The 288,358-nt window shown below is 38.8% G+C and overlaps 4 protein-coding genes and 1 long non-coding RNA gene across 23 annotated transcripts; all 5 read left to right on the forward strand.

Annotated features, from left to right (window-relative positions):
• Positions 1-34,927: 34,927 nt before the first annotated feature.
• Positions 34,928-105,879, forward strand: TNPO1 (transportin 1). 2 transcript variants are annotated; one of them, XM_030470088.1, is made up of 26 exons: positions 34,928-35,083; positions 47,746-47,927; positions 48,127-48,240; positions 52,039-52,114; positions 65,230-65,379; positions 69,657-69,763; positions 71,299-71,432; positions 74,441-74,522; positions 75,222-75,344; positions 77,646-77,764; positions 79,895-79,955; positions 80,599-80,767; positions 82,889-83,041; positions 84,136-84,361; positions 86,575-86,746; positions 88,222-88,308; positions 89,109-89,216; positions 89,420-89,578; positions 89,670-89,757; positions 90,821-90,919; positions 91,145-91,240; positions 94,161-94,236; positions 95,031-95,130; positions 96,569-96,643; positions 99,291-99,433; positions 100,942-105,879. In XM_030470088.1, the coding sequence occupies exons 3-25, from the start codon at positions 48,136-48,138 to the stop codon at positions 99,396-99,398; spliced, it is 2,673 nt and encodes an 890-aa protein (XP_030325948.1). In that variant the 5' UTR covers positions 34,928-35,083; positions 47,746-47,927; positions 48,127-48,135; the 3' UTR covers positions 99,399-99,433; positions 100,942-105,879. The 2 variants fall into 2 exon arrangements, 1 of the variants encoding a protein (XP_030325948.1); XR_003989140.1 differs by lacking the exons at positions 34,928-35,083; positions 94,161-94,236 and having other exon boundaries at positions 47,814-47,927.
• On the forward strand, positions 67,889-69,087 carry LOC115600765. The gene is made up of 2 exons (XR_003989141.1): positions 67,889-68,530; positions 68,571-69,087. It is a non-coding gene; the product is annotated as an uncharacterized LOC115600765 (long non-coding RNA).
• Positions 105,880-115,700: 9,821 nt separating the features above from the next.
• Positions 115,701-203,008, forward strand: FCHO2 (FCH and mu domain containing endocytic adaptor 2). 10 transcript variants are annotated; one of them, XM_030470089.2, is made up of 28 exons: positions 115,701-115,895; positions 126,684-126,775; positions 131,141-131,215; positions 132,086-132,227; positions 132,311-132,463; positions 135,760-135,864; positions 141,870-141,968; positions 143,005-143,101; positions 162,058-162,102; positions 163,893-163,965; positions 167,814-167,838; positions 174,064-174,118; positions 176,612-176,790; positions 177,368-177,382; positions 177,798-177,822; positions 178,771-178,813; positions 179,496-179,590; positions 182,254-182,751; positions 183,875-183,978; positions 185,981-186,110; positions 186,989-187,048; positions 189,945-190,056; positions 190,674-190,829; positions 192,937-193,069; positions 196,070-196,269; positions 198,412-198,476; positions 200,300-200,464; positions 200,738-203,008. In XM_030470089.2, exons 1-28 carry the CDS (start codon positions 115,866-115,868, stop codon positions 200,758-200,760), a joined length of 2,994 nt encoding a protein of 997 aa, XP_030325949.1. In that variant the 5' UTR covers positions 115,701-115,865; the 3' UTR covers positions 200,761-203,008. The 10 variants fall into 10 exon arrangements, with proteins under 10 accessions (XP_030325949.1, XP_030325950.1, XP_030325952.1 ...); XM_030470090.2 differs by having other exon boundaries at positions 177,371-177,382; positions 200,738-202,241; XM_030470093.1 differs by lacking the exon at positions 115,701-115,895 and adding an exon at positions 116,258-116,458 and having other exon boundaries at positions 200,738-202,241.
• Positions 203,009-215,656: 12,648 nt separating this feature from the next.
• On the forward strand, positions 215,657-231,519 carry TMEM171 (transmembrane protein 171). Of its 8 annotated transcripts, XR_003989142.2 has the most exons (7): positions 215,657-216,011; positions 217,204-217,462; positions 221,741-221,868; positions 222,342-223,063; positions 224,273-224,399; positions 224,693-224,834; positions 229,246-231,519. XR_003989142.2 is itself a non-coding variant. In XM_030470100.2 (6 exons), the coding sequence occupies exons 4-6, from the start codon at positions 222,433-222,435 to the stop codon at positions 229,460-229,462; spliced, it is 990 nt and encodes a 329-aa protein (XP_030325960.1). In that variant the 5' UTR covers positions 215,660-216,011; positions 217,204-217,462; positions 221,741-221,868; positions 222,342-222,432; the 3' UTR covers positions 229,463-231,519. The 8 variants fall into 8 exon arrangements, 7 of the variants coding, with proteins under 7 accessions (XP_030325960.1, XP_030325962.1, XP_030325959.1 ...); XM_030470100.2 differs by lacking the exon at positions 224,273-224,399 and having other exon boundaries at positions 215,660-216,011; XM_030470105.1 differs by lacking the exons at positions 215,657-216,011; positions 224,273-224,399 and having other exon boundaries at positions 216,390-217,462; positions 222,342-222,633; positions 222,792-223,063.
• Positions 231,520-231,841: 322 nt separating this feature from the next.
• Positions 231,842-238,444, forward strand: TMEM174 (transmembrane protein 174). 2 transcript variants are annotated; one of them, XR_003989143.1, is made up of 3 exons: positions 231,848-236,316; positions 236,696-236,818; positions 237,846-238,444. XR_003989143.1 is itself a non-coding variant. In XM_030470108.1 (2 exons), exons 1-2 carry the CDS (start codon positions 236,187-236,189, stop codon positions 237,946-237,948), a joined length of 735 nt encoding a protein of 244 aa, XP_030325968.1. In that variant the 5' UTR covers positions 231,842-236,186; the 3' UTR covers positions 237,949-238,444. The 2 variants fall into 2 exon arrangements, 1 of the variants encoding a protein (XP_030325968.1); XM_030470108.1 differs by having other exon boundaries at positions 231,842-236,818.
• The last annotated feature ends 49,914 nt before the right edge of the window (positions 238,445-288,358 follow it).

Genomic DNA, 288,358 nt, shown 5'->3' on the forward strand with positions numbered 1-288,358 from the left:
TGGCACTGTGTCATTCCTATTAGGATCTGTGGTCTAATGTGTTGTGCATGACATGGGTAACCCTGTCTAAAGTGGGTAAGGCCCCAAGACACAAGTAGATGGGTGCTAGGTTGTGCCGCTGCTTCTGTGCCAAATTTGTGTAACCCTGCAGCCCAAGCTGAACTTGACACAGCCACCATTGGGGTATTGGTGAACAGCAATGGCAAAACTCCCATTGATGTTCACATTTCACCCATTTATGCTGTCTAAATACTGGAAACATGGGATCTTTATGGGGATTAACAAAGTAGGAGAATGGAGCTGTTGGAGGACCTGTAGTTAATGGGAATATGAACATGACCCAGCAGCAGCTTTGTCAGGGCTCCTTCAACAGTTCATATCACTGCTTCTGCTCTTCAACTGGGAAGGGCTTTCACAATTAAAGCACTTCATTTTGCCCTTCTAGTGTAGTCAGCCTGGCAGAGATTCTTTCATAACACCCAAATGATTTACAGCAGCAGCAGCCTTGACTATTACTGGAATAAATCCAGAAATCAGCTCTTAGACCACTTTGTGTGATGGCAGCCAAATTCCACATACCAGTTAGGAAATTCACACAACATAGTGATCATCCAAGTTCTTGAGTGTTCTGATACTGACAAATATATTCAGCTATTCCATTTTAATTTCTGCAAAGTGTTGGCAGAGCTCAAAATACATTCACTTCCAGACTAGGAGTCACCACAGCCTCGGATAGGTAGCAGATAAGGCTTCCTTCACAGGATACCTTTCAACACCATCTATATTTTGATTTGGGTTGTTAAGATCTAACTTGACTATAGTCCGAGGATAGCCTGTTGGTTCTGAGTTTTAATGGGCTGTTTATTATGTTAGGAGTATGACAGATTCTCTGCTCTTCTTTCACTGTTTTCATATCTTCACCAGAATTTCACTTTACACAAAAACTAAACTGTTAATTCATTGATTTCCCGACAATTTCGTTAGACTAGAATCACAAGATATGTCTTGTGAAATGCACATGCCTTGCAATTAGAAAACTCTGTAGCTGTGATATGCACCAGTTGTTCCACTGGAGTAGTTGCAGTAGCTGTTCAAGACCTGAGTGTTCACTTTTCATTACTAAAATAAGGACTTTTTTATTATTTCCATGTCTTATTGTCCATGTAGAACAATATCTGATTCAATGCGTGAAGTGCTATCCATTTCAAACCAGCTCTGCACGAGTCTACTTTACAAAAGCAAAAGCAATCATTTTAGTCAAACTATTATAATACAATGGCTTTTGTGTCCCAGACAATGCAAAGGCCCCATTACATCGTTGTATTTGTTAAGATAGGCAGAGACAACTCTGCAACGAAGTAGTGCAATTGGGAACCAGCGTGATTAAATATTAACTTACATGTAACCATTTAACTAAGCAGTCAACACAAACACAAGTATCTCATTGTTATTTTTCACTCTACAGCTAATGGAGACTGTCCACTTAGTTAGATTTACTAGTTTCATTTAAGAAGAACCCTGTGTAGTACACTGCCACGGGAGTCACGTATTAAGGGCTGTGTCAGATGTGACAGAATGGTAGGTTGTGACTGCAGAGCCTATTACATTACAACAAATGTGGGCAATCATCTTATTTATAGTTACATGTATATTTACATAGTAATTTGTAATCATACTTGCAAAGAAAAATGCCATCTTCTCAAGTTCTTGATGAGAAACGTAACGCCATTAAAGTTAAGACAGGCTGTTGACATGGAACGGATTTGTCAAAATATCAAGCAGCTTTCTGATCTGATTTCCTGAATGGCAACAATCATATGCTTAGCTATTTTGAAAATGGGGCCCCATTACATAAGATCTACGCTCATAGGCTGTAGGACCCTTTGCAGGTTTACTCAGCGCAGTGACTAACAACCAAGATACTGGCAGTTATTTCCCAAGTCATGCAATTCCCTTCAGAGCTCTGAAAGACAGCACACCTCTGCTGATTCACAGAATGGTTGAGCTTAGAAAGGGCCTCCCACTCAAAACAGGATTACTGAGAGCAGGCTGCTTGGGGCCATGCAGAATTGGCTTTTGAGCATCTCCAAAGACGGGGACTTCACAGCCTCCCTGAGCAACCTGTTCACTGACCTGTGTATCCCCTACAGACTCAGAGTAGAGGTTTCACTGAAACCACTAGTATACATATTTCTAGTCCCCACCAACCTGAGAAAAGAAAATGTGCTGACAGCTAGTCATCTGAGATAGTGAACAGTGAGCTAGAAAAATGGCATAGTCCCCAGGCATATATATTACAAAATACGCGAACTAGCTGGCAATATTAAGTTCTTAATATTAGGAAGGTTTTTTTCAGTGACTGGATAGGAAGGAGCTATAATATATAAATGCAAACTGCATTATTACTATCATCTCATTTGATTGACAGTTGCATTACAGTTGAGATATAGCACCAGATTTATCCCTCTAATTTACTGATGTTGTGTACATCTTTAGAAGTGTTTCACCCCCAGTCCAGCTCATTCTTGATTAGAGATCTACAAGGCACAACTGTGAACTACTAAGAAGTTTTGTACAAAGAAGTAACTGTTTTGTACCAAGAAATTACATGTAATATGAAGTCTAAACACTCCGTGTGTTTTTGATTCTTCAGCTGCTTCAGCTTTTACAGTTATCAAAGCAATCTTCTGGACAAGCAGGAGTGTTGTTGAACACTGTCTTTACAAGGTTTTCAAAACAAATTCTTTTTATTATCATCATCTTGGAATTTAATAGTGCTTTGCAACAATAGCAACAAAATTCAACTTGTATTTCTTAGCCCTAGGAAGGAAAGCTTTGTAGCCTGTCACTATAGCTCCTGAAGACAAGAGCTTTTGCTCTAGATATGTAGTACTTATTTATTTAAAAGATAGTGATTTTTAAGTGCATTAAGATTGACATTCTGGATTTCATTTGAGCTTGTAATGTTCATTTCTTATGTCATTAGTAGACACAACCAGTTCCAGAAAAAAATACTTCTGATAAAGCTGTTTTTAATTGAAACTAAAAATAAAACGTTACACACGATGTTTCACCACCAAGGAATCCCTTTGCAGTAAAATGGACTTTTTTCTTGCGAATCAGAATAAAAAGCTGAGCTTTTTTTCATGAAGAGTTATATGCGAAGAATTGCTGACATTTTCTGCTGAAAATTTTAGTATAAAATTCTTAAATGGTTAGTCTAGTTAGAATTTCCTGTTAATGTTTTCTAAATCTGAAAGGAGAATGACAGCATAAGAGACAGCAACTTTCCTTTTTAATCACAAGAGGTAACAATGGTATCTAAATCCACTTCAGCTGGAGATATACCTGAATATATATCTGTATTTGGATCACTGCTGGAAGTAGAAAGGTCTCTATATACTAAGTGAACAGCTTTCACATGAAACATTCTCAGCTGTATTAAAAATAGGGTCAATACTATGCCTGTTTTCTGCTGCAGACTGTAACATCCCCCTGTAAAATGGTTGCTGATCGCTGCAGAGCAGAGCTCTCAGTAACAGAAAGCAGCAGCATATCAAAAGCAGAAGCAATCACAGTAGCATAAGTCACACTCGCTAAATTCAAACAGCAGAAGTTTCAGTACAATTTTATTTCTGGCCAAATTTCCAGCCCTCAAAGGGGAAAATCCAGAGTTTTGGAGCACATGTTTATGTGGGCATGATATTCAAATTCAGCTTTTACATCTGAAGTTTCAGTGTTTGTGTCCAGTGTAATCATTTTTGGCAGTTTGCTACTGCTTCAAAAAGTCTTGCAGGTCCTTGTTAGCTTCAGAATATGGTAAGGTGTCAAACCTGATTTTTCTCACAGCTCCGGCATGTCAGTAATTTGCTGTTAGAAAACCTATCATCAAAATGGAAAAAAAAAAAAAAAAAAAAAAAAAAAAGAAAAAATTGCTGTAGGGCATCCTCATATTCAAACAGATGGCAAACGCTTTTGGAAAATGCAGAATTGAGGGGCTCAGCAGCACAGGGTTCTGCAGGGTTTCACGATCACTGCTGTTTTGTGTTGGCACTTGTAGTTTATGGTGATTGCTTGCAAAATTTATCAAAAGTCCTCTTGGAACTAAAGACGAGCTTGGTTTGCAGATGACCTCAAGTTGCCAATTACGTATAAACTGCTGTTAGCAATCTTGGCAGGTGCCTGCTACTTTACTGTTAAGTGCTTTCAACCGAACACTGGTACTTCAAAGCTGAGTCAGTGGAGAGCCTCAGCAGCAGCAATAATTCATGAAAAAAAATGCTGTCTGTGTGTACAGGAGTATGTGCACTTGTGCCTGTGTGTGTGCAAGCCATCAGGGCTCCTTGTAGCATGAGTCTGCTCAGAGGTGGTTCAGCATCTGCTCCCACAGGTTTTGGCAAAGACCTGGGCCAGCTCTGTCACAGCCTTGTAAATGTCACCATTGACAGAAGCTGAAGCTGGCATACCTGGCCACTGCCGGCACTGAAGGTGGCACACGGACATGGTTAGGCAGCTAGGGATGGAAACACCTGAGATTTTTCTGGAGCTTATTGCAGCGGATCACATCTGCCAGAATCCTGCTTGCCAATATCCCTTTGGAAAAGGGAAAAAGTTGTCAAAGTTCTACAGAGCAGAGTAATACTTCCAAAAATGCAGCCTTTCAGTATCACCTCTGGGACATGCTACTAGGACAAATGCTGTTAAAGACAGTTTTGTTGATATAGGGGTTATATTAGTCATTGGAAGTTACATAAATACTTACGAAAACATGATATTGAATGGTAGAATGCACATCCTCCATAGCTAAGAGAGTGCGTGCACTTTTAGCTCATTAGTATCTGTGCAGGCCCTTCAAAACTGATACATACAAATTCACCTTTGCTCAAGCTCAGGGTAGGGGTGAGGGGCAGGGAAAGAAATTGCAGTGAGAGAAAGCAGCTAGGAAGGGATCAAGAATGTTGTTACCCTTTTGTAACAAGACATTTTTGGTACCTTCAGTATATTGATGGACAATGTTTAATTTGTCTCCAACACTGTAAATTCTCCTGCATTATAAAAAAAAAGAAAACCAAACCAAAAGTTGAGTTTCCCTGTCATCACCTCCCAAACAGATCTCCAGTGATGACCAGAACAAGAAGAATTGAGGATTTCATAAGTTCTTGCACCAGACAGACACGAAGGCAAAAGTTTCTATCTTGATTGTACCAATTACAGTTTTTTAAATACTAGGCATTGTTCCCCTAGTGTAAATAATTACATACATAAATTCTCAATATTTTTTATGATTATGCCAATCATCTATTTTATACTAAATATATTTTATGTATTACAGAAATTACGTATTGATATCTCGTTATCAGATTTTTTTGGAATGTATTGTCCAGATAAGCAAATAGATACCTAATTCCTTCAACATTTTCAAAAGTACTATGATAGTACTTTATGTGTTCACATGATTATACATCTCTGCAAAGGCAGCAATACAACCTCTGTGTGGATAAATAATCACAACACAGTGGCTTGAGCCTCTGTAACGTTGTTGAAAAAAAGAATAGACCAAGGTAAAACAAAGGTCAAGCAGCTACAGGGTGGCACCAAGCTTGCTCTTGAAGTGCTACCTTTTCCAATGACTTTTTCCTCCACTGTTTTGCAGACAACAGAAAGATAAGTAAAATTTTTGGAGCAGAAAATAAACAAGAAATAGAAAAGGTAAAAACATACCACAATTTATCCTGAAAGGAGACAGTATGTTTCTGTTTCATGAGAAAGTCAAAGTTCATAGGCAAGGAAACTCATCTACCCAAGAAAACTTTAAAAAGTCTATATTGGAAATATGTAGGTATTCATCTGCACACTTACACATACATACACACACAGATGCACATGCATATAATTTACATGTAGAATCAGTTTCATGTGGCAAGGTTTTAACTTAATCTGCTTATCTTGATAAGAAAATGTGGCGTGGTAGACAGCTCATAAAAAAGATTTTGGAAGAACTGGTTTCTCTATCCCAGTCCTGCTACAAGGCATTTTGAAAGTCTTTGACTTTTCCTTTTACTCTTTGTTTTCTATTTAGATAATAATGTAAATCCTAAACTCTTGGCAGAGCTTGCTGCACATCTGCAGAATGCAGGTATCTCTGTGGGATCCCAAACTAGTTGAAATCTCTTGGCTTTGACATAGTAACAGCAGATAAACCCATCATATAGTTTTCATAAATGCAAGTACATTTTCAGGAACTGAACATCACACTTTCCTGGATGCTTTGCAGATAAGCTGTGGTACACCACCCACATTTAACCTTATGTCAAATTATGAATCCTTGCAAGACTTCTCCAACATGCAAGATTGCTCTGGAACAATGAAAATTTGGACTAGATGAACTTTTGACATCTCTTCCAACCTGGCCTGTGGTATGATTGCATGATTTGTCAAAGAAAATTTGAACCATTGTATGGTGAGTGACCACACTGATTGAACCAGTTAGCCAAGCTCATGCCTCAGGTGATGGATTTCCGTAGACCTGTAAAACAAGTTACCCAAGATCTTTGGGTCTAACTTTTTCTCCTTTGTTTTACAAAATGTTCAGTGAAACCAACAGGATGATTTACAGAGTAATCTATCATTTACAGCAACAACGGAAAGCAGAAACATCATATCCTGTGAAATATTTAACAAAATACAACCTCTGTATCAACAGTATTTCTCCCATTGAGCTTGGTAAGTGTAACGTTAAAACTGAAAAGCCTGAACAAATTTGTGTGACTCAGGCATTTAATTCTCTAAATTAACAATGAAGAGGAGTGATCTTTTATAGTGCTTGTTGCCCCTTCACCAGAGGCTTGGAGGGCTAACAAGGCAGTGCAATTAAATGGAAGACTCTGTAAAAAAGAACCAAATAGCGGAGGGAATGAGGGGAAAATAAAACAGTGAGACAAATTCTTCTGTGCCTAGACTTTACACACTCTGGGTCGAAATTGAGATAAAGGTAGTAAATTCTTAATTGTTCTCAGGTAGCATCCTCAAAATTTTGAGCAGTTGGTGAAAAGCACTGTAAAGGAGATGGTCAATACTTTCAAAACTAGACTGTTTAAAAATAAAATTCAGATGTGTAACTTACTAACTTGACGAACTAATTGTCTTGCTTTTCAGATGCACTGAAAAATTACTATAATTTTTCACAAGAGTTAATATCCCTGACAGTTTGAAAAATACTCTTAAGCTTAAGTGAAGATATCTTCATCAGTGAAATCATTGTATTAATCTGGTTTAACATGTTATCTGCAAATCAGACAGAATTTATACAGTTTGTGTTTTCATCATCTCTTTGCATGGGTTCTCCCTGTGAGAAAAAAGCATACTTCACAAGATGTTTAAGACAGCTTCAGTTTACGGTTTTGTGATTTGGGTGAGTGCTTGAAAAACTAAGAATGCCAGACTTCCTCAGAAAGAAATGCATTTTCACATGACAACACCAGTGCTTGCATTTTCAGAAGAAAGAGGAAGGAATATTGGAGGAAATTGTCCCACATGCTGTCTCTAATGTGATATCTCTCTCACGTCACCTCTCTACTGTTATTAGGCAAAACCAAAGGTTATCATCATTGTTCATAAATCTTGACACATTACTCCTTCTTCATTTTGCTACTAACATCATACCTGGCTGCAGACGTCAAGAAAGAAAGTTCTTACTTTTCCACATACAATCTGTTACACATACTGCTTGCTCTTCTGTTACTTAGTAAGGTGCAATTTTTTATTCACAATTTGAAATAATTCAGGGCATGGCAGGTTTATGGCATGCTTGCTGTGAGAGGCTCACCTGTGTTACCCACTGAATTGCATAAGTTGGAAGTGCAGATGTTGTCTGCTGCCTCTTAAAGCTCAGGCCAAGAGTTAGTTTAATTCATAGAATCGTAGAATAGTTAGGGTTGGAAAGGACCTGAAGACAATCTAGTTCCAACCCCCCCGCCATGGGCAGGGACACCTCGCACTAAACCATGTCACCCAAGGCTCTGTTCAACCTGGCCTTGAACACCGCCAGGGATGGAGCATCCACAACTTCCCTGGGCAACCCATTCCAGTGCCTCACCACCCTCACAGTAAAGAACTTCTTCCTTATATCTAATCTAAACTTCCCCTGTTGACGTTTGAACCCATTACCCCTTGTCCTACCACTGGAGTCCCTAAGGAAGAGTCCCTCCCCAGCACCCTTATAGACCCCCTTCAGATACTGGAAGGCTGCTATGAGGTCTCCACACAGCCTTCTCTTCTCTGGACTGAACAGCCCCAACTTTCTCAGCCTGTCTTCATATGGGAGGTGCTCCAGCCCCCTTATCATCCTCGTGACCTCCCCTGGACTTGCTCCAACCTTTCCATGTCCTTCTTCTGTTGAGGGCACCAGAACTGCACACAGTACTCCCAGTGGGTCTCACAAGAGCAGAGTAGAGGGGCAGGATCACTTCCTTCGACCTGCTGGTCACACTCCTTTTAATTGATACAGAAATCTCCAGGTCTGAGCCATGCAGTGAATTTTTTGTGAGCCTCAGAAGCTCAGAGATCCTGAGTCTGAGTACAGCTAAATATCAGGAAAAATCAGGCACAGGGAATTCAATTTAGGCTGGGTAAGCTAGGAAATAAGGCAAATTTAGACAAGGCAAGCACGGCCAAAGTTAGTCTGTGCTGGTGTTGGAATTAAACTGAGAATATTTGTTGTTTTGAGTAACTTGCTGCTAGTTGTAACCATGCTAGCATCCCTGTCACTGCAGTACCAGATAACCATCCTAACATTCAGACTATGAGCAACTGGCTTTTTGAGTCATTCATTCAAGTGTGTAGAAAGCCAGCTGCTTTGGTAGGCATGCTGTAGTTCTCTGACTCCTAGATCAGTATACCACTTTATAAACCTATAGCTGCAATACGACGAGTGCAATCTGCTTTGAATTAGCCCTGATTAGAAATCACTTTATGTTAAATTTTAATAAGAACTCAGTGAAGGTTGCTTCTCTGTGGCACCTGGTTTGGTACAGGAGTCCTTCAATAAGACACAAACGGCTATCGAGGCAAAGATCAAAGCCAAGAATGAACAGCTGTTCATTTTGCCTCTTATGAAACGAGGAACCTTTCCAACCTCAAAGCTTTACTGGGTGGTGTGTTCCCTTGATTTGCAACTGCTGGCAAGGCTTGGTGTTCACAACAGCATAGGCCACTATAGATGTTAGGTGGCTGCAAGCTGATAATGGCATTGGAGCTGTTGAACAGTTGCCAAAAAAGCTATGTCAAGCTATTACAATTCTTGCACACATATTACAAGGTTTCAGATTGACTAGACAAACTGTTCATTCCTTTTACTTTCATGTTACTCAGACCACGTAGCAGTTTACTCAGCAAGTGCTCCCAATGTTTTCAAAGGAATACTCAAGGAGTAACTACTACTCAGGATAAGTAAGCAGTATAGTTTGGTTTCCTGTGCTCAGTGGTATTTTGCAGCTTTAGGAATTTCTTCTATTAAAATTATGCAGACACTTTGCAGCCATTTTTAGCATGACTTCACTGTGTGGGTATTATAGAATTCAAAATTAATGTGGTGATATAAAAAATTCTTCACTAACACCTTGGCTATCTAAGAACTCTATTCATCTCAAAACCAGAATTTTTTAGAATAATATTCTCCAAGGTTTGAAAATTTCATCTTTAGAGAGTCTTACCACGTATATTTTTTTGAGTTACTTTATTCAGCTGCTTCTTTTAGCAGTTTTGACAGACATATGATGAATTTTGTGTTTCTGCCCAGAATGCAAAAGAAGTCCCAGTTCTCAGACTGGCTTTCTCTCACTCCTTCAATTTTTTTCTCTTTATGATTTCTATTATAGTACTATACGATAACTCTCATGTGTATCTACCATATATTACAAGGAAGGTTTCAAACCAATTACGTTATCAGTCTGCTTTAACAGAAACTGAGCATGTGTTCTACTATTAGCAAGCATTTCATATTTTCCAGTGCTTTCAAAAAATGTCTCACTGATTCTTGTGATTATGTTCCTGGACAGTTCTCTACAGCTCCACATCAAATGCTCCCACTGTATATTTCATAGTATTTAAAAGCTGCCACAAAAGGAAAATACATGAGCTGTGACAAAGAGAGCAGTTGTTTTGTTGTTGAAATACAAGCAGAGCCACAGAACTTTCTTACCGCTTCCAAATATCCCTTTAGCAGATTATTAATTTCACAGAACTTAATTTCTTCATGTAAAAGAGACCCCTGTCAAACATTGTTAGATAAATTAATTTCACCCCAAAGATGCTATAAACTAACCTGCTGTTGGCTTAACTGCAGGAAATTAGGTTTAAAAAGCAACATTAACCAATAGTTAATAAGCAAAATGAAGCTAGAACACTGCAGCACTTACATTGACAGACTCACATTAGTTTCTAGTTTTAGCAGGGATGGGCAGTATTCAGGGCCAGGTTGGTCAGAGCTTTGGGCGACATGGTCTAGTGTGAGGTGTCCCTGCCCATGGCAGGGGGTATGGAAGTAGGTGGTCTTAAGGTCCTCTCCAACTCAAACCATTCTATGATTCTACGTGCTCCAGTGCACGCTGCACAGAGAAATCTGATTTCTGTGCCCAGTTGACTTGCTGGGTATGAGCAGAGATTATTTGGTTGAGCCTTTAAGCATTGAAGCGGAATAAATAGATAAGACTAGCAGCTGGCAGTACTTGTTTATATTTTCTTTATGTGTTTTAGGAAAAAGCATGATATTCAGGGAGCTTTTATGTACTAGCCAGGTATTTTGTTGTGTCTAGAGTCAGGATGAAAAACAAATTTTTCAGTAACATAGAGAAAATAATCAGACCATGGCAACAGAAGGTCAGTTTTACCTTCCTGCTAGATGAAGTGAGAAATGACTAGAACTTTCCCTGGTATGTTCACAATCTCTTCTGCCTCATCCTGATGCTTGGATTTCAAAAACCATAAATCGTAATCAGATCTTCTAGCATATCTTCTTTTTCAAGATTCTCATTTAAATTCTCATTAAATTTTTAACAAATCTTCAATCTAGGCAGCAAGCCAAATAATGATCACCAGTCAATGCTGCAGTCCAGTCCAAGACCCCAAACACAACTCAAATAGGTCACCAGATCATGCTGGTAGAGATGCAATAGGATGGCTAGGTTTGCAGACACAGTACAGACCAGGGCACTGAGCAGATGGCCAGGAGTCACTGCCCTGGCGGAAAAATGGACACAGTATCTTCATGAACATGTATGCAAAATTCACAGGACATGACTGAATCACAATCCAGGAAGCAGATTTCCTGGGGACATTAGCTCCAGTATTTTCTGCATAGGTACATGTCTCATCATATTCCTGTGGGAAAAATGTCCTAAATAACGGAATTATTTCTGTTTTGTTTATGCCACATACGTCAGATGCATATTATACCATCTCAGAGGTAAATCTTAGCTTTGAAATAACTTTCTAATACATTGAGGTTTGTTGACACTACATTTGAATATTCAATACTCTGTTCACCCCCATCTCAGGTTGCATTTGATCTTCCCCGCATTCAACATGGAGCTGTCAAAGACACTGGTGTAGCGGACTTTGTTATTTCCTTCTCCAGTTTTCTGTCTCTCTGTCTCTGGCCATGCTGCCTTCTTGCCTTCTTTCTGTTTAGATCTTTTCCAGAGACCCAGTTTATTTGTGAACTCACAGACATTAATCAGCTGTCTTCACTACCCACATGTTTAAGATGAAGAAAGTGAAAAGAAAAATTATGACATTTTCTATGGGAGTGTCAGAACATCCTACCTTCTCTGCATGTGTTTCCTAAATAGTTCAGACTGAGACACTTGGGTTTGGGTTTTTTTATACAGCAATAACTTAACAAACATAAGTAATGATAATTTAGTTACTGTCTAGTTCAGAACAGTCTAAAAATGTGCCAGTTGTATGCAGCAATCACATTGCATTCATATATGTTGTATAAATACATATTCTTTTATATTGTGTGAATATATAAAGGAATGTTTGTCAGAAACTCCCTGCCTTAGAGAGCTGATAGCATGAGTCTTGTGGACATTTTTTTCCTGTTATTTCTTTATCAGTATGTAGAAAAATCCATGGCTTTAACACCAGCCTAACAAGGTTTTTCTGGGCAGTAGGATATGCCGAACCAGCTGAAGCAATGGGGACTTCCTCACCTAAGCCTTTGAGAAGTCTGAGAACCTCTGGACATTCAAAGCTTGCAAATCAGAATAACTCTCTTCAGCAAAAGGGGGCATAACTTGACTCCTTCCAGAGAACAGTATAGAATCATAGAATCACAGAATAGTTAGGATTGGAAAGGACCTTAAGGTCATCTAGCTCCAACGCCCCTGCCATGGGCAGGGACACCTCGCACTAAACCATGTCACCCAAGGCTCAGTCCAACCTGGCCTTGAACACCGCCAGGGATGGAGCATTTACAACTTCCCTGGGCAACCCATTCTAGTGCCTCACCACCCTCACAGTAAAGAACTTCTTCCTTATATCTAATCTAAACTTCCCCTGTTGACGTTTGAACCCATTACCCCTTGTCCTACCACTGGAGTCCCTAAGGAAGAGTCCCTCCCCAGCACCCTTATAGACCCCCTTCAGATACTGGAAGGCTGCTATGAGGTTTCCACACAGCCTTCTCTTCTCTGGACTGAACAGCCCCAACTTTCTCAGCCTGTCTTCATATGGGAGGTGCTCCAGCCCCCTTATCATCCTCGTGACCTCCCCTGGACTTGCTCCAACCTTTCCATGTCCTTCTTCTGTTGAGGGCACCAGAACTGCACACAGTACTCCCAGTGGGTCTCACAAGAGCAGAGTAGAGGGGCAGGATCACTTCCTTCGACCTGCTGGTCACACTCCTTTTAATTGATACAGAAATCTCCAGGTCTGAGCCATGCAGTGAATTTTTTGTGAGCCTCAGAAGCTCAGAGATCCTGAGTCTGAGTACAGCTAAATATCAGGAAAAATCAGCCCCAACTTTCTCAGCCTGTCTTCATATGGGAGGTGCTCCAGCCCCCTTATCATCCTCGTGACCTCCCCTGGACTTGCTCCAACCTTTCCATGTCCTTCTTATGGTCACACTTCTTTTGATTGATTTAGCACAGTGTCTAAGGACCTTCTGGGAAGACTAGTATCACTAAGTAAAATAAGTGCTGGTACTAAGCATATATTTGCAGGACACTGCAACCTCCCTGCAGCTTTATTTTATTGCTTCATCAGGATCAAGCATCACCCTGTTTTCCTACCTGCTGGGGATGGCACAAGCCCTTCGGAGCCTTTCTATTAACAGTAAGGAGGACCCCTTATCTGTAACACCTCCTGCTGCAGCAATTCCAGTCATGAGTGCAAAGGCAAGGCACGCAAAGGAGCTGCACATCAAAACCTTAAAACACGAAGTTGGTAATACTGTAACTTGGAAAGTTCTTTCTCCTATGGCAAGAACACAATGTTCTATTCTGGGAGATGGCTGTTTCCCCAAAGTGTTCTTGTTTGCCTAATGCATTTGCTGAAGGATAGAACATTATCTGCCTACGCATAAAATGCAGGAGCGGTGTTATTTCTCCAATTTGCATTATTCATCTAGAGAGAGAAAGCTTTTCTTGTCAAGAGGAAGCTTGTTGGGCTGACTTGCTCTGCCTATTATTAATAAATAACTGAAGCATCATTTTAGTCATCTAAACATAGAATAATGCATGTTATTTGTTTAAAAGCCAGAGCCAAGTGAATAACCAGAAGTTAATTTTGGTAAAAAAGAATATAATAAAATCTACATAGGAATAAGTTTGTTACAGCATGCTTTTACCTGCATAAAGAGAAGCGGGGTGGGGGAAGAGAGAGAGAAGAAATTAGGGAGGAAAAAAAAGTTCAGAGAGGTTAGGGTACTGAATCATTACTTTTGGAAAATGCTCTTTGTGAAAACAGCAGGGCATGAAAGGCAGACAGGAGAAGGCCAGGGCCAGGCCCGGACAGGAACAGATCCAGGCTATGGACTGCAGAATTGGGCTTCCAAGTGTTCATTGCTACATTCCCTAATGTCAGACTCTAGCAGCAGCTGGACCTCCAGCATTTCAATGCATCTTGTAGGACTGTGACTTTTGGCACTGATGGGCTTAACACACACGGTGTTATTTCCACATCTTGCAGAAACATAAATTTGAGATCACTCAGCCTGCCACAGAAACTAACTACATAGAAGTTAAATGCTTTTCTTTTTGGTGTGCTATATTTTAGCACCATTTTACTATTCTGCTTTACCTAATTAATTCAGAGTTAGAGCTTGAAGGTGTGGGAAGAAACCTTCAAACACACAAAATGCAACTTCTCTCCAACCTTATTTAACTGTGGCTTTGCTGGCAGTCAAGAGAGACTAGCAGGGCCTTTGTCCCCTCAATACCATTCATATAGAAGTGCAACTTCCCCAGCACAGCTGCAGCAGTCACATTCATAACACAAACTTCTTGAAGTACAGAAAGGAGTATTTCTGTCTGTGGTGACACTGATTTGTGCCACTTTGGAGAGTTCAACCTAAATCTATCTCTCTGCCAGTTTCTCTTCAGTACTGTTGAAAAAAACCTTTGTAAAAACGTTTGATATTTAAAGAGGTAAGACAGTTTATGAAGTATTTATAATTATTATTTGATACTTAAACATGCAAGTTTAGGGTAAATGGCCAAGAATTTTGTTCCTAACATGTCTGCTTTCTGTATTTCCTACAATCTGGTGTACATATGTGCTTTTGTAGTTACGTTTGTAGTGGTATGTTGCAGTGACATTATGCTTGTTAACAAGTCGTTGTTCCAGTTTTGCATGACAGCAAATGATTAGATAGATGAACAGTCTGCCTAAGCCTACTTGCACCAGCTTTGCAGTGGGAAGTCCCTTCTGTTTGGTATTAATGTCATGGTGATGTACCATGGCTTTGACAGTAGCTGTGAATATTCATGTGATATTATGTATTTGTACTTTGGAAGGTGCTGAACTCATAGACTATGAGGATTACAGATGACTACACTCCATTTTTTTGGAAAATCTGAGAAACCTATTAAGAAAAACAGGAAAATATGTGATGCATTCATAGAAATTCTGCAAAGTATGGCCAATTTAAGCAATGTCTTAAAACCCCAAAACTCAGCTTAAACGCATAAATCCAGGAGTTACACATTAATCCTAAAAACTAAACATAAATGTTTCCCTCAAGTTGGCATTTGACATTTAATACTTTCTTTTGAGATGCTAAAACTGGTATTTTTTACTATTATTCCTGAAGTACACACATTTTTCAATGCGTTTTGTGGAAATAAGTAAATTTTTATTGTTTTCTAAGAAATCAACAAAAAGGGTACAATGCAAGTAATGTTTCAGTTCGTGTGTTCCAGCATACATAGTGGCTGATGACCTTAGTGCAGGTCTAACTCTAAGGTGCGCACAGGTCATTACTTTTTAGTGAAATATGGGTAAAATAAACATTGGAATGACAGAAGTCACTCTCACAATGAAAGGCAAGCTTTTCCATCTCAGCAGAGGAAACACTTGTGTGGGGTCAGTTGCAGTGGCATCCTTGTGCAATTGCCTCCCTTCCAGCTGGTAATTTCAGGGGAAATTCACAGGGAAGCCACAGGCTGCTTACCACAGGCAAGTCACCACAGACCCTTTCTAACCTATTTTGGGGTTTTTTATAAGGCAGAGAAGATTTCTTCAGTGTTTCCAGCCCCAAAATTTGTCCATACTGTTCGTGTTTTAGACAGAGATTCACTTTTCTGTATGAATCTTAAGTGAGTGTATTTCTTCATTGCCACCATCCTCACAGCTGCACTCTCAATGTCTGTAGAAAAATGTCAACTTTAATTACAAAAAATGTGCTTGTCAGATCCCAACTACCATTTCAAAGTTTTGTCAGGATGTACTAGTCCTGCATATTGATATTTTTAATTAACTGCATATTGATATATCTGCCTGGGCAACTGGTAGCCCTACTACAACTACTATCTATGGTGAATAAGACCTAAAAACCCAGGCCTGATTGAAGAGAAACAAAAGTTGGCCATAAGCCAAATGCTGTTTTCTCCCATCAGTGACTGTGTCAATGACCATATGTCATTTGTGTATTGCTGACATTTTGCTTCCTTTTTCTGCTTCATCAGCATTGGTGTCTCCCTCTGCCTGCCTGACTTCACTGCTGTCTTGCCCTTCATCCCAGAGCTTGTTTTGCACATGAGCTTTGTAACTGCTTGACTTTCAGCCTTGGCTCTGATCACTGCTCTTGCACAAGTTCTTGGAAAGGTGCAAGTTTCTCCACTCCCTTTCCAGGACTCACTATGATTTATCTAGTGGCTTCTGGAGATCTGCCTTGTCCTAGCATGCTCCTTGTCACTGGCCACATCTGCTCAAATGTAAAGAAGTATGGTCCTGCAACAAGAGGCAGGTAATTATGTTACATTTGCCATGCTGAAAATGGAGTGTTGAAAATGATGTAGTGTTTTCACTTATTCCTTTTTCTTATGTAAACTTCCAGGTCAATGTAGCTAAAGGAGTCAGCTGCTGAAGCACCAGTGAAATGTGAATATTGACAGGCCAAGGAATTGTCTGAACAAACAGGTTTTTTAACATATCTCCATACCCTTCAAGGCAGAGTGGGAGTTGAAATGTTTTTCATCATCGTGAAAGTCCTAAAACAGTAGTAGAAACAGATCCCTTGTCACTGCAGCACTTTATTACCTTTCAGTGGCATTTCTACTCTTTCAGATATTTTTGGTGGGGAAGAGACTAACAGAGAGTGAAAAGAAATAAACAGAGAATGGAAATTCTGGCACCATTCAGAGCAAGCAGGCTTTCACTCTGCTATAAGCACAGACATCTTTTGCAGGGTCTCTAGAATGGAATTAGCTTCCAAGAAGTTTCTGAAGGCAACCTTACATCTCATATGATCAATCCTCTTATTTTACCTCCTTCCTGCTCCTCTTCACTCAGTTGCACAGATCCTTGTCCATTAAGCAGTGGACTCTTAAAGAAGAAATCTGGCTGGCATGATAAAATACAGTAAAGGTACTAACTGCAGCATTTTGTTACAGTGGAGGAAGGCTTAGGCTGATTTTTTCTGTCTTCTTTGACCTATGTAAGAGTTAGGCATCTTGTAAATGCTCAAGGCACACTGGCAGACAGAAGGCTCATAAACCCAAAGAGGTCCTATGATTCATTAACAGTGTCTAACCAGGGCAATTAAGTGATGAGAATGCAATGAAGGCTGAAAAGTGAAAGTCTTTCTTTTACGTTCATCTTGTGTAATGCAAGCATATATACATGAAGATGAAGAAAAAATTCACTCTGTCTGGCAATCTGATAGATCATCGATGTGTCATCGTTTGGTGATATCCCCAGAGAAACAATTTTGCTAGCCTGGGTGTGTCAGCAGTAAGGAAATAAAATTCAGATTTGCTATTCCAGTCATTACAAAGAGAAATCTTTGATATCAGAATCCAACCTCCCAAATACCCACCATTTCAACTGATACCTCCTTTTCTTTCACAAACCAGATCCTTTTATGTTCTTCAGCGCTCTTGTTTGTGATTTCTTTGGACAGATATTTTGGGAATTCTTTTGGGAATGGTTTCTTCAGCATTTTACTGAAGAATTGGCATCTTGAACTTCCAAAAGACCGGGTGAAGATTTGGTACCTATGGAGGACTTAGAAAGGAAGTAGATGGATATGAGACAAAAGAAAAGAAACTGAAATAATTTTTAGGTAATAAACTATACCTGTAGCCTTAGTCAGCCCCTTGAGGCTCATACTCCCAGTAATGCAAATATATTTCTTTTTATTATATTGAGCTTAGGTAATTATGTACTCCCGCTTCAGAGTCTAATTTATTCCCAATCACTTATTTTCAGATGGAACTCTCCACAGTTGAATGGTTTATAACTTGAAAAAATTCACTCTTCTTCCATTCAAAACCTCATCAGCTCAGCTTTGATTGCCCTAAAGCCTCAATTAATCCTTTAGCACAGGGCCAATGCAAACTTTTCAAGCAAAGTAACTGGGGGGGGGGGGGGAAGCAATTTGTCTAAAACTTCTTTTTCATTCTTACGCTCCAGAAAAGCTTCTTCAGATGATGCTACATTATCATTTCAATAATTAACCAGTCATTCTAGTATGCAGACTTGTTGCACTATTAATTACCAGATAGCTATAAACAAGGAAAAAAACTTGCTTTTATCGACATTTAGAGTTTCAGCAAGCACTTCGTGATGGTATCAGCACTGCAATTTTCTATCCCAAAATTAGTAACTAGAACTCTGTATTATCTTATGTCACAATATTATCCAGAATTCAGGTAAACTGTACCCTGCTTTTTTGTTATCTCTTCCATAATATTAATTTCCCAAATATATCTAGATATTTGCAGATCTAAGCATTGTTTTAAGTGTCTTCGGTACCAGTTGGAAAAATGTTTTAGAAAAAAACAGTTGAACTTTTCATCCAAGAAACAAACCACAGAATCTATCTGTCAAATTTGATGAGATAACTCAGATAATTATCACAACTATAAGGAAAACAGCAGACAGCTTCAAAAGATAAAGTAGTTATTTAATTGTAATGTCTTATATTTAGCACATTTTTGAATGTGTTATCATGTTTCTAAATACTCTCTGAAAAGTTAGTTTTAAAAAGTAAGTGTCAGCCATTCTATTCTTAAGAGTTAGAAGGCACCCAAGCAGTTAGGTCAATGTGTTTTTATGTGTTGGCCTAAAACGGGTTAATCTTTAAAAAATGAAGTTATTTCTTATCCTATGGCCAAACATTCTCTTCACCCACTCAAAAAGTAAAAGAATCAGTAAGTAGGAAAAAATACACTGAATAAGTATGGCATTCTTCAACTGATTAAATGGGACAAGGGACCCCATTATAAATATAAGGTATCAATACAGTTACGTTGCTGTCATCTGGCCATTCTGATGGGCTACTTTCAGCCTTTGTTTCATTAATGTATTATCAATATAAGTCTATTTTTTTACAAGTGAGATGGGGAGTTGCGCCTTTTTATTTATGGTAAAGACTGTTTTCTTAATCATGTTGTTAAAAATAGCTTCATGAATGGACAGGAGTACAGAATATAACACAGTGCAGTCTGGGATAGGGTCGTCAACAGATTGTATCCAGATAATCTGGATTATGTGATTACCCCTGTGAAATTATGTGATTACACCTGTAGGTGTGTTACACGTTAAAAATTAATCAGATTTTTAAAAAACTATTATTAAGTCAAGATAACTGTTGGCCTACGTGTATTTAAGTCACTATGCATTTTAGTGTGGGTATCATCATTAATAGAGTAAACCACAGAAAGACTAGTAAAACTCAACTTCCGAAACTCATTTAAAAAGACCTTGCACTGACTGTACCAAGTAGTCTCGGTGTAGGGGTTTTGCTGCTGTTACCCTGTCTATTCCCAAATGAATTTCAAATATGTCTTTATCTTGACCATTTTCCCCTCCTCCAACATTCCTTCAACAGCTTTAACAAAGCCGACTTCATTTTCACTTGGCAAGTGGGAGCCTTGATTCTTCCTGAAACATTATGCAGCTAAAGGCCCATGCACTTCTCCAGCTATATGAAATTCAGTGCAATAGGTCAAATATGTAAGCAAAGGGAAAGAAGTCCTCTCACAAACCAAAATGCACCTTCCACAAGATGCTCCATTCCAAGTGTTTCTCCAAGGAAGTTTGGCACATAAACTAGCCCACTGATCCCTCTGCATTTCTTGGGAAGAAATAACTTTATGAAACTGTAGTGAAGACACAGTCGTGTGCTGTGCACATATCTTAAAATCTATACACACAGACATTGAAATTCTTCCTGCATCTGTCATACAACAGAAGTCACCCTTCGACTGGAAAATACGTCAAAACACACATTCAAAATTAAGTCTGAAATTTTCTTGGACTCTTCAGCAGGAACATGGTCCACATTATGAAGGGAATGTTAATACCATTTCTTTGAAAAGGATTTGTACAGGAAAATGTAAGCACAGAGATGGATAGTGCTGCTCTGAACGCACCCTGTGAGACCCTAGCTCACTAGACAAACCAAATTAAAATGCTGACTTAGAAATGCAGGATCAAATTTAGTTCAGTCAAATTCACACTAAAACAAGTATGAAATCAATGGAACCACCCAGAAAAGGAAGTTGAATGAGACACAAAATATATGAAAATAATATCTTTCTGTTCTGAATCATTAAATACTCTAGGTGAAAGGAACTATATTTCTCCTGCTCAAATAATGGCTGCCCATAATCTGAAGGTTAGCAAAGTTAATACAGAATTACACTAATGGATCAAGCTCTTCCGTGCAAGCCTTATAACTACTTGCTATTTGTAGCTTACTTATGTATGATTTAGGGTTTAAGTATTTGTAATGCAACCTAATTACCATTTACATATCCTCCATTGAAGATTCTCTCTATTATTTGTTTTAATTTCCATGCTACCTTTTTGGCAAAATAACTTTCACATCATGAGGTATACTTAGTCAAAGACAACAGCTGACAGAGCAACCTCAGAAGTCCTGGAAGAGAGTGGGGCTTACAGGTAGTTCAGGATGGGTTTGCTATTGTAACAACCTGGTAATAGAGATCATGAAATTCTGAATTATTTGTCAGTCATTATGCCCAGTCTTGAAAACCATGTTCTCAACATTTTTTTGATTCATAACCTTGCAAAAAGCAGGCTGCAACTTTCTGTTTAATCTTGGAAGTCTTCTGTAGATTTTAGTGAGTTAGGACCCTTCGATCTGCAGTGCCATAAGCTGCCTGGAGATGTTCAAGCATATGCTACCAGCTGTTAGACACTCCTATGGAATTTAAGAATGCCAGCACATTAGTGGATATATTCAGAATCTTTCATGCTTGCTTCTTTGTGCATAAAATGTCTAAGGGCCTGGCCTTTATTCGCGTGTTTTTTTATGTTTCAGCTTTTACAGGGATAAAGGTAGTCATATATTTCACCATTATGAGACATTAATATATGAGACAAAATGAGACAATAATAACTGGAAATAGAACATCATTGTTATTTAATTTCTTACTATGTTGCTTTTGTGATTACTTTTTTATTTTTTTTTTTAGTAATAAGAAAAATATTGGTAGACTTCCTCTTTATTGCAACTGTGGATAGGATTACTCATACCATTTCATGGCACCAGCATACATGTCGACAGGATTTATTACTCAGTTCATGTCTGCTCTTTTATGGATTTCATCCAAGAGATGCTTGAACACCGAGCTCTTGAAATATCTCCCTTGTGGTAGTTCAACTGCACTGAGCTGCATCAGCAAATAGCACTGACACTCACGAAGGCAGCAACTGTTACATTCCAGCATAGTTTGATTTAGTGCAGAATTTTTATAGATGTATTCTGCTGTAACCCTTTTCAATCCATTTCTTGGTGCAATCCAGGTCTTAAAATCAGTTTAATGGAGTTTAAAAAAATCTGGTATTCCTCTGAAATTTTATCTTGCAAATATAAACACCAGCATAGATACGGTCCATCATGTGAAGAAAAATACAAACACACAGTATTTCTTTTTTTCTCAAATCATGCTTAATCACTTACAGAATAATTGTTACAGAAATTAATCAAAATATTTTTATATATACTTCAAAATATGTAAAAATCAATTATCATTTCTAGAAGATGAGGCATAGGATCTCTACACAGCTAGCATATATGTCTACATATTCAGTTTCAGTGATGAAAAAAATGAACTGTAGAAATCAAATAGCATTGAGCAAGCCTGTTGCATGCATAAAGGTACTTAGAGCGAAAATCTGGGTGTGGAATCATGGAAACATCATTAAACACTTGGCTCTAAATTTTATACTGTCAACATGCAGTGAATATAAAGCAGGTTAAAGGAAGAGGTCAGTATATACTGCTAGTTCACTAATCAGCTACTGGCCTCTTACCAGAAACAGCACCCAAATCTCATTAAACTGCTCTTTATCTAAGTGGGGAAAGAATGTACATCAGCTGTCCTCATTGAAGGACAAATGGCATGCAAGTGTTAACGCTCTTACTGGTCTCAGTGATGAAAGGGAAGAACAAAAATGTAAACAGAAATAGCATCTGCCAGATGTTATATTTCAATTGTTAAATAATGCGCAACACTGGAAAAATAAAAGAAAATGGCTGAAACCTGATTACAGATAAGAACTAAGAACCCTCAATTTTGTGGTTATCTTAGAACTAGTAGATTAAGGTGAGGTTGGTAGCTGTCCCAAAGACTTACTGGGTGATGCTGCCAAGTCACCTATGTATCAGTTTTCAAAATTCTTCATTTAGACAAGCTTGAAAAAACGGAAGATAGAAATTATCAGCAGCTCAGAATATCTTTCTCTAATTCTCCCAGATAATGCCACCAGAACAGGTATACTTTAACGCAATAAAGATAAAAGGACGTGAAGCAGAATCTTTATTGCTTGAGGTTCCATACCTGCAAAATGGATGCAGCTTCAGGTTAACACAAGTCAACGAATATTACTGGGGTTGTCTTCACTCTCTTACTGTAGCCTCATTCTACTTAACCTGTATAATTTCCATTTACATTGCCTGCCATCCTTAGAAATCTTTATTGAGCCTCAAATGAACAGGTTTGGGTGGTCACCCTTCCCTCGTAACCTCTCATCCTTGCTGACGACATCACTGTAGAGGCTAATAGATGAATGCACAGAGAACTTAATCTCCTCTTGCTCTCCTATGATTGTGTATCCCTTCACCTTCTGTGCCACCTTGTCCTAATCAGTGACAGCTAGTTCTAATTGATAGAATTTCAACTAAAAGAACAACTTGCACTTGTAAAAGTCACCCAGAGGAGTGAGAATATGCAAGACTGCGCCCTTAAAAGTCCACTACCCATATGAACAGCCAAGAGCATGCTACTCCATTTCTGTTTTCTTCAACACCCTTCCATGGTCAATGTAACATGTTCTACCATGGCATAAATTTCCAAAGCGCTATGAACATCAAAGCAAAATTACAATGTGCCTGTCAATAATTACTCATTCATGGATTCTGTTCTGGGAAATTACTAGTTGTGCTGAACTACAAAACTGATGCACTAAAGGTGGGGTATTATTTGGAAATTATTTCAGATTATGTACTTCAGATTAAATAATGAAGTAGATCCTGTTATGTTGATTTTAGAAAAATTACTGCCATCACACTGTCCCTGGGAAAAGCGCAGCAACAGCAAAAGTAATGTCTTAAATGTTGAAAAAAGAATTTTCTACAAACAAATTCCTAATAAAAACAATGAAAGATAATTATTTGTTATGTAAAGCCCTTGCTGCAGAAAAGGCTAATGATATCCTGGGCTGCACTAGGAGAAGTATTGCCACCAGGTCAAGGGAGGTGATCCTTCTCCTTTCCTCAGCATGATGAGGCCACACCTGGAGTTTTTTGTCCATCTCTGGGTTGTCCATTGCAAGAGGGATGTGAACACACTGTAGAGAGCCCAGTGAAGGGCTATGAAGATGATGAAGGGACTGGAGCATCTCTTCAAGGAAAGGCTGAAAGAGTGGGATTGTTCAGCCTGGAGAAGAGAATGCTTGGGTGGATCTCACCATGTATCTAAATATCTGAAGGAAGGGTACATAGAAGACAGAACCAGGCTCTTTCCAGTGGTGTCCAGTGGCAGGACCAGAGACAGAAGTGCAGAAGATTCCTTCTGAACACAAGGAAACACTTTTTTTATTGTAAGCGTGACAAAGCATTGGCACAGGTTGCCCAAAAAGGTTGTGGAGTCTTCATCCTCGGACATCTTCGAAAGCCATTCCAAAAGTCCTGGGCAACCAGATCTATGTGGCCTTGCTGGTGCAGGAAGGTTGGACCAAATGACCTCCAGAGGTCCTTTTCAACATCAACTGTTCTGTGTATGCCATATATTATGGATTGAAAAATATCTTCAAAAGAAAATAAAGCCATTTCTGAAGTTTATATGGACTTCTATTCTGCTCTGCATTTTTCTCCCCTAGAACAACCTTGACAGCAAATGATAATGATCTGTCCATCAGTTTTAAAATTCAGCATGTGAAAGGAATGAATGATACAAATATTAAACTGACTTATTGTACCTAAATACATTCTCTGGTTCAAAATGACTCTTCTTTCTATTTTTTTTTTCTTTTCCAGAAGGGATATAGCACAGTCACAAACATGCTAAATCAGTCTTGAAGAATTGTATCTATAAAGAAATCATTAGCATAGTTTTTAAAGAAACAAAAGGAACACTTCTCCAACCGGGCATTGATATAAATCTTTCGAGGAATGGTACTTCAGTAATTATTTCTTTCATAATTGCTAGGGAAGTGAAGACGTTTGATGAATATAAATGTGATTTAAATATGACAGAGAGAAAGGATGCTCACCTCCCTGTTCAGAGTTGGGAAACAAATCATTTCACTGGTATGCAATATTTTTTATGGAATAGGAATGTTGGCTGTTGAGCTCTGCTACTAGCTGCTCTCTAGGGAAATGATTTTCAAATTGAAACTACTGATGATCCATGTAGTTATGATAATTGGTCATACACATATAGGGAGTTAGTTACACCAGCAAAACTCAAAATGTGGCATTTAAAAATTTAATGTTAAACTGTGCAAAAAAAGGCTGCAACAAGATTTGAGGATTGGCAGAAGTCTGTCAGTTTAAAGGGCTACGGGCAAGAGTTTGCAGTAATGCCAGGGAATTGATAAGAGAGTCTAACGTCTGCAAGAATATTGCAAGCTCCAATGTAAACTGATGTCCTTTTACGACATCTATATCTAGATGTCATATTACACAACTATTATACCTATTTATTAGATATAAACTAAATATACAATCTGAATACAACAGAGCATGGGGCACTTCAAGAACTTCTCCATATAGAACCTCTCGAGATTGGAGACTACATGTTAAGAATTTGGAGAAGATAAATAGGGTTTCACAACCTTGAAAGAATTTAAACTAGAAATTTTGGTGTCTAAGATTTTCATGCTTATATTAATTTTTTAACAGAAAAAAAAATAAAAATCCAGGTTTATAAAATTTTGCCCACTGTAGCTGTTTTTCCATTCAATAACCAGCACTAGAAAACAACATTGGAAGAAGATCATGCGATCCTTTTATTGTAGGCCAATGATAGAGAGCCACAATCTCAGTATAAAAATAGATTAAGCATATAGACTTTCTCTTTGTAAATGAAAACATTATCTAATAACAGAGCGCTGCTATGACTGGAAGATATAAATAGCTGACTTTCATCCTTTATGGGGCACATTCCTTTTCTCAGCTCCCACATCTCCAAGGGAAATGTGCCTGGTGCAGTACGAAGTACTTCTCTGAGAGTCTCTGCCTTCCTGGAAGTATCCTTTCCAATGCCCAGGCTTGCAGACACAGAAGGGAATGGACCAGAGCCACCAAGTCCTCCCCAGTCCTCCACTTTTGAGGTAGAGGTGAGAGCTAACAATATTCCATGTCCAAAGATATGCAAAGAAGATATAAGGACATTGTGTAGTCTCCACGCCTCCTTTTATATCTGCAAGAAGATTAGACACAACCTGGTCACAAACAGTGAAATTATTATTGCTTCAAACTGCAACAGTGAGTGTAAGAAAGGTTGTGCAATAAATGCCTTCAGTAATCTCCAGGATGCTTGCCACCAGCAGTCAGAATGCCTCTGGGGATCGTGAAGAAATACATGTCAAAGCAAGAGCTCTGCTTCCATTCAACCAAACTTAATACCTCAAATACTGTAAATTAACTTAAATCAGTTAATGGCTGTGAGGTTTGTTCAGGGTAATCGCTGATATTCTGTAGGGGGATATTTTGTCCTGGAAAGGTCAGTCATTTCTAAACACGTTTCCTTAGCAAGAATGTTTACGGCTTGTACTGGAACACTTTACAGGATATTTGTTCTTTGATAAAATTCCAGCATCTAAGTAAACACGAGTCCAATTACTCATTCTTTCTTTTGGGGCATTAGAAAGGTTTTTTTCTCTCATGCCTATAATGTTCATCATTGCATTTTTATTTTTTTTAATCAACTTTGAATTAATTGTTTCAACAACCATTTTTATTGGAAACAAAAAAGAGCAGTGCTTTTTAAATTATAGTGATGATGCCTTGCTCAGAATATGCTATTAGATTTTTCAAAGGTGGTTGTCGAAGCAGTGCTGTAACCACACAAAGTTCCTTTGGAATCATTTTTATAATTTTAATATAAGCATTTTACTAAATACTAAATTTCACCTTATGATTAGATATATATAAAAATATATAATCATGATTCACTCCATGATTATATTTTTTAAATATTCCCATATTTAAAAAGTTGGTGTCCTGAGAAAACCAGCTCTTTGGCCTTTTGGTCTCCATTGGGCAATGAGTGAAATCCTAGCACCACATAAAATGTGGGAATGCTGCCAATGCTTTTGATGAAGCCAGAGCTAGTTAGGGATGATGTCATAATTTTATAATTAATATACAACTTACCTGGCTATTTAGACCTGGATATGATTTGGATATTATAATAAATTTTCATCTGTAATTGTGAAAAACATACTTCTTTTTTTTCTATATAATTGTAAGCATAACAAAAAAAAAAAAAAAAAAAAGAAACCTAACCTTGTTTGTAATACTGAGATGTTTTATTATATAATTGTTATACTTCCTGCAATTTACATTTGTCATGTCATCATTCTAGCTTTCAGCAGTAAGATATTTACAAATATGACTTGCTGGAATGCAAGAAATCAATTTCTCTATTTTTATGTCATCATGGCTGAGCACTTCGGGAAAGTGTATCCTGATGGATCAGTAATTGTTTTTCTTCTAAAGTATCAGTATAAGAGGGCACACAGAAATCACAGCTATGTCACAGCTAGCACAAATCTGATTACAGGCTCACCAGGCAGGCAGGATCCTGCATTAGCATTGCAGCTAGCTCTGCCCTAGCTCCCCAGCACAGCGGTCCCAGGAGCACAACGCAACAACACTCAAGCTCTTTCTTCAGGGCCAAGACAGCTTCACCAGGTACACTCCACACCTCACCATTTGGGAAGTGGTGACTTAAGATACACCAATTTATAAAAGCTTAAATCAGTGAGCAACAAAATAAGTTATACAACACTATTCTATAAAAGAACTAGGTAAATTAAAAGGAGTAGGAGAAAGCTAACAATCTTCCTTCTCTTCCCTTTATCCTCACTCCACTGCTCACATAACTTGGGTATCTACCTGACATCCTCACTATCTTTTTCTTTCTTTTATAGCCCTTCTCTTTCTTCTAGTACCTTGTCTTTCTCTAGTTCTTCTTCATAAAGTTTTTTTCACCACTCTGAAGTTATCCAGTCTCTAACCTCTCATAGTATTTCTTTTCTTTTGATCTCCTCCAGGACAACTATCTGTGAGATAACCTACATACAGACTTTCGCAGTTGGTTAACATAGTCACTATCACTGCTCCTGAAAAGAAGAGGGGCTTTCAGCAGTCCTTTTGTACTCTCACCTTCATTCACTGCAAAGAAAGAAGTAAACAGTTTATGACTATGTCTCTACCCCACTTTTTGAAAATTTTGTCATCCCTACATAACAAATCCTTGCCTGGTAGGCACTGACATCTTTTCTGCAGGTTCTACTACTGTCACTTTCCCACTCACAGAAAAAGGGTTGCAAACTGAAAGAAGTTCTAAACCAGTGCTAGTGCCAACAGATGACATTCTCAGAGCAGCTCATAGAACTCCTTCAGATGATCTCTGAAAGATTTCTTCTGTCTATGAATTCCTACTGCTTCCAGCTGGACAACCATTAGCTTTATCAAACAGGAATCAAATAGGATCCAGTGTTCTATCGATACTTGGTTGGGCAACCAAGAACATGAATATGACAGAAAATGTTCGTGAAGAATTTTCTGTTAAAAATGGTACCTGAACAGATGATAAATTTGTTTATTGTGTCTGCAACTGCCACCAGCCTTGGTTTACATGTTGATGGCCTGCTTCACACATTTTCCGTGTTCATTTACTTAACGTACCAGTTTTTAGCCTTTCTGACCTTCTGCCTGCCCAGTGAAACTATATATCCTTAAATCATGTATTTTGTTTCTTTTAGTTTAAACACATTATAAGCAATATACCTTTACTTTTACTACAGAGAGTTTGTATTTTAAATTCCACTTAAAAGGTACTTGGCATTCTATGACTAATGTCAGAGAAATGGCTGGTGCAGATTGCTTCAGGCAACAACAGCTTTAGTTGCTACTGCTAAATTTATCTTCAATTGTGAATCTAAACCTTTAGGAAGGCAGCTTATTTCTTTGTAGTGATATAAAATAGAAAATAACTTGAGATAGGTCTCAGCAGCAAACAGTAAACACCTTCTTAGATGTATGTAGTTGAAAAATATTTTTTTAGCTTAAAAATATGTAGATCGAATTTTCACAAGCAGTAATCCAAATATAAAAATTTTACATGTCATTTCTGTTAACAGTGAGTTCTTTCCAGCCCCAGGTTAATAGAGATTGTTCATGAACGTCCCTAAAAAGAAATACTCTTTCGACAGGCAAAATAGCAGTGATATTTTCATATTCTCGTAGACCAGGAATTAGTGAAGTTAGTAATTTTGCAGATACTGAAGGTCAATGGAAAATTTTGTCTATGAAATTAATTAATATTTTGTATGAAATTAATTAAGTATTCTGTGATATTTCTGTCTGAGCAGAACCCCAGTTAATCATGTATTTCTCACAGTTAGTGACCAGGTTTTTGCCAAGTTATTCATCTTTTTTTGTTGTCACATATAATGCTTCCAAGAGATGTAAACTGCATATTATTGAACAAATCTTGCTATATTTTAATACAGTAATTAACTGTACACAAATACATATTCTACTCTATATTCCTTCCTTCCTTCCTTCCGTTTATCCATCCATCTTATCCTTCTAATTGCCTTACAAAAAGCGTATTAATGCAAATACACAAATTTGCAAATACTCATATTTGCACCTTGTTCTCCCTTTTTAAGACAGCAGTTTTCCGTCAGATTTCCCTTTTTTTTGCTGGGTTTCTTCATCTCAATTATTTCTTGTCTAAGGAACACAATAACTGCTAATATTCTGACAAATCCACCGACATTAATGAAGAATAAACATCCCACCTACTAGATGATGGAGAATCACAATTTTGGTTTTCTCTGACTTTGATGGTCAATAAAACCATAATATTAACACTTGAATATGGCCTATGACCACCTAACTTAATTTCTCACTAATGTAAATTGGACAGTAACACTTCTCCCACCTGTTCTTCTGAAATAAGCAATCTCAGGCAAATATCACAACACCTTCACATTATTTTAAAGGTTTTATTTAATCATACCTTTACACTTACTTACAAATAGAAGACAAAAAAATGTACCAGTCGCAGGACATATTATCACCATCCATAGAATACCTCATGTTGTTTCCTATTTCTCTGTTCAACAAACTAAAAATTCAGTTAAGAGACTCTTTGTAAGCTAAAGAACAAATTTGCATGGAAACTACACAGCTTCTCTTATGACTAAGAAAACTGCTCTTGCATCCAGATGACTTATCTCCATGCTTGATCCTGCCAAGGAAAATCAGATGCTTAAAAGCCAATTGATTAGGATAACAAATGATAGTGAAAATAACTAAATCTGCTCAAAAAAAAAAAAAAAGAGATAAAAGCTACAATCACACGGACGGAATTGCAGCCTCCAATCAAAATAAAAATTCAATGTATGTCTGTATAATGCACCATCTAGAGCAATGGAGAGATGATTAAGCTGGTTCCAAATAATCTTAGGAATAGCACAGAACTTCGACTTCTTCAGGCAAACTTGTCTTACTGAGGAAACAGCTAGATTAGCTCATGGTTTGCTGTGTGCTGTCATGGCTAGGCTGTGTTTTGTACCCAGGTAACTTACCACCATAACAGGCTGCAGTACCTGTATATGAACATGGAAACAGAGTTCACTTTTCAATAACTCATTTCCTTCACATGTTCTTGAGAGAACATCAGTACCTGAAATGGACCACCAGGGAAGATTTTTCTTTGCATGGAAGATATCTTTGATGGACCACTTCACTTGATGTTGAGCATGTATAGAAAGGAGAAACTATTTAAACATATTGCCCAGGTTACACAGAGAACAGGTTGCCCAGAGAAGTTGTGGTTGCCTCTTGCCTGGAAGTGTCCAAGGCCAGACTGAATGGGGTTTTGAGCAACCTGGTCTTGTGGAAGATGTCCCTGGCCATGGCAGGGGGAGTGGAACTAGGGGATCTTTAAGGCCCCTTCCAACCCAAACCATTCTATGATTCTATGACATGGTTGAATATTGTGCTGCTGTCTATAGTTAGAGCAAAAAGGAAATACAACACATAGTTTTATTGGCTTTATTTACATAAGGCAGCCTGTTGCATGAAGTCTGAAGGTGTATTTCAATGGAGCCCAGCTAACTGAAAAGCACTGCTTGCTTCTAACATTTCATTTCATTAAAACGGATAAATCTAAAGTTTTCAGGAAGTTAGTACTCTATTTACCTTAAGCCTGATTAAAGTCAGAAAAACATCATTTATTCTTCCATCCCTGGATCTCTAGCCGGTGAAAGGACACACTGGGCCTGGATCTTTTTAATTGTGATAGCCACCAAAAAAAACGTTCTGCAATTGGAGATTGTTAAATTCAAGGGTAGTGTGGCCACACTGGCTTCCCCATCAGTTTTAGCAGAAATACTTCAGTAGCTGATTATGTTGCTTTTGTAGCTTTCTTGTACTGCGAACTGGTTTAAAATACGTAGAGTAGGAACTGTGACATGCACCATAACTTTGGTATTTCTGGTTCCTTCCCATGGCCACAAAACATTCCGTGTTATCATCAGCTCATTCCCACATCTTTGGACTGACCGAAACAGTATTATGAGCCTTGTTTAAACTACATGTGTGGGGTAGAATAACCGGTATGTTGGTACTGATTAACTGGTAGGCTATCAAACAGGCAGAAACTATCCCTTACTTCTACCCCTTCTAATATCACCTCGTTAGTACGGTCCCTCTCCTCTACCTGGTTCCCTGCTTTTTGTCACAAGACTTGAACTTAATTATCTTTTGGAGACCTCCACCTGTCAGTCAGATTTGACTGCAGCTGACCAACAGGTTTAGAACTGTTAGGAAAAGAATAGCAGAGGACTGGGTATCAAGGCAGACATCAGAATTACACAGCATTGTGTCAGAAGGAAAGCAAACCAGGATTTGACTGATTCCATTAGAAATTCGAATAGGTGTCTTCTGTGAATGAAATATAGAAGCATGAAAGCTATGGTTTCCAGGATTCAAGGTAGCTGCTGTATTTTGCAGTGTCTAGTTAGATCTTCTATCTTGTAAAAATGTAAATATGGGGGGGGAAGGGTAATTTTAAATGTAGATTTAAATTTCAATGTAAAAGGTAAATGTGTTAAATGGGCCCATTTTCTTACATAAATGTGTATCTTATAATTGTTTGCTAGATATCACCATATAAAGCGTACAGTTCATGATTTGCAAGTACACTGTAAATGTGTTTTTATTGCTGTACTGTTTCACCTCTTTTTGTTTGGAATATTTTTTCTGTTTTTTTCAATTTAACAAAGTATTATTAAACAATTTTAACAATTTCTACCAGCAGCTTTTACTCTGACCTGTCAAGTTTTGTATTTTCAATATGAGAGTCAAGAATTTGGCTCTTACGTCCTTTTTCATGGCCACAGCAACTGCAACTAACACATTTGCATCCTATCATTATGGCATCTGCCCTGCTGTAGCTGTGGCTGGCATGTAGGTTCTCAAGGCTGGAGGCAAGCTGTAAGACTTATGCCTCTGTACTCTGGAAGTCTGAACTGGAAGACATAGCCCCATATACCTACTTTCATGTTAGCTGAGAGGTTTGGTTTTATTGTGAAATTGTGGATATACAGTGATTGTTGCAGGTTTAAGTAGTAAGCTAGACATCAGTGTAGTGTAACTAAATACAGTCTATAACTGCAATACAATCTGCTCTGAAAACTATGCAGTAAAATATTCCTGTAAAAAATAACAGGTATTTAATTGGACTTTGTGGGTAGGGCTTTTTATAGGCGGAAACATCCTTTTGAATGTGCACATGTAGATCTTTCAGCACAAGAAGATCTACACATAGTACATAAGTGTTAGTGCTTGCAAGGTCACCAGAAGGGTCCCATGAAAATTAAATAGGCCCAAGTGCTGGAATAAGAGATGATGGACCTGTTATCAGTATAGACTTCTGGTGTTCAGCCTGGTTGTGTTTGCAAGTTTTGCTCTGCAGCAACAAGGATTAGAAAATGACCCTTAAAAGATTTTTTTTTTTAATTTGGAAGTAACCTTGCAAAATGTTAGAGCTGATGTAACACAGCAACATTACGGTGCTGACTTTGACAAGTGGCTGGGAAAGCAGCTCTCTTTATGGAAGACACTCAAGAGATTTTCATCGTTGTGAAATCATGATAGTGTGCTGGGGTGGAGGGGAGGATGCGAGGAGCATGTACATGCCTAAGAGGCAGACAGAGAGGATCCTCTGGATGAGGAGAACACCTGAAAGAAGGCAGTGTATCCCCAGGAGCACGAGATGCACAAGGGAACCATAAGCAAAGTTACCAACTTAGAGTTTGTCTTAAGACTGTGCTTTTCTATGCCGTAGAAATTGGATGAAAATATTTAGCTTTCAATGTTCTGGTTTTAATGAGACAGTTAATTTTCTTCCTAGTACCTGGTGCAGTGCTGTGTTTTGACTTTAGCCTGAGAACAATGCTGATAACACAATGATGTTTTAGTTGTTGCTAAGTAATGATTACTCTGATCAAGGACTTTCCACTCTCTCATGCTCTGCCAGTGGGGGGGGGCACAAGAAGCCAGAAGGGAGCAGAGACAGGACACCTGACCCAGACCAGAAAAAGGGGTATTCCATACCACAGCATGTCATGCCCAGTATAGAAACTGGGGGGAGTTGTTCAGGAGGCACAGATTGCTGCCAGGGCACAACCTTGGAAGCTGGACATCAGTCATAGGGTGATGAGCAATTATACTGTACATCACTTTTTTTTTCAGGGGGCAGGGTTTATTCCTTCCTTTCTCTCTCTATTATTATTATTACTATTATTATTATTATTGTTACTACTACTATTATTATTGTTGTTGTTGTTATATTTCAATTATTACATTGTTCTTACCTCAACCCGCAGGTTTTTACCTTTTTTTCTAATTCTTCTCCTCATCCCACTGGGGACTGGCAGGGAGTGAGCAGGCGGCTGCACAGTACTTAGTTGCTGGCTGGGCTTAAATCATGACAGTTGTTTAATAAAAAAGTACCTACTGCTTGAAGTCAAGGAGGTAAGATTGTGGTGCAAGTAGAGATTACCACTGTAACTTGTTGGGTACCCATACCTGAATGTTCAGTGGTCTTCTTGCCACAACAGGTGGCTACACAAGTAATAGAATCCTAGAACCACAATATGGTTTGAGTTGGAAGGGATCTTTAAAAGTCAACTAGGACACCCACCACTAGATCCGGTTGCTCAAAGTTCTGTCCAACCTAATCTTTAAACACTTGCAGTGAAGAGGCATCCACAACTTCATTGGTCAACCTTGTCACCATAAAAACCACCCTCACCATAAAAAATGTCTTCCTTATATCCAATCTTAACCTACCTTAAAACCATTGCCCCTTGTTCTGTCACTACAGACCCTGGCAAGAGGTCTGTCTCCATCTTTCTTATAAGCCCCCTTTAAGTATTGAAAGGCCACAATAAGGTCTCCCTGGAGCTTTCTCTTCTCCAGGCTGAACAAGCCCAACTCTCTCAGCCTGTCTTCACAGGAGAGGTGCTCCAGCCCTCGGATCATACTCGTGGCCTCCTCTGGCCCATCTCCAACAGGACAATCGCCTCCCTTGACCTACGGTCCACACTTCTTGTGATGCAGCCCAGAGTACAATTGGCTTTCTGGGCTGCAAATGCACATGTCCAGGTCATGTCCAATTTTTCATCCACCAGTACCCCCAAGTCCTCCTCAGGACTGCTCTCAACCCATTCACTCCCAGAGAAGCCCAGGAAGGCCCTGGCCGTGCACTTGCGTTGCCTACTCAAGATGAAATCCAGGGTGCTGTACCTTTGCTGCCTTGCCCTTCACCTCATTTTTAATTTCTATGACTTTTGACACGTGTTGGCCACCCCCTGTGAAGCTGCTGCAGCTCTCTGCTGCTGCTGGCATGGGGGGCATTAGAGGTGTGGGGAGAGAAGCCCAGCCTGGGGAGCCTGTCAGGGCCCAGAGGGGAGGGCGCCTGTGTGGAGCCCGTTTGTGCCAGCGGGTCAGAGGGATAGGCACTGCTGAGGAGGGAAAAGAGCTCCGCAGAGGGGAGTGGGTGCTGCCCGAGGGCCTGGTGGCCCTTTGCACTTGTGTCTCTTTGAGGGAGGTGATGGTGGGTCTGGAGAAAGGGTGCGCCTGAGCATGGCCCCCTGTCCTCAGGGGAATCGCTGCGGGAGACAGTTTCTGGGCAAGCAGAGCCGCCGTGAGCCGGCAGGCCGAAGCGTCCCCCTGGGTGCGATCCCGGGACAGGCGGCGGGCGGGGGCCGGAGGCTGGGTGGGGCCGGGCGGCCATTTCACTGCCGGGTCCATCACACCCGCGGCCGCGGGCTGCAGCCCAGACCGCCGTTGCCAGGGTGATCGGCCAGTGGCGCCCCAGCCCGCCCCCGCGCTCCGGGCCCCGCCCCCCACGCTCCCCCCGGCCAATCGGAGGGGCGGTGGCGGCGGAGTGAGGTTCCCTTTGTTCAGCCATTTCAGGGGCCGGAGCGGGCGCGGAGCTGCGGCGGGAGAGGACGGGCCGCGCCGCGCCGCGCCGCGCCGCGCCGCGCCGCGCCACGCCCCGCCACGCCACGCCACGCCACTCCCCTCCCCTCCCCTCCCCTCCCCTGCCGCTGCGCTCTGGTGATGGTGTGGGTAGGTGTCCGGGCTGCGAGGGGCGGGCGGGGACGTCCCATCTCTGGCAGCCGTCGCCAGCCCGCGAGCGGAGGGCAGAGCGGGGGCTAGAGCCGCCGCGGGGGCCCCCCCGTCGACGCGGGTCCGCCCCGCGCGAGGGTCCTCTGCGCTGGGAGGGGAGCTGTGGGGCCCGGGTGCGGGGTGCGCCTTCCGCTCCGGCCGTTGACGCGGGCTCTGCTGCCTCGTGTCGGTGCATGGATGGACGGGTGAATTGATGGATGGTGGGTGAGTGAATAGATGGTTGGTTGCCAGGACGGGGAGTGGCAGCGGCCTGAGGGGCGGCCGGGGCCTGAGGGCCCGCAGCCTGAGGGCTGAGCGCACTCTCCCTTTCTGATTCCCCTCCCCGGCTCCTCCGATGCTGCGGCTGGTGCCTTCTCCGCAGCAGGGCTGCAAACTCTGGGGTTGCAGCGAGCCGGAAAGTGAAAGTCGCCTCGGCATATAGGAACGTGGCCGTGTTTCCTGCCTTGTTTTCTGGAGTGCGTGGGGTCTCTGCTGATTGGCTAGGTGGGATTTTATTTTTTTCCCCCTACAAAATATTAGAAGAGATATCTCGTGTTTGTCTTGTACTGTTGTTTGTTTCGTTAGGGAAGTTGTTGAGTTAGACGCCTAGTGGTAATAGCCACTGGAACTTGTGCAGCTTTTGCGGGGTGGCTGTACAAAGGGCAGGGATGCTTCTTGGGTTGAAATAAATGGCTTGATTAGTCTGCGAGATTTTCATCTCCTTTCTGTGAAGATAATTCCTCTCACTTGAATTTCTGCTCAGGACCTGAGAGAGCCTCCTACTGTGAGGGCTGTTCTGTGATGTATTCTGACCACCACAGCTTCATAACTTGTTTGCTTGCCTTCTTGCATACTTAAGTACTCCTTAGTGCAGTACTTGAATACCTCATAGATGCTGTTCGATCCTTGTAACACTCGTTGAACATGTCCCGTCTGTACATGAGTAACTGAACAGAAAAAATAATCACATGCCCAAGCTCATGTAAGAAGCCTTTGGTAGAATTGGAAACTGAGCCCATAAGTCCTCATTCTGCATCTGCTGTGTGAACTGTAGTTATTTTTGAGTTATACGTGGGAGGATGGAGGAAAGGTGCCTACAATTGGGGAGAATAATTTCTATATGATCAGAATTACTTTAGAATGCCTTTCTTCAAAATCTGTCTAGCTTCTACTCAGAGCAGTGTAATATAAAAGGATAATTATAATCCTTCAAAGACAGGATTAAGAAGGCAGTTTATTGACTTTTAAAGGAGGAAAGCTCTGGTTAGAATGAATATTGAGTAAGGACCATGTTTACAGTTGGATACAGGGTCATCTTGTCTAGACTGTGCTTTTGTCAAGAAAGGTTCAACCTGATGGTTCTTAAGGTCCCTTCCAACCTAATGCTAATAGTATTCTATTACTATGCTTATATAAATGTATCTTGTTATATATTTATATATATTATACGTAAAAAGATATATAGGTATAGTATGCAATCCATACTGAAATGTTGAGGTTTTTTAAATATTCTTACATATTTGTGTAGACTCAGTGTTTTTTGGTTTATGTATGTGAGCATCACATACATGATAAAACAGTGTACATATTCATAGAACAGTTAGGGTTGGAAAGGACCTTAAGGTCATCTGGTTCCAACCCCCCTGCCATGGACAGGGACACCTCCCACATAATAATCTTTTTATGCATGTACACAGGGATGCCATGGAATATGGCATCTTTTAATAATATATTATGAAATAAACTTTCAAATGCCACTTTTAGCCTCTAGGAGGTTTTCCTTTCCAAACCAGACTCGAGAGTGAAATTTAAAAGATACCCTGTTAATCTGTGGTCTACTGAATGCTTCTGAAATTTGATTTTGTATATATCTGTGTCAGTCAAATCTGAAATAAGGCATAAAATCAAATAACATTTATGTTTAAATAAAACTTTTTTTTTTTTTTTTAAGCCTGGAGTATAGAATAGAAAGTTACTCTTAGATTATTTAATAGGAGAATAATTTATTTTTGTAGAGCATTTTCTGTAAGCCATTGTGAGATACCCTTAAACATTCAAAACGTGCTACTTATGTTGAGCCTGCCATTAAGTGCATTTATTTAAAAAATAGATCAATACTAAATATACAAACCAGAGGGAAAGACAAGACAAAATGTTTTTGGCAGAGAAAATAAATAATAGATGAGCAGGTACAAAGACACAGACAACTGTTACTATATTAGAACCTCAGAAGGACACACTGGCAAAAATGATGGAGAGGTAGCACAGACTAGAGGTTTCCAAACCTAGTTTGTGTGTATATAATTATCATCAGTAACTTCTGGCATCCAGGTTCACGTGCTTTTCTAACCATGCAAAGCCAGAGCCTCATCTGTGGCTCTTCTCCCAGCTTTCCAACTGCATGTTCCAATCTTCCAAGCTAGGATTGTAGTCCAATCCTCACACTTAACCTTCCCTATCCACTCCTGCACCCACAGAAGTTTAGTGCAATTTCAGACTTCAGCCACATCCTTTCTCTTGCACACACTCAAATGATGAACCTTCACTCACAGCAAAGACAAAGTGGAACCTTGGCTTCCCCTGTGAGCATGTTATCTTGTTAGTCCTGTTCTTCCTACGTCACCATTTCTTGGTCTTTTTCCTGTATCCTGAACCAGAAGTGCAAGTCTGCCTTGGGGCAGCACAGTTATTCATTATTGCTGAATGCAGGTGGTTGCTGCAGCAGTTCCTAACTGTGTTCCCACAGATTTTACAGGACCTAGGAGGCAGTTACTGTGCTACCTGTATAAGAACAGTGAGACTCAGAAGCTGTAGCTCAATTCAGTATTGAACATACTACGGAAGCAGACATGAGTGGCATGTGCACTACAGTTTGGCCACCTCTTTTATAGAGAAACAAGGAAAGTCAGTAGCAGGCAAGTGTGGAGAAGCAAGAGCAATTCTCACCAGAGACTAAAGCACAGGTCTGCTTTTTATACCAAAGAAGCCAAATCAATGAAAAACCTCCATAATCCAATCTTAAATTAAAATAAATTGTTTTGCACAGGATTATCCAAATTGATATATAGACAAGTTTAAGCCAAATTAGTCTTCATGATTCTAACATAGAAGTGTATACCCTAGTGCTAGTGTGTGTGTATTTGTATATCACATCTTTGGATATCTGCTTATCTTAAAATCTTTTAACATTTCATATGTAAAAACCCAGTTGGTCATTTAGTCATATTACCAAATTACTTTGGACACCTTCCCTTCCAAAATCATCCTCCTGTCTGTAGAAGACTTTCTGTAGTCTTCTGTTTCTCCACTAAAATATGGGTAACACAGTAAAATTTTGCACAGTTCTTTGCTTCTGGAGAATTCCGTTTTCTCCCAAAAGAGAACCTTATTGGTTCTCTGAGCCAGTGAGTACTTGTAATTTATTTTATGATTCATGACATTAATATGTCTTTCAGTTTAGCAAGGAAGCATATTTTAGGTTAGGCAATGGCTGTTCTAGTGATTCTCTTAATTTTTCTGTGATTGCACAGAATCAAAATATCAAACAGAGATTAAATACAGCACAGTTGGCAGTATTCAGAGCTTCTCTTACGTACAGTGTACATTTCAAGGTATGCTTTGTTTTGTTTGCTACTTCCATTTGCAGCCCTTTAAAATGTGGGTTGGAAAAGATAATACTGATAAGGGAATTCTATAAAAAAGAGGTTAATCTTGCATGTAACAACCACAGGGTTGAGGGGGAGTTTTTAATTGTTGTACAATGTGTTTGAAAGATGAGATAGGTTTCTCTTAGATAGGGAAAAAAAAAAAATTAACAGAATATACAAAGCTGTGTGGTTTAATAGTTTCCCTTTTCAGAATATGGATTTTTATGTTGGCACATGAGATTGAGAATCAGCAGACATTGAGATTACTGCGCTTGCTTTGTTTCTTTTATGCTAGGTAATGGGGCTAAGGGATCATAGTGAGGCTTTGATAATCTCTGCTCCACTGGGGTGGAACTCCTGCCTTCCGCCCCCCCCCCCCCCCCCCCCCCCAAAAAAAAAAGCAGAGACTGCTGTCCTTTTCAGGATCTCCTTGTAGGTCTTGCTTTGAATAAATATATTTCCAGGTGTTTCTAAATTCAGAAGTAATGTAGATTTAATTGGACGTAAGTATGATTTAAAACTTCTTTACCACACTTATTTCTTTAAGCTTGGGAGAAAGAGTACACCCTTGACAACAACTAACTATCCTTAATTATCTGAGGTCATACAAGTTGAGTTTGTACTACGATAGAAGTTTTGAAAGTTGGCCTGTGAGTTATTGGTAATCTGAGTTGCTGTTTTCACAAATAAAACATGATAGTTAGAAATATTTGGCTCTAACATAAAATTTTACAGGTAGGGAGAACAGTAATAGAAAATGACATGTATATTTGTCACCCAATTTTCTTGATGTTCTTGTTTTATCAGCAGTAATAGCAGAAATCATAAGGAAGTGCTAGAATTGAGACATCTGGTGATAAAGTGATAAATAAGGAGGTGAGGTATTGATTTCAAAAGTTATCCGGTATAGGAGAATTTGATATCTGTGATAAGACATACCACCTGTCAGAAGGAATTCTAGAAAAGGTGCTATAGTATGTGTTCTGAGCTCTAGAACATCCCTGATAGCATCTTCTGTGAAGCTTACAGGTGATACCTCAGGTTCAGAGGAAATTCAACAAAGTGGTCAAGTATAATGTAACGTTTTCATTGCAATTTAACCCTTGTATCCTCTAGAAAGTGGTGTCAATTTAAAATAATAAAATTTGTAACACAGTTGTAACAGTATTGTATAAATGAGTTACTTCAGCCTTGCATCTAGAATGACCTGAATGAAGGGAAGCAAATGTATCTTTTTACTTTAGTGAAGTTTAGCTCTCTTGTCTACGGTTTTGGTAAGTGCATCTTAGTGAAAACTGTTTATTATACAGATGTCCTTTAAGATAACGTTAATTTAGTCAAAAGCATGTTTGTGAATGAAATCTGCTTTCTTGGTTAGACTTTTTAAGTTCAACTTTGATATCTTGAAAAAATTGGCCTTATCCATGCAGGGCAACTTTAACACTATTGGTATTGCTATTCTGTGATGGTAAGACCAAGTTTTACAAATTTTATTATTTTTTTTTCCAGTTGTATGTCAGACATTATTTTAAATCTACTACATTGTCAAATACTCGGTTATTGAAGATAATCTGAAATAAAATTAAAAAAAAAAAAAAAAAACGCCTAGGAGGAAAAAATTGGTTGCCATCTCATGCAGAAAATAGCCCAATTTTTTTTTTTTTAATTGAATGCAATATTTTATAGGTAATATTTGAGTTACAATAGTGCCCAGAAGCTCCACATGTGAATTAAGGCTCTAACACTCTAGGTGAGTGTAAAACAATGGTCTTTTCTGTGTATGGCTTACAACTGAACTGCAAAACAAAAGATGCATGTTTTACAATAGGCAGCTACAAGGAGAAAGAGAACTATGAGAGAGAATTAAAACATCTATAAACACTGCATCGAAGGAGAATTTCCACATAAACATGAGAGACAGCAGAAAGTACCTTGTAGTGCCTTTTCCTTTTGCTTTTTTTTTTTTTTTAAGGCAACCTGTGAGAAAGCATAGTGCAAGTCGGTAAATCAAGCCTCAAAGTGAAGACCCTAAAATCACTAGTAGGAAAAAAAAGCCCAGATTTTGCATCATGATAATATACAACAACTGATTATAGGACTGAGACATTGATTTATTCTCTTTATCTTTAGACATTTTAACCTGTGACTATGGTTTCAACTCTTCATAGTTTACGTTTCATGTAGTGGTTACAATATTAAGATAAAGATGCATGACAAAGGTGACAGCAAACTTATTTCGTGGAGTTGGTGAAGCTATTTGCAGTAGGTTTTTATTTAAAAACTTATTAAAATGGCTTTAAAGTTACTAAATGACCTGTGCATTTAAAGTAAATTGAATTATTTTAAATTACAAATTTTCCAGTAAATAAATTTCATTTACCTTTGAGCTTGGAAAAAGAAAAAGAAACGTTTAATAACCTTGAAATATTTGGTTTGCATTGGCTGTGTTATTAGTAGCATTTTAAGGGAATTCCTTTACATATATAGCTATTTAGTCTAACAACTAATCACAGCAGCTAATCTTTGATTCTGATATCCTTCACAAATCAACATTAAAGTATTTAAATGCCTAAAATATTGAAAAGTTATAACTCATTTAAAAATGGCAGTGAGGTTCTTCACCAAATTACATTTTCACATGTTCAGATTCCTGAACTCTATCTGCCTTTTCTGACCTGAATGTACAATATATTTTTAATGTAAAGTTTTATTTCTAATGTTTCTCTTTTTTTGGCATGAAATACTGCCTTTAAACTAGAAAGAGGTAAAAATAATTGCTAAGGGGACTGGTAGTACTTTGAACATCTATCGCTTTTGGCTAAGGCTGCATTAACTACCCAGGGAATTTTACCAGAGCATTCATCTACACAACAACAATCTCTATCTGTAAAAACAGTAACGAAGCCACTTTAGCGCAGAAGCTGTAGCTTAGGTGCATTGCTTGCATTCAGGCTTGCTTGCAGTTTCCTTTCAACTGGTTCAATATTCTTTCAAAGCTGGTCTTAGAGGTGTGAGAATGCTTTTCAAAAAACAAGGGTAGAAATGAGAGACTACAGAATTATAGAATAAAGAATTATACGATTATGTATTACTTTTTAAAAATACTTCCTGTATTTGTGCCTTTTTTAAACAGACAATGTAAGTCCGCCTGTCTACCTGGAATAATTCCATGATCTCTTAACACCTGTTGCTGGAAAGGGCCATGAAGATCTGTGTAGAACTACAGGCTTTCTTCTATAACATCTGTTGGCTTCAAGCTGTAGCAACTTGTATATCTTGTTTAATTGAAAGTCCAAAACTTCTCTTAAATCTCATCTTCAGATGTCGTATGCAAGAGCATTTAGAATATGCTTAAACTGAAAAGGTTGAAGCAATCTTCCATTGAAATGCCCATTTGTATTAGGTATTCCATGTGCATCTGTTTAACGAAATAGTCTTCAGTGCTAAGGCTCTTTTCCTTACCAGATTATCCAGTGAGGTTTATTGTTCTGGTCAGATGACCAGGAATTTTCTAAAGGAATTTTTAACACTGTTTTAATTTCGAAAGATATTTCTCTATTTGTCTCACAGAATTCCTGCTGAGATAATGTTGAAGCACTTGGATCATGCTGTTTTTTATATTAAAGAGTGATAAATTCAACTTGTATTATTATTTGCCATCTAAAAATGCTAATATTCAGAGGAGGCAAAAACATTGGTTTTTATGCAACTGCAAGTTCCACTGTGTATGTATATGTAGGAACAATTTGGGGGTAACAGGACCAGTGTCTATACTTCTACATGTACCCTTCATTCTTTCCTACCCTTTGCTTCATCTGGGGCTTGAAAGATAAGCAATGTCTGCAGTCATTGCTTAGCAGTCTCGGTAAGATCAAATAAGTCCTATTTGCTTATTTGCCTTAAGAGAGTTGCTTTTTTGATCAAGGGGGTTAGGGCATCATTCCTTTTGTTTACCAGTATGACTGGAGCAGTTAATTCCCCATACTGATGATCATATGCATAGTTTTGTCTCTTCTGAAAGGATTTCGATTCCAGGTCAGTAATTATTTGCTCACTTTTTTTCCAGGAGAATGTAATATCAGAGTTTTTATCTGACATTAGAGATTAGAGAAAGCCAAATAACTGTATTTAGGCTCGCAGGATGAAAGACTGAATTCCCGTTTCTGTCTGAAGCTTTTTAAGTCGTTTTCCATTTGTGTGTCTACCCTTTCATATATAATTCTTATTATTGCCTTCACAGGACAGATACCTGGAGTCATGAGGGGACTAATATAAACACAAACACTGTCACTTCCTTGAGGCAACAGCATCTTAAGGGCATTAGATAAGCCACTCAAGTCAGTAAGGAAATTCATCAGCCATTCAGGAAATGGTACACTAGCCTTCTGTGACAGTGACCACTGATTACATTTTAGCCTACAATGTTACTGTCAGTATTGCAAGTATCACCAAAGCACCAGTGTTGCCACCAATGACAGATCTGACAGCGGTAGTATCATCGACAGTTGCATGTCTTAACACGTGTTTTGTGTGTGAATATTTTAGTACACACTGAGTAGTCAAAAAAAAAAGGGTGAGGAAAGTATGTGAGTTCATTGAATTCTAAATTCTACGCATCCTGGATCAAGGTATGTTGCCAAGAAGTAAAAATAAAACCTAATCCTGACTAATCAGTTCATAGTGTTCCCAATATTACTTTTGCCTTGACCCCAACACTACTCCTAATAATGGCAGGTGGGTTTTGTAGTGGAGAAGGCTCAGGTTTTCTGAGACATCCTTTCTACTAATTGCTTTACAGTTGGTGTTGGTTCACACTGTGAAAAGACAGTGGTCTGACTTAAACAATGAGAAATAACTGATTTTAATAATTCAGAAGGCAAAAAAGTTTAATTTTGTGTATTTGGTTTTAATTTCACTTTACATTTGTAGCTTTTCCTCAGATTATTCTCATTTTATGCATCAAAACATACTTGTAAATAAATATATAATTTGCCTTGTATTCATTACTTCTTTCTCCTAGCAAAAGGGCCTCAGTATCTTTAAATGTTCTGTTTCTTATTTAAGGAAATTCCTAAGTAATTTGCAGTCTGTCTTAAGCTAACTTTGAAAAATCTGCACCATGATGAACCGAATACAGCATCAGTTCTCTAACCGTAGTCAATACATAGTTAATTTTTAAATTATGTCTGCTACTTTTATCAGGTATTTTCAAGTCTCAGTTTTGCTCTGTAAATGAGGGACAGGTTTAGAAGCTATGTGTCATTTTGATTTTATCTCTGTCTTGGGACAGCCTGAACCATCAGTTACTGAAACTTAAGTTTGATCAAAACCCAGCATCAGACACCAGCTGCTTTGCCTCCTACAGCTAAGAAACCTTACTACGTATGTAAATAGGGAGTTGAATAGGGTTCATATGAACCTGACGCTAATATTGCTCGTAAAATCTTTAAGACGGCAAAAAGCACATGTTGAATTACAGACATGAAATTTCACAGAGATTTAAATAACACTCTGGACTGCCGGAAATCAGTCCTAACTTTGCACAAGCACTCACTCCCGTAGAGTAGATTTAGTCTGTTACAGTAATGAGTATGGCTTGTTACTGAAGGTAGATCATTCTGTTTTCACCTCCCAGTCTGTAGTTAATCTCTATTCCTTGCGCCTTTAAAAATCCCTCATATGTTGGACAAATGCAGAGGTTTATATGCTTTGTGTAGGAAAGCAAAGTACTCTGGAATTTGGAGAAAGAAGCTTGTGTCCTCGAGGAAGGAGGGGGGTGGAAAAAAAACCAAACCAAAACCAACCAACCAAAAAAACCCACAAAACCCCTCTCAAACAAACAAAACAAACCAGGTGTGGGAGGTTTTAAGAGGTTTTACAATTTGATACTTAAGGTGATAGATCTGGTATCTTCAGCCACAAATTCAGGAGGTGATGATTTTCTTACACAACCCCTCATTCAGTTTCAGATTGTTTTACAACTCTCAGCAGTAAGAACATGTACTGTGGTTTTAGTATCTAGCATGTGTGATTACAGTTGGGCAAATCATTAGCAACAGAGTATTTTTCCACTTGGTATCTTTAGCTGTGGAAATGAAGTAACAGCAAGTTTGAAGAGATGATGCATCCGAATGTATCCTTGTCCAGAAAATTAGTTGATCAAAGGCATTTTAAATTCAGTAATCTTTGCAGTTTTGTGCTGTCTACCACTTGTTCAATCAGCTGGACTTTTAATGAGTTATAAGAATGCTGTTTCATCCAATCAAAGTAGAATTCAAAGCACTCCTGATGTTTTCCAAATTGGTGAAAGCTTAACAGGTTTTTGCTTCTGCAGCTGACAATGTCATATATCTAAGTGAACCCAACAACAATGACAGGCTTGGTTTTCAGTTCTGACGTACACATAAGCCTATGATGTTTGTAAACCTAATTGGCATTAAGTCTTCATTAATTGTTCTAGCAAACATCAAACGTTAGTGCATGCTGTGGCCTGGCATCAATTTTGTCTGCAGTGGTGTGGTGATTTTGTGCCTTTGTATATATGGAAACTATATTACTGTACTCTTTCCTCTGTATTCAATGGATACATGAGGAGTAGAGGTATTCATTAAATGAAGAAGGAACATGCTTCTGTCAGAAGAGTAGAATTACAGGCTGTCATGTTATCATACGTACTATTTCATCTGCTCAATGGGATTCCACAGTGCAGGCTTTTACAGACATTATCTGCAAAAGGAGATAGCACTCTTTACGTTGGGGAAAAGAAGCCATGAAATTGTGGATACTGATGCCCCAACGGTGAGCCAGAAAGCTTGTTGCCTTTCTCACAGGCAACAGTGTTGCAGGTTTCCAGAGCAGATACATTGTTACAATTGTAGGTACTGTTAGAAAAAGTCCATCACCAAGCTGATGTTCCACGGAGAGCAAATCACATTACAGATTTATTTGCCTTCAAAATTGAAATTTCCAGTGTTCCAGTATGGTACCTATCTTGGTATCTATCTTGGAGGATGATTGTCGAAAGCATTTTTATGCCCTCACTAACTGTAGACACTGCCATTCATACTCCTGATTTGTAGGCCTTTTTCGATCCACTACGGAAAGATATAGCTAGGATTTAATTCTGGTCACATTCATGGAAAAGAAACCTCTTTTTTTTTTTTTTTTTTTTTTTTTGTAGTTATGGATCTATGGCTTGCTTCCTGCTTTTTTGTGTTCTGTCTCTCAACCTTTCTTTCTGGTCTCTCCCCTCATTTCTTAATGTGATTTTTGTCTAGTGTACTTGGTTTCGTGATAAAATCAAACAAATGCAATCCTTGTGTCGTAATTTCTGACTAGTAACTTCTGAAGCTGTAATCAGTTTCAAAAAAAGTTGACAGTGGGCCAGAACTCTCAAAGATAATTAAGTTTCTGCAGCCTTCCTGGTAAGGCAGGAGTTAGGGAAATGAGGCCCAAATTAGAACTTCCTTGACTTGTTGGACCTCAGCTTTCATCTGCTCCAGCTGTGCAAGGTTCGATATGGGTAACTGTCCTGCTCATGTGGTGTGAGCCATGAACATCAGTTTTAATGGCCTGGGTCCACATAACTAGCAGAGATTCACCCTGGTCACAAAAATGTTGTATAAACCTTATGCCTATCCTTTCCTAAAAACTGGTGGTGCACCTTTACACACCTGCCTTACTGACTCCGTCTTGTAGCCATTTCAGTGCAATAAGCTCTCAACAGGTATGCTGCTCTAGTAGTCTCCCAAACAGCCCTGTGCTAACTTCAGCAATTGCTTAAATAGAAGAGTTTAAGAAACATACTCTATTTCTTGCTTTTTAAAATACCTTTTGTTCTCTTTGTTGGTTTTGTTCTCTTGTGTGCTGTGTGGCATACTTCTCTGCTATTTAGTCATTTCCTGGCTTCTTATTCCGGTGTGCATGCTTTCCTGATTCATCAAGTACCCTCTTTCACTGTCCTCATTATCCAGGTATGTAGATATTATAAGTATGCTGCCTGTTGCCTGTGACAGTTCCTTTTGCTTATTTAGCTGGAGTCTGAGCAGTACCAATTTTGTCTTCTTCAAGAATAGTGGCTCATAGTAACAGAAGGGAAGTTGGCTCAGGATGCTGCTTAGCGCCTGAGACCGGACAGCTGACTGTCAGTGTTGGGTAGATGACACAAATTGCCAAGCAGCAGATTACCTGGGACGAACCTTTGGGAAACACTAATGTTCCCTGTCCTCAGTGCCTCTGAGCAGCTGTTAAGGCTGTGATGTGCAGCAGTCATTCTGAGTTCTTTACTGCAGCAGAAAGTGAAACTAGTTTTCATCCAGTCAAGTGCTTACAAACAAGGTGACTAAAAGTGGGATTGTAAAAAGCCAAGGAATTATTATTTTTCATTTTCATATTTTAGGCCAGTTTTAAGCAGCATGTGTTCATATTTTGCCCATTAGCATATGTAGAATATTTTAAAATAGCTATATATGTAAAATGCAATGTATACGTATTATATATATGCATATACATATCTAAATTTTGACCTGAGATCTCCCCTGATACATATTGAAGCTAAGGCTAAGATACACTAGGTATTCAACGGTGGAGTTTCCCTCCCCCGCCCCCCTTTCCCCTGTCTGAGTGGTTGCTCCGGTTCCCTCTTTACACGTGGAATTGGGAACCTCTGAGATCTGCTCAGCACCCAGCCAAATCACGTACAAGAACAGTAGACGGCAACGCAAGTACCACGCTCCTGACTCCTGGGTCTGCTCTCGCACCCCCGCTTCTCCTCTGCGGGAGCAGTCTCCCCGCTCGTTGCCAGGCCCTGCGGTGAGCGGCCGCGGCTGTCGCAGGGGGCCGAGCTCGGCCGCCGCTTCGCCCCTGGCCTGTGGTGGCTGCCGGCGGTTCCTCTCTGTCGCGGGGTGGGTGGCTGGGGCGAAGGCGCCCCGTTTCCCGTCGGCCGGGATTGAGGGGTCCGCGTTTTGTCGTCCTCAGGCTCCTGACGGTGTGGGACGCACCGGGCAACGGCTGACGGCGGCGCCGGCGGGCCCGAGTCGGCCCGGGCGGGCGGAGGCGTGCCCGGCGCTAGGACCCAGGAGGACGCGCGGCAGCTCTCCGGGCCGGATTACAAATTCGCCGTGACTCAGTCTGCTGGGCGCGGAGCACAGCGGGAGCAGGTCGGTGTCGTCCCTCCGTGGGGGTGGGCCAGGCGGCTGGCGGGGTGCGCGCTGCGGGACGGAGAACTAGAGCGGGCCGGGCGGCGCGGCGACCCTCCCCTCCTCCCTCCTTCGGGCCTGCCTGCCTTTCCGCCCGCCCCCCCGGCCTGGGCCCTGCCGCGCCGCTAACCGCGGCCGCCTGTTGTCTGGCGTTTTCCAGCTAGCCAAGATGGAGTACGAGTGGAAGCCTGACGAGCAGGGGCTCCAGCAGATCCTGCAGCTGCTCAAGGAGTCCCAGTCCCCGGACACCACCACGCAGAGAGCAGTGCAACAAGTATCCTTGCCCGGGGCGCGGGCGGAGCGGGGCCGCGGTGGCCCGGGCGGGCGGTAGGGAGGCCTGGGGCGGCGAGCGCGGCCTGCGCGGCGTTGGGCCGGCAGGCGGCAGCGGCCGGCCCTGCTCTGCCCGGGGAGCCGCCACAGCGCGGTGGGCCGAGCCGCAGCCAGGGCGGGAGGCCGTGGCGCGGCGTTTAAACCGCTGGGGCGGCTGTGGGCCGCGGGGCAGCCGTACCTCGACGGGGGCCCGGGCACCTGTTGCGAGCCCGGAGCCAAGGGGCGGGTTTGGGTTTTTTGTGGGGTTGTTTGAGGTTTGGTTTGAGGTGGGTTTTTTTGCCCCCCCCCCGCCATTTTTTTTTTTTTTCCTTGTTTTGGCGTGGGGAGGTGCCTTTTTTCCTTTTTTTTTTTAAAGCCCAGGCTCTGGCGCGGCCCCGGGTTCCCCCACCCTGGGCCGCCGCCAGCGCCCAGCCCCTAGCCGCGGCCGGGCGGGAGCGCGGCCCTTGCCTTGGCGGATCCCCTCGAGCGGCCAGGGGTACGCCGCGGCCCCCTGTCTGAGCAGGCGGCGCTGCAAAGCGGGGCCCTCCCGAGGTAATCGGGCGCTGGGATTCGAGGCGAAAGCCGCGGCTGGTGGGGGAGCTCTGCCGGCAGAGCCGCTGCCTGCACTCTTTCATTGGCCTGCTGGCTCTGACACGGCGCGTTTCGCTACGTTGTGAGGATGTTTCTGCATGCCTAGAAGCCGGAGCCTGAAATACTGCTCGTTACACTCGTTAAAGTTAACGGGAAGGGGGAAATCTTACTGTACGTGGCTCCTTTTGCTGCTTTGCAGCACGCTTGGTGTTGGCGTTGTGGATTGTTGGGGGTTTTACCCACCTAGGTCTCTCTTTATTGTGGAAACGATGAAGTTTTTAGGGAAGGGTTTAGGGAAGAAATATTGAGATAGTAGAATTTTAAATTAAGACTAATTGAAGCATAAGTATGGAAAAATAAAGCCCTCATCTGCTGTTTCCTGCTTCTTGAGCTAGCCATGTAGGTGTAATTAGAAGTCCTGAAATACTTTGAAGGATATGAGTTTATCGTCTTGATCCTTTTTTTTTTTTTTATGTGACATTTGCTTGAAGGTCTTCACAGAAAGCAGCAGAATTTATTTAAGTAGGTAAGAACGTGTACATGTGCGTATATATATATTTACGTTATTTTAAGAGTTTAGCTTGAAGCCAAGTTTGCTTCACTTGTAAGCTTTCATACCAGATGCAGTCAAGCTTAGGAAGGCTTCTGCTTTTACCTGAATGGTGATAGTAGTATTCATCTCAATCATCTTGTTCTTGCAACTGTGTTCCAAATTTTTAAGATATTATTGCTTCCTTTGAAAAATCATAAACAGAAGTGTCTCAGTGTTCTGATAATGTCCCAGACTTACACTGGTGCTTTTTAGTATTTAAAATACAAAAGCTTTTACAGCAACAGTGTTTATAGTGTAGCTTTACTGTAAAATTACATTTTAAAGCTCTGCTTGAAATAATTTAGTAGCATGTGGTTTGTTTATTGAAAAGTAGAAGTGCAAGTGCAGGAAGGGCAATATAGGTGATGGTGTGTGTCTTGATGAGTAGAAGTTAACTGAACAAAAGTGCTGTTAACTGATGTTTGAAATTCTTTTTAAATGGTAGTGGTAACTCCCTGCTGTGCTGAGACACCTGTGCTTTCAAGGAGGTCTTTGTATGTTGGTCTGTAAAGGTTAGAGAAGTGGCACATTTTTACATAATACATAATACTCATGTATTATACATGAGTTTGAGAAAGTGGTCTAATACAGCTTGACAGATCATGTTCTACAATTAAAAAACATATATATGTATGTCCTCTGAGATTGTTCCTGTAAAAAAAAAATCTGATGGCTGTTGTGTTGTAGAGTGCTACTTTCCAAGCAGGGAGGTGGTGAATGGTTCAGATTTAAAATACTCTCAGTCCATATTTTTTTTTGTAAGATTATCAGTGTGTTGATTCTGTCATGCTCTTTCTTTATGACTGCTTTGGTACATTTGGGTGCTTAGAACTCAAATATAACCAAGTAGGGGAGTATAAGTTAGCCAGAACCCATTTTTAACAAAATTATGAATTAGTAAGGCTTCAGATATTTTTCAAATAAAGATATTGGATGTTTCTTGGAGTAAAAAAATTAAAGTGGGGGAAGAAGTTGTTAAGAAAATATGGCCAATAAACTGTTCTTTGGTTCCCAGACCAAGTAAGTGTTTTCTTACTAGGTTTCTGTTAAATACTGCTCTTTCAGTTCTTCTCACTTCTGCTGCTGCTTCCTACTTGATCCATTGGAATTCACAGTTGTTAGTTGTTCAGCTGACTGTTTTGGTGATTATGTCTCTGAAGCTTGGAGAAGAAGAAAAATATTTTTAAATGTGCTACCTTACTTCTTGGCTGTTCCTGAAGGAGCTCTTTGGCTTGGCATCTTTGACAACAATCTCTGGATGGGTGTTTTTTCATTTCTAGGAGCCATGTGGAGTGTTCTGTACTACTTTTCCTGACTGTTATTGTTACTGCCCTGACCATCCTCGTCTTTACATTTCCTCTTTTGCGTGTTTCACAGCAAAGGAGCTTGTTGCTCTGATAAGCAGTCTTTACTCTCTTACTAAGCAGAAAAAGGGCAGGCTTCTCTAGCAAAGTTACTACTTGATCCAAACAGCCCAAATATCCAAAAATCAAGTTTCTTTAAGTTTGTGATTGAGGCACTGATTGTTGGTCATTAGAAGGAAAGAGATCTTTTAGAACTGGAAGGGATTTACTGGGCCATCAAATCCTAACATACATGTATTTGGCTAAGGTTTAGCTACTTTGAATGCTTAGAGATTTAGCTAAACAGCAAGTTAAATGCCAGTGGAGCAAATAATTTTACTTCTTTTTCTTGATTGTTTGCCATACTGATGATATCTAGTGGGTTTAGTAACTTAGAGGTGACACTGTACTAACTTAAAATGTTGCTATTGAATACCTATTAGTACCAGGGTGTGAGAACACAGGGTACAAGAAGAATGCCAGACCACTGCTCTAGCCAAGCAGTGGTATAATACTGGGAAATTTGAGGCAGAAGTAATGACAATTTTGGGAAAAATAGCTACCTACTTTCACAGCTGTTCAGAGACATAATTAATTTCTTCCTGCAGTTAAGGAGATTTTTGTCATTTTAGGGTTTTGGGGGGTTTTTTGTTGTTTTTTTTTAATGAGACTGGAGATGAGCATGTATTTCTTGGTGCAACTATCTGTGCATTTACGATCAAACAGGTTCTCATTGCTGAAAGCTTGGGCTGTGGCTAGTTAGCATTTTAAAGACGTATATGTCTAATTTTAAAATTAGTAGCTTATCAAATTCATAGGTGTTGCATTTTAATATTGAAATGCTTTTATATATTGTGGAGGGGAAAAAATGTATTATGGGATTGTGTCTCAGTGGATTCCTTAGATTTTGTGGGCTTCTAAGTCTAAATATTGAAATCCAAAACTGTATGGAGGAAGCTTCTTTCAGTGGCTTTACAAATATGTTTAAGGATCTGTTGTTTTCTGTGTCTGTTGGTTGATTTTTATTTTCTGATTTCTTCATAACTGAAAGCAATCACTTCGTTACGAAAATTACAGAAACTTTTTAGATGGTTCATGCTCTGTGTATTGTGAGCTTATAGTCACCGCTGGTTGAAGCGATGCAGCAATATGTAACTCATTTAATAATCTTTGTATCCAGAAAGCTGCAAATGCTGCACACGAAGATTCAACTTTCCTTAGCACTTTCTCTCTTCAGAAACTAGAACAACTCAATCAGTATCCAGATTTCAACAACTACCTGATTTTTGTTCTTACAAAGTTGAAGTCTGAAGGTAAGTTCTTGAAATATTGTTTTATTCTACTTCCCCCGACCTCCCCTTTCTTTTTCTTTAAATAATTTATTTTGTTTAGCTTGAAAGAAATAGGAAACTGATGCCTATTGTCAGTTTGCTGGTTGGTTGAGCTCCATACTCATGTAGAACTCATTTATCCTCTCGGAAGTCTTTGTGGGAAAAAAAATCTGGTGGCGTAATAGTGCTTGTAGTTTCAACCTTGGAATAGTTTCCATTGTAAATGTCCTATGAAATCTTCCCAGAAGTGTTGGAGCATCATACCTCTATCAGACTGCAGTGAAATTGTGGAATAACTTTGATGAATCATGACTATACATGTTATAAAACATTCTGCTGAATTCAGTTATGATAATTATCTCCTTATTAATGATACTGTTAAATATTTTGAAGATCACATTCTAGAGTTGTCTGAAGATGGTGTCTGTCAGAGTCTTCATTCTGAAGTCTTCATTCTAGTAAAACACAGTAAGAAATCAACTGGCTACTTACTGTTGTCGTACTTTTATGGATGTTAGTCCAAACTGCATATGGCATACTGTGTAGCCTCTACCAGTTGGTAAACTCAGGCAATTTCTTAGTAGTAGTCAGGGTGTATGAAAGATTCTTTCCAGTGTACTACAGATACTAATTTATGAGGTCTTTGACAGTGAAAAAATTTTGTTGTCAAGATTTGGGAGGAAGGAAAGAGAGAGGAGGAAGAAAGTATGCTTTCATATTTAAAGGCTGGAGTATAACCCCGTGTTTCTGTGCGTTCTGTGAAGGAAGCCTTCTGATCATCTGTTAAGGCCATGGGGGACGTTTAAGAGAGAGAGAGCTTTCAAGACCTGAATCAGGATATTAAATTTTTGAGCAAGGTGCCAGTGTAGATACACCATATGCTTTATACCATTAACAGAAAAATGAAAAACAGAGCGAGTCCATAGATCTGAAGTCTGTACAAAGGATGTGATGAGAAGGGTGTTCCACTTCCCCGTTCCTCCCTTCCCCCCCAAAAAAATTGTTTTTAACTCTGCTTTATATGCTAATTTCCCCTTCTCCATTCTGTTCACTGCTTGAGCTTAAGGGTCTACATGCTGATGTATTTAGCAATGTGTCAGAATCTCTCTTCCAAACAGATCTCCTTAGGTTACCCAGTAGACTTTACACTTCTTAATGTTTAGACACATCAATCAGTTTGAAATTGGATGAAGAGCAGGAGATGTTAACTATTACAAAATGGTTCTATAAAGTTGTTTTATCTTAGGGAAAAAAAAAATGGATCTGAGAGGTTGAAGAGACAAGCAAGTAGGGGACAAGTAGGAAATTTACTTTTAAGCTGAGGTGTTCGGCATCCGATTGCACTGATACTTCTCACAGGTACAACAGGTTTCTTGTGAGACTGCTGAGAAGCAGCTGTTGCTTCAGTAATGCTCTTGTTCTGCATCAGTGATGTAGTCATAATCTTTTATCCAAAGCAACTGCATTTTAACTTTTTATCTCTAGTTCGGGAAATTTGCACAATATTAAGGGTGCTATAAGTGAGTCTGGTGTTGGTGCTTTTTATGCTGTTTGCCAAGTTTAAATATCCTGTTACCTTGCTTGGGTAAGACTAATGAGGGACAATGGAAGAACTGTTGCTTGGATTTGCTTCAAATCCAACTAACAGCCCTCTGTTGTTCCTCATTATACCTGCCCAAGGAAGGTAAAGAGACCATTAGAACTGCCATTCAGTAGCTACAGTACTGTTTCGGACCAGTAGGGGAAATGTCATGGACTCATCAGGTTAACTTTCTTTAGTACATCTGGGAAAGTATTCCTTCCTTTCCCTTCCTGAAAAGGGTTCTGTTAGTGGCCTGTGCTACAGCTTTGCCAAATTTATTATTTTATTTTATTAAGGGGAAAGAAGTAATGTGCTTTACACCACAGATCAAAGCATAGATATTTATACTGTGGGAAGTTTCATGCTTTTATTATGGCCATAGCATCCCTGCAGAAGGAGCCATGAAAATAAGCTTCCAACATCAATGTCAGCTTATGCAATAAAATTTAAGGTGTTTTCATAGTCCATGATAGAAAGAGCTTGGTTTCATAGCAGATAGGACTAAACTTTCATTCAGATTTTGCTACTGCTGAAACCACTGCTGAGAAAACTGCTGAAGGATACATTTAGGTGACAGCTCCTGGATGTGGAAATTCTGTAATGGTTGGTTAAAATGGGTGTTAAATAGCCTTATTTTACTGCAGTGGAGGTTGTACCAAATTATCTTTGGCCTTAGTTTTGTGTCTCTATGGGCAAATAATTTTGCAAGCAAAATTTTATTTGCAGGGAAATAACTTTGCTTGCAAAGCTTGCTGTTTCACTGAGGCCTGCCTTTAAGATGCTTAGGCAAACCTTATGTATAGAAAACATGCTTTGGTTTAGTACCAGACATACTACTTTTCAAAATTGCAAAATTGCAAAAAGTGCAAGTTCTTTTTCCCACCAGTGTTAGCTTCGTCAGGCTTCTGTGTGTAAATGCTTGTGACTTGCTGGTTCTAGGTCTATTGTGGTACTACTGCATATATGTAGTGGTTTTGTTGGTTTTGTTCTTAAATTCCATGGGCCGTATTAATCTGTCCAAGCTCGTTAAGCTTGGGTCTTCCTGGAAACAGATGTTGTCCTGCTGCCATTTGATCAGTGAAAATAACATGGCCTGGCTTGCAGCTTTGGTATATGCATGCCTTACCTTTAAGCGCTTTCTTCCTTTTTCCTTTTTCTTTTAACTAGTGTGCATTTTTATAGATAGCATTGTGAATCTGGACAAACCCCAATGTTACAAATATCACAGAATATAAAAAATGTTGAGGAAATGGCGTTCAGTCCTGGAAGTCAGACAGTAGGCAGGTTGATGGAGCAAAATACAATCCCAGACATTAAAGATTTTGGTGTAAGTCTGTGGAATATACTTCCCAGAAGCATGATGTTCAGATCTTCCTTGGGTGAAATGGAGTCCAGATTAACTGAAACGTATCTGAATGAAAGAAGCTTGGGTTTACTAAATTATCTGCAACTGAAAATACTACTTAAATGCTCATTAGTATAGCTGCTGTTCTTGGTTTGGCAGGTGTAAAACCTCTCAAGTAATGTAGTGGCACTGCCCTGCCTTAGTGTTGTTCCATTTTGTTGTTGTTCTGGGGTTTTTTGGTTTCTTTTTTTGGTTTGGGTTTTTTGTTTTGTTTTTCCACTGGTGTCCCCTGAGCTGAGCTCAGAATCCTGTAGGCTTCTGTATTCTGTTAATGAGTTGTTTTCTGGAGTGTGTGCATGTTGCTGCTTCTCAAATCACTTTATTTTATGTGTGCCTAACTGATATAGTCCAGTGCTGCAAGGCAGTATCAGTTTTGCCTCTGTTGCTGCTTGCTTATCTGCAGCTTCCCTTCTTTGTTCCAAGATATGTGCGTCTAAATCTTCCTTTCCTTGTTCATGTTTTTGTTTCTGTAGTCCAAGTCTCTTCCCTTGAAGGAAAAGACGAGAAAGTGTTACCCTAATTTCAGCCTGCTTGCTGTCTTGCCAAGGCCAGTTCTAGCCTCTAGTTAAGGTAATTGACGCAGTTGTCCAAGACATCTGAAGCCTGAGGAAGGACCTCTAGGTGTCATAATACAGACAATTCATACTATAAGCAGAAATTCAGAGTTTCTTTCAGGCTTTGTTGATCATAATGATGAAATTCCCAAAGTTGTCTGTATCAAAGCCTTGATTTGTTTATACCTTCTGCAAATGACTGATTATAAGATATGCCCCAACTCCCCAATCTGAAATAGGCTGACCAAAAAAAGCATCTTAAATCATCTGTCTTGTCCTTTTGTAGGACAACTTAGCTAATTCCCCGGTGTTTTCTTATTATTTCTAACCTGGAATTACATCCTGCTTTAACTCACACAGCATCCTGCATTTTGTGAATGAGAGGTGCATCTGGCTTGCACTGAATTATCAAAAGATGACCTCCATGGCTATTCAGCAAGAATACTCTCTAATCTTCATAAATTCAGTTTGTTGGTTAGGGAGCATTGGGTATGATGACTGTCACAATCCTGCCATAATATTTTGTTGATGCAAGGTTGTATGAGCATACTGTGTGATGACAGGGCCTACTTACATCAGCAAAGTCTACTGCATTGCGTTCTGGTAACACTTCTCTGTTCAACTATAAGAAGAAACTAAATTGAGACTTTGTAATTGCTGCAGACCATTCCTGCTATGTTTCTGCATGTATCCGTTCTTTGTGATCTTCACACCTCTGAGGAGAAAAAAGGGACTATCTTTATATGGGGTCAGACTTAAGGTGGCATTCTGCTTGCGCTAATATAGCCATGTTGGTGGATGTTTTATATAAAAAAACTTGCAAGAACAGAAGTGGTGTCAAAGCTTACCACTTCTTAGATAGGGTTTGTCATACCTAATGAATCTGTGTAGTGGAAAAAGAACAGAACTACTGATAAGGTATCTATTCTAGTTAAGATTCAGACTCTCATCCTTATTCCCAAAATGCACATTTCCGTTCTCAGATCTACCTTTTATCCTTCTTAGACAACAGAGGACATGGTTAGTTCTTGCATGGTTTCTGTAAAGTTTTGCATTTGTCTCCCTCCAGTGGGCTCTTTGTAGGACCTAGGCTAATGGGAAGATATGGAGACAAATGTGTGATGGTCCTGGTAGCTTTCTCCTGGTCCGTACAGCCATAGTTATCTATCCTGTTGCAGCTATACAAATAAAAGATGAACTTTTACTCTGAAAGTGAATGAGCTAGGATTGAGAACACTGCTTTAATACTGCTTTTGTCATAAGCTTTAAGGGTAGTCTTTTAAGCTTATTTCCAAAATGCTTTGGATTTTTATGAACCAGTTGAAGATAGAACAATGTCTCTGCAACTCTTGATCTTGTTCATGTGATGACTTAGTCAATCACAAACAGAGAAGTGCTACCAGAAGGCAATCACACTGTACCTTACATTGACATGGAACATTACCATGAAGGAAAGTCCTGTCCCCTTCACTCCCTTCCCGCCCCCCCAAGTTTTTGTTCCAACAGAAGTCTGCTCAGATGGTAATTTGTTAATTTATTTTCTGGTAGTCATGATGCTAATAATTCATCGAGCTCTGCAAGGAGAATTTGAAACTGCTTTTTATAAACTATTACTGGCATCCAGAGTTGTCTTGTAGGTTTGATGTGGATGTTTTCTGATGAATGTTGAAATTTAAACTTGATATGGACAGAAGTTTTCGTGAGTTCATTCAATTATGAACGTTCGTGGCATGTTGGTATTGAAAGAAATCTGAAGCTGAGCAAGAAAAAGACCATCGTGTGAGGCCAGGTGTTAATTTGCCAGCTACCAGTTTCAGGAAGGTATCTTTGAGTAGAATAAATCCAGAAAAGTGGTTCAGCAGCTTTAACTGTTTAATTAAAACAAATGCCTCTCCCCCCATACCATCATTCCTCATGATGTCTGTATTAAATATACTAAAATTAACTGCCAAAGCATAAATCTGATTGCGTTACAATTCAAAAGTCAGATTAATGTACCCTTACAGTTTAAAAATGCTGCATAACATATGAAGTGTCCTTAAGTTTTCCTTAAGTTAGATGCATGAAGAACTACAAAAAGAAATGAAGCCTGACTATGATTTAGTAATCAATGCGTGAAGTAATTGAAGTGCTTAAATATCGTAAGGGAAAACAAGTTATGAGATAATGAGTTTTGATAGATCACTAAAAATTCCATGGATGGCATACATATGAAATGTAAGAAGTGGGTTACTTGGTTATTTATTTTAAGTCTTGAAAAAAACTTTGAAGTTATCTAGTGCATTGTGTTATGTGATTCAATGCTTCAGAAATGCTTTCCTCAAGCTCCTTATTCTGAGCATCCAAACTTGGAGTATGGGATCTCCATTATTATCTCTTTCCCTATATCTGAGGCCCATACAAAGAAATTATTGAAAAAGAACAAGTGAAAAATGAGTTTCTTGGTCATAGAGAAAGTTCCCAAATTGCTACTGGGCATGAATCTTTCCCCAGCATACATAATGGTCTTTGATAAGTTACCTTAGGAGAGTCTGGGGCTGCTACCTGGGAATTCACTTGTGTCCAGAAAAGACAAAAGTGCTCCTGGAGGTGCCTGCAAAAGGTCATGGTGAGCTCATAGGAATGGAACTGCCTCTAACATCAACAGAACTCCTTGGGTAGCTACCTTGCAGGAATCTAGGGCTGCTACGTGGGAATTCACACATCTCCAGAGGAGGCGAACACTCTCCAGAAGGTGCTGGGAGAACTTCCAGGGATGTACATGTGATGGACCTTCCCCCAACATACAGGGTGCTCCTCAGGTAAATACTGTATAAAAGTCTGGGGCTGCTGCGTGGAAATTCACCTATCTCCAGAGAAGACCAACACACTCCTGGAGATACCTGTTTCCAGGCTTCTGCAAGGAAGCCATCTAAGGAGGCCTGTGTATGCTGGCAGGTTCATGCTCTGTACTTTGCTGAGGGTCCTCCCAGGCAGCTTTGGAGCATTTTTGCCTGTTGACTAGCCTAGTGCCCTCATGTACTTGTTAACATTGGGTTTAGGTTCTTTAAAAGTGCTGTTCACTGTAAGCATTTTGGGGTTGAGTCTTGGAATATATTTTCTCTCAAGTAGTTTGTGGAGACAAAGGGTGGTTTTTAGGTTTTCTCTTGATTCTTAAGGTTATCAAACTCTTGGTTTTGTTTGCTATGCCTTTTTTTCTGAAGTTCACATAATCTTGGGTAAGGTCTGGTTTGGACTCACAATAAGTATGACTTTTTGGGGGTAAGTTGAAGGTATTTAGCCAGCTATTTGAAGCCTTTACTTAGTGCACCTTATGAGCTGTATGTAGTCTGCTACAAGAGGTATTTCTTTATACGCTTTGAAGTCAGACTCTGCTACTCAGTGATGTTTGATTGTTTCTCATGTCAAATTCTAGTGTACTTAAAATGCCAGTATCAAGCAACCCTACATGGTATTTTCCTACAGAAAGGGGAAATGCTGGTGTGATTTCTAAAGGCATTTCTGTCTACCAAACAATACTGATTCAGTACAGTTCTGAAGCGCCTCCTACCTGAAAAAATGGTGCCTCCTACTTATAAGGCTACATGCAGGTGTCTGATTTAGACTGTGGTGGCTTCTAGGAAGCAACATCACCACCTCTTTCTAGATTTTCAGAAAGCAACCTTGCTGTAAAGCGTTAGGACGACAAAACAGTTTCAGTGTGTTTGTTATCTTGCAGTGCTGGGGCAGGTGCAGTTGGTATCTGACCGCTTCCATGAAGTCAGGTCTAGCCTTATAAAGGAATGCCTGTTACCACTTTTCATGTCCAAGTAGAAACATCTTTTCTTTAGCTCAAAAAGGGAGTGCAATCCAGAAAATGAACGACTGTTTTTCAATGCCAACAATAAAAGGGCCCATGACATTTTTACCCAGCTCCAGCGCTGAGTATCTTTACAAAAGCCATAGAAAAGCACACCTTGATCCCACGTTTGAGACTAAGCATTGTTACTACTTTTGCAAAGCATTTTAAACTCATTTCTTCTTTTTCCATTATAGGAAGCTCATAGTTTCTTTCCCTATGCACTTGACTTAATGCGAAGGTCCTTGTCCTGGAATCACAGAATGGTTTGATTGGAAGGGAACTTAAAGATCCTCTAATTCCAACCCCCCTGCCATGGGCAGGTGCACCTTCCAATAAACCAGGTTGGTCAAAGCCCCATTCAGCCTGGCCTTAAACACATCCAGGGATGGGGCAGCCACAGCTTCTCTGGACAGCCTGTGCCAGTGTCTAACCAATCTCATGATACAGAATTTCTTCCTAATATCTAAACTAAACCTTGCCCTGTCACTACAGGCCCTTGTAAAAAGTCTCTCCCCAGCTTTCTTGTAAGCCCCTTTAGGTACTGGAAGGCTGCTAAAAGGTCTCCCAGACCCTCCTCTTCTCCAGGCTGAACAGCCCCAACTCTCTCAGCCTGTCTTCATACGGGAGGTGCTCCAGCTCTCTGATCATCTTTGTAGCCCTCCTCTGGACTCACTTGAGCAGGTCCATATCCCTATTGTATTGGGGGCCCCAGAGTTGTCCACCCCCAGCCCAACAACTAAACATGAAAGAGGGATGACATTACTTTCTGGATGTTCTTGAACTGCAACAATATCCTGTGTTGGTTACGTAGTTTGGGATCTTGTAGTGAATTATACTCTTCATCACACTGAATCTCAGTTTCTTAGTGAGTATTCTTTCGCTCTTGGTAGAATTCTAGCATGGATTTAACTGCAGGATCAGGAGGTGATTTGTAAAATGGCATTAGAGAGAAAAAGTGCTGAGACGATTCATTTGTAAGGATATGATAGTGAAGCTGGAAGTAGGAGTGAAACCAGAGGATTAGTTTTTTGAAAACTTTTTGTGGTTTCGCCAGTCTGTAGAAATGTACGGTTTTTGGCATTCTGATTGACCTGTGGTCATTATTAGTTAGAATGCAAAAATTTCCATAACTAAAAGTAATACAATAAAGTAATTGTTGATCAGTAATTCAACACTCTTTCCATATTGTCCACATCTCAGTTTTATTTACAATACTGTCTTCAGAAGCATAGCTGTTGCTACTTATTCAATAAATATGCAATGCTCAGCATCAGCAAAACACAGCTTTGTTTTGGTGTCTTACCAATGTTCCTAAGCTTAGGCAGTTGTGTCAAATTATTTTCCATGACTCACATGAATCAATTGAGCACTGATTAATTTCAGACTAGCCACTACATTTTAAGGTCATTTATATGTTCAGATACACTGAATGTTTTGAAACATTGTCGGTCCTGCTTTTGACATGATAGCAAACCGTACCAGTTTATATTGTTATACTGAAGGTTACTTAAACATTTAAAAAAAAAAAAAAAAAAAAAAAAAAAAAAACCCAGGATTTTTTTCTGCTAGGAAGCTCATGAAAGTGTCTCCCTACTGTATTCTTATACATTAAGATGGAAGAAATTACTGATCTTGTGCTTCCTATATGACACCGCTCTGGTGGGATCCTTCTTTTTTTGGTTTTAGCTGTTTTAAGAGAGCCGGTCGCTCAGTAATGGATCAGAACTCTTCATGTGCAACAGTGGCACTCTTCATGATTTTTTATCACATTTTGTATTTCTGCATATTAAATCCATACCAGTAGTTAAAACACACAGAATGACAACTTGTTTCTGAAAAAGGCTTAACAGCTTTGTGGCTGAAATCAACAGACAGAGCAGTTTTTCTTTAGAAGTCTCACCCTAGCTTTTAAAGTTGCCAGTACCACAATCGTAATAGGGCAAACTACAGCCATGTTCATAATCATTTTATCACAGTCTGTGAATGGATAATGTAACCGTCATCCCAGTCGCTCAGTTCTTTTAGCCATCTAGGAAGTTATGCTCTGAGGAAGAGAGGATGAAAAGGCATGGTGAAACAAATGATCACCTGGACTTGCAGGTGAGGTATGAAAACCTTGTTGCTTTCACATGCGCAGCATATATCATACAAACCCTTATCAGAGGAAATATAGATGTATGAGGACACACTCTAGTTCTTAAAAGCACTGCAGTAGTCCTAAAATAATTGGTATCTGTGTAATGTGGGTGTGCATCCATTTGCTCTGTCTGTAAACCATTAAAATCTGGAACTAGTATTAGTCTTGCAACAGAATTGGAAATTTACCGAGAACCAAATGATCATTACGTGATGTAGTTTTAATATAAAGTGAGGGAAATCTTCCACTGATTAACTGATTTGGCACCAAAGATGTTATAAAATGTCAGAGGTCTGTTTCACTTTCCTTCTTTTTCTTGTACTGTATGTTCTTGGTAACTCACTATTCTTCCAGGTTGACTTAGATAGAAGGAGGCAAGACTGTGATATTTTTTGATGGCTGAAGCATATGGCCGACAGAACTTATGACAGAATCTATGAAGGCTAGAGTGTCTTACTCAGCTCCTAGGCCATCTGCCTGTAATCTTGGTGTTACAGCAAGAACTCCATCCAGATCTATATTACTGTCTTCTGGCAGTGCAGCTGTTAAGTTGTTGAACACCCGGATTCCATGAATATCCTTGTGCAGTCATATCAGAAATCCTTTTTCCTCAGACTAGGATTTTTGACTATGGTGTAGTTTGGTCTTTTGTTTTTGTGATTTTGTTTTTTGGGGTTTTTTTTTTCTTTTTTAATGCCTGGGGGTTCTTTTAAATGCCTGAGTATCAGATTCTGTGCTGTTTCTCAAGCTGAAGTGGTTGTTGTTTGTTTAGCATATAAGTTGTGTTTTCTGCTTGTCACCTCACCACTATGGTGATAATTGGTTTTGCTTTTTGTTTTTAATCTTTTTCTTGCTTCATGAATTCTTTTTCATTTGTCAAAGATGCAACTTTCACTATGAATCAGTCCCATGGAATCTTTGTTGCAGGTCTGTGGGATAAACACTTGCTATGAAGAGAAGTCTTTCTTGGCTAAAGCAATGGATTTAAGATGTTTCATGCTGCTGTTTATGAAGAAAAAAATCGTGCTGAAGTTTCACCTTAATGTGGCCTTGATTTTTATCTAAACCTGCTGGCTAATCTGCCTATTTCTGACACAAAAGGGACATAATAGTATCTCTGCCTGGTTAAATGGAAGCTGTTGCCTTGTCCCTTTTGGAATTGTAACCAGGCATTCTAAAGGATTAATGTTTTTCCTTAATGCACTGTTTAATGTTTATGCTGGAGCTTGTACAAATTCTGGCTAATGTACCATATTCTAATCAGCCTTTGGTTGGCACTCTGACTTCTTTCACCCCAAGAAGATACTCCTGGCTGATACAGAAGGAGTAATTAGTGCATTCTGTCTCTTAACTGTGGCTGCTGACAATAGTTTATTGTGGCTTACAAGGGTTTTAAATCAAGTGGAAATTAAAGGAAGTCTTCCTTGCCTTCATTACTCTCCAGGCAAAAGTTTAAATCTTAATAATCATTTATGGAGGACTGGATTATTCAAGATGTGTATACCTGTCAATGGATTCCAATTATGTAAAGCATTCAGAGTTTGACATAACTATATTGGTGTAAGAGTTGATGCAGAGATTTTACTTTTAATTCAGAGAGTGTTTCAGGCAAACCTGAGGCTGACTGATCAAGAGTTCAAGTAAGAACTTCTTTCTTTAGGTCATTCTCCACCTGGTCTTTATTAGAGGTATCTTCAAAAGTTGAAGCAAAATCACAAAATTACAAAATTACTTTATTTGGTTTGCTAAGTAATAGTAGTAGTAACACTTGTCACATCTCACAACTAAGTTCTGTAGTTGAGAAGTTTGTCCACTCATGCAGTCTTTAATATTTTTATTTAAAATAATAACTGTTTTCTTCCCTCCTTCTCCATTCTCCCAGAAAGTTGTTGGCCCTTGAAATGCAGTGCTGTGCAAGTGAAATGACTTTTGGGTTTATATTGTTTAGAAGTTTGTGGGTATTTAAAACATATAGCATACGTAAAGTTACAGAATTGTTTCAAATACGTATGCATAGGGTGGCTTCCTCGTTTATAATGTTACTGAATTCTAGGTAAAGGATATGTTTGTTTCTAAATCAATACATTTATAGTAACAGACCATGAAAAATAATGCTTCTTAGGAGAACTAAAGTATGAACATAAAAGCAAGATGAAAAAGTGTATGATGGCAGTCAGTTTTGGCACTCAAAACCATTTGATTAAAAAATAAGTTTAATTTCTGATCAGCCAAACAAACCCCCCTCTTCTGAAAAGTGCTGTTTCTGTTCGAACTAGCACATATCGTAGCAGAAAGTGTCTTTAATTTCCATCAGTCAGACATCATGGGTGTACTGTGAGTCTTGGTGGTGTGATCCAGTAATTTTAGTCTGAAAATACTTTATGTTTGAAAGTTGTATCTCCTACTTTGCTTGTCCTTATTTCTGTTGGGATGTTAACAGTTTTGAAGTCCTGGAATAGATCCATGTGTAAACTAATTTTTGGCACAAAAGAACTTTGAATATCCTTATTTCTTGCCCAAATAAGAGCTTCATACCAAAAAAACCCCAAAAACCCCAATGCAAAAAACAAACCCCACAACAACAAAAAAACCAAACAAACCAAAAACCCAAAACAAACAAACAAAAAAACCAACAACAACAAAACAAACCAAACAAAAAAACCTCCCAAAACCCAAGCAAATGGCTAAAATGCTTAGGGTTATTGTAAACAGTAAGTTTAAATTTTCTTATACTATTAACGAATCCTTGAGTGTAGAACATCCAGATCTCACTTTCAGCGTATTTCAGAAGTAACACCAAGTTACTGCAGTCTGCTCCAGTCGAAATGAAAAATCTAGGCTGTTCTTTTTCTGCTCCTCCTCTTGTCCCAATAATTTAGAGAAATTTGCAGGGAAAAAATGCTCGGTGAAGAAAACTCAGACTGTTGCCTAGACTTAAATTCTTACTTAGTTCAGGTCAATTCTGAATGGCTCACATTGTATAACACTTACCTGTTAACATAGTTTGAAGACTTTTGTTCTTCACGTAATTACTACATTAATAGATTGATGTAACAGCTGGTGTCTGAAGGGATTACAATACCTTATTTTGTAGAAAAAGTGAATACTGTGTTTCTGTGGGACTAGGGGGTGGAGGATTTACTGCACAGTCCCTGCATCATTTCTACATATTACTGTGGTGAAAAACAGATTTGTCATCAACTTCCTTCAGTATCAGTGTTGCAGCAAGTCCAGTCAGTATAATCAGAATGTCTGAATGTCTTTTGCTGACCAATTTCTTTCATGAGTCTCCTATATCCTGTGACTTCAGATCTATTCCTTGCCTATATCTCTACATGAAACTTCCTGTTAAAATGTAGAATTTGTAATACCGATATTCTAATTTTAAATAAATAGAAATAGTGAACGCTGAACCTGAAAAGCTTTCCTATGTGAATTCATGGGTGTAGTTGGAAGGTAAGGTAAGAAAATGAATATTTGTATTTCTGTATAAGCTTTGCTCTTGTTGCATTGCTCTGGAAATCTGCTTTATTCCTATGATCTGAATGAAAGTTGACTGTAATTATTATGTGTTGCAGATGAACCAACACGTTCCTTGAGTGGTCTCATCTTGAAGAATAATGTAAAAGCACATTTTCACAACTTTCCCAACGGGGTAACTGACTTCATTAAAAGTGAATGTCTGAACAACATTGGTGATTCCTCCCCCTTAATTAGAGCTACTGTAGGTAAGTTTGCTTTTATTGCTGTCTTCTGCATACTGAAAATGTTACTGATATGGGTGAGAGCTGCACTAATGACATAAAGAGTTATTAAACTCCTAACACTCTTTGTTTCTGATAATTTTTACAAATTTAACGTTTTAATGCTGATACTCATCTTCAGTGGGAATGTAAAAAAGTCACACTTTATTTTGCTTCCTATTCTCTTAGAAATGATTTAGAAATTCCATTCACATCTCTTGAAATGTAACTGAACGTAAGTTTATTTGCATCTATGAAAATTGAGTTTGCTGCCAATTTCTATACCTAAAACCAGGAACAACGTAAAGGTCTGACTTCAGGACTATTTCGGTACTCTGCTTGCATCAATGAAGCACTTCTGTTAGCTGATTTCCTGTGCCCCACCCCCTATATGCACACACACGCACGTCCCTTCAGGGAATCATCATACCACGCGTAACATTCACATAACAAGTTTCTGTTTTTAAATACCTTCTGTCAGAAGAAAACAGTAGATCAAGTGTGGTGTACAGTAATCAGAATGGTTTGGGCTGTTTGTTTTCAAGCACTTATTCTTTGATTTCTCCTAGCACAAAACGTGTGTGTTTTAGTAGCTCAATTACTGCTTAGCTGTAAGTGATCCTTGCAGGGATTATTCAAGCACGTATGAACTCCGAAGATGGGTAGCAACTAATGAACTGTATGCTTGTGTAACAGTTGCTATTTAGCACATGCTTTGCACCCTGACCTTTGAAGTAATTAAATGTTGAATCCTTGTAGCCCTCTATCTTAATAGCGAGGTTAGTCTGGTACTCACTGGTCTCTTGTACTAGCTAGATGTAAATACATTACTGCTTACCTAGGCTGCCTTGTTAGCACATGAGTTGGCACGTGATAGTCAAAGCTGCTCTTTGAGATGTGTACAGGTTTTTGCAGTTCAAACTGTCAATTTAATGGGCCAATCGCAAATAAGATCTCTGGAATTCTGAAAGGAAGATGAGCAGGTACATCAAAATAGCATCAGAGAAGATTTAGTGCAGTCTTCACTCTCCCTTGTGGTCTCTAGTATCTAGTGCTAACCAGACAAAAGCTGATACCTTTTGCAAAGATGGAGGCAAGCTGATTAATCCCAGAAATCATCTCACTGAAGAGAATGAGTATAGCAATAGTCTATTTTAGAACTGTGACTTGAGCCCAAATGGTAACCAAATGTTGTTGTATCCTTACTTAGCTTTTCCCTATTTTAATCCTCAAATGAGTAACAGTGTGGAAATTCTCTGTGCTATATGGTACAGGTTTTTAAACTCCATGTGCTAATGTTGAAATATGAGTTCAAGTTCAAAAAAGATGGCTGCATCTCTTGAGGACCCGTAAACTTACCACAAAATAAATGCATCTATTTAGGCAGTGTCTGTAACTGGTCTTAAAACTTTCTGAGGATTCTAGTCTATAGTGCAGTGTAGCTTGTGCTTAAAAGCAAACGGGGAAATAGTTTGTGTGTTTAGGAGTAGTAGCAGGTCTGGAGAGCTTTATTGCAGAAGGAAAGTGAAAGCTAATGATTGCCCTGTGAGGAAGAATTTTGTTAGGAAGTTCAGCCTTTCAGAAAAGGAGTTCAGAAAGCAACTTGAGGAGCTACAGATGCAAAACACCACCCCAAAAAACCCAGCCTCTCCCTGTCCTGTTATTGGCATGAAAGTGTTGAAGCATAGCTGCTTTTTCTTTATGTTCAATTTTTTTAGTTGTAGAATTGATGCTGTAAGCTGAGGTTGCATGTAATTGAAACAGTAACATGTTGTCATGCTGTCATCATGCTGTCATGACAATTATGTTTATGTTTTTAGCAATTTCTGACATTCCTCTGAAGTTTTGTTCTCTCATATGCTTACTGTCCAATTAGCCCAGATAATCATTAGATTTCACATTTGTCAAGTAAAGTATCAACACATTCTGTAATACTGTTATGAAATTCATAAGAATCAAAGACCACCTTTATGAAGATTTCAGATTTCTAATCATGCAGCTTAGTATGTTGGTCAGAAGGAAGGGCCTGTTTTAACTCTCAGCTCTAGCCCAAACCTGTCAAAAAGCTGCAAGCTATTAAATTGATTATTTTTTTTTACTTTGGTTATTCTCCTGATGTACATGTGTCTGTGTCTGAAGTGTTGCAGAGAAGGCCACAAAGGCTAATCTCTGGTGTCTTCTGTTCTCTGCTGGCCAAATAAAGGTGGGCGGGAAAAATTTCACATTTGAAAGAAGATGAAGCTCATTAGAAGCCCATGAAGATTCCTTTTAACATGAACATAAGCATTTAAAACTTCATTTTATGTGGCTGTTTCTTCATTGTTCTTAAAACCTTTTGCAAAGCTTCAAATGCCAAAGCTGTTGCCTCTCTGAGTTCCTGATACTGCTCCTTTTTTTTGTCCCCACCTAAGTGCCTCTGTGATTACAAAAACACTAGCACAATGTTAAACGGTTTCTCCACAGACCTATAAAGAAAGTTCACAATGAGATATGTGGTCTGAACTGCATATATCTCTGTTGCAAGGGGCAGTGGCCTCAAGTTGCATCTTGCCTAATCATCTGGAAGTATTTTCTCCTAGGTTATCCTATTGCTGTCTAGGATAAGCCTTTTGGAAGAACACTTAAAGTAGTTTTCAGATAGCCTTCCCCTCAGCTGTGAAAGCTCGCACACAGTTACAAGTATAGCCAGATCATTTGTCATCGTCTGAAACCACTTCTAGGACTTTGAAAAAATCTTCAACTCTTTTCCAAAACTACCTACCTCTTTGAGTCGTACAGCATGTGCCACATGTTAGTACAGAGGAGTTCTAGGAATTCATTTTTCAAACAAATCTGGGCCAGATCTAAGTAGGGGAGATAATTTCGCATTGTAAGTACTTTGACTAGGAGGCAAGAAAATTCATTTATTTTGTTGTTCTCGTGAAGTTCAGTTTAATCTAAAAAATTAAAATTACTTTTTAAAAGGTGGATCATTAAGATTCAGCAACAGTAAAATAAATATTTTCTATTAATGCATCTGGTATTCTTTGCAGGACCATAATATTCAGGAGAAATGCAGTCTTTATGACTCCATAGATCTCCGTAGGCTTTTGGGAATCTTTTCTATTCAGTTGCAGTTATGAAGAGAACTGGAGCTGTAAAATTGTGTAAAATTCTATTCAGTTGCAGTTATGAAGAGAAATGGAGCTGTAAAATTGTGGTTTACCCCTGTCTTCATTTTTGTCCTTTGTCTGTGTGGGTTCTCCAGCCTATTGCATCAAAGGAAACATGATGCAAAGTATCTTGTAGTTACTGTGTGTCTTGTCCAGAATGTCCTTTGCTCTGTAATGTTGTCCTGTATTCTTGTGTATTTAACAAGATTTTTAACATTTTATTGCAAAGAAAAATTGTGTGTTGTGATTAGCTCAATGAAAAAGCTTGGGAAAGCTTTTTCCATCACTTGTCACTTGGGAGATTACTAGTTGTAGTACTATCAAGTTCTTTCGTATTCATACTCACTAGAAGTAACTGTCAGTAGGATAATGGATTATTCTACCTGTTTCATTTTGTCTTGAGGCAAAATGGACTCACACAAAGCCAGTCCTAGTTTATAAGCAGCCTTCCCTGTTCCTATCACCTAATTAGTTTTTCCTGGAATTTCTGTATGTGCTGGAAACAGAATTTGTGACTCTTTGGGCTGACCTATCTGTTTGCTGGATCTCAACCAGCCAGCCCCTACAGCTGATCACTGGATGACCTGCCATAGTGTGTAAGCTCTTAGTAGGTATCTCGGTCTTAGAATATGTCCTTAATGCTTTGTGTAAACACAGTAAAGTTCTGATCACATAACTTACCATTGGGTTGTAAATTTATTGAATGACAGATACCCACATTTGTGCTTTTGTATCATAATAAGATGTGACTTGAGATGGATACTCTATTTACTGAAGGTCAAGATTTGTATAGTGTTTGTTAAATTCAACGCCAAAGCTGCCCTGCAGCGCTTGGGCATGATTATTTCCTTGACTGGAGTGACTCTCTACTTGATTTCACACATCTGAGCCCTTCATGGTAGCAGGAAGGAACAATCCACCTTTGCATTTCAAAGCCCTTCAAAAACCATTTGTGATTAAATGTACTTCTTTTTCTGCTTCCAGTTCTTAACAAAACAAGAAATTTCTAAACTCTTTAGATCTTTGAGAGGAGAAAAAGGAGAAAAATTGGTATGAAACATGTGAAGGTGTGTGAGATCTCATTTCCCTCATCCCTCTTGATTCCTTTAGGCATTCTGATAACAACCATTGCCTCAAAAGGGGAATTACAGAATTGGCCTGAACTCTTACCAAAGCTTTGCAGTCTGTTGGATTCTGAAGATTACAATACCTGTGAGGTAAGGAGACTTACAAAAAACAGATTATAATCTGAATTTGTTTATTTTTCTATCTTTTTATAGACACTGTATATATGTACAGTATTGTTTGTGTATACATGCATATATGTTCTCCTCAGAGAACAGTGGCTCAAATCTGATACTTCTGCCTGCTTTCCATGTTCTTACTGTTCATTCAAACAAATCAGTTTACTTTGCATAAAGGAGAATAAGACTGCAGATGGGTAGTCATGGCATCTCAGCTGAGAAGTGTCCTGAAGTTACCACTTTGTGATGCCTAATCTTTTAGGCATCATCAAGTTGGCCCTGAATTTTCTCTTACATAGAAGTAGCGTTCATTCTGCTTGTAACTTAATCTGGAAAAGCTGTATCGGGGTGAAATAAACTGTTGTTCAGCGTGTATGAAGGAAAGTAAAAAATACCATTTTAACTGTTTTAAACTAAGACAAGAAAAAGGGCCTTGTCTGACTTATAAATATATGTGATAACATAACTTTAACTGCTTGATACTGTCTCCATGAGAGTGTGTGAAGCATTTTGTATAAAATAATGCTCAGAGGTAGGATAATGATCCAAGGTGCAATGCTTTCATGTAGTGGTTTAGTGTTGTTTTCTCAAGAAAAAAAAAAAAAATAACCACTTGAAAGTGGAACTTAAATTGACCATCATATGCAAAGCTCTGCCCCATAACAAACCATAAATGGAATACAATTATTTATATATGAAATGGGATACTTTGGCATCTGAACATTTATTTCTCAAATAAGAACCACCTTTTAAGCATTTTTAAAAATACGATTGAATAGATGATCACTGAATGCTAAAATTAAAATTACCACTTATCCATTAGTGACTCACTCAGCTTGAGGGTTTACAGATGCCAGTATAAAGTGTTTAAGTAAAAAGCCTTTAAGGATGTTAAAGGACAGGCTGAGAAAGCTGGGGCTGTTCAGCCTGGAGAAGAGAAGCTACATGGAGACCTCACAGCAGCCTTCCAGTATGTGAAGGGGGCCTACAAGGATGCTGGGGAGAGACTCTTCATCAGGGACTGTAGCGACAGGACAAGGAGTAACGGGTTCAAACTTAAGCAGGGGAAGTTTAGATTAGATATAAGGAAGAAGTTCTTTACAGTGAGGGTGGTGAGGCTGGAACAAGTTGCCCAAGGAAGTTGTGAATGTTCCATCCCTGGCGGTGTTCAAGGCCAGGTTGGACAGAGCCTTGGGTGACATGGTCTAGTGTGAGGCGTCCCTGCCTTTGGCAGGGGAGTTGGAACTAGATGATCTTAAGGTCCTTTCCAGCCCGAACCATTCTGTGATTCTATGATGTTGCAGTTCCATATTTAGTTAGGTATACTTACTGTGTTAAATAGCTATAGTTATTGTATTATGCTGAAATTACCTGTTGTGTACAAAACCTGAAATCTTGCTTTGATCAGATGTGAAAAAGTTTTTGGTTTGGTTTGTTTGGTTTTTTGTTTTTTGGGGTGGTTTTTTTTTTGTTTGTTTGTTTTGGTGTGTTTTTTTTTTCTTTAATAGGGTGCTTTTGGCGCTCTTCAGAAGATATGTGAAGATTCTGCTGAAATTTTAGATAGTGATGTATTGGACCGACCACTCAATATCATGATACCGAAGTTCTTGCAGTTCTTCAAGCACAGCAGTCCAAAAATAAGGTAGGTTTAGATGTTGTACTACAGTTACCTTTTTATTTATGTAAATTTTATTTACATGAGCAGCAAGGTTGCTATTTGTAGATCTGTTTAAAACATGCATAGTTTTTTTTAAATGATGTTGCAGAGATCCAGAGATTCCATGCATCAGTAATTTCAATGTTTATCTGCTTAGTTAATAAACAATCTCACCTCTTTATACATTTTCCCCAAATGTATGACTTTGAAAATCAAACTGTTTCTTTTAAGTTTTTGCATACATCCTGGTTTTGGCAGGGATAAATTTCTTCCTAGCAGATGGTGAAGTGCTGTATTTTGGCTTTAGTCTGAAAACAATGCTGATAGCACACTGATCTTTTAGTTGTTGCTAAGTAATGCTCTAGCTCAAGGACTTCTCAGTTCTGCCAGTGAGGAGGTGCACAAGAAGCCAGGAGGGGGAGCAGAGACAGGACACCTAACCTGAACTAGCCGAAAGGGTATTCCATACCATTGAATATTATGCTCAGTATATAAACTGGGGGGGAGTTAGCTGGAAGGAGCTGATCACTGCTCTGGGACGGGCTGAGCATTGGTCAGTGGGTGGTGAGCAGTTGTACTGTGCATCACTAGGGGTTTTTTTGAGGATGATTATTCAGTTCTCTCTTTATTGCCTATTATTCATATTTACATTTTACTTCATTTCAGTTATTAAACTCTTCTAATCTCAACCCATGTTTTTTTATCTTTTTCCGATTCTCCTCCCCATCCCGCTGCCAGGGATAGTGAGCAGCAAGCAGCTGCATGGTTCTTAGTTGCTGGCTGGGCTTAAGCCACAATAGCATTTTATTATGAAAAATCTAGTGCTATGGTTAGAAGTTAGCATTCTGTTTAGAAAGAACAATTTTGCATTCATTTGGTAATGACTTCAGCAATAGGAAAGTCAAAATTCTTTTGCTGACAATAGTTTCTGAGTTTTTGCAGGAAGAAATTATTCTTTAACTGCACCAAAGCTTAGAAAGCTCTTTATCTTTCAGCTGAATCAAATTAAATAGGTTCATCATCTTTTCACTGTAAACCTGTGTTAATCTCTCAAAAGTTAAAGAAGTATAGAATAGAACTAAAATTCCAGAGTTAAGTGGTTATTGCTAATACTCATTACAAAGAATAGTATCTCTTACCCTGAAAGGAGGCAACAGTGTGCCACTGCCGCAAAGAAGGCTAATGGTTTCCTGGAGTGGAGTGTTGCCAGCTCGTTAAAGGAGGTGATCCTTCCCCTCATCTTCCAGGTGAGGCCACAGCTGGAGTATTGTTTGCAGCTCTGTGCTGTCCAGTGCATAAGAGACATGGACATACTGGACAGAGTCCAGGAAAGGGCCATGAAGATGATGAGGGGACTGGAGCATCTCTCCTGTGAGGGCAGACTGAGAGACCTGGGACTGGGGGAGCTCATCAATGTATGTAAAAACCTGAAGAGAGGGTGAAAAAAAAAAAAAAAAGGCATGGCCAGGCTCTTTTCAGTGGCGCCCAGTGATAGGACCAGAAGCAATGGGCACAAACAGAAACACAGGAGGTTCCCTCTGAACATCAGGAAACATTTTTTTTTTTTAGTGTGAGGGTGACTGAGCAATGGAATGGGTTGCTCAGAGGAGTGGTGGAGTCTCCATCCTTGAAGATACTCAAAAACCATCTGGATGTGGGCAACTGGCTGTAGTTGGTCTTGCTTGAGCAGAGGGGTTGGACCAGATGACCTCCAGAGGTGCCTTCCAACCTCAACCATCCTGTAATTCTCTGTGATTCTGTGAAATGTGTTTTTCTAACTCTTGTTTGAAAATTATATTAAAAGATTCTGCAATTTGAAGGTGGCAGTTCTTTATCACCAACAGAAGTAGATGGTAAAGACAAAGAGGAAGGAGTATAACTTGCAATATATCATGATAAGATTCAAGTAAGATTTAGGAACTCACCTAAAATAGATGCACATGAAGAACAATACGTAACAAAGCAATATCTTGCTCTTGTGGAAATATGGATCTAGTACTTCTCTGGATCTGGGAGACATGGATTAAAACATATTTTTTTCCTTACCACATTATGCAGTCTTTCAGTTTTTTCTGTGCTATGATGTTTGTATCTTTGAAACTATGAAACCAGTTTCAGGTTTAAAGCAGGCCACCTGCTGACCTGCAGCCTGGTTTCAATATAGTGCTGAAGTACAAAAACTGTTACTAGTGTCAGTAAAATACTTTATGTTTAGATCTGTCAAAAGACAACTTCTGAACAATGTTTTATGAGAATTGTCAGAACAGATTAGAAGTTTGAAGTTACATTAGTAAAAATACTTGAACGGAACTTCAAAGGCTTTTACAGGTAAAGCCTTGTGCCTTTACTTATGGAATTTGACTTCTGTGTCTCTGAGAATAAGAAAGACTTAGAAGTAATGGCTTTGCATGAAATGGAATAGAACCAATGTCTAATTTTTTAGTGTGTTTCTAGCACAAGTGTTTTTATTATGTATCCTACTAGAAGTATGTGTGTGTTCTAAGCTACAGATACATTGTTGACACTTACTGGTCTCACTAAATACTAAAAGTATTGCAAAGGCAATTGGACACTTAACAACAAAGAAGGGCTTTCAAAAATTCACCAAGTTGGCTTGTATGGAATTCTTAGTATCTGAGAAGATCAATAATCATAAAATATTCAAAAAGAACATCCTTGCATACTGTTTGGAACAAGTATGCCAAACATCCTGCTCTAGTTTTTATTAACTGAAGACTTTATTTTAAAATATTCATTAGATAGGTCATAGTATAAGGTGGTTATTAACTAAACTAGAGTTGGTTTAATTAGACTACTAAACTTATAACTGGCTTAGTAGTTTTGCTTGGTAATACTACGGATGTGCAGGTTTGTTCCCTCTTGATGATGATTGGACAGTGTAATTTGCTTCCTAATGTTTTTGATATCTATGTACAGTTTAGAAAATGTTTTAAACTCATTTAAAATGTATATTTTAACCATTCCATTTGTAGGTCTCATGCTGTTGCATGTGTCAATCAATTTATCATCAGCAGAACTCAAGCTCTTATGTTGCACATAGATTCTTTTATTGAGGTGAGTGTGCATTCTTAGTTTGGGGTTTAAGTGTTTTGAATTATGTTTTACAACCACCTCTATCCCCAGAGTCCCCATTTATGGTTGCCTATTCTTAGTTTCAGCCCTCATGGGTCGAAGTTCATTCTTTATGGTTGTGCTCAGAATTGATTCGTCTAAGCACGCGCCAAGCCCAAAAAATAGTATTTTGAAAGATGCTTCCTCTCCCTAAGTAGAGTAAACTTTTGCTGCAGAAAGGTGTAAAAGTAATGGCACTTAGCTGTGGTGGAAAGTGCAGTCAGTACAAGGATTATTATGTCGCCGAGTCCTGTGTTCCTCTGAATACTGCTAATGAACATGGATTAGAAGGGTGGTACTTTGGGTTACCTAGAGTATTTGATTTCTCGTGTTATGTCCTGATGGAGCTTTCTAGCCTTAGAACTTCATTTATGCTTAGGAATAAAAAAACCCCAAACCACTGTTCTCGTACCAGTGTTAGTATTATGCAGTGTTTTGGTTGTGTGTACAATACACATTGAGAGTCTGAAGAGTTCATTTGCTAAACCATATGTCTTTAAGAAGTAAAATGGTATTCTGAGATGTGGGGTTGGAGAGTACAAAAGTAGATTTTTGTATACTTTAGTTTGCCAATAATGGCAATTTAAATACAAGTTGAACTAGATGAACTGAGACTTTTCAACTAGTGCTACTTTCCAACAGAATCTTTTTGCACTGGCTGGCGATGAGGAGCCTGAAGTACGCAAAAATGTTTGCCGTGCTCTCGTAATGTTGCTGGAAGTTCGAATGGATCGCCTGCTTCCTCATATGATTAGTATAGTTGAGGTGAGTCTCATTTCCCAGATTACATGCTGGAAAAAAAAATGTTTGGGGTTGCATGAATAGTAATAAATAAAAAGCATTTGTCAGAACAATTATGTTACTGTTGCACTTGCCTACTCTTCAATTTTCCTTCAAGACTAAGATTGCAAAACTTTCTTCTTAGCTAATTGCCCAATCAGGATAGTATTTGACAGGCAATGCATGCAACAGTTGTATATTCTTCTTTTATTGATCCTGAAATGGCCAGGATCGGTTATACTATGGAGCAGCCAGCCACTGCCACACCCTAATTTACAAGATCATGTTAAAAGTCCAATACTCATGCTGATACTGCTGTAGTTTACACACTGAAGCTGTCACTTTTTGCAGATGTGTTGATCATAACAAGGATAAGGCTTGTTATTTTATATAGCTGAGATACTCTTTGAGCATTCAGTTGTAGAGGTTAATGTAATTTGATAGTTCCTTTACCATTCTAGATTAGTGCAGACTTGTCTACCAGAGGACCAATCAGCTCTGGTTTTTTTGTCTGCTCAGCTGTTTAAGATGTGAGTAATTTCCAAATTTCTGGGAAATACTGGCAGTTTCTAGGTAGTGCTTACATATGCTACTTGCCAGACTGGAAGTACAGTTAAGATCATAATGTTTCTCATGTAGATTTCATGTGGACAAGTGGGTCATAACCCAGTGTCAAATTCCATAAAGACTATGTCCAGACAACATAAAGAAGGTGTAAAGGTTTTTATGCTCCTATACACAGGCATTAGAGATGCATAGAACTGAGGTGACCCTTGACAGCCTTGGCCTGCTGTCTAGTCTTCCTGTATCGTATTTTGTAGTTTATTGTGCTAAAGCAACTATTTGCATTGTCTAAAGTAGTAGAACTTTATCATTAAAAGTACTTATAAAAATTTGGCATTATAATAGTAAAAATAAAAAATATTTCAAATATCCTTCCTATAGTTTGCTTTGTTACTAGGGTCAGTGTTCTTTACTCTTGGTTTTCAGGCTGTGTATACAGCTATCTTACACCACTGAGTGTAAGTAGCCTTTTCAGTCTATCGCTATCTTAACTTCATGGAGCATATAGTATGATACTTGTAATAGATACTTAAAGAGGAAATGACAGTGTGAGGGGCATCTTCAAACAGTCTACTTTTTGTCATTCTGTTTCTGTCATCTTGACAAATAACAAATCTACAACAAAATAGTGGATTTTTAGGACCGCTGGGGAAAAATGCCAATGTGCATTAAGAAAGCCTTGCTTGCAATGACTAGGACATTCTTCAACTTTACTGGATACAGTCTATTGACAACTCAGAACAGAGCAGTATTTCTGTTTCTATGAGTTCTTAATCACAATAGTGAATCTTTAGGAAAAGCTCAAGATATGGTGCAGTTCTGTAGGATATGCTACAGAAGGGGCGCTATGCTTGGCAAGTTTTGCATCCTTGAAACAAATAGAGATATTAAAGGTTCCCCCCCATTTTATTTAGTTTCGAGGATAAGATGGTATTTTGAATCAACCGAAGAGGGATTTCTTTTGCTCTAAATCCATGTGCGAGGAAAGGTAGCTGCATGGGCATCCATGATGTTTTCTAAAATGAACAGAAGAATCAATTGTATCAGAAATAAGGGCTGGCGTGGAATGTTTCAGTAGCTGTGTATAAGAAACTGTTGTGGCAGTAGTCTGCTTAGGCTTTTTCTTTATGCAGGCATTTAATTATTTTTGGTTGAAGGAGGACTAAAGTTTAATAGCAGGCTTAAAGATTTGATATTGAATCTGTGAATTACGATATTGAATCTGTGAATTACAATCATGCTTGAAAATGTGACACTTCCTCCTCCCCACCCCATTGTCATCCTGTCAGGTAATCAAGATTTGGAAGGGAAGCTTCTTTATGGTATTGTGAATAAAAAGTATTTCCATCTTATCAAGAGTATATTTTTACGTTTTGATTCAAAAGTGCAAAGGGGCAGTAAAAAAAAAGAAAAGTCTATTCACAAGAAACTGCTGTTTATTATATTAGGTCTCTTCAATTTCTTGGTAATAATGTTCTCACTCAAGCAATGAAGAAATTTAGAATCTGAATCATCTGATGAATCATCATCAGTGATAATAAAGAAGTCTCTTAGCTTATTTTCACAATAGTCATAAGTACTCTTTCATGCTGTTTCTTCCCCTCGCTCCAGAGAAACTATGGTAGCATAGTCTGGTTTTGTGAACACAATTTGCAATGTTGGTAACTTCTGGACACTTGAAACTTCCGTCTTATGCAAGTAATACATTTTTATGTTGTGTAGTACATGCTTCAAAGGACCCAGGACCAAGATGAAAATGTGGCTTTGGAGGCTTGTGAGTTTTGGCTGACTTTGGCTGAACAGCCAATTTGTAAAGATGTATTATGTCGGCATCTTACGAAGTAAGTATTAAGAATTTTAACTCCTTTTTATTTTGAAATAGTAATCTTGAAACTTCAGTTGACTTGTTCCTGGTTGCTCTTACAGAGACTCAATCCAGCTTGCACTATGCTTAGAAGAATTTTCCTGTAGCTATTTCTTGTGCGTAGTAAAAATGATTGTAGCACAGAGTTCACTGAAAAGACTGCTGAGCATTTCAGACCCTGTGACTTCCAGAAGCAATTCAAATTGTATCACTGTGGTGCTTTACCTGAAGCTTAACAGGTTTCACATGGATGCAAAAATGTGCTGACTTGCACTTAAGCTCAAACGAACATCTTTATGTGCCATTACCTACTGTATCTGGTATACCATGAACACATTGTCTTGACTACCACTGAGGTAGCCATCTCTGTGCAATGCTACTATGTGCAGAGCCATGTAAAGAATGTTCCCTGTTTTATAAAGAACATAAAACATCATGACATCATTGGATATAGGAATCAATTTTATATCAATTGCTATTGCAATTTAAACTTGAAGAAAGCATGTACAATATGTTCCTTCTTACTTCTGCAGCCTGATAGTTTAAATTTCAGAAACTATTTTTTGTAAGTTTCAAAAAGTTATCCTATGCCTCAAATTGTAGATCTTTGAATGGGAATGAATATCCATATTTGAGATGTAAACAATCAGCAAAATTTTGGTTCTCATAAGCAATGAGAAAGTAGATAATTGAGATTAAAACACGTGCTGTAGCAATGGAGGAATAGGAGTTGAAAACAGGAGAACCAATGTTATGAGAAATAATTTTAAATCATAGAATGGTTTTACTTAATTCCTACTCTTGTAGCTCAAAAGAAAAAAGGATGGTAGCACAACTGAGTCTACCCACCCACATCTCAACACACATCATGTTTATACTGAGAATAACAGTAGTTATTAACTACTAGTATTAAACCTATCTTGGCCTACATTAATATTGGCACTGTGAAGTGTCATACTAATTTTTTTATGCTTTTAAATTTCTAGAAGAACAAATACTTAAGAGTAACACTGCATTTCTCTCACAATCTTTCAATGCCATGTTTGTTGGAAGCAACTTACTTGTTGGTGAGTCCTGTTTGACTCAGGAGCTATATGAGTTTATCAATACTTGATGATAATCTTAATTTTTTTTATATTCAATTAAAAGTGGAACAGGATCTTCTAAAAACCTGTTCATGTAGTATCTAACATCTTGTTCCATTTTGCTCCTATAGGCTTTTTTATAAAATACATAGCTCCTGCATACTTCATGAAGTATGGTGCAGAAATGACAATGAGTTGCTGATACATATACTTACTATTCCTTCATTCAAAATTTAGAAGGTAACGTGCCATTGCAATGCATGAATGTTACTGCTGGCCTGGTACCTTCAAAAACAATACTTCTCAGCTGCAGAATGATGAGAAATTGAGTCTGTCAGTCGGGCTGCATCAGTCCATGGTCATTATTAGCTTGATTTGGCTTCCAAGACATATTTTTAGTGGAGAATGTGGTTTTATGTGAAGTATATACTCTCTATACACCTGTACGTAGCCATAACCAATTTAATAATGAAGTAAATTCTAATCTAGATCAGTCAAGATCTCTGCAATGTTGGGGACTTGTCTTACTGAAGTAATGACAAAAAGGTAGGAGGGCTTAATGTAGTTAGGCTTCCATTTTAAGATGGAAGTAAGGTAGAGTCTTCAACCATAAGTAAATAAAGTGTCAAGAATTATTTGTGAGAGCCAACTTGTTTGTCATGCATATTATGGGAGTTTGAATTCTTACTGAAAACTTGTAGACTTACTTTTTGAAAGGTGCTTCAGAATAAATTCATCATATGGAAGAATATCAGGTTTTTAAAATTTAAAACTCAGTTGTGCCATCTGGCTCCCTCTACTTAAAAGTTTGTCATTTGCAGTTAACACTTTTTCAGATTACAAAGTATCAATGAACCTTATGCAGCTTGGTTTAGGTACTAGCTTTTGTTATGAGGCTAAGTTGTTGTTGGTTTTATTATTTTGGGGATGAAGGTTACAACCAAGATTATAGTCCAGGTAACTGAAAACTGGGTTGCTTTTTTTAACGTATTATTTTGACATATATCAATATTTCTTTGTAGGCTGATACCTGTGCTGGTAAATGGTATGAAATATTCAGAGATTGATATTATTTTGTTGAAGGTGAGCATCAACTTCTTTCACTCTGTAATAATATCTGGTTAGCTTCTGACCTAGAAGTTGGAGTGATTCAGATCAGAATGGGCAGATCTGACCTACCATCTGTTCAATGGAGAATTAGCTTTCGGGGGCAAGGTGCACTGTTCCAACAGTAAACGCAACTGCTGTCATGTTTGTTGCAAAATAATCTGCAGGCTTTCCTGCTTTGCCTTATTCCCTCCCATCTAATTAGGCAGAATTTGGGATACTATTACCCATGAAGTACTGCAACAGTGCAGCCTAAAAACAGTTCATAATTAGTTCTAATGGCTTTTAGATTGAATACACAGCTTTTTTCACTGTTACATTTTAGAATATGTCTGTGTATCAGAATTTTCCTATTACTACTTTTTTCGAGTTTCTTCCATAGAGAGTAATTTCTTAAAAAGATGAATACTTTGTGTGTGAGTTTACCTCTCTTGCTTCTATCTTCCTGTCATTTCTGGTAAATGTGGCAGGAGAATGGAGGAACAATGGTATTTTAATTAGCTGGGCAGCACAAGTGGGATGTGAATCTTTTATAAAATCTTGAACTAAAACTACATTCTTAACTTCCTTGGCCAATATAGTTGGAACTAGTTTATCTGATAAAACATTTTGGTGACAGGGGGATGTTGAAGAAGACGAAGCTATTCCAGATAGTGAACAGGACATACGACCTCGTTTTCATCGTTCACGAACAGTGGCTCAGCAACATGAAGAAGATGGTATTGAAGATGATGACGATGATGACGATGAACTTGATGATGATGATACTATTTCTGACTGGAATTTAAGTATGTTAAAGTAATGTGTAAAATGTTTTAAAATAGAACTATTTATGTAATAAAAGAACTACAGTAGAAGGAGGACTTTGTAGGAATATTGAGGGTTTGCTTTTGAATACAAAAAGAACTATCTGCTGACATAATTGGTGGATGGGATGGAGGCGGAGTCTTTTAGATGACACTTTGACTGTGTAACTGGCAAAACCTCAGCCATCTGTAAGCTTATTTCTTATTTCGAATATGGCAGACCGAGCAACAAACATTTATGGGATGCAGTTTAACAGAACTTTTGGACTTAAAATTTTATTTCTACAAGATAATAAAACCCACGAATCACCTGTTCAACTTCAGTTTAAAAAAACCCCAACCCTCTACACACTGATAGCTGAAGGAAGCTTAATAATGCTTTGATTTATTTCAGTCTTCCCTCTAAAATAGGTTTGTGTGTTTTGTTTTGTGGTTTTTGTGGGATGTTTTTTTTGTGCCTTTGTTGGTTTTTTCTTTTTTAGCATGTGAACATGCTACTAGTGACAGCCGTTACTAGTAGTTCTATTCTGTGTGAGGAATTTGCTTCTGACCAGAATATAGTACCTTAGTTACAAAGTGAGATATAGTTATCTTCGTAATTACAGGAGATAGCTGTGAGGAAACCACAGTTGAAGGTCTATGTGCAGGTGATAGGACCTTCAGGCCAATAGACCATATGATAAGGAAAGAAAACACCACAAACTGATTTTTAAGCTCAGTGATAGCAAATAGGTAGTAGAATTCTGATAAATCTGACATATTCACTTTGCAAGCAGCCTTATTGTGGAATAATGTTTCGAGATTCAGATACATCCACATAATTTTTTTTTCTTCAAAGACCCTGAGTTTTCACAAAAGGTGAATGTACCTTAAAGCTTATGATCGAATCATTTTGAGACGTATGCTGTTATTATTATTAAAATTAATACAGATATGCTTGTTTCTGTAAAGCCTCTTTTTAAAAATAGTGTTGTTTTAGATTTGTAATGCTGTTCTGGTCACTGCTTTATGTAGAGATTGCAGAATTAAATACATGTTTTCTGAAAAAGACAACTAAAATGACAGAGGGTGCCCTGTGGTCCACAGTTTCGATTAAGGTGGTAAGGAAGCTAAAGTTTATCAGGAATGGTGGCCTGAAAGAGAAAGAGCAGCACAGTTAAGAATCTGTATTAACATATGTTATCTGGACTCGAGAGAATTTGGATTATCTGAAAATCGGAATTGTGCGCCCTAGTTCTTATCCAGTGTTCTATATTTGACTTTCAATTTGAACAGAGAGGAAGCATCAGTGCAGCCTGACAATTAGTATCATTGCTTACTAATGAGACTAGTTGGATCCAGAGGAACTGAGGTTATAATGAGCAAAAAGTGCATTATAAATTGTTATATGAGCATTCTTTATAAAATTACCTTCACGTTGTTTTTACTAGACATGACAACATGCAGCAGAAAAAGAAGGGTAAGGATTTCTGATTCATGTTCAGAGTTGTTTCTGATTTTTATGAGTTTTGTTTGCTAAAAACTTGAGATTAAAACTTGCAAACAAATTTTGAGGTGTTTCTCTTCATATTGGTGTATCGCAGAATAGGAGTAAGGTATAAAAGCTAGCAGAGCAGAGGCTAGCAAATTCCTTTCAGTCTCTAGAGTTGAATGATTTTGCCTTTTTTTACTTTGAGACATGGATTGGCTTTGAGCACTTTATTTTTAATCAAATGCTAGTACTTGTAAGCCATTTCTCGTTAGTTTCTCCAGTATGCTACATTCATGTCACCGACCTTCCCTCCTATTTAGTATTATGCCATCCTGAAATCAGGTAGTGTATATAATGTTGCAATATAATGGTGTGGTTCCTTTCACTGAAGATTTTAATATCCCCAGTGTGTAAGTTCTTTTAATGGCTATTTAGGTGCTGCAAAACTGGCTTTCTAAAGAGCAGTGGTTTTGCACCAGAGTGTAGTGGATCCCTGTGTATTGTAATGAAATGGAAGTATCTTTTAATGCCCTGAGACTCCGCTGGCAGCTCAAAGTTAAGATGAGGATTATGTTTCCTAACTACAACTACTTATGTAATAAGCAGAGAGTAACACTATTAATTCCCTTCAGGGAAATGTTCTGCTGCTGCTCTAGATGTCCTGGCCAATGTATTTCGTGATGAACTTCTGCCACACATCTTGCCCCTTTTGAAGGAATTGCTCTTCCATCCTGAATGGGTAGTTAAAGAATCTGGTATCCTTGTTCTTGGAGCAATTGCTGAAGGTAAGGCAACAATGCATATCAGGTTGCTGAATTTTTGATCAGTTCCTCCCAGGTGAATTTACATACGCAAACAAGTATATGTCCTTACCTGGTTTGGTTTCATTGATTAATCTTTACATCTACTAATTGGTGACTGGAGTTATTTAACTTTTATTTTCAAATCTATGCATGTTTGGGAGGCAAAATAGCTTAAGAAATTTGTTTTGTTTCTCCCTTTCTTAACTCTGCAGCATATATTTATTGGTCTGTCATGAAATAGTACCTTGATTTCCTAGAAGAGGAATATTTAATAAGTTTGAGCCTTATATTTCATTGAAGTGTTTTCAGAAATGGAGAAGATGCTCCTGTGATATCAGCGCCCTGAGCTCCTTTTTGTGGATGGTTCTCCAATTTAAATATGTTAACTTCTGTTCCATTGTATTTACTCAGTCTTGCTTGGCTTTTTGCCTGTATTTCCAGCATCTCTGTCCTTTTTGCAAGCTGAAGGAATACATTTGGATCCATGCCTGGATTATCATTCTTATCCCCCAGTGTCTCGTGAACATTTTTCTTTTTTAATAGAGAAGTTTTTGTTGGTCTTGATTTTAAGTCGCACAAGGTAGAAGTTTGCTGACTTGAAATGTGTAGCTTTTCTTGCTGGTCAGTATTTGTATATTGGGAGAAAACAAGAAGAAATGTAAATTTCTTAAGGAATCCTTTTTAATGATGTGATGATTTGTTCTCAAGACCAAGTCTTTCTATACTTGTTGTCTTGGTTACTTTGAGTAGACTGACAAAGGACCTCCAAACTTTATAAACTAATTTTATTTGGGTGTACTTGCCATACTCCATTTAATAAAGCAGAATTTCTGGAGATTAAGGAGGGAGGCGCGGAAGTAGAAATGTGGCTGAAATGAATGTTGGTTTCATTGGAGATTTTAATTATTTTTTTGTTTATGCACTGTGTCTTTTTAGCACTTAAGATAAATCAGGTAGGCGTTGTATATTGTAAAAATGTATTCCTACATGATAGAGAAGGAAAATATGTCCCTTCTAGGAAAGAATAGAACTTTTTGTTAATTCTGGTACTACAATAGCTATACTTCTCCTTCTAGGCTGCATGCAGGGTATGATTCCATATCTTCCAGAGCTGATCCCTCACCTTATTCAGTGCCTCTCCGACAAAAAGGCTCTTGTGCGCTCCATTACATGCTGGACTCTTAGTCGCTATGCACACTGGGTAGTTAGTCAACCCCCGGACACATACTTGAAGCCATTAATGACTGAGTTGCTAAAGCGTATCCTGGATAGCAACAAGAGAGTACAAGAAGCTGCCTGCAGGTAAGCCAAAGCTTAAGCAAAGAGCACCATCCATGGCACTGCTTTTTCATTGGAAAATATTTTAATGCCTTTATCAGTCAATGCACAACTCCATTTCTTTTTTTGAAATTGGAGTAGATTCATTTTCTGGAGTAGTCACAAGTTATTCCACATTGTAATAACATGAAAAAAGTTATTTTGTATTTCTCTTGTCCAGTTTTTGTTTTCAGAGTATATATCTCAACAAACTAAAGAAGTTATTGTAATAAAAGAAATTATCTGTTTGTGACACTCGTTTATTTTCAATATATGATGTTTCATTGACCAGAAATCTGGGTGTTTTAATATGCGTATGAAAAAGGTCAATACTGATCACAATGGTATACTATCCTATGGTTGGATAACTGATGTTTATATTTAGCTCAGGATTACCAAAACATTTGGCTTATGATTATTCCCAGGGATAGTCTCTTTCTCTTGAAGGGAGATCCTGGAAGATAAGATTCCTTTATCTCCCTTGTTTGCTGACATACTTCGTAAGATTTGCGTATTAAACACTGTTTCCTTTTTGCCTCTAAACCTTTTCAAGCACTGGGCTAGCAAATACCTTAGGCTTTAACATTCTGTCTTATCACAGTGATGACAGAATTCTGTCGTATCATAGTGATGATTGTCTGTTTCAGCAGGAAAATGGTGATATAAGACTAATAGATTCAAACCCCTTCTCCCCTTGAAATCTGTTAATACTTTTCTTGCCCAAAACTTGGTTGAAATGTGCATGTAGTTGAACACAACTGTGTTGCAGTTGTTAAATAATCTCACAGAAATACTAAAAATAACAATACACCTGGTTTTAGTTTTTATTTAAAGTTCACGATCAGATTTGTAGCATGTTTTGAAATGCTTTCTTTAGAGCAAAGATTCATTAAAATTACTGTTGCAGGTAAAAAAAGTCAACTGTCTGGGAGACTCCACTTCAGGAAAATGTAGAGTTGTTACAAGTCAAAACATTTACTAGCTTTCTAAATTTCAAGAAAATACAATGTTCTTTCTTGGAGAGGAACAGAAAGCTGCTTCCCTACAGTGAATAGCTGCATAGATTGTTCATGTCTATCAAATTAAAAATTGGTCACAGAATACTCTGTTTTTCACCGCTAACATCTCTATCATAACAGATGTCTGATGTTCATTTCTGTACTATTGAGAAATGGCTCCCTACTCCTTTAGTTGGTGACACCCAAAAAGATATTTTACTGAAGCATGTTTTCCTGCTCATGTTGTATGTCTTTCTGAAAAAATACTTCATAATAACACAACAGAATAATAGATAAGTAAGAATGCTAGCTACTTAGTGTTCACCGTTGCATTGTGGTAAGAAAAAAGCATTTCTGTATTTGGTAGCGTGCTAGTAGGGGATTGTTCACCTCATGCAGTGATGCGTGCATTTTTAGTGCAGGGACAGGCTAATAATAATCTTGTTGACACAAGCTAGGCCAGTAAATCTTCAATAGCTCATATTTTTTTCCTTTCCTTACTGTTTCTCTAAAGCAGCATGTCTGGTGTGGGGGCTTTTTTTATTTGTTTTGGGTGGGTTTTCTTAATGCTGCTGTTCAAACGCTTGACAGACAACCTGAAAAGTCTTTCCATGGTGCTGTGGTGTGTGCTTTGACCAAGGCTGGCTATAAGTGTTCATCCCCTGTCTTTGCTTTTAGTTTTGTATGTCTTTCTGTATCTGTTTTTCCTGACTTTTCCCCCCCTCCCCCCCCATGACATTTTATCTGTGTGAACTGCTGAAAGTACAGGCTGATGTTGGCATTCTACTGACACAACAGCACTAGGGCTTCTACATGCAGTTACAGCATAGATTAAAGAGAGTGGGCCATTTTTAACCTAAGTAAACAGGTTTTATAATGGTTCCTACTATTTCAGTTAGTATAGTGTAACTTGCGTACAGTAATGTTTTTTTGGTGAGGGCTTCATGCATATATATACCAGGTTTTACAGTAATATTTTTTAATTTTGCTCATCACAGTGTAAGAGCTGAATCTCACATGTTCAGTCAAAATAGATCAAGGTTATCTCAGTAATACCAATTTGAAAACATATTCTGGATTAATATGAGGACTAAATACAGTTTTATGTTTAAATAGACGTGGGTAGTGTGGGACATTTTGGGGTCATCTTAGTTTGTTTTTTCCAAAATACTAACTGACCTGGTTTTTTTTGTTTCTCAGTGCCTTTGCTACTCTAGAAGAGGAGGCTTGTACAGAGCTTGTTCCTTATCTTGCATATATACTTGACACTTTGGTCTTCGCATTTAGTAAATACCAGCATAAAAACCTGCTCATTCTTTATGATGCTATAGGAACTCTAGCAGATTCTGTAGGACATCATCTAAATAAACCAGTGAGTATACCTTATGTTCTGTAGAAGCAGTCCTTATAACTGAAAAACTGGTTCAGTGGGTTTTGTAGCATGATTTACATGCTATAAAACAGAAATGCTGTTATTTCTGTGTAGATTTCAATAACACTAAATAGGTACAGGTAAATTAGACAGACTGCATGCCCACTACACAAACACTCGCTGTTCTGAATACCTGATTCTGTGTGGTGATGGCTTGTGAAATGTGTTTCTTACTGTGATTTTTTTTTTTTTTCTCATGCTCAGAGTTTTTCATCTCAGAATAGATACATATCTCAATATAGATATGAAATAGGACTTCTGAGAAATTGGCAGAATGTGTGTGTTAATTTCTAATGACCACACTGTTTTTAGTAATCACTTTTAAGCATAGCTAAGCTACCCTGTGTGTCTCTTTCTAATGTATTGGAGCACACGGTCAGAAGAAATTGCTTTATCAGAGAGACAGGCATTTTATATATCTAAAACCACACAATCCTCTGGACAAAGGACAGAAAACACACAGGTAAATATACTGGGATTTTTTTTTTAGTGTACATATATTAACTAATGGAATATGCATACGTCACATGTGTGCAGCTTATGATGGTGATTGAAATTTATTTATTTCTCTATAGCTCTTCATATGACATAGACACACTAGAATAAAACCATTTAAGCTGTTTCCATAGCATTTTACTTGCAATCCAAGATCCCACACCATCAGAAGACCTCTTTTTCAATCTCTTTGGCCCTAGCCACCTTAACATTTGACAGTACGAAGAGGAAGCTAAATGGGAGCTACTGGTGATGGTGAGACTTTCTTCAGTCACATAGAATTTTGTATCTTTGGACACAGCATTAGCTGGAAGCATGTTGGCTCTTTAGATACCTTCTGGGAGCAACAGCACAATAGAGATGCCTTGCTCAATGTCCTTGTGACTCTGGCTGTGCAGTGACAGGGAAGATGCAACAGTGTTATATAGAAGGGGTAAGTGCATCCTTCTGGAGGAATAGGAAATTAATTTCTTCATGGATAGTTTGTTGCTGGAAGAAGTAGTTTCAGGAACTAGAGGAGGTGGAGCTGTAGCATCAAGGCAATGGGAAATAGTTGAGAAAAGCAGGTGGCAGACTCACAGCCAGATTGCATTGCTGGTCAAAGAATCTTCCATAGGCCCTGAGGCAATCATACAGCTTTGTAACAACTCAGGCAGCTAGACTGGAACCCCAAATCTGGAGGGACGGACTCACTCTGCAGAGGGACTTAATGTGCTTCAGCAAAAAATCTTAGAACACAAATGGTAAACTCTAATATTGAACTACGTATGCATATTGCAGCAATGATTGAATTACATTACAACAGCGGGGTTTTGCTGAAAAAGTAGAGTATAAATTCTTAATACATAATTTTCTAGCTTTGAAATAAAATAGTATGCAGTGAAGTGTTTCAGCAGTTGGTGTATTTTCATCCTAAACAGGAATATATTCAGATGCTAATGCCTCCATTAATCCAGAAGTGGAACATGCTGAAGGATGAGGATAAAGATCTCTTCCCTTTATTAGAGGTAAATTAGAATTGGAGGGCTTTTTTTATTAACTTATTTTAGGAATTACACTTCCTACTAAAGATGCTCCTGCCAGGAAGTAAGACTAAAAGTTGAGAGTGTTAGGTATTTCCTATTATGGAGAAAATATTCTGACTGTAGGAAGAAAATTTTGTGACTGAGGAAATGTCACTAGATTTAGACGAAGTCTTTTAGGTTTTTCTTTTTTTGTTTTTTTGGGGTTGGGTTTTTGGGGTTTTTTTCTGCCATTCGGAAGTATTTGATGGGATTCTTTTAGAGGAAAAAATGTTCCATCCTTTTATTCTTGTTTTCTCTCTCCTTGCTCTCCCTTCATCCTTCTGTTAAAACTATTGTCAGACAAGCTGAAGGTATGAACCAGACCATGTAGCCTGTTCTCTGTACTTTCCAAATCTGAAACAGGAAAGCACCTCTAGAAAAGTTAATTTCATAACTCTTAGGTAATGTTAGGGCTTGTACATAGTCAAGATACTGAAGCTTAGTGCAAGCGCTGGCAGAATTATCATAACTGGTGGTGTATGCACTATATTGGCTACCTCTAAGAAGATGATGCTGCTGAGAAATTTTCTCAGCTGGCATACGTAGGAGAGAGTAACAACTTGCTGATAGTTGCTTTGGCTCAGCTAATAGGGACTGCCTGTCTAGGTTGTGTTTACTTGATCAGTTACATGTGAGTATACTTAAAATACTAATATATTTTAATTTACCTCTTCCAAGTAAAAGGCACTTCAGGAATGTGAGGAAGGGTAGTGACTGTTTTCTCTCTTTTTTGTTAATTCTAGTGCCTGTCGTCAGTTGCTACTGCCTTGCAATCTGGCTTTCTTCCATACTGTGAACCTGTGTACCAGCGTTGTGTAAATCTGGTGCAGAAGACACTTGCACAAGCCATGGTATTTTTCTATTGTTATTCCAATGCTTTCATAATATCTCCTGAAACCAGTATATTAATTATATAAAGTTATGTGTTTGCAGAGAAATTTGTAGCATAACTATTGAATATCTAAATGACGCTGTAGTTCTGAAACTTTTTTTTATGCATACCCCTGAGAAAAATCGAATACTCACTTTGAAAATGTGTACTTACTTGTTGCAGTTGCATAATGCTCAGCCAGACCAATATGAGGCTCCAGATAAAGATTTCATGATTGTGGCTCTTGATTTACTCAGTGGTTTAGCTGAAGGACTTGGAGGCAACATTGAACAGCTAGTGGCTCGTAGCAATATCCTGACACTAATGTACCAATGCATGCAGGTGAGATGAGTAACCTGTTTGATCCAAGGATTTTATTTCTTAAGAGAATAAGAAACACTTCTAGAATTGTAATTTTTCTTCTTCTCTTTAGGATAAAATGCCCGAGGTACGGCAGAGTTCTTTTGCGTTGTTAGGTGATCTGACAAAGGCGTGTTTTCAGCATGTTAAGCCTTGCATTGGTATGTTTCTTTTACATATTAAATAATTGTCTTACAAACTGATAAGAGGCTGGTTTAGCTATTGTTAAGCTCCCTTTCTGTGAGTTGCCTTTTCATGGTGTAAGTTTTCATTTTCCTTCATCCGCAACAGTATCTAGTCTTTTGTCTTTCAAATTGTGTGCTTAAAATGTTCTTATTTTTGTAGATAGTGCAAAAGTTCATTTTGTCCTTAATTTTTATAATGCAACAAGCTGCCTGTTGTGCTGGAATACAGCAAAACAGAGGTACTTGGACTTCAACTAGAATGGTTGCTTGCTTTGATAAATTCTTGAATTTACGGGTTTTTTTGTTCTACTAGAATATATTGTTATATAAAATTATTTATATAAACTAGAAAACTTGGCATGAAGGAAGGGTTTTGGGTGGGTTTTTTGCTTTAATTGCAATAAGGAAGTATCATCAGTTACACACTTCCATGATGTTTGCTGGCTCTTCCCACAGATACTCTTGAGATAGACTTAAATTGCCAAGTGAATGCTTGGATAGGCTTGGAATTTAGAATTCATTTGGCTGGTGCTATAATCTATCATTGTAACTAATTTTTTCTTCAAATTTAATCAAAGATGTGATTGCCTTCTAAGCTTCATTATTTATTTTTTTTTTCCAAGCATAGCTGAATACATAGCTATCCAGGTGATTTGAGGGTTGTTCAACTATACTATAAAACTGCAAGTACTTGTAGCTGTTTTTTCTTCGTCCCTCTTACCCTCAGTCCCCTCACCCCAGCAAGGGAAGGGGAGAGAAGAAGGTTTCTAGAGTTACATAAAGCCTATTAGAAACATTTTTAAAACATAATTTCAAAAGATTTGCATTGATCTGCTTAGGTTCTAAAATCCAGGTTGATCTGACATATAGCAGAAACATAGCTCTTGTAAATTCATGTGTAACTCTTTCCAAGCGTTTAAATAGGCTTACATTATTTTTTTTTTAAAACTTCTCTTTTTTCTTTCCCCCTATGATCTTACAGTAATGGGACAAGATGGTTGTATTGTGTGATGAGATTTTAAAATGTTGTTCTTTCTAGCTGATTTCATGCCAATTTTGGGAACCAACCTAAACCCTGAATTCATTTCTGTGTGTAACAATGCCACCTGGGCAATTGGAGAAATCTCCATACAGATGGGTAAGATGTTTTTTTCCTTGAATCTCTGCACATTTAGCATGGTTTGTCTGGGTATTTGGGAGGTGGGGGGGGGGGGGGGGGGGCACTGTGATACTTTCATGTTAAAATTTTAATAAAATCTGACATTCTTGTCCTTTTTAGTAAGTTCAATGTACCCAATCTATTTAGATTATGCATATTAATGCTAATTTTCTTCTGAATCTTTTTTTTCTTTGGCTGTTTCAGGTATAGAGATGCAGCCTTATATTCCAATGGTGTTGCACCAGCTTGTAGAAATAATTAACAGACCCAACACACCAAAGACGTTGTTAGAGAACACAGGTACCCAAAAACTGAACCATACACGGTGAAGGGAACTAGAGATTTTTTTTATAATTATTTTAAAACTTGCATAGGGCAACCACACCAGAACTGATTTTATTGCTATGTATTTGGCTTTTATAAGCAAAAGCAACTCTGTTTTGCAGAAGTTCTTACAAGTCTCAGTCTTGAAGAAAACCATCTATCATATATCTAGATTCCTAAAGTTATTGCTTTCTTACTTTTGCAGTATTTATTTATTTATCTGTTTAAATATTCTTCCAGTTTTATTTATGTATTGAATTGACAGATGTATGCAGTAACACTTAAAGACTTAGTTCACACTGATTTTAATATATGCATGTTCTTACATGTGTACTATATATATATGTCTAGTTTTTGAAACAAATGTAATTGGCATATATAAAACAAATAATGAACTTTCTGAATTTACAAAAAATGCACTTCTTAATAAGATAAACTTGTAATATTTTGGTCAAAAATCTAGATCTGTGATGGCAGTTTTACAACAACATAAGTGAAATTATGTAAACCTTGTACTACCTGATCACTTAATAACAAATTCCTGAAAAGAATTCTAATAATGGCATGCATGTTTTATGTTCTGGCCCACAGCTTTGCCTTCCAAATTGGGAGCAATCCCCAAATGCCTTACTGAATTGAAATTTCTGAGGCTTGTTTCTTTTGCATTTATAGAGGGCATGTTCTGGTATAAAGAGCACCTTCCATACTTCAGCAAAACTTTATTAATAATTTTGTTTCTGTTTACTATTTTACTAATTGAGACTCTCCCCTCCCACCCCCTCCGTTTGAAAACTGACTGTCTTGTAAGGAAATGATGGCTTAGTTATTACACCTGACATGATTTAAAATTATGCAAATACAGTGGTACAGTTGTATTTTTTTGAGCTAAGCAAGAGATTAATTGAACAGAGATTTTTCAGTGCATATTGTTCCTCTGTTATTCTCTAAACGTACATGCTGCGGTTTCTCTGCCCTTATTCCCTTCCCCCTTTTAGTATGGAAGGTGAACTTAAAGGAAAAAATTACCTAGTTGTCTGGCATAATATAGGTAGTACTTTCTGCAAAGATAATTTTGGAACAAATACCTACTTGTTGTGAAATATATCATGGAATAGTGTAACAATAAAAATTTTCTTTCCTCCTGCCCCTGCCCTGACCCCCTTCCTCTGCACTAATGGATGTGTAACACCTATAACAGAGAGGCATCCAGTACTTAAATGTTTGCTTCCATCATTGTTAGAGAATTTTTGGAAGCATCCAAACACTGACTTCTTTTTTTTTATTATTATTATTTTTAGTTTTTATTTTTTTATTCTCTGAATAGTTATTTTAAATGTGGATGCATAACTGCAAATAAATGTTGAGTGTGGTGTATTTATTATAAGTTTGTTGTGGGATACTGTGCTGTGTGCCACTAATATGTGTAAGAATATCACTGTTTTCTGCTTTAGCTTCCTATGCAGTGAGCTATGAAAAACACTTCTATGGAAGCATTAGACCACCTTAAATAAAAGTAATCGCATAGAAAATAACCAGTATATACAAAAAAGTTGAGCTTTCACAGAGATTACTGTTCCTTGTACAAACTGCAGCTGAGAGAATTTACAGATAAAACTTAAAAGTATATTTTCATTTGAAAGTAGCACTTCAAATGCAGTTTTTTAAGTTAGAAGTGCTGAAGATTTTAGGCACTGCATACTGAAATTGAGTAACATCAGGGCAAAAAAGGACATTGCCAATGAGCTGCAGAATACATGAAGTGAGTACATTTCAAACTGCTAGTATATCCTACACCAAACTTTTATTGGAAAAGGCATCATCTGCTTTATTGCATGTTTCATGAAACTGTTCACAAATGCCTGTTAATTAGAGTGTTGCATAGTATGTCCCTTGAACATAGGTTTCCTTTCTCTGCTTCATATAAATCTGCTGGATTTTAGTATTATTCATGTATTTGCTTCAAGTGATCCTGATACATTATTCCCCACCCTCTCCTTTTTCTAAAGATTAATCTTTTGTGAGTTGAGCAAACACCATTAAAACACATTTGCATGATATCTTCCTTCAGTCTGTCCCTCAGAACAAAGGACCAAACTACCTAATCACGTTACGAAGCAATTTTGCTTTTCATGTATCTTTATGCCTTGGTATCAGAAGTCAGGTTCTTATACAACTTCTGTGAGGAAGCCCTTTGTGAACAGGAGAAATACTTGGATTAAAGAATTAATTTTTCTTGCAGTTAGTTGCTGTGAGTTAGCAACCACTTTAAATTAGAGGATTTATGATATTATTTATAATTTACAATATTGAGAAGACAAATATTTCATGCTCTTTGAGAAGTGTTTCATCTATTTAGCATTTTTAGACCACAATATTTTCCATGCAAAAGTATTTATAAATGTATCTTTACTTTTAAAGTAGACCTATTAAAATTTGAATTCTAAATATTGACCAAAAAAATGTTTAGAATACTTGAATCTAAAATTGAAAATGGTTAATTCCTTTTTATCAAGAGTACCCATAATACTACATTTGAATAAAAGCTTCAAAAAGTATGGTAGGTAAATTTACTGTAAGAGATTACTCTGAAGAGGACAGAATGACTGCTTACATGAGAAAGCCTTTGGATTTTAAATTGTGTTTTTGGTGTTCTCTCATTTACTTCTTTAATTTTTCTTTTACCCTGGAGAGTATACCATATATGTTGCTGCCTCTTATTTAGGGGGTGGTAATAAACAGCACTGGTGAAATCTTATGTTTATTATCATACACAGATTCTGTTGGTTTCTGTTTCTGAGTTATTTGTTGTTTTTTCTTTATTTTTTCTCCTCCCCCCTCATTTGCTCATGTCTTGGTTGGCGTTTGGTGGTGTATAACCGTGATTGCGTTACCTTAGCAATAACAATTGGTCGTCTTGGTTACGTTTGTCCTCAAGAGGTGGCCCCCATGCTACAGCAGTTTATAAGACCCTGGTGTGTATTATTCAATCTTTTTTTTTAATTCATTTTTCTTCACTCTCTTTCTTTCTTTCTTTCTTCTCTCTATCTCACTTTTAGATATATTTTCAGTTGGTTACAAAATCTCAATCCTTAATCATTGCCAACCATGTGACTAATCTTGTCCTATCAGGTTTGTGAGTTTTTAGTAGCACCGTCATGTATTCTTTATGTTGTGGCTAACGACTAATTTATGCATGGGATAAGATTGTCACATGCTTGCTGTGTTAAAGCTTGACTATGAAAGAGCATTTTAAAATCCACCAGAATGACAATACAATGCATGCAAACACTGTAAAATTTAAACCGTGCATTACTTAAAATTCAGTCTGAGGCTTGAATTGCTGTAAGGAATATATGTTTATAGATTTGTTATGTATAAAATAGCTTGCTTGCTGCTGTAAAACTTAAATAACTGTTCTGTAAGTGGTATCTGACATTAATTCATACTGTGATAGTATTATATGTCCTGCTTCTAATAATGATAGTTTTTATAAATATTTCAGATACATGTCTCTTTTGTATTTAATGGAATACAGGTCACACTTTCTAATTGTATATAGTGCAACAGGAGAACGAGATTCTGGAGATGATGCCTAATGGGAATTTACTAATAAAGACTGTGCAACAAATGTTTTCTAAGAGTTCAAAATAGTGTTTCAGATCATCTTATCAGTGTGACTTATTCCATCAGATACCATCATCTAGCTCTAACTTGGTTGAAGAAAAACGTGGTAGAGTTAGCTAAGTTTTGCTCTCCAACTTCCTAGGTGCACCTCTCTGCGAAACATAAGAGACAATGAGGAAAAGGATTCAGCATTCCGTGGGATATGTACCATGATCTCTGTCAACCCCAGTGGAGTAGTCCAAGTAAGATACATGAATAGATGTAAACTTGTTTTCTTTACTCATGTGAAATGTAGTGAAAGCTGTATATGGAGTGTGAAAAAAGTTTAACTTGATGTGATTCCCTGCAGTGCATGATGTAGCCTTATTCTGAGGTCAAGAAGGCCAAAATGTTTATATTGCTAATGATACATATCAGGATGCTAAAGTAATTATCACCTAACAAATGAAAGAAGAAGAGTATTATTAAATTCAGATTTTGCCTTTTACTTACAGAGAATATGTAAGTAACAAACTTTGGTTAAAATAACTGCATTTTGATACTTGTCAGGTTGTAGTCAGGATCTGTATGCAAATCCAAGGCAAAAGTTGACATACTTAAACCTATTTTCCAGATGTAACCTAGGCTTTTAAAACAAGAAGCAGGACAAAAACAGTAACCACCACTTCATTTTTAAAACTTGAGCAGGGAAGATTCTGTTTCAACTTTGGGTATGTTGCTTAGTCAATGTGACAAGAAACATGCATCTCTTTAAAATAAAAGATACATCGGAAGAATGGAGTATGACTTGCTCTTTAGTCTCCACACCTCCAAAGTAAAATTGTACCAGTGTAGTATTTTCTAAGAGGAAAAAGAATTTCTCCTTTCTCTGTATTTCCCTCTGAATTTCCCTCTGAAATTCTTCGTGAACCACAGGAACACCGTGTTTTGAAATTTTCAGTTCATTTCACTTATTCTGTACTTAGCATTTTCCTCTTCTGCTGTCCATTTGTTCTTTCACATTCCATAAGGAGAGGGGATGATCAAGGATTCTTTTCATTATCCCATCTCTCTGTCTTTGTAGTTGTTATCCTCAGTACCTACCCAAAAACATGGGCATTATCAACTTGATGATTAAAGACTGGTGTTTTAATAATGTACTAGAAGGTAATGCATGACAGCGGATGAACTAAGTATATAGGGATTTTGGGGTGGCTTTAGTTTTAAATCTTCATGATAAGCGTTCTCTGTATCCTAGAAAAATCTTTTGGCTCTGCTTAAAGAAACAAAAGAGTTTTTTTCCCTGACTGGAAATGTGTGAGGGAGTGTTGCAACTGTGTTCTTGAGTTTGTTGCTGGTTATTAAGGTGATTGGTTCTTAAATTTTCTTGAACTTGAAAGAATTAATGCTAGACAGCTGTGGTGTGGGAGGGGAGAGTTGGGGTTTCAACTGTGGTTTTATTTAATCAAAAACCTGATTAAACAAACCAATTCCTACAATCAGCTGTTTCTATTTCTGAACACTTAGGCATACAATAGCTTACTATTATTGTCTGAATTGACTGGAAAATAAATACATAAAAACAAAAGCAGTTGTGAATTATGATCAAAGATCCTACATAGTTCATAGAATGAACATCAAGCATTGTTTTGAGACCTGTAAATTGAGATTTCTAACCTATGTGATTGTTTAATCTTATAGGACTTTATTTTTTTTTGTGATGCTGTTGCATCGTGGATTAGCCCAAAAGATGATCTCCGAGACATGTTCTGTAAGGTAAGGTGTCTAACATAACAGTATATCCTAAGGGTAATTGTTTTGGATCCTTTGGGGGTTTTTTTGTTTTCTGTTTCCGCTGTTAGCACTTACTGTATTTGTGGTCATGGAGGTTTCTTTTCAAGGCCATACGTTTTCAGACAAAACAACATAAAAATCCTGACCTTTTCTTAAAAAAAAAACCTGCAAAAAAAACCAACCCACAAACCAAAACCAACCCTATATTTTTATATGCGTTTGAGTTATTCCAGATCTATTTTAACAGTTTTGAAAAGTTCACTTGAGATCTTACTATTGAAAATCCTCGAAGAGCTTTTCAGAATGTCCAGCCTACTATGTTTTGCCTGCTTTTGGAAGAACAAAAGATTTTTATACCACATATAAGACACTGTAGAGAATGAGATTTGTATGGTTCAACACTTCTTTGCCACGAAGATGTGTAGTTTATTTTGGAGAATGTCTAGAAAATTGCAAATTAAAAATATTCCAGTGGTATCTTACCCATTTCTCTTACTCCTGCTGAAAGTGTTTGTGATTGCTTAATACTCCTCTGAATCCTTCCTGGATGAGCAAGTTTCAAGAAACTAACATAGAGCTATACTCAAGAATACATTCCTAGACAAAGTGTCAAAAGAATTTGAGCAAAAGGTCTGCTTGACTTGTGTAAAATAAGTTAAAAAGGCAAAAAAACCACCCAGCATGTGATATATTGTGTTTTGGCACTAACGTCTCAGATCAAATAAACTAACTTCCATTTCATGAACACATGCTGTTACTGTTCAGTAGTGTGGCTTCCCTCACAAGCTGTAAAGTGAAATCTCTGGTTTTTTGGAAGGATGTATGTCAAAAGTTCACAATACTTAAAGCAAAAATGGAGCATATTCCTGTATACTTACTAGGATCATGGGTCACTATTGCCACTTACTCTTCAAGTAATGCCATGTGTGAGCATCAGAACAGAAGCTAGAACTTTTGTATCATGTCTTTAAGAGCAAAGACAGAAATCTCGTCCTAGTTAGCCTCTTGGATAACTGGTCTCCTTTGAAGGTCCAGGAAATGCACAGCTGATGAGTATTTTAGTAGCAGCAGAAGGAAACAGCTAATACTTGTAAGCTCAAAAGAAAGTCCAGGATGCAGTCTGTGATGATTGTGCAAAGCCATCTCAGTCAGTGTTTCTGCACTGGTCCTTCAGCATTGGACACTTGCTTCACCAAGTGAGACTCCTCTTTTCAGATTCTTCCAAAGTTGTCTGTGTGGGATCTAATGCATTCAAACTAGACACAATGGTTCTTCGTCATGTGGCATAAGGCCACCCTTGCGTTTTAAAGTTTATTCTGTTGTGCTTTTTACCATGAAGGAAAGGAGACAAAGCATTCTCCAAGTGATGGCATGCACATTTTTAGATTACTTCTTCATGAATACATGATTGCTGTAGTCCAGTTAGGTGTTTTTAGAGCAATCATTATGCCTTTTAGAAACAATGGAAAAAAACTGCTTGGTTTTTTTCTTTAGAACTAGAGCTGAGAGAGAAAATACCACTTCCAAGAGCATGGGTACATAAGCTGCCAGTGTTGAAACCTGATACATACCCTAAGAATTTTATTACTCTTTATAAAAGCAAGTTATCTGAAGACTGTAGCTGAAGCTCACTTTCCTTAACTCTACTGGAAAATGATTTTAATAGTGTTCCTTTTGTTATACCTGAATGTTCTTAGATTTTCAGTAGTTTCTTGGCAGCTGGCTAATCTGACTCGTCGGGTTAGGAAGAGAGGTGAGCCTCCTTGTAGAAGGTCTCTTTCAGGGAGAAAAGCAGTAAGTTAACTGGTGATACTGTAATGTCGTTATCACTATGTCCTGTTGAAGAACAGCTTGCTTGAGAATATTGTATTGAGCGTGAACTTGGTATCATGAGCTTTAACTTTTCTGTGAGGATGTGTTCATCACTGACTTTAAAAAGGAAAACCAGAACTTCGGACTGTCATTGCATAATTTTCTATGAGGAGGAGCCATTTCATCTGCTTTTGTTCTTTCTGTTTGCCTTTCAACCTACTGTTTTTAGAGCTAACATACTAAGAACTTCATTAGAAGCATAATTTAATTTTCGTGGTTTTCAGTTAATTTATTATGTTGGAAGGTCCAGACTGAAACCCGTAGGGTTTTTTACCCCTCTTTCACTGGCTTTTGACTACCCTTGACTGTGGATCCCTGTTCTTCCAAAACTCAAAAAATGTCAACAGTTTCCTTTTTAGTAAGAGTTCTCTTACAGGTTCCATTGCAAAAAAAAAAAAAAAAAAAAAAAAAAAAAAAAAAAATGGTTCTCACGGGATGCTTTTGTATATGTGCTAGAAATTGACAGGCATTCATACTGTCAAATGCTGGGCTGCAGTTTTGGCTCAGCTTTCTTCCCACAACATTTTATGCATTTAAAAAAGAAATGTCAATACAGTAATCTTAACGTATATAAACTGTGTCAATTGGTAAAATGTATACCATTCTGAAATGGCCTAACTAGGTTTTAAGTCACCTTGCTCATTAAAAAAATACATATAGATATGTATACACAGACTAATTTTTACTGTATATGTTGCTAGTAAATAATATATCCTCTGTTTAGTGATTATCTTGACTTCCCCTCTCTCATTTTTAGATTCTTCATGGATTTAAAAATCAAGTTGGGGATGAGAATTGGAGGCGTTTCTCTGACCAGTTTCCTCTTCCCTTAAAAGAGCGCCTTGCAGCTTACTATGGAGTTTAACCTCATGCACTGTAGCTGCAGTCCCATAATTAGAGGTAAGCACACAAGTCTTCCTTGCTAAACAGAGCTGTATAACAAACTTCCTCCCTATTTGCATTATATGAAACATAAATAATCAGACTAGAATTTTTCAGACGTGCTTCCTATGAGAAGTTAAAAGAAAAAGGGATGATAGTATACCTAAATGATGGTAGCTATAGCGAAAGCAGTTGACTGACTGACTTTATTTTTACAGAGAAAGAAAGAAAAAGTGAGTGTATAATATGCACAGTTAGTGCATCAAGATAAGGTTGGAAGTATAGGTCTAACAAAGTGCGTGTTCAAGTTTAATAAGCAAAGTGATGAGTATTGTCCTCAAGCCATCATGAAAGATACGGGCTCCTTTATTTCTTATGAATTAGTAATGGCAGATGTGGTCCAAGCAGGAATATTCCTCTAGGATAGGAAAGCAAGTTTGCTAACACACTTTAGCCATAAGAAGTCCGACATCATCCTAACCACGTATTAGATGATCTTTGCACTGAATAAAGGATGTTATGCTGATTTTTAACTTTACTGTAACTGTAGATCTTGATGTTTTGGGGAGGTAGATGTGTGTGTTATTGCCATGTTCCATTTTGTGCATCAATTCAGAATTGTTACAGTTTTCTGCAGAGAGTGATTCAACTTCAGCAACGAACAGTGATAGTACATTCTAAAATAGTTATTATACCACCTTCCTGTCTGCAAGGTGCACAGTGTATGAAGCAAATTTCCCATGTGTGAAGTAGTGTGATAGTATATACTACCCAAAAAAGAGGGTGAATTGTTTATTCATTCAGCCTTTATATAAACTTGATATTTGCTGTAGAATTTTTGTACTGAAATTATGAGTAAATAATGTAATTCTGTTTTATTCTTGAATGGACAACTATTTAAAAGTTAGCCTAAGATTTTTTCAAAGTCAGGGACATAAGAAATCCTCTTTGAAATACATGTTGATCTGAACAATGGATTAAAAATATACCAATTTCAAACATTTATATATTTTTCAATGAGGGCATTTTAGTTCTCTTGTAAGGGTGTTTTCCTGCTAAAGAAGAGTCCAAAGTGATAAAATCTGCCATTATTCTCAGTTTGACCTGAGAAGACACTATGCCTGTCTTGCTTAACCCACCTAAAAGTGAAGTTGTTAGTTTGGTTGCAGTTACGTTTAATATTCTTTGTCAATGTTATAACTACCTCATAATTTTGTGCTAAAAATGGATAAGCTTGTTAGAATATATAGGACTGCTCTTATCTTTAAATCTAAGCTTAGCCACGATAGTGGAACTGTCATTGTAGCTTTAACACATACATTGTTGTTTCATGAATAATAGTTTACCTGATATAAATAGGCTCTTTTCTTAACAGACTTAAAAAAAATCTAGGCATAAATTTGTTTTTAAGTTATAGGGTGGCACCTACTGCTTAAAAAAAGGCAAAAAAGCTCGTTGTTTATTATAGATCTGTCAGTTAGGTTCAAGGTAAGATTTAATTATACCTTTATCTTTTCCTTTTACAGGTCCTTCAGTCTGGGAGACTATGAGGGAGCCTCTGCACCCAGGGAAAATGTTACCCTTTACTGGGGGGAAGGGTAAACCAGTAGGGAATACAGTACAATCCCAACCCTACTGGGAGGGGCGGGAGGGAGGTGTTGCCGTCACTGTATTAAGTCGATGTTGGGAAATGTTTTAACATCTGGAGCTTTTGTGGGTGGAAATCTGTCTCCTATTACAACTCTGCACTGGATGTGAAGAAGAAAAAAAAAAAAAAAGGAATCTAGTCACAAAACAGCACATTCTGGAATATTGTGGGGAATTATACCAAAATAAGAACCATATAATTGAACCATAGGGATACGTAAAGAGGAAAACTATTTTGCGCACAATAAAGGAAACCTAAGAATGGGGGTCACAAACAGTAAAAGGCTTTCGTTTTTCTTTTATGTTTTTTAAGTAAGGGTTTTCTACATTATTTCATCCTGCTTGATGGGATTCCTAGGTATTTGCATGTTAATGAAGAACTACACAAATGAAGTTAGTACAGTTAAAATGCAGCTTGTGTCTGTGTTAGGAGCAGGCACTTGCAGTGTACAATATAGAAACCCCATCACAAAGTAATAAAGGTTAAGTTGGACAAAATGAAGCAACCTGCAAGCTGCCAAATGAGTCACTCCTTTCATGTTTAGGGTAATGGGAGGGACACTTCAAAGGAAAGATTCACATTTTAATTTTTACATTAAAAGAAGAATTAAAGTAGTGGATATGATTTGATTATTGTACTTCTTTAGATTTAATTTCTAGAGTAAGGCATTATTCTTAACGTGCAGTTTAAGGTTCAGGCATGCGTTCTGGCTCATAGTGATCAGAAGTAATTTAAATTAGTGGGAAAGTAGCATGCTTGCATCACATAGAGTGAAATTGGTATACATTTACCTATGTTGCGCCAGTTTTGTGTTGCAGTTTACCAATTCAATATAGCCCTGCATTTAAAATTCCTTTTAAGATTCTGTGGATTTTATTTTTATTAAGAATATAGATATAAAGTACTGTAGTTAACAATTAGGCCTTGAAATACCTTTTTAGGATCTGTTAAGAATAAGATTGATATTGTATTGTGTGTAACCTGCACAATGTGGAAAGCTGATATAGCTGTGCAAAATTCTTGCCTCTGTGCTGTCAGTGTGATGTGCTTTCTGCATGGTTATATACTAGTGATTTTATCAGAATCTCTAAAAATGAGTTACATGGTAAGACCCGTTAAAGGCTGCATAAATGTTAGTTGGCACGTAAAGACAATTGTAGAAGTTGATGACATGATTGCTATATTTGTGTTTATTCCCACTCAACATATTCTACGCTTTCTTTTCGTTCAAAGCATGATCTTAAAGAGATGTTTAAGTTGATGGATGTAATGCAGGGTATCTACACTGTATCGGCGCATGTTGGTGGCCCTTTGTGATGTAGTTAAATGCACAAGGGTGCAAGTTTAAAGCTACGGAGTGACAGTTGGTTTGGATCCTCTTCATTTCATTTGTTTAGCTTTTCTGTTGTGGGTTTTTTTTTCCCCCCCCTCTACTTACATGTATTCCTGTGAATAAATCCTTGTTAAGTTAACCCTTTACTTTTCCTTCCATGTGTATTTTCTTATGTACTGTGAATGTGAAATCCTAACTGGTACACTTGATCTTGTGTCCATCTGAAAGTGGCAAGTCTTTAATAATTTAGATTGCCTAAAGAGTATCCCATGATGATAAAGGAAAATGGAGAGATTTTTAACTCTGCTGGTCAGAGGTGAAGCCACACCTTTCCATTTTTCAAGTGCTGCATAATTAATCTGCAAAACAAAATTAAGCCATAACAGCCTTTTTGTAGATTTAGTTTCTCACCTTTGCATTGCAGAATGGATACTGGATAACAGTTTGGGGGTTTTTGTTTGGTTGTGATTTGTTGGAGTTTGTTTCTGGGTGGTTTTTTCTTCCTCAAGAACTTGCTCTTTGCATGGTTCTGTTCTTTGACTGTTGAATGATTTAGCCATTGCACTGAAGTTTGAGCTGTGTGAGTGTGAACTTATAAATGCTGTTGAAAGAGGTTTGATTTTTTTTTTTTTTTTTTTTTTTTTTTTTAAATGCATGGTAGCATGCATGTTTTACATGTCCCCCCACTTCCCCTCCCTGGGTTTTTGTTGGCTTTGCAAATTTTTAATGGGTTATGCCTGAAGAACAGTTTGGACATGTACTGTATGAAGTACATTCAGTAATGCTAGTACATAGTATTTATTCAATTTGGTCAAAATCGCATGTAATAACTTGCTTTCAAATGGCATTGCTTTGGTAGCAAATATAAAATTCCTTCTTATCTAATAACTGAAGTTAATTAGTAATAGTCACTAAAAACACTTTAAAACCAAATTCTGGAAGGAAAAAAAAAAAAAAAACCAAAAAGAAAACCCAAGTGTTTAAAATGTAGCAAGGTAGGATATTATTTTGGACCCAAATTTGCTTTAATTTTGAGTGTGTTTGAACATTAAGGAAGAGTTTCAGAGAAGTGACATTAAAAAGTCTGTAGAATAGAAAACATGCTCAAATAATACTGTAGCATAACAGCTAGAATCTGAGTTTAACTAAACTTCTTAAATTTCAGAAAGCCCCTTTAACCAAATAAAATGACTCCACCTCACCTTGGATTAGCTTAGGATGCCACTTTTGTACATACGTATTTTAATAGGTATTTGTACAGATGTGAACTGATCCGGTATAACAGAAAGGAAAATAATTACAATAAGGCGGAAATCAACAGTACTGACAAAATAGTCCTTTGTATCAGTAAGTTCTCTCATGGTATATTTTAAAGCAAATGAACCATATTCCTAACACATAATATAGCGCGGAGATTTGCAGAAGCCATTTAGGGTATAATGTGAGGTAAGAAAAGTTCTGAATCAGCATTAACGTTTATAATTCAATTATTGCATCATGGGATATATAAAAAGCATCTTAATTCTTGTGGTGTGGTCTTGACAGTTCTTGAATGTTGACTGAATGTTTATACTGATAGAATTGTGAGTTTGTCTTTGTTACATTCCAGTGTTTCTGCCTCTTGGCATGCTAAAAGCACGGCTTACTTCATTTGCTCCTTACACACTGAATAAAGTGCTGTTAGTGTGCTAAACTACAGAAATAGCCGCTGCTAAGTAATGGTGTAGATTTTTTACTTGAATATTTTTGTTGTAGGAACCTCAGGAGGTCAGTGTTTACTGTTTTTATATATGCCTTTTTCCTGTTTTAAGTTTCCCTTTTTGAAGGATTCTGAGAGTGAACAAAAGCTGCTGATCAACCTAAGTTGGTAACAGAAAGTATATTGAAAATCCTTATAAATGCATCTTTTTGGCAGTTCTAAATTGCTGTTGAATTAGTCTTAAGTGTGAAGTTCAATACTAAATTTTTTTCATTACACATTCAGGAAACAGCTCGTTTCATTTAGGAGAAAAATATCAGAATAGTTCATTATTTTAACCAGTGCAAGCAAAAATAATAAATTTTGTAAATTTTTTCCAAAGCTTGATTATTTTCTAAATCAATTAATATGTATATATTTAAACTGTAATAAGCTAATTCTTATGCTTTAGTTTATTGCTCCTTAAAGCTTGTACTCAAAAGATAACTTTTAGAAGAATGGATTTAAAATTTATAATCATTATAATTTTTAAAAGTTCTGAAGTAGCATAAATTTTGTAACTAACAAAGTGGGTACACACTGTGATTTTTTTTTTTTTTTTTTTTTGGACTATTATGTTAGCATCAATCTTAATTACTTAGACTGCATATATTGTATAATAGTAAAGTGTATATTTTAAAACTTCAAGTGGCTTTCCTCAAGTGAAACTAATTGCTTAGAAATACTCAAATACTAGCTTTATCTCAGGTGAATACTCTTGTACCCTTTTTTTTTTTCCTTTTTTTAGAACACATGCTAATAAAAATGTGTCTTAATTATATCAGTTCATGTATTTCATTTAGACAGCTCCTCTGTCTTAAACTTACTCTAAATTAACCTTCTACTGGGGACAATAATGACTTTTGCTTCACCTGTTTTATTCATATTGAATGTATTAACAGATAAGGTGCAAAACCATTCTTCCCCTTAGGAGAATGCATCCATATTCAAAGAACTGAAATACTTATTGGAAAATGCTTTAAATGCAACATTATATTGGAAATGATTTGTTTCTGATTTTGTCAAGGGAAGAAGTTGCAACTTAACACTAACTGCTTCAATACTGTCTTTTTCATGGGGATGATAGATGCATAAAGCTTCTATATAGGGTCTAAAGAGTAAATTTTTGTCTTAGATAAAGGTTAAGCTCTACAGTGAAATGGCAAAACATCCTGCAGTTATCTCAGATGCTGGTGTAGTTTGCATACATATTTGTTATATATTAATAAGTATTTCCAGTAACCTCATCTTGACTAAATAAAGCTTGATCAGTAGCTGTGTGTTTCACTCACCTATGCATTCTCCAGAATGACTTGCATCCATCAGTCTTCTAGGTATTCTTCTCCAATAGAAATTTTGTGATGCAAGCTGATGCTTGCTTTTTGCACTTAATGGTTGGAGCAAGCCAGCTTTAGATTATTTTAAATGGGACACTGAGGCGAGTACTCTTGTTGCTCGCCCTGTAGAGTATATTCTGCTAGTGTATCCAGGATACTTACTCACTTGAATGTACTTAGATGAGGGAAGTTTAAAATGGCTCTACAAGATGAATCCCTATGTGGCATTGCAGTATACTTAAAGTAAGCCAAATCCACATCTCAAAGAATTCAGCACTTACAGTACAGTATCATTTTTCTATAAGCTGCTTCTACTGTGCTACTTTTGCCTTGGGTATCTATTTCCTTATCTTGGGTGAGCAACAAAATTGAGAAGGCCCGGGTGTTTTTTGTGAGGACAGTGATTAGGGAAAAAAAAAAGATTGGTATGAGCACGTTCATTTGGCTGTTGAAATCTCCAGTGTAATATTATCTTTTTTTCATGGGAAGAGATAGGTAGTTATGTTGTACATTGTCTGACTTACTAATACTAGACATGTCTAAAATTTCTAATTGGATGCAGTATACAAAATAGTTTAAAATGAAAGGTGACTGGATCTTTCTGCTGACAACTTAGGTTGTATGAGTTTTGCTTGAAAGCTTTAAATCTGATGCGTCTGTATCTGCCACAATGTTGGAATGTTTCCTTCAAACATATCCTCCTGCAACCTCTCAAACTGTACTAAATTTGAGTGATATTTCTTGAAGTCTGCCTATGTGCTAACAGTACTTCATTTTAAATAGAATATGGTTTTAATTTTTGATAAGCTGCTGAATTTTAAAGAGTTTTTGGGGCCACCAAATATTTTGGATCATGCAGAGAATATATATTGTACTGTAGTAATTTTGTATTTACATTTGTATGATGTGACATAATAGATGTGAATGTTAATCACTGCTTGACTATGTTAATAAAGTTGTTTAAATATAGATGTTGCATTCCAATTTTTAATGAGAGATTAAATTTTCATATTAAATTTATGTTTTGCCTGACCCAGTAGTGCACTCTTCTGGTTCACGCATGCAAGTTCTGGAGTCTCTTGCATAAAGATTTATATTTTACCTGGAAAAAAATGATCTTTGGATAAGTTAAGGAAGTCAGTTCAGTTTAGATGCTTTATGCTGGCAGATCAGTGTATAAATAGGAGCGTTGGGTGATAACTGGTAACTGCTTTACTACTGAGAAATGCTATATTGACTGTATTTTGGTTTGAAACAGCTGATGTTTGCAAAGTCTGACCAAATTGGAGTGGGGGGGGAAGGGGAGAAGAGGGGAAGGGCGTTATTGTTTGTGCTATCAATAATGTGAATAAAAAAAGGAGGTAACTGGAAATAAATTAAAATTATTCAAGACCTTGTACCAAAACTTGAAGTGGTCTTAGTCTAATTTTATCTAGCTTTTATGGGACTGTGATAATACAAACTATTTAAAGATCTGCCCTTCATCTATATAACTTTCTGATACAGGAGTCTCTAAAATGGAAGTATGAAACTAACAGTAGTAGCTCTCTGGACAAAATCCACCCATGTTGATTTGAACATTTTATGTTCACTTCCAATATTTACCAGTTGGTCAATAGCATGTAGACAATTTAGACAATTGCAAGCATCTAGCACAGCTTCCATAGTGTAATTATTAAATTCATTAAAATACATCTTTATAATTGTGTATTAATAAAATTTATAGTAAAAATTAATTGCTGCATACTCAACTGAAAGTCTGCTTAATGAAGGACTTGGATTTCTGCCTCTGGAAAGGGGAGAAGGCTGTGGGAAATCTGTTAACAGCAGTGCGGGTGTGTAGAAACCAAGTTGATTAGCAGAGGGAGAGCTCCTGTTGGCTCAGCATCCCAGCGGCTGTGTGGGAGGGCATGGGGGTACGTTTTATTTTCCTTTCAGTAGCTCTCTCCATTCCTGTGGGGTACTGAGGATAGAACATCCTGCTGTCCAATGTTTTGCTCAAGTCTCCCGCTATCAGCTTATGGACTGATCTTAAGCTATGGCCTCTAATTTTGAGTCTGAGGTTAATTACTACCTGTATGTACAAACAAGAGACGAGTAGAGCAAGTACAAGCATCTTGAATAAGTGAAATGAATGTTATGACTAAGTTTGTGGTCAGATTGCAACAGTGCAAAGGATTGTACTTTCAAAATAGGTCATGCTATTTCTTTAATTACAAAAAAAGTACATCTAATTTAAAGATCTACTTGAATGAAAAAGTATTTCAGCAAGAATATTGTGTAAAATAGTTCATACATGTCAAGAGTAGATTTTAGTAGCTTTTGTTGTCCCAGAATGACTCGCAATGAAACATACTGCTTATATAAATATGTAAAGTGCATTTCTTTCAGAGGAATTTACCCTTGCTTTGCATAATATGTGCAGTGTATACCATCAGAACCTCCCAAAAGACACCTAAATGTTAGTAATGGCAGACTTAAAATGACGTTGTTTCCAACGCTCAGTCCACTTTTAAAGGAAAGCAGGTGCACATACAAGTAAGTGCAAGGTCCTACACCTGGGTCAGGACAATCCCAGGCACGACTACACATTGGGCAGAGAAGTGATTCAGAGCAGCCCTGCGGAGAAGGATTCGGGGTGTTGGTCAATGAGAAACTGAACATGAGCTGGTAGTGTGCACTCGCAGCCCTAAGAAGGCTGCATCAAAAGGAATGTGACGAGCAGGTCAAAGGAGGTGATCCTGCCCCTCTGCTCTCGTGAGACCTCACTTGGAGTAAGTACTGTGTGCAGTTCTGGTGTCCTCAACATACGAAGGACATGGAGCTGTTGGAGCAAGTCCAGAGGAGGCCACAAGGATGATAAGAGGGCTGGAGCACCTCCCGTATGAAGACACGCTGAGAAAGTTGGGGCTGTTCAGCCTGGAGAAGAGAAGCTGCATGGAGACCTCATAGCAGCCTTCCAGTATCTGAAGGGGGCCTATAGGGATGCTGGGAAGGGACTCTTCATCAAGGACTGTAGCGATAGGACAAGGGATAACGGGTTCAAATGGGAAGTTCAGGTTAGATATAAGGAAGAAGTTCTTTACTGTGAGGGTGGTGAGGCGCTGGAACAGGTTCCCAAAGACGTGGTAAATGCTCCATTCCTGGCAGTGTTCAAGGCCAGGTTGGACAGAGCCTTGGGCAACGCAGTCTAGTGTGAGGTGTCCCTGCCCATGGCAGAGGAATTGGAAGTAGATGATCTTAAGGTCCTTTCCAACCCTAACCATTCTGTGATTCTATGAAGTGATGGCATATAAGGAATTCTTTTTGAAACATAGTTTTCAGGGTGGGGTTGTGACACCAATTCTTTTTCGCCAGACTTTCATTTGAATTAGAAAGGTGAAAATTTCGGTATTTATTTTGTAGCTTCAGTTATAAATAATTTTTATTGAATCTTAATTTATATTTAAAATATGGAAATAAAACATGTCAAATAAAAAATGTTATGCTGACAGTTTTACTCGGTTTTCCTGTTCTTATTGCCTCTTGGCAAAATGGATAGTCATGAATTTCCTCTATTAAATATACAGGGGAACTGAAAGTCTTTGTGTTAACAGCATACAAGTTAATTTGGATGTGTAACTACTGCAGTATTACTATAATTGATATAAATATTTTTAAATTTTCCATGATTTCTCTCTGCACCCTCTGTGCTTAACACAAATGCCAAATAGAATTTTGTTCCTCTGGTAAAGTACTGTGCGCAAAGAGAAATTATGTCAGTTTGCTGGTCCTTTTACCTTGAAATGATTGTCAAGGAATGCCCTTACATGTATAGCATATTTAATCTGCAGTTTTCTCAGGTTATCTTTCAGCTTTACGTTCACATTGATTTGGTTAGGGGTGGCTTGCAGGCATAGAAACTGAAGGATTCCATAGTTTGAAAAATCTAACATAGTGAACGAGACCATAAAAAAAGATGGACGGCTTTTGACGCTAACAACAGCAACAAAAAAAAAAATGCAAATTGTTTTAAAACTAAATTCTGAGGTGGTATTTTTCTTCCACCAATTGCATCTTGACCCAGGGCATCTTTCAGTGTCTTCATTTAACTTTGTCATTATCTTAAAAGGAAATTTGGAGTCCTCTTATATGCTGGTGGGTTGTTATTTTTCTTTAACACATTGATAGTCTTTGTCTTACATACATATTCTTCATTCTGAAATGTACATGCTCAAATAAACATTTTGGAACCATGTCCCAAATAACCCTAGGCATGTATGTATGTGCACATTTTCCTTCTAGCTGTAGAAATACCTTGGAATAACAGATTAATCACATGAAAAAGTAAAAATTCAAGTATTCATTTTCTTTAATTCTTTATAGACCTTCGCATAAGGGAGTAAGATAGTTGCATCATTTTCTCCAGTATTGTCCCATAGGAAGATATACCTGATTTTATTTTTGCTTGCCCCCATTCTCCTTATTGAAGGCCTTACGCACCAAAACTGTTGTAATCTTTGGGCCAGAATGAGAAGGAAGCTGGCTGAAGCCTTAGACCAAAGCTCTCATTTGTTGCAAACATTCATTCATCTGTCTGTTTTTTGGTCCATAAAATGGCAGTGATTAACGGGGGTTGTTTGGCAAAGAATTGTCTAATGTAACAACTTAAGAATTTAGTTTGTCTGATTAAGAACCATAGGCAGCAGTGCTACTTTCTTTTTTCCTCCCTCTCCAAAAAACCCCAAACTTCAATATCTTAATTTCAAATCTGGCGTATATAACAAGATGTTAATCGACGTGTGTGGAGACAGGAAGCCCTCCATATTGTTACTAATACAAGTTTGCACATCTTTGTAAGCACTTAGGCTTTAAGACTTTTATCAAGGTGAAAAGGACACTACGAAGTTCACGTCTTTCTTCCAGCCACTCAAGCTGGTAGCTTAAGCACTAATGTATCTGTGGATGCTGTGAAGAATCAAAGGAAAGAATTATTTTCACATAGCATGACTTCTGCCCAAATGCAAACCATTCACTGCCCATCCTGTTCATACTGCCATTCTGATTTTTAATATGCAATCCTAATTAAGTACCTGTATAATCAAATAATTTCAAACAGCTGCTTCTTGCCTAGACAGCTAAATAAATCTATGCAGACTAATACCTCTTTTTTGTTACTTCATTTACTGTCTTTCAGAAAATTATTCTCAAACCTTTGCACTTCTTCGTTAGTATAGTAATAAGTTGTATTTGGTTTAATTAAGAACATAAGTGCCATTTATTCCACTATACTATACTCAGTATAGTGTTTCTGTAGTAATGCAATTTCTGAATATATTAGAAATCTCCCAGGATTTTTCACACAGGCCTGGAGTGTGACTAGCACAAGCCAAAATGTTATCTACAGCCATTAAAGTATTCCAGTTTGTAGTTACTAATGTTCACCAATGCTTTTTAATTCTTCCATATGACTGCAGGCTAATTTGATGAAACATACTTTTGGCAGCAACACCGGAGAAAAGTAATAAAGGTGGAGTATTGGCTTCAAGTGACTCATTGTGAAACAATGCTGTTGGGTTCATAATTTAAGTAACTGAAGTAATGAATGGGATGCAATCAAGCTTGGTGACTAGATCAATAGAATTGTGCATGTAAACATACAGCGAGTCAGATAATGCAGCCTAATGGAATACATCGTTTCAGGGATGTTGAAAACTGCCACTAAAAACTGTCGTTAATCTTCAACAGAACACAGAAATCATTACTAACTTTGAAAGAACTTTGATGAGGTATTGAACCAAGTTAAAAAAAAATCAGTTGATCTCTTACTGTAGTAAATACAGCTATCTGTAACTCTGTGCACAAGTATTTTTGCTTATCTAAAACTCAGAGAAGACTTTAGAAACATCCATCCTACCCAGAAGAGTAATGTAGGCCATAATCTCAACAGTGTTGTCTTGCAGACAATTTGAGTTTGTACATATACTTAAAAAAAGGGCTTAGCCTGCCTTAAGATTGCAATGGAGAATTGCCAGTACCCTTTGAATAAATATTTCAAGTTAGCTGTATTTACTGCTAATTTTATAATGTTTCTCCTACTCAAATATTCTTTTTTCCTAAACTATTCTAGCTTCAACTTCTGTCTATAGGAGTTCGTTACACTTTTTGTACAAAAAGGCTGCAATAAATGTCCAGTCATGGAGGTAATGTGTAGGTCATGAGCAAGTAAATTATTAAACTTCTGGGTAATGTCTGCATGTGTTCAGGTACAATTGCTTGGTCAGAACATAATGCTTTTTTAAATATTTTTTTAAATCCTAAAAGGTAACCTGACTACTTACTGAAGTTAAATGACTCTTGAAAAGGGACTTCGCTAACAATTCACTATCTTCTTTTTCCCCATCCCCAGTGGTAAAAAACTCTGGATTTTTTAATTTCCTCTTGGTGCTCATAATCTTCGGAACATACCTCAATTGGCAGTAAAAATTCCTGTTTACCTATCAAGCTTCTTAGGTTAGTTATTTTAACAAGGACAGTAAAGAAGGAAAATGCATTTTCCAAGACATCCTTAATCTGATATATAAAATACATATATGGTGTATAAAATGGCTCCACCTCCATTTGCTTCTTCAGGTTCTCTTTAAAAATAAAGTGCAACATTAGATTATCTATCTTACCTGAATCAGTTTCTTACTAATTTTTAATTTCTTAAGAGCTTTAAATATCAACTGGCTCTTTGGCAGTTCATTATGACATTAAGTAATGTCATTATCTAAATTATTTTTGGCAATTATTTGGATTCTTTATTCGTCCATTCATCTTAAAACTATATAATTGTAGGCTCATGTATCAAGGGCTTTACTAATAACTAAACGCAGTTATTTTACCTAGAGTTTATAATTCATTTTCAAATGTCTAAGACATAAGGCAAATTGACTTAGTTACTACAAGTAAAAATAAAATATACAATCTTCATTTGTCAATCATATTAATGTCTGTAGACTAGATGCAACGTATCTATAAGCATCATATTTGTCAAGTTAAGTAACAACTTAGTGTATATAATACCACATCTCAGATGATCTACACCCTTTAAAAGAACTTTAAAAGAACACCCTTTAAAGATTGTTGAAAGTAAGTTAATATTAACACTTATAAAACCAGAAGCTGGAAACATGTGAGGATGGATAAATTGAGGAATCAATTTATCAATCAATTGCTTCCCCAATTCCAAATAGGAATCAATTGCTTCCTGTCTCCACACACATCGATTAACATCTTGTTATTTACGCCAAATTTGAAATTTGAAAAAGGAATACTTTTCTGAGGAAATGTGGAATCAGGGATGCTTTTCTGAAAGGGGAACTCTGAGCTAAATCACTCCTTTCACATGTATGCAACCCACACTAATGACAATTGGCATAATTTTTCAAAAATTAGAATAATATTTGTGAAATACAACTGTTAACCTGCATGGCCAAAAGGTCTCTTTAGGTCTTCAAACGCTTCCTGTGAGGTTTGTCATTGTGGTTCTTCATCTACAACCATGTAGATGACAAAAATAGGAGAGGAATTGCTTTTTCTTAACTCTCTACTAAAAAAATCACTAATCCAGAAAACCACATGGATCTTCCATGAATACTGCTGAAAATATTCAACGGGAATGCTTGTTCTATTATACAGGACTAACTGTGATGTTACGGCTATCAAAATACTGTTCCTTTCTGTCCACCGTCATTGCACCAGGAGAACAAAGGAACAATTGTACTGAGACAACAAGTCTACCTAACCCAGTATCCTGTCCTTGGCAGCCAATACCCAAGGAAAAGGATAAGCTTAAAGTACATGAATGATACTATCGCAAAGTATTCTCACAGGCTGCACTATCTTGCAGATCGAGGGACTTCCAGAATGAGTGATATTCCATTGACTTTGTATTTAGTAATCCTTTAAGGATTTCTAGGGAAGCCTAGAAACTTTGTCCACTTTCCCCTTTCTTCTCGCTTGACTGAATTCTCAGCTTGTGATTTCACAAGGAGGTATTTTTCATTTTTTACTCATCTCCTCTAGTCTTACTCATGAGTTCTCTACCTCATATTCTTTCTCAGTCATCTCTTTCTCCAGACTGAAGAATTCTAGTTTACTTGGTGGATGTTAGTTTCCATACCTTGGATTCTTTTTTCTTGCTTTTATCTGTCTTCTGAGGAGTTTGGTTTTTACTGTTGTTGTTGGGCCTTTTTTGTGCTGTTGGGTTTTTGTTTGTTTTGTGGTTTTGTTTTGTTTTGGCAGGGGGTGTTGGTGTTTTTTTTGGGGGGGTTGTTAGGGTCTTTTGTTTTTTTGTTTGTTTTTTTAAGATAAGGGGTACCAGTAATGTGCACAGCATTCATGGTATGGGCAGATGTCCATACACAGGTTTACACACTGGACGTGGTTCTCTCTTCCTTTCCTAATATGCCTAACAATTTGTTTTGAACATGACTGAGCATCAGTCTCTGCCTTGAAATACTGTATTTAGCTGGTCCCATAACCTCAAGACCTCATGTGAGTGTTGCTTAGAGTCTGTCAGCTTCTAGAATAAACTGGCTTAATATTGACACAGCAAATAAAATCGCCTCCTCATCACAGCTCCATATACTTCTTTACACTGAATTTTAAATTCAAATGTGAGATACTGTGTGCTGATATCTGCTAAGAGCTGCTGCTGGGTATTATGCAAGAAACATGACTAAAAATCGGTAGAAACTCTGTCTTGAGGTTGCCATGGCACTGGTAAAGTTCATGGGCTGATTCATTCTTCAGTCGTGATTACTACATAATATCCAGCAGCACATAAAGCAAGGTAATCAGTAATCTAGGATTTTCTTACCAAGGCCAGTCTCCAAAGAAGCATGTATAACAGAGCTGTCCTTGGTAAGGATTTTGCAGTATGAGCTACTTTGAAGGATAAGAGAAAAGATTGGCATGTGGCATGTAAGATAGATAGGAAAGTTTAAAAACAGCCCTTTGTTGTTGGTAGAGCTCATTTTATGACAGCATGTGGAGTTAAAGTTGACTCCTCAGAAATTAATTCTATTGTGGGGAATTCCAGTGTGCCTTAAAACACTGATCCTGATCATCATCCCTACCAAAGTGGATTTCTATATAACCATACCTATGCTGCAGGGTGCCTTGTTCTGCTCTATGCCTTCCTAGTGTCTTAGAGAATGAAGGCCAAAGGACATCTGTATTAAGGCCGGCGAGATTTTTCAGATCAGAACCAATAGGGTTTCAAAGAGTGGGAAGGGAAGACCTAGAACACCCAGAACAGAACATCAGCTTCTTACTTTTTGTATCTTGGATAAAGTTTTGTGCTGACAAAGCCATGATAAAGTACTTACCCCATGTTTCCATAGGATGGCGAGCTGCAGCTCCTTACTTCACTGCCGAGACCTGGCCCCCTGGTTTTAGTCCATAATGAAAATCTAACTGCTGTTTTGGGCAACAAATCACCTCATCAAGGCAGAACAGGAACTCTTGGGGGGCCAGAAAGATCCCAGTGGTGCCGACTCTGCCATGAGGAGTAAATTGGAATACTGCCACTGTAAGAAGCACTGCAGGTACAGGGTGGCCACGGATGGCACTTGAGTGGCTCTCTGGTCCAGCCACCAGCATCATCCCACTGGCTAATAATCTGCATCAAGTAAATGAAAGGTCTGGGAACTGAACTTCAAGAGAAGATGAGTCTTTGAAGCAAACAGTTTCTCCAGGCTCTTTGGCTTTAGGTGAAGGGCATCGTTTTTAGGAGCATGCTACGGTGACTGTAAAACCCTGTGAGAGGAGGCAGCTGGGAGGATATGATGCAGTTCATCTGCAAGGTGCCCAGCAGGACTAGTCTAAAGGACTAGCGTCCTTCTGCACTGAAGGACCTTGGCTGGAATGACGCTTGGCGCTTTCCAACAGCAAGAACGCAGGGTCACTGAATGCCTCACTGAATACCGTTTTACCACAGGTCATTGACCCCGCCCGCTGCGACGACCGTCGTATTTCTGCAGAGCGGGGTTTCTTCTCTCAGGGGATGGCACCGCCGTTCGCCGTGGGCTGGCGGTGGAGTGCGGTGCGGTGACGCACCATGCCGAGCCGCGCCCGATGCCAGGGCCCTCCGGCCATAGCACGCCGCCTGACTGCGCATGTGCCTGTGTGCTTGGGAACACACACACACACAAACGCGCGCGCGCGCCCTGCGCCTGCGCAGGCGGCTCGAGGCCGGCGGCGGCTGTGCGCACGCGCGGGCCGGGGGCGGCGGGCCCGTGAGGAAGGCGGTGGTTACCCCGTCACGGGAAGGGCGGTGCGCCGCGGAGGCGCCCCTTTCCTCCGTCGCGTCTCGGCGGCTGAGGTGGCCGCGGCTGGGCTGGGCTGGGCTCGCCGTCGGCGGGCTGATGATGGCGTACTTCGTGGAGAGCTTCTGGGTAGGGAGGCGCTGCGGAATGTTCCGCCGCGGCGCGGGTGGAACGGGCAGGGCACGGCACGGCGCGGTTCGGTGCGAGCCGGGGTCTCCACTGCGGGAGCAGTCTCGGCTTTTACGCCACCCCCGGGCCTGGGCCGGGGCCTTGGCTTGGGTGGCGCGGCGGGGAGCAGTGGCAGCCACGGCTTGCTTCGGGCGGGCTGGGCCGTGGGTGAAGCGGGGTACCTGTGTGCGCTGCCGCTGACCTCGCCCGGGCAGCCCGCGCGGGGGGGACCGCCGCCCCCTGGCCTTGACTAGGCCCACCGCCGGTGCTCGGGCTGCGCGGGGCAGGGCCGCGGGGAGCCGGGCGGGGGATGCTCGGGGTCTCGCCCTCGCAGCAGCGCGGTGCGTGGATGTGGCTTGGGCTGCAGTCCGGTCGCTCCCCGTTAAGCCTCCCGAACAATGCGGTTGTCTAGGGGAACAGCATCGACTGTAGCAACTTAACAGTGGTATCACGCAAACGCCAAGCTGCGGCTCAGAGCTGTGTGCTTTTGTACCGGGAACTTGTCTGTGTCTGCATGTCAGAAGGTACAGCCTGAGCAGGAGCCGGCTAGGGAAACAACAGGCGTTACAGTCTGCTTTAGAAACACAGCCTATCAGTCATCACTGCGCAGATACATGTTTTTCCAGTGGGTAGAGTTATATGGAGAAAAAATGAAATGAAATATGGATTTGGCTTGCTATTGACCCTGACATGGGATGACAACTTGTTTTCATTTTGACTGTGGCGGGTCTGACACGTTGAAGTAAGCCTTCTTGCAATCATCGGGCTGTTTACAATGTTGCTATTTCTTTGCGTGTTTAAGCTTCAGCGTGCATCTCTAGCAATAGCTGAAACACCAACATGGTTATTTGTTGAGCCTGAAACAAAATGGAAGCAACAGTTGTCCTTAATGTTTCAGGAAAACTAATTTCACGAATACAATGTACTATTCTTGACTACAAAGCATAGCTCAAGGCTGCTCCATCTTTGCCGTGTGGGTTTCGTGTCGTGTTTGCAGCGTTGTGTTTAGTTTTGACTCTTTGAGTTTTGCTTTCAACAGAATATTAAAAGCTAATGAAACAAGATATTAGATTTGCCCTCTTGGCATAGAGATCCGCTTAATTTGAAGCCCCAGGGTAAGAGATCAGTATTAAATTAATATGTGGAAATTCTTTATCTTTCATAAAAATAAAATTGAAACGAACACATTTTCATTGGAAAAGTTACTATCTCATTCTAAAGATTAAAGCAACATTAAAGGTTTTTATTCAAGTACAACAACTGAAATCAACACTTTTCTATTTATTTTATGTTGTGGTATGTTCATTTAACTGTTTGTCTGATCAGTTGTATTTTATTTTGTTAGTCAAGAATTTTGTTAAGTCAATGAAGGCAGTGGGCCATTGCCATACACTGTTTCCCTGCCTCTGTCTTCATGAATGCTGCCAGCAAATATGAATTAGTAGACATATACCCAATTTCCCATTTTCTCTTTCTGCTATTCTTAGTCTTTGCCTTACAGCTTTATTGTCCTAGTGTGGGACAGTGGCAGGAAAGCAGGTTTTCTTCTGTCAATGCAGGTTTTTCTCCTGCCTTCAAAAATGACACAAAGTAGGACAAGAAGTGTATTTTTTGTGTTTGTCTTGTAGTGAGAACAAAGGCATTACAGAGGTCTTAAACTTGCAAAACTTGATTGAGAAACCTTTGTAATACCATGGACAGGGTTTTATTTTGTGGAGAGGCAAAATAAAAAAGAGTAGGGGCTGCTCCATCTTTGCCGTGTGGGTAAATAGCTTTCAGGATTAACTTACTGTCTAAATATGATGGATTTTTGAGGTCAAAGTATTGAGTTTCTATATATCCTCAGAACCAAGCATAAATTTCAGCTTTGTTCATTTTGGATCATTAGGCTTCTCTATTTCTACTAACTTTCCAGAGCAGGAATTGTTATTGTAATGCTTCGGAAGACTTGGGATACAATATGCTTTGAAATGTGGAGAGAAAGTTAGTGTGGAAATTAGAAGATTGCAATTAAAATGTACTGAATGCATAATGACTAAAAATACTGAAAAGAAATCCGTAAGGAGAAAGAAAGGCAGTATTGTGTAGAACTTTGGAATAATTGTCTTCTATTTCTTGCTTTTGCCTTGCCCTTCTACATAACACCAGTCAAAATGTATTTGTCACCTGTGGAATGGGATGATTATACTTTCTATGATGTGAAAATGATTCCAAAACATAACTAATAGTGAATTATTTGAGGTACATGCTTTCATCAATTTACGTCTGAAATTGTGCATTGGAAATGGAAGTCTGCATCTGGAGCTGTAGGATGCTCTCTTGATTTGATTATTTGCTGTAACTGAAAAGATGTCCAAAACTTGAAAGACTTAACTGATTTCTTCAGAAAAGGGGAGTGACATGTGAATGTGTATCAATTTCTTGCACACTATTGAGGCTATTGCCTTTTAAGAACTTTGTAAAAGTGCTCATGTAAACAAAACAAATCTTAGCTTCTTTGTTGTAATAGTCTTCAGGCTTATAATGAGACCTTCATCTTTTACTGCTTTTAGAAGTTTTTTAATAATTGCAATTTTTTGTTGCTGTTGTTATATGTAAGAAATCTGGATGCTTTATGGGCCTGCCGTCTGTTGACTGCTTCTAAGAGTTCATTGGGAGATAAACAAGACTGTTTTCAGGATGTGTAAAGTTGAAGTACAGAGACCTGTACTGTCACTCGAAAATTTTTTCTGTCACTTGAAAAAGGTAGGGACCTGTTAATAGAGCACAGCACTCCAGAGCAGTAGTAGTTTTCAAAGCTGGTAGGATACAGTTACTTTTTTGTGGTATCAAAAAGTATGAACTAGTAGCACAGCCTATAAATGGCTTTGATTCTTGTGGCTGAGTTTTAGGCATTCAAGTCACGTGGCCAAACATTCCCAACTCCTAATTAGGATGTTGTCATAAAATATTGGGTGCTTGCTGCTATGTATGTGCTACATCAAAACAGTGATGTAATTTAAAGGGAACACTTTCGTAAGTGATTTCCATTATACATAGCTATGTTTTGTCACTTTGAGTACGCTCATACTGGTACAGTAGAATAAAAAACATTCGTTATCATTGACTTACTGTTTTCTCAACTTTGATGAGGAAGTGTTGCATAAGCTTTGACATTATATTGAAACTGACTAGTGCAGGTGATACATTTGTTAATTGTAAGTCTGTTAAACTAAGTCAAGTGAACAAAAATTGCCCCTTCTAAGCCAGTCAGTATTTACTTATTGAGTGTTTTAAATTAATTCGATTAAACTATTGGAAGTTTTATGTATAGCTGGAACTGGTCTCTGTGTAATCCTGTGCTTGGTAACTCTGGAAGTCCTGGGGTATAAAAATATGTGTTTAAATTGGCTTTGATGAATTCCTCTTATTTTACCTTTTTAATTGCTTGTGTTATTTACAGCTTTTAAAAGCAGCTGCAAGGAGGATTCCTTTCTGTTCATGAGCTTTTGTAACATGTAAGGGCTGGTGATATCCGGGGTTAATAATCTTAGTTTTGTGAACAGGCTTGCTCTAGTAAGTGTAAGATGTATTGTGTTATGCACTTACATGATATGAGTGACACTGATGCTTGTCAAGCGTCCATCCGGAGTTCCATTCATATGTTTATGAAGTGCTATTTTTCTGCTTGGCATGGAGGTGGATGTTCAGTTTCTGGGAGCTGTTGTGCAATATTTATTTAGACTCCTCCCTCTGCCTGTGTGCATCTAGCATGAGTTGGCAACTTTCCATCTTTATGTTCAAAAAATATTCTTAATTATCTAGATGTAGAGGAAAATATCTGTCCTTCATGTGTGTAGAGCTTTCCTGGAGCTGATATTTGTTTAATTTATTGAAGCTGGAAGAAGAAAATTGGAATCGCTGTGTTGCTTTTGTGTTTGAACATCTCAAAACTTTCAGTACTGAAGAAGATACCGTGCCCGTGTAAACATTAGGTGACTGCTTTTTTCCATGTTTCTATGCTCTCAATTTTCACTAGCTCTTTCAGGCACTCAGAAATTGAAATTTACTGATAGCTATCTTTCAAAAATATAACATCGTAATATTAATCACAGAAGTATTTTCATGTGTATGGGGCCCATAAAATTAAATAATTGCCTAGGTAGAGTGGATGAAGCACATGCTACTTATTTGAAACAGCATTACAGAATAACAGTATAAAGAATGTTTTTCAGAGCATTGAAAATGAGTTTACACATCTGTCCTGGTTTCATCTGTAACAGTTATTTTTCTCCTTCCTATTAGCTGGTGCAGCGCTGTGTCTCAGCTTTGTTCTGAGAACAACGCTGATAGCACACTGATGTTTTACTTGTTGCTATGCAATGCTTACCCTGATCTTACCTGAGACTTTTCAGTCTCTCATGCTCTGCCAGTGAGAAGGGGCATGGGAAGCCGGAAGGAAGCAGAGACAGGACACCTGACCCAAACTAGCCAAAGGGGTATTCCACACCACAGCACATCATGCCCAGTATAGAAACTGGGGGGAGTTACCCAGAAGGCCCAGATCGCTGCTTAGGTCGGGCTGGGTATTGGTCAGTGGTGGTGAGCAATTGTATCGTGCATCACTTGTGTTTATTGGGTTTTTTTCTTTCCCCTTTTAGTTTTATATTCTCTCTCCTTGTTATTTCCCTTATCATTATTATTAATAGTAGTGGGTTTGTATTATACTTTAGTTGTTGGACTGTTCTTATCTCAACCTGTGGGGTTTACATTCTTTTGATTCTCCTCCCCATCCTGCCTGGAGGTGGGGGTGGTGGGGAGGAAAGGGGAGAAAGGTGTGAGCAGGCAGCTGTGTGGTGCTGAGTTACCAGCTGGGCTTAAACCATGACCAACATCCCTGGAATTAGGAGAATTCCTACTGCTTAGTTTCTTTAAAGTGTTATTCTTTTGAGTGAATGAAAAGATGTTGACAGTACAAATGGACAAATCACAATGAAAAGTACATGTCTTTCTAAGTTTGTAAGGATTTGTTTTGGTTAATATTTGGAACTTTCATTTTAGAGTTGCAGGAGTGAACAAAGTGTCTGTTGTTCTGTTGCACTAAAATTTGTGTTTCAATTGTTAAAATAGAATATCTTTTAAGATGCATGAATCTTGTTGTTGCTGAACAGTTGTACCTAGTTTCAGCAAATACTGAATTTTACCTGTAAGAGGAAGTTGTGCTCCCCTGCCCCACCTTAATGGATTGTCTACAGTTATTACTTGGCATATTGGTGCTACAGTAATTGAAGTGTAAAACTAGCTATAGGACAACTTCTCTGTACCTGACCATAACCAGAGACAAAGGATACAAATTTTTCTATTCTCTATCTAAAAATTGAAGCAATTTGATTTTCCACATTCATTCTTTTCTAGGCTTTTCCTATTTAGCATTTATCTAACAAGGTGGGAAGGGTGTTGGTTGTATTTCGTTGATATATCATGTTTGCCAAAGGCAGTTCTAAGGTTTAACTAGGATTTGGAAACTTAATTTGGAGATATTCCAGTTTTCATTTTATGACAATTTGAAGTAAATTAGAAACCTAAACTTTCTTATGGTTAAAAAGAAATCCTGTGGTTAAGTTGCAGTACCACTTTCAAATATTGCAGTTTGAATATAGGTCTGCCTGTTTACTGGAGAAAAAGTTGTGGTTTGGTAGGTGATATGGTCATGTTTAAAGGTTTGAAGGAATGATTGTGCATGCTTAACCACTGCTAATATATCTTCTAAAAGCACAGTTTGAAATGACAATAATTCACTTATTGTCAAATGTTTCTTTACTTGCTGAACTTAGACAACATCAAAATTTGTCTGAACTTCTTTCATCAAACTTTTAACATTTGACCAAAATACGAATGCATTTAAGAACTGCATGTGCTTTTTATTCTGTCATATACTTAGTTTTGCTGTGAAAACAGTATTTGCAGCTGCCCTTTTCTTGTTTTTCATGCTCTTGAAACAAGTAGTACATATCTGACCAGTGATGGGAACTTTAGAATCACCTTAGTAATTGAGAAACATTTGTTTATACTGGGTAAAAAGACACTACTATAATAGAGAGTATTCATTTTTTACACTAATAAACATTAATGTTGAACAGTTTTAGTCCAAAGCGACAGATCTGGCTCTTATATATTTTGGTTAGAAACGTAGGAAATATGTACTGCTGCAGATTGCCTGGAAGTTGCTACTTTACCAAATGTAGGTTTTAAATTCAGAGTCATCTTTATATGCAACAAACAAATTTATTTTTAAGAATTTTCAAAGTCTGTTAAGTAGCTCAGTAAAACAGAATTCCTGTAATCTGCTTCCTGTTATGCACAAGTCATGGAAATGCTGAATTCTGACTTCATATTTGCTGACATTGTTACTTTCATTTCCATGAGGAGATCATTGCAGTTAGTTCTTGATGAAGGGAAGTGGAAGGACTGTCTGCCCATGCTTTCTGTGACTTATTTTGTATTCAAAGCTGGCCAGTAGTGCCTCACTGTAGGCTTATTTAAGTGAAGTGTTTACTTGTATTTGAAGTCCTCTTTCATCTTATGACTTGCTGGCAGGGTCATCTATATTGTATAGACAAAAGATATCTCTTATGGCAGTCTAAAATGGGAAATCTCAGCAAGAACACCAGCTTCTGAAAAGAGAGTTTTGTTAGCTCTAGGGCAAAAGGAGAAAACTGCTAATGAATTTCAGAGTAATTAAGTGGACCCTATCTGGACCGGTAACCACTTACATTTTGCATTTTCATGCACAGTTTTACAGTTGTTTTCTGTTGGGTGATGACAGGATCATCCTCAACAGTGTTTTACCTGCAAAAGGACATTCAGAATGGTCTTTCAAACTTATCTAGAAGTCTGTTGCATAGAACCTGATGTTATACATCACAACAGAGATTCTGCTTTCTCCAAGATGCAACTTCTAGAAGAACCTGCATCTGACTTCACTGTGTATCAGTCATAGCAGTGCTTCTGAATGGGAGTGGAAGGTCTTATCAGCTCCCTCTGCTACATGCTGCATTTATTTATTTTTGAGTAGGCTAGTACTGGGCTTTTAGTGATCCCAGTTGCTACTGTTGCCACCAGGAAGGAGCAGGTAAAAACACTTAATGAAGAAAAATTGGCTTGATACACAATTTCCATGTATAGAATTTTATACAATGTGTGTAGGGAGGGGCAGTGTAGAGGAAAAACAATCAAAACACAAATAAATAGTGTTGATGGCATATGTGTATACAAGAGACTACATATTTATTTTCTGTAAATTGAGCTACTTTTTCTCTTAGCCACAGCATACATCTCTGTGTTTATCCTAAATACAGAGCCTTAACTCTGAAGCTTATAACATGAAAAATTTGAGCTACTCTTCAGGAATGTAACTACTGAATGAAGGAGTTGTGGGCAGGACATATAGGTTTCCTAAGAAGAAAAACATCTGCTCTCTGCACTGAGATATCATACTTAATTTGACATAGGTATACATATGTCTCCAAACACAAGTAGAAGATAACATTATTTATAGCATTTAAATCAGATTAATCATCAGAACTCTTGATCGTGTAAATTATCGAACAGTTTTAAAATCTAGATATTTCTTCTTATAGGTAAGAGCCTGATATTGGTGAGAGAGGCTACATTTGACAATATATTCACAAGTGAAAAAAAGCCTTTTACTTCTGCCAAGCTTAAACCACACAGGCCCCAAATCTCAGAGCCTGCTTTGGACTTGCTGCTTTGTTTAAACCTAAGTATTTTTCTTACATAGCCTCTTAGCCTCTGATAACTATTGAAAATGTATAAAAGATGTGGCTTTCAGGGGACTTTTGTTTAATTGAGAAAAGTATCTGTTCTGTTTCTCTGTTGTGCTTTCTGCTATTCAATGTGAAGTCAGGAACAGGAGTAAGACTGATTAGAAAACTTAATTTAAGTGGAAAAATTAGTTCCTTTGCAGTAACCTTCAGTTACAGATAGGGAATAAGGTCACGATGGGAATTTGTTGTTCTGGCTCATTCCATTCTCCAAAGGTCTGCAAAGTTACATTTCAGACAGATTATCAGCTATCAGGAAGGCCGCAGCCAGAGGCTGGGTCATGGCTATGCTACTCTTCCTGTATTTCTAAAGTGACAGGAAATTTATGGAGCTCCAGTATAGAAAGTCCTCATTAAACCTCCCATTATGAAAAGTTCAGAAGCAGTCTGTGTTTAGCACATTTTGATAGATGTGTTGGTTTAGCTAGAAGAAATACCTTAAGGCAAAGGGAAAGAACATTTCTTAAACGAGAGTTTTATTAGTTATCTGGAAGAAGTGCCTAACACTTACTTGTAAATGTTTAGCTCCAAATTTGGGTACAGTAAGAACTTCGGAGTAGTTAAATAAGAACTTTTTTTTAATTATTGTCTTATTGAAAAATATTGCTGAGGTCTTAATTACAGATTATCCTGGTGTTTTTGTAATGTGGTGGCATTCAGGTTTTATATTGAATAAATACAGGAAGATAATAAGCTACTTATTAGTGCACCAGTAGTTAATATTATTGTGGGTTTCAAACTACAAGGAAAAATAGTTAGATAGGAGTTAAACTGTTTAAACTGGTTCTTGAAAGTGTAAGACAACATTTAAAAAAAAAAAAAAAATTACATTTCCTACTAATTGGTGTTCTTATCCTTCTATTTTTCCAATTTATAAAAGCTTTGCTCAGTAGGCGGTCCTCTTAGTTTGCTGTACTTTCATGTATTCAATTTAGTTCTGCTTGTAGTTTTAAGAGACCTTTCTGTAATTGCATTTATGCCAATCTGATCTGCATTTTGATGAACTTTTTCAGGTTAGAACTTGCTGCAGCCTTAGGAACTGTGATTTTGTAGGTGTTTTTTCTTTTTGTTTGTTTGGTTTTGTGTTCCCTGATGCTTGGAAGAAGTAAAGCAATTAATCCTGGCTAGTAATGTGAATCAAATTGCCTTCCATTATCTGTTATTTGTAAACTCATGTGTCTGTGCATCGTGCCCTTCAAGGCAACTTGCTATATTATTGACTGATGTATTATCTAGTGCAGTTAACACTTCACAGAAGTGTGCCTGCTACCATGGATGCTGCAGAGTTCTTCCATCCTCCCATGGCTGCTTCCAGTTACATAAACTGGCATATCACTGTTTGCCGCCTGTTCTTTGCTCCCACCTCTTCTGCTAAGCAATGCAACTCTTTGTGTCCTCGTAGTGATCTGGATCACCGATCTTTGTTTTTATTTGCCTTTATTATACAGCTTTATCTTTCAGCTGTATAATTTCCCTGATCAGGTGCACCTCATGGCTGCACAAACAAATTTTTCTGGAAAACAAAGGACACAAATATTTCAAGGGGTGTATGACCAAATCCTCAGGCTTTGCTCACTGGAGATGTAGACTGCTGCTGTGAAAAGTCCAGGATTTTAAGAAGAAAGTGAAGGTCCTTGAGTATGTCCAGAGGAGGACAACAAAGCTGGTGAAAGAGCTGGAAGGCATGTCCTGTGAGGAATGGCTGAGGGCTCTGAGCTTGTCTAGTTTGGAGAAAGGAGGCTGAGAGGTGACCTCATTGCTCTCTACCGCTTCATGAGGAGGGCAAGTGGAGAGAGGTGCTGAACTCTTCTCCCTGGGACCAGTGGCAGGATGGAGCTGCACCAGGGGAAGTTTAGGCTGGACATTAGGAAACATTTCTTTATCAGGAAAGTGGTCAAACACTGGAAAAGGCTTCCTAGAGAGGTGGTCAATGCCCCAAGCCTGTCAGCGTTTAATGGGCATTTGGGCAATGCCCTTAGCAACATGCTTTAATTTTTGGTCAGCCGTGAGGTGGTCAGGCAGTTGGACTTAGATGACCGTTGTATGTTCCTTCCAACTGAACTATTCTATCCTATTCCATCCTCTTTCACTTCCACTCTGAACATGCATGCAGTTTTCCTGAGGGTGTGCTTCTGTGTCTTTTGTAGCAGCTGGGTGGAGGGGAATGGATAGCTTGACAGGAAGACTTTTCTAGGAACAGTGCTACATGGTGTGCCATGCCTTGCCTGCCTTTAATTTCTATTGTTGGTTTCTCCTCTCCGGAGGAAGTTCACTACTGTGCTAGAAGTGAGAAGACGGCTGAGTTTATGTATCAGTGATAAGGGCAATGTCTCTGTTTTAATGGTGAGGCACACCTTACTGGAAAATGTTGAAGTTTAAAATGAACCTTAAGAATGCACTAAGGGAAGATACTTGTAAGAAGGATGAGATTAGTGATTTTTTTTTTTTTTTCTTTTTTTAACCTATTTTACAAAAAACAGAGGAAGATACATGAAGTGTGAAGAACTGGGGAAGCAGGATATCCAGTGATATCAAAGTGTGAATATTAGTTCATGGAAAATAATGAAAGATATGAGAGAATGAAGAGAGAGTACAATGTTTGGTATATGTTTAATAACATGGGAAGTGAAAGAATACAAGACCTGTAGGAATCTAAAAAAGAAATGGGTTTGAATATAGCCTCGAAATATGTAATAGAAGAGTTGTCATTAGAAAGGTAGTGGTAGCTGCTGAGGTGATTTGAATTTGTTTTACATATAGAGTATTGAAGGGAACTAATGGCAACTGCTAAAAAGGTGAGGCATTAGAAATAATTCACATCATGAAACTTGATCAATTATTGAAGTGCATAGGTTCTATACCTTGTTCTGTAATTGCTTTGGCATGTTGTGTTTCTTAGTTCTACTTCCTTTTTATTTATCTTTAGGGGGAAAGGAACAATGGCTTTGATGTCCTCTATCACAACATGAAACATGGACATTTGTCAACAAAAGACTTAGCAGACTTTATAAGAGAAAGGTGAGAATCATCCTTGGTAATCTTGGCTCTTTAATATGCTGTTTGTGGTTTTTATTCAAGTTTATCATCGTGTTTAGCAGTAACATGCAAAATACATAAAAATCATTGAGCATTTTAAAGTATCTTTTATATCCTACAAGAATTTCTAGGTTTATTACATTCATTTAGAACTAACAGTGACTCTTAAGCATCAATTAATAACAAGCTTCTAATTTTTCAGGTGTGAATTAAAAAACAAGAGTAAAAACCTAGAATTGTCACATAGGTGTCCAACAGTTTATTTAAATGAATCCTGATTTTTTTCTTCATGTTTGGAAGAAAAGCTATAATTTAAAGTAACAAAATTTATCAGTCTTTTTAGCAGTTTTTGTCTGTAGATGTAAAATAAAGGTATTAGGAACTTCTAGTATGATCTCAAAATTTATGCCTTAAGATTAAGATTATGAGAAGCAAAGTTTTTTGAAGAAAAAGGAGTGATGCATAGGAACAAGAAAATATTATGAATAACACAGGTTCTTCTCTATGAGATGGAAAAAACAAAACTGAAATCTGCAAATGTCACAGCTTCCAAAACAGATGACTTAGTGCTGGTTTTAGTTGTTCTGTGAAAGAAGACTGCTGCTGCTGCTACCTTGAATAGAACAATTTTCATTCTGGATAAAATAAATTGTATGCGTGCTTCAGAATTTTGTCTTAATTCCATTACCCTTACCAGATGATACCAGGGGAAACCTTGCAAGAGACCAATTGAAGACCTGTTTCAGTGAAGGTTTTTTTCAGTAAAAGCTGTCAAACTAAACAGCATTTGTTTTCTGGAATTTTTCATCAAAATTTTAGTGTTGGCCTCAAATAAATGTTAACAAAGTTCTTTTAAGCTTCCACAAAATGTAACAGCCACAACAGGTATTCTGTGCACTGACATTTACATAGTTTCAAAGTGAACTGGAGAAAATGACAGATCTTTCAACTAAGCAGAAACAGGTGAGTTGGAGTGCATGTGTGATAGGCAGTCTCCTGTTGGAAGGACTACACAAGACAAGGAATCTTGTGTTTTAAGAATCCCTGATTCCAAAGAACACATTATGATGCTATATCTGGCTTGGATTCTTTGCTTGATTATAGTGACATAAATAAAACTTAACAGTCAATGCTACACAAAATTCCTAGCAAAAATAATGTGGTATTCTAGGTTTTTTTTCCCTACTCAGTAAATTCCTCCAAAAGAAATTTTAAATGAGACGTGCCTTTGCAATCAATATATAAAATATTTGGACCTTTCTCCACATATTAAAAATGCTTCAGCTGAAGTTTCTGCTAATTAATTCTAGTGATTTATAAAGGAGTCCTTTATTTTTCCCCAGCTAAACAAGTTTAAATAACATTTAAGACTAAAGATATTTAAGACTAAAGACATGAGGATCCATATGGCCACTTTATCTTTAATGAGAGATAAAGAAATGTCTTTTCTGTTCTTGTATGTGACTAGGATGTGCCAAAGACATATGCAGCCTTTTTACAGCATTTTTGGTAAAATATGTGAAAAATTTCATTTCTCATTAAAAGACTGAAATTTGCTAGAATCTTAGTGCTACATTTTAATTTATTTGACAAGGCTTCAATATAGTTCCTTAAAAGCAGCTTGCTCTGAGTGAAAACTGAAAACTGCTGGATAGGTAGAGACAGATCTGAGTTAGTGATAATACTTTCAACAAGTTAGAGTACCTAACCTTTGTATGTACTGTTTGACAGTAGTAACTTGCTTGGTCAGGATTGCTGGAATCTCCAGACCAGGCACAGAATTTGAGGGGTTTTTTATGGAGTGGTCTCAGAGAGAAAGGAAAGGTGGTTGAGTGTATCTGGATATGTAGACTGCTTAAGTCACAAAGGACAGATGTCTGTATGAAGCCAGTCTCTGTCACTTGCAGTGTTGAGAATAGTGTTTTGGTTGTGTGCAGCGTATTTGGGGAAAAGTCTATTGTTCTCTTTTCTCCACCCTTAGAAATAGTAATGAAAACAGAAAAATCGTATGGAATGTGGGAAAACTTTATTATAGTCAGCTTAAGAATTTTTTTTCAAGATTTTTCTCGCAAAACTTCTGTAAGAACCTTCTGAAATTGCAGAATTTTTTCATCTGGAAAAAAAAAAATGCTTGAAATGTGTTTGTTTGTAATAATGTATTATTTCTATAGCATATCTGCTGTTCCAACTGGATATCCTTAGAAGGAGCAGAAGGTTTCCTCCTTTTCTGTGTTCGTTTAGTCAATACCAATTCCATTTTCAACAGTGTTGTTTCACTTTTCATTTTGGTTTTGAGTCTCTCTTAATGGTCAAGTACTAAAGAACTGAGAGACAGTTGGGTCTGTGGTTCAGAAATATGTCATCTGAAAGAGTGAATTTTTGTGGCAGATAATCTGCTCAGTATTGGTGAATCTTGAGTAGAGCGGCTTATCTGTCTGTATGATAGATTGTAATCATCATCTGTATGATGATGATTACAGCTTATCTATGCTGTAAGATAGGTATCTTTGTTATGTTCTTAATAAAGCATGTAAAAATTTGTTTTTAAAGAAGAGAAAATATAAGAAGTTTGGGCTGCCCCGATTTTATTTTCTTTAAATACTGGGAAGATAATGTCTTAATACTGTCAACTACTTTGAGGTGTTAAATACACACAAACACAATTCTTTAAGTGTAAGAAACCACTCTGCACAATTGGGAACTTAATAGGTATTGTTTTGGCTTTTCTCCACAAGTTTTTCAAATGTTTTTCGGCACCACTTGCCTGGAAGTGTCATAAAAAGAATTTCCTTGATCAGAAGAAACTGTCAATGCATATATTACCATTTAACTAAATGGGGGGAGGGCGAAGCACAGACCTAGGAAATGTAGAAAACATTGTTAGAAGCTATTGATCATTAACCAAAATACATTGTTCATCATGATAATTAAAAAAAAAATCAGTGTATCTTCTGGGTGTCTGTGCATATGTGCATGTTCCTGTGCAGTGAGCAAGAATTTCAAACCTTGGAAACTTAAACTTTTTCTTATCATTAAAAGGTATACATATATAGACGGAGGATAAAGTTAATTGACTTTTTTGTGGCAAATAACTTCACAGTTATTTGTAGGTGAGATTTAAAATGTAATTCAGTTGCTGCATTTTACAGTTTACTCTCCTCCAAATTGATTGTCGAACTGACTGGATAGCTATTTTCAAAGTTCAGTAGGTTTAAATGCATGTACCTCTGTTTCAGGTGACTACTGCTGCTTTGTTTCATATTTTCATGAGAAAACTCCTTTTGTTTGCAAATTGTTGCTGTGAAGGAAAAATAAAAACATCTGCTTCAGCCATAAGTGGTCATGGTATAACTTGAGAGAGTCATGAGTTCTTAATCTCCCTTTCTTTTCCTCTCTGTTTTTCCCCTGAATAGTTATTACACAACAGGAAAGAAATTGCTGCAAGCTTTTGCATTTTCAGGAAAAGGCAATTACAGTATTCATTCAAATCCAGGATGCTTCTAAATCTAAGTTGATGCTACATATTGGATATTGATTAAGGATAGAAAATTAAAATGGTGTGTATCTTTACTTTAGTAATAGGAGAATAAGCAAGACTAATGGGGGAAGGACTTGCAGGGAGCCACTCCTGTGGTACTTTGTGTGTGACTGCTATTCGCTGGTGATTGCCCCAGCAGAGGTTCTAAGGAGGACATCTATGCTGATCTTTGGATTTTGAATCTGCAAAAAGACAAGTAAAATTGTGGGTTTGAGTGCAGGAAAATATACTGAAACTTTATGTAGGGAAGAGGTTTTCCAAAATAAATTGAAATGTATTGCGACAACCCTCTTTAAAAATTAGTATAAACAGTAGAACACAATACTTTACATTGCATGTTAATTTTACAGTTTCACAAACTCAAATACCTTTATGCAAAGAACTTAAGCAAACAAAAAACCAGTTTGTTTATTTCAATGTTTCAGTTACAAATATATTCGATTTTGTTGCTCCGTATATCTCCGGTGTTTAGACAGTGCTAGGCAGGTGATTGTTATGTCACTTTGTTCTGACTGTTACTAAAAAATGTCAAAGGCAGAGAGGAACAGCAGATAGTATGGGAAGGAAGGACGGAATCATCTTTTTCAAGTCTTGAGTTCCTCGGGTTTGCTTGCTGCTGTTTCCTGCAACATTGTGTTACTGGCTTCTTAGATTTCGTATTTTTTTCTAATATACTTCTGAGTTTGCATATGGTTTTTGAGGGGTCATTAAGTAAAAAGTCCCTTGTTTTGTACCTTTATGGTGCTTATTTATCTGTCTTCAAATATCTTCAAAATTTCAATTATGCTTATAATGTTTTTCTTTGACAGGGCTACAATAGAAGAGGCATATTCAAGGTCAATGACAAAATTAGCCAAATCAGCAAGCAATTACACACAACTTGGGTGAGTAAGTGTAATAAGAGATAAATAAATAACTGCGTACATCTTATGAATCAAGTTTGATTCTGAGTATTTTATTGATGAAGTTGAAGGTAGTACAACCTTGCCACCTTTAAAAATGATTGTTAGTTCTTCAGTAACCACGCAAATGTCATATAACTATATACACAACAAAGACAGTACAGTTCTTTATCCACAGGTCAAAACAAAACCCAACAAAGCCCAAACATGGAGGAACTGTCTGTTTCTCTGTATCTAAGGTTGAGCTCCTTTTAGCGTAATAAAGGACGTGACTTTCTGTTCTATGCTCCCAAGCCTATGATAGAGAGAACATACGGTCTGAAAATGTGGCAGTAAATTTATTTAGTCTTCTATTATTTCTGCTTTCTGGAGTGTTATTTCTGTCCTCGGAGATGTTAAGAATGAGACTTTTCAATAGATTTATTCCATATTTTAATGGAAATCTTATACACTGGGTAATGTTTTTAAAAACTGGAATGATTAATGAGTGTTTTTTCATTAGAAAGATTATACCAACAAGAACTCAGACTTCTTGGATAAGACTAAATTTTTTTATTTGTAGTAATAACAGCCAGAATTGTGGGCAGCTTTTGTCAGTGGATAATTTGATACCAGTTGTTGCTGCTCTTCAGAGGTTCTGTATCGCTGGTGTTAGTTTGAACATCAGTGCTTTGAAGTTTTAAACATGGAAAAAATCAGTAGATAAGATTCTAAGTATATCTGAAACATAAAATAAGAATTTATAGCAGGTGTTTTGTTTGTTTCTGGTTTAGAAACAGTGAACTTCTGGCAACTTATCAATTATCCTTTACCATTATTAAAAAATATATATTTCATATTTCTTCAATCTAGGACATTTGCACCAGTTTGGGATGTTTTCAAAACCTCAACAGAAAAACTAGCAAGCTGTCACTTGGATCTTGTGCGGAGATTACAAGAGCTAATAAAAGAAGTTCACAAATATGGAGATGAACAAATCAAAGCTTATAAAAAGGTTATTAGTTTTTTCTTATGCATGTCTAATGACTTGTTAACATTAAAATGGTTTGGTTTTGACAACCATGTGATATTTGGCAGACTAAAGAAGACGTTTCAGGAACATTGGAAGCAGTGCAAAATATTCAAAGTATCACTCAGGCCTTACAGAAATCAAAGGAAAACTACAATGCCAAGTGCGTTGAACATGAACGTTTGAAAAAAGAAGGAGCAACACAGAGAGAAGTTGATAAGGTAGTGCTGTGGCATCTTAATTTAATTCACTGTGTAGTCAATCAGTAACACATTCACCACCTCATATTAGTGAGTGAAATGCTCACAAAGGGCTGAAAATAGTTAAAAGTAGTAGAAAGTGGCTATTTCATAATGATGTGCATGATATTTTGAATGCCTACTACATTTTGTTTACAATTCCTTATCTGTTCTAACTGCACTGCAGTTTTAATTCTTTATTTCGTATATACCTGCATCATGTAGTAATTTTGTTTACTGGCTTTTACAGAAATTGTGTATAATTGTTTCAGCATCTATTATGGTTTTGGTTAAATTTCCTTAGGTAAATACAGAAGCACTCCATGTCCTTTTTATTGACTTAAGGAGTAGAGGGGTGTTCTCCCTTCAGTGAGACATAGTAGCTAATTACACAGTATCCGAAGTCTGTTCCATTAAGAAGAAAAACAAATTAACATTACTTTCAGCGCTAATTTAAAATGTTCCAATTTCATGGACTAAAAACCTAAGAATGAGTATCTTACTGTTGTACTTGGTGCTGTGCTGGGCTTATGGGGGAGTTTGATCTATTCACAGAATCATAAAATGGTTGAGTTTGGAAGGCACCTCTGGAGGTCATCTGGTCCAACCCTGCTGCTCAAGCAGGGCCACCTAGAGCAGGGCACCTAGAGTTGCCCACATCCAGATGGCTTTTGAATATCTTCAGGGATGGACACTCCACCACCCCTTTGGGCAACCCATTCCATCGCTCGGTCACGCTCACAGGAAAAAAATGTTTCCTGATGTTCAGAGGGAACCTCCTATGTTTCTGTTTGTGCCCATTGCTTCTGATCCTATCACTGGGCATCACTGAAAAGAGCCTGTCTCTGTCTTCTATGTACCTTCCCTTCAGTTCTTTGTACTACTAATAAGATCCCCTGTGAGTCTTCTCTTCTCCAGGCTGAACAGTCCCAGCTCTCTCAGCCTTTCCTCGCAGGAGAGCTGCTCCAGACCCTTAATCATCTTAGTGGCGCTTTACTGGACTCTCTGTAGTATGTCCATGCCTTTCTTGCAATGGACAACCCAGAACTAGATACAGTACTGCAGGTGTGGCCTCACCAGTGCAGAGTAGAGGGGAAGGATCAACTACCTTGACCTTTTCCTGTTTCTAGGAAACTAGTAAAGAGGTCATATTTCCCTGACTCTGTGTCTTAAATTAGTTTTAAATTTAGTTTTAAGTTTAGTTTTAAATCTTGATACCTCTGCCTGTTTCCATTTCAATTACATGATCTTTGTAGAACTCTGTTCATGTTAGAATGATCTTAGTGCTTTTTATAATGCTCTCTTGAAGGACCAGATAGAGCTGGTTATTGTCTTCACTGATAACAAAAGTGATCTTGTTGACCAGGTTCTAATTGTTTTATTTTTGATGTAAAACTAGATTTTTTTCCTAGTTTCTGTTTCCAATGACAGTCAATGTTGGATTCTAGACATGAATCAGAAATATGTGGGTTGGCAGATGTTTTTCTGCCAGTCTGCTCAAAGTATAGTTCTTCTAAATTCTTGTAAATAGAATGAAACTTTTCAGTAGGAAAAGTTGACTTGGTGGAAGGTGTGGTATTAAGATGTAACATTATCCTTGTTCAGCTGGAAACAAAAAAAAACTTCAGTCTGATGTCTATGTGAGAAGGGAGAAAGAAGAAGCACTATAGGGTGGGTGAAGGCCATTTTTTCTGTTTTATGCATCTTCCCTGGATACTTCTGTGAACAATTAGTCCATAGTTGAATGCTCTGAAAGTACTTGATAAATGTTTCAAGTGGGAGCAAGTAACCATGATCGTCACATCTTTCAATTATGTCTTTATTCAGATTTACACTTGTAATTTCAGAAATGTGGTGACAAAGATTGTATTCATTTATTTTTCCTTTGGCAGAGAATAGGTTTGTTAGTTTTAGCACAACATAAAAATGTTTTCTATCACAATAACAGAATAATTGTGATATTATTACAATTATTGCACTGATTACGCTAAGAGCTAATCATAAAGCCAAATATGTAGTGAAATACTTTATTGAAGAATCTGAGGAAGTATCTGAGTCCTTGCAATTTTCATTGCAGCTGAAATCTAGTGTTAACTTGTGTAATAATTTCCTGTTGTTCTCTGACATGTGAACTTCTCTATTTATAGTGACTTGACAAAAAATTCTTGACTGGTCCTTATAATTTCTCTTACTGTAAATCTGCTAAATAGAGTCCTAGCAATTGCTGCATCTGAGAATAGACACATCCTGTTTTCAGAAGAGATTACTAGTTAATCATACAATGTGCATGTGTTTCATCATTTTGTCTGTCCTGCGGAGTAGTTGTTTTTTGTAGATGCTCTTCAGCACATAACACTCGCATTTTGCTCATCATTAAACATGATTATAAGAGACAGAGAATATTTTTGGGGTTTTTTTGTTGGTTTTTCTTCCCCCCCCCCCTCCCCCCCCCCAATCCATGCATTTGGGGTAATGTAATGCTTTATGAAGTAACTTATTTTTGAAATCTTTTAACTGGTCATTTCCTTCCTCTTTAAGGGTTAAGGTTGGAATAATTTTATTTTAAAACAGACTCAATTATTTTTAAAAGCAGGTGTTCACAGAGCACCTTGAAATTTCAGCATAGTAAATGGCATTTGGGAAACAAAGTAGGACTGTTTTCTTCTCAGTAAGTCCATTGTGTGAATGTGTGAGAGTGAGAATCATGAAGTAAAATTCAAGAAAAGTAACTGATGGGATTGATACAACCTGTCATGCTCTTCTTTTAATGCCTGAAGGATCCATATTCTTCAAAGAGTGAAGCATTTTCAGGCTCTGTTATTCTGGGTATATTTTTAAGAGAACTGTGCCTTCCCGATTTTTTTTTTACCACTGACTCTCTCAGAATTCTACAAATAACTCTGCTCTGCATTCTGATCTGGCTTTCTTCCTGTTTTCTGTTGCAGATCTAAATATTTAAAAACAGCTAATTAGTTAACTTCAGCAATACAGTTTTGATTTCAAAATAAGTGTATTATAAATTTATTATTGCTGATAGGGGGAAGTGGTTTAAATTAGTTAGTTGCTTTGTTACCATTTTATGTGGTTTACGTATAGCTCTAATAGAAATCTCTAATGGCTTGAATCAGAGTTACTTGGTGGTGAAATTTTGTTATGACGTTTCACTGTTTTGATATGCCCCTTATAGATCATCTTAGGCTTTCTTTTAGTAATGTCTTTAAAAACCTTGAATCAGATTGTATGTGTGACATTTGACACTTTTTTGTACTGACCTACAGGCAGCAGTTAAATCAAAAAAAGCTACAGATACCTATAAACTGTATGTGGAGAAATATGCTGCATTTAAATCTGATTTTGAACAAAAAATGACAGAAACTGCACAGGTAAGTGCTATATTAAATGAGTTACTTTTAAAATAGATCAATAGATTATATTTTGTGTCTGAAGACACCTGATATCGAAGCTTTTGAAAAATTGATTCAAGGTAAAATTATCTCCTTTGGAAACTAATATGAAAAATAACATTAGAAGTAATACATTTGAAGGGTAAACACTGACCATGTATGTTGTGACGGCACTGTCCTTGAATGACACAATTGGACACTAGCACTCTCTTCATTTTTTTTTTTACTTTTTTTTTTTTTTTTTTCCCCCTTGAGTTTTTAGGAAGACAACAAAATGAACTGGAAGTGGTGTAGATGCATTGATGCATCTACATGCATGATTATGTGGGAAATCTTGTGAATTGCTGGACCCGCGGAACTTATTCATAGGTGTTTTAATATTGGGATCCATCATGGATTTCTCATTATCCTTCCAGCAAAACACTTTAGTTATAGCTTGTTAGAGTGTCTTCTTTGGGTTTACTTGAGGTTGTAAAAACCACTGGCACCTGTTCAAGTTTCTGGTGTTTATTTGGCATTTTAAAGACTTTCAGTCTGTAGTCAAGAGGATACCGAGTTCTCTGTATCATTGCATATGCTGCTTCTTGTTATGTTTTAAAGTTTGTTTTTCAAATCTGTTGATAATGGACCTTTTACCACTGCACCAGATTGCAAAAAGCAAACTTCATCTCTTCTGCTTTTAGTAGTAATAGTTAGTTGAGGACTGGTTGGCATATTTATCTTTAGTCTTGATTTAGTAAAGCTTTTACAAGATAGGAATTTTCTTTATGTTTAAAAATTCTTTGCTCTTTCCATTAGTATCAAAGATTAATTTTCAGGCAGAGATGGAATTATTAGGGAGAATCATTCATGCTTGTGTTTTTAACATGTAAGTGGGAAAGTGTTAGGGGTTTCTGTAACTCCTTGGAAATTGAGATTTCGCAGCCTGGGGACGTGTAGGCTGACATGTAAAAAGCTGGCCTGTCCTCAGCTGTAAACTGCTTACTTTGAGACCTTCGTTAGAATTTGATCTAGTTAATCCCGGAATAGATACTCAACACAGCTGTTTGAGAAAGGATACCACATATATCACATACCAGAACTTTTCCCTCTCACTGCCCAGTCCAGGCATTTGCAACAAAGAAGTGCTCTACTGCAAAATTCTGATTTTAACACAACTGTTACTTTAGGAGTCTTGACAACCTTTTCATAAAGAATTTGCAGAAGGCATGTTTTTGTGCATAGCCTGTCTTGGTTCCGGTTGAAGCTGTGCTCCCTGTGCTTTTCTTTTTAGTTTGAGTTAAAATTGGTTATGTACATTATGTTTCTCTCCTTTCAAAAAACCTGTGACTTGTATTTTTTTATTATGGGGTGTAAAAAAGTGATGACTGCAGTTAGTCAGTGGTATAAAAAGGCTTTATTGATAATAGAAGATCAACGAGAAAATTCATCGGTACCGGTCTAGGGCATAAGGCCTGTTGTACTTTTCAGCTGAACCCAGGACACATGGAAATAAGACAGCTGCTACTTTTGACAGCAAACTAACTGAAAACTATATTGAAAACACAGCTTCACACATCAGAGATGACAAGTACATGCTTCTTCCTTCCTCAAGTAATTGTGCAAGGAGTACCTTGTAGAACTAATCCAGCTAAAACCTACAGTCTGGTTTATTAAAAGATCACATAAGCATTTGTGCTGGCACAAAGGCAGAGGCAGTGTGGTACCAAGCTGGTTTAAGCCAGTTTAACATGTGACACTGGCCTGGGATCACTTGTATTTGTGTCCACCATACGCATTTACATCTGTTGCCTTAGCATTCTGTCTCTTACTGTAACTTAAAATATTTGCATATCAGTTATCCCCACTCAATTTGAGTGGGATTAGGATCGGAATTGGTATGTGTGATTACAATCTTTTGAGAATTTTGGGACTAGGCAACCTTTCTAAACTTAACTAATACATATCTTAATACAATTCTTGGAAACAAGTATAATAAAAGAGCAACAAAAGAGTCATTGAAGTGTACCATTACTCCTAGAGAGTTTCAAACTGACATGGAACACACACTGCTGCTACCCAAAATGGTAACTTTTATATACTGTTCCTGTTAATGTAACTATTATATTTCCTTAGTAAGCATTCCAGTAACTCCATCTTTGTGTGGTTTTGTGTAAATTGCAATGCGGCCTGACTTTTGCTGTAGACCCCACCTTTTGCTACAAAGAAATTAAGTAATACCAGAAAAAATACTGAACTGTTCCATTTATTTGTCTCAAGGCATATGCAAGTGTGGCTTTTCTGGATCAAGAAGTTTATACCCTGTTTGTTATTTAGCTTGCTTTGGGAGTTATTGAACCCCCACTGAAACAGATCTTGTGAATGCTTCTAATCCACTGCAGAGCAAGTTCAGGCAGGTTGCTTTAAAACTTTATTTAGTCTCACAAAAGCTTCATGCTGTCCATTCCTTACCTCACAAGAAAGAGACTGTATTTATAGTAGTTGTCTTATTACTCTCTGAAACAATAAGAAAAAACTTAACAAGCATGATTTCAATAAGCCGGCCTTGCTAAACTGCACTATAAACTTGTCCCCAGTGAGCAAAAAAGTTGTGAGTAATGAAAACAAGTTCTTTAGAATTCACAGAACATAAACGTGAAGTGGATTTTATTGTCAGTGAGTTAGTGAAGAAAAATGTAAGGACTTTCAGCAAGCAAATTTGTTGGGCTTTTCATTATGTACTGAAAAAAAAAATCCATTTAAATAATCCACTACAACAAAAGAATGCGAAAACTAACAGCTTATTTTTGTATTTAGAGACAGAATATGAAGATGCTCTTTGTTAATCTTTATTTGTGTTATTGGGTAGGTATTACAAGTCTAAACCAGGCTGAGAGGTGAGCGGTGGGGTGGGGTAACAAAAAAAACCAACCACCACACATTTTTACTATAATGGATGTTACAGCTGAGAAAATCTCACCGTGGTTTTGGGCTGCTTTGTGTTTCTGTGTTTGGGGGTGGAAGCGCTAGGGAGTTAGGATCTTTTGGTTCATTTACATTTTTTCCCAATACAAAAACGATACAAAGTTACCCCTCACCACAAACCACATTTGTTTAAATGTCCTTAGTTCCTTAATTGCAACAACCTTTTTAATTAATATTTAAATTTTCACTTAGTGTGATAATAGACACCTGGAAATTTTCCACACCTGCCCACTTTGGAAATTAATGTTGCCATTCTGCCAGTATAAGTCATATTTTGGAAATTTCTTTTAAGTGTAGCAGTGTAGCTGCATCTGCAATTTGATTGCAGGAGGCTTACTTTAAAGATGATGTGATAGGAAAAATAACAACACTCATGAATATGTGGAAGCCTACTTCTATATGAAGCACACCCTGTATTAATTTAGAGTACATTTCACTTGAAATATACTAGTTTGGAAAACAAACAATGAGGAGCGTAAGCATTCTCAGCTGTTTCAGTGCAAAATCAGTTTTCAGGTTGAATATGTTTTATACTGTTCACATACTATTTTTCTGAGGATAAACGTTTTGAATTGCTGTGGTATTCTGGGTGCTAATGTAGTAATGTCCTCACTTAGCTGTCCTTTTTTCTTAGTTAGACTCCACTGAGGTTTTTTTAACCTATTTTTCCTCTTTTGCCTTTTGTTATTTTACCTGCAGTTATCAAAGTGACTTGTGGTATGTGATTTTGAGAGACTGAATTTTAAAACAGTCTTTCTCATCTTGCAAGTTATGGTTTTTGCTGTGATAAACATGGAAGGTTTTATTTTGATTAAAGGAGCAGGAAAATATAGTTCACTTTGTTTCGAAATGGGATTTGATGGAAATTCCTCATTGATTTTTCTGAGTAAAGCTGTAGTTTTCTTAGCAACTGCATAGCAATTGCATAATACAACACGATGTCTTATTTGCCAGATTTCCACCTTGTTAGAAGCTTTTTTTTTTTTTTTCTTTTAATTGCATAGCACAGTCAATTACTGGAAAGCATCAAATAGCTGAAAGTGCTAAATTATTGTTTAAAAGTTAGAACTGAGTAGAGTTGGGTTTGGATGATTTTGCATTGGAGCAGCCTACATATAAATAATGTTCGGGAATGAATAATAATTCATTTTAAAAAAATATTGTAAAACTTACAGGAAAATACACGTTTCTAAAAAGAAGTAATGTTTGCCTAAACTCTGAATACTGAGTTGGACAGCTAATGATCCTGTCTAGTGATTTTTCATTTTTATTGTAGCTGCAGTAGCTTGCATTTGTTGGGTCATTAACATTACAGATTCATTTCAGTACATCTTTTAAAAATGGACTGATCTTTCAAAAGGGAAAGCAAACAAGTTCGTTAATGATTATATCTATGATATGAATGATGTGTTTGTATTATAGTACCTAGCGTTATACTTTGATCAGAACCTCTTTGTATTATGTACTGTACAAGGCCAAGATGGCTTTACTTCAAAGGCTTTACATCTGAAGTATAAAACAATAAACAAAAAATAAGGAAACAATTGGAGGAGGGGGATGCTTTCCACTGACATAAGAGTTAAAAAAAAAAAAAAAAAAAAAGATGTCTCTAAATGGCCAACTGTCTTGATAGTCAGTATAGAGCAGAGTTTAAAGGAGACTGGTACCTCTGTTTTGCAGAGTTTTATGGGGAGCTCAAACCAAACATGAGGGAAGCATTGTTGGCATAATCTCAAAAGTTGACTTTGTGTTTAGGTTAAAATTAGATAGTGGAAAGAGGCACACATTGGAAGGACTTGTTGTGTACATGTGTTGACACCCTGATAGCGAGTGACTGAGAGCAGATATTGTAGAGATGGACCATAAATAGTTTTGAAAGCAAAATAATATGGCTTATATAATAAGGCAATTAGTACAATCACAGAGTAGGCTGCAGAGGATAACCATATCCTCTGTAATTAAGAGTAAGTCTGCTGGGAAAAAAAAAATCTGCTTGATTGATGGCTAGAGAGGTATGTAAGTATGGCAAAAGAAAAATTGAGATTTGAGAAGTTAGATACTTGACTTGTCTGTAGGGAGATGTGTTTGGGAATAGAGTAGCAGGAGGTGTGAAATATGGAGACATGATCTTCAGAGAACCCTATACAAATTGGAGAGAGGATTATAGTGGTGCTCCAAAGTTTGGACACACTTGAAAGGACAGTTACAGAAATAGGAAGAGAACTACGAGCAGGAGTAAACAAATATTTCAAGACAATTATGGTTGATTGTTGGGGAGGATGAGAACATTTTTAGGTCTGATCTCTGGCTAGGGAGGGGTCATTGAAAACATTGGAAGTGCTTTTAAAATGGGTGTTAGCTGAAGTGTGGTAAAATGGAGCAAACCTGAAAGATTATATGCAGTGAGTTTAAAGATCAAAGAAATTAATCATAATTAAAGAAGCAAATGATATAGGTTTAGCTAAAAAAAGAGAAAGTATGCGTATATTGTGAGCAGAAGGAGAAAGTGCTAAGAAGGAAGTGCAAAACATATCAAGAAATAAGATTTCTGGGTTTAGATGAAAAAACCAGACTTCAGTAATAGAGAAAAGAAGTAGTTTTTTTTAAAACACTTTCTAACCCTATTTTCTATTGGTAGAAATACCTAATATTTTTAATTTTTTTTTTTTTTTAAATATAGATGAAAATTCAAAGAGCAAGTAAAAAAATTTTATAATTGTTCTAAAAGAATGTATTGTATTTTCAAGTACATTATTTCATAACTGAATTCTGCACCTTCCTTTCTTAAACATTGTAATTACCATGGTCAAGATTTGGAAAAAAACCCCAAAACAAACCCAAACCAAAACCAACCAAGCAAACCAACAAGAAAATGAATGGGTGGGGGGTTTTGTTTGCTTTTTGGGGGGTTTTGGTGGGGGTTTTTTTTTTAGTTTATTTAATTATTAAAATTTAAGGTTTATTCTTTCAAGAAATATTTTCAGTATGATTCCATTACAATTTCTTGTATTGGTTTACAGAAATTTCAAGACATTGAAGAAACACATCTTCTTCGTATGAAAGAGATTATAGAATCATTGTCAAATACCATAAAAGAAGTTCATTTACAAATAGGAGAGGTAAATTATTTTTTTTTTATTATGCTACATATTTTTCTTAACTATTAAGTGGAAGATTTCTTACTGTGTTTATGGTAATTACAAGATCACATCTTTCAAATTATGGTAAATTCAACATAAGCTCTAATTTTTATGGCTTCCTGTTGCATTTATAAGTTCAGCATCACAAAATTTACAGAATAATTCTGAATAAATTTAGTCTTAACAGAAACCAAAATATTTTGACAATATGAAGAATTTTTAGTGTTTTTCAAAGTTCTGTTCTCTAGGTATTAAATTAGCACTCATTTCACACATAATTGGGATACTTGTGCTGTTCTTTGATTAAAACTTGAAATTGTATCAATCTGAAGTTTCCAAATTTTTGTCAGTAATGGAAGATTTTGTAGAATCTTTTCTTTAGTTGGTTTAATAATCCTCAGAAATAGTTCTTAATTTTTAGATGTTTTGAAGTGGAGTTTTATTTGCATGCTGTTAGAGTCACTATTTTCCTCAGTTTAGAGGTTTTCTGCTAATCAGTAGTGGTCATAAGGATCATACTATTTATTTCTAAAGCATATACATGCAGCGTTGTTGGAAAAACTTCTTATTAAGAATATGTGGGTTTTCCTTGGTCATACCAAAACCATTACAACAGTAGTGCTTTTACTCAAGCAGGTGGGAGCTGTGATAATACAGTAGCAACAGTTCACGCCCTTAACTGGTTCTGGCTTAGGAGACTACTTGTCTTCCTGACATTGTAGTGGGTCACGTTGCCGACAAATTCAGAAAATGATATACACAAGTCGTTTTAGATGGAGGAAATTGAAGTAAATTCTAGACCCTTCATCAAGCTGTATTCTTTCATTCCTAATTTGTATCTGCATTGTACACACACTTTCTAATCCTAAAACACCTGTTCATTTGTGGAAGCCCAGTAATATATTTTAGAGGGAAGTATTTTGAACTTCAGCTCTAGAGAAAACTACTTCTTAATTACATTCCTTCAATCACTGTTTTTTAAATTCCTTTTGTGTGTGGTGTGGTTTTTTTGAAGGTGCATGAAGAGTTTATCATTAACATGACAAATACTACAGTTGAGAGTTTAATACAGAAATTTGCCGAGTCAAAAGGAACTGGCAAGGAAAGACCTGGTAAGAGATTAAAAATAACAGAGCAGGAAATGTTAATTTTAAAACTTTAGGTTTCCTCTCTTAATAAAAGGTCAAACCGCTGTTTGTGAATATGCTGTATTTTTAAGGTACTTCCAATTTCAAATTCTCAGAATTCATTAGCTTTGATATAAAATTAATCCTAGAAATTGATAACACCCTATTTTGTGTATGTGTAGTATTTGTGTTCATAAAGCATGGCATTTTTTAGCTCTGAGTTCCTCTATGTAGATCTTCAAGGAAGCTTTTAAACTATACTGTTCCTTGATACATCAGTGAAATTTGTTAAGAAACTGAAGTTCTTTGCACAACCTATATGTTATTTGCTATGTGTTTCTGCATAAATTATATTTCAGAACTTGAATATAGATTTATAAAAAAATTTATATTCAGAACAGATGTCTATAAAGCTGCTTATCAAACTTTTGGAACAGTTGCATCAGTTTATTTGATTAGTTTACAAAACTGTCCATTTGAATAAATTGTATATGGATTGATTCTTCACTAAGCAGCAAACTGAGTAGTGCTTTCTGAATGTACTGCTTGTTGAGTGTGGTGTATAAGACTTTTTTTAAAAGACCATCTCATAGTACTGTGTTTCTAGCATTATAGGAAGAATAAGGAGTTTACTTTAATATTTGGGCATCAATATATAGTCACTAGGTGTATGAATACAGGAATTCAGTAGTGCTGTATTCTGTTTTCTTCAGCACTGAGAGTCCTGACTAGCATCTCTCTCCTCTAGTATAGAAGTACAAATGTCTTTTTGAGAGCAAGGATGTACATAATAGAGTAGATCTTAAGAATTTATATGAAATTATTAAATATTATTATTAGGTATCTTACAGTGCCTCTGTTAGGTGTTTTTAATATAACATTGTTTCATATTCTTTCTGTGATCCACTAATGCTCATATCTGTGTGGGCTGAGGTAAGACTGTGTATGGAACAATTTTCAAATCTTTCCTGCGTATTCTGCAATTTCTCAGTAAAAATTAACGAAGAAAAAGTATGAACTTCAAGGTTCAAGTTACATGTGTCTGAAATCAGGAAATTTAGCATTAAGACCTGTGTTCAGACTAGCTAGTGTGAGATGTCAATCACTGGGGATCTCCATCTTGCATTTATGATTCTGATTCTCTGGGTTACAAAGACACTTCCTAATGTATGCTAGAGCACTCTGCACTTCAAGTCTTCCATGTTACTACTGTGGGGTTTTTTGCTAGACAAAATAATAATTGTAAGAAAAGTAACGCTTCACTTTTTAACTTAATGGGAGAAGTTATACATGCTCTGTACTTATTTGCTGCTTTACAGGGTTCTTCAAATCCCATTTTTATTCACTGGAGCCAAATAAAGGTTTTGCCAAATTACATTTCTTCAACTTTTCTAAAAGCTAAGTATTCTAAGGAAAGATGGCATATTTAGTGTGGAAATGTATGCACCTTGAATTTTCTTTTCAATTATTTTATTGATATCAACTTTGTAAAGCTGTCATGGTGCAGAGGGAAAGCACAGGCAAATTCAGCAGTAAAAGAATATAAATTCACAAGAAGTTGTGAAGTGTCAAAGACTAAAAACACCAACTGCCAGTGATGTTAATTATGGTTACTGTTTCTATTATATTTGTTGTATTAAGTTAGAATCATACAGCTTTGACAATTACAAAGATTTGGAAGGCAAAGGGAGATATTAGCCTTCTAAGAACGAAATGGAAACGTTCAGTGTGGTAAGGTCTGCTTTTTCTTGATAAAAAATATTCTTTTCTGCCTTTGAGGACTGTTCTTAACGGAAAGGTATTATAACTCATGCAACAAATGTTGGAAGTTTTTGTTCATGATATATTTGTTAATTAGACTGGAGAAAGAGATGACCTCTCAGATAAATCTAAATATTCAATGTAAAAATGATACTGACTTGGCATACAAAACAAATGTAGAAAAGATGTCTTATGTACTTCACTGTTGCTTAAGGTTCCAGTCCTAAATTTGTTCGAAGCAAATGCTTAAAAATTCCTTAGGACTGTGTAGGCCTTCTCCCATACTATTTTTGTGCTACTATACCAAGTTATGCTGCTTTCTGAAATACTGAATTTTGAGAACGAAGTAAACTAAAAACGTAATGCTTAACAAAGTATGTTAGTTTATTTCAGTATATTCTAGCTATAGTTACAGTTCTTCATAGCAGAGTTTACTTGCTTTTTCTTACGTCTATAAAAATAAGAATTAAATGAAGTACTGAAGAAGGATGTTTTATTGCGTGGACTATAAAAAGTTTCAGTCAAGTTTTCTAAATATAGGCAATTATTTTCTTAAACTCTGACCCGCATATCTAAAATTTCTCTTTGTACAGTGATGTCCTTCGGACCAGGTTATATAGGCTCCCTCTGGTGGCTAATTTCTGTCACCTGAAATCATAATATATAGGGACTTCTAGAGTTTAACACTGGTTTGCCTAATACAAGCAACGTTTCTTTCAAGCCGTATTGTTTTCTGAGATGTTTAAATTCACCTATGGATTTCTTTAAAATGGCTCTTTTTTAACTGCTACCTAAATAACTCATCTGGTCAGCTATATCACCTACTTACTGAATTTATTTTAAATACTTCTTTAAATTTTAGTTTAGTTTTAGTTTACAATTTTTAGTAATATAGTATTTGAAGATGTTGTATTAATTATTTGTTTCTTCTATTTATTATTCAGTGTAATAAATAAAAATAGCCACGTCCATTTGCAAATCTTTTAACTGATTAAAAAAATCACTATAAAATAATGAAAAGCAGAAAGAGAGCTGGAAGGACTTGCAATAACCACTAAGGCTTCAGGTTAGAATTTAATGTGTGCTCTGAACTGTTTCTAAAACCTAGAGGGACCTGAACAAGCTTGAGAAGTGGGCCCATAAGAACCTCATGAGGTTCAACAAGACCAAATGCACCTGGGTTGGTGTACGTGAGCCAGCAGTGTGTGCTTGTAGCCCAGAAAGCCAATCGTATCCTGAGCTGCATCAAAAGGAGTGTGACCAGCAGGTCGAGGAAGGTGATTCTGCCCCTCTGCTCTGCTGTGGTGAGACCCCACTTGGAGTACTGCATTTAGCTGTGAGGCCCCCAGAATAGGAAGGACATGGACCTGTTGGGAGCAGGTCCAGAGGAGGCCATGAAGATGAACAGAGGGCTGGAGCACCTTTCCGATGAAGACAGGCTGAGAGAGCTGGGGTTGTTCAGCCTGGAGAAGAGAAGGCTACAGGGAGACCTTATTGTGTCTTTTCAGTACTTAGAGATAAAAGTATAAAATATATATGATAAAAATAGAAGAAAGATGGGGACAGACTTTTTATCAGGGCCTGTAGTGACAGAATAGTTTTAGTTTAGGTATAAGTAAGAAATACTTTACGATGAGGGTGGTGAAACACTGGATGGAAGAGGTTGCCCAGAGAATTTGTGGGTGCTCATCTCTAAAAACATCCAAGATCAGGCTGGGCAGGGCTCTTAGCAACCTGGTTGAGTTGAACATGGCCTTGCTTATTGAAGGAGGGGTTGGAACTAGATGACCTTTAAAAATCCCTTCCAACTCAAGCTGTTATATGGTTCTATGACATGTTCCTGCTGTTAGGTCTAATAGCAGGTTTGATACCATCAGTTGGAAGATTCTTTTATGATTCACATGATCCTGCAGTGTTCATCAAAACTTGTTACCCACTTCTGATGAATCAGTTTTCTGTTTGTGATAGGCTATTGCTCCTTGTTCCTTGAAAAATACATTTATTGCATGGCAGAAAATGTCTGCTTTTCTTCTACCCGAAGCATATGTTAAATCAATAATTGAGATAACCTCTATTCCAGATTAATGACATATCAATGAGTTCTAGCTGTACTTCCTTAATCTTCTAATAATCTATTAAAAATTAGTTTGTTCCAGTATGAAATAGAAACTGCTAGGAAATATGAATTCATGTTCTACCTAGATCTTATGTCTGAAATTGGCAGGATAACATCTAATGTGTTTGAAAAGGTTAGTGAATGCCTACATAGCTGAAGCTGATCATGAATGATTTTTAATTTTTAGCTATTGAATTACTGTGCCTTTTCATATGTGGGGAACTAACTGTGTGTGTTTGCCCCTGTATTAGTTTTTACCCATTACACAGTTTACCCAGAAGGTACCTTGAAGGCCAAATGAGAAGACTCAGTAATGCATTGTCAAAAAAAAAAAAACCAACCCACTAACAAAATCAAATCTAGGTGATTTGGTTTCATTAATTTGCTCATGTGTCATTATTAGTGGCTGTTGGTAATTTATTAAGTTGTTCCTTTTATTTTTGTATTTTTTTCTTAAAAAATTTGTAAAGAAGAAATTAAAACTGTTATTGTAATGCAGACAAAAAATGAAAAGCCATAATCTTTGCTGGCTCCTTGGGCGTCCAATAAAACAGTGATGTGCAGATGGCTATTATTATAAATCCTGTGCCATTATTCAGTGTGAGAGAGGCACTGGGTCATCTTTTAACTATAATTAAAAACAATTCATTGGTTTGTGAAAGATGGATCAAGCAAGCACAAATCTGAATAAGCCAGAACATGATTTGAGATTGCAACACACAAGTAGGCAGAGAAAATCTGGCAAAAAAGACTAGACACATGCAAGTTGTCTTCTAAGTGTACCAGTAAAAACATCTAGAATTTGGGCTGTGGAAAACACAATCCCATAAAAATACTTCTTGTCTGCTTTCATTATCTATTCAATAAATTTGAACTATATGGAGGGACTAGAAGTAGTTTACATTTTTTAGAACATTGCAAAATTAGTGCCTGCAATACAGCAGCTCTTTGGATTAAATATTAACAGTACTTTACAATATTTATTGTCCATGATTGCCATTGATCAGCCATCAGTGGCTCTTGCACAAATAGTAAGGCATTTGACTTCTGTTCCTCTTATCCTGTTACATATTAGGAATAACAGTGTAACTCCTTTTAAGCAAATGGTGTTTCCACAGATAACAAGATTCAGAACAGGACAGATGTAAAATTACTACTCTGTTTCTTCCTTCACCAAATCCAGAAATTAGCAATTTGGTCAGTAATTGAGCAGTAATGCTGGTTGAAAAACTGTTTGGCCCGTTGCTTTTGGAACTGCTGAAACCTATTTCTTTGCCCATACAGAAAAAAGTCTCAAAGCTCCTGGTAACTTCAGCCATCAGAAAGTTTAAGGTCATGGGTGTCAAATGGAGACATTAATTTCAGACTTATTTTTCTTTAATCATTCTGAAATTCTTTCTGAGGAGGCTATCAAATAGTCTAGAGTTAATAAATTTATCAGTGACTTAGGACAGCTATAATAGAATCATAGAAACAACTCAGTTGAAAAAGACCTTTAAGAGCATCAAGTCCAACCTCTACCCCAGGACTGCCAAGACCGCCACTAAACCATGTCCCTAAGGGCCTTGTCTACATGGTTTTTGAACACTTCCAGGGATGGTGACTCCACCACTTCCCTGGGCAGCCTGTTCCAATGCCTGATCACCCTTTTGGTGAAGAAATTCTTCCTAACATCCGGTCTAAACCTCCCCTGGTGCAGCTTGAGGCCATTTCCTCTTGTCCTATCACTTGTCACTCGGGAGAAGAGACCAGCCACCTCCTCGCTCCATCCTCCTTTCAGGTAGTTGTAGAGAGCGATAAGATTCCCCCTGAGCCTTCTCTTCTCCAGACTAAACACCCCCAGGTCCCTCAGCTGTTCCTCATCACATTTGTGCTCCAGACGCTTCACCAGCTCTGTTATCTTTCTCTGAATCTGCTCCAGCATCTCAATGTCTCTCTTGCAGTGAGGGTCCCAGAACTGAACATAGTATTTGAGGTGCGGCCTCACCAGTGCCCAGTACAGGGGGATGATCACTGCCCTGGCCCTGCTGGCCGCACTCTTGCTGATACAGGCCAGAATGCCCTTGGCCTTCTTGGCTGCCAGTTTTAACCCAACAAAGAACATGCCTATTCAGGCCATGAGCAGCCAGTTTCTCCAGGAGAACACTGTGGGAGACAGTGTCGAATGCATTAGAAGGTTCAAATAGACAATGTCCACAGCCTTTCTCTCATCAACCAGGCAGGTCACCTTGTCATAGAAGGAGATCAGATTGTTCAAGCAGTACCCTCCCCTTCATGAACCCATGCTGGCTAGGCCTGATCCCTCTGTTTTCCTGCACGTGCTTTATGATCTCTTTTAGGATGATCTGCTCCATGACCTTGCCCAGCACTGAGGTCAGGCTGACAGGCCTGTAGTTTCCGGGGTCAAGATGTCCACTACCTCACAAGGTAGCATGTAACGTTAAAAAATACCCTGGCATCCTTGTCAGTGTGCTGGTGATCTTTGTCTATTCTGAGTGAACACATTTAAGAGCTCTGTTTCTGGGAAGCTAACACATGTATTTTGAAGTCTTAAAAAATAATGGTTATTTAGCAATGTGGACTTTTCACAGGCTGCAAAACTGTTGATAGACCATGATGTTTACTATTTGAATGGCAAGCAAAGCAGTTTAATCTGGATTATTTACAAATTCATTGATGCTGCCATCGCCTGTTACCAGAATCATAAGTCATTAAAGTTTCAATTTAGTAAATATTTTAAAAACTAGTTTTACCTAGGCTTTAATTCAACTGATTTCTGATTCAGTGACTTCAACCGAATTACTATTTGATTAGAATAATGTTTCATGTTACTGTCTAGCAGTGGTGAGGGCTTAGTGCAAAGTTTGTTGTGAATTTATGACTTACTATCAAGTCTTTTCTAATTGTTTATGTGGGCATTTTAGTCCTACATGCCTATGGAGCATACTGCTTATGTGTTTTTTCCAAAGTGAATACAAAGGCATTAAAGTCAGCTGCACCACAACGGGAAAGCTAATGCAAATACTACAAATGCAGTTTTATTCCATGCTAATATTCCTGTTTAGTTACTGTATTGTGTTAAAATACATGTTTTCTATCTAATGCAGAAATATATAAGATGAACGGGATAAAGTAAAAAAATAATAATTTTAAAAAAGGTTTAAAATAACTGTATTACTCCTAAGAAATTTTAAAAACAAATTAGTCCTTACCCAGAGACTGAGATGCCAAACAGGGGCCATGGAGTATTGAAGCCTGCTTTGATTCAAGCTACTAGCTTTTTATGTGCTTAAATAATAAACTCTGCTTTGAAAGAAAAGACTTGAAACAGTGCTGGGTGTGGTATTTTCTTTTTCCAAGAGTTTGGAAACCTATTTATAGACATCTGTACATGTAGCTTATTTTTAGCAGACTGCAGCTTTAGAGAAGAGCAATGGTCTGAGCCTTGTAACACAAGCTTTTTGAGGAAAAATGTAGTTTAAAACAGGGAAGCAAACACAGGAAGCTAAAGTTGGACTTAAAAGAAAACCCAAACCCACCTATCTTGTCTACTTTTCTAATAAAATTGAAATAAATCCTAAACTGTACATGTAATAGTCTATCTAGTATTAGTGGTCACTAAGTTGTGTTACACAGGATCCTGCTTCTAATTAATTCATAATTTAGTTGACAATAATAACGCAACATGATAGTACATTATACCAAGACAAACTACTATTGGAAAAGTTCTGCATCAGATTGACTGTCTGGTCGACTAGGTCTACATGCCATACTCTTTCTTGAACACAAATATTTATTCTGGCATTTAAAAATGACTTCTCATTTGGCTTGTATTTGACCTTGTGTGTTCATGGTGGTTCACAGGAAGTAGAGGATCTCTTCTGCTTTGCCTTCATTATCATTTTTATTATTGTCTTAATTGTTACAGATCACCTGGGTGGTCTTTTGTGTCAGTAATTAATTTTTAAATTGTGGATATTGATTTGTCTTCATTTTGGCAATGTAAGGTACAGTGGGGTACCCTTTGACCTGTTGTCTGAATGGTATGAGGGTAGGAAAAAGGAAGATGTCCAAGCAGTAGCTAATCAAGCTAGCTGCACAGACCTAAGCCTAGGTTTAGCTATAACAATATATTTTCAAGTTCCTACCTTTTTTAATAGTGTCTATAATTTAAGTCATTTATTTAATATTGAAATTTTGTTTTGAAGAGTTTTCTCGATTGGTTGCTCTCTCAGGGAAAAGGGGATATCTAGAAAAACTATATAAGAAATGCTGTTACTATCATTAAACTTCTTCCTCAGCCTTGGATATTTAGTTTTAGAAAGTCCCTCTCTGTTTCGCTATCACAGCTGATACAATCGTTCAGATGATTGTGTGGTTCTGCAGAGTTTTTGTTAGCCTGGTTCAGGAAGAACAGGCAGGAGTAGAAAACTGGGGTCTTGTCACATGCATTTCTCCTCTTTGCAAGCAGTGACTTGGATACTTTTATGGACAATATTGGATAATAGCATGCATATTTTGTGTCTTTAAATGCTGAGATGTATTTCAAGCTCAGACCTACACTGTCTTGGGCTCCAAGTAGCTCTTTGGGCATAACTGTGGGAAAGGTAGATTTTGTAGTAATCCTTAATAACATGTCTCTCAATGTTATTCCTGTAGTTTCAACTTTCTTCCCCCACAAGGAAGTGTCTCAAACTCACCATAAGCTGCAGAAAAAGCACATCATGAAGAAATTCACATTGACTTTATTTGCGTATTAATGGTACATGTGTGGAAACTGTTACAGGCTAATTAATACTTACCATTTTACAGCCGGGTGAAGAGGTGGTTAAGCGTATATACTTTTCTTCCTTTCCCCACAAAATAAATTGTCTGTACAAATAAGTAGGAAAAGCACTTTAAAAGCACTACTAAGCAGGAAAATGTTCCCATGGAGAGGATTCTGTCTTACTGAAAGAACATTTTTCTATCTGAAAAAAAAAAAAGAAGTCTGAATACTGTATTATCCACTTCTTTCTCTTTAGGAAACAGTCCCATTAAATGCCTTAACCTCTGATGATTTCATGGGCTTAGTTCAGTAAGAAACCATACCCGTCTTGGATTATAGAGACAGTAGGTGATTTACAGAGACATGATTCTTTGAAGCAGTCTTTAAAGATGAGGCCTAGAATTTAACATGTTCATGATATCTAGTATTGATAGACTTGATAAAAATGAGGAGTCAGAGAAGGACCTAAACTAGTCATGCTATGTAAGGGAAAGGCAGTTTTAACAATTACAGGTTACTCATTCAGAGAGTCAGCAGACAGCTGAGTGTGTGTTGTCCAGCCAGTTAACTTGAGGATAGTTCAAAACCAGCCACAGCTCACATCCTGTTCTTTATGCAGCGAGAGAGGAAATATGGGACAAATATATATATAAAGCAGGAGAAGAGTAGAAAAGAATGTAAAAATGGGCTGGGCGTAGTGTGGATGACAGGACTTGGGGAATGTAGTCTTGTGCAGATTGATGTCTTAGCTGACATTAATTAGCTGCTCACAGATATCATGCTTTCATAAATTGTGGCTGAAGCTTCCAGTGTTTGTTTTCATATTCCGCCATTTGTAAGCTAGTTGGATCCCTAACTTGAAATGTTGCCTTGGGTATGTGTTCAATGTTTCTTCTTGAAAATTTTGTGTTAGCTGAACAAGAAGTATTACTTTATTTGTAACTAAACCTGCTTGTCACCTTTTTGTTTAGAGAGAAAAAAAATCTCGCTTCTTGCTTCGGATAAACATCTTAATTGATAGTAACTATTTTAAAGCTACTCAGATAATGATCCTTTTCTGCTTTGTTTTTGCTTTGTAAGCCACATGCAAATACTGCCCCTTGAGAGCAGTGCTTGCTGTATTCATGAGCTTGTACCCACAAAACCAGAGGAGCCCGAGATGAATAATGTTTCCTTTGATCCCGTGAACTGAGTGCAGGGCTGGAAGCCTAGTAACAGAATGAGGGTTAGAATTGATTGCTTGTTTAGTAAATACTCTCCTTCTATGTTAACATCTTCGTCTAAAAAAGAGACTTTCCTTGGCAGTGCTACGTATGTTGCTACTGATAATTGTAGTTATTTATGCTGCCCTATCACCTCTATCTTTTTCAAAAGGAGTACTTGTCACCATGCTATAGTTTTCTTTTTTTCAACAGGAGTTTGTTGTTTGTTTTTTTTTTTTTAAAGGAGCATTCAGTCAAATCTTAAGCACCTGTAGGGGCTATATATCAGCCAAGCTGATATATATGGTGTGTATTTTTACAATTAGATTAAAGCATACAGTTTTACCAGTATTATTTCAGTATTTTCCCTCAGATTGTTAACAGACCAGTTGTGTTTTCTGCCCTTTAGCCTCCTTGTTGCAAAGTAGGCCTGGCCAAATCCACAAACTGACATTTGCTGTGGCAGTCTGGTACTAGCATGATAAATATATCAAAAATATGTTATTTACCTCAAAGATGGTAACAGCCATTCATCTTTAGTCTTTATTCCTACAAATAAGATATACTAGAATAAGAAGTCTTTTTGCAGGGAAAAATAAGATTCTCTTTACTTTTTATAAAATCACTTCTCTTCTTTGGACAGGCAATGAAAAGGAGAAGTTAGCGTTAAAAAAAGTAATGTTGAGAAAATGTATTTTGTCTTCCTGGCTTCTAAATCTGAAAGCTTGAAATCCTTTGATAAACATGTCACAGGATAAGATGATAGCAAGAAAGATTGCTTATATGTTTGTGTACATACAAAATTGACCTTTGTGATGCAGCTTGACATCTAAACACTAAAAGCAGTCATTTGTTTTGACAGCAGAATTAATTGAGGCTAAAACAGTCGAAATTCCACTTGTATCAAGCTGTTCATTAGGAATTGCTGTCTGGCTTTAGCGCTGTCAGAAAAATAACCTGTTCTGCTATGATTAAATAGCAGAATGATGGTCGGTCCACTGAATTTGAGAGAGAGGTTGAATAAACTTTCTACTGCGGAAACAATTCAGAAGTGACATGCTGCAAGGGGGGTCAGAATGTGCATTGATATCCAGCTGAGCTGTCATCTGGCGCTGAGCCAGGCACGCAAAGCTTTGCCATTTGAAACAGCATGTGAAGCATATGCAGTTAAAAAAAAATTGTCCTCCTTTCATGCCTGATTTACTCTGAGACAAACTTTTGTTTTTATCAAAAACAAGAATATGGTTTGTTATATTTGTGACTACAAGTACAGATTTACAGAGGTTTTTTTAAAAGCTTTTGCTTGAGACAGATATGTTAATGCTTATGTGTATGCATGTGTATGTGTAAACTGATTCCTCAGGGTGGGGGAAAGGGTTTTTTTGAGCGTTTGCAGTTATTTGAAAATTAAATGTAGCTAATAAGGATTTATGCTTGGGAGGGATAATGTTTCTTTCTGTCACGCATATCCCCCTTAAACTGGAAAGGAGACAGTTTGCAAAAAGACAGATGCATTCTTAGTTGATTTGTTGACTTCTTGATTTGTTCGCCTTTTTAGCTCTGCAGGGTTTTCCAGTTAATTGATATACTTACTGGGGGCTCTTTTTCAGTGTGTGGCATAATATTATGTTATGTTTTCCTTACTAGTAATAGTAGTTGGCTTTTGTATTTGCCTTGTTTGTTTAAGAATCCAAACAGAAAAATCCTGGTCCTCCCACACCCACACACACGCATTGAGGAAAGGGTGAACTATTTTATTATTTTGACCTTAGCAAATCATTCTCCCAATGTCTTCCTCACAGAGATTTTGTGTAAGAGACACACAGATAGGTTAGAAAACCTACCGCTAGGATTTTGTGGAGATAGGTTTTATAACTCTTTTCAAGGCAGTTGACAACATGCTTGGCTGTCTTCAAGATGATTAGTGTCACTGTAGATGAATTAAATAGCAGGTGTAAGGTTGCTATTTATAAACTCTTCTCTGTAGTTGCCTTATGTATACTCTGAAAGTGCTGTTCCCATAGATGTGGGTTAAATATGTAGTAAGTAGTACTATAGTAGTAGATAAATATGTCGTAATACCATTTACAGTGTAAATTACAGTGTACATTTTCTTCATTCATCTTTAAAGAAGATCAGTATCTCCTTAGCCATCCACTTTGCCTCTTAGTGTACGAATGCCCACATACTCACATGCATCCTGTAGCAAGAAAAGCAGTGCATGTGTTTTCTGAAGAGCCTGGGAGATGCAACCCAAGCTGCAGACTCACTGGTGCTTAATTTATGCCTGTGCCACTTATTGTAAGTTATTAGATTAATTACAATTTTTCCATTTATTCAAATTATTTGGATAATTTGGCTTTTCTGTTCTAGCAAACCAGAGCTTCGTCATTTTCAAGAGTAAGAACTTACTTGCTCCTGATTTATTTGCTTCAGTTTCGTGTCAAATAACAGATAGCTGCTTGCCTGTGTCTGTAAAACCATCATCCATTTGCCTTTTCTTCATGTCCATATCTGTCCTGTCTGATAGAATTCTGTGAGCTGCAGCAGCTTGCCTTGGAAAATGCTTTAGGATGATGCTTGGTGGGAATGTTTACGTACGATTAGAAAAGCTTACTGATTTTTTGCAGAATACTAAATTCTCATTAGCATCCTCATAGCTAGGTATGTATCCTTAAGTGACTGAAATCCCACTAGATACTCATATCTCTTTCTGCTATAGAGGCTAACTTTCATTTATCTGCTGTACTATTGTTGTCTATTCTGTGTGTGTACAGTAACAAATACTTTCAAGTCAATGTATGGCTATTTGAGATGCTTAAGCCACAGTTACCATTCTATGGATCAATGTAATAATAGGCAGACAAGACTGTAAAAATGCTATCTTGAGCCTGAAACTATCCATGCTTAAACCAACAGAACACTAATTCAGACTTTTGCAAGGGTTGGACTAGATCTCAGCTATAGCTTTTTACTTACTCTGTTAAGTGTCTTAAAATGCCTTTTTTTTCTTTTTTCCTTTTTTTTTTTTTTATGGTGCTGCTGTAGTTCTAGTATTTTCTTTTATTTTGTATGCATACGAATGCTTGAGAATAGGCTTCCTTCTCAGTTCACATTGTTGTCTTGTTATGAGAAAATGAAGGAAATCTCGATGCTTTGACTGTAGTACTGCAGAATATTGTTACTGCAGTATGGCAACATCTAGATGGTCCTTTTCAGTGCTTTGGGCTACTGTTTGGCCGGGACTCTGGAGTCTGCTTCAGGGATTACTTCAGTCTCCAACATCAGCAATATCTCTTAAACGTAAAACAACTGCTTTTCTTACTTCAGATGTTGCAACAACAGTGAATCTGTGTACTAGCTTCAGAAATTTTGGCCATGATAATCTTCCAGATTTTGAGCTGAAATCCTTGTTCGTGTTAAGCCTTTGTCTATACTTCAATAATTGGGCACAAGTCTGTTAAAAAAACTTTTCTGCCTCATAGAGAAGAGGTAGTGCATCCACCTTAAAATCTTCATGTAGCTGTTACAAAAGTGATATCAGAACATGAGTTAGCATGCTTTGACTTGCATGTATATGTCACACCTGCCTGGCAATCTCCATTAACACCAACCCACTGATAATTTTTGACTATACTATCTAATGATTAAGGAATTCGGAATTGGAGAGATAGCTGTTAATGATGGTTCAGAGAAGAAACATTTTAAGGGGTTTTTTTGCAGTGATAGTGCAGGTGCTTTTGTTTCCATATACAGAAGTATAATGGACAATACAGCGGAATTTCTTAAGAAAGCACCTAAATTCCATATTGATGCTGTGCTTCCATAGCAATATGTGGTCACAGTACACAATTCTGGCTTGTCTACAGTATTATTACCTCTTTGGGCACAAAGACATCTGCCCACAGGAGACTCCAGCTGTTATGTGGGCTATCAAAAGCTCATCACAGCTATCCTGTTTTCTAAATTGGTTCACCACAGACCGCCACAAAAAATGTCTATTTCTGTAATGTTATTCTTATTTTAAAATACTACTCCCCAGGCAAAACATGGTACTCTTTAGGGTAGGCATATAGAGAGCAGAACTGTTGAGATATCTAAAGTTACAGAACAAAAGTCTAAGAAAATTAAAAACAGCTACACATTTCACTGTACTCCACTCAAAAAGGCAAAATATATGAATTTGCCTTTGCTGCAAGCAAATAATGCAATATGTGTTATATTGGTGGGGGTGAGTTAAACACAAATTTTACAAAACCAGCAAAGATCTTTGGGCTTTGGAGGAAAATACTTAACTTGATTTTTTCTTTTTCTTTCTTTTTTTTTTTTTTAATGTTTTTGGATTCATTAGGGACAGCCACTGGTGTCTTGAACTTCTGAGATTCCGAAGGATGAAGGGCCCTATAGAAATATGAGCTAAGTTAGGAAAAACAAGATAGGAGCAAATGATGCTTTTGAACTACAATTGATTCACAAATTTTTTTGTAAGAAAATGCTATTTTCGTGATTGTAGTTTATCTTTCCTTCCGTAAAACAGCTAATAGATGCAGGGGAAGAAAAGGGTGTATGTGGGGGGAGAAAGGACTCCTTTGATACATGCTCATTTTGGTGAAGCATAAAATAAGCTAATAGGTATCATAAAGAAGAAAGTGTATTTAATATTTCCAAGTTAACTTCATAGGCCTTAGTGAAAAGTGGGACCTGGCTTACTGAAATTTTTGCACAGCTTCCACCTCATTGCTATCTCAGGCAATTCTTCAATAACTGAGATTTTTGAGATTGCATTTCATAGTCTTGCCTATGAAAAAAAGAATAGATTATTGCCAGAGTGAAGTGAATTCTTTTGGAGGTAAACCAGCCTTTGTTAAACCTAATTGATAATGCTAATCTGATCTTCATGTCTCTGTTTCTGTTCTAAGCATGAATGTTTGTATCTTCAAATAGAAAGTTTATCAAGCTGCTAAAATAAAATAAAAAAAGACCTTCAAAGACAAGTGTTAGGCAAGCATAATGGACAAAATAGAGAAACTTGGATGTGGTGTTAAAATCTTTGCTTTCTGATCGTGTGAGAATTGAAAGTTGAAGATGCTGATCTGAAATGAGGAGGAAAATTTATTTTAAAAGTCTGGGGATCAGTCTTAGTAGCTGGAAAGGGTAAAGAAAAACATGGTATTCTGAAAAAGCTTGAATGTTGTTTTTCTCTAAAAATACATTTAAGTCTCTTGTTTATAGTTTTCTCCTTCTGTTTTTGTTTTGGAGATGAGTGTTTGTGGTTGGTTTGGCTTTTGTGTTTTTTTCTTGCCCAAATGGGAATATGTATAGAAGCGAGAAACAGAAGTAGCTGAATCTTTAGCAAAGTGATGAAAAATGTATTGTCTGAAGTGTAGTGATGAAGAAGTAATGGATTTGTTCTTCAGCTTCTATGTTTTATGGTATTTTTCTTGCTCAATATATTTTGAACAGTAGACTTTAAATTCCTAAAATAAAATGTTGATGAAATCAGTGTGGGCATATAGACATATACAGTTCTCTAAATCCATTTTTCTGGATTTTTTGTGCTGGTTTGTGTTTTGTGAGATAGCAACAGTTGCTGATTTTTGGATCAGGCTGACTTTGTTTTACTGTGAATTTAGTGGAGAGCAAAGAAGAAAGGATTGTAAAACCAGCTTAAAACACCAATGTATTGACAATATTTAGAAAAGTGAGTGACCTGTTAGGAATATGTGTTTCGTCTTGTTATACTGAATAATTAGACTTGTTTTGGAAAGTATTTAATAATTGAAATTTAAAGAGCATTTAAGACTGCCATTTAAGGTTGGTCTTTTGATGAAAAGCTCAAGAGCTTCATTTAGAGGTCAAACAGTTTCTCGTCCTGCTGCTAGTTTTGCAAGCACTCAGTCCTTTTTTTTTTTTTTTTTTAGGGTACACCTATTAAAAAAAAAAATCATTAGAAGTCTGCAAAATTTCAAAGAAAATTCCTAAGTAGATTTCATCTAACATGTCTAAAATAACTCAATTTGCTTAACACTGGTTTTCAGTATTTGAGTATTGAGTTACATTATCAGATTCTCAATTCTCTTTCTACTTGTTTGACATAAGCATACATTTTTTAATTTCTAGTTTTGAGAAATGTTATCAAAATGTAGCATTTAAACTGAGTTAATTTGAACACAATTTTGTACTGCCAGAGTTAAATATACAGACTGGGGGTTACATTACAAATAGAACCATTTGAGGTACTTAACTGCATGAATCAAACACAAATTAATCCCAGTTGTGTGATTTACAATGCTAATTCACAACTAAATTATTTTTTACTTTCATTGTGGCATCTCTAATTGCAGCACAGTGATTAGCTATGGTGTACTATTTAAAATCAAACTGAAGCTTGTAGTCTCCATGTTTCTTGTATGTGAGATCTGTTTATATTAGCTATTTATTTTAAGACTCAGAGTATGACATATCCATTTTGAAAAGAGTACAAGTGATAATCCTGGAAAATGTTTTCAAGTACACATTTTATGTGAAAACACCCTGAAAATTGAAGAGCTCTTGTTTATATGGTGGATGCTTGCAAATACTCATAACTTCAGAATAAAGATAAATAAATCAGAGCACTTACTAGCAGGTGTGTTTGGGTGCAGAAATGAAAGCAATTTCTGTATTTGAGGTTTGCACAATTGCTTTACTTTCAGTTTGTTTTAATTGAAATTTTCAAGATTTTAAACTCTCACTTGAAGTAGGTCCATAAGGTGGGGAGAAGGACAAATTTTGGCTGCCTTGGAGTACTTTTTTCCCCTCTATCTGTAACGCACTTATGTATAAACTCCCTAAAAATGATTACAGAAACCATGCTAAGGCACATGAAAAACAATGAGGTGGTTGGTCACAGCCAACGTGGCCTCACTAAGGGCAAACCATGCCTGACCAGTTTCGTGGCCTTCTATGATGGGGCTACAGAACTGATGGACAGGTGCAAAGCAGTTGACATCATCTACCTGGACTTGTGCAGAGTGTTGGACGCTGTTCTACACAACATCCTTGTCTCTAAACTGGACAGACATAAATTTGATGGATGGACCACCCGGTGAATAAAGAATTGGCTGGATGGCCGCATGCAGAGTTGTAGTCAACGGCTCAATGTCCAACTGGAAACCAGTAACAAGTGGTGTCCCTTAGGGGTCAGTGTTGGGACCGGTCCTGTTCAACATCTTTATCGGCGACATGGACAGTGGGATTGAGTGCGCCCTCAGCAAGTTTGCCGATGGCACCAAGCTGTGTGGTTCAGTTGATACGCTGGAGGGAAGGGATGCCATCCAGAGCAACCTTGACATGCTTGAGAGGTGGGCCCATACCAACCTCATGAAGTTCAACAATGTGAAGTGCAAGGTCCTACACCTGGGTTGGGGCAATCCCAGGCACAACTACAGGTTGGGCAGAGAAGGGATTCTGAACAGCCCTGCGGAGAAGGGCTTGGGGTTGTTGTTTGAGGAGAAACTGAACATGAGCAAGTTTCAGTGTGCACTTGCAGCCTAGAAAGCCAACCATATCCTGCGCTGCATCAAAAGTAGTGTGACCAGCAGGTCAAGGGAGGTGGTCCTGCCCCTCTACTCTGCTCTCATGAGACCTCACTTGGAGTATTGTGTACAATTCTGGTGTCCTCAACATAAGAAGGACATGGAGCTGTTGGAGCAAGTCCAGAGGAGGCCACAAGGATGATCAGGGGACTGGAGCACCTCCCGTATGAAGACAGGCTGAGAAAGTTGGGGCTGTTCAGTCTGGAGAAGAGAAGGCTGTGTGGAGACCTCATAGCAGCCTTCCAGTATCTGAAGGGGGCCTACAAGGATGCTGGGGAGAGACACTTCATCAGGGACTGTAGTGATAGGACAAGGGTTGATGGGTTTAAACTAAAACAGGGGAAGTTCAGGTTAGATATAAGGAAGAAGTTCTTTACAGTGAGGGTGGTGAAGCACTGGAACAGGTTCCCAAAGAAGTGGTAAATGCTCCATCCCTGGCAGTGTTAAGGCCAGGTTGGACAGAGCCTTGGGTGACATGGTCTAGTGTGAGGAGTCCCTGCTCATGCGAGTGGGGGTTGGAGCTAGATGATCATCAGGTCCTTTCCAACCCTAAACCTTCTATGATTCTGTAAGTAATAAGTGCTATGTCACCGTGCTGGCATGCTAAACTTTGTTTTTTCTTCCGTGGGTACAGTTGCAAGTAAACACGGGGCAAAATGGTCATTCTTTTAGTGTGGGCTGAAAGTAATGGCACCTGCCTGCATGTGCTCTTGGTTTTCTTTGCACTTGCAAAAGTGCTGGTGTGATTCTGCCATTACCTGAACAAGGTCCTACAGAAAATCAGTTTTTTCTGCACATTTGCGCCCCTAAAATGGCTCATAATGGCTTAAATAAATTCTAGACCTGGGCAGATTGAAGAAGTGTTAGGACTTCACTTTGCAATGACCATTGACTGTCATCTTCTGTAAACTGTAATTGAAAGCCATAATAATGAATTTATGTAGATACAGTACTGAACTAGTATTCTCTGTTTGTTTGTCCTGTTTAATCTTCATGATTTTTTTTAATCTTCATATTGCTGTGTTAAAGATTCTGCATGCCACTTTTAACTGGCTATGAAGACGAAACAGAAGAACTGACAACAGTTAGCAAAAGTGTGGATCTGAAAATTAGGGCTATAGCTGTGCTTTTTTCCTTTTTAATTTTTCTTTATATAGCTCTTGTTCATAAAAAGAAGATAAATGGAAAGCTTTACACTGATACTATACTATGAATCCAATTTCGAATGAGGACACAGACATTTCATGTGGTTGTAATAACATAGGCAACTGAGTAGTCTTTGGGCAGTGTGCACTAGTATTTTGATTTTTCAGTATGAAAGAGTGAAAATATTCAATGATTTGCTGTACATGTATAATTTTGCAATCCGTTTCACCATTGGCAGGGTAATTGCACCTTTCAGATACCACCTAAATTTATAATTACATTATCTAGTATTTTCAGGAAGTATAGATAGTTGTTAAAATATCTTAGATTAAATTTGACCTAATGCTTATCTTCATTGTAATTTCTTTAAGGGCCTATTGAATTTGAAGAATGTAACACATCCAGTGCAGTTGAAGGTGAGTTGTCGTAGCATAGTTATTTATGTAAGAATGCTGTGGATAAGGACTTGAAACTGTGGAGTGAAGGGCATTCAGTATTCAAAGCTATGTAACTTTAAAGTACTCCAGTGGACTAAGAAGCAGTTTTCCTTTTGAGAAACTTCAACAAAAATAAGACTTTATGCTCTATAAGCCTAATGCAGAAGGTCAGAGAATTGGAATGTTTCTTACAGAATATACTTTGGCTAAGACCCTGTCTTTGCAGAGGTTTGGATTTGGTTCACTTATGGCTGTGTTGTAACTTAATTTACAAGTGTCTAAACATGGCCCAGTCTCTTTCCATTGTTACCATGTTGTTATACCAAGTCTAATGCAGTGTTATGGTCACAAATCATTTCTTTCCTGGCATAGCTTATTTTGCTTAGGGATTGTTTTAAGTGGTTAAGAACTGCTTTATATGCATAAGCTAGGTATTTACTTTTGGGACAGAGGAGTTGATAGTATAGCTATAGCAGCCAACAACTTTTGTCAAGATTGCAGCTTAGACATAGATTTTTCTTTGTTTGAAGCAGAGGGAATCCATGTTCAGAAACTATTTTTGTACTCCATTTGTCATTGTTTTGGGCTGCGTAAGTCCCAGAAAGAAAATAAATCCCAGACTAGCATTTAAAGATAATTTTAGAGCAAATTCTGTTTCTATTAAAATATAAGATATGACTGAGTTTAAAAATACCTGTTTTGAGAAGTTTTCAGTTATTTAATTTCTAAGACTGTGCTGTGTTATGTATTTCTGTAAAGGCGAATATAATTATTTTTATTTTTTAATGATGTGATGTGCTTGAATTGTCAAATTCAAGTTGTTAAATTTTTGAAACCAAATTATTTCCACCATTTTGCTCAAAAGCATGCTGTCAGTAGTATCATGCGTCAAAATGAAATTGTAGACTAGTTGGATCAGACACTTTCACTTAGTCATTTTAGTCTAGCAGTCTACTTTGCTTCAGCAAAAAGTTGGGGAGAGAAGCAGATGTGAGCGCAACTTTGACGGAATAATTAAATGTATTTTAACTTTAGTACATTAAACGGGAATGAAAGCAACCTTTTTTCTTTTTTTTTATTTTTTTTTTCTGTACTATAGTTATGTGTCCAGTGCTAAAAATGGGGAAGAAATGATAGAGGGGAGGCATGGTTCCAAACTCAGTAAGAGCCAGCCTGAGAGCTGGCTACAGCACTGGGAAATCGTGCACTCTGTATCAGCTGGAAAGCCAAGAGACATTCTCTTTCTTTACATGACCAAGACCCTGCTTCTTAAGAAAGATAGGGGCTTGCAGCTACCAGAAACATACGGGGAAATAACAGTGTTGAACTGCAGTAGCTGGGGGAGGCAGCGTTCAGCTTCTGGTCCAAGTGTATTGGCTATTCAGAATTGGCTGGAGCAGTAGCTCCTGTTGAGTTTCTGTGAGCAGAGTACCTTTTCTCAAAAGTAGCAGTGCAGCCATTTTTTTTGGCAGGGGGGAAGTGACAGTCTGCATACCTAACTTGGAGAGTTGGATGTACAATGCAAATCAGTTTTATAAGGAGTTATTAATGTGTTGAACCATACTTTAATTTACTTTTTGATACGTGTTACTTAACAACAAATTGGAATAATATTCCCTTAGTTTGGCTCCATATGTATATGCACTGTTAGATTTTTGTGTCACTTGGGGCAGCATTTGAAATGTATTTGCATTGGTATGTACCCATGTTTGATACTGCTGAAGGTATAGATATCTCTGATATTTAAATGCAAAGTGTTTGTTTCATAGGGATAAAACCACGGAAGAGGAAGCCTTTTGGTTTATCAGGGATAATGAAAAAAGAAAAAGATACTGAATCTGTGTAAGTATATTTCCATCCTGAAGCCTTGTCCTGTATGAAAACTAGTAAAAGTATGAGGATAAACATTAGTTGAAGCTTAACAAAAAATGAAGTTTAGAATGCTATAAATGTGAAAACATCAGTCATTTAAGATTTTTGTAACAAAGGATTTTAAAGAAATAACATAAATGTATTTACAGTAGTCTGCTCATATTTCATCCTTTCCTGTGCGTAGGTAAGTAGTTCTCCCTTGTTCTACTCTGAACAGTGTAGATAATGTGATTCTCATGTGTGCTCCTAATGAAATAATAACTCCATACATGGAAGAAGTGCTGGATGCCTGTGTTTGCAGAATTGAAGCTTCAATTATTCTTTTATTAGAAAAACTTCTGTGTACAGAATTGAAGGACAGAAAAATACTCCAATATTTTTTCAGTACATCATGTGCACACTCATTTTTGAAAGGCCATCTCTAACTAATGTCCCAGCTATATCTTTTGCCATATTCATTGCATGCGCTCAGCCTCCCAGGAGTTAAAACTCTCCAGGAAGTGAGTTTGAATAAAAGTTCTTAGATGGACTGATTGCAGTCTGTGTATTAGTAGTTATGGTCACTATGTTCCAGTGTATTTTTTTGATAATTTCTAGATGAGTTTTCTCAATAGAAGCATTTGATTTAAGGGAAAAATAGCCTATAATTTCACAAACTTGGCAATACAGAAATATTCTGAGAGGCGATATCTGCATACATACTTTTTAAAATTACTTTTGAAAAATCTGTTACCAGTCTTATTTTCTAATATAATGCTGAAAAAATAATGACCTAAGAACTGCAGGTGCTAATTATTTGCACATACAAAATGCCTCATAGCTATTTTTCTATTGATGTTTAATTTTGATAGTGATACACTTCTAAACCATGCTTTTTCTTCTCTGTTATGACATCTTTAAGGCTCCAAGCTGTTGGGTTTTTTAAGTCATTCCGCTCTATTTCTGACCTTTCTGTGATTTTGTCTTTCCCCCACCCTCTCTTCTGTACTTCATTAAGCTGGAGTAATTGGTGAGAGAAGAGTTGTGTATAGTGTGATTTTGATCAGCAGTAATATGAGAATACTGTTTCGTTACAAAGAATTTTTTTTCTGATGAATGGTTAGTTTAAAATAATAAAATATTATAAATATTTTATGATTTCCATGTTTTAAACAGCTTCGGTGCTCTTAAAGTAATTAATTCTCTCTGGAAAGTTATTTACTATACTTTTTCTGTGATGCTAAACAGTTGTAGTATGAAATAGCAGCAAAAACATATGATTGATCATTTGCCTTTTGTGTATTGAACTTACTAAATTGCGAAGTAGTGATTTTGATAGTATTGATTACTGTTATATGATTGAATTCTGTAGCTGTCAGCTTTTCTTCTCCAACAAAATAATTTATTTGCCACCATGTTGGTTATTACTCAGGATAATCTCATGTCATGTATGCTATAAGCCTTTTTGCAAACCAGGCATCTCTTTCCATTCATTCTTTGACAAATGATGAAATATAATCTGACCCCAGAAAAGATTCAGGGCTCTAAATAGCAGTTTCCTGGAGCCAGTAAAGGTGTGGAAGCTCCAAACCAATTCTTCCCAGGTCTATGACTCAATATATTCTTACTCAGAGATCATGTTTTTCTTTGACCTGTAGCACAAAGAAAATTTTCTTAGGCATTGAGGGCCAGAAAACTGGCTTCTACGCAAGTGAAATACTTTCTATCTTTGTATGCTTATTCATTGTAGTATCTGAATGCTTTTCTAAAAGCTGCTTTTTCACAAATACGTTTTATTTAACATTAAAAGATAGTATTACTGTTTCTTCCTAAAAAAATTTTGGTTTTCATGGCACCATGATGTCATCAGAAAATATAAATCAGCTCAGATCCTCTGAAATAGGAAAAGAATTTGCCTTGCTTTCAACAAGTTGGACTGAAATTTGATTTATATTATTTTGTTTATATACTTAGACGCAATACAAAAATTAGTAGATTCTTAGGTCAAAAAGAAGGAAGTATAACAGTGTGATATTGACCTGAGACATTGGTCATTGGTGGCGAAACATTGGAACAGGTTGCCCAGAGAGAAAATGACCTCTTAAGTAACATATGCCATAGGCTTTTATAAAGATTCTTGCATTAACCCATGACTTGTGAATAAACTAGAACATCACAAAGAAACAACAGAGGATTCATTGTTGCTGAAATGTTACTGTGTACTAAAATGCATGACCTATTTCTTCAATCTTAAAAGGAAGATCATACATCTAGTGATGTAAAAGCACATATGTCTAATACCTGATGTCCTCATTTTCCATTTCACCAGCATTTGCAATCTATTGAGTTTTCCTTTGTGTCTTAAGAATGGATTCTGGGAGGTTCCGTTGGTGCTCCTCTGAATGATACTTAATCTGCCATTACTTTTTGAGATCTATTGGCTCACTAATTTTGAAAATCTTCATTAGAGGTTAAATTACTTTCATTGTAGTTTGCCTCACATCTTTCAAATTTCTTAACCTTCATGGACTTCAGACTGTCTTGTTTGAATACAGACACTTTTTTAAACCACATGTCAGGAAATCAGTTTGTTATCTTTTGAGAGAAGTCTAATACTTTTTCTTGGAGCTGCAAAAGAGCTTTTAAAGTAGCTCTTTCTATTATTGTGAATTCAATTTAGCCAGCAGAGGGAGATAAGATGTAAGTCAGTTACAAACTTGGTCACATATATTTTCTTTTGTGAGGCCTTTTAGAGGATATGGGATCCTTCACCTCACTGTCAATTCTTTAACAGGCAATACTGAATTTCATATTAATGCTCCCATGTTAGCAAGTTTTCATGTATTTTTTAAATGACACTGGAGTTTTTATATTTAACCTGCTTAGGCTTTCAGAGAAGATGATTTAGATTAAAATACATTTGAGGTGGGGAGGTGTCCCCTCTTTTCTGTAAGCGCAAATTTCAGTTTTATTATATAAAGTCGCTGTTGTTCAGTTACACTGGCACTTCTGACTTTGTCAGGTAGCAAATTAGAGAGGACTTGTATGCTACTCAAATATTCCCACATTCTATAAGTGTAATTGCTTCTGCTTTTTGCAGACATCAGGGAGAATCAGTGTCATTTGGGTTTTTTTTACATACTGCTGTTTAAATCAAAGTTATAGTGGAAAAATATAATACTTGTGACCAATGTGCTTGCAATCACTGCCTTTCTGCTGATGACTTTTTTGTTTGTTTTAAAAAGTGCTTATTAGGAGGGTACTCTTACTGTTTTTTCCATCATCTTCTAGTGCTTGGCTGCAACTGTGCTTGATAAACATGAACTAAGAATGAAATTCCAAAAAAGGGAAGCTCTGAATTCCTCTAAGAATAGTTGTAATTTTTCTGGGAACTTGTTATTGTCCAGAATGTTTTGCAGTTGCATGTGGACCATTTCGTTAGAATTAGTGACTTCTACTTAATGTGCACATCAGCTACAGAGTTCAAGTATATTAATCCAGAATAGAGTGGGTCACTCCTGGCTTTGCTTGGTTGGAATTCTTAAATTTTTTTTTTTTTTTTTTTTCAGTATAACATGAGTTTGATTTTTTTCAGCATTTCTTTTGAGTTTTTCTTCTGCAGTGTTTTGAGCATAAACTTTCAGCTTTTATTTAAACCTCACTCAGTTGAATGTGGATTATTTATAGTGAAAATATTAACGGACTCTGACAGGCAAAATGGTTAAATGCAGTGTTTCAAATTAGTTGAAAATATTAAAGGAAGTACCAGAACTGTATGAATAAAATCGTGCATTTTATAATTCTATATTTTCCTTGTTTGTTTCTTTTTTGTTTAATAGGGAGTGTCCAGATGCAGACTCAGTTGTAAGTAGACATATTTCCAAAACAAATGCATATGCTAATATTGTCAAGCACAACAATCTGATTAAACTTATGTACTGTTCCTGCAATGCATTATTTATCTGATAGAGGATTTATTGTTTTGATAACATAGCCGAAGTGTTAATTCTGCTCAGTACATAATCTTTAGCAATATATACAAATGTGTCAGTAATACATCTATACTTCCTAACATTTTAGGTTTTAAACAAGGTGCTTTCACTGCAAATACTTGCTACTTCACTTTCCAAGTTAATAGTTGGCTAATAGATTTTAAATAAGAAAAGGTTCAGTTTATTGTGCATCCAACTTTGTATCAGGATATTTCTCTGCTTACTACTGTTTCCTTTGAGAAATCCTTCTAATATCAATGGGATTCTGCTTTATCTCTGGAAATAGAGTGTAGGAACATGCTTTTTAAAATATGGCTTTAAATGCAGTATTTCTAGAAGCACTTTATTAATGGCCTGGTTTTCATTGCTGTCAGTTTGATCTGTGATACATCTTACAATTTTATTTATTAAATTCAAATAAGTGACAGCTGCAAATTAAATTGGAATGTTAATACTTTTTTACTTTCTTAACTGAGCCTTTTCTTTTTATTTAAACCTGTATGTCGTCTTAAATTAAACCTACCTATAGGAAGATTACACCTACCTATAGCTATATTAGGGAATTATTTGCAGAATAATTTCAGTGACTTTCTGTAGACTGATTTGGTTTTCAGTTCACATATTTAAATGCCAATTACATTAAACAATTTTTCATGTTCACCTATTGTGTGGATTTTCTTCTTTGCATTTAGTATCTGGGAGTTTCAGTACCTACTATTAAAACTTCTTTTGAGAAATATGGTTTGAATAATCTAGTAGAACCATTCTTCTAAATAAGGAAAATTAAGTTTTGCCACATAATAGAACTACATGTGTAAGAACAGCCTGTAAGCATCATCAGGACAGTTATTTTATCCTGTGCAAAGTCATCTTGACTTAGAGCAAATTTCTTTTCTTGGGTGTATTTAAAGTAAAGTAACTTTAGAATTATCCCTGTAATTATCAGGCTTTTCATGGAAATAATATCTTTTGACAGTTCAAGTTGAGTCACTGGAGTGAACCACAACTGAGTTTGACTTGCAATGTTTATTTTCCTCTTTGCTTATTTTGGTTTCTACATTTTGTAAAAATAATTAGTTCAAAAAATTTGACTGTAAATGTGTTTGACATTCTTTCTGGCTGCATGGGGCACACCTTATGATCTTCTAAGTTAATTGTTCTGCCTAGATGTAGTTTATACTTGGTTTAAAAAAAGAAGATGCAACTTGCATAGTGTCCAACAACAAAATTGATACTTTTATTGCATTCTTTTTTTTTCTTCCTATGCCCAACTTTTTATGACTGCATTTGAATTTAAAATTTGGTCTATCATTTCTTCTTGCTTTTTACAAGCAACAATATTATTCTGAATGGTACACTGCTTTAATAGCAGAAGCCATTGCTATCATTCTTGTGAAAAAATTATGCAGCATGCCATAAATGAGATTCATTTCATCCCTTACATACAAGCACCCAGGAGTGCTCTATATTTTAAAGTTGGTGTCCTCTTTTGGAAGATCCTATTTCAAATGCTTTTCACTTGCATCTTATTTTAAGATTTCCTTTCTCTTTAATTTTTCAAACTTCATCTAAATGTAGACATCTATATTGTTATTTCTGAGAATTTATTTTGTATGGGATCTTTGCAATAAATTACACATCTCAAGAATTGAACTTAGAAAAGTATTATTGAAAAAAAATTGAAAGCAATTATTATTTGTGGTTGATTGATAGAAAATAATGAGGACCAGCCCTCAGAAAATTCAAGTTGTTTAAAGTTACCATGATTTTTGTCAGCTTCGGCCACTCACAGGAAAACTCTGTCTGGCTTTTATATTATTAACATGATCTCTTTTTTTAAAGGTGGCTTTTGTTTATTTGTCAAGAATTTTAATTGTGTGAAAGGGATGTAAAAGATAACCACTGTAGCATTATTTATAATGATAAGCACTGAGGTAAATATTGAAATTTTAGAATTTAAGGATCCAGTAAGAACTGAGTTCAATACTTTTATCTACCAGTTCTACATGATATTATGGATCTTTGAACATGCAGTATGTAGTCAATACCATTAGAGATTTCTCACTAGTCCAAAATGTATAATGCAATGCGTTCAAACTTGTACTCTCCATTTCCAGAAAACAAAACAGTGAGATGGCCCTAAAAAATGTCTTTCATACCAAAATTGAAGTTCTCAAATTTATCTGTGGCAAGCCATCCACTTAGGCTCATCCTTTCTGTAACTGCCAGATTATGTATGTTGAAAAATGTGATGCATTTGAATAAATTGTTAAGTTCTATCAAATTTTGTAACTGCTATAAGAGGTTTTTATGTGTAGGGATGCAGCTGTGAACTGAGAACTGGTATTTGTTTCAAAGGTTAACCACTTCTGTAAACCACCTCTGTTTAAATATAGATGACCATATGTCATAAGTTTTAAAATTCCTGTGTTGTTATATGTCAATCTACACATGTAATGTTGATTAAACTAAGCCTTCATAATTAAGAAAAGTAGAAATATAACTGTGTGTACGCTAGAAAAAGATAGCAACTGAAGTCTAGCTTAGTACGTTTATTAGCTTGAAAGTTTTTCCAAAGGCAGAACCAACTCTCTTCTTTCCCATGGGTGTGCCCTGTCTCTGTGGCCCATAGGAACATATGAGCTCTAGTAGAAACTTTTTCTCTCAGGAAGCATTTACAAGGTTCCACTTGTGTCCAGTAAGATCTGAATTTGGATTGCAACCCTTACTTTGGCTGGGATACTTGCAGATCTCCTTACTTAAAAGATGCACTGCTATCCACAATATAGCATATAATTCTGTAACTCTAGGAGTGTGGAGAAGGGAGTAAGAATTAGTCAGATAAATGTAAATGCCTTCATTAACATCAGATTCATGAATATGTCTCTCTCTCAAAATGATGTGTCCTCTATCATTGTTATAAAATGTAAATTAGGAAATAAAATTCTCATGTTTCAGAAAACAGAACCATTCATCAGTTCAACTGTTCAAAATATTGAAAACATTATTCTGAAATTACTATTTAACCTATAACATTTTGAGGTACCTTTTTGCTTGCCTTTGACACAATTTATCTTTGTCAATACAAAGATACATTCAGTATCTCTTCCACCCTATTCTTCTGTTGGTTTACACAAAAATATAAATTAATGAAAGCAGAAGGTGTTTTAAGAATTATTATTAATTGGTACAAAATCAATCTGAATCATTGACAAAAGTGGAAATACAAAGCAGATGATTTCTGACTCTGTATACACTGTGTAGTCAGATGTTTCAAACTACATCTATTTAAACTTTAGAAATGGGGGGGGAAGTATAAATTTAATAAAAATTAGTATAAATTTCTTCACCTTCTTAGAAAAAAAGCCTGCTGAAAAAAAAGGCAAGGAATTTTTCAGTTTCTGTGTTCATAACTTAAGCTGTAAAGCATCCATCACTGTTAATATGTACATAACTTTGACTTTTAGTCTGAAGTTATAAATACAGGCTACATGGTACATTGCTATTGCTGTGGAATAGATGAGTCAAATATCTTTTCAAGATAAGAAATAATTAACATGAAAATACCAAGAAATAAATTTAGTGTTTCAAGAACCCTAAGATTTTAGTGCTTTCTAAGCACTATTTACTTTATATATTTACTATATATATTTACTATATATATACATTTATATATATACCTATATATACACATTTTTATATATACATATATATACACATTTACTATATATATATTTACTTTATCCAAGAGATTACTTAGTAAATTAAAAATTCTGCAAAGTTATTTTATATTAAAATAGTCAAATTTTCCATCTATGTTGTGCATGCTGTGTGTGCCCAGTAATAATATCCTTTACATACATGGCCCAGCTGGAGGAAAAACTAAATGTTGTACATTTAAAGATTTTTGTTGGTTTTCAATTCATCTTAACCATGAATGATTCTGATCTATTGAAAATCGTCCAGTATGACAACTAAAATAATTTCAGAATTCAGAAGTTATTGTATTGTTGGAAAATGTACCTACCCTCTAGCTATATGTTTTTGTTCTATTTATTTTGATGTCAGGTTTCATTAGTGTTTTTTGGTATATAAATAAGGTCAGCCTGAGGTCAAGCGTAGCTAAGAACCTTGATTTGAGCAAGTAGAGCTAAGGTACTGGACCTTGTGAGCCTACTCTTACTACTTTTCTTCCCCCCTCCCCCCCCACTTTTTAAAAAAAAAAAAAAAAAGAAAAATCAAATAGCTCTGCAGTCCAGATCTTACAACTATTTCAGGAAATTGCATCTATATGTTCCATATTTTAAGATTTGTGCTAAAAAATCAGATTTGGCCTTAGTTTGATGTGCTATTTAATGGGGTTCAGTATTACATCTCCTATACAGGATTGTATTTCTTACTCTTTTTACCAGAAAGTTTGTTTAAATTCATTCTATTTAACTTCATTCAGTAAAATATCAGACATCCCATTTGTGATATTTGCAAAGAGAATAGAGGGAAAACTACATTTTTATTTTTATTTTCCTCTGTAATTCAAAAGCTCTTCAAAGTGACTATCTCTTCAAATTTGGCTACAAATTTTAGCTGAAGTCAAGTGGTTCCTTGCTAGTCCACTTGAAGTCTCCGGTGTAAGTTATTATATCTTGTGTCCCCAGCACAAGAGGGACATGGACCTGCTCAAGTGAGACAAGAGGAGGGCCATGAAGATGCTCCAAGGGCTGGAGCACCTCTCCTATGAAGACAGGCTGAGAGCTGGGCTTGTTTAGCCTGGAGAAGAGAAGGCTCTGGGGAGACCTTAGAGCAGCCTTTCAGTACCTAAAAGGCGCCTACAAGAAATCTGGAGAGGGACTTTTTACAAGGGCATGTAGTGACAGGACAATGGGGAATGGCTTTAAACTGAAAGAGGGTAGTTTTACATTAGACATTGTAAAATAGGAAAAAATTCTTTACTATGAGGTGAGATACTGGTAGAGGTTGCCCAGAAAAGTTGTAGCTGCCCTGTTCCTGGAAGTGGTTAAGGCCAGGTTGGACAGGGCTTTGAGCAACCAGGTCTAGAGAAAGGTGTCCTTGCCTGTGGTAGCGGTTGGAACTGGTTGATCTTTAAAGTCCCTTCCAACCCTAACCATTCTATGATCTTATGACTTATAACAGCAAAGTATATTTTGGCCATACTGTATATACATCTCTGTTAGTCAAACTACCCCCCAATACCTAAATTCTGGAACAATAAACTGATTGGTACACTAAAATAAGTCACTTTTTTATATGAATCTTGTAATTTTTATGAGAAACATATAACTGGTGAAATCACTACATTTTTCAGCCACTTAAGTTGTTAATTTTTGTAATAAAATTACAGAGGCATCGGAGCAGTTCCTGTGGACTAACTCTGGACACATAATAATATGTGGGCTTTCCTGACCTTGTTAGCTTATTAGCTTTAAAAATCCAGGGTGGTGTAGGAGATATGTAATGGAAAACTTCAGAATCCAATTTTGAGCACTTGCGTATAAGTTTCATCCATACCTTTTAATTATGGTGGATATTCTTTGCTAAAGCAACAGTGCAGGCTTACTGTCTTTTCAAGAGGGAGGGGAAGTTGCAACCTGTATAACCTGGAATGCTTTTACTCACATATTAAAGTACTGACTAGTACTTAGCAAAGGTTTTTCTCCTGCATTATCAGAGCCTAAAGTAACTTAGCTGAGAGAATTGAAAGTAGAAACTGGGAAAATATTTGGTGCAAGGCCATTGCAGGCTTATTTAACACTCAGTAGTAAAGCTAAAATGTTTCTGTCAGTTTCTTCTTCGTGGAGTACCAGTACAAGCAGATGCATTCAAACTTGCCAGTTTTTATGGTATATTTGGAGGTTGGGTTGTTCTGTTCTGTTCCTGAAGTATCTTGTGACACTACTTTTGAACTACAGATCATTACTAGAGATAACTGTAATAATGAATGGTTAATGACAATTATTTTCATGAGCTGTTGTAATCAAATTTTAGTTTGTCAATGATATAAAATTCAGTCTGATGTAAGAACAACATGAGGGGTTTTTTAGTTATTTGTCAATATAATATTTTTTGTTGTTGTTTTTAGAACATTCCTGATGTAGATGATGAAGGATACAGCATTAAACCAGAAGCAACACACGATATCCTTTTTACTATTATTGTGCCAAGTTATTTGATGTTATTGCAATTGTTTGGAGACAGAAAGTACTGACTAAAGTATTAAATAAAGGAAGATGAATGACACTCATGCTTATGTTGCAACATAAGAAATGTTCGTAGCTTTTGCAAAACGTACAAAATTTTGTTTTTCTTAGATTTTGTGTGTATGCAGATGTTAAATATTAGATCAGATGTCTTGGGAACTTTAAGAGAATGGGTTTTGTATGACAGTAAAAAAAAAAAAAAAAATCCTGAACAAAAGCTTTAAGGTGACTATGAAAATCTTTCTCCTTGAAAACTGCTCAGATAGCTTATAAAGTGAAGATTGCAAACTTTTTTTAAGCAGAGTGGTTATCTGTTCTCTGCCTGCACCCTCCCACTTCTTTATAACACCATTAAAAAGACTTAGAGCTCCAGCAGTCTAAAAATAAAATTTCTGTTGCTTAATAAAGTCATTATACCACATGCTCTTTCTAATTGGTGCTTCTAGCTTTTATTGTGTTTTTATTAATGGCTTTGATAAGCAGAATAGATTTTTCTTATGAGTAATTTTTTATGGAGGCTCGTAATTTTCCTTTGTTCTTCCTTTGAAGGAAAAAATTCTTTGTCTTCTTGGTTTTTTCCTCCCATCAGAAACAGAGACAAGCTCTACCTAGGAGCTAGGAATAATTTCTGTAGATCTAAGCAAGCCTAATATATTAGCAAGATAGCTCATCTTTGAAAATCTATTCACTGAATTCTCTGGGTACTGCAAATAAAAGGTAAACTTACACTTTGCAATTATCGTAAATTGTGAAAACTTTTAGGCAGTTAACAGCACCTTAAAGTGAACAAGTCCATCATCATAGCTTCTGTTTTCATCAGCTTTGCAGAATACACTTCTGTTGCTCCCAGTGAAGATACCTGTACCAATAAAAGCAGCTCCAATTTACAAAATTGATATAAAAGTGACAGACTTTTATCCAGTTCTTAGAGGGGCGTTATTTCATGCTTTGCGTATACTTACAAAAGGGAGAGAGGAGTGAATAACATTCATGCTTTGTAAATTATTGATCTGGGCATCCTTTTCTACATTATCCTTTCTGTTGTGAAACAGTAGAAAAGGCCACACATTCAGGGAAGAAGCTCAGTGACTTGCAATCCCTGTCAGCCAGGTACTTCAGCTTCTGAAAATCTTTACGAGATTTAGGAATTCATCGGTTTTCTTCCTTTTTTCTTCCCTTAGCTTCCAAGAGTGAATATTTGTTCTATTGATTGGAATTCTTCAGAATTATGGATAAATCTTCAGAATATGGTTAAATCTGAAGATTTAACCATAATGGAAGTTAGTCTTAGTAAGTCCAGTCTTCAGTGTTGGAAAAGCATTTTACAAGAGCTGCCTGATTCATAGGAAATGAATCTTGAAACTTGGTGGTAACTTCCAAGACCAGAGATGTTTTGATGAAATGAAAACTGACTTGTCTTCGAAGCTTACTGTTCTAGGTGTGATCCATTTTGGGAGACAGGTAAGCTGTAAGATGAAGACATTTGACTTCAGGGATTCTTTCAGCTGAAATGGATTTGGTACGTCTTTAGGGTTCGGGTTTAATTTTTGTCAGGGAATAGTTTGAAGATATTTAATTCAAATGGCTGGTATGTTTCCAAGTGAAAATAGCAGAAGCAAGTTTTAGAATATGTATGCTTCCCCTAGGTGGTACAAAAATTTTAAGTAGAGGAAAATTTTCAAATTCTTTTTTGTCAAAACAATTGCATCTTTCAAGACTTAGCATAGGTCTTTCAGAGCTTTTTTTCAGTGCAGCTTCTGTGCTGCACTGAAAGAACTAAGGCTAAATTCATCTGTATATTTTGATTATTTTGAGGGCTGAGTTGTCATCTCAATTCCTTTATTTCCAAAGATGACAATTTTAAGCAACTGACGTTCAGTTTACTGTGCAGCCTTCTGTGTAACTGGCATCCTTTCTTGGAAAACTTTCAGTGTCAGTCTACAAAAGGGGCAAGTAATAGTGGCTGCCACTCCTTCCTCTGCTGTTAATGCTCTGTACAGGTACCATGGGCATTTCACTGCTAATTGAAAAGGCTAGGGCTTTCCTTCACTTGGTTTAAAAGGATTCCTGCATTTTTCATATATGTGTTAAAATCCCTGGTTATGTCTTAAAGTCACAAATTTAACATGAAGAAGTGTTGCTGTCGTAGTATCTTTAATTTGTACTGATGCCTTCAAATGTGCAGATGTTCAGTTTTGAACATAGTTACCTTTTAGAACAGAATATTGTTATGAAGATGAATGAAAATTTTAACTCTGAGTTGTGAATTTTGGACAGTGGATATATTTGAAGTGTCTGTATAACCACAGAAAGAGGTTAGGCAGCATTATTTATCTGTGGTGTTGACATAATATGAGCATTTTGTAGAGTGTAATTATGAAATAGATTAAGCGGATGAATTTGAAGTATTTCCACCTTAACTGAGAGAACATTCCAAAGAGAACCATTTCTATTCAAGCAGTGATTCTGACTCTGAAGATGATGAACCCAGAAGGTTCCATGTAGAAATAAAACCTGTCCAGCCAAATAACAGCTCTCAATATACTGTGCCTTCCTTGGATGAATTAAAAGTATCTATAGGGAACATCACTCTTTCTCCAGCAATATCTGTAAGTTGCTTTGTTCCATGTATTTTTAATATGCAGAAAAATGGAAAAGAATCTGTAGTGTAAACATATATCTTACTGTTGAAAATTTATTCTAGGTTCAAGTTCAATGATTCTGTTTTTCTTGTGCACTAGGTCATCTTTGGTATGCTTTATTGCAGTGTAACATTAAGTAATTCTCCCTTCTCAGATGTTAACTTTCCTGTCAGTCTTGGGAGTGCGCAGTCCTTGTCTTTCTGCTGGTGCCACCCCAAGACATTTGACTACATTGTGGAGTTAGCTGAGCATACTTTTAGCATAGTTTACTAATTAATATTCAATAATATACAAAACTTTAGAACAGATCATACAATAGAGATACATGTAACATTTACAATGCAGTTTTATTGATGTATTCTGCCAATTCACAGAATGATTACCCTTTATATCATGAGATGGTATTACAAATAAATAGTATTAAAGTATGGTAGTGCAATATTCAGATCAGAATAAGAATGGTTCTGACATTAAGGAAAATATTGTGCATAATGTATTAAAATAATAATGATTATTTTTCTTTTTTTTCCTCACATTTTGAAAGCAGAGACACAGTCCTGTAAGTACAGTATGGCTCTTTATTCACATTTTTAGATTAAACCCAAGTAAGTGTAGTATGTGAGGGGAGTCACTGGGAGAACCTTAGGAATGTTTCTTTTCATATATACCATGTGATATATAAGCTGTTTGATTTTACTGCCCCAGCCTGTAAAGGGATTTAGTAATACTAAAAAAAAGCTCCCTTTGTCAACTCTACAGTGTTCGTTCCTGCCTTGCCTTACTGCTGTGGAAGGTGTGCACTGGTTGCTCTGTCTTGCCTTATGTTCTGGTCTTCTGCAAGCTGAGAATGTTTTGCCTGGCACTGAAAGCAAAGTATCTCATAGAAAGTTAGTGGAAATAAGAACCCTGGGACTATAAAGCATTTGCTTTGACGGTAAAAGAATTTGTTCCTAATTTATTTTTTCCTGTTTCAGGCACAAGTGAATCAAAATTTATCTAGTAAGTGTGAATCTTTAACTTTTAGTCTATTTATGTTAGTTTTCTAACATAGCATCAAAATAGATTTTTTTTTAATTGTTGAAGAAATAAACTTCTGAAGTATCTATATATTAAATTAAAAAAAAAAAAAAACTCTTGTCAGTTCTAGATACCTATTCTTTGTCTATACACTTGGGTATATAGAAATCGGGTTCCCTATTCTGAGAAACAGATGAGGCTGGCTGTGACAGTGATGAGGAATATATCCAGGAACCAAAGGGAGGACTTCATGGAAAAGACTACTGTGGAAGTTCTTAAGACCCTTCTACACACTCAAGTTTAGTATGATCCAAAAACTAGCAAAGCACACTCTCTCTTTTTTATAGTCAAACACATAAAAGGTGGCCCTGGAGATAGAAGACAGAGGATTAGTCTCTATGCTGTAGGGTTTCTTCCAGTGGGAAATCAAGCCAGATTTGCTGAAGAATTATATTGAAGTAAACAATATAATTCAAGGAAGACATTTCAAGTGAAAAACTCTTCCTCCAGAAATGCATTGCTCTGTGTAGTCCTCTCCTATTAGAATGTATTTCAGGACTACCTGAATTTATATTATGAAAAAAAATGCATTTTCTCTTTGCCACTTTAATAATTCATAATTAATTTTGAACTGCAACTGTTCATCATAGAATTAACTAGGTTGGAAAAGACATTTAAGATCAAGTCCAACTGTTACACCAGGACTGCCAAGTCCACCACTAAGCTATGTCACTGACGACCTCATCTACATTGTTTTTGAACACTTCCAGGGATTTCACCACTTCCTTGGGAAGCCTGTTCCAATGCCTGACCACACTTTCAGTGAAGAGATTTTTTTAGTGATAATATTTTCTATCTTCTTACAATGAAGCTGAAATTTTTATTTTAGATTGTCACAGTTTTGGCAATAATACTATGTCTTTTGCTTAGGTGAAGAGTTAACAAAATCAAAGCTTTCCGCTCCAACTAATGAGTAAGTTCAAAATTAAAATTCTATCAGATACAGTTTTGTGGGAATTTGGTCTTATTTTGATATAATACTCAGAAACTCATTGGAGGTATCAGCTGACTGCTATTTTAAGTCAGACATCTATTGCATCGTAAGGAGTAAATTATGTAACAATGGAGGTTTCTATTAATTTGTTTCTCCCTTCTAATGTACTTGCTTCATTGTTATCCATCTGAATTGTTATTTATACTGACATGATTACAAAATATTGGTTTATGTTAAAATCTCAGGTTTTAAATAAGACAGGTTTAGTTTCTATCCTACAGTGTTCCATGGTAAAGTGTTTAAGATTACAAGTCCCATATTTGGACAGGTCTGTATACATTGTTTATAAATGTATATACAGAAATATTTGAAGATGTATGTCTCTTTGAAAATTATAATCCTTTAACTGACATTATCAAGTATGTCCACACACAAACTTGCATCAAGGTGTCAGTTCAGTTAATCTGCTTATCAGTTCCTTGACCTGCAATTTGTAAGTGCTTCTTGTTTCTATATGCAAAGACTAACTGATAAAGAAGAATTTATCACATTTATTTATCAGATGATATTTATTATATTATTAAACTACTACCAAAGTTGTAGCTTGATATTTATGAATAATACACCTTTCATTTATATTCCAATTGTAACTCCTATATAGAAAGGCGAACAGTGACCTCCTGGCATGGGACCCACTCTTCAGCAGTTCTCTTGAATCTTCCTCTTCAGCTTCCTTGGCATCCTCATCCTCCTCAGGTAAAATATTTGATAGTAGAAAACGTTTTCTTCTATATACTTCAGGGTGTTCTGTTGTTGCTTTTTTAGTTATTGCAAGGGGACATGCTTAGACTATTGAAAGAATTTTGTAAAGCAGTATACTTTTATTTTCAGTCTGTCTACTGTGTATCTGTTTTCCAACCTCTCCTGTCTTAATGTAGAGACTCCTCTCACATGCCCGAGAAAGAAATTGTTCACTGTTTCTTTTAACTGTGTATTTATATTCCAAAAATTATAATAGACCTCACTTCTTTGTTCACAATCATAGTTTTCTAGCTGTTTTCCTCTGTGCTTGATGGTACAGATTAATGAACAGTAATGAAAAGTATGCGTATCCATAGGGGAATTCTGCACAACTACAGTTAATTCTTCTTGGTAATGTCCTTTCAGCAGCAACCAGCATTGCTATGTAACCTTTCAGATTTAAGTAGAACTTTTTCTTTCATTATAAATTTGTGTTCCTTAAAATTTTTGTTTCTAACAAATCTGGCTTATGAAAATCATTAGATTTATTATAGTCACGATTATTGCCTAGTGTATTCCAATTTATAGCATATTTAAGGATAAAATTATACAGAAATATATATTACTTGAACATCTGAAAAGAAGTGCTTCTTTCCCAAAATCTGTTTTGGTCTGGCGTTAAGAGTCTGCAGAGGAAGACCAAGGGCACAATTTGCTGTGCTGGTGGTTGTTACTGAATCCAGTTGTTTATGGATGGGAACTCAAAGCAGGTTAGGAAATGCTGGTACAGTCCTTCCTGGCAGCGGAACTGTGGAGAAAGTAGTCTCTGGTTTATGAGTTGTGACAGGTAATTGGGATCTGTAACATTCTCTGAAGCCACATCTTGGAAGGGAGTCATCTACCCAAGCCACCATACGTGAAAAAGGCTTACGCACAGACCCCTACATTTAATTGAAATTGGTGGAATATGTCCTGTGAGCATAAGCTGGTATCAGACATCTGTGCTTTGGCAAAATTTACCTGCTAAATAATCATTTAAAGGATTGTTGTTCTAGGAGTTAACTAAGATATTTACACTTGTGCAATGATCCATGGAGTTGAGTAGAAAGTAAGTGTCCAAAAGTATAACAAATTACTAATACATTTTGGGGGGAAAAAAACCCTGGATTGATGTAGTTTGTATTGTTGTTTAAATCAAGTTCTGATGCTCACTAACCTGCAGTTTATTTCTAAAAAATCTAAAAAATACGTAACTTAGATCTGATTATATTTTTCTTGAAATCAGTGTTTTATCTTCAACTTGAAGGTTAATATAGGTAAATTGATGCTTAAAGCTTTGAAAAATCTCAATCCAAAATTTAAATTACATGAATTAGTTGGTTTGTATACAGCATATCTGCATATCCTGGTGTAGCATGTCCCACAGATTACTGTTCTTTTTTTACTGTTGAAACATTTCTTTAGATATTGTTTTGTAACTCTGTGTTTAATCATTGAACACTTAAATTACCCCATGGTATTTGAGCAGACAGTGGTTTATGCAGCACAGAAGTAAACATTGGTCATCCATGAATAATCCTGCTTTATTAGAAGTTTAAGTTAACTTTGTTATCTTGAGCAAACAAAACAGACATTTTTAGCCAGCTATTGGTATTGTAAAATTGGTTCTTTATGTTCCTCATTTTCATCCGTATGTATTTTTAAAGTCGTTTTGAACATTGTCACATTGTTTTTTGAATAGATTTTAAAGTAGTACTTTAAAGCCTTTGAATAATATTTAAAATATCTGTTAGAAAGGGAAAGCTGTGTTTATGTTGGCTTAGATTATGCACTTGTTCCTGGCAAAAGGGCCACTGTAGACAGGACACCTATACTTTCAATCTGAACTTTTAAACATGTTGCTCTCTTTTTCGATTCTGTATGTCACTCTGCCATTGCTCCTAGATTTGCCAATCTGCAAGATGTTGAGAACTGACTAACCTTGCTTTTTATGCTTCTTTTGTCATCTACTGCAACAGGCAACAGCCAAATGCAAGGAATACTTGTGGAAAACTCCTGTTTTCCAGCAGCCTGAAGACTATAGGATGAGAGAGGAAATAAACTGGGGTGGATCAGGCCTTGTACATATAGTAACTCACTAGATACAGGTTGATACAGACAGAATATCAAACAGGATCTCATGACTGCATTGTCTGCATTCATTCACTGGACAGCCATTTATGTTGGGCCTTCTCATTACAAATGTTAAGGGTAAGAAGATAATGTTTAGAAGGAACAGGGTAGGATAGTTTTGATTAAATAACTTTGAAATAACTGAAAAGAAGAAAGCTAGAGTAGGACACAAGAACAAAAACAGAAAGATGAGAGGAAGTTAAAGCATGACAGGGAGGAAGTTGGAGGAATAAGGAAAGTAGGGCTGTAAGTGCAGAGAAACACAAATTACTTTTTGGCTTACTTAAAAAATGGGAAGTGACATGGTTGGCAGTATGAATGAAGTACATGTGATACGTGGCTGGGGTTTTTTTCTTTTATTTGTAAGTGGGATTTTTAGCCTAGTAGAGCAGTTATTTTTTCATGCTGGCTAGTCTCATGTAGTGAATATTGAATACTTTTTTGAATATTGAAATTTTTATCTTTTCAATGTTGGTCCTAGTTTCAATTCTTCCCTTTTCCTTCAGCTACACTAAGAGAGCACAATAGGAGCTCCTCTTCATCTACCACTGATTTGCCTGGGTGTAGAGTATGTCAGTCTTTGCTTGGACACCAGACAGATTCTGGGTCTGCAAGCCCATCCTCACCAGACTTTAGCATTGGCATTTTGTGCAAGTCTGGTGTTACAGCAGCGTCATCAGAGAGTACCAGTACTTCATGGTCTCAGAGTCAGTGGATTTCCTTTGCTGATGAACTTCTTACAATTAGACACACAAGTGCAGACAAGAAGGAACCCCAAAGATTGCATTTTAAAACTGAAAATGCCTGCCTTGCCTCTTCTGCTTTGCTTGGGACTTCTTCCAACAGTTGTGCTTCTGAGGATCAAAGTGACCTTTTCAATAATGCTCTATGCCGTGAACAATTATTCATTGAAGAAACTATCACTGCTGCTGAAATTTCTTCCACATCATCTTCAGCACTACTGGACTATAGTTTAGTGTCTTCTTGTGCTCATACAAATAAGGGTATGGCAAGCATGCATTGTGTACTGCTCTTTGCTAATAACTGACTCCAGAAAGCAAGCTTTGGACTCATTTTTCTTTTTGTTATTATTGTTAACCTGATGTTAAAATTAACTCATCTTCTTACTTAGAATGTACTAAACTGCTTGTTAGCACCAACATCCTTGGTAGTTAGGACAATGAAGTAAATATTCAGCTTGAAATAAGAAGAAAATTTCAAATTATTCAATTAAAGGCATTGCTTTCTCTTAACTATGCAGAGCTTTACTTTCCTAGAAATAGGAATGTATTTTTGCGGGATGTCAAATAGCAGTGAGATCTGAAAGATCAAGTGATTGATTTTGCAAAAACAATTCCTAAGTAGCTTTGTATAGATATTTTCAGGTTAAATAAGTTGAATTTAAAACTGTTCTTTTTTAACACCCAGTATTTTGAAGCATGGATGATATAGTAATGCTACATACTAAGGGCAAAAGAAAAGTGCATATGGGCAAGTGTGCCATGACTCACTGAATATACCTGTAGTAATGCAGCGGACTACTCAGTGTTTAGCATGCCCTGTCATCTTGGAGCATAATAAGAATTTTAAAGGAATTAATGGTATTAGAAATTAATTTATTTGGGAATATTTGAGTTTGCAACTCTTAAGATGAAGGAGGTCAGTATTAGCCTAAGTTCTTTCTTCCCAAGCCAGTGATGAAACTCCCATGTTTAAATGACAGCAGAGAAAACTCCATATTTAAAGTTGCATTTTAAATAACATTGACTGATTTAATTAAATAAGAACCATCCAGAATAATTTGAGGAAGAGAATAGAATGTGCTGCAACAGCATAGTTGTAGATACATTAACATTTCAGTCTATTTTGAAGTTAATTTTACATCTGGCATACTCATTGAATGGCATCTAACATTTTGAAATACAATTCTATTCAGAAAAGTGTCTTTGTAAAAGAGGCGTCTTTGTACTGCTGCCACCATCTGTTAGTGGTTTCTGTTATGTTAAGAAGAACATGGGGCAACTTCTACTAGAAACATAACTTCCAGTCATTCGATTCAAGTGAGTACATATTAATGTTCAGTGTGATCTTTCTAATATTTATTTCCTTAAATTTGCTTTCTTTCAGCAAGGCCCACAACTCCTCTTTCTATAGGCACCATTGTACCCCCTCCAAGGCCAGCTTCAAGACCAAAGCTGTCTACCGGGAAACTTAGTGGGATTAATGAAATAGTATGTATTGAATGGGATTTTTTAATTTTCCATTGTAACTTGATGTCAGAGATACAATTCATTTATGCCATTACAGTGGAGTTGCTTTGCAGCTAATGTTCAAGGAATCCAGCAGATTTTCATCATTGCCAGACAGGCACAGATGTTGTTTGTGATAATAACATTACTGTAACAAAATAATTCTTAACAGAACTACAGAGGTCTAAAACATAATTTTTGCATCTGCTGAATGTTTTTAATTGAACAAATCAGTAATTTAGTGACAGGCTAGCATGTGTATGAAATTGGAGTTTTCAAAATGTGAAATACTAGTGAAGTTATTAACAAAGCTCCATTGATTTAGGGATATCACCAAAGCTTTTAAGATCCACTTAATGGTATTAAGTGGATCTTTATCAAGTCATCTGCTGTGACTTGTCCCTACCCTTCATGTTGGTTAGTGGAGAAGGGAGGTGCAGCAGCTGCCGATCAGGGATAGTGAGAGGTTGCACGCTGCTCGCTGCCTGCAGTGTGGGTCCACTTGCTGATAAGGAATGTGGCAAAGACAGCAAACACCCAGACAGCATATCACACCAAGCTACACTTAATCTCTCTGTGTATTCTTTATGTTTCATTTGACTTACTGACTTGGAAAAAAGTTACCGTGGTTAAGATCCTCTTACTGTCTTTCAAAGTAGCAAGTATTTTCATCATATTCTTATTATGGACAAAATTATGGTCTTATGCTTTGACAAAACTAAGATATTTTTAGACTGTTTTGCACTTTTGTAAGGTCAGAATAGGATTAATTTTGAGATTCTTTTCTTATTTCAATATAAAACTGTAGTAATTGCTCTTATGCTGAGAAGTCTGTTCTTTATGTCATAATTAAATAGAAGAATTCAGCTAGTACTGTTCTGCTATGAAGTATGATTCTGCACAAAGCTACATTCATTTTATACTGTTGTTTTAGAAATTGGCTATTATCTGGATATAAGTGGAAGATTGTCAGTTGTCCTCATTATATATAGACTCCTTTAACAATTCCCATAATCTGCATAAAAGCCATATAACCAGCAACAACTGTAATAGGTCCAAAATAAAAATAAACAGTTACTCAGCCAGAATAGATGCTTCAAGGGTTCCAGTACCTTCTAGATAGGTTAATCCCAAAATAATCATTAGTTAGTTTAATACCTTAACAGTTAAGTGAATCATAAAAACTTCCATAGATTTGTGATGGAAGGAACGTTTTAAGATCTCTAGGCCAGCCTCCTGCTCAAAAAAGGGCTAACTTCAAAATTGCATCATGTTGCCCAGGGACATGCTGAGTTTTGAAAATCTCTGGAGAGGAAAAGCTTACAATCTCTGTGGGCAAGCCTGTCCCAGGGTTTAACCATGAGGTTACAAGAAGAAATTTTTTCCCCAAGTTCAGCTGAAATTTCCTTTGCTGTAGCTCTTGCCTCTCTGAGAAGAGCCTAATGCCACCTTATTTGTAAACCCTTTTAGCTAGTAAAAGACTGCTACTAGATTTCTCCTTAGGCTTCTGTTCTCCAGTCTGAACAAACCCTCGTTCTTCAGCCTATCTCACTCTCATGTACTGCAGTTCCAGCTATTTTATTTGGCCTCTGCTGGACTTGCTTCCAGTTTGTTAGTAGCTCTCCTTTAGCTCTGTAAATCCACATTTGCTGCACACATACACAAGGCTGTAGGCTTAGGTTCTGCTACTGTGTTATTGCACAATTATTGACAGGCTGTTACATAATCAAATATATTAGACTTAACTACATAGGCAAAAACTTAATAATGGTAATCTGTGAAATAATGGAATTGATTCTAATGGGAAATGCAGTTTGTTGGATTTACACAAAATACTAGGGTAGATAAAGCATTAAAGAAGCTATGTTGAGAAACACTATGAAATTGATTGGGGCATGAAATGAAGAACTGTTCTATTTACAGTCTTTTTTTTCATTGCTTTAAAATCACTTCATGTAATGCTTTTGTAATCTCTTTTGTTCAGCCTAGGCCATTCAGCCCTCCATTGACCTCTAACTCCAGTCCACCTCCTGCAGCTCCTTTGGCACGTGCAGAGAGCATTTCCTCCATATCCTCTTCTGCTTCTCTCAGTGCAGCAAACACACCTACAGTTGGTAAGTTAAATTAACCATTTTAACTTATTTTAGAAATAGCATAATTCTGCCACTAGGCCCAATCAGATTCTTGAGTTAACATCTGTGAATGTTACTGATGCCAAGGATTCGTCACCCAGGCTCTGCAGCTCAGGAGAGCACCTCACAGCTTCTAGTGGGAGTAGTGCACATTCTGCACTGAAAGCAATGCAGCTGTTTCCAACTGTGCAAGGCAAAAGCTGATAAGGTTTGCCTAGCCTTAGCTGTTACAGTTCAGTGACCACCAGTTTCCCAAATGCTGAGAAGCATTACAGAAAGATAACGGATATTTTGGTTGCCAAAGTCCATCCCGGCTCACATCCTCAGGCCTCAGCATCAAGGAACCCAAAGTTGGTGGCAGCACCATCAATAACCCCAGCTGTGAGTGTGTGTGTTGTTGGGCACAGTGACAGAGTAAAATCATGAGGTGAGGGAGGAGGTAAGGAGATGTGAGGTGTGTGCTGACACTGAGGTTTGACAAGTTCATTCACTGGGCCTGGAAAAAATAAACAAGGACAGTTCTGTCTGCATTGACTGTAATAACTAAATAGTCCTGAAGAGCTGAGAAGGACAGTGCAGATAGCTGAAAGCCTGTGAGGCATGAGAATATACTCTGCACTACTGTCTATATCTTTGACTTTTGCACAATACAGTGTTTCCATTACCCCATTTGTTCAGAATAATAGAGTTGACTCTAATAATCTTTTTCCAAGTTAACTTTAAGGTATGCATAATTGAATGTTTCTTTTATGCTTTAGCCTTAATTTGCAAAGTATTTATGTATATATTAATTTTTAACATTATTTTTGCTTGAAATACTTTGTTTTCTTGCAATGTTTTGTTTTATTTAAATGTAATAGAGGATGATCTTTTGATTGGAAATCTTCCTACAATTGAAAAGCTTTGTGAGACACCATCAGGTATTGTACTCAAAGCAGATTTACATGTTAACTAATCATCCTAATATACTGCGCCTAATAAAATTGTACTTTTGAAACAAGTTTGTCCAGCTATTTCTAGTATCTGGCAGATACAAGTAGCCTGAAAGCTCAACTACGTAGCAAGTTGTATGTTGCTGAAATCACCAAAACTTGATATAACTGCTTTTATATAACATAATCATCTGCCTATCCCTTCTCTGCCCCAAACAAACTGGAACTTGGTCTTGCTTCTTTGGTTTGTCAATACTACTTTCTTTCAAGTAAAGTGAATACTTTTTTACTTTGACAATCATAAGACAAATAGGTAAAAGTGTTTCTATACTTACATATAATACAGTTCTTTGAAGATACAGATAATAAAGGTAATCTTTGTGAAATAAATTTTATTTTCATGACAGCCTTTTAGCCAGTGTTAAAATTGTCTGAATCATTGTTCCTAAACTGAACTAAAACCATTTGATCAGCTTTGTTTATTTTCCCTTTTTATGACCAATGATGCAGTCTTTTATTCTGCAGGTTGGCAACCTCCCTGAGTGTGTCACTGCAACTGTTTGTATATTCGTGTCAGAAGTTCTTGTGTCAGCACAGCTCAGCGGCTGTTAATGGTGGTCGGGGCAGAGACAGGTGGCAGGGCACCAAAGTCAGCTTTGCTGTCACTGCTGAAGGTGCTAGAACTGGAGCCTTGGGCTGAGCTGCAGCCTGAGATGCAGCAAGGCTGCCTTGGCACAGCCTCCCTCTGAGAGCTCACAGCAGGTGTGGAAGGCCCTGAAGCTGGATATTGCTGCATTGCTTTGTCTCTTCAGCAGCATGGCAACAAAACAATGACTTCCAGAGTTAGGTTAAGCAGTTATGTTTGTTTCAATTTACTGGGTTTTACAAAAACACATAGATTTTGATGAGTCAATGGGTGATAAACAGTGGGGACAGAGCAAATTAGAGAGAGAAGCCATCTCATTTGTAGTTCCTCAAATACATCTCAGAGAAATTCATATACTTAGATTTGTTTGCTTTGGTGTTCCCCCCAAAAAAGTAAGAATAGTGTTGTTATTGCTAATAAAATTCACTCTTCAGTCAAGAAATCAGTATTTGTCTTTTACCCATAGGAGCGTCATTTATATATTTGCGTTACTCTGCATTGCAAATATCAATATAAAAATATACACAAAGACAGGATAAGTAAAATATTTAAAAATATGCATCTGTTAACAATCTGACATAATTAATACATGGCAATCATCTCCTATCTGCTTGCAATTGTTTGTTCTTCCTTAGTAAACTGGGAGAAGAAGATGGTAAAACACCCCAGCAACCATAGTGCCAAAACCATTGAGTGCATATTTTCGCTTTAGTGGAAAATACTTCTGGAATTCAGTATTTCACCAAACAGAATTTCTGGTTGTTGTTAACTCATTATTTTATTGCACATTTGCTTCTTGAAATTGTGATTTCTAGATCCCTGAGATTATTAAGAATTGCAGCTTTTATTGATAGGTTTCAGGGAGAAAAAGAAAACTTTGGAAACATGACCCTTGCATTGTCTGAAAGAATAAATAAAACCAACCTACTGTTCATACTGAAAAAATAAGTAAATTAGTGTTTTGGGGCCAGCATCATAATATTTCGTTCATCTAAGAATTTCTGAACACCTGTGACTAGGGTATCACTTTCAACCTAAGGAGGATTCAATCTTGCTCTAAAATTTTTTCTTTCATGATGCTGAGAGTATTCAGAGCATTTTACTACCTTAGGCAAGAAACCATGATGAAGAGTGACATATGAGGTAGCAGAATTAGACCAACTCCTGTCTTTTACTCTCTTGTTGTGACTACTTCTTTCACTTATCTCTGGATTTAAGGTCAAATATCTCATATTAGTCTTTGTGTGCAGAACAAGGTCCCAACTTCATTTTGGCTTCTGAAAGAGCTCACAAAGCACAGCCACTGTTCTAGAGTAAATAGGATTAGTTTGCCATGAGAAATATTATATTGAAGAATTTTGCTTCTGCTTTATGATATAAGAATTCTCATTTTGCTCATGAAAAAAGAAAGATTATGCTTTCTTTGTGATAGTTACTATTATGTGATACAGGACACTTCAGCAGTGGTATAAGAAATTAAGAAGATGCACTACACTGCTGTACTAATAAAAATTTAGAACTTCCAGTATTGTCTTTTATATTTGTTACACATATAGAGAATTGGTGAAATGTAAAATCCTATGACAATGGTTTCATTATTAGTACACACATTTCAAAAAGCCTTACCGTGACATCTGAGTTCATTTTTCTAGTTGTGCATTGGAACTGTGTTGTGTTGGCACAAGCATCTGTAAAGGCTTCTCCAACAACTTCCGCTTGGGAACTGTGACCTTTGTTGTCAGAAATAATTAAAAGAATGTTTAACAGTTAACTTATAAAGGGTAATATTAATGTATTTGCATTTAAGCTCATGCATACTGTAAGTGAATTCTTTGCATTTCTGTGACCATTTTATCATACATTTTTCCATACAGTAAGCATACAGTAGGGATTTTTTTAAGTATTTTAGTCAATGTCTAATTTCCTTTGGATCTGTTTATTTCACTTTCACCAATAGCTATTTTAATGAAGTGTTCCTTTGTCTTTTCTTGTTTCTGTCCATTTACATAATGTCATACTGATAGTCCTGTTTCCTTAGGCTGCTAAGCAGTGTTTTGGTGGTACGATTGTACTGTACTATGTCCGTATTTTTTCTACACACTTTTCAAGTAATACTTCAGATGCTACTGTGACCTTGATAGCAAAAATCTGTTGTTAAAATTACAGATGTAGTCAACTGTTCTGAAATCTATTGCTAAGCTTTTTGAAAATTAAACCTATACACTGTATGTATTCTAGGTGTTTCAGGTGGTCCCAGCCCTGTCAGCCTTGGAAACCAGGACACCTTGCCTGTTGCAGTAGCCCTTACTGAATCTGTAAACGCCTACTTTAAAGGAGCAGATCCCACAAAGTTAGTTAAATAGTGAATTGTTTTGAATAATAAGTTACAGTAAGAAAACACACTGGGTTTACTTTTAATATTTTTGGGGAAAGGGAAAATGTTGTGTATTAGAAGAGGGATTCAGAGGGTTGGTTGGGTTTTTTTTTTCCCTGATATAAGTGACAACAGTGGCTTATTGCTCTGTACTAGCCGGCATCCCGCTAGGAGTTCGTATATCCTTGCTTTACAAAACTGTGTTCATTGAGAAAACTGAAAATGAGAAGGGTTTTTGTCATAGTCAGGTAGGTGCAACATGTAAATTTGGGCAGCTAAAAGCCTCTCATTCCATCACATCCCTTGCTATGCTACTTAGGCCTTGCCTAAGCATAGCTGTGCCATGTTTTCAAAGCCTAAAAAACATCCACAAAGACTACTGTATGCTTTAACCAGCTGAAGTTTTTTTCTTATTTCATCTAACTTTCAAGCTGAAAGTGACGGTACATTGTCACATTACCCTCATTTGAAATCGATTTTCTGTTTTTAATTCAGATCATCAGATTTTGAAAGTACAGTGATTGCTTTAAAATCAGTATTAAAACTAGGCAGTAATGAGTTGCAATGAAACTGATGTTTTCCTTCTTTTCTAGATGTATTGTGAAGATTACTGGTGATATGACGGTATCATTCCCAAGTGGGATTATTAAGGTATTCACCAGCAACCCATCTCCAGCAGTGCTCTGCTTCAGGATGAAGAACACAAGCAAACTAGAGCAGATACTTCCAAATGCACAACTTGTGTACAGGTTTTGTATATCTTTAATAAAAAAGCAAACTACATGATTTGTAAAATGTCAGTTGTGTATATGTAAATCAGAATTCTCTACAGTCTTGTGATTTGTTTATACACAATTTCATTTCCCGAATTAATCTTATTCACCTCAATGCCACCATTAAAAAATCTCAGTGAGTACTGGACTTGAAACTTGTGCTGAGTGTAACAGGAGCTATAAAAAAATAGTTTGTAAATGTAGCTGGTTTTACATGCATTTTATAAATTTTTCTTTATACGGTAGTAACAGTGGTAGGATTAAATGAGTAGCCTTACATGGAAGACAAGTAGTAGGAGCTACACTTAATCTCGTTCATTATTTACTAGCATATTTTTAAGCTGTATCATTTCTACAATAGATCAGATGCATTACATAGCTGTATTTCTCAAGTGTTTAGCAGGACACTTGGGAGAATTCTCAAGAAAAAAGGGTGCTAATTGTGTAGGATAATTGTTGGAATCACAGCACTTGGAGATCTTTTAAAAAAATTATAAAAGTTGAAATTATTTAGCAGAGATCTATTTCAGCTAAGCAGTATCTATTTAATTTATTGAAGAAAATATTTGAAAAAGAGTTAAATGCTTTTATATGCTACATTTTTTAAATTACTAAAACAAAGAATCAAACCATATGCATCCATTCTTTTGTATTTACTTTTTATCATTCATATGTAATGAATGATTCATACAAAATTAATCACTTTTTGACATGCCAGTTTATAACTGAAATGGTAGCAGAGCTATATCAGACAATGACTTATACTGGAAAAGTATATTTTGAAAAAGTGAAAGTGTCTAGTATTCTTTAAGTGCTGTAACACTTCACCTCTAATTAGAAAGGATGCATATAATAGATATTTACAAAGTTTAACTCATATAGTAATCTTTTGACTCATATACTGCAAAGGATCTCATTTGCTTGGTACTTAATGGAGAGTTAAGTTTTTAATGAGAGTGATATTTCTGGTGATGTCAATTTCTGATTTGAATTGCACTTGTTTGTGGAGCAACAGAAAGGTTTTACTACTAGTTTCATTTATTTAAGTTGTGGAAGGCCTCTTTAGTGATAAGTGTTTATGTATTTTACTGAAAATGGAAATTTCATCAATCACAATAGTGTATCAAGAAGCAAATTCTGAGTAAATTGGACAGACTACTGGTACGTAAGTCACTGTTCTAGGACATTCAACCCATTGCAGTCATATTTACTGTGTTGCAGGTGCTATTGTCAGCTTTCACTCTGGAGACACACTCTGCATTCCTTAGGAGTGCATGCAGTTCTTCACTGTATCCACAGACATTCAGAAGAGGTCTTTGGTTCTTAAGTTATTTAAATTCAGGGGTTTTAATCAATTTTCTTAAAAGCTTCATCCTTATTCAAAATAAAACTGATGCAAGCAGAGCTGAAAATATTCTTGATCTGCAGAACACCATGCTCCAGTAGCTTCCAAACAGCTTCTGCAGTCATGTGCGCTCTTACCTACGTATAGAAATGATATAATAAAATGTTACTAAGATCGAATACAACTATAATTATCTAAGAAACGATTATAATAATTTGAAAATCACTTTTAATTGAAAAAAACTTTGAAAGCTTACACTCTCTAGAAATATGTGAAAGTATGGTAACAGACACAGCACAAATCTTAATTTGGAGCATTAGTGAAGCTATGTCATATTCCAGACCAATTATGATTTTAGGATTTATTCCAAATTGGATAACATTCCCTTTCAAATATCATTTTCATCTCCACCTCCCACACATCCTCACAGCACCTAGTTGTGTGAAAATTGTGGTTTATTAAAACTGAAATCCAAATTCAGCATGAACTCCATCTTGTGATGTAGATAATCAGTGGAGGAAGCTCTCACTGCTCCACAGACTTGAAGGAGAATTTTTATATAACAAGCAGTTAATTTGTCTTAATATTTAGAAAGGTACAGTTATATGTTAGAAAGCATTAGAACAAATTCTTGCTTGAAATAGCAAAGAAAGGGAAAGATCTAATCTCCATTTTTAGACATACAAATAATAAAACTCAGTGTTGCCTTCTGACTCCTACCTTTCTTTTTCTTTGTAGTGATCAGTCACAAAGTGACTCCAGTACTAAGGACTTCTGGATGAACATGCAAGCTATAACTTTCTACCTCAAGAAATTGTCAGAGCAGAATCCATCTGCATCCTATTACAATGTGGATGTTTTAAAGTATCAGGTAAATGCTTTTTTCCCTTTGGAATTTTTTAAGGAATTCTAGCAGATTTGATACTACACAGAAATTAAAAGAATTGTTCTTTGCCTGCTAGCATGCAGATGAACTGTCATCCCTCATCTAGACAAATTCTGCGTATACCACTGTGTACAGTGCATAGGCTCTGCCCAGGCTTAGCACATTCCTGCCATGCTTCATGTCATTCCCTTGGATTTGTGAGCTGTTTCAGCTTGCTCACATGTCACTCCAAGTCATGTGTGCAAGGGTCTAACACTGCTTCTATATATAGTTGTTAGCAAAGTCAAATTCTCCTTGAATTTAGCAGGTTTGGTGGGGAGTTATTTGGGTTTTAGTTGGACTGCCTTTGATTTTGTAATTTCATAAGTTTTGGGTGCTGTAGTTGATGAATTGTAATATATGAGAACATACAACTTTCTGATATCTCACAATATAATGGAACATTTCATCCTGGAAAGCATTTACAGGCACGTGAAGGACAAGAAGGCCTTCAGGAGTATTCAGCATGAATTTACCAAGGGAAAATCATGCTTGACCGGCTTGATAAACTTCTATGATGACATGACTGCCCTGGTTGATGAGGGGAGGGCAGTTGATATTGTCTACTTAGACTTCAGGAAGGTGTTTGACACTGTCTCCCATAGCATCCTCACAGAAGAGCTGGTGAAGCATGGGCTGAATGAGCAGATGTTGAGGTGGATTGAAAACTGGCTAAACAGGCAGGCCCAGGGAGTGACTGTTGCTGGCACGAAGTCTAGTTGGAGACCAGTAACTAGCAGTATACCCCAGGGGTCAATACTGAGTTTACAATCCTGTTTAACAGCTTCATTGATAATCTGGATGGTAGAGCAGAGTATACTCTCAGCAAGGTTGCTGATGACACAGAACTAGGAGAATGCTCTTGATATTCTGGAGGTCATTCTGCCCTGCAGAGGGACCTCATCTGGCAGGAGAAATGAACTGACAAGAATGTGATGAAGTTTGACAAGAAGTGCACCTGGGGAGGAACAACCCCATGCACTGGTATGTGCTGGGGGCCACCCAGCTGGAAATCAGCTTGGAAGTAAAAGGACCTGGGGGCTCTGGGGGACACCATGTTGAACATGAGCCAACAATGTGCCATTGCTGCAAAGGTGGCAAATGGTCTCTCGGGCTGCATTAGGCGAAGTACTGCTAGTAGGTCAAGGGAGGTGATCCTTCCCCTCTGCTGAGCACTGATAAGGTCACAGCTGGAGTACTGTATCCAGTTCTGGGTTGTCCATTGCAAGAAAGGCATGGACATCCTAGAGAGAGTCCAGTAAAGGGCCACTAAGATGATTAAGGATCTGGAGCAGCTCTCCTGTGAGGAAAGGCTGAGAGAGCTGGGACTGTTCAGCCTGGAGAAGAGAAGACTCACAGGAGATCTTGCCAATAGCACAAAGAACTGAAGGGAGGGGACACAGAAGACAGAGACAGGCTCTTTTCAGTGGTGCCCAGTGACAGGACCAGAGGCAATGGGCCCAAACAGAAACACAGGAGGTTCTCTCTGAACATCAGGAAACATTTTTTTCCTGTGAGGGTGACTGAGCAATGGAACAGGTTGCCCAGAGGGGTGGTGGAGTCTCCATCCTTGAAGATATTCAAAGGCCATCTGGACATGGTCCTGGGCAGCTGGCTGGAGGTTGCCCTGCTTGAGCAGGAGGGCTGGACCAGATGACCTTTCCAGCCTCCACTATTCCTGAATCTGTGAGATTATGTTCCGGCTGTCAGTAAAAAATCTTCATGAAAATTCAAAATAGACAACTCACCTCGAAGGAAGAGAGATTTCCTAGGTCTGCACTGAAATGGTTGAACGTCTGAGACAACTGTCTACATAAAAAAACAAAATAACCTGTCAGTCCAGCTATTAATACCATTGTAGTTTCCACATTCTCCCAATATAATTTAAAATCTTGGCATACTGAATCTGTAAAAAGCATATTAGGCACACAGAATTCCTGAGAAAAATGGAAGGAACAAAACTTTTCTTTGGATTGCAGGAATGAGTACTGTGGAAGAGTACTACCACTTTAAGATCTTTACTGTCAGAGGAACATGATGCATTGGCATGTGGAAGCCCTGGCAGATAGGAAGGGTTCTGGGCTGCCAAGGAAAGGTGAGAGAGGGCATCAGGACGTAGAAGGGTCCTCATGTAGACTAGGAAAGTGATAGGTGCAGCATGTCAGTAACACAAGCTCAGCTAAAGAAGCAGCAACCAACCCTTCTACAGCAGGAAAATAATGCTTTGAATACTTAAGAACTGTTTTGCTGGCTGCCTATCCCATAATGACAGGTATTGTCCTGTGCTGCTGGCTGCCTGGACATCTGAATTGGTATAGCCCACAGCTGCTAAGGATGAAGTCATTTTGCCACAAGCATGTTTCATGAGTGAGGCAGAACACAAGACTAACACAGAACGATTTTGACTTCGAAAAGCAAGGAAGGAACTTCATAGGCCAGAAAGCGTTTAAGCCTTTTATTTAATTATTCATCGAGTCATAGAATGTTTAGGGTTGGAAAGGACCTTAAGATCATCTAGTTCCAACACCCCTGCCATGGGCAGGGACACCTCGCTCTACTCTAAAGCGTGTCACCCAAGGCTCTGTCCAACCTGGCCTTGAACACTAGCCGGGATGGAGCATTTACCACTTCTCTAGGCAACCCATTCCAGTGCCTCACCATCCTCACAGTAAAGAACTTCTTCCTTATATCTAATCTAAACTTCCCCTGTTTAAGTTTAAACCCATTACCCCTTGTCCTATCGCTACAGAGTCCCTCTTTTCATTTTAATTTAAAAGAACAGGAATTAACTTTAGGGTGCAAGAGTCTTCAGAATTCTGCGATTAAGGACTCGGAGATCAATTGTTCTCTTGATCTTTTGCCAGGATTTGTTACTATCGTTCCTTGATTCTGCCCAAGAGGGGAATATCGTAATCAAGCTACTCTCAATGGTTTATTCTTTTACAGGTATCTTCAAATGGCATCCAATCCACTCCCTTGAATCTTGCAACTTACTGGAAATGTAATGCTAGCACTACTGACGTTAGAGTGGATTATAAATACAATCCAGAGTCTATGAATGTGCCTGGCATGCTATCTAACGTCCAGGTTGTGGTACCAGTAGATGGAGGAGTAACAAACATGCAGTCACTTCCACCTGCAAAATGGTAATATTAACACTTTTCAGTATTATTTCAAATTCATTTCAGAGTATTCATTAATGTCAGACAGCCTGAAAATTTTCACTGAAAGAAACAGCTAATTTTTTTTGTCCTGGTAAAATGTGTAGTGTCAGATGTTTACAGATCATGTGCAGCCAATTCACATAAACTGAGACAATATGCACCTGTTTTGACTGTGTAATAAGCCTTTATGAAATTTCCAATGTTTGCTTTCTTTTGGCAAATAGACAGGACAGGCATTTTTAATACAGTAATTCAAAACCAAAATATATTAATGCTTAAAAAACATCTTGTGTGTGTATAAATATATCCATATATTTGGATTATATAAAGAGAGTAGAAAAAAGCATTTCTTAAAAAGATTTCTTGATTGTTCTAGCTTGAAAATCAGCTTCTAACTGAAATGGTTTTAAAACAAACCTCAGTAACTGAGGAGCTCTTCATAAGCCAGGTAGCATTGTCTCTCAATTCAAGTGTCATACAGATTATTATCCGACTAGCAGCTGTCTGCCACCGCCTTCTAAGCCTGCATACACAGTAGAACCTCAAAGTGAGACACAGATCTCAGCTAATTAGGTTTCTACAAGTTTGTGAAAACAATAAGAGGGTGGGACTAGGCAGAGCTGTACAGCCCTGGAGCAAAAGACGAGCAGAATTCAACCGCTGCACCTGCAGTTTAGCAGCACATAGGTACTTGCCCAGCTGTATTGTAATTCCTGGGCTGCTTATTTCCAAGAGGGTCTTTTTAATATGAAGAAGGCAAAGAATACCAAGTTGAAGGCATTTCTCTTCACTTTGACTGCAAGGCTTTGTTAACATTGTTACTTATAGATCAGTTTACCTTATAAAGCAAGGTTCAGAAGAAAAATAAGCCTGATGCGTTTGTCTAATTGGTTCTGATATTTCTGGAGGCAATACATTTAAAATGTATTAATTGAACAAAGTAGTAATACTACTAAGTATCAATTTAAGTCAAAAAAATCCTGGCAAGACTGAATCTTTCTTGACTCGGTATTTTTTGGGAGCAATACTTTAAACCAAATCACCGTAAATTTATTCTGAGTAAGGGCAGGTTCAGTATCCTGCCTGAACAACATGACTAGAACATCTGGTGAAGCCAATCTCCCTGTCCAGGTCTCTTTCACAAAACCCTCTGTAATGAAGCCTGAGTGAGAGCAGGAGCACCCACCCAGAATACCTAAGACTCAAATCTTAATGCCAGTTTCATTACAGATTCATCAGACGAAGGCACATGAGCTCAGATTCTCTCTGTTTCACGCAGGCAACTACTCAGGGACAGAATTTTGAGCCTGGCAAGCTGACCAGGGGAAAAAAAAATACAGTCATGTCCCCAGCAGCTCCAGTGTTGTGTTGGGCTGCGTGTTTGAGCGAGTGGATTGGGTGGTCAGGTTTGGGGGGGCTGTTAAATAGTTTTATAACTGGAGCACCTGCAAGTTACCACTACCATCTGTACTACTTGTGTGAGCATTTCATTCCTGCTACGCCAATGCCAAAAGCAATTTCAAGCCTATCAGCACTTCACGCTGCTTGCATCTTTAAGTTGTTGACTTTTTCTTTGGTGGAACTGCAGCAAAATGCTCCAGGAGTTGAAATGCCCTGTGCTTGGTGCCCTTTTCTGCCCCTTTACAGCATCAGAAGTTAGCTTAAACCCTGCATGGCTTACGCCAACTAGTTTTACAAGAATGGAAATGGTATAAAATTCATGCTGCCAGGAGTCTTACACAGAGAAAGGCAACCAGCATTGCTTCCCCTCATAGCGTCATCATGAAGCATAAAGGCATAGCTTTCAAATTCCATAGCTTTTGGCCTGTCCTTACCCTTTGAGACTACAGAGGGTTTTGAGTTGTGGAGCCGTAGCTGGGGCACAGGACAGTCTTAACTGTATAAAAAAGTGGTGTGTACTTCTGAGTGCTGCTGCTCTGGGGCAGTGTAAACACACCTTTCTCTTTTCCTGATTGCTTTATATAGTTTTCCACAAAGTTACCTTAAAATGATTAAGTATTTTTGTAAATATCCATTTAGAGATGTCTGTAATACACCAGTGTAAATCAAGAGAAATGATTTACTAAAACTGGTGCTTATAACTAATGTGCTATTCTTTTACAGGAATGCAGACCAGATGAAAGCATATTGGAAAATATCTAGCATTTCAGAGAAGTCTGAGAATGGAGGCAAGTTGAACTCTTTTGTTTTGTTTTCTTGTGCACGAAAATTATAACAGTAAAAAGGTAATCATTTTAGCCTCTACACCCTCATGCCTGTTTACACGTCTTGTCATGCTGTGTGCTGTTTACCAGTTCACCTTTTCAATCAATCAAACAATGAGATATCAAAATGTGAATTTATTAATTAGCTGCAAAAGGAAAACAAAAAGATACAAAAGTCCTGTCCTGAGATAAACTCAACAGATGATTCTTGATCAGCATTTTGAGGGTCTTTGTTTTGACCGTATATGACTCCAATTAAAAAAATGAATCTATGCACATCTGCTCAGAGTGGTAATTCATGTAGCATTTTGTAAGGTACCAATAGTTGTCCTCTGCCCAACTGCCTTTCCTGAGGTCCAGTTGATGTCACGTCCCTTGCAGTCTCTTCAGATGCAATTTTTTCCTGAATCAGAAAAACAGGAGCCAAAGGGAGGCATCTTATCCTCAAGGCCTTTGTGGAGAAATGAATTCATGGCATAAAGGAAAGGCCTTCAGCCCTGTTCAGAATTTAGTGAAGGCCATTATGAAAGCATAGATTTGTTTGTAAGTATGACTGGTTTCATACAGAAACCACCACAAACCTGGAAGGGGAGGACTTCTATGCCTGCAAAGGCTGCGAAGCTGTGGTCAGTGATTCCAGCGAAATCAGAGATAATTATTGCTGTAGCCTGGTGTCTTCTGTCCTTCACTGACCTTGCAGTTCTCTCTTCCACTATGATTACATAGGGGTAGTCCTCTTTTTCTCCCTTTTCCAAACTGTGGAGCTTCTTTTAAAGTCAGTCATACTAAAACACAAATGCAGCCAGAGGAAGAGCTACAGCACACCTGCAGAGCAGCATAAAATGTGCTGCTTAGTGATGCGGATTGCACCTTGCATATGTTCAGTAGACTTGCATCCCACTGCTTCTGCTATATTCCCTTCTCTTACCACCATCTTTCTTTTCCTTTTCTTTGAGTATAAACACATAGTACTCACAATTCAGTGTTTAAGAGGAAGTAATGCTATGCTGGTCTTACAGAAACAAAGGGAGAAGTTGCACAAACATTTTTAATATTGGGACAAATATCTTGAAGGCATCTTTATTCTGGTGTACAGGGAGGTATAATGTTTTGGGATTTTTTTATGATCCAACACGTTATATAAGCTCTCAATTGCAGATGGAGATAAAACACAGAACAAACTTTCAAATCACTTGAATATATCAGTTTCCATACTTACAGTAGTAAGAAGAGTCAATTTACCCAACCTATGACCTACTGAAAAAATGAAATGGACGTTACGCCAAATTTATCAACAAGTCATTGCATAAAACAATTTCATTCATTAATTCCACTTTTAAACTAGTAACATTTCAGTTACTAGCTTTTACTCATCATTTAGTAGTTTCTGTTGCCCAGGAATATCAAGTTGTTTTAAAGAAGAAAAAATACTTTATTTTCGTTATTCCATTGTTAGTTACTTAAATAAATCTCATTTTTCCCAATCAGATATTTCAAGTAGTAAGTGATTACCAGACTGGTACACACATTCTGTATAATCTTGCTAAATATGTATCATTTCTCTGTAAATCATTCACTAGTCATTGTCTTAAATAGAGTTTTGGAAAAAACACTTGCTCTCTCATCACTTTTGAACATTTATGTAGGACTGCCACTAGAAATAGATATTCATCATGTTAGTTTATCTAATGGTCATCACGTTAGTTTCACTTCTTACTACTGAAAATTTTGAGAGATCGTCTTGTTCTTGCAAAAAAACCAGCTTTTCACTTTTGTTATTTTTATAGGTTCTGGATCCCTCAGGGCAAAATTTGAAGTTTCAGAAGGACCCAGTAAACCAGCAACACTTGCAGTGCAATTCATTAGTGAAGGAAGCACCCTTTCAGGAGTAGATGTAGAGCTCGTAGGCACTGGCTATCGGCTTTCCCTCCTTAAGAAGAGATTTGCCACTGGTAAGGCACTGACATGCTTATATATTCAAATGGATATTATATATTCCATAGTGTTACATTATAAAATATGAAACTTAAGTGGTTAAGTGGTACATAGTTACTTTTCATTAAAACATGGCTGAAAACTGTTTCACGTTTTGTTTTGTTTTTCCATAGTGTTTTGTTTTTCACGGGTGTTTTGTTTTTCCATAGTTATTCAAACTGCTCCCAGGAAAATACTGACAAAATCTGTTTCATCTACTGACTGCAAAAAAACCTACCTTTATTTTTCAGGACGTTACATGGCAGACTGCTGATATACCTGTGAAAGTCTTTGGATCAAAAGAGTGCAAGAAGCTCACTCTGCCTCTACCTGTTAAACACTATTTTCGCACGCATTAATTTTTTCAAAATGTTGACCTACTTTGAAGCTGAACTACAGAACAGAAAATGCACTTTTAAAAGTCATTTTGCAAACTTTTTATTACTTTAAAATAGCACTGAAGTTAACTTCAACACTGTCTGTAAATGATCAACTGCAATATTTGGGAAAATTTGTTGAAATTCTAGTAAATTTATATAGATAAAGTCAAAATAGTAATCCATAGCTGTAATGAAAGTATGAAATTGTATGTTATACGGTAAACATTAAGCCTAAAAATGTAGGAGAGCAAGTAAGAAATATTTCAGCTTTCCATAAGTAATATTCATTTTTCAGATTCTCTTAGTTGCCAGCTTTTGAAGAAAGAAGAGGCAAAGTCTCATGTAGTTCTTATATCTACTCACGCCACAAAACCAGCTGAGTTAGAGTTGTATAAATGTAACTTGATGCCCATGTATCATATATTATTAACATGTAAGTCGTTTTATATAGGGTTTTTTTCCTAAGTGCAATGTGTTACAAAATTGCAAAAGACAGCAGAGATTTACTTCTGCAGTTAGTAAATTTTATGGGTGTTGTGATTGTTTGAATTAATGCTGTAGATTTAATTTATTTTTATATGAATTGCATAACATTTGTGCCTTTAAAAAAAGCCTGTGCCTATCCAATTTGTTATTCATGTGCCTCACTTCCTTTTACAAAGTTTGGCTCTTCATCAAGAAAGCACGGAATTTCTGTAATACACACAACTTTATAAAAATTCCTTTGACTGGGATTTATTTAGAAGACAGATTTGCAAAAACTGGAGATTGTCTTAAAAGAGGCTTAAAATACTGGGTTACTTCCTCATGGGGTAATTGCAATAAATGTGGCTGTAGTAAAGGGAGATGCACCAAGCAGGACTTTGAAACTTTGAGATAGTAACTTCAATGTTACCAAAGACAAGAATACTGAAAAATCACTGAAGATGGTAAAAGCAAACAGCATTTCTCTTCACTCTGACTGCAAGTCTTTGTACTTTGAGTGCTTTTGGGGATGTGAATGTAACATAGTACTTCGGGAGGACTAGCATTTTAGAAGGGTATTTCTTGGCAGCAGGATCACAAGTACTGCCATTTGTATTAGTTGAATTTTTTTCTATAACCACCAATTTTAATATTTGTATTGTCATCTAATCTTGACATTCCCACAGCCTAAGCACAGTGAAGTGACATAGTAGTAACATTTTTCTAAAGCAAGTCACTACTTCATAAAATCTTCTATGTATTTGTATTATCAAGAGTTTTTTCAGTGCTGAAATCAAAAGTATTGGGGCAAAATAATTCAGTAACCTGCACGTTGGAATTTTACATGACCATTTTGAATACCAGTATCTATTTCAAATTCTCTATTAAAACAATAAAATGTGTTTGAACTAATTCATGCTAAACCAGTAATGAATTGGACTGCTGAGGCTTTACAAGAAATTAAGCTTTGTAGAGGCTACATAAATGCTAATGTATACTACACACTTGCAGATGAGAGTTCCATTGCTAACATTAAGTACATACTGTACTGTAGAGTTGATTGGAAGAGTATATTTGGCTCTTAATTTGCTAATCTTACTGAATGGTAAATTTCTAACTCATAAAATGGTATAGTCTTTTTACTGGAATCTTAATTGTAATCTGCTTTGCAGTCAAACTGTGGATAACATGACAATATTTTATTAACAAAAACCCAAACCCGTATTGCTATTCTTAATCAAGTATTACTTTAATTTCTAAGTTAAATGAAGTAGTTATATTTCAGCACTTTTAAACTAGCCTTCATTCAGGTGATTATATATACATTTGCATTGGGTGCAGGTTACAATTTTGAAGCCATATAAGTTTGTTTAAGCATTTTGTAAAGACATTCAAAACCAATGTAAAAAGTACATGTAGCTATCTGATGAAAAGAAACGTATGTAGCAAGCTGGTTCTTGCTTATGTATACAGCAATATCCATTGTAGCTGCCTCCTAAGAAAATTAGTTTGTAAACACAACTCTAAAGGATCTGAATTTTTATGAATTGTTACTTCGTCAGACTGTAAATTAGAGCATACAAGTTTATCTTACAAAAATTGTAAATACTTCTGACTTTTCATAAAATGTAAATTAAAAAAACGCACCCATAATAAACATGTAATATATAATTTAAATGCTGATTTATATTGCCTATACTTTTGCAGTTAGTCTCACAGAGCTTCTAAGCAATAAGATAACAGAACAAAACTATGCCTGTATTGAACATTCTAAAAGTGTTGATGGGACTCTTCATCAGGGACTGTAGCAATAGGACAAGGGGTAATGGGTTCAAACTAAGACAGGGGAAGTTCAGGTTAGATATAAGGAAGAAGTTCTTTACAGTGAGGGTGGGGAGGCACTGAAACAGGTTGCACAAAGAAATGGTAAATGCTCCATCCCTGGCAGTGTTAAAGGCCAGGCTGGACACAGCCTTGGGCAACATGGTTTAGTGCGAGGTGGCCCTGCCCATGGCAGGGGGGTTGGAACTAGATGATTTTAATGTCCTTTCCAACCCTAACCATTCTATAACTCTATGATATGATTTTTAAGTGATATGGGGTGGACATAATATATGAGCTTTTTTATATATATAAAACAGGAAAGGTGGGTGGAAAGATGACTTCCACAGAGTTGCATTTTTTACTAAACTGGAATGCCCAAGTTGTCTACAATGGCTAATGGCTTTACTGAGTTGGTATGCTTAAACTAGTAACTTAGATTAGGCAAAACTGCGGATATGTTTATCAGGAAATCTCAACTTTGTAGACATGAGCTGCTCTTTGTAAATAGTGTTATCAAATGCAATACATTCCCTAACTTCCTTGACAAGTCTATGTTTTGTTGAGTGCACAGGAAAAAAAATCAGTGGCAAGATAAAAGTAATTCTTTCTGATTTCTTATTTTCCACCAGTCTGAAAAAGTACATGATTTAAGTACTACTTGATCAGTCTGAGAAGAGTTCTTCTAAGCTGCGACCACAGAAACAAAAGTTGAAACTGAGCAAATGTGTTTGAATCTGTTTCTTTCCTACTAATCCCACAGCCTGTATAAGTTTAGTAAGCAATGACTTATTAAACTGACTTTCTCAGATGGCTGGATATCACTGCAATAAGTACCATTCCTGTCATACTGGAAATTAATAGTCCAAGAGTTTGATTCTTATCTTCTGCTGGAAGGCAAGAGTGAAGAACACCAGTGCCTTACAGTCACACAAAATCAGAGAATGGCTTGGGTTGGAAGGGACCTTAAAGATCATCTGGTTCCAAGCCCCCTATCACAGGGACACCTCCCACTAGACCACGTTGCTCAAAGTCCCGTCAAACCTGACCATGCTTCCAGGGATGGGGCAACAACAACTGCTCTGGGCAACTTGTTCCAGTGCCTCACCACGCTTGCAGTAAAGAATTTCTTATTTATATCTAAACTAAATCTCCCCTCTTTCAGTTTAAAGCCATTCCCTCTTGTTCTGTCACTACATGCCCTTGTCCTCCCCAGATTTCTTGGAGGCCCCCTTTAGGCACTGGAAGCTGCTTTAAGGTCTCCACAGAGCCTTTTCTTTTCCGAACTGAACAAGCCCATTTCTCTCAGCCTGTCTTCATAGCAGAGGTGATGCAGCTCTCTGATCACCTCCATGGCCTTCCTCTGGACTTGCTTGAGCAGCGCTTGTGTTGGGGGCCCCAGAGCTGGATGCAGTACTGCAGGTGGGGTCTCATGAGAGCGGAATAGAGGGGGAGAATCACCTCCCTCAACCTGCTGGTCACGCTCCTTTTGATGCAGCCCAGAATATGTATGGTTGGTTTGGAATGATCCATCTAGCCCATCTGTCTTCAACAATGACCAAAGAATAGGCTACGGCACAGAGAGCTCACAATCCATTTTCTTTCTATCTCCCCAGCATCCTCAGTTATCAGTTAGGGATGTAAAAGGGTATAAGGCTGCTCAGTTCTTCTAGTATTCATTGAACCTGAAGTGTCAGACATCACTGCTCTGGCACTTCCGTTAACATTTGACTTTTGTTACTGTACACCAGTGCCCATGTACTACTCACAACTACTATAAACTCGATTTATACTGCCCAAGCAGGTTTGTGATTATCTAAGTACGCGTTCATGTAGTTTTTCAGGGATAACTGACTACCTCTACCACTGCCAAGTAATATTTATGTAGGGTATCTGAAGGAGCTAAGATATTTGATTATCAACTGGAACAGCATGGGAGTTAAAATGGTGGTAGATTTTGCTATCTAACTAGAAGGGAAGGTCTTGCAGCATGCCAAAAAGGATTACATTTCAAGTGTTGTGTGTTTGAGAAGCTGAAGATAGGCATCTTAATATCTGTGTACCTTTTATTTTCTTGGAATTGCTAGATAATTGGTTTCCATTTCAGTTGTCATGAAAGGGCAATTTTACTTTAGAGCATGGAAGAAAAAACTCAGGAATTCCTCCAAGGATAAAAAAATTCCTCCAAGCTAAAAACAGTTCAAGGTACTAAAGCAGCAAATAACATATTTGCTGTGTGGTGCCCTTGATTGGACCGATTACCAGGCCTCTTAATTGAAAACTTAATGTTTACCTTCAACTCTGCATATTATTACATGACTGAGTATTCCTTCTCAACTCAGTTTGACCTTAATGTTTGCTGACATGTTGATTTTTACATAAGCTCCCCCTTAGCTCATTCAATAACAACAGAAAGTACACAGTCTTTAAAATATTCTTAAAAACACAAGAGACTTCTTCTGGATTACTTATTAAACATTTAATACTCAAATTCTGCATTTTCTGGAGCTGCTTTCACTTCCTTTGGAATCAACTTTTTGTTTTTAAATCTGGGATGCCTATTGTAATTATTATAACTGAAAGTATGATTTTTGTTTGCCATTGTCCCAGGTGTATTTCTTTTTAAAAGCCTTGTTCTTTAACTCACCCTTTTTTTTTTTTTTTTTTTTAATTATTAGAACTCGGCTTTTTATTTTTTAAAAGTTAGGTTAGTAATCACAAGCCATAAATCATGCCAACTTCAGCATTGTTTATGATTAAACTTTTCCTCTTAGCATCACCCAACATACCTTCTTGAAGTCCTCATTTCCCAAGTCATGTTTTCTGCTCCAGAAAGTTAGCAGTGGTAATTCTGATGACTCAAAATTCAGTGATGACTCAACTCTTTCTTCATCATGGTTAAATGAAGCAGCACATTTCTAAAACAACTGCTAATTCTCCCCTCCAGATGTCCCCTCCTGCTTTGTAATGAGATAAACTCTTCATATAATATCCACACCATTCCTTTCCACTTCCCACTCCTGTCGCTGGCAGGATATATGAATAGCCATCACCAATACAGAAGTAGTAAAGCCGCCCCAGTGTTAGTACTGATACGACACTGGATCCAGGCATGATGTACCAATAAAACCTGGGAAGGAAAAAAATCAAATCACACCAACCCAAGCTCAAAAATTTACTTACCTTCCACATGTATTGCACTCTATTTTTCTGGAGTCTTACAGGATTGTGAATTTTGACAGAGAACCAAAGTCTGAAGAGACACAACTTTTGTCCCCTGACTAAGCATGTCAGAATCCCTCAGCCTCTGTTTACGAGCCCCTTCTTGTTTCTGAGCAGTTCCCAGATCGACAACACAGGCTAAGTACTTGAGTATTTGAGCACAGAAGTGCCGCAGGCTGTGATCTGTCATCTCTGCTGCTGACATCTCTCCAAAGTCTCACCAGTCTATTCCCTGCCCCTGCTGCAGCTTTTCTCCTGCTGAAATCACAACTCCATGTTCTGAGTCACTTGGTAACAGTAGGCTGGCTGTCCACTTCTAGTGAGAGGATAGAATAATTTCATTTTATTGAAGGTCTAAAATGCAGGCGATTGCTTGATTTAAGAATTGCATCTTGCATATCTAGGGCAAGAAACTTAACCTCAGACAAGCACACAGTTACTCTGGCATAACTTCAATATAAACTTTTACATAACTTTTATATAGGTAATATAACGCAAACACTATACTCACAGGAGACAGAACAAGGAAATTACATGGGAAACCAGATGTGGGCTTTAGTGTTCCCACATTAAGGGGGAGAATATGTATTTATGGCCATTACATCTATTCTCTTGGCATTTTGCAAGATATTTGAGGAAATCCTCAACCATCTCAAAACTTAAGTTGTGTCTTTAATTCTGTGGGAGGACATGCAGGATGTCTTCCCATGCAAGAAGTGCTGCTGTCTCCACGTAGCTAACAGCTACGACTTGGCACTACTGCACTCAGCGCTGACTGAACGTGGGTAGCACACGTCACCTAAGCATCCACCCTTGCTTCCAGGCAACAGTAACTTCCCTAGAGGGAGAAGCAGGGAACCTATATCCCCATTTGCTGAGCTATGACCTCTCCAGATTGCTCAAGGTGGCAGCACTTTTGCCAGCTGATCCGCAAAAGATGTCACAAAAACACACATTAGAATTCAGAGGTTTTTTGGTAAATACCATTTAGCCTTTCCTCCAAAGGATCATCCAGCTTAAAACAGTCCTACAAGAACTTTTGGTTGAAAAGAGGAAAACTATAACCTGTGTTTCAGGAAGCAGTTTGTCCCCTGTGTAGGCAGCAACAGCACAGTCTCCTGCTTCTCCTGCCACTGATGGTTAGGAAAAGCCAACAGTTGCCACAACCTAAAAAGAAGCTCCCTTTGGCCTGTCACTTTCCTGAGTTAAGAATTTCTGTGCTCTGATAATCTGCAGTATAGCAGCTGCTTGCTTCTATGAGGGTCCTAAACTCTGCAGAAGGTCCCACGCTTGCTGCCTGTGAGCAGATTATGTGCAACTCATTTGCAGTGCCCCGTATTGAGGTCAGGACTGGAGGTTGAAGCATAGAGGTTGTGGACAGAAACAAATGTAAATGAAACACCCTCTGATGTAGTTGCCAAACAAAGAATCATGAATTACACCTCATCTTAAGCTGCCTGCCTGGACTGCACAACCAAATATTAATGACAACTTAGTCACCATTACTTGATTGCATTTGTTGTTTATAACCAGGTTCAAACAGAATGGGCATGCGGTATTTCAAAAGGTCAACTTTTAGATTGTCTAGATGCTCATAAAGCAATAATCCCATGATTGAGATGCCTACACTAATTAAAAGCAACCAAACTGGCTTAAGATACAGCTTCATGATGAGCCGGTAGAACAGTTCAATATTGCCAAAAGACATGGGCCATGCTCTCCGTTTTCACCCACCCCACCTTGTACCAGCTCTGGCATGCATCATTATCTGCTTCAGTCAACTCACCAACCAGATAAACATGAAATGCAGCAGGGGAGGAGGGGGAGAAGAAAATCCTTGTGGTAAGTTAAGCCAACTGAACCAGCTTGCAGCAGAGCCTGGCCAACACCAGGCACAGGAATCCTTAACCTAACTGCAGAGAAGGGGCAGGGAATGAGATCTCCCCCTTTTGGCAGCGACAAAACAAACAGCTCAGCTGTTCACTAAACCACAGCCAGAGAGGGAAACTAAAACCAGCTGGCTCCAGTGACATAATAGAAGACTTCTCCTAATAGTGGCTACAAACCCTGAAGTCATAAACTGCAAGAGATTGATAAGTAAAGCAAATAAACACAGGGGGTAGGAAAATCCATGTAGAATGTTTAACTGGGAGTGATAAAAAGGAGTTTGCTCTGAAAAGCAACAACAAAAATGTTTCACTTCCACTGTGTTGCTGGACCCATACTAGCTGGAAATGCCAGAACCAGTAAGAACACAAAACAGGGAGAAAGCAAAGCGATCGACAAACACTTTGCCATATTTCTTAAAGGATATCTAGATTATGTAGTCACATGGTAAAAATACTTTGCAATCCAACAGTATCTAAAGAGAGATGCTAACACATGATCTAGTAAAGCTAAATATTTTTAAACCAGCAGATCAGATAACAACGTCCAAGAATTTAGGGAGTTGAATAAGCCATACTATGGACCATTAATTTTTATTTCAGTGAGTCTTAAAATGCTAGAAAGTATTTGAAGACTAAGAAAAAGCTAACACTTCACCATTACCAAAAAAAAAAAGAAAAAAAAGAAAAAAAGAAAAAAGATGACAATCCAAATAACTAATATAGAACTTGGTAAGAAAATTAAAATACAGTTAAGATAATTAGTATCAGAGATGGATGTACTGAATAGCAGTCTTAAACTAATTTACGATCAGGTTGAAAATCTGGATCATAATAATAATAGGGTCAAAGGAAAAATAGATTTATATAAGATACCTGATTTAGCAGTACACAACATTTTGGCTTACAACTAGAGCAATGCAAAAACATGACAGATTATTGAAAAATTAATCTTCAGATGTAACTAAGCAGGGAATCAAATATAAGCACATTTCTGGTGGATTCCTGTAGAATTAGTATTTAATGTTTTTCCAGTTACCTCATGTTAAAAAACCCAAAGTTTTGCAGATGACAAAACACTGGAGGAAAAAAAAAATGCCAGATTTCATCATCACACGAAATGGCAGTAACAGACTTAGGATCATATAAATAAGGACAAAAAAACCTCCTATCACTTTGGGATAACTAAGGACTTTTCTGAACTATTCTTGAGATACATCCAGGGGTAGAACTGCTGACAACAAATCTGCAGATCTTCATGGGATCACAGAACTGAGGCTGGAAGAAACTCTGGAGATCATCTAGCCATTTCTCCTGCTCAAAGCAGCGACAAAGACCTGACATCTTACCAAACTAATGAACTCTTCAGAGATTAAAATGTGGGTTTTAACAACAAAAACGTCCAAAAAAGAGTGACTTCTTTAGAACCAATCACCCCCCATTTACCAGTACAACCTCCTCCATGCTATCCTGGCTTTCTGGACCGTCTGTTAATTCACTGAAAATCTATTTAACTACCACTCTCACCTTATTCTTTTCCTCCTTTTATTCATACCCACTTGATTGAAGCTCCATACATAACATCTTCCTTTGATTTTTTCATCTATTGAAAAAAGAAGTTTTCTGAAGAAAGGTTGATTTTACTCTCTTGACCTCAATGGCATAGTGAGGTAAAACTTTGGTTTTATTTACTGTTTTCCACCTCAACAAAACTTGGTATCTGGCATCTTTTACTTCAGCTACAATGACTGGAAAAGACATAGTGCAGTGTGACATATCTGCCTACAGTAAACAGTTTTGGAGGCAAGGTTCACTTCAGACTGACTTAAATTTCCTACCAAAAGGTAACTTCTGAGCTTCACCTAGTCCAAACTACCCCTCTCTATATCCTGTCCTAAATCTTGTTCATCCACAACAGAAACAACACTCCCTACCCTTCACACTGACATGCTTAGATCTTCTTTATTTGGACAGAATATTGTTGCTTTCTGTCCAAGGATTTTCCTGGAGTCTTCACCTACCTTTTCCCTTTAAGATAATCGAGTTCAGCTGTTAACCTAGCACTGCCAAGTCCACCACTAAACCATGTCTCTAGCGCCACATCTACACATCTTGTAAATACCTCCAGGGATGGTCACCCAACCATTTCCCTGGGCAGCCTGTTCCAGTGCTTGACAACCCTTTCAGCAAAGAAATTTTTCCTAATATCCAATCTAAATGTCTCGTGGCACAACTTCCAGGTAGTTGTAGAGGGCGATAAGGTCTCCCCTGAGGCTCCGTTTCTCCAGGCTAAACAGCCCCACTTCCCTCAGCCATTCCTAATCAGATGTGTGCTCCAGACCCTTCACCAGCTTCATTGGCCTTCTCTGGACACACCAGCACCTCAACGCCTTTCATGTAGTGAAGAGTTTCTCCAGGAAAGTGTAACACCACAGTGTTTCTCACTGTACTTAGTCCTTCCTCCTAGACTGGGGCCACTTACTTACTCATTTACTTTCAAAAGTTACTTGAACTCAGTCAATGACACACCATCAAAATGCATTTTCTCCTGGTTAAGTGTATACTGGCCATGTGCTCCTTTTAAATAAGAGCACTGATGATGAACTCTTGAACAGAAAATTACCCTATACTGATAGGTGCAACATGTAGAAGCGTTCACAGGGCTCACCTTCATTTCCTGACCCCAGTGCCATCACAGAGCAGTGCAACAGGTTAAGGGTTACCAGTGCCACCAGCTGAAGTATCTGACATGCCTTTCTCTTAAAAATAAAATGCATGTGTGATAAGCAAACCCAACAAAAGATTCAGATGCGAGATATGGGTCCAGCTCTCCTGGCAAAAAAAAAGCTGTTTTACTTTTACTGGGGTTAATGTATAACCTGCTTGAATGTTATTAATTTTTAATCACTTCTCTTTAAATATCTTAATTTCGTTTCAAGACTTAAAGGGGGCTTATAAGAAAGACGGAGAAAAGTAGGGCTGTTGCAACTAAAAGAGGGTAGAGTCAGACTAGGTATAAGGAAGGAATTTTTTACAATAAGGGTGGTATGACACTAGAACAGAGGTGAGGCAGATGCCCCATCCCTGTAAACATTCAAGGTCAGACTGGACGGGACTCTGAGCAACCTGCTCTGGTTGAAAATGTCCCCGCTCATTGCAGACAGGTCAGATTAGATGGCCTTCAAAGGTCTAAACCCCAGCCATTCCATGGTTCTATGATTTAGTGCCAGAAATATTGAGCAAGACTGTTGCATTCACACACTTTTTAGAGCGGAGTGAGAGAGGAGGGTGGGAAAGACTTATGAAGAGGAGGCAGTGACCACCAGACAAGTCATGAATCCTGCCCTGCCCAGGCCCTGAAGAGAACAGTCATCTTGGTTTTGTTATCGGGCTTCTCTCAGTTCCTCCTGAAGGAATGCTCTTCACAGGTCACTAGGGTACGCTGCATGAGCACACCACCACAGGCCCAGTTAGCGGCTGTTTTGGGGGAGGGTGTCAATGCCTAGTCCACCCTCCCTTCCAGTACAGCCAGCATGATACTCTTTTCTGTGGCTCTTTTGTAGCCATCTGCCAAACTGCAAAGAACTATTTCAGGGTTAATTAAGGTTGGTTCAAAAGCTTACTGAATGTTGGCAGCAATGCTTCTGTTATTTCTGAGCCTATAAATTGACAATTCTAATAAAACAAACATTTTTATATCCTCATATTTCTAAGTATAGCTCTTTAAGTTAAGCAGAACTTAAATAAACCAAAACATACAGTTCTTTGCTATTCAACTGAGCTCTGCAGTTTCTGTGCACACAAAGTTCTTGCTGTGAACTGGCTGTACACAATGAGAGCTGGAGAACCGGACTGCTGTTGACTTCTGAACCATTCTCTCACTTGGCCCTCAACATCACAGCAAGCAAGTCACAGTTTATAAAGTAAAATTTACTATTTACTTCCATGCATTTTTCAGCAGCTCTTGCTTCCAAGTACACTAATAAAAGGTCGGCTCTAACTGAAACAAAGCAAATAGCACCAGCCTTTACTCAAAGATCTTGTATGATTTCAGAAAAACAGAACAAAGTCCCAACTGCTGTGAATTACAAACACTAGGTATTTCTCCAGTGGTTACATTCTCATCAGGACAGTTTAGGACAGTCTGGATTCTCTCACCGTGTTTTCAAACATCTGAACAGGTCCTGCAAATGGTATTTTGTGTTTTGAACTGAAGCACAATCCCAGCACACCCAGTATTTCGCATGTCTAATCTCAAAAAAGAAAAATTAGTGTAACAGCTGAGATTTTATTGACCAGCCTCATATTGCTCATAACAGATTAACATCTCTTCTACACGGTGGAATTTTACTCTAGAAAAGACCAGCATTTAGTCTTACTGCACTTGCAACCCCATTTCTAGAGGCCATCATTAGGCAAACAATCCAAGCCACATAAATGGCTTTGCCATTTATAAGCATGTTTGCTAATTAAAAAAATAAAGGAATATGAAATTAGTAATTTCATTCGTATTTGATCATTTCGCAGTTTATTGCCATAAGTAGTGACTTCCATCAAAGCAGCCTTGACTAATTCCCAACCAATAAATTATCAATAACTGTATTTCTCTGCCCATCATCCTAAAATCTTCTTGGCAGTGTCTCCACAAGCGTAACTGACTTTGACCACAAAAATAATTTCAAAAGCAGTAACGTTCTGGTATTTCTGGGTTCCCTGCCATACTCCAGGTGCAAACGTACTGTAGCTTTCCATAGTTCCAGGATTGCTTTCCATGCCACTCCAAAATACTTATTTTCTCTATTAGCATCAACATCCAAAAAACTGTGTCACATGATGATATCCAGATTTAATACAAACAACTCTCACAGTACCTTCCTGTATGGCAAAAAACATTTTACCTCAATTTTTGACAAGTATTGCCACTTACAGTCTGGAATTAAAACACGCATTTCTCATAGTTAAACAGTTACTATGTTGAAAGTTTAAAAAAGTAGTTAAAAAAAAAAATCTTCTCAAATCACAAAATATGTCTCAAGATTACAGCTTTATGACTGTAGTCCTGACAGGAATCAACATCCACTTAATCCACTGAAAACGCACACCAGGCTGAGCCAGAATCTCACTAACTGAAGAATGATATTCCTGAAATCCCTTCTTTCATCACTGGTGTCAAATCCTGAAGCCCAACACTACAAGAAACACAAGTGGTGGATGGAGGGAAAAAGCTGATGACAAGCTTTGGCAAGGGAAATCATTAACCATTTGCATGTAGGTGCTGGCCAGCAAACACGTTAACTTTAGTCAAGGCTGACTTTTTTTTTTAAAGCTAAATTCTTAAGACAGGTTTGGCACGAGAAGTATTTACATAAAAGGAATAAAGTATTTACATAACAGGAGAAGAGAGCACAGTAGTGGTTGAATCATTTAATGGTATCAGACAACAGAAGAACACTTAGCCTGACAAAATACGTCATATAGAAACGAGCACCACATAAATGTTTTTTATTGTTATTATCAGACCTCTACGTTAGAAGAAAAACAGAACCAGAATCAGGTATTATAAAACTGCTACATAAACATAATTAAATCTCCCTGTGTCACTGTTGTCACACATTGTAAAGTAGCCTGATTAAACATTTTTGATACTCTCACTCTTCGCAAGACTTCAGCTTCAGCGTGTGTTCATAACAAGCAGTGCTCATCTTCTGTTTTCTTCAGGCTTTTTGTTTTTTTCATTCCCTGCTTTTCTTCTTTACTAAAATACTTCACTCTTCACAGCGTACAGGAGTCATTACTTCCCAGTCTCTCCTTACCCTAAGCAGCATATGAGTGTTTTACAACTGAAGTCCACCTTCCAGTCAGTGGTAGCTGGGTTGGGACATAAAACAGTCGAGACAGCAATGGGCCACTAACATCCAGGAATCTATAAGCTCTGGAAACCTTGAAGCCTTACAGCTCATCACAAGCTCCTTCCTACACCCCACATGCATCTTCATACACTCTTTGGTTCTTCAGTGAATTCCAAGTTTTCCCTTGTTCTCTGTCTAAATCTAGATCCCCTCCAAAACTCTATGGATCCCATTTCCCTCCAATCTCACTGTCTAACCAAACTATCAACCTGTCAAGCAAGAGTTTAATTCACTCTCTTTTCCTCCTGCCATCTGTTTTCTTGGCATCACTGCACCTTTCATCCCTGTTCTGGTTCCCCTTGTTTTGACTCACATAACCCCAAATGGCTTCCCTCACACTTCACCAGCTACCAGGCTCTGCCTAACCAGTGGGGCAGCTTTAGTCCCACTGTCATTCAGGTCCTACCACTGCTACACCCGCTTACATGTGGCACATCCCAACCCTCCTCCCCTGGCTCCTTGTCCTCTCACACAGCTGCTCCTTGCACTTCAAAGCTCTTGTCTCTGCTACCAAAGCCAGCTTCTTCCTGCACCCTGCCTGCGCCTAGCAAGCAAGAAAGCAAGTATCTTCTCCCATTTCCAATGCCTGAACTGGCGGTCATTGAAGGAAATTATGAATTTCTATTAAATTCATCTCAGGCTGAGAGAGTTAGGCTTGTTCAGCCTGGAGAAGAGAAGGCTCCGGGGAGACCTTAAAGCAGCTTCCAGTGCCTAACGGGGCCTCCAAAAAACCTGGAGAGAGACTTTTTACAAGGGCCTGTAGTGACAGGACAAGGAGAAGTGGCTTTAAGCTGAAAGAGGGTAGATCTAGCTTAGACATTAGGAAGGAATTCTTTACTCTAAGGGTGGTGAGGCACTCGGAACATGTTGCCCACAGAAGCTGTAGCTGCCCCATCCCTGGCAGCGTTCAAGGCCAGCTTGGACTTTGAGCAACCTGGTCTAGAGGAAGGTGTCCCCTGCCCATGGCAGGGGAGTCCGAACCAGATGATCTTTAAGGTCCCTTCCAACCCATTCTATGACTCTAGGAAATTAGTCCCATCTAAGCTTGGCCTGCCTTTAATGCCTGTCAAGTTCCCAAGCGTGCAGAAGGTTAAGGCTGGTAAGGCTAAAGCGACTACAGGAAAAGCTCCTGAATGGAAGGTGCGGCGCAACCTCCCCAAGCGGCCTGCTGACCCGCCTCACCGTGAAGCCAGCGGTATTCCATAGGCACACCAGGCCACGGCCACACGCCTCCAGGGACAGGCGCAACGGCCCTGCCCAGGGAGCTGCGCCTCCGCTCCGCAGCTGAGAGGCCTCCCCGCCGCGCAGCCAACACCCGCACCGCTGCCGGCCGGCTGACAGCGGCGCAGCGCCCCTGGTACCCCAGCGCCGGCCTCGGGCGCGGTGACCAACATGGCGCCGCCTCGCACCCCCACCTCCTCCTCCTCACCCGTCAGGGGCGCGGGCAGAGCCCATCGCGGAGCCGCCCGCCGGCACACCCCCCGGGCGCCACTGGCCTGCGGGATAAGCGGCGATGGAGGCGCCCCGGCAGCGGCCGCCCCCACCCTGCGGGCCGCGGGAGGGCAGGAAGCGCCCTGTCTGCGGCGGGGCGGGGCGGCCGAAGGGCGACGCCGGGCGCCCGGGGCCACCGCCGGGCGGGGCGCTCGGCACCAGGGGAGGCGGTGCCGCAGCAGCCACCGCCGCCGCACGCTCCCCGGGGGCGGTGCGGTGCGGTGCGGCGCGGCGCGGCGCAGCTCGGCTAGGCCCGGCCCGGCCCTGCCCCGCCCAGGTGCGCGCTGCCTGGCAAAGGTGCTTAAATAGCGTCGCCGGCCGCGCCACCGCAGCCCTTTGCACCGCGGTCAGGTAAGGGGCGGGCGCTCAGAGCCCTTCGCCGGCGGCCTTTTCCCGGTCCGCGCTGTCCACCCTCGGGCGCCGAGGCCGTGCTGCCGTGACGAGGCGCTTCCCTGGCTGCCGGGGCCGTCACAGCTTCCGCCGCGGGTTGAAGGAAGCGACCGGGTGGGCGCGGAAACAGCGAGCGGCCCCCGGCTGCGCCTCCGGCGCGGTGGGGAGCCTGGGAGCGCCGGTGCGACGGGAGGCAGGCGCGGCGCGGTGCGGTGCGGAGCGGAGAGGGGCACCCCCGCGGGCAGGCTTTCTGTCGGCGGGCGGCACGGCTGGAGAGCGGCTCGTCCCTCGACTGACCCCGGGGGGCGGCCGCGGCGGGAGGGTGGGCTTGTGTCGTGTCTCCCGGCCGCCGGCTCGGCCGCTGCCATGCGTGTGTTTGTCACCCCCCTCAAGCGTGGAGGCTCGGGCCGTGCCCCTGCGTCCCGGTTATCTGGGGCATAAACATCTTGCGGCAAGGAAAGCCTCTTTATCTCCCTGGAGAGCCCACCGCTCCGCAGACTGCTTCCCCATAGAGTGACCTGGACGCCATTATAGTGACAGGATGGGATGTCTCTGAAGGGGCCTCTACAAATTATTCTGCTGACATGTCATGGTCCAGTTACTCCTGGTGGCATACAGCTGCGAAAGCACTCGCTGGGGTGGTGGGCTGGCCCTACACGGGCCAAGTGCTGCTCCCTCACAGGAGTGGGTAGATGAGCAGCCCTGCACCACTCCTTGCTACAGCATGGGAGCTGTGTTCTCGAGGCATGATCCATCGTGCTGAAGACCTTAATGTGACTTAAAAGACTTGGCGACTAGAAGAGAGCATAGCTGATGGGCTGGTGCATGAGGAGGGTTATCCCATGGGATGCTGTATTTACCAGATGGAGTACAGCTTAATTGCTTGTCTGTGAGTTGGCTGTGATTTAATGCTCCAAGCCAACCTCAAGAAACCGGGACAGGAAGGCTTTGGGTAGCTTTTGGAGACTTACATCTTCCTGATGGTCACTGTCCTATCCTCTCGAAGATTTGCCTGTGCCTTTTGCAACTTTAAGGTACATCAGCCTCATGGGACAGACCTTCCCTGAACTTGCCAGAAATTGCTCTGTCTTGTGTTACGTGTTTGAAGAATGTCAGCCCTGGGTTTAACTGTGTCTGTCTACCTTCTCCCCAGCCTTCCTGGAGGTACTGGAGAAAGTAGGAGCTGCTTTGTCCCAGCTCTTGGGTCCACCAGCGTGTCCTGTAAAAAGCATACCACCTACATGCATGGGAACCTTCAGAGCCTGTTACTGAATCTAGGTGCTGGCCTAGTTACCTGCATGGCATCCAACCAACGGGTTACCAAAACTTGCTTTGCAAGCTCCTCTGTGTCCAGACATCCTTTTGGGGTTCTCACATCCAACTGTGTCATCAGGACTTTCTTCCCTGCCAAAGTGAGTTGGGGACATTTGCGAACCAGCTTTTACAGTAGCTGTTTTTCTCTTGTGGCCCACAGGGATGGTAGCTGGCAGCTTCTTCACAGACCACATTTCTGCCTGGCAGAGGTCAGAATCCCTGGCTGCCGGTTTGTGGTGAGAAGGATCCCTGGCACACATGTGTCTAAAGACTGGCAGGATTCATCCCATTTTCTGGAAATTCCTACTGTAGCTGCTTTCCAGCACTTCTCCAGACATTGACTTCTGCCCTTCAGTGGTTGTAAATAACAGCACAGCATTACTCTTATAGTGTGAGCTGACACAATAATTTTGTCAGCCCATATGGGCAGTTTCTTTCTGTGGCATCCACTCCCTGCTTAGGGATATCATCCTCCTGGGTTACCAAAGTTGTATGTTCCATGAGATGACAGCACTGTTGGGCACTGATCAGAGGGTGTGTACACAAGAGGTCAGATTGGTTATGTTTAGCATCTCAGAACCTGTTAGTACTTGTAGTCTTAATGTTGCTTGAAAGTAGAAAACTGTTCATCTTGTCAGGCATTTCGCCCTAGGTCTTAACACAAGTGGTTAAAAACACCGTGGGGAGGGAGTACTGTAAGGATGAAGGTGGTGAACTCCAATTACTGCAGTTTAGCCAGCTGTACTCATGGATGGGTGCTCTACTGAATGTCAAGTTCAGAGTGCGATCTGGGGGAAAACTGGAATATGATAAAGAACAGAAAATGACATGGTTACAGAGGGAGTTATGAATGGAGGAAGGAATTGGATACAGGGAATGAAAGGAAATGGAGAGCTATTCATGTTTTGATATTGAAGTTAAACTGAATGAAATTGACAGGACTTTTCCTTCCAGGTAGCTTGTCCTGTCGGATGTCATGGTTTAGTTTGAAACCTGGGAAGGAAAAAAATAAAAAGACAAAAACCAAAAAAAAAGGCAAACAAAAACCACCCAGCCACAATCGCAGTGGCAACTTCCCAGTAGCAGTTCAGAAATTGAAAGTATGGGTGAAAACACTTAAATGGAGAAATCTTGAAAAGGGTGGCTTGTGAGTTCTAATGGGTTTCCATTGTGGAGTACAACTGACAGGGTATTGCAGTTCTTGAAGTAAAAACACAGACTAGATCTGATCCTTCTGCATGAAATGATTTGGGTGCTTTTGCAAGCGAAAGAGCAGGAATGGGGCCTTTTCTGGGAAACATAAAATGGAGAGACAGCAGCATTTTAATTCTTCCAATGCCTTTTTCTTTTAATCCTCAGTTCCTGAATTCATGTGACTGCACCTGGCTATCAAATTTCATATGAATAAGGAGGAGTAAATTTATAGCCTGGTGTTTGCAGTGGAAATCTTGGACAATATGAACTCTGAAGGTTCAAGCAGAAAGTCCTTGTTCCATCATTAAAACTTGTATTTTAAAATCCTTGGAGTTGTTCATAATGTGAATGTTGTAATGCAAGTGTTTGTTACACAGAAAATTGACAAGAGATTGTGATGTTGTTTCCTATTGAATATACCTGGCATGGGCCAGACTTACAAAAGGGTAAAGCACTATATCATTTAAGTTAAGCTTATAACCAGACTTCCTTTACAAGCTATGTTTCCAATTCTCTCTTTCCTCATCCTTAACTGCATCTACACTAATAGATCTAGCAGTTTCTGACCTGGTATTTCCATGTCTGCTCTCAGACTTTGGGTCAATATAAAGGGAAGATTCCCTTATGTCAATATGCCTTTGCATATATCAGATTTAGTGGAAGTATTTCAAGCAGGTAGTCAATATAAGGCTTGCTTCTTAAAATACTTTTTGAAACACAAGAAATAAAGCTTAATCTTGCACTGGGTTTTTTATTGAAATTTGGTGGTAGCATAAATGAAAATTAGTCCTCCTTTGGATTTTGCAGCATTAAATCTGTGGCTTTCATCTTCAAAGTCACAGCAGACTGTTCTGAATGTTCCTTCTTTTGTGGCCTGAAAGAATTAAGAAAATACACGCATGCTTCATTTCTAATGTGTGTTTTAACTTAATCTCATAACAATAAGATTGGTGGAAGAGAAGCAGGCACTGTGTTGGAGTAATGAGAACAAATTTATAGATTTTTCTTTTGAGGGGCTAAATGTTTGGATTTTTTTCCCTTCATTATTTCCTTTTGTCCTAATTCATTGAACTTGTCCATATTTTCTTCCCTAGAGGGAAACACGAAAGAAGGATTCAGAGTTCTCTCTAATTATAGTGTATTATTGCTGTTATAATGGTTAATGTGCCTCAGCAAAAAGTATCTCAAGACAGTTGAGTCTGAAACTGGGCTTTGCTGGGATTTTCTTTTTTTTTTTTTTTTTTTTTTTTTTTTGTATTTCAGAGGCCCTTTATTCAGTTTTGTGCATTTGTTGGTAGAACAGTAAATCTTAGCCACTTCAGATCAATTATAAACATGGGGAAATTCCTAGATGTGAAGGATTATATGCAGTTATGAGAAACAGTTGTATTAACTTTGGCAAGACCAGTGAAATCAAGGAAGGAAGAGTGACCAAACTAATCCAGTTTCTCTGCTCAGAAGTAAAGCCTTCAAACTGACTCCAGCTCATGCAGTATTGAAAGTGTGCTTGGCTAATGGTCTTCAGGTTGAAATCTATCATAATTTCTCTAATTTCTTTTTGGTGACATACTGTCCTATCTTTAGTATTCTTTATAACCATTTTTTTTTTTTTTCCAAGACTGAAACTTTGACTCTTCTACCAAGGGAACCTCAGCTAGCAGTTTTTCGAACCAGTCTTAGTAGATGGATAGACTGAATCCAGAACAGTAAAGAAACAGGTAGCAGGCACAGTTTACAAATTAATTGACCACAGTAATGGGATGCATTAAGGGAGGTCCCTTGATTTTGCTATTCAAGATAGCCAGGTGGGAGACTTTGTTTCTTCCTGCAGTGGCCTTCTTGCTGCTACTGTTCTAGCCTGTTTGCTTGCCTGTTGAGCCTAGCCCTTATTGTGCCTTTTACCTGCATGCGGCTCTCTGCCTTCTCCCATGCTGTTGTGGCAGTCTGGTTTGATGTTCAGCAGGAATATATCTAATAACTTCATCATTCATGTATCTGCTCAGCCAGTTACTTAATTGGGTCCTACTCTTACAAGTGGCTAAGTAAAATGACTGGATAGATTGCCTTGCACTGCAGACAGATAATTATATATTCGAGTGACACATGGGTTTTATGGTTGTGTTTTGTTTTCATCCCAGTGGGGCACTGCAGTTACTGGGGAGTGACGCGAAGCTTGTTGTGGCTGACACATGTTCAACAGCTTGCTTCCAGAAATCATGTAATACTTTGTTTTTCTTGTGGAATAACTATTATGAGGCATATGTAAGGAGGAGTCAATCTGACTTGACTTTTAGCTTCTAGTCATCTGAATTAGTAGCAGGGCAATGGAAGTTGGTAGAGGAAAGTCTGAAGATTGACTAACTAACAACAGTAACTAAGTCGATTCCCTGCTTCTATCTGTGACAAACTCCTCCAGTCCCTATATATCCTTCCTGATATATCCAATATATCCTGATATTATCCACCAAGTAATAGATGAGGTTGTCTGTCATGGGAGGCTGTGGATGAGGGGAAGAGGGCAGCGTTAAAACGCTGCAATATGAGTGCATATAACTCACTCATACACTTGATAGGTAGGGAACAGCTTTCTGGTGGACCATCCAGACATTATTTTCCATAGTCTGAAATTCTCCTGGGTTTCAGGTTGGCTTTTGATGGATGTAGCCACTTGGACCTGAGATCTCCATGGTTGCTAGTCACTGTAGTATAGAGTACAGATGTCCATATGATGCCTGTAGGCCAGAGTGTCAGAGCAGCACAAACTTCCTTGTGCATAATGTCAGAAATAATTTTTGTTTTTGTTTTCCTTAGAGCTCATTGAATGGCACTCTGTCCTAACTTTGTCAGGCTTTCCCTGTCCCAGTTTCTCCACATCCAGCAGATTTGTCATCTGTACTACCATATGGACTAGCCTCAGTACTAGTTTCTATTTTCTTCTGGTTTACTGCTGAATCTAGACTCCCTTGGGTTCTGAAGCCTTCTAGGAGCCACCTTTATTATATTTCTTTTTAAAGCTTTCTTAGAGCACAGACAAAGGATTCAGGAGTACAGGAAGTTAAAAGAAAGTGTGGGAGCAGTATTCTTACAAACTCTAAGTATTGAATCAGTGAGACATGAAGTACACAGTCTTTAGTATGGCTTTTTAAGTTGTTTTTTTTCTTTCTTTTTTTATGTCTTTTCAGAACAGAACCAAAATCTTCTGTATGCTTACTCTTGAAGCTGTATAGGACCAGAAGCTGATTTAAGGAGAGAAACAGAAAAGCCTTTATTGCCTGTGGAAGGAGAAGCAAGATTTGTATGCTTTGAAAAGGTATGAATTAGAAGATTTAAAGTCCAATAATCATCAATATTCATATGCATTAAGTTTCTTTCTCTCAAGAGCTGTCACTTTCTGCCATTCACTACGGAAATTTCCCATAGCTTTCTGCTTTCAAGGGGAAAGGTGGCCTGTCCTTGTTCCCCAGATTCAGCCTTTGAAAATAATGTCCCCTTAATCATAAGACTGTGTATCTAAAGAAACAATTCATTTAGATGTGCAGCAGCAATTGCAGGGTTTTTTTCAGTCTACCTATAAAGCAGGTTCTGTCTTTTCATCAGCATTCAATGGCAGCAAACTGAATTAGGCACTTTAATCCATAATGGAAGTACTACAAAACAGAAAATAGACCAAGTATATACAATATAGGCTGAGTAGCAAATGCAGAAATAAATATTGTAATGTAGCTAGTCCCACTGTTGGTTTTTTTTCTTCTTATTTTGATTTGTGTATTTTCATGTTCACAGATCTACTGTAGTTTTCTGCCACTTAATGCTAACAGGAAAAACAATCAAACAAAAAAACCCCAGCCCATCTGCTTGAGGAGATTCTGTTGTAATGTATCCAGTGGCTGTTCCTGCACCAGGGGGTGAAGGAAATAATGGACAACATGGGAAACTTATTTTTTTCCTTTTTGTTTGTGGAGCTGTGTTGCTATGCGCTGGATTCCTGCTTTCAGTCTTTATTCTACAGTCATGCCCATCTGGAACGTTCAGTGACTGTAACGAGGTCCTTAAGGCTGCTGGGCCTGTGTTGGCTGTAAGTGGACTGGTTTGTATTTTACTGGCACGATCAAGGGCCAGGGTGTATATAAGACAAAGACAGTTGCAGAATGAACAGGTTTACAGCCTTGTTTTCTGTCGTGGGAACTGTCAGTTTGCCCAGTTTCTCATATTTGGATTCCTGTTTTTAACTAGTGGAATGCTAATTAGCATCTTGGGCATTTGGGTTCCTGGCTGCAGCCCCAGCTGGCACACCATACAGCTCAACCACACCGGCAGTTCTGATGTGGACCTCCAGGGCTGTGGATTCCTGTCACTTCAAATCATGGGACCTTTGATTGTGCTCACTGGGTTGTGTTTCTTCGTGATAGCTCATGTTAAAAAGAAACAAAACTTAAATCTCAGCCAAGAATCTTGCGAAAGTGAAGAACAACCTCAGAGGCCTGAACCTTTTCAGGTTACAGTAGGTGGGTAAATAATGTGTGAACTTTATATTTGAGAATTAGTAATAAGGATTTTTTTCCCACTAATTATTTACCTCTGAATATTACTTATTTGAGGTCTAAGCATGTCAGTTCTGGTATGTCAAACCAGCCAAAACAGAAAAGTGTTGCTTTGTCTCATATGTTTTCTGTAAGATCAGTTCAGTTACCTTTTCTCAAAGGCAAAACCTTTGAGAGAACAAAGGGTCTGACTATCTGCGCAAAAGAAGCCACATAATCCACACAAATGAGTCCAATTCCATTTCCTTTCTCAGAGAGAGTAGCTGACACAGCAAATCACAGGTCTGTTGACTTCTGTGACTATATTTAAGATTTATTTTAGCCTTAAGCTCTGACCCCTTAAACAGAAGAATCTGATTTATAAGAAGTGTGTTGTATTTCTTTTAATCATGGCCACATCTTCCATCGGTCAGAGACGTAATTGTGAAATGCTTCTGTAATTGCGCAGTGTTTGAGTAAATGTGGTATGTTGGCAGGGAATGCTCCCTTGCATATACCACTGCTTTTAATATCCCATGAATACATTCTATATATAGATTATTCTGATAACTTTCTGCCTCTCAGAAACGATAAGTCAATCATAATATTGCCTGTCATCTGACTGGCTGGACTTGAGATTCATTATGCAAAACTTTTTTCCTTCTGCCTATCAAACCAGTGTACAGACCTCTAACTTGGTGACCCTTAGAAAATGTGAAGGTGTAAAGTCAGTTTTCCACACACCAGGATAAGTCAAAGGGTCATATAAAGGAATTCAGATTGTCTTTAAAGGCAAGAAAGCAAAATTAGTGGGTTCCTTTTATATTTCCATCAGGAAGAGGAAAACTGAAAGGCTGAAGGCTGAGGTCTGGTTGACATTGTGGCATTCTGGAACAGTGGTGACTCAGCTAGAAAATACCCCCACTTTCCTCAATATTTTTGATGCTCCCTGACCTGTCCCTGCAGACAAATTACCAAGGAAGAAAGGTTCCAGGCAGTTGTGAATATTGATATAAATGGTGCAGTAACCAATAGATACAAATTTTCTGTTTAAGGAAAAAATTAAAAAACTGAAGCTCTTAGATTATAAAGTTGAAATTAGCAGATATGCTGCACAGTATACTTAATGGTGAATTACGCATCAGTAGCATTGTGGTATTAATATGACTTGAATACTTTTTTATAACTCTGCAGTACTGTGGAGAAACTTAAGCTGCACTATTTTAGATATGTGAGGAAAACTAAATGCCTACCCTTGAAGTGAGCCAACAGTAACTGTGCCTTGCACTTCCAGTTTCTGAAGACAGCCAACAGTGAAGAGGTTTGTGTCTCTTAGCTAGATGGAAAACTCCCCCTCCCCATCTGTATTTTCAAAATGAAATCTTCCATTTGTGAATGTGCCACATCTTTATTTTGGGATAATTTTGGTTTTGAATGTACCTCCAATGTACTTTAACAGCCCAGAATATAACGGTTCTGTATGTGTGATCATTGCAGTTTATCTTAAAAGGTAGACAAAGTAATTCCAAAGACAAGAAATATTTTAGGATACAGTTAGAAAAAACAGCGGTGCTCAATTTTTCAGAGGTAGTAATTGGTGGGGTTTTTCCCTAGGTGATGCTGTAATGATATTCCCACCTCCACCACCTCCTTATTTTGCTGATCCTGTGTCACCAACTGTAACACATTGTCTTATGTCAGGTGGTTTGCCTACAAGTGAAAATCCTCCACCATACCACTCTATCTTCAGTGATGGGTAAGACTCTTTTCTTCTCTGTCTTTGGAAATCTGAGCTGCTTCTCAAGGTATCCAAGACCACATTCTGAAATAATCACTATGAATTAACTCTCTGCTAGGCATTACAAAGTTTTCTAGTGTGTCATTGGACTTGCTTCAGATACCTTAATTGAAATAGCATTAAAATATCCTGGTATAAAAGGGCAACCACAAAACACAGAGTGTCCTCTGTGGGAGTAAAATTCTTACCAGTTTATTATGACTGAAAAGAATTTCCATGAAGTGAAAACAAAGCGTTAGATCAGTGGTCTTCTTCAAATATAGTCAGATTAGGTTTCTTCCACAGATTGTCCAAGAGCAGGTGCCCCTGACAGCAGTGCTTCAGTGTCATGGTACCCACACTGCAAGATTTTTCTCTGTAGAGCCAATGCAGTGAGCCCTTAATGACACCTATCCACAGGCCCTGTCACCCTGGCAACTCCACTTTAGTGGCTTCTGTTCCCTCTGTGATCATTATCTTACTGCCTTGAGGAAGTGAGACCTGCTGTGCTGGTCTGTCTTGTTCCAGCTGTGGCAGTGTGTCAAGATAAAAGGATACCTTGATATGGCAGGAGAAGAGCAGGAGGAGCTCTAAAAGGGAGGTTGCAATGCCAACTTCATCTCAAGGTGTTGTACCTTACCCATGCAGCCAATCTTCCATAGGTTGAGAACAGCTGATTTACCAGATGCTGCCACTACCAGGCTGTGGGAGGGAGAGCTGCCAAGTGACTGAAGAGTTGTCTACACTGGAAGAACTTCTAGGGTTATTTATCCCCTGTGGGTTACCACCAGTGGGCTGCTAACTTGAAGGTGAAAGAGACACTGCAGGGACCACATACTAGGACCCAGAACTAGATCTGGCCAGAAGAGCTCGATGCCACATGCCTAGAGCCCCAACTCATTTTCAGGCCTCTCGTGATCCAGAGTTGACTTGACTTTACCTTTAGGAAGGTCCTATGTCAGCTTATTTTTGATCTGTGAGTCAGTAGGTGGTGTGGGACTTCTTCATTGGATGACGTTGGTTTACAAGACTGCACCTACAGCATCCTAAGCACCATCATTGCAGCAAAAACTCCAGCCTGCCTGACTGTGTCCAGTCATAGTAGTTGTTGGTCCATTGCTTTAATAGCTTTCCACTGTACTCCAGGTTTTTCTATTCACACGAGGCAGTGTATTCCATGCCTAGCTATGTGCTTGTTGTCGCACACTTCATGTGTGCTAATCTTCCTTTTGAAGTGAACAAGCATGAACCTTCTTCCTGGCCAAAGTCCTAAATGCCAAAGGAGGAGGATACTTGTGCTAGCAATGGTGCTTATTCTTGTTACCGCACTGTGTGCAGCCATGTCTGTGGTTTTTCAGTCATCCTTTGAAGTGTACCTGGTGGATTCTTGAGGCTCAGCCCCACTGTCCAAGGCACTGTTCTCCAGTCAGTCATTGTCAACAGCTCCTCATACTGTCTTCAACTTCCTAGTGCCCTTCTCCAAACATTTTCTCTCCATCTTTGCTGGAGACAGCAGATGCCTCCTTCTGTTGCTAGTACTACAAGCCAGACTGTCTTTCCACCTTTTCTCAGAAACACTGTGTTGGGTTTTTTTAACATAGAATAAACACTTCTATCAAAACCCAACTCACTTTTCTTGACTACTAGTGCAGCACTCTCTCTAGTGCACAGTGGGACTAGCCCCCAAACAAAATAAAATGGTCATTTACATACCACCGAGGGAAGGGAGACACTCAGTGTTTGGCTCCCACTGACTGAGGTCCAGCTTGAGGTTTATGACTTGTGCTGAGGGATACAAAGCCTAATAAACCCTAGCTGTGCACACAATTCATGGGCTGTGGGTTTTCCACTTAAATTGTTTCAGATAAAGTACTTTTTGTACAAAGCTGGTGAGAATCTGTTGATTACTCAGTGCACTAAACACCTGCCAATTCAGGATCGCAAGGGCAGTTGTAGGTAAGAGATGATGTTGGGTTGATCAAGTGAAAGTGCTTTACAGAGAGCATGAGCCATACAGAGCCATGAGTGGCTCTCACGGCCAGGGATAAATTGTTGTGCGAAGAAACATTTTATTTTGTTAAGTATAAAAGTCTTTGCCTGCTCTCAGATCGCAGGTGAAATGTATCAGCTCTCAGAGCTATACTACTGCAGCTAAAGGATGCCCAGAGCAAGCAGGAGAGAAAATAAACTGCTGCTGCAGAAGCAAAGAATTTACATGAACTATCTGTGTTCTTACTGGGCTGGGTTAAAGTGTCCACAGCTGAAAGGTGTTTAATGCTAGCTGCTGCTAGTCCTAGAGTTAGGCATCACACTGAGCGTGTCTGTGCTAGAGCTCTAGCATGTGCTGTAACTCCCTTCTGGCATGTACATCCCAGATGTACACACAAAGCAAATGGACGTATATGGAGAAATTATTTGCCCCGAGTGTGAACCTGGACCTCCAATAGCTCTGAGACAGCCAATTCAGATATGGTCTAAGGGCACTCTCAAAAAACATTGTGTAAATACATTAGAAGACCAGGCTGGAGTGGATAACTGGGAGGAACATGCATGTTCTGCTGTAGCCTTGCAAGCATCTGGGAGAGAGAGTGACTCTTGTACCACCTGTCTGTAGAAGTACAGTGCACTAAACTGAGGGACACAGGTGCTCTCTACCCTGTAATTACAGGCCGTGTGAAACTTCAGGCTGTGAAAGAATGCAAGCAGCACATCTTGCACTGAAAAAGGAAAAACAAAGGGTGGTGGGGGAATGTCAAAACCAATAGTTCCTCACACTTCTTGTGCGCTCTCTGTGCTGGTGCACATACAGGTGACCCCTCTTTCTTTCATCTATTCTCCTACAAAATCCCCTGCAGCTGGATCAGCTGCCTCAATTCATGAATGTCCAGTTCTTGTGCTCTCAACTTTGTATGTGATCACATCAACTCAGTCCTTGTTGATTGCTTGTCTGGACTTCTCTGTCTTGTGAACACATGCACAAAGAGGCAGTTTGTAGCCTAGCTTGTTTCTAGTGGGGTGGACAAAAGACCTCAGCCTTGGATGCTGAAACCCTGACCTCTTGCTTCAGTGTTCTGTGGCTGGTGGTGATCTAACTGTTGCCCTTCAGTGCTCCCCAGGGTCTTCACAGAGACCCCTTGAGTTGATACCGTCTCTGGGTATTTCACTTGATCATGCTCTCCCATGGCTCAGCACTTGGTCATGGCCACAGCATCTTGGCTACTGCAAATTGGTTCCCAAGCCTTTTCATGGAAGAGCAGCAGGGGCCTTGTTCCTTCTAACATAGTGCCGTGGTTGAAGATCCCCAAGCTGGAAGGGAATACCCATTTCATATGTGGGTGATTACTAGGCAAATGTGATTTCCTTTTTCAGTCCATTGCTCCATGTTCTGTCAGCAAGTGCTGTGGCAGAGGCTGTGCTGGGTGAGAGAGCTTGTAGGAAGCTGAGTCATGGTCTGATCCCAGACATGGTTGGTTTTGTACTGCAGTCAATTATATAGCACTTCAGCATTCGTCTTGTAGTATGTTCTCTCTCCTTTAAGCACACATGCTCACATACCAGTAGCACCACTGAAGACAAGATGCTCTGTATTCCTCCTCCTCACAGTATTGGTGGGTGACCAGATGTATGCACAAAGGCAAGTGTCAGTTCTTGGAGTGAATCATGAGGAATGAGGAGTTCTTCCCTTCCCTTCCCTTGGGAAGCAGATGAAGTAACGTGCTGGGGGCCAGCCAGCTCCAGGGTGAGATGAGCAGGGTACCAGAGTCATGCGCTTACAACTGATGGGGATCCAGTTACGATGGTCAGAGGAGGGTAGTGACTATTTGGCTGCTCTCCTTCACTGTCACTGGGAACTTGTCAGTCCAATTACTTCTGTTTCTCCAGCTCTGAGCAGGATTGCTACTCCTTATGTCTGTCATGGGTTGCTGGAGACCTTTAAGTTTCAAGTTGCCTTTCATGTAAGATCTCAAATGGCTAAGGATTGTGATTTTTGCAATGCAATTCTAAGTCTTCTAATTTCATAAGGGAAGGGGACAGCATATACGTGATAAACTACAAAAGGGAAGATACGTTAGGAGCTAAGGATTAGAAGAAGATTTAGAAAGATTGTGAGATAGCCCTGCTAGAAGCAGCTAATACCCATATGCCAGGCTGTGACTGGTGATGTGAAAAGCTAGAAAAGAGCTTGTTTGTCCTTCCCTTCTGAAGTAATAGGATTTTCATATGAATCATAATGTAGCCTAGAGAATGAAATCCTAATGCTTATTCAAGTTCTTCGCTCCAGGGATTTTTAGGGAGCGTGTGCATACATGTATGTTTATGTAAGTCAAGTGGAATTTCACTCACTGTAGAGAAATGAATTATGCTAATATGCTGTTTTGTGTTTTTGTAGAGCACAGCTTGCAGATGATGAAAGAACAGTTGCTGTTAGAGACTATGAAACCATATATACAATTTCTGGAAGCAGCTCACCTTCAGATATTTTACCAGTGCTATACCTCTCCTCTGAATCGCCTCCAAAATATGAAGAAAAAGCATCAATAACAAATAATGAATATTCTCTGTCTTCTTCGTCTATTTCCTTAGCCACATCTGACACCAGCTCATAAAGGAGTCAGTTAGACTTAATTTTTAAATTAAATTGTATACTCAGATTTACAATTTTTGAATTTATTTACATTTTATAATAAAACCAATAATGTTGGCTGTGTCTAATTTTTCATCAAAAAACATAATGAATTTAGGTTTCAAGGAATATTAGATAATGCTGGGCTTCTTGAGCAAGTAGTCTGAAGGGATTCAGTTCACTGTAAGAATGTTAAATGCTCATCTTGTTCTGTTACAGCTTCAGTTTCTATTTTTAGTTGTTCTTTATATAATGGAGGCGCTAAGTAGAGACCAACTTTTTTTTTTATTTTAATTAAATCTGTTTGGAGCTTCAAAAAGAAATAATTAGGAAGTGTTTTTATTTCTATTTTTGTATGACTTTTGTGGAAAATCCTGGTTTGCAAAGTTACTGACTTTATATGTGCTCTGAGAACATCACAAAAAGGGATGTTTAAGATTGGGAGCAACTATGTTATGGAGAACTTAAATGGTTAGGTTTTGGTCTGCCTGATAACAAACACTCCATAGCTTAATTTAGACCCTCTCTGGTCCTTATGTCAAGTATAATCCCTAGGAAAACCAGTTTTAACCAGCAGTTAAGAGCCCTAAAGCAATACTGAGGATAGTTAATAGGCTAACAGTTTAACCGTGATAATGACTGATTTCAGAGGGATTATGCAGCTGTTACATATATCATCATTCATGGATTATACAAGGAGTGCTTATTTTGTGAGAGTGAGTACCACTCAGCATGCTATCTTCCAGGTGCAGACATTACTTATCAGCAAATGCAAGAGAGGCAGTTTCATGGAAAAGCATGCAGTGGATGTGTTTAACTGACATAGCACTTGACAGACCCTTCAGAAAGCAGCCCTCTGGTCCTGTGTCCCTGTGCAGCCCCTAAGCAGTACCTGCCTGCCTTCAGGGTGGAATGACAACAGGTTCTGGTTCTATTACGCCATTGTTTGCACCTATTCCTGAACTGAGGGATTTGCTTGTAGTAGGTAAGGATAATTGTCAGGAACTGAGTTGCTGCTAACACTTCACGACTTGCTGTGAACTCATTTGAGAAAAAGACCTCATTCTGTGCGCAGATGCAGAAGGTGTCAGACCTACCGTTTTGGCTTGGTTCAGCATGGTAAACTTAACCAGCATTAAAATTGCAAGAGTGATCTCTCTCTTGTTCAACTGACACTCAACACCTGCATGCTCTGGGACCTCAGCTACACCTCAGCTTGTCTTCTGCCTTGCTGAATTTCAGGGAACATGGCTGTAACAGAGTGCAATCTTTAACTACTCGAGTTCCCTCCTGTGCCCAGGGCAAGGTGATTGCTTCCTGTCATCTTTCTGTGAACATGCCTCTCACCTGCAGGGTTCTTTAGAAAGATGTTCAGGAGCTCCTGGATGCGGCCATTTATTTCTACTTCTTTGCTGTTCCCTCAGTTGTGCTAGGGCAGCCCTTTGTGCAGCCACACAAAAACAAACCCAGCCAGTGAGGAAGGTATATTTAGCCAGCAATAGAGCTGAGGAGCTTATGCGTGCAAAGTAATGAGCAAACGCAGCACAGAGAGGGATTTAGTATGTGGGAGCTGATTAAACTGGCATGACTCAGCCATGGGAAATGTCTATATGAAGAAAGGGGATCCACAAAAGCCAGCAGGTGTTTTGTCCTCTTTTCTCTCAAGTGTTTTTTACCTAGTGAGTTTTTCAAGGATGCTGTTCCTTGAATGCCTTCTGTAACCCAAGCTATGGTTTACTTTTTTTTTTTTTTTTTTTTGAGCTTTTCTTTTTAACCCAACAGTGGTGCCCGCTGGCCTGCTTGATGCATGCATACAAAGCCTTGCACATGTCAAAGGAGCTTCTCTCTCTCTCTGGGTTTGTTGTACTATTATATAGCAAGTACAAAAGCTGGGGTATTTTACCGAAAAGATCCTAAGCAAACAAAGACCCACATTGGCTTTGGTTTATTGTTTGAATTACAAATGAACACTCATTTGCTGCAAAGGTTAAACATCAGAAAGTATTTAAACAAATAAATCTTGAAATATGTCACCATCTTTAAAAAATAGTCACATCTAATTGCTAACTCTGTAGGTACTAAACTTTTCGTGCTGCCTGCAATTTGCTCTATCGGTTGTTCCCAAGATGTACCTGAGAGACCAAACGGATCAAGTAGAATGTGTTGGATTGAGCTGAGACCCCTGGAACTGAAACATGATCTTGTTTTTCTTCAAGGTGATTGTGTTTTGATCTCATACTGCAGAGTCTCCAGTGTGGGTCACTTTATTTCTAAAAAAGCAGTCTTCAAGGAAAGCATGCTTTAGAAAGCTGCTGACCTGACTCTTTGGAGTCAGCACCTGAACCTCCCTGGAACGGTAGGTGTTAGTTACCTCTGAAAATGAGGACTGAAGACAAGTGTTTGTATTGTTTTGAGAAGGTGCTTAGGAAATAGTTCAATGTACAGCTGTATTAGCTTATTATTATTAGCTGTATTATTTTTGACTTGGAGAATCACTCCTTGAAAACTCAGTGGATGTGCTGGCTGCATCTCCATAAACTGCTCAGCACCAGGAGAGCTAACTTAGCCAGGGCAAGAGTATTTGCTTACTGCGTTGTTGAAATCTGTCTCAGCAAGGTCAGAAAACATGAGTAAGAGGCTAGCAGATCTGCCTCCACCACTGAAGGCTACCACTGGGTGAACAGCATTAGTGGGAGGAATTTTTGATGTGGGGAGTAGGGATGAAATGCCTGTATTGGAAAGGAAGCAACACCTTGTAAAACTATAAAAGTAGCTTAAAATAATACGGAATAGTGTTTTTATTGAGGAAGTGAGATATTTTACTGTCACACTAATGGTGCTATAACCCCCTTTCTGCCCTAAGGTTAGCTTAAGTGCTTGACATACAAATGCTAGGGAGCAAATCAAGTTGGTTACTGATTCACGCTTACTTAAACAGGCAAAGTGGGAGGTAAGGATTGCTTATCCTCTGTAAGTGAAGTTAAGGTTTCTCTTCCTTGCTCTCTGCACTGACATTGTTCTTCTAACTGCAACAGTACAATCCTTTGGATATGAGAAAAATTCATGAAAATATAAATAGATGCCTCTTCTCTACAGGAAATCTTTCTGCCTCAGCAGCAGCTAAAAAAAGGAAAGCTAACTCATCTGAAAAACTGAGATATTGCAGATGTCTGCAATGATGCTATGTTTTTAGGATAGCAATAGTCGCTGGATTGCACCCTCCCCATCCTTGCCCTTTGTGGTTGGTAGTGCTGTATCCATCTATCCCTTTTCCATCCTGCCCCTTCAGAGTAATGGCTCCCAGGGCATTTCTGTGCCCAGGCAGACATTTTTGTCAATACCTCCATGTTTCTGCAACAAATGTGTCAGCCTTCATTTAGAGCTGTGGTTTCTCCGCTATCACACATGTATGTAGCTGGATAATTAGGCATGAAAATACCTTCAATTTGGTGTGCCTGTTGACAAGGTAACGCTCCCTGGGAGCATGTAAAACCACCTTGCAGGTAGATGCGGTTGTGGGCAGCTGGCTGAACCTGCTCCTCACAGCTTATTTACACTTTGAGGCTGGCAGTGCAGTAGTACAGGGACCCAGTGTGCAAGGCCCACTCATGGCGATTCTTCAGGTACTGCTCTTACACACATAATTTGTGTTGTTTCACTAAAAATGCTTCTATCCCTAGGAAGAAGTCTTTCTTAGGAAAAGCATTGGCTTCTTTATCTCCCTACAATTGAATGTTCCATTATGGACTGATGATTGTACTCTGTTTAAAGCCAATCAATGTGCAATATCATGGTATCATTTTCTTTTATATGACGTCTTTTGCATGTTCTGTGACTAAGTCCCTGACTATATTACAGGCACACAAGAAAATAAAGCCTTACTACAATGGGCTGATTATTGTGAACAACTATGTAAAAACAAATAGCAGAAGGAGAAAAGGATTAAGTGAAGACGTGCCAGTGTTTACTAGGATGACTCTCGAAACAAGTTAGAGAACTTAGGAGGTGCAGAGCATTACAGAAAACCTACTTCCAGCAGCAAGCACTGCAGGGGGACTTTGCATTGGTGATAGAAAATTATGTAGAGGAACAGAAAGCAAAGCAGTGCTTGTGTTCAGGGTTAAGGTCCCTGAAGCAGCTGGGAAGAAAACTGTAGTGAGATCTGGAAACACTACTCATTCTGAAAATCTCATTCTGACCAATTTGTTAGGTTTCACAAAACATTTGTTTATGAGTTATTCCAGGTAACAAGGGATGCATATAATACATCAGCATCTTTAAATGAATCCCCAGAATATAGAGATACTTGGCAAAGGAAAGTACTGGCCTTAAAAAATCAATGTGATCTGGTAATCTCTTAAAACCTAGACACTGGCCTGAATGCAGCATTGCCACTGTCTGGGGAAATAATGGGAGAAATTTGGGGAGGCTTAGAGGAAACTATGTCTTACAGAGAGGAGACAGTTTACAGGGAAAGGTGTCATTTTAATTTAGATCCTACCACACCAAACAGAAAGTGTTTTCTATCCCATTTTCAAAGTTCAAGTGACAAGCAACAAGCAGTCTTGGAAGAAACCACCTGTATTCTCCAGCTGTACTGTTCACTTGCTCAAGAACCATGAACTTGTGTCCTAGGCCAGAGGCAAAGAGCATCAACCATGGGATGATGCAACATTCACCTTGGAAAACTCTGACTCCAGCCAGCATCTAAGGACTATTGCGTAGGACTGAGGAAGTGCTCCAGCACAATCCTGTTGCCAACAGCAGCTGCTGAGTTCTTGAATAAGAGAGAGGAGGGAGGTGACTCTACATCTGTATGTATCATTACTTAGCTATTATGATATAATGCTGCTTTTAAAAGGATGTTGGAAAGCCTGGAAGATTCAGCGGGCAGGGACACGAATGATTCATGGTATGGAAAAACCTGACTTGCAGAGAGCAGTAGCAGAAGTTCATTCCATTAAGTTTACCAAATACAAAGTTTTGGCTATAACTACCAATACAAGGACAGCTTAGCTAGTATTTCAGCACTTTCTGATTTAGTTGTCATCATACGAAACCACTGCATTGCAAGCCCTAATTCTTTGCTCAAGTGGTGCAGATTCCTGACTAGACCTGATGCTGTGGGAAAGGCTGATCTTGAGTGTATTTGTCAGAAAATTTATTGGCACCCTTGGTAATAGAAGAGACATAATACTGACTTTGGAAACTTCCCAGACATTTTCTAAAGGAATCCAGCACTAATATTCCTCAAGGTCTATCTGCTAACAAACGAGAAATTCCCATCTGCAATTGCATTCAGTTCTGAAGGTGCCAAATTCAGTGAGCAGCCCTTCCAGAAGTGAGCTGTTGTCATGCTGTGTGATATGAAGGCACAGTAGACTAAAGGCACCTTTACTGATTTTGAAGAAGCAGTCTGAAAGGTGAGTTTTCTAGTTCTAGAGCTATTTTCATCTTATAAATATCAGGATAAGCTTGCTTCCCCAGAGCTGTAGGTAGCAGAAAATAGCATTGTATGTTCTACCATATGAGTAGTAATCTCTGTCCTGTGTGTACTCCCCTGACATGCAAGTCAAAACAGATCGAGTAGTTGGAGATTTTCCTCAATACAAAGATATTCTACCAGAACCCTCTGACAGCAAATACTTTAGTCTGAAACTGTTAGGAAACAGAAAATCTCAACATTCAATTAAGCAGTCTGTTTAATATATAGGACATATGTTCAACAAAACAATTCATTGTGATGTAAAAGAAAATGTTCTAGGTACTTCTAGGTACAGGATAAGGTCCCTTGCTTTAGCAGGTTAAACATTACAGGAGATGCTTTCTCATTCCTGCAGCAGTGCGCTATTTAGGGTATGCAAGCTTTATTCAGTGTAAACTTTGAGAAAGGGGTGGAGATCCCACAACAAAAAATGTCCACAATTAAGGGGAAATTACAGAGCAATTAATGCTACCTTCAAACAGCTGGAAAGCTTTGGCTGGCTTGAAATAACCTTTCTCCCCCAACAGCAGCTCTCCCAAGGCTGTTCAGCACTCAGCACCCTGTCGCTGTTTACCCTCCCACCGCTCCCCCTTGGCAAACTGTCAGAAAGCCTACTTTGGTATTTTTTAAAGCACGGGGGGTCTAGACTGCAACACAAACTGCGATGGAGGTGCAGGTGAGGCTGTAAATGTCATGCTTCAGAGCACTGCAAAGCACTGCCAGCAATGGCCACGCATATTCCTGCAGAAAACTGAGCTGGAAGTGGTGGCCCAAGGAGAGCAAGAGTTGCCACACTGCTGTTGATTAAACATATGGGCAGTATGCTGTCCATATGTTGGATGCATCAGCTGGCAGGGGGCCTAGGAAAAGCTGCAGTGGCCGCAGCTTCCTTTCTGTCCCGTCTGACATGGGCACAGCAAGGAAGTATCAGCAGGTGCCAAATTAAAGAAAAGGATAAACGAAGAGATAAGCAACCATGCAAGGGTGAAGCCATTTCGGAAGTGATGGTGGTAATTCAAGAAGTCTTTAGTGACCGCTTCAGGCTTCACTTCACAGACCTTTATTCTTCTAAGCAAAGTTTATTCCTTCACATGATGGACTCTGTTAACCATACACACACAAAGTTCTTGTATAACTAACCTGAACCTTCAACTTTAAAAGCTCTGCTAAGGCTCTTACAAGCCCCCTTTCCCTTGAGGCAGAAGATACACTATACTCAGAAATGGAGCCAAACAGCAACAATGTAGAAGATTTCTCCTTGAATGTCTTTTCTGTCACTCCTTGTCAGTCAAACAGATCCGATGCCCTGGTGTCAGATGGGGATAAAGCTGGTGCCACTTTGCTCTTTTCAGGTGTGTTTTTGGGACTGGTGGGGATCACTTTCACTGTGATGGGATGGATAAAATACGATGGCATTACTCACCTGGAGTGGACTCAGTTACTAGGGCCTATTCTGCTGTCTGTTGGGGTAACTTTTATTCTGATTGCTGTTTGTAAATTTAACATGCTTACATGTAAGACCTGCAAAGAAAGAGAGGAAAATATGTCAGATCTCGACCAGACTGCAAGTGGACAGTCCTTTGTCTTCACTGGCATTAACCAGCCTATAACTTTTCACGGTGCCACAGTGGTACAGTACATCCCTCCGCCGTACCCAGCCCAGGAGGGCATTGCTGTGAGCCCTGGCTACCTTCACCCAGTGCTCAGCTGCTGTGGTGCTGTTTCCCCCAGTGCCTCATCAATTCCCAGTCCGGGCTCTGCTCACTTCTGCCCTGCCTACCCTCTGGATAACCTGGCTTTTACTGGAGATGAGAACTACGCTGCTTATCCTCCGGAGAACACCAGGAATCAGAGGTACTTCTTCTGAAATGCCTTAGTGTGTTTAGACACAGGCTTCTGGCTATTTCAAGTGCTAGGTATGGTTTCAAAGGAAAAAATCAGTAGTCCAGGATGTTACCCTTCTTCAGATTGTTGGGTTTTTTTCTTTGTTAAAAGTATTTCTTGGGTAAAGACTATGGAGACATACTTTTTCTGGAAAGCATGATTATCCAAATTAAATTCACTTATGAATCGCTTTCAATTTTCAGTCTACTAAATCTCTTGTTATTTTTGAAGATATTAATATATATGCCCCTGTTCGGGGGGGGGGGGGGGAGGGTTTATGCTTATCTCACTAACTTCAGACTGTTGACCAGAAGGTTATTTAATCTACAGCCAGGGGCTTCCACTCAAACACAATCGCAACAGTTGAGTCAGTGCACTCAACTGTATTTGTACAGTTGTACAAACAAATAATTTTGTACAATTTGTACAAACAAACAATTTGTACAAACAAACAATTTGTACAACACTGCAAGAATCATTTTGGTACCAGATATTCTCATTCCTACTACCCCGGTCACAACATGCTCCTTTCCCACTGTAGCCCAGCCCCCACCTTTTTCCTAGTTCTGGGACATATACACAACCAATGATATTACAGAGCAGTATGAAACTGCTTTAATCAGACACAAAGTAATTTCATATAGTTCATTTCTCTAAGGAAAAATATTATAGGAATTACTCAGAATTATATCCTTCCTAGAACACAAGTCACTTTTAGTTCATTTATCAAAGTCTGTTCGAAAAATTGCTGACTGACCCATTGTTCTCAGCAGCATGTGTGACAGGCATAAGCAGCATGAAAACAAAGGTCACCTCCTGACACAAAAAGAACACAGCAAAGAGTTCAGTCCCAGTAAAACTTCATCTCACAGCATTTTCTCAAGAAGTCAGGAGGTGCTTTGCCCAGATAAGGCTGACAGACTGCAGCACTGATGTTACTTGTGTGCTTCGTGTTTACTAAATTCTTTTTTGCACTTGCTTCTCTTCCCATTTTCAGGTCAGAGAACCGTTCCGATGAGCCAGAAGAACCACTGGAAGACTATGCCTGTGATGACTTGTCACCTCCACGTTATGAGGAAATATATCCATTCTCTTCATAAAATGACCACGGACAACAGACAACAATTCTAAGACACATCAGCTTTTTAATCCCCATGAATTTTTTCTGTAAACACCTGCATGATAAGCAAGTATGAGCAAAATCTTGTTACTGATGCACAGTTCAGTATCACTGAAGATATTTAACCAATTCCTTTTTTTTCTCAGAATTCATTAGCCCTTTGCTGTGCAATTTAATAGCAGAGCTATTAATTATTTAATAGCAAAATTATTAATAGCAAAGCTATTAAGCTCAAGGATCTAAATCCATATTAGAGTTCCCCAACAAGAAGCCTGGTTTTCAGACTTGCTGGCCGGTGTGAACTTGAAATGCGCAAGATGTTTGTGGAAGGTCATGACTGCTCCTGGACATTCATCATCATTAGAAAACACTTGATTTATTCTTCGTACATTTTCCCTCTTGATTGCTTGGGAAACTTCAAAAGTGCTCAAACATTTGATCCATGAAATTGCCTATAAAGTCTTAATTCTGTCTGATTCCTTAGACTAGCTCACTCATTAATAAGCCCAGCCTACACATTAGACTTCCTCTCTTTGGTTTACCTGTACAACCCAGTCCTATAGGCATTTTTGGAGCACTTTGCTTCAACCAGAACAGAGAAAATATAAATAATGACCTCAGTTCCCTTCCCCACCTGGTGGGATGCAAAGGACTGACTCCCACCAGGAGTCCTAACAACTACTAGGTTAATATCCCTAAAGGAAACAGGACCTTTCTGAAGCCTTGACAGAGGGGTATGGTCCTACCAGTTTTAAAGCCTTTGGAAATCACAGCTTCTCACTGCTGCACTCTCACTCTATGGGAGTGGTGGTACCCCTCCTGAGGTCCCTTCTTGTTTGAATATGGGTCCTAGCACACAGCTCAGGCTGTAGGTTCCCCAGAGCATCCAGGCAACTGTGGGCTGCACTGAACTTTCTTACTCAACTTCAACTTTCAAGGTAACATGGTTCCGGGCATCGTACCCACAAATGGATTTACAGCCATATCGAGCAAAGGATGAGGTGCATAAGCTCTGAAATCTTGCAATCTAGGATAAAGGTCCCAAAAACCTTTGCTCAGGAGATGTCTGAACACCAGAGTAACGAGACTGCCATGAGTCCTTTCATTTTTATTTTGTATTTGGACATATGCTTCAAGTTCTGCTTTTGAGCAGGCCTAGAAGTGCCCTGACACAGCTGTGTCAGTATCTCCCCATGCAGGATCCCATCAGTTTTGCCTATCTTGCTCTCTTGCTCTGCTTCCAGTATTTACACAAAGGTGAACTCATCCTCTCTCCACAGCAGGAAACTGGAAGGTCTCACATCCCCAGTTAGTTCCACATGGACACATCCCCACACTAAACACATAGTTCTGCTGACTCCAGCAAGGACTGCAGGAGCACGGAGGTCAGGCTTGATGGATCCAATTGCAGGACCAGGGTCAAGATTTCTACCAATCACCCTCCCCCACAAGAAATCCATACTGAAATCGGTAGAGACATGTCTATTGATAGGAAGTTGAGCACAGTCTGTTCATTGCAGTAAAAAATTTGCACAGAGTTGCTTTAAGATTGAGGAGCTTCAAAAATCAAGAAGTTTCAAAACACTAAATGCCATGACCCAGATGCAGCTGCAGAGTGCAAATTTCTCCTCAGATAAAATCCAAACCTGAAGTCCGCCGTATCTGTGAGGAAGTACAGGAATATGAAAGTCAAGGTTTGCTTTGCTTTGGTCTTGTAGCACTTTTTCGCAAAACCATGATTTCACCAGAGGCACCTGCTTCTGCCACTGGTGCTTCTGTGCAAGTCCCTGCTATACACAGCGGAGCAGAAAGCCTGCCCAAGCCAGTGTAGCAGTGCTCAAATCCTTCAAAGAGTTATTTTTAAACTGAATCGGGATTTAGGAAAATGGGGTCTTAGGAAAAAAATAAACCTCTAAGTAGGGCTTGTTCCTTTCCAGAGTCCTAGTTGCGCACAGGGCAGGCCTTCAGCACAGAGGCCCTGCGGGATGCTCAGGGATGCAGTGCCCTGGATTCTCCGGTGACCCCAAGCCTCCGCTCCCACGCGCCGGGCCGCTTTCCCCTGCCCCGGCCGGTGATCGGGTGGTGGAAGGGCGATCAGGCATTGAAACAGGCTGCCCAGGGAAGGGGTGGAATCGCCGCCCCCAGAAGTGTTCAAAAACCGTGTACATGATGCCGTCAGTGGCATGGCAGTAGTGGGGCAGTGGTTGGACTCGATGATCTTAAAGGTCTTGTCCAACCTACTTAATTTTATGAACCTATGATTCTGCGACTCTAGGTTCACGCCGAGAGCTGCCGGGGACGTTCTCCCGGACACCTCTCCCCGCCCAGGACCCTCCGCCCTGCCGGTGCGCCTTGCCGCCGCCAGGGGGCGCCAAAGTGCACGGAGCGGCGGTGCCCGGGGCGGTGGCACCGGCACCGGGGCGGCGAGGACGGGGTTGCCGAGTGCAGCCGCGGAGCGCACTACTGTCACGCCAGCGGCTGCCTCCGCTTCGCGGCGCGGGGGCTCGGAGGCGCCGCGAGCCCGCCCTTCAGCTCACCGCGTCCAAGCTGAAATTGGACGGGTTTAAAATGTTCGTGTGTCCACACTAGCTCGGGCCGGGGCAAGGATGCAGAGCCGGTACGTTCTAACCTGCTGCCTTGTTGTATGCCAGCTGGCTTTTGAGCCGCGACGGGTGAAGGTTTTCTCCCTTACTACAAGAGCTAAAGATGCCATTAAAAAGTACTCTGAGCTCCCACACCACTGAGAGTTGGCTTGTGTGAGGGTAAATAATACCTGTGGTGAAAAACCCAGCAAAATCACTGAAAAACTAAGTACCCCCACTTTCACAAGGGGTTGTGGAAATCCAAAAGGACTTCAGTGTAGGGAGGGATGTTGCACAATGCACTCGTATGCACCCTTCTCCTCTTCATCCCTGTGACTGATGAGACAGACTTCTCTCTGCATGAAGGAGCAGGGAGAAGTCCAAGGGTCGTTTGCAAAGAACTAGGGCATGCTGTTTGTATACAGCACATAGGTAATCTGCCTGCTCCAAGTATCATTATTGGCACCACTTTAGCTGTCAGAGTGAATAGACATCAGGAGGACATGCTGAACATCGCTATATTGCCACCCCATCCCCAAGAGTGAACCAGTGTGTCTGGCAGAGAAACATACAGCACAGCCAAGTGGGATCTCATGGGCTGCGCCCACGTTAGCTGAGTAATGCTGTGCAGCAGGAGTGGGGCTGCAAAGTGAAATAACAGGCATGGAGAGCCCGGTATCCACGTTCACCGTGTGTTTCAGAGGTTTATATCAGGCTTTGTCCTGTGGATTGAATGCCAGTCAGCAGCTGAAATACACAAGTTGCTCTTCTAGGGTGCGTTTTCTGGTCCAGATGCATCCAATACACATGATTCAGCTCACACCTGTGATATGGTACAAAGCCTCATAGGGCAAGTGGAGACTTTAGGGAGAGTCTCTTCAAAAGCGTGTGATTTAGAAACACTCATTGCCCTACAGGCAGAGGGTGACTTGCAGCAGCTGTACGAATTGCATGTGGTGTGCGTGTCCACAAGGAGCAGACCCTTGTGGACCTATATATATGAGAGGCTTGCCTCAGCTTACTGACACCAGTGAGCTCATGGGAGACCCTCTACCAGTACTGATAGAGGTTACTTTGAGAGGTCTCAGGGCACAGTATTAACACCTCCAAAGTTACATGGAGTCTAATTCTGAGATGTAGCAGGCCTGTGTCTTCCTGAGCAACATTTGCAAAGTGATTGAGAAGTTTTTCTGTGGGAAACAAGCAGAAATGTCTCTCTAGCTCATGTGATCATTCAGCAAATGTCCTCCTGAACCTCACCCATAGTGATAATAGCACAGGGTTATACATGTGCCATGTGTGGCAACTCTAATGAGCAATTGAATGCAGCTACACATGCTATTTAGCAAACACCATGGGACATGCTGCAGCTGAATAGCTGCTGTACATCTTTTATAAATCCTAGGATGAGGTTATTGCTCTCCTATTCGGGTTATATTGTGTCAGATTTTTTTGAAAGGTAGTGGATGCTTTTTGTTTATTTTTGCATCAGTCTATATGGAAGACACAGTGCCTGCTACTTAGGGAACAGGGAATGCTATTAAACAGCCCTGGCTAGATAGAATCAGAATCAACTAGGTTGAAAAAGACCTTTAAGATCATCAAGTCCACCACTAAACAATGTCACTAAGGGCTTCATCTACACCGTTTTGGACACTTCCAGGGACAGTGACTCCACCACTTCCCTGGGCAGCCTGTTCCAATGCTTGACTACACTTTCAGAGAAGAAACATGCAGGCAACACAAGGGTTAACAAGTAGCACAGTGACAGGAGGTTTTGCCACTCTTTCACCCCATGGGGATTACAAGTGCTTACAAGGCACAGTTGCTGGGGTGCCTGCAGCAGTGATACACACCACTGGACCTGCCTCTCCCTGGATGCCTTTACATTGTAATGTGTTCCTATCCCTCTTTCCTGCCCACACTGACAGCTGCAGAAAAGAGAGATGGCCTTATTTTCACATTTCACATTGTGACAGCTTCCACTTTACTTACCGTTCAGTGGATCAAGAGCTTAGCTTTACGGTAAAGCTGCAGGCTTTGTCAGCCTGAAAAACATACCTAAAGAAATACTGAACAATAGTGCAGTCTGAGTAGGTGACTGCCAAAAAAGAAATAGCTTTAAACTTCTAACCATGAACCCGGCGGTAACTTCCATGCTAACAGACACCACTTGGGGTGCCCTTCTTGTTTCTCTGCTGCTCTGCAACCCACACACATCCAGCCACAGGCCACGCCAGCATTCGGGCCATCATTGGCTTGTCACAGCCTCCTGTCACCACACAGCATGGTGGTCGGCTCACACAGCACGGCCTCGCTCAGAGGCCTGGCAAAACTGGCAGCTTGAAAGGCTGTAGTTTGCACCTCCTGGCTGGTTTTGTTTGTCGTCATTTGTTTTTCACCAGTTAACACGGCACCTTCCGCATTTATGTAGAGCAGGACAACAGTCACCATGCACCATTGTAACTAACTGATTTACTACCTTTTTCAGTAAAACACATTCTTTAGATAAACGGCCTATCTCTGCTTATGCCACCTTAAGGGAGGAAAGAAAGTAAAATAAGAAGACTTCAGCAGAAATTAATCTCTTCAGAAATGTAAAAGTGCAGTAGGATTTTTGCCACAAAACAACAGTTCCCTGCAAAATCTTCCAGGGAAAGGAAGAAGAAGAAAAAAGAAAGAAACAAAAAGGAAAGAAAATTGTAGATAATTAAGTCACATAGCTTCAAATTTGTACATGTGTAATCCATTAACATTGTGGTTTTACTAATCGTGATAAAACATTAAAGGAAAATAAATATTATTTTTAACATATTTGCTCAAATAAATCTTATATATTCCATTTCCCCACATTTTGCCCTCAAAATTAGAGGTACTTGAGTTTTTTGCGGTGTGCCAACACTCTGCATTATTATAGAGTTTTCTACATCTTTTTGGTCTTCTGCAGATATGCAGAAGCTTGTTCCTCCTGTCCTCCAAGCTGGTTGGACAGGGGTTGATCAGGATACACACGGACAGCACCGTCCTAACACAGGAGCACAGAGCACCTTTGTATCAGGTTTCGGTTTTGACTAGTTGCCTTTTTCACAAACAGAATGAGCACAATTGTGTCTGTAAAAGCCGTGCAAATCTGCACATGCTTCATCTTTACAAATCAATCACATCAGATACGGGCTTTATTTTTCTATTTTAAGACCCTCAAATGAGGTCTGTATTTGTATGTAACAAATCTTGAGAGGCACAAAATGCTTGATAGGATGAATAAAGGCTGTAGTATGACATGTCTAATGCTTCTTGTGTGCTTGTGAGGGTTTTTTTTCAGTCTGTTAAAACCTGAATGTGCTGGGAAAGAACAGGGAAGACAATAGAGTAGTGGCTGTACAACTTACAGCTGCAAATCCTTCCCTTAACTTTAGTGACGCCAAATTTCATCCAGCTTCAAGAAAGCCACAGGGCAAAGACATGGACACCCAGAAAAGTGTAAAGTTAATGGGGAATTGTGGGAATGCCAGTGGATAATTGGTTCTGTTCTAATGTTTCTATATAGAGAAGGAAAAGCAGGGGAAAAAAAGAGCAAGCGTAATAAATCAGCGGTGGAGAGGGAAAAGAATGGGGACCTCTTTACCCCATCAAATGACACAAGTAAACATTTTCCTAAACATTGTTTCATTTAAGAATAATTTCTTAACTCTTCCAAGTAAATACATTTGAACTTTCCTCCTAGAACTGCATTTCTGAATAAAATCCATTATATTTTAAAAAACTGCAAGATACATGTGCAAAGCATAAGAATATACAAACATAGATACGCATGAGCCTCAGCATGCATATTCGAAGAGTAGAATGATTTGCTAAAAATCACCTGCTGTAGGGCTGTGTCAGTGTAAACTGGACTAAAGCAACAGTTGATGGGAGACTGCAGGACTGGCAGCGTCAAAGTGGAAAAGATTTGCGTGGCTTCTCATGTGGTAGGCAACTGCACAAGCCCTTTCTTATACTGTTCAAGCTCACTGTCAAAATTAGTTAGGATTTGGCCTTGCTTTTGCTATAGGTTGGGAAAAAGTCAAGGGAGAGTAATACCCAACATGGCAGAAAAGAGAGAGCCAGGTAATGGCAGATGTGGGGGGATTAACTCCTTTTACACATAATGCTACCTGTTTTAAGTGCCTTTACCTTCTCAGGCCACAGTCTGTGTTGCACTTAATATTGATGGTTAATCAAAACCAAGCAACAAATGTGTTAATCTTTAATGTTTACTTAGCCATACAGACCTGGAGGTGGTGACCCACAGGGTAGCACTACTAAGATGTTTTAGTTTTATGTTACATGTTCAAGTATTTTATGTTACCTTCCTGTTATTTTCACAAAAAACAAGCTCTCCTCCATCTGTTTAGTAGGGGAAAAAATATCAAAATGAGCTGCAAAACTGTGCCCCTGTTTCCAAATAATGAAACCTGAACATGTATAAACATGCCTTCATAATCAAAGCTGGGTTTGTGATCTAACTGCATAATAATTCACTTGTAATATCATTAGCTCAGAATGAGTATCAGCCTGAGCATTGTTGGTGCAGGTGTAACTTAATGAATTCAGGCTCATTTTATCTGGCACTTAGTTGCTCATATTGGTGTTGGGAGCATAAGGTTCTTCAATTTTTCATAACGAGCAGCACCATTAAACTGCCACAGACCAATATAAATCAGGGATTTTTCTTAGACCCCATAAAACAACTAACAAAAATGTTATGGTTGCCAGATTCACCACGTGCTTTTATACATCCAGCAAACAGAACTGACTGTAATTCTTTTACATTTGGCTACTATTTTTTGCAAGTGTTTCAAAAGTGTATGAAAAGCAATGTGGAAATGTAAGAGAAATAGCCTAGTCTGAAGAACTCACTGTCAAAGACGCAGAGATGATAACAGGATCCTGAACACAGAACAGGACCTCTGCTTGTATGCTTCTCTGCTGCAGTGAGACGCATATTTTAGCCAAGTTACATGCACAGTATGAGCAATGAGGACAGAAAACCATGTGTGGTTGAAGAGTTATGTCACATACCCACTTAGAGCACCTTGGAGTGCAAGAGTGTATGTAGTTGATATGCACATAGAATCATAGAATCATAGAATGGTTAGGGTTGGAAAGGACCTTAAGATCGTCTAGTTCCAATCCCCCTGCCATGCACAGGGACACCTCACACATGTGAGCATGCTTAAAATATATCTTGCTTTAATCTGTATTAAATTGCTGAAGACTGAAAAATAAGAATGGAAATATTAGGAAAAGAACTATCCATTGGTATTTTTCAGCACTTGATGCAATTGTTCATTGTTTATCAGAGCATAAATTATTTTAAGTGTTCCATTTAATAACTTTATAAAAATAATAAAAATACAATTTTTATTATACATTGTATAATAAAAATATGTCAGAATTTTTATCTTGCACATAAATTTGCCATGTTCCTTTTACTAAAAAACTATCTAATCCCAATTTAATGCCCCTCAACAGTAGAATTGAGCAGTTCTCTTGCCTGTCACCAGTGTGACTAACTTTGCCCTGCCAGAAGCGGAACTAAGAGAAATCCATCTGCTTCAGAAGTGGAAAATTACACACTGCCTTGCATGTTTCATATGTGAATATGTTTTTCAGCCTCCTGTGAAAACTTCTAAAATGCTCATTATCTGCAATAGTGGAATAAATTCAGCCATGTTTCCCAGGCACAACCATTTAAAATAATGTCACTTGCCCCCAGGTGTGCCAGATTAGCCCAATACATCTGAAAAATAGTTATCTTCATATCAGGTATTTGCTACCATTTACCAACCAGCTATTGAAACGAAAGAATATGATGAACTCTTCAAACCAGTTTTAATCAACCAGGTGCCAGATAATGCCCAAAACAGAAATCTTTACTGCTTTTCTAAACAGTTTGTAATTAACGTATGAATAAATGGCATATTTGAATTTTCACCAACACAGCTGTTTTCCCCAGGAAATCACAGTTAAAAGCTGAAGTGAATGTTCCTTTAGAAAGTGCACTTTGTTTATAGAAATAGCAGTTAATGTCTGGCAATGCTTCAAACTCAGAATTACATTCCATTGGCAGTTTTAACTTTATCATCTTAAATAGATTCAGTTTGGTTGTACAAATACAAGCAAAGTAGGACAGTCCTCAAAGAGCTGCCTTTAAGCAGGCTTTATTCTATCCCATGAAGCTTTGTAATTCCTTCTGTTATTATTAATAGCTGTTAAGTGCTGACAGCGTGCTTGGCACTGAATGAAACGCAGGAGTGGACATGGTTCTTGTTAAGGGTGGCCCTTGGGAGGCCATTTACTGTGGGTAACAACAACAACAACTTTATTGGAGTAGTAACCCACTAACACAGCTGTAGCTTGGGTATCAGGAGATGTCGCTGTTTAGACAAAATAGTGATTCACACATGCATGCAGATATAACTCTTTTATGCATTAATTTTGTCACTGCTAACAAGGCTCTCAGCTGAGCAGATAAGACTTTCTAAGTTAGCCAAAGAAAAGCTGTAGCCCAGAATGCCATTTTTGCAGGGTTTTCTCCCTCAGCAGTGGGAGTACAGAGCACTGGGACAGACCAAGCACTTATGAACATCACAGGTGCTGGACGGAGTGGAAAGGAAGCAGAATCTCCTGCTAGAGGTTATGGCAGGTTTAGCCACAGAATTAAAGTAAAAAGCCGAAAAGGACATGCAAGAATTTCAAGCAGAGGAGCCTTGAAGCTGTCTTACACAGTTGGCTTCCTTTTGAACCAGGAGCTATGGAAGTGTTGAAAAACAGATTTAAAGGACTGAGGGGATGATGGTGTGGGAGGCAGTTGCAGATCCTGAACCCAAGACACCTGGAGGGAGCTGAGCTAGTGCTCCAGAGTGGAAGATGGGGTCTCTGCTCTTCTGCTGCAGGGAAAGCTAGCACTGGACAGCATCTGTCTTCAGCCATTGGTAGCACATAGAGATGAGGCATAATACCTGACCTTCAAGGTCCTATCAGATGTCAGTTTTAACCTAGCCAAGATGAGCTCAACTGCATCATCACCTGTGGAGGGTAGAAGAGAGAGAGGAGAGGCAGGGGCACCAAGCTCTGCCAACAAGTTCATGCTGTAACACATATGTGATTCAGGAGCTTTGCGGGAGACATTCACCGCCTAGCTCCTCGTCAGGTGGCTGTGCAGTACCCAAAGCAAAGGTAAAGGTGACTGGCTCCTCTGTTCAGTGAGTCTGGTGCTCACATCCACTGGTGTGTCTGACCTGGCACATAAATGCCACAAGGGCAAGGGTGGCCATTCTCTGCTGTCTTCTCCTTTGGGTCTGCCCTAATACTTCATCCCTGTGTCCAAGTACAGCTCTCAATACTGTAGTCATGTTTGCTTCTGCTTCTCCAGGGCCCTGCTCTGCTAGTCCAGCCACAGCCACAATCAACCTCTTAAGCAAGTCTTGCTGGGGGCTTCTGACTTGTAAGCATGAGGGCTAAAGCTCCACAGAACTAGTCACTGCATCATGTGGGCAGCAAGTTACCCCTGGGCATACAGATGCTGGTCAGTGATAATGGCAGGAGAAAGTACATCCAAACAGGTCAAATAGTTCCCTTAAAACTGTTTATTTTAGTTTCATTGTAATTGCCTGGCTGGCTTGTTTCCTGCTGCACAAAACCTTCCTCCCCCCTTGAACGTCACCTACTCTCAAACAAATTCTAACAAGCCTCCTCCTCTCTTTGCTGTCTGCCTTCTAACAGTAATTTCAGATGCATCTGCTTTTTGAGTACCTTAGCCTAAAAGCAACCAGATTGTCAGAAAATGCTTAATAACACTCTGCAAACCGCATTGTTTTAAGATGTAACAGCTGTGTGCTCCAAAAATTATTAATTTAGAAGTCATTAGTCACTTGTGGCCATTCAGGCTATAGAGTATATGCATAAATGGATTTTTTAACTTCCTAGGGAATAGCCTTATTTCCTATGCTCTTATGTGCAGTGTTCTCAATGCTGTTAATCTCTGCTTTTCTGTAAACCCATTGATTCTGCCTGGTGTATTGAGTTTGCAAAGGCTGTTTCTCTGCACAGTAACCCTAGAAGAGTTACACCCATTTGATCATGATGTATTTTTAAAGGGGGCGTTAGAGAGGGTGGCACTGAGGGGGAGATCTGCAGGAACTGCGTATTAAATGTGCAAAATGAGCTAATTTCCCTATCATTCCTCTGCTGGGAACGTGCTCTCATACCTCACACAAGAGCAAAGCTGTGGCAGCGTTATTTGCAGACAGGCACCATGGGGTAGATGTTTTCCAATGCACCAAAGGGGTCTGAGGTCATAGGCACCCTGCCCAGATTGCTGGGATCTACTGCACTGCTGTGGCTGCAATATGAGCAGCAAAAGCGCCAGCGGGGCTAGGGCCAGTTGCCTCAGGTACCGGTAATCATGTAGCCGGGGCAGTGTGGAGGGCTGAACAAACTCTTGAACTCTTTGAAAAGGGGAGTAAACATTTAAACAGTTCACCCATGATGCTACAGCTGGACTACTACGAGTGCCAAAGTTGATTTTCAGCTGTGCTGCATCATGTTGCAGTGGCTGTGGATCAGACCTTCTTCCTCCTCTTTGCACCACTGTGGCACTGATATAATCTTAGTGTAAGGGAAGATAAAAGATACAACATGCTGGTCAGTGCAGAATTGGCTCATTTTCTAGAAGATTTTGATTGTGACAGCAGAAATAATCTATCTGTTATAAGAGAGTGAATAGGAAGCACTTCACTGAAACAACTGTTGTCTATATTAAGATTAGTATTTATATATCCTTGGTTTCTCCTTTCAAAGAGATGTCTTCCTCACTGCTTACTACTGCTTTCTGGATTTCACATCATCATTGTTCTTTAAGCCCCAGACCATTCCCAGTCCCCGTCCTCAGCAACACATCCACTTGATATATCTCCTGTCACTGCTCCTTATTTCCTTCTGCACTTCAGCACAGAGTATGCTTGATTTAATTGTTTTTTTAAACACTAACTCCTCCATCATCACACTAAGAAGAGCAACCTTCTGCCCCTAACACAGAATTACCCTCTTTATTTTGCTGTTGTTTCACTTCTCCAGTATCATAGCAGATAAGATTGTCATAAAGGCATTTCCAAGCAGGCTTTGAGAAAAATTAAATATAGAGTTGCAAAGCATCCGAATTAAGACACAAAACAGGCCTGGTAATCCTCATGGTACTTAATATGCCATCTTCTTCCTATCTCTTAAACCAAATAATCTGCAAACCACCACTATATTGGGGCATTATATCTGCTATAACTTATGTCAACTTGGATCACACCCCCCTTTTTCTTAAACAATGTTTGGCAGCCAACTGAGTGTGGAAACTAGACTGTTTTACATTAGTCAGCAGTACATTTAAATCATTCTTACCAAATGATTTACTGTGGATTATGAATTCTTATATGGCATTTTAAGCTAATGATTAGTCAAAGTAATATATCACTAAAATGGTTGGTTGCATATGTATTTTGCTTCAGTGATTCTAAATTTCTCTTTGGTTTGGAAGACTTCTCTATGCTATTTTCCCTAGTTAAAGAGAAAGAAAACATATTTTTAACAGAAAAGGGTAGAAGGGTAGAAGACACCAACATTTCTGCCTGTCTTCTCCAACTATTGCTGAAGTCAAGAGGATTTTCCTTCCTGCAGGGGAGTCAGGTCATGAGGAGACACCCTTAAGTTGGTCACCGCTCTCCAGATTGTTATTTGCACGTGTCAATATTGCACAGCATTTCCACACCTTACTGTGTTCCAATAACAGAAAGAAAAGCTGGAGGTAAGAAGATTAAGACTTTATATTAAACAAAATAGTGAACGAACCATCTGGAGGAAAGACAAATGTTACAGCAGAATATGTAAAGTGGACTATCTCACACGAAACCAAAAAAACCCAAACCAAACCCAAACAAACCACTGTACTCATTGTCCATGCAGACACGTTTCTGTAGACTTCTGAAGATTGTCCTATGACAGTGGCAAAAAGGGATTTGATGGCTCTGTCAAGCTCATGGACTTTGAAACCCTAGTGAAAGAAAGGTAGAGCACACTAATAAAACGTGGGCTGTTGCACCAGATCCTCATAGGTGATTGGAATCCTTAAAAAGAAATACTGACATAAAATAAATTATTTGTTTATTTTATTGCTGTGGGATAGGATCCTGCAAATACTGAAAGATAACAAGCAATTTTGCTTTTACAACATAAATGAAATAAGGAAGACAATTATCTCTGCTTCAAAGGCAATAAAAATAAAGGAAACCATTCATCAGTGCAAAGTTGCATGTGTGTAAATGCATGCAAATCAGGAGTTTTGGCCCTAACCCTGTAGCCTGTTGCATGCAAACGGCTGCACAGTCGGTTTCACTGGGGCTGTCTGTGACTGAAATGATACATTCATGTGAGCTTTGTGCTTGGCATAGCAAAAATAGGCAAAGTGCTTATTGCACACTCATTTTTGACACCAGTCTTTCATCTGCAGTTTCAGATGGTTGACAGATAACAGACAGGATTACTGCACATTTATTGTGTTTATTAATGCCCTTGTGTCTTACTCAAAGCATATAGTGAAAAAAATACAAAAATAAAAAAAAAAAATAAAAGTGCTAGAAATGAAGGAGTGATCTGATACTTATTATTAACTTCTGCTTGGACTTCGCTATCCCCTTTGCAGGTTTTGTATACATTCTGTAACAGATCAGACTCTGTACACTCCTCAGAAAAATCTACCTCAGACCATACCCAGGGGTACTCAGTTTCCACCATCACGACTCTTAAAGTTTTTGAAGAAAGGTGCCTCTCTCTCCCTGCACCAAAATCAAAGATGTTAGGTCTTCTTCCTCAATCAATGCCAGCACACAAGAGATGACATGAGGAGAGAGGCATTTACTGGGACAAGATTTCAGAGCATCAGACAAGGCCAATGCTTTGTGTTGGCCCTAGGACAAAACTGAGAACCTCTGCCAGTCATAAATCACAGGCACAATGTTCTCTGATGGAGGAGTAGATTGAAGGATGATTTTCAGGAGGAATGTCCAAGACCAGAGTTCAAGAGAAATCTAATCCTGAAGTGAACAAGGCAGGGAAAACTGTAGCAGTGTGAACCTACCTGGGGAAAAAAAAAAAATCATATATTCTTACCACATAAAATCATGAGACTGCAAGACAATAAGGAATGAAAGCTGTCACAAAGTAGAGGCGACACGAATCAGTCTGGACTGAAACCCAGAATTCAGGCTAAAGTGCCCAGGTTTCCTATACAGTGCATACACTCCTAAGAAAAGGGCTTAAGCAGTTAAAAGCACGAAGCTGCACAGAACGGGCTAGCAAAGAATGCTAGGAACAGGGGAGCACGTGAAATCCCGTCATGAAATCCCAGCTTCAGTTTAGGCACCTGATGGGTATCTCTGTAGGAAGCTGTCTTCACCTTATATAAGTGATACGGCCCAGTACCCCCTTTGGAACGTATGGCCCACACAGAGCATAGGGTTTATCTCAGGTGAAGGAAGCACTGGCTATATAGTTAAATTGTCTTAGCCCACTGACTGGTGGCTTACACTTGTATCTGTCCTATCCATAAAAGCATAGACATTCCTCATTCCTCTCATAGCTGTATGAAGTGAAGAATTTAGGTTAACAGTGAAGGACTGTGTCTAGCCTCATAACCAGCATCACTTGGAAGGCATGGGAGTTCTGGGGCTTTGAGTCTTCTTCCAAGGAATTAAAAATAAAAGTTTTAGATGACAAGTATTAGCAGACTAGCAAGCAGGTGCCAGAAGCATAACTAAATGCCTGAAAATCAAGGATCCAGAGTTTTGGGTTAATTTCTGCAGTGCAGTTCAGTTTAAGAAGAGCGGTGGCTTAGATACTCTTATGATGAAAGGGAAACAGATTTCAACTAAGATTTTTCAGCCTCTGAGGCTGAGGAGGACCTTGAACCCAGGTGCCTCACTTCTGTCTTGGTGTTACTTGTACAGTGGGCTCCATCATCTAGTCCTGTCTTTCAGGCTGGCATCTGGCAGCATACTTCATCCAAAATAAGTTAGGTCCAAAGTCATATCTTCCTGGATGTCTCCTAGATGTGCCTAGAAGTCACCTCTTCAGACAGGTCATGTAGGAAAGGGCTGTTTAGAGAGAAAACAGGCAAAAATTTATATTAATATTCAATTTAACTGAAATCTCAATATCCATATTGCACTCATCAGCCCTTGGGGATGGAAGAGGGTGAGAGAAAGACTGCGTAGCAACCTTTAGCAAAATTGTATGATGGTGCACATAAAGACTGCAAGTTCTCCTACATGGCCAGCAAAGCCCAGTATTGATTGAGGCACCCAGGTTTCTGGATTTTGAATAGGATTAAGTAAGAGTGATGGTCTTGGGGTTCAGAGTAGAATGATTCAAGATAGGGACTGTCAATATCTGGGGAGTTAGACAGCAGCCTAGTTGGGATTTTATGGGACCCAATGGGCAACCAGTTCTTTCTCAAGCCTCTCTAAATACCTGTATATTTCATTGTATCCTACCCCAAGAGGTCACATAAATTGTCCAGTGTTACACAACAGGATAGTCATGACAAGATGGTTGTAAGCATTAGATTGTGTTGCTTCTGCTTTCAAAAATGTGAAATCTAGTGCATAGAGTTTTGCATTTACTACTCTGTGAGCTAGAAGAAAGACAACTGTTGCTAAACAGTCTCCTTATAAAGGCCCAAGACATAATCCTCATGGAATTTATTTTTTCTTCCAGTTAAGACAGACGAATTGAGCCCTGAAGTATCTTTGTTAAACTAGTTAATAGATTATTGTCCAAAGTAAACATATTTCAGTAAGTGCAAGACTGGTTTTTTCCTCCCTCTTTCCATCTTTTGTTCAACTTCAACTCAGCTATTTATGATTCATTTCATGAGCCACTAGGTTTTCTCTGAAGGCACTAAAAAGGGCCAGAGCTATCAAACAGTTTTAGTGACTAGTGCCAACAAGGAACTGTTTTCCTCCGTGCTATAAAACAGGCACTGTCAATAGACTACAACCGGCAATAAACTATTAAAAAAGGAATTTATGATGGCTACTTATTATCCTCCTGAAATAATGTTGTTACAAGGCTGCCCTTTCCAGTCCTCTACATGGATCACAGGGCAGATGTCTAACAAAGGGAACGGCCCAGATCTGCAGGGACTGGCTGCAAACAGCCCAGGAATTGCCCCATGTTACATGGGTACATGCAGCACCAGGTTTTCGAAGCTGCAGGGCAATTGTCCCACACTGGACTTAGGCTTGTTATACAGGAGCACTTGATTTAAGGTGGGATCTTAATTAAATTTTGAATAGAACATGTTGAATAGTTTTAATAGCTAAATATTAAATTATGTAGCAATGTCTATTATTGTTTAGAAAGGAACTGGTGAACCACAAGGATAAAATAAGAAGTGGAACAAACCTCAAATGGAGTCAGATCTGCCTCCTTTTTTAGATTTTGAAAAAGTCACAGTTCTAGATTTTCTCCTTTCCTCTCCAATCCCATAAGAGGTTTTCTTCTTTGCTGAAGTGTCTGTTAGGTTGACATTTGACTGTGACATGGATCTGTAATTACTGTCAATTGTGGCATACTACTGGTACCAACAGAGCTATCCTATCTTACTCCAATTAATGAACTGTTGCCTTCAATGAATATTTTCGAAAGGAGAAGGAAACGACACAGCTCAAACTTCGGCGTCGTTTGGATTGTCTCCTTTTGATCTGGACCTTCATCCAGTATGACTCTTGAATTCCCAGTGTGTCAGACTGGAGACGTGCAGGCTGCGGTCAGGGCTAATGCACCGCCCTGGGGGGACGCCTCCTAATAACGAGCGTCTTTCAGGAACAGCATTAAAAACGTCCTAAAGGTGTGTAGGGAAAAGGCGGGAGTGGTTTAAAGAGCTAAAGGGAAAAGGGACTTTTAGGTCTAGAGAAGGGACAGCTAGGCTGGGCTGAGAAAAGGAGCGAAAAACGAGTTGTGGAGAAGTTGGATGGAAAGGGACAGTCATTGACCTTCGGATAAAAAACAAAACACAATTGCAGCGTTAAGATTTCTGAATGTCATGATCACTGGCAGTAGCGTTATAAAGGAGGATTCTTCTTTCCCCCACGTTGCTGCGAACAAAGAGTAGTTGCCTGATATCCTGTTCCCCAGACAGTTCATCTGAGGGAAAGAAGAACGGTATTTTTAATAGCAGGTACTAGCTCGAGAACACAAGATTTATTCTCAGTAAGGGACTTTCCGGAGATTTTTAATCCAGTTTTCTTAATTTTAAGAACTCCAGACAAAGAATGTGCATTACAGAAAAACGGGAAATGGCATGCATAAGGACCTGAAATGAAAACGAACCGGTTTACTACGGATTTTACGAATAGTGTCTCCATGGTGAGAGCACTGGTGGGTGTGAGTTAAACTGCTGCTGAGATTATAACGCTGGGTTTACAATGTGTTCGGTTATTATTTCTCAGAGAAGGAGACAGCCGTGCCTGTGACTGTCTCTTTCTGGCTTCTTCACTTCACAACTCAGCTGTGTCAAGACCGCATCTTTACAGAGAGGGAAGCAACAATTAAAATACCAAGACCATATGAGAAGCCATATATCCCGCCAAAGCACTGAAACTAGAAGTTGCCCACTTCCATATCCGAGTGCCTGTTTACATTATTGTTTCTCAATAAGTTTAATAATAAGGCCACCTTTTATTTCCACTTTCCGCCCCTGCTGCTCTCCCACGGCCCACGAGCACCCGTCCGGCCTGCCACCTTCCTTGAGACCCCCTGCAGTGAAACACGCTCGTTAATCACTATTTGACTTTTCTTGCCAGAGAACGAATGGCCTAAAGTGAAACCATCACCTTTCATTTAGTCCAGAGAGGACGGCATAAAAAAAAAAAAAAAAAAGAAAACGAAAAGAAGAAAAAAGAAAAAAAAGAAAAAATTAGAAAATCTAAAGATGGTATTGCAGTATTTTTTTAAGCAAGTAAAAAAGAAAAGTGTATAAGTGTGCACGAACAGAGAGAACTGTTTACTTAAAAGCATGAAACAGGACGAAAAGACCACATTCGTTCCTACTTTTAGGTAACATATGCCTATCCTACAAATGCCTGTAAATAGCCACTGCAAGAGCAACTTAGATTAGTGGCTTTCGGCATGAGGGATGGAAACTCTGACGACTATAGCTGTCGAAAGCTTACATGAAGTTGTGCTGTACCAGAAAGAAAAAAAGAAAAAGGGGAAAAAAAACCCTAACCCAAACCCCCCTTCCCCTCCCCCCAAAATCCCCCACAACCCCAAACCTATAGAAACGCTGGCTAGCAGGGATATTTTTCCAATTATCACCTTGGCAAGATACAGTTCCGTACTTCCAAAGCAAAGATCTCCCTCTCCAGCATGGGTTTTGCACTCTCCCAAATGTCCTCCACTTCCCTCCTTCCCTCCCGAGCTTTCCACGGGTTTGTACAAGTCACCCACAAAAATGCCCCTACGTGCGGCTTCGCGAGCGGGGCTGTGCCAGAGGCTCCAGCTCCCTCCGCACGGCCGCAGCCCCTCCGGGGTGCAGGCAGCGAAAGCCGCTCTCCTAGGCCACCCGGTGTCCTCCACACAGCCTGAAAAACCACTTTCTTTTTTCTTTTATCCTGGTGAGGGGTAGCCCTCTGAAGACCACCTCGGTAAGACGAGGTACATTGTAGGACAGGGCTTGCAGAGCGGTCCGTGGGGAGAAAGGAGAGGGTCAGAGGAAGACGAAAAGCGGGGTTGTGCACATGGGGAGCTCTGCGGGTCTCCTCGCAAGCCCGCTGCTCGCAGAGCCGGCACAGCCCGAAGTCCCGCTGCAGCCAGGTCCTCTGAAGCATCCGCCGCCTCAGAGACCGGGGTCGAGCTGGGGGAAAACAGGGATCCTCTCTGGGGAGGCGAAAAGGAAGGACCAGGCTGGGGGAACCCCTCCCCGGCAGGCGCCGGTACCGATGCCCTTGGAGGCGGGGAGCGACGGCGGTGAGAGCTCTGTGCCCCACTCTGGAGGGTGAGGGGCTGCGGAGGTAACATTGTGTATGGGGCGGCGTTTTGATTTCTCAGCCGTTTTGTTAATAAAGCTTGGTTACAGCTCGCTCGTACTTCCCGGTATCTTTGCGCCGGACTATGATTCTATGAGGAGACTGAGCCAGGAGATGGTGATTCACACCGGAAAGTTCATATTGCCCACCTTGTTGTATTAAAACACACCAGGCTAAATGGCTACATCGGCAGCTTATTTCAGGCACAAAAGTTATCATGCTAAGATGGCACAAATTACACCCCTTTCCCCGACCCGGATCGCACCGGGACAACCACGGATGCTCGCGGAAAGATCTGTTCCTGGAAATCCGGAGCCAGCGGACGGCCGCCTGTGCGCACCCGAAAGCCGGGACTGCAAAACCGCCGTGAGGGTCACCACCACCTCGTGCGCCGCTGCTGTGCCCCGGCACCTCCGGCGGCAGCCCGCGGCCGGGAAGCCTGGTCCCCGGTGTGGGCTCCCCCGCTCCCTGGCAGACACCGCCAGGCGCTTCTGCTGTACAGGCGACACCGGGCGGACCGGGGAAGGCGCAAACCTCCTCTGCGCCATCCGACCGTCAAAACCTGGATTTGAACACGTGTATGGTTTTGCGAGACGGCGTTTTCCATTACCTGTTGACTGGTATCACACATACAGGGGAAGCTTTCGATATGATGCTGTTTTCCCTCACTGTAAATCCCGCATGTTGCAGTCAAATTCTTACCAGCTGGGAGGGCCAGAGCAGTAAAACCCAGCAATTCTATTTCATCATAAATCAAGTTTATGAACTGTAGTACAAGGTATATAACTCTGGAAGCCGCACTCTTTAGTGGTAAATGGTTGTTGAAATGTTCGACTGCGGCATTGTCAAATTCCCTTTTCCACCTAAAACTTGACACAAGCTAATTCTTACAGAGATCGGCGTCTCTTGCTTAATTTGGAAGAAAACCACCTGGCATAAATGGTATTAAACAAACAGAAACGTAAAGCCCTAAGTGTAACATTCATAATAAAACCCCCAGGCGCTGATGCAGCATCCAGCGTACGGTTCTGATTCGCATAGTTGTAATCGGATGTGTGCAGGCGCCCGGCCGCGGCAGGCTGTCATGCAGTTGTAGTCAAAGATTAAGTGATCTCATTCTAAAAGGAAATGTAAAAGTACTCTTTTCAAATTTCGTTTTGAAGGACACCCTCCTCCCCCCCTCTATACTTGCAATGTGTATAACAAGATCGGAAGAGAATTATGCCCTCAAAAGACAAACCCCATCCCAGCGTATGTGGTATTTCTTCCTCGCTTTGAATTCCTTACTGATTTACTCAGAAGCTTTTTTTTTTTTTTTTTTTAATTTTTATTTTTTTTTTAGGAAAAGAGGAGCTCAAGATACAAACCCGTGGTGGTGTCCTTACATTCGTGCTCGGAGGCTGCTTTGCGGTAGACTGAGATGACTCTTGAGCCTCCCATTCAAACTCCAGATTACCACCTACACCGAAGTTCAACGTTTGTTGTTCGGGGTTTGACCCTGCACTAGGTGGGAAGGTTCTCCTGCAGTGTCTGGAGAAAAGTATAGTGCATTATTTATTTATTTTCATAACTATACTGAAGATTTCTAGGAGCTTTTCCGAACGAAATACTGCGTTTGCTAAGTTAACCGACGGTCGTAACCATTATAATCACAACCATGAATATCGCGACAAATACCGATAAAATATCTCGATCAGCAGAGAACACCGCAGTACGGCAACATAATAAAAGATATGGATAGACTCCTCCGAGTCGCGGGAGGCAGGGCATGGCTCTGCGGCTTGTCAAAATTTGTCTAATCAAAAGAAGTGCAAGTGGGGAGGAAAAGGACTGGGATTTCACTGTGTAACTTTGGGGCTGGGAGACGGGTTAGGGATCGAGCCGAACTGGGTTTGCCCACGCCAGCGTGCCGGTGAAGCTGCAGCGGGCACTGAGGTCCGAAATACCGCCAGTACGTTGTCAATTTGCCTCCATAAAAATCACCCGAAGTATTCTCGTAAGAAACAGCTGACAAGATTTTACCCTCGAGGGAAAGAAAACAGAAACCACACGCTGCACACCCACACATGGGGCATTTAAATGATAACTTGTTATGTGTTGGGGATCCCCAGCATTCTCAAAGAGGTGTCTCTTGCGTTTGAACCAATTTAGGGATACTTTACAACTAATTATTGCTCGGTTTGACAATTGTTTTATCTTCCCGCCCGGTAGCAGATTTATTCACAGAAAAAGGTCCATAGATAGCCTCCAGAAAGTACATCTCTCCCCGTGGGACCACGCTTGCATTTTGTGTTGTAATGTACTTATTTTGATGTTCCTCCGTTCAAACTTCCGCTCCTTACTTTTGTGCAGTCTAGGAAAAGAGCTGCAACAAAAAAATAACCCCGCTGGCATTGCCCGTGCCCGATAAGCCGTGTTTCCTTGCAGAGTTTGCTATCCGCAATCAAGATTTTCGCATGGGGTTGCGGCTTTGCCGGCGTGGACCGTGCAGGCAAGCACAGGGGCAGAGGCAGCCTGGCCAGATGGAAACCGAGGCGCCGGTGAGGGCAGCTGACTTGCTCTAGGTTTTGGAGCTATGGAAGTAGACTGTCCCTTTTTTATATATATGCCACCAACACTTTTATAGACGTTTAGTTTTTTAAAATTTTATTTTCTATGTGAAGTATAGACAGTCTGTCTATGCAGACATTTAGATGAGCTGCTAAGAATGCTTAAAGTCCAGGATAAATGGGAGGAAAACTGCTACTGTGTGCAAGGTCGTCATAATACTGTAAAATAAGATTGGGAGATATAAATCTCGCATTCATTTTTTCCTTCGGTGTATTCTGAAGTCAACCAGCTTCTGCGTGTTATGTATTTTACAGAGACGTTGGAAAAAAAAAACCAAAACGGAAGTGAGCTCTACGAGCCGAGTTTGCTCAGGCATTCAGTATGTTACTGCTTTCTGTGCCTCCTTTTATTCGTCACCCTTTAGACCAGTTTTGTATGATAATCTGTATTACATACAGTTTAGCCTGCACTAGTACCGAACTACCTAAATACAACAGTTCAAAAAAAGCATCTTGATTTGTGTTCACAAGCGCCCCTGCCACAGCAGTACTGCTGCTGCTGCTAAAGATCTCGTTTACGAAACACACTAGCTGTGCCTCATTCTTCTGGAGGAACGTAGCTCCATTTTCATCTCCTCTTTCAGAGGGGGAACCATAGCCTTGCTTTACCTCCCAGATGGAAAAGTGAAGCATCTCTCTGTCCCTCGCCTTCTAATTTCCAATGTCTTAACGCTATCGTATTAGCCATTAACATGCAAATATAACTTCTTGTAAGAAGTTTAGCTTGTCCGATTAGGCAGCGCAGTGATGGCTGAGCCGAGATTAATGTGGGGCAGAAGAAGGAGACAGGACCAGTCGAGAGGCAGAAGGCGGCCGGGAAGAGCTTTATTAGATAAATGTATTAATCTGGATCCCAGCTGTATTTGCAGTGTTTTCCAAGATTGCTTTCAAAAATCTTTCTTGTCGGATGTGGGTTCCCCTAATTAATCACTCATGCCGTTGTATACATTACAGCTCAAGAGTGTAATTTTAGTCAGTTGTTTTGAAGCGCGTTACTGCTCCCATCTGATCTGCATTTGTCGATTAAGTGTACAAGAGACCTAACACGTGTAGATAGGGCTCCGGATACCCGCCCGGCTCCCCGCGGAACCCGGCACCTCCCGATCCCCCCGGGACCCCGCGGCCCCTTCAGCCCGGAAGGTGCAACGCGCCGCTCCCGCCCGGAGAGGCTCCGGCCGCCCGCGTCTTCCCTCCCGGCTTCCTCCTCCTTCTCCTCCTCCTCCGGGACCGCACATCCCCCGGGACCGCCCGGGTGCCGGGTGCCGGCGCCGCCGAGCCCCGCGGCCGTTACAGCTTTGGGGGGCACGGCAGCGCCTCCGGGAGCCGGGGCGGGGCGGTCAGAGGAGGCGGCTCCGCCCGCGGAGGGGAGGGCCTGAGGCGGGGCCGCCCCAGCCGGGCCCGCCCCGCAGCTCCGCGGATGCCCGGGGACGTCTCGCTTCATCTGTCACCAGCTCCGCTCGCCTGCCCAGCTGTCAAAACAGGGGGTGTCTTTTTCATTCCAGCTCACAAACTACCAAAGGGGAAAGCGGCTTTAATGCCTGTGTTTGGACACAAGCAATTATCCCTAATTATTGTTTTTCTTTTGAGCTTGCCCGTCCTGCTGGAGAGCCAGCAGATGAGCATGCCCTAATCCTCCCCAGTCGGTTGATCTCAGTGGGTTTTGCGGGACAAACCGGGCGAGAAGGCTTCGCAGCTTTCATCTCGATGTGAGTTTTGAACTGATTGAAACTCGTTGCGATGGGAGAATTAACCTCGGAGCCCAGGCTTTCAATGGCCCCTGATAAGAGATTATACGTGTTGATGGCAAGCTTTTCTTGGCAAAATGTTTTCAAAGGACTAGGAGCTGTTAAATCAAAGCCCTATTGAATTGGCAGTAGGCCCCTTCGGGGCTCTCCCTCCTTCTTCATTCCCTAGTACTGTGTGTTGGTAATTACTGGCAGGGGTGGGAGAAGGAAAACAGAAAATCCGCGAGGAGGAGCACACCCATACACACAAGGGTGATGAGCACAAGGGTGATGAGCAGAGGACTACCAGAGGAAAATTTTCTTAATCCCACAGACGATAACTCCATAAACATGCAGGCCAGTGCAAGATAAATCCTGTCCTGCTGTAGTCGCCTGCCAAATGTCTGCTTCTTCCTTTTGTAGGGTTGGAATAGCAGACCACCGACTCATGCTTCAATGTTTTTTCCTCAACAATTCACCCTCTTACATATATAAAAAAGAATCAGGAGAGAGGAAACTCACAAAAAAGCTGGAGACAACGTGGTCCTTCAGCCACAAGTATATGTGTGTGTGTAAGGCAATATTTAAGAACAGCAGAAACCTTGAAGAGATCTCTTTAAACAGGAGCCAGATTCTTACACTTTCCTTCTTCTCCAAAGTGTGTCCCCTCTGGAATTACACACCTTGGTAGAGAGTCACCATAATTACAAAATTTGGGTCACAATCCGTTGAATATTTTCTCTTCCAGTGTCTCAGAATGGGGACTTTGAAAAAGCCGGTGAGCAAAAGTGAAAGCAGTCTTCTCCCACCGCTCTTATGACTTAGGGGATCTCTGTGGGCTGATCCACCCTGGATTTTATAAATGAATGAGTGTTTGTTCAGAGACACTTCTGGGACAATGGATGTGGCTCTGATCTTAATTGTGGAAGGCTAAGGCCTAACAGAAGAAAATCTTCCGGGAAGCAGATAAGCGTTTTTCATCAGACGGACAGTTCTCTTCAAGAGAAATGCAGACAAAGAGTGTAGCAGGAAGCTATTGAGCTGGTAAAACACTTTGCTCTGCTGGCAGGCAAGAACAGATGCTTGGATAGGCCAAACTTTATATGATCTTAAGAAGGACTTTGGGTCATTCTTATGGAAATGACATGCCAGTTGGATGTTGAGGGAAATAAAACATTGATATCCAAGTCTGGAAACATATGAATAAAAGAATTTTATGAGACCTGCTGACAATAAAAATTACGCTTTCCAACACAGGAGACTGCAGTGGTAATGAAGAGGCAGTGGACGCAGCAATACAATACAGTGATAGACAAACAGCTTGATGGTAAGACAGCTGGAAACTGCCTTAGAAGGAAGAGATCAGCATGGCCGGGAGATGGATTAGTGTAAACCTAGACAACAACCCGCAGAGGCATTACAGCTAGCTGCCTGTGCGAATTCTCCAGCTGTAGGAGGAGGCCTGGATTCAGGGCTACTGGAAGCATGCACTGCTTGCTGGTAATCACACTACCTAGACTCTCGTTTTTTAAAACTGGTATTTTATTACATTTGCCTTTTCTCTTCAATGATGTTCCATGTATTTGACGTCCTTTGTTTAAAATCTTAGCGTGGGAGGGAACACTGTTGGTTTTAGAGTGCTTTGCTGGTTACTGGTATGGTATGCCTTAGGTTCCCAGCTCCTGATCTAAGCTCTAGTCAATGTCATTTACTGAAACCTCAATGACCTTGAGCTCAGCCCCTTTTAATGCCTAAAAGTGTTTGCCACAACACAAAAATGTGTTTGGTTTTTTTTTTTAATTTAGAAGTTTGAGCTATAATTATTAATATATGATTAAGCTGCAGTTGCCTATGCAGTATGAGCACCAGAACAGTAACCTTTACTTTCTAAGTGACTTCAAATTGCCACAAAAATCCAAGTTGTTTGGAAACCATTCAGCTTGCATTTTATCATGGAAGTTTCTCTCCAGCACATCGTTTCGTGGGAGGCTTGATAGTAATTGGAAAATATGGTTTTGAGTTGAAAATTGGTAGAGTTTTTTTGTTTGCTTTTGTCAAACAGTATCTCAACAACAACTGGAATTACAAAATGCACATTTTGGCTTTTGAAGTTGTTACTGTTTACTGGGTCTGTGAATATTGTGGGGATTCTGGGAAATATAATAATAGCTTTTCTTGTTTTGACTGTTTTGATTGTTGGAGTGTTCTGCAAAGGATCCTAAAGAGTGCACAGGCTCTGCAGGGTCTCAGTAGAATTTATACATTGCACAGGTTCTCTTCTTCTTTGGTGGAGTGCCTGAATCATTACGAAACTGTTGCAAACCTTGTCAGGAAGAACATACATGCAGAGTTTATGCTTTCCATAGAAGCAAACAGCTGCAATGGGGATTTTATAGCTTACACAGGATGAAAGGAACCTGTAATAGTTGAGTTGAGAGAATAAAGTGGCTTTATATATATTTGGCAACTCTGAAGAGATGTCTGGGGCCAAAGCTGATTCATTGCTACTTCAGAAATGCCTGTAAGCCCTGAACAGTTAGAAAGTCTGCAACATAAAATAGTGTGTATCCAATTGTAAAATTAAAGGGCTGGTTTCAGCCCCAAAGACCTTAAAATTTATGTACTCAGTGAGAAGCAGCACTTGGATTCAACAAGCAGGAGGTGGAAATATATTATAACAGCAACATCTTTTATCAGTCCCAGTGGCAGCTGGAGCACACCAACTCTCAGCCATGGTCACAGGCTAGCTTCCCAGGCGACGTAGTCCTTTCACCAAAGGAGGGAGACCCGCAGTATCTAACACAATGATGGAGCTTCTGAGGTTTTGGGGATCAGGAAAGTATTTTGGCTCAGTAGCTTCCATGGTCTTGATTATGTGGAAGAGTTTTGGCTCTAGCAGCCTCTGGCCAAAATTCGTAACATAAAAACAAGTAACTTTCCCACATACATCTCTATTCCATTCATAGTGGGACTTTCAGTGTCTTAACTCTCACTCTCCAGACTCAGCAAAATAACCCTTGTTCCCTAGATTAAGAAGCTGTATTAATATTTCCTATTCAGGTATTTCCCAGATAAACTCCACACATCACAGGATCACTGTTGGTCGCATAGACCAACTAACCAACCCAGAAAGAGTTCCAACCTGTTTCAGTCTAGCCTGTAAGTACCAGAAAACTACTATTTGCTCTCTTCATAGAGATTTGCCATCTAATCACATACAAATAACCATATAGACCAGTCATTTCCATTACATTATTCTTTGCCATAGGTCAACGAATGCTTCATTCTCAAAGCAATAACTAGACCATGTAGAATTAGACTTCACTTGTTACTTAGCAGGAACAAAGGGGAGCTCTTATGTGAAAGTACTGTATGGGCCAAATCCCACGGTCCTTATTTTTATACATGCTATTTACTTATGAATATTTTATTGGTCTCTGCAATCATTTTCAACATTTATTACCATAGAAGAATGAAAAATAGTGGGAATAGTTACCACACATACTGTGTCAAGTACTTATGGTGTTGCAGAGAGAGAACAATGTTTTTATCTGAAATCTAATTGACAAACATAAAAACTTTTTTAGTTGGAAGTGGATTCTGTTCTTTGACTTACATTTGTTTTTTAATAAGGTTTTTTTTTTTAAGTAAAAGATAAATATTTGGAGTATTATTACTTGCGTAACACTAGTTTTCCTTGGTAAAATAGTTATATTTCTGTATATCTTGATATAATGTACCAGGATTTTAATAAAAAATCACCCCAAAGAAATCTGCACTTAAGAGAGGAGTTTTACAGAGGCAATTTTTTATGGTTTAAGAGAGACAAAAAGCAAAAATGTCTCAGCCTCTAGCAGGTGTCACAAGCCACAGAGAAGAAATCACAAAGACTAAGTACATGCAAATACTGTAAGGGAAAGAAATGCTAGCCAGTGGTGTTTAATGATGTTAAAAATATACAGGAAAAGGGAAGACATGCACAACAATCAGCTCACATATCACTCAGTAGTTGAAAGACCCTTTGCTGATATGGTGTTGGGTAGTTAGTTCATTCTGGCACACTGTCCACAGGGTATCTTTCTAAGATGCAGAGTAATGTGTAAAAAATCAAGTATTCTTCACAGATGCAGAATTTTGGATAAACTAACTTTTTACTGTTCTGTTTTGTATAGCCATATCAGAAGGGATTCTTATACAGAGTCTTTTGCTTAATGTCCCTTACATACAGCTCAATCAAATTGATTATATTGTTTATATTATTATTTTTACCAGTTGTTTCACTTACTATGCCAGTGTTGCTCAGTGTGAAATAGTACTGTTTTTTTAATACCCCTAAGTACATAGTTCTTAAAAATCCAATCTCTTCCCCTTGTACACTCTGAAGAATACTCTTCTTTCCTAGCACAAAGCTACAGACCTTCCCCAAAGCCTACCTTTTATCACAAATGCAATACCATAACTTGTGTATGCAGATCCACCAGACACTCCTGAATGTTCAACTGCAAAACTCCTATCTACTCACTATATTCCTTTCAGCTCCAAGCATACTATCTCTAATGGCTATACACAGATAGACACAGATGCAAACAGGGACATGTTTACAGGATTTATTTAAAGGAATCTTACTTGTTGGCTGATATTTTGAACAGCTTGTTGCCACAGCTTTCTTAAAGATTCATTCTAACCTGTTCAAGGATTAACAGAGCTAAACAGCCTTTCATTTTTTAAAAGTTGGGTGGATGACAGGCATTTTCAGTTTAAAATCACTGGTACTGGAGGAGATATTTTTTGTTTGGTTGTGGTTTTTTTGGTCAGTTGGCTGGGGATTTTTTGGGGGGTTTTGGTTTGTTTGGGGTTTTTTTTGTCTGTTTGTAGGGTTGGGGTTTTTGAATGAGTGTAATATTTATTGAACTGTTTGTCTGAATTCTGACATTTAATTTCCATCCTTATTTTTTGTTTTGAACCTGCTAGAAGCTTCACCCATGCTCATTAGAGACAGTGCCAGCCAGCTCCAAGACAGATCCACCACTGGCCAAGGCTGAGACCATCAGCAATGGTGGTGGTGCCTCTGGGATAACATATTTAAGAAGACAAAAGAAAAATCAAACTCTGGGTGGAACAATAGCAGTGGAGCGAGAGGAGTAAGAACATGTGAGAGCAACAGCTCTGCAGACACCAAGGTCAGTGCCGAAGGAGGGGAGGAGATGCTCCAGGCACCAGACCATGGTGCAGCCCACGGTGAGGCAGGCTGTGCCTGTGCAGCCCATGAAGGTCTATGGTGGAGCAGATATCCACCTGCAGCCCATGGAGGACACCACACCAGAGGAGGGGGATGCCGAAAGGAGGCTGTGACCCCATGGAAAGCCCATGCTGGAGCAGATTTGCTGCAGGACTTGTGACCGTGTAGGGGACCCATGCTGAAGCAGGTTGTTCCTGAAGGACTGCACCCCATGGAAGGGACCCACACTGGAGCAGTTTATGAAGAACTGTAGCCCATGGGAAGAACTCATGTTGGAGAAGTATGTGAAGAACTGTGTTCTTCGGGAGAGACCCCACGCTGGAGCAAGGGAAGAGTCCTCCTCCTGAGGAGGAAGGAGTGGCAGAGACAACGTGCGATGAACTGACTGCAACCTCTATTTCTCATCCTTCTGTGCCACTGGAGGGAAAGGGGTAGACAATTTGGGAATAAAGTTGAATTTGCGAAAAAGGGAGGGGTGGGGGAAAAGTATCTTAAAATTTAATTTTACTTCTCATTATCCTACTCTGATTTGAGTAGCAATAAATTAAACTGATTTCCCTAAGTCAAGTCAGTTTTGTCCATGACACTAATTGGTAAGTGATCTCTCCCTGTCCTTGTCTTGACCACGAGCCTTTTGTTGTTATATTTCTCTCCCCTGTCCAGCTGAGGAGGGGAGTTATAGAGCAGCTTTGATGGGCAACTGGCATCCAGCTAGGGTCAACCCACCACAGTTGTGTTTCATTTACCTCAATATGAGAGAAAATTTTCCCTGTTTCTAACAGTCCATGGCCCAAGAAGAAATGCCCAATTGTATGGATAACAACAGTTCAAAGACTGTAAAAACAGTGCCAATTGACCAACAAGACCAGGAACCAAAATTTCTTCTGGTAGAAAACAGGAAGTGATTCATTCTTCTATTAATATTTTTCAATCTTTATCTTTAGTTTCCAGCAAATGTTTTTGTAGAAGCATGACAAAGGAACCCTGATATACAGCTAACTGTATGAACAATCTCAAAAAATAATTCATATGATCAATTTTGTCTTTTTATCTCAATCCTATTGGATTTACTTTAGCAGATGTAAGCATTTTAAATACAGTTGGAGTATGTCTTCTGAAATAATTGTTGAACTTGAAGTCATTTATGATCAGCTGCAGTGATGATGTGCTGTAGATTAGAATCTAGAAAGCAGAGTTTTATAGGCATGCTCAGTTTACAGATGTTGCTTTGTTAGTTTTTTTTGTCCTAGAGAAAAGTATTCAAAGATATCAAAACCAGCTGTTTCTCCTGTTAGTGCACCGGATGCTTATCTTCTTGCTCTATATATCAAAATATCAGTGTTAAAATTTACCATTACTGTATGAACAGGAGACACTTTGATCTAAAGATATGATAAGATGGTTCAGTCAGTAGTATGTAGCAGTTGCTCTCAGAGTATTTAAAAACAAAATTTAAAAGAATATTTTGATTATTATTCTGTAAAAATATGACACAAAGGAAGAGAAAATAAAGCTAGTGATAGAACAGTCACAAAATAATCCTGAATCAACAAATTATTTTAAAATTAAATAACAAATACATTTTTAGAAACAATTTTAGTTTCAGAATTTCTGCATTTCTGATTCTCAGGGGGTTTTGTTTTGGTTTTTTTGTTTTTGTAATTCCATGGCAACAAAACTCAAAAGTCTCACTACAGTCTGTAAAGTGAAACTTCTGAGTGCCAGCTAGATTTAATTGTTGCTTAGGTCCTGTGAAGCCTTTAAGGTCAGTGTGAAAAAGTAAAACATAAAATACAGAAAATATAAGGAACTTTCATAATGCATCTCTGAAATAAGGGATCCCCTAAACAATGGTAGTATAACTGAAACAAAGGGAGGAGAGCAAAAAGCACAGAGAATAGGGAGAGAAGGTGACAGTAAAGATCTGTACACAGTAGATGGTGTACAGCATTTATCTGAGAATTAAAGGAAGATTTCGTACACCTGTGTGTCTTTGGCAGAACATGAAAGGTGGCTTACAACAGTTAGTGATCTTCGTGATTCTTTTCTGGGAATGATCACAAAAACACTGCTCACAGATGTGCATGTTTGACAAACTGCTTAAACGTTTGACAATCTGCATAAGCTCATCTATCAGAGACTCATCTCCCAGATGCCCTTAATACTGCATCCAGTCAGCAAAAACGATTGCCAATCTCCCTTGCATCAAAAAAGGCCCATTGGAAGCATTGCTCTCCTACCCATCTGCTGAAACTGTTATCTGAAGCAGCTAATTATGTTTCACTCCTTCATTCCCAGAATCAAATATATCTCTCAGTCTCTCTATCACTGATTACATCAACTGGAAATATTTGCAAGAATCATGGACAGTGAACTTCACCCTGAATATAGGGATAATTTGCTTTTTTACTTTGTAAAACTGTTTAGAACAGGGAAAGCAAACAGGGAGAGAAAATCTGCTACAGATAAAAGTGTCTCTAAGTGTTCCTTACAATAAATCTCACCTTCTTGGTAAAATTGTACTTATTTTTCATTTTTATACCTTGCCATTGGTAAGGCGTCTGAACACATCAAGTGTAGTGTAAGTGGTTTTTGATCTTTTGGTACATATTGCTATGTTTCTTGAGATGGCATAGTAAGATGATGATTATACAGTCTATTGAAACAGGCAAATACTTCTCTGGGTTGGGTCTTGTCAGACTCAACTGTAAGTGGATTTAGTGTGGAGCAGTACCTGGCTGGGAAGAAATTGCAGTGAAGAGTTAATGGGTTGCACTAAGCTGGTAATGAGAGATTCAGCAAGTAGCACTCCTTTCTAGGTTTTGAAAGTAAACTAATACTCCAGAACTGTACTGCAAGGCCATCTGTTACAAAGGTACCTGAATATTCATGTCCCACTGAAAGTGAGTTGCCTAAAAATCTTACTGAAGATGGGCTTATGCTGTTGAAAGATGCTATCTCTGGCTAAAGCAAGGCAGTAAGACTGTGACCATTCCTGCCTGTGACCTATTCTGCCTCTCTGGTCTCCTCTTTTTTCAGCTGGTTACAGTGCACATACCCTTCCTGCCCAAAACTTTTCTAAACTGCTATGACTCATTTTGTTTCAGTCAATAACATACTGGGTGTTGATCTAAGTAATTTCATACAGTCAATGTCCTATCATTTGTTCTTGAAAGATGATTCAAGATAGGCAAGCTATTTTTGCATATGTCGCATTGACCATCACGGTCAGAAAATCTGACTTTGGCCTAAATTCAGGAATATCCAGGATTTCTCAGGACTTCGTCCCAACCCTGCATAATCATAAACCAGTCATGTATCATTCTTCTTGCATAGTAGACAGTTATGAATGTTGCTCATGAGCTGGTTACTGAGCAGCAGACAGCAGTGATAGGGAGCTCACTGCTCTACATGAGGAAAGTGTTCCAGAAACGCAGTGATTTCCCCGGAGTGGGTCACTGATAGTAACTTGGTGATAGTAAGTGTGTGTTGGGCAAGCATTGGTAGAGAATTATAGTGGCCACAAGTGAGCAGACAAGAGTAGTCATAAAGCTGTGCCACTGATAATGAGCTGCTGGATGTAACTTAAACCACCAATAAGCACTTTTAGTCTTTTTGTATATATTAACATTCATGACCAAAACATAGTATGTTTTCCTCAGTGGAAGCTGCCCATACAGAGTCCAGTTTGTATGTTCAGAGAATGCCATTATTTGTGAGAAATACATTTCTCAGCTCTTTTCATACAATTTACCACAGTCCTTGGCCAAAAGAATGTAAGTGGTGGGATGTAGCTTGGATTTTCTGACATTTTGTTCTTTGAGTGGCTTTTCAGTCAGAGTAATTTCAGCTTCACGAAAAATGCCCATTTGGAGATCATACAAAACCAGAAATTCTCTAAAGTCATTGTAAAAGAGCTTAAACCAGAATAGTATGTTCAGATACATACTATACTTCATACTATACATATCTTTTCTCTGCAAGATGTTCTTAGACAGGATTCATAAAACTCTTAACTTTCTTTTTATTGTCACTTCCATAGTTTTACTGATAGTTTTGTTTTATATAATCTGATGGAGACTTATGAAATTAACAGATAAAGAGATTGAAGACAATTTTCTTTAGGAAGAAAATAATAATTAAATATTATATGTGATGTTCTTGAAATTCTTCAAGAGCAAACTTGAGAAGATCCTGGGAAATGTTCATATGTACTAGTTCTGCATTATGTCAGAAGTAGCTGAATTAATGTAGTTGTCATATATAAGCACCACAACCTTTATGGTGTTAAAAAGTTGCTTATTGTGAGCTGGATGCCCAAAACTTTACTTATGATGGCTCCACTTCACTTAGGGATGGCTCCAGATTAAGAATTTAGGAGAGCTATGTTTTGTTTTAAATGCTTATGTAGTCTGCCACTGGATTTTCAGGCATCACTTCTGGCATCCTGTGATATGAGATGTTTAGGTACATACAAGACCTGTTCACAGTAAGCTGATTAACAGAAATTTCTTGAATCAAATAGGAACAGCATTGCTAAGTAGCTCTAAAGTTAAGGAAGATAAAAGCACAATTCATGCACCATGCAGCGCATCAGAGATGTAGTTAATCACGCAAACATATTTTCTTTGCTTATCTGCTGGTAGATGTGTGTGTTATCAGCCATGAAATTGGTTACAGTGCTGGAAACAATCCCTTTCAGAACAGGCTTTGAATTCTTGTTCTTTCCACAGGAATTTGGAAAATACCATGTACCTGACTCCTAGCAGGGTGTTTGTTACACTTTGCTGACACACCAGTAAAAATACATATAAAAACAGTTTCAGAGTTTTAGGTCATATGTTGCTCTTCACTATGCTAATGTTAATACAGAAAAAAGCTACTGCATTCCCACTTGTGTAACCAAAAGCAGAGTTTTGCCTTAAGGAACATGGTGCAAATGGCGAGGTATTAAAAACACAGATGTATAGCGAGGGAGGTCCATGTGTGGAAATGGTTTATATTAAGAGGCGTTTGCTAAAGCAAATGAGAGTTTTGCCCATGCAAGGCCCATTTGACCCAATGTTTTTCTTTGTGAGTGGTAGTATTAGAGAAACCTTTAATGAAGATGTTTTGCTTTGACTAGCCATGAGTGCTTCAGATCACTTCCCCTCTTCTTGCACCCTTTTGGTATTTTTCTGAACTGATGCTGAAACAAGCCTCAAATCTTAGTTGCCCATATACTCAGCCAGGATTGACAGTGCAGCCCTGATTTTTTTGTGTCAGCAGAGAATTATTGCCAGTCAATCAGAAATGTTGTCAGTTGTGATAACTGGCTGCATAGAATACAAAAATATTTCAGTTTCCCTGTGCATTAAAGGCTTGGTAAATCCTCTGCACAAAATGTCTGCCTCTCTGGTCTCCTCTTTTTTCAGCTGGTTTCAGTTTTCAGTTGTGTACTGAGGAAACTTGGCATTTGGCTTCAGCATCTCTAGTAACAGGCTAATAATAGGTGAGTAATACTGAAGTAAGAGAGTAACACTCTAATAACTCTAATAATAGATTATTTATTTTGGTTGGTTGGTTTTTTGTTGTGGGGTTGTTGGTTTTTTTTTTTTTTTTTGCTGTTGTTACCTTCCTGAGATGTAGATCTTGGACGCTATGGTCAGAGCTTCTTCTCCCTTCATCAAAATATTCCTCAGGATCAGGGTTGCCTGTGGAAAAAGGTGTCAGACATGGACTTACTGGCTGGATCATAACAAGCAATCACAATAATTCTAAATTTAGCATTTTTTGAACGTTTTCTTTTTCAGGCTGAAGTTCTTTTCATATAATTTCAATGCTAAGAAAATAATACAATTACTTTTAAGACGTCTTGTGCTGTTTTGCAGGTCACAGCACTCTGCTGTTTCCAGTGACTCAGCCACACTTAAATTTCTGAGTAAGTAGAAGTCACTGCATGGTTTGTGTGTCTGGAGATTGAATCCCTGCTAATGCATTTTGCATTGGAAAATGCAATTGTGCCTGTGGAGGAGGTGGATCTCCTGTTATTGTTTACCATCAAGTTGAGTTTGGGTGGCCTCTAGGGAGTGTGTGCGTGTGTGCAAGTGGACATGTGAAATCCGCAGAACTCTGGGGACCTGCCAGGGACCTCCAACTTGGCTTGCAGCTAATGCTCTATACTCTAGGAAACAATGATACATTTGTTTGAAAATTGTGCATATGGTAAGGAATATTATTTTATTCATAGTAATACAACTTAAATCCAGATGGAGAAAAGGTAGGTCCAGAAAGCAAAGGTAATGCTTCTTTCCTCATTTTTTTTCAGGTCATGTTGCCTATGCCTGATATTATCAGAGCCCAGAAAAGGCATGAAGCACTCCTAAACCTTGCTCTGTGTCTTCAGAACATCCTGGCAGGCAGCATAAGCACAATCTAAGTGCAGGCTCCTAACAAACACTGTGGCCCATGTGGCAAGTGGCTTTCTGTTCCTGCAGGTCATGACAGTGTCACAACAGCAGGTGGGACACATTGAAGTAACTGGCCAGACAGACACTTCTGTTCTCCATAGTGCAGGAGAACATGTCCTAGCTTAGTGCACACGTGAGGTTTTCCCTGAGCAAACTAGTTGAATGTCCCCAAGCTAGACCAAAAGCTGCAGCACGTAAGCAGTGTAGACAAATGATGAACTGAACTTCAAAGTCACTTGGCATTGTAGGGTAGATGTTATCACCCCAGGATTAATATTTGCTTAAAAATAGTACTGGTTTGAACGCCATTCATTTGCACTCCATAAAATGAATGAAAACTCCTGAGGTAATCTACATCCTTTGGAGGCAGCACAGTTATTTTTCTTGCCAGTTTGCACTGGTTTTCTGTTTGACCTCCATCTTTTTAGTAATCTGAGCAGGCAGACAGAAACGTCTCACTCATAAGCAAGGAAGAAGCAGTAGTCTTCTGAGTTCCAGATATATGCATTGGTGTACACTCTGTATGTGCATAGTTATTATCGTAAATGGCAACATCTACTAGCATATGCAGAATTGCTCATAATTTAGTAGAATCAATAAAGCTGCTGTTATTTCTTTCAAATGTATTTTTGAGTGTGTCTCTTTAGCGTGGCGCCAGAAGTGAAATAAATTTCACTGCTTAACTTCTTTGCTGTGGCTGACTGAATGACTTCAGGCATGGCTGTGAGCAATACTTCATTCTCTCGTGCAATTTGTGTACATGGTTATTTGTGAAAAATTGACTTCTTCCAGGGAAGCATGGAAAATGATGTGAAATAGATAAAGGAAGAACAGCTATTGGGGTGCCACAATGAACATAGAACATATGGCAAAGGATGCTTTTTGACATCTGTCTTTAGAGCTAAACTAAAGAAAGATCCAACAAAATCTTAAATAGTTTGGAAAAGTAAGAAGTACCTAGGAGAAATGTAGTGTTTCTTATTAGATCCACCAGTAATAAAACTTAAGTCAGAACAAATAATGATGTTTCTGTGAAAGTTTAGCAGATGTACAGCTGAACTCAGATACTGGAGAGTGCTAAGAATCAGTAACATTGCAGCTATCAAACTTCTATTGTCATGGCGCTGGAACTGGACTCAGGTGGATCACTGGTCTTGCTCAGCAAACAGGCAAAAAAGCCTAGGGCAAAACCAGCTGAAATAACATATGATTCAGACACGGCCAAGTAAAGACATAAACACAGGCTGAAATAAACCAAAGTAGGTTTTGCGAACAGAAGGAAGAGCAATGGAGATGTCACGGGAAAGATTTTGACAGTCACTTTTTTCATATTCTTGCCTCCAGAAAAGTAATCTCTGTGCGAAAATACACATGTAATGCTAGAACTATTCTTCTCTAAGTTGATGATGAGACTAACATCTCCTTTGGTGGGTTTGCCTCCACTAACACCTGGTAGGTGAATCCCAGCAAAGCAAAGATTAAATATATTCAAGTACAATTTCAGCCATGACCAAGGCAACCAGCTTAGACCATAGTTCGGCAAGCTTTAAGAATAACAGCAAGGTGAATTTGCAAGAGAAATCTTCCTTGTGAACTGGCAAGATTCTCTGAGCAAAAATTATTCAATGGAACTTGAGGTGTTTTGGGGTGATGTTCACTGACAGGTCTAGCCAAAAGTAGGTCTCACAGAGAACACTTTCAGAACACAGCTCAGAAGCATAGAGAGCCTTTTTCCTGTTTTTTTGAAGGCAGGGAATGGAGTGGATGGAGTAAAAAGCTGTGATCAATGTAACGTAATGATAATATCATGTCATGAACAATTCCAGATAATGCACTCCATGTAAGAAGAGATACTTCATTTATATAAGGATGTGTTTAGAGGCAATTCATACCTTAAATTGCTTGAAGGTCAGCATTTGGAAATCAGTTCTGGGTTGAGAACAATGCAATTGCCACCAATGAGTGGCAATGCCCTTCAAGAGGAAACTTAAAAAAACAAATCGAGAACCATGTGGAGATGGGGAATGTTAAATAAAGTTATACAACTAACAGAATGGATGAGCAATATGGTAGCTATTAAAAACCAGACAAACCATACATGTGTATTGTTCAAATCTAAAATAAAATCACATGATGTGGAAGAGGGAGAATTGCCCTGTAATTACACTGATAATTGAATGTGTTCAGCTTCATATAGGAAAAGAGTTGTATACTGGTTCTATAAATCAAATACACATACTCTTGCACTTGTGTAGTTCATTTTCAAGTTAACTATTTATTGGCACAAAAATTTTGTAGCAATGTTCATATATTTATAGGTTAAGCAAAGTTTCCTGAACACATCTGCTGTGCAGCTTATGTTAGACAGCTCCAAAGCAAAAAATTATGTATTGTGCCTTTCTACTGCCTATACAAGTTTTGAAGGAAAAAAATGTACAAAAGGAGAAAAGAAAGTTGCCATAATATCTCTTTCTCTGTTAGTGACTAAGGGAGTGTGCATTGCTGTGTGGTATCCCAAGCGCAAGCATTGGGATCAGAGACATGAATCTGCTCCATGCTTTTTTGCATGGCAAGAGTGAAAAGAAATCACCAAAGGCAAGGCAGTTTTTCGTGGTTCCTGAAAATGAAGCCTGTTGCCCCAGCAGGCTGAATCAGAGACCCACAATGAAAGCATAGTCTCAGCATCTGGGAATGGTGAAGCATCCCAGAAGCGGACCCACAATGACACACACACTGAGAAGGTCCTTACTGAGAGGTCACCCGCATTAAGTGTGGAGTAAAGCTGTGTCCTCACTGGACCACAGCACTTTCATTACTTAGGATTCAGAATCTTTGGCTGCCAAACTGAGCCAGGCTCCTTCTCTTTAAAATACAGCCGCCAAAGCTACTGCTTGCCGTCTTGGTAGCCTTCAAGTTTGTTCATTGGAACAGAGAATGAGATACTTATGTGGAGCCTGTGAAGAGAGAGGCCCATCTCAGACTCTGGTGCAAAGAAATGTCAGAAAGCAGCTTTAACCTCTGTTGCAGAAGTATACAGCCTGCGTAGCCACTGTATAGACAGAATGACGAGATCCTGTGCACACTGTCAACTGGACATGGACATTTTAGCAGAGTAAGTTGGTATTCGATTACTCAAAGCATAGGCAAACTTGGCAGCAACTGGAATGCAGTTTTTCTGGATTGTTATCTTGGATTTGAGTACTTCCTAAGTGTCATTTTGCATTGTCAAAGCAGCTTTCCTAGGCTTCCCATAAGCACCTCCTGCTACATGTGCACTGTCTTTGGTGGTCATACAAGGCAACAACACAAAGCTCAATGTGTTTTCTGACCTAGGCTCTACGCTCATATTGCTGCTGGTAAGACTCAAGCATTTCCCCTGTTTCTCACCCTGCCATACCTCTGCATTTGGATGACATTACTGTACAGGGATCCCCTGCCAAAATGTTCTCCCTAGCATGCTTCCCTCGGAAACTTTGCTGTGAGGAGGAACCCCTGTCCCATATGCTGTGAGATGACAATGACAGTCTAATACCACATTTAAAGACATTATGCAGGCTACAGAGTCGTGCAACTTTATTACTTGTTTAATTTGAAGAAAAAAAAAAGAAGTTCTACTCACTTGTGGCTTCCCCATCTGGAGGGCATTGAGCTAGTCTTACTGAGAGAGCTGCCACAAGCATATTGGGTGGATCAGTTCCCTGTTAATGTCAGTGGGATGTGCACACTATCACTCATTGTTTCTAATGGCATTTTTAGTACATGCACCAAGGAGGTACTATGCCCTTCCATTAACCGACATTGCCATAGAAATTAGGATCTTGCAGTGTTTGGAATTTATAAACTAATTAAAACCAAAACTAGATCACGTACTGTTCAGTTACATAATCTCTTTGCAGGCTGACAAATTTCTGTGGTTCTAGGTGTAAGCCCTAAAAAAGCAGCAGCTATTGTGATGTGTATTTCAAGCATGGTTAAAAAAACAAAGGACTGAAGTAAGGGAGCAAAGAAGAAGGAGTGATTTTAGATGGCTAATGGAGAGGGCACTGCAAGGAGAGCATGTGCCACTTAGCAAGGCCTGGGGCTCTCATGGCCCCAGAGGGGGCTCTGCTGCTGCTTAGTGCTGAGCGCCAAGGCACTTCCATTGCTGCATGACTGGCTGCATTATGATGCAAGGTGATCCATGGAAACCTGAGTGGGGCTCCTCCCAGCTGACTTTGAATACCTCCCAGATGTAGACCTGCATCCAAACTGGACATCTACGCTCCTTTACAGTCAACTAAAACTTCTAAAGAAGAAACAATCTCACTTACTTTTTTATCAGTGAGATGGATTGCATTCAGAAAGTGTCCTTGATCTTTTTCCCCACTACTGTAAAGGAAATCTAAATTATTTGCTTAATGTAAAACCTATTTTTATACAGCAAATAAGTGTTACCCTTAATACAAGAGTTTTCATGGTAGGAGAGTGAATATACCAAGGGAAGGAGAATATAGATTTTACCAGGATTGCATGCATGTATACAATCCATCCAACAGCGAAACTGTTGGCACTAACTTGCAAGGTAACAGGCCATACCCAAAACTTCTCTCACTCTGATGTGGAGTGGAGATTGAACTCAGCATTCCCACATCCCAGGAGAGTATATCCACTGCCAATATGTTGGATAATTGCACTCTCTGTCTCCCACAGAAGCTGTTCAGGTTTTTATGAATAATTAACTAGTCGTTGCAGAAGTGGTTTGAACCTGATTTGCCCACAACCCAGATGAGCATGTTAACTAGCAGGCTGGAGAATCACTCCCTTACATTTCCCACTCCCCTGTCTGGCCCAATGAACACTGAATTATTCATACAAAGGGATTTATATAGCTGAAAGAGAAGAAAGTTTCATTTGGAGATAGACCGGGGAATGGGAGACCTGAATCCAAGTTCTTGCTCTGAATCAAGCCAGAAGAGAATTTGAAAGCTGGTTTCTCTGTCTTCAAGTAATCTCTTGCTCTTGGGACCACTGAGTTCAGTCTGGTCATGCATGCAACAGGGCACAGGGAAAGATCTTCCTTCTTGTAATACCATAGCAATGAAGTCTAGCTGCCTACTTCCAAAAGAGGGGCTGTAGCTGAGAATTCCAGCTGGAGTCAGGCACCTGCATAACTTAGACATTGCTCTCCTTAGCATTTCACACCAGGAAAGTGTCTCTCAGACACCAAGCCCTTCCTACACTGTGTGGAGGAAGTGAGAATTGCTCTTCTGAGAACAAGGATCACAAAGAAACCATAAGCCTCAGTGTTCCATCTTGGTCATCTCTCGTTTGTTCCCCTGATTCTCTAAATTGATCACAGGGGCTCCAGGAAATTACAAATGAGTCTTTAGGCAATGCCATTAGATATAATACCCGAATTCCTGCGAATTCTTCAGCTGAATCAGTGCACTTTGGCTGCACCTGTACTGCCCAAGCTTTTGCATTTCTTTCAGGTGTGGCAGGAGATCTGGTGGGGTGCCAGTGTGCACTGGGTACTTCCACCACTTGGGTGCCTTTCTCCAGAGGAGTCAGGAAGCACAGGTAAAAGTAGTGCCCCTCTGCACACTCACATGTGCGTGCATGAGGGCAGTTTGGAGACTGTGCTCTAGTGCAAAATCAGGGTTTACAGCTACGCGGCAGGCAGGGACGCCAGTTCAACATGTGGTCACATTGTTTGCAGCTAAATTGATGTGACATTTTAAGAGACAAAAAAAAGCACAGAGTTTTCACTGTGTTTTGTGAGTATTGAAGGAAAAAAAGAAATGTTTCTCATGATATTATGATATGTTCTAAAGAAAGCTGCAGTTCAGAAAGAGAGGAAATTCTACCTGAAACCACATTATGAACTGAATGAGGGCCAATCAGTAATTTAAAAAAACAGTGTTGTAACTCCATCCCATTAGAAGTGTCTGTGCCAGCAAAGATATGAGGGGATACCAATATCTGCTTCTACAAGGTAAGTGTGTAGCCCCTAAGATACTGCACAACACATGGTATTTATCTGTCCGACCCAGAAATGTTGCATCAGTGTGTGACTGTGCAGCAGAATGAGGAGGGCAGTGGTCCGCCTGGGCATGCAGATTCACCTGATGCAGAAAATCCAGCTTTCTGTGCTAATGGCGTGCGCAAAAGGTAAGATCCACTGCAGTAAGCTTCAACTCAGTGTAAGTAAACAGATTCCTTCAACAAGGTTAGAGAAAGCCAGGGAGGGGAGTGTATTTGTTTGTGGTTGGTTTTGTTTTTTGTTTGGGTTTGTTTGTTTCTCTTTTTTTTTAAGGAGAAAAACCAGCTTTGAAGTAGAGGTGTTATAGAAGATGATGAAATAAAGCAGGTGGCTTGGAAACATGGTCTGAATATTTGCCTGTTGATTATTTGGTTTTGACCTGCCATTGTTCTCCAAAGGAGTACTTCTTTTTCAGAGACGTGAGCCTACACTTACTGTGCTTGAGGTGTTAATTGCAATTTATGTCTTCTCTTAGAAGAAAGCGTTAAGATTAGCCCAGGAAAAGGTTCAGAAATGAACACAGGAATATCTGTTAAATTGAGTCATTTGTGAAGAGCCAGTATCTGTCTCATGTCCACTTCAGCATGAAGGCTGAGCCTGCTGGTTATGTGCTACAAAATCTGAAGCACCACCCAGTTGGCTGGGAGGGTGCTACTCTCTTTTTGTTCTTTTCTGACACTGAGGATCTCCAGTGTGGATTTTTTTGTTAACTGAAGGGGTTTTGTCTCTTTTGCTGTCTGCCTGCACCTCTGAAAGCTGCTCCCTCTTGTGGCCTGTGAGATTTATGGCATAGGATACTAACTGCAGTATGCTTGACCCTTTGCATAAAAGGGGGAGCAACCCAGAGGCTTATGAACTGTAAAGGGGGCCAGTTCATAAATTTGATTTGTGTCTGACTGTATTCATTGTTGTAAGGTACCCACATTCATCATCCCTAGGGACAAGTGATAAATTAAAATTACTAACTAAACATTTGCAAGTTCTCATTAAAAAAAAAAAAAGAAAAAATCATCCTCTTGAGTAATGATTCTCCTCTCTAGGAAACAAAAGAGAGCAAGGCAGTGCTCCGTTTCTCATCAGTATTATAATAATACATGACACTTACATATCTGCTTTCCTCAGTAGGAAATAACCTCACAGTAGTTTACAAAGGAAGTCATTATCATAATGCCTTAGGCATGCAGAAGTGAAGGAGCTGCTCAATATCATAGTGGTTTCATTCTGTTGCAAATTCTACATGCTGGTTCAGTGTATATATTCAAAGCACTCAAAAATTATGTCAATAAGCTGAGGGTAAATTTCTATTCTGGTTATCATCAGCATTGATATTCTCAGGTGGTGGTGTTTTTGATGGACTATGGTAGAACATCATTCTGAACTTCAGATTTTTATCATATGTCCTTGTCCAACAGCAGGTAACTTAAAATCAAAGAAGACTTGCAGTTAATGTGTCTATCATTTCAAATACTCACATCCTTCTGGATGCTAGTACAAAAATGTTTCCATCTTTGCCCACAGTGACATGTTTTGTCTCTGCTGATACCTTTCATCAACACATTTCACAGAACAATATAGGAAATTATGTGTAATTCCCTCAAGTCTATCTCCCTCATTTTAAATCCTGGAAAAGTCTGGCCGCTGGGCTGTGGGTGCAGCCAAAAAAAAGGAAGTAGTTCTCTCTTCCCTTTCATCTGCCGGCCCTAAAGGACTGATCATATTTAAGGTCTCTGCCCCAAAATCAGAGTGAGCGGTGAGAACTGTCCAGCTCTGAATGATATCATTCCCCTCCCACTGACTCGCTTAGAACATCTCTTACTAGGTTCCTTCTCTTCTGTGAATCTCACATCTATATTTGATTACCTTCATCCCTTGAGCAGCCTGTGTGCTCACTTGGGGCTGCGGCTTGCTTGAGGAGGCAGGAAGCTGTTACCCTCTTGCTGACTGTAACCTTCATTTCAGATCACACTGCAAACAGATCCGAGAACCATATCGGTCTCTTTCAGCTCTTTTTCCTTTCATTCTGTGACCTTCCGTCCCTCTCTCCCTTCATTCCCTTCATACTTTGGTTTTAGGCCGGTGCGTATTTGCACCAGCGTGAGAACTGGGTGCACAGGAGGCTGGACACCTCCTCTTCTGTGTAGTTACTGGTGGCTGCACTGGTCTTGCTGTCCTGCCACTCCAACGCCCCCTGGAACCTTCTGATCCCTTTCCGTACTGCTTATTATTTTTATTCCCTCAGCCCCGAAGCCTTATTACTTCATTCCTTAACTTTGACAACCTACAGTTACCAGGCCTCTTGCTTTATCATCCTCCAGTCTTTCCATCTGAATCACTTGGAACCACGTGCTCCGTCTCTGGCTGGCCCTTTTCATCCCCTGTCAGTACCTTTCTTTAGCTTTGCACATAAAATTCTGGTTTCATGTCTCATCTGTGGCTTGTGCTGCATCGCTTCTGCCTGCTTTTCTCCTTGTTGCATTTCATCTCCCTGAGCCATCAGTATCTCCACTCTGCCCACCTCACCATTCCCGCTCCTGTCTCTCTCCTGGTCAGGTTCCCCACCAGCCCGTATCTTCCATCTGTTCTTTCCCTCCAGAGCTTTCTCTAAGCCTTCTTGTAAGTATGTAATTCATCAGCCAAACCAATAAACAATTCTCTGCTCTCCTTTTCAGCCGCAGAAACTATTTTTACAAAAAAAAAAGAAAAAAAAAATAAAGGAAGGAAGCTCTCAAAGTTTGTGAGGGTCTAACAAAACAAACAAATGATTTTTTTTCTTTATTATCATTTCACATCCAAGTGTTTCCTAGGATCTATATAGAGTGTTTCATACATGACTCTGTAACCACTCCATCTGGAAAAAATTGTTTGCAGGACCTTCCCCCCCCTGTGCAGGACTGCAAGCTCTCCAAGATATGGACGCTGTCTTTGATTTGCCTATAAAGTAGAACGCAGAGTTGCGATGCACAGCAAGTGTGATGCATTATAATGTAGTAGTGACGTAGGTGTGATCATGATTGATATCATTATTGCAAGAAATTGGTGTCTATATTAATAAAGGAATGCCTTCCCAATCATTGCAATTAGTAGCTAATTTTTTGCCTTCTGTTTTTTACATACTTTAGGTTTAAATTGTGAAAATTCATTCTGTTCTTCCCCGTACCAGATATTTGTGAGGCCTGAAATGAGCTACCTGTTTCTGTTCATTGCGGTGGAGAAATAGTAGTAAGCTGGAGGGTAAGAAAGGAAAGGAAGGGTTCATACAAGGATTTGAGTTGCTCTGAGTCATCTTTGGAACCTATCATTTTCCACTCACATTAAAAACAAACAATCAAACAAAAAAACCTGGCTTCTTTGTGCTTTTTGTGCAGCGTGATGAGGGTGTCTTTTGTCACTTTATGTAGCATCACATGCAGAGATGTTTGCTATCCTCGGATAACCTGAAGCAAGACAATGCTCTTAGAAACAACATTGCAGATGGTATTTCATATCTAATGTGTCGGGAGTCCTCTAATAGCCACAAAAGTGCTTGAAACATTTTTGTTCTTGTTACTGAGTAGATTTTAAATGGACAAATTCAGCAGAAGCATAATGTCCTTTTTTTAAAACGCTTTTTGCTTATCTTTCATGTCCCCCATGACTTTGCCATAAAAATTTACAACTGTAGAAGTCTGTTGCCCTTGCACGTTGAGAACACAAAATGAAGAGCCTATAGAGGCATTCTGGAGGCACTCCTTTTTACAGTAATGTGTATACATGAAAAGCCTTCACATCCATCACCACATATAACACACACACATGTACTTTTCAATGGTCAGACACATTTCATATATCTCTGCTGTCAGAGCTATTCTGAATGTAAGGCTGTACTGCTCAGGGTGCCATAAGTCTGATTTAGTGCCTTCTCAGTGACCTGTGATGTTGCCTGGGTCACTAGATTAGATGCACTAATGCATCTCGCCTGTAGTTTTCTAGACCCATCATTCCCCTGCTCAATCAATGCATCTTTGATTTCAACAGCAACTTGCTGCTGCTATAATGGTGTGGCTCCAGATTACAGCAATATTCCTGTTTGCATGCAGAAAACAAGAAGGGAAGGATCCATTAAGTTCTCATTAAAACAAAGAAGTCATAAGAAGAGCCCTTTTTGGATGACAGAAACAGGAAACTTGCATTTGATCTGCCCTGCTCTTGCCAGTGGGTTTCACAGTCATCTCTTGGAATTACTAGAGAGAGCTAATTCAGCTAGCTAAGGCTGTCAGAATATGTATTTGAAATAATTAAAAAAAAAATAAAATCGTTTTTTAGATAATGGCACCTTTTCATCATGTTAGAAATAAACAATAGCAACAACTGGAAAGATAAATTCCACAAGTGTTTGGAAAATATACATTATGCTATTTGGAGTAATAAATGTTATTAGTTAGTTTTCAAAAACACAGAAAATAACATCAAACATGCAAGTAATCTTTCCTTTGAAGCCATTACAACCAATACAGGGATTCACATGCTTTTCCAAAATTGCCTGAGTATACTTTTATATGATAGCTCACTAAGAAACTACTGTAATTTATTGGGGTTTTCAAGTATTTGAAACAATTTGTATGTGTATATGCAAATTTCAAATCTCAAGTAGTGCTTATTAGTAGCACAATTATTACAGAAGCACTAATTTCATAGGTTTTTTGTGTGCCATGTGTGTTCATACATATCCATGTAAATAAATGTTAGCTTTTCTCCTCTTTGATATGCATATTTTAGGATGTGCTCAGACTTCCTTTTTCACACAGGAGTGGAGCAGTCTGTAACTGCACCAGTACAACTGAATTCAGTATTTTCAACTGGTTTTTGTCTAACCTTCTTACACCTCCCTAGGCAAAAACCTCCCTGGTTAGAACACTGCTGCACCTTCCACTTGTGAAAGACCACACTGAAAGGCCCACCCCTAAATTGTTGTCTCATTTAGCCTGAAGGGAAAGTCCTCCCAACTGGAGAGCAGGAGCAATGCTGTTTCTCTTCAGAGAAACAACTCAATGGTACTGTGGCACATACTGTACCTTTAATCTAAGACATACTTTGCTAAAAACCTCAACTTATATTCAACATATGGCAGAGGATCGTTATTTTAAGTCTTTAAGTCAAACCAGATATCCAGTTGGAGGTGAATCTATCAGACAACATTTTCTTTGAGTGCTCAATTTTTACAAGTGTAAAAAGGAATTAAAACTTAGACTAAAGCTACAGTTATGTGCTGCAATGGTCTCATGAGGGCTTCTTGGTTGCCTTTTTATTAATGTCCTGCTACTAAAATGACTAGAGATTGGCATAATTTCTAATGGCATTTGCCTTCTCTCATGATTCTGCTAAACCAACCCAGCCAGAAATGATATACAGACTCATAAAAATACTTGGTAAAGAATATTTTCCCCAATAAAACCCAAACCCAACCCTCTTTGGTATATGGTGGTTTATCCCAAATGTCAGGTATTAAAAACATTTGGAAACAAAGTTCTGCAAGGTCTTTACAGTTATTTTTATGTTATACAAACTGAACAACATTATGTTTTGGGCTTCAGATTCACTTTGAAACTGTGCTACCATCATCATCTGTGCTTAAGATGAACTTCTTTGTCCTGTGCTTCTGCCTGTTTCCCCCCCCACATATCTGATTGCTGTATAGTAGTTGGTTGGATAGGGAAGATAAAATGGACAACTTGGATCCTCACTGGTCACTTCCACAGCACTCCCACCAGGCTCACGGGCACCCATCATCATAAAAGCTTAAAACATTTGTGAGACAGCCTGTTGACATTTTGAAAACACAAAACTGATTACAATAGCTAACCTTCCATAAAGCGGCTTGCATGAAAAAGGATACAAACTACAGAATAATTGCTGAAAAGAAATGGCAAATAAACAAGCAGACCCAAGAAGGTCAGGGCAGGTGTGTTTGCCTGAGATCTCGACTGTGCTAAGTGACAGCATAAATAACCCTGATTTTGAAACCACATGATGCTGCTCAGACCCAAAAACAATTTATGAGATATACATTACTGATGTGGAAAAATATTTCGGGAATATGATACAAGTGTGGGATTACCATATCTTAAAATTAGAGGTACCTGTCAGGTCCACAACATAGCAATGAGAGACTTTAGTAGAAAGCATGGGGTATGCTAAACTGTGTTTTAATTTGGGCAGGAATGGATTATAAGAATTAAATCTCCATCTGTTGTGGATTTTAACTTGCTGAAAACCCAGGTGATCTAAACTTAATTAATCTAACTTGACTTTCTCAAAATGCAAAATTTATTTACTTTCATATGTAAGTAATATCTGCAAAACAGACTGACTTCATGAATAACTAAGAACTATCTCTTGCAACATCCTCTTCCCAAGGAAGACCAAATTTTCTTTATCGTTGTGTTTTTAAATTACTCCTTAAACAATGTTTTAGAAAAAAGTAAATTGCAAATGTTTCCAGTGTTTATGTTACAGTATTTATTTTTTTATTAGCAGTGGTGATTTTACACTTCCAAATATTTCTTTGTAAATGCTGGCTTTGTATTTGAGGTTAGCATACTTAGGTAAATATTTACAGAAATAAAGAAAAAATATCAAATGTTCTTCGTCATTGCCTGATATCAGAAAGCCAGATTCAAAGCCTGCAGTGAACTCAGTGCTATTTGTTTCTCACAAGTGTCACAAATCCCATTCCATACCCTGAGGAGCAATGCACACAAAAAGACTTTACTTTTGAGCTAGAAATTCTGTTGTTTGATCTAAGGGCTTTTGTTATTCGGTTTGCTTCCAATTTTGAAAAAAGGAGTGGAAAAGGAAGAATAACGCCTCTTTTGGGGAGTAATGTATCCATCCTGTTACATGCTCTGTTTCCTGCATAAGATCATGATTATTATTCCATCTTTCCTCTCAAGACATGTCTAAAATCTCAGTCATGTAACTTGCTGAGAGGTTATTAGCAGTACGTTTAGGCTGTATGTTGTGTTGCAGGTGCCTATGTTTATTATGAAAAACTGAAATTTAGAAATCGCAATCAGTACTTTGTCTGTCTCAGTTTTCAGCTCGGCCTCTGAGTAACCTGATGCTCCAAACCCCACAGCTGTCGTCTACACCACTATGAGAGCTCAGCCAAGGGCCATGCTCTCCCCTCATTTTCTGTAGTGCAATTTCGTTATGCCAGTGGAGTTATGGAAGTCTAGGATACATGAGAGTGTGTTTTGGCACCAAGACTCTCTGTGCAGTGAAAGGAGTGTTTTTACTGATTAGCAGATCTGCGTTACTGCTGCTGAGAAGGGGAGCTGTAACAGGGAGCAGGCACTGAGCTCCCTGGTGGGCTTCAACTGTGTCACCAATTATCCATTGGTTAACATCAACACTACAGTGGGTGCAAGAGGATTTTCCATTTTTCCTACAGGGACACAAAGAGCAGCTTGTGGGGAATGACAAAATGCTTTGGTGGATGTATCTTACAGATAAATTCTTTGCAGCTAATACTTGTTTCAAGTCTTGGATGAAAAAATTAAGTGGGTCAGAAACATGGCGGGGCAGCTCAGGCAGGACAGGAGACTCAGATAAGTGACCAGCTCTGTTGTGTGTGTTCACCAGTTGGTAAAAAACACCCTTAAAATAATGTTTTACTTTGCAGAAACATTAGCCCTACTGTATAGTCCCCATATTTGGATGCTGGCTGACCCTCTTCCTTCTGAGTATTAATGACACTACCAGGATTTCCACTACTATGAATGACTTTAATTAAATTTGGATTTAGAAAAGGTTTGATTTTGTTTTCCTCCATCTTTGCACAAGTGGAAGTTCTGCCTGCCCTCCATTTTCATTATGCAATACAGAGGGAGAATAAGCCAGCTGCATGCATGACACAGCGATACAGAACCAGGACCAGGAAATCTCATACCTCTGGGTTCAGATGAATTTGGAATAGTTGGGATATTTCCAACTATGAAAGATTTTATTTGAAGGCTATTGACAAATATGTATTAAAAATATGGCCGACTCCTGGTTTGTTTCTTTAGGATGCATAAAAAAAGAAAAAAGAGAAAACTCTCTAAAATATTATTTCTGACCTTTCATTACATCTGCAATATCGACTATCAAATTTGACCCTCCTTACACTCATTATGTAAATTCTTGGTGATTTGCATTTTATTCATTGTTTTGTATGAATCTTTTAAATGAATGCTAAAAATCATGTTTGCATTAGGTGGATTTTTTTCCAGTTCTCTCATAGATTACAAAAATACAGAATACTTCAATCTGCCTATTTTCAGAGGATTCTCTTTTTAAAATGTTTGTAGCCCTGAAATAAGACTGGACAAGTGGAAATAACTGGATTATGGTTTAGTGGGATAATGTTCTTCAAATATGTCTTTCTTTCTGTTGTACACTTACATTGACTCACTTTTCACTAAACACTTGCAGATAATAGGAAAAACTCCAATAAGGTACTTAAAATTTGTGAAAATGGAGTACAGAATCTCTTTCTCAAGCTCCCCAGAAGCGCTTGGAAGAAATGGCGCAATGCCTCTGGCCTGGCTGTGTTGAGCAGGTGCCTTCCACAACTTTCAGTAGAGAATCCAACTCTGAAAAGTGTTAAGCACGGATGCAAAAAACATTGAAATCAAGCAAACACAGATCTTTGTTTGACATAAACGTAACAGACTTGTGGAGCTCTGACACAGACAGCAGAAGTTTGCCAGCATTCCCTGTTACCGATATGCTCATCAGTCAGCATCACATTGTGCTCAGTCTTGTACAGTCCCAGAAGAGTGCTTGACTGAACAGCTTGTAATCGAACCTGGAGGCTAGACAAAGTAAGCAGAAAGTAAGATATATTTAAACAAAATGAAGGAAAAGTGGCTAATTACATCTGAGCTGCATCTCTATTTGCCAGAATTCTAGAGAAGACACAGGGGGATTCTTGTAGTTTCCTGCAGTTTTATGATTTTTGGTATAACTTTTTGCCCACAGCAGTGATTCCCACACTCAGATTTATGGATCACCAGGGAACTGTGAGGACATGGTAGATTGTGTATAGAAATACAGTATTCTGCAATATTTTGGAGAAAAAATATTGAAGTAAAAGTTTGATGACGAGCAAGCGGAATGGTTCCTTATCGCTGAAGACTTATAATGGTCTGTTGGACTAAACAGCTTGGAAACATTTTTGGGTTTCCATTTTTTGGTGTTTTTTCAGCACACTAATATCAAAAATTGCTACAACACCTTTTGGAACATGTTGATTTTCAATTTTTAAAGGCTTTAATAAAGAAATACTTCTTACTCCGCTGATTTGTGGACTCTGCCTAACTTTGGTAATTCACGCCACAGTTCTTAAGCAATGTACATCATATGCAGGCTGAAGCACTGATACTAAAATTGGAGCTTAATAACACATGGCAGATCTCTGAATTTAAAATAAAAGGGATCTTAACTTGATAAACTTGGCTGCACAGTAATTACAAGCTCTAATTTACTTAGCTATAGATAAAATTGCATGCAGAGTCATCTGTGTACCTCCAGGCAGTCCTGGGGGAAAGCTGAAGCTCTGAAGTTTCCTATACAGCCATACAGTTCAAATTTGGGACTCCTTTAAACAGAGAGTGTTTTCCTCCTTC

This window comes from Strigops habroptila, chromosome Z (genome assembly GCF_004027225.2).
Source record: "Strigops habroptila isolate Jane chromosome Z, bStrHab1.2.pri, whole genome shotgun sequence".
Classification (NCBI taxonomy): Eukaryota; Metazoa; Chordata; class Aves; order Psittaciformes; family Psittacidae; genus Strigops; species Strigops habroptila.

Bases quoted from the DNA above. Each gene is read 5' to 3' on its own strand.
- FCHO2 (XM_030470089.2), top strand. From the start codon at position 115,866: ATGATGGCGTACTTCGTGGAGAGCTTCTGG. The intron at 163,966-167,813 runs GTAAGTATATTT...TTTGTTTAATAG, and splicing joins GAAAAAGATACTGAATCTGT to GGAGTGTCCAGATGCAGACT. The intron at 177,823-178,770 runs GTAAGTGTGAAT...TCTTTTGCTTAG, and splicing joins AGTGAATCAAAATTTATCTA to GTGAAGAGTTAACAAAATCA.
- TNPO1 (XM_030470088.1), top strand. From the start codon at position 48,136: ATGGAGTACGAGTGGAAGCCTGACGAGCAGGGGCTCCAGCAGATCCTG. The intron at 65,380-69,656 runs GTAAGTTTGCTT...TGATTCCTTTAG, and splicing joins CTTAATTAGAGCTACTGTAG to GCATTCTGATAACAACCATT. The intron at 71,433-74,440 runs GTAGGTTTAGAT...TTCCATTTGTAG, and splicing joins CACAGCAGTCCAAAAATAAG to GTCTCATGCTGTTGCATGTG.
- TMEM171 (XM_030470100.2), top strand. From the start codon at position 222,433: ATGTATCCAGTGGCTGTTCCTGCACCAGGGGGTGAAGGAAATAATGGA. The intron at 223,064-224,692 runs GTGGGTAAATAA...GTTTTTCCCTAG, and splicing joins ACCTTTTCAGGTTACAGTAG to GTGATGCTGTAATGATATTC. The intron at 224,835-229,245 runs GTAAGACTCTTT...GTGTTTTTGTAG, and splicing joins CACTCTATCTTCAGTGATGG to AGCACAGCTTGCAGATGATG.
- TMEM174 (XM_030470108.1), top strand. From the start codon at position 236,187: ATGGAGCCAAACAGCAACAATGTAGAAGATTTCTCCTTGAATGTCTTT. The intron at 236,819-237,845 runs GTACTTCTTCTG...TCCCATTTTCAG, and splicing joins GAGAACACCAGGAATCAGAG to GTCAGAGAACCGTTCCGATG.